Consider the following 270,163-nt stretch of genomic DNA (forward strand, 5'->3'; position numbering starts at 1 on the left):
CAAGCGGTGGTGCCTTGTCATTAGTTTAGCCGAAGTATTTCTCAGACGCCAATTCGCCGCTCTTTCGTACCGCGGCTGGTTTTTGACACGGCGCGGCCACTATCTCCTCGTTACGTGGTGCCTGCCCTCCCGCCAGGACGCAGCCGCTCAGCCCCCGCGGCGCCACGCCCGCCTGCCCCCGGACTGGGGCTCCGCCGGGACCCGACCCGACCCGCCGCCGGAGGAGGACCTGCCCCACGGCCTGTAACACCGTGGGGCGGGGGGTGGCGGCAGCGGGGCGGGGACGCTGCGGCGCCTCCCGCCTTCCCTCCCAGCGGAGGGTGAGGAGAGGAAGGGCGGTGCGGCCTCGCCTTCCTCCTCCTCCTCCTCCGGCGGGGAGCGAGGGACGGGGGAGGGGAAGTTTCTGGCACCTTCTGGCTCGGTCGCCGGCGGGCGGAAGCGGCTGGGCTGCCGGCGGAGCCGGGCGCTGCGGCGGGGCCGGGCCGGAGGCAGCGCCATGGCCAAGTGGGGAGAGGGGGACCCGCGCTGGATCGTGGAGGAGCGCGCGGACGCCACCAACGTCAACAACTGGCACTGGTGAGGGGCGGCGCGGCCGTTGGCGCGGCGGGAAGCCCTGAGGGGGCGGCGGGAGGAGAAGCGGCGGGCCGGGGTGCGCCGTGTCGGCTGGCGCTTAACGGGCCCGCTTCCCGGCGCAGGACGGAACGGGACGCGACCAGCTGGTCGAAAAGCAAGCTGAAGGAGGTGCTGGTGGGGCTGGTGGTGGAGGGCGAGGCCGGGCGCTGCGAGATTAGCGACCTGAAGCAGGTGGAAGGCGAAGCGTCCTGTAACAGCCGGAAAGGGAAACTCATCTTCTTCTACGAGTGGAACCTGCGCCTCAGCTGGAAAGGTGCGGGGCTGGAGGTGGGGGGGTGTGTGTGTGCGTGTGGAACCGGCTGCGGGGGCCCCCAGTCGGTGAGGCGGTGCTGGCCCGCGCCCGTGGGAGCCGTTTGTCACCGGCCAGCGGCGATTCCTCCGGCTCAGGCCACCGCTGGCAGCGAGCGGCCGCCCAGCCCGCGGTAGGAGAGACCCCCCGGGCGTGATTAGCCTTTGCCGGGTGGAAGCAGCGCAGGGACTGGGGGCCCGGCGTGTTTCCACCCGCGGCCCCAGTTTTCGTGGGAAGATGGGTGTTGCCTTCGAGTTCGTCGTGGTCTTTGCAAAGCTACCTCTGATGGTTCGCTCTGCAGGATCAGGGGTGATCACTTTGGGAAGTAAACAGTCTCCTTTGGGTTGGAAAAACAGGAATATTTTAGTGAGCTGCAGTGAATCAAAATCGTAGGGAGACTGTAGAAGACACGTGGGCCTGAACTGTAACAAATGCTTATTTTTAAATAATCTCAAAACCTTAGCTTGTCTTTCTTCCCACTTCACCCAGTTTTTCTGTACCAAACACGTTCTTTAGCATTGTTTTAACAGCATATCAGCACAGTATTACTTGCTTTGCTTTGCAAGAAATAAATACTTCGGTTGTGGTGAGATTTGTGTTGCTTACAGCAGTGTGCTTGTATTGCTTTGGTTTCCCAGTGTGTGAAGATTACAGCTGTGTGCTTCGTGTGTGTTGGTCGGAGGAAACAGGAGAACCTAAGGAACGTAAAAGGGTAGATGCTTCAAAAAAATTAAGTGTAGTTTACACTGGCGATAATGAATTACATGAGGAAAAGTCTGTTTAGTGGAAATAAGGAAACTAGAAATAATTCCTGATTATTTGGAATAACAGGGGCTGTGCCCATGTGTTTTTGTTGTGCTGCATCCACTTGCGACCCCATCTCTTGGAGGTTTGTCCCCTGCTGTGCTTGTCCCATGACAAGTTCTTTATTTGCAGATCGACCTGGTAGCTTATCTTTTGGTAGCATCAAAGAATTCTTTCCATTTATTGGCTTTTACTTCCATTTATTTAGGTTGCCCAGAGAGGTTGTGGCTGCTCCTTCCCTGGCAGTGTTCAAGGCCAGGCTGGATGGGGCTTGGAGCAACCTGGTCTAGTGGAAGGTGTCCCTGCCCATGGCAGGGGGGCTGGAACTAGGTGATCTTTGAGAACCCTTCCAACCCAAACCATTCTACGACTCTAAGATTAGATGCCTAAAATTTGATGGCAAGTTGTGGACCATCTCCTGGATTGGATTAAGAAGCAGGAAGAGCTGATAAAAAGCACCTGCGCAGGAAATTGTACCTGGATATTGCAATGGCGGCTGACAGGCTGCTCTCCCCAAAGTACTGTACTTGTCAGGCCTTAGGTTGTTCCTGTAGGAAGTGGGAATAGCAAGGGCAACACTTAACTTTCCCCTCTGAATTCTTGTGCCCCAAAGCAGGACTGTAGTCTCTGGGTCAGTGTTTCAGGCACCGCTGCTGCAGCAGGCTGTCTGCGGTGTGCCCTGCTCCTTTCCCTGGTGCCCTTTCCAGCGCAGTTCTTCATGGCTGTGTTTTTTCTGGTTGGCTGGCTGGAACTTCTAACGGCTGTGTCGATGCTGAGCAGTGCTCCGATTTGAACAGATTGGGGACCGAGGTCTGCTCCCACAGTAACAGGGGACTTCAAGAAGCACTGTTGTTTATTTATTTTTGTTCGTGTTGATAGTTCACTGTGTTTTAGATGTTCCAAGTGTGTAGTAAACTATGAACGTGCTTACAATTGCAATCTGAATGTTAACAGAGAGGAAGGCAAACATTATGCTCTGTCTGTGCAGTTTATATCAGTGCGGTTTAAATAATTGTAATCAGCTTTTTGGTGTTTTTGGTTTTTGTTGTGGTTTTTTAAGATAAAAAAAGTTTTAAACAGTGGTTAATTTGGTTTTGTGGGGTTTTTTTTGTTTATTTCAGTGCATAAAGCTTAGAAGTAGGCAGACACAGTATTTTGTTTGTATTTCTATACAAATTCTTTCTAAATTATTTTTCCTCTGGTAGGTCTCCATGTTTTTCAGTGTTTAACTATAGATAACCCTGATGTTGCATTAGCTGCATTGCTCAGTTCAGTGTTGCAGTGCGTGGGTAGTGTCTTTCAGAGCTTTGTTTTGAAGGAGTTTGCTAGTACACAGTGAAATTCTAAAAGAGCAGGGGCTGATGATTTTTTTTTTTTTTCTTAATTTGATAGCCATCGGGTCGTGTGTTTTCTGAGAGCTCTGAATTAGAAATGAGAGTTCAGACTGAATTGCCGAAAGCACTAATTGCTGTAATTAGTTCCTTCTACAAGTCTTCTAGGATAACTAGGAGCTCAAGCTATGATTAAAATGTGGGTACGTAAGGACAAGATGATACACATCCTGAAATTTGCAGCCGATTTGGAAAGTCCAATGTTGGGAAAACGTTGCCCTTAGCAATTTAGATTACAGAGTGACAAGAAAGTGAGGAACTAAGGGTGCTTAATGGCACTAAAATTGAGTGAAATGCCTGTTCTATAATTTGTTTGAAATTGTAGTGAGGATTTTAATGGATTATTCTACATTATGAAGGAAGCTTTATGAGAACGTGTATGTCCCTTTAAAACTTGGGTATTTCAAGAGTGGGTTTGTAGGTAGGTCTTTCTGAGACATGTGCTTTCACTGTTAATTTCCTAAAATACTGAATTGGCAGGAAACAAAAAAATACTTTCTTCTTAGGTCTGTTTCTGGAGTCCCATGGGATTCAAACAAATAATTTGATTGTTTGATAAAAAGACAGTAGCTTTGCTTACATTACAGCGGTACTAAAAACACAAGAGTTGTACCAACGTTCTGCCTATGTGGTGCTGAACACCCGGTGCTCTTTGTTAACTGGTTGGACTTTGCTGTCCAGCGCAGGTAGTATCTGCATTCACCCCTTAGACAAGCAGTATTTTGAAAGGGGGGTCGGGAAATCTATTTACTGTTTTTATGGATTTATCTTTGTGGTCTGGCCTTTGTTATTTGGAAGTCTTTATTCTAAGAGTTGTGAAAATTGTTAATAAAATTAGCTGAGTGGCTAGAAGTCAGCTTTGTGTTTTGCCCCTAAAAACCTCTTCCTGCATGCTTGCGCTTCTGTTTTGAGGAGAGTAGCTGAAAATAAGATTTGCTTTTACTGACTGCAAAGGGGATGTTGTGTGGTTTTGCCTGTACTGATCCTGGAGCTGGAAGAAAGCAGTAAAGAGCAAGTTGAGATGGCTGCGTGTGATTTGTTGTGGGCCCGGAAGTGTTTTAATGGTGTCGTTAGCTAGTGTAGTGCACGTGGCTGTGTCCTTGAGCTAACAGGTCCTCTTGGGAGACTGCAAGAAGCCTAAGAGAGGTCTTGTGGTTCAGCCGAATATTCCCTGCGTGGACGGGGTTGTCTGCTTCTGGATTAACAGACTTTGCATGCTGCACTTTGCTTCATTGACCTAGGTCCTGGCTAGGAGGGCGTCTTTGCACCGGCCTTGGGGTGCTGACCGGCAGAAATGTCTGAGTGCTTGTTGATGCGCTTTACTGTGGTCTGGGTGGGCAGCACGTTTGGTTATATCTGTGCATAGTGCCCCCCTACAGCGTGGTGGTCGTTTCAGAGTCGTAACTAGAAATAATGAAGGAGAGCAATGTTAAGCAGTAGCTGGATCTAGCTGGCTCTTTGAAGGTGAGAGAATCCAGAGAAATATTACATCTGCCTTCATGATAATTCCCCTTTTGCAGTTGTGCTTAACATGGGGTTGTTTGCATCATAGCGTTTTGCTGATAGAAGGCTAAAGCTTGTTGCGTTTTGCATGTTTTGATGACTAAGCTGATAAAACGGTATGAGGGTAACTGAATTTGGTGTAGAAATGCATGTTTCTGCTATTGCTTTCTAAAGAGATTTTAACATGATCTAAATAGTGAATTAATTTAAATAATTAAATGCTTTTGTAAGGCAGGGGGGAAGTGTCTTCGGTGTAATGAAAAAAAAAAGTGTCAGACCTTAGTCAGCCTTTTCGCTGTGACGTCTGAGGCACAGCAGTACCTGCGTACAGGGTACATGTCCAGAACGTTCACAGGGCTGGGTGGGTCAGTGCTGGTGGGCCTTTGCCCAGAAGGACGCAGAAGCGGAGTGTAAGTTCTGTTCATGCAAAGTCTGATGTGTGCAGGGATTGGTGGCAGTTCGCAGTAAAGCTGTTAAGATTGAGTGTTCTAAAAAATTTGCATGTGAAGTTTCCTGTTTTTAACAGATGTCAGTGGTAGCTATGTTTTATGGCACACCTGTATGTTGGGAGCTTTTCAGATGCTCAAGAAGGAATAGCTAGCATTCTAGGGAGCTCCTTAATACAAGGACAGACAGGTTTAGGGAAAGAGGAGCTTATTTTTCCCCTTCCTCCTTTTAGGTTCACACTGTGAATGTGTTGGCAGATGCGAGTTATAAGTAGAGAGCGTTAGAACAGCTGATAGCAGAAGGTGAGGGCAGCGGCAGAACGGGGGTGCAACCTGTGCCAAGTTAGCAGATGTACCTGCGTGCACGTGCGTAGCTTAATGCAGCTACACGGGAAAATGCGGTTCTGAGAACTGGCTGTGAGAGTGCTGTGACACCTTTGAGACTTTGGGTAGCTGTTTAGTTCCTTTAAATTAGATTATAGGCAACTTGCTTCAAGTAACGCTTTTGTACAACTCATTTCCAAGCATAAAACTCTTGCTATGGGGGAAATAGTTTTCAATAATGCATTTAAGAATTCGTTATGTTAATACAGGTACAGTGAAAGAGTCTGGTGAGAAACATAAGGGATCTGTTGAAATTCCTAACCTGTCAGAAGAAAATGAGGTAGATGATACAGAGGTAGGTGTGAAATACTGATATGGCTATATAGGTTCAGAATTCTTAAATAAAGCATTAATCAAAGTATAGGCATCGTATTTTGATTTATCCTGTGATTAAGTGTGAGAATTACACTTGGATAGTTTATTTATGTTTTTGGTTTTTTTACTTGGAATAATGACTTACTGCTGTTCTCAAATTTACCTACTGGGAATGTGCACAATTTTCTTCGCTAATTATTGTTCGTGACAATGTCTTAACTACAAATTTGAGAAGAGCTCTGCTTGTTGTTGTCTTAAAAGAAAAACCAACAAACCACTCCCCAACCCTAAGAACTTAAGGGATCTCCTTGTTGGTTGTGCCGCAGTTGATACTGTGACTTCCACAGCTTCCTCAGCTTCTGCTGTGTAGTAGGCAACTCTGTGCTTGATGAACTTAAGCTACTGTGGAGATGAGATACTACATTTAATTAAGCCAAAACCCAAGAGGACTTATTTTTAGCAAAGGTAGGATAAACCAAAAGAGGGTAATGAAATTGCAGCTGTCCTCTGAACGTAGTAAACAAAGCCAGAATACTTTCCTTTGTTGCCAGAACCCAAAAGGCTGATGTTTAGATGCCTCTTAGGTTGTGTAATTTTTCTGTTTCTAGATAAATGTTAGCAAAAAGAAGGGGGAAGGCGATGTTTTGAAGGACCTTATGAGAACTGAAGGAACCACAAAAGTCAGAGAGGCCCTGAGAGATTACCTGAAAGCACTTAAAACAGGTAAACTAAACCAGTACATTAGGCATGTTTTTATGCAGCTTTGAATAGTTTGGTAATACATTGACAAGCCCTTGGGTTCGTGTGGATTTCATTTTTAGCTGTCACAGCTGAGATGAAGTTAGTTAGTCCTACGGGCCAGTCTTTATTGCTATCCAACATGGCAGCGTCCAGGCGGTTCTGCCGCGAGCCAGGCTGCACGGTTATGTGCGCTGATGGCAGAGATCCCTGTAAGGCCTGCAGGCTGACTGGATGGGCAGCAAAGCAGTGCCCAGCCCTCAGCTTGTCGTTCCTCTGCTGTGCTGCTTAGCGGTTGGTGGAGGTGGTGCATTCCACGTTACTAATTTTGGGTCTGGTAACTTTGAAAAGTTACCTGTGTTTTTAAGGGAAATGGCTGTGGGGCTCTGTCACCAGTAAAAACGTATGGGTAAGGTGGGGAAACTGGACTGGAGTTGTATGTCCTATTCTGTGCTCCCATTCTCCACAGATGTGGCCAGCAATCCTCATTACATACCTAACTGTCAGGGTGGTTGTACAGCTGAACTTCATCCTGACACCTGCTTTTGTTTATTGCAGAGTTTACCTTGGGAATGATTCTGCCCACAAGAGCTGCTGTTGGTCAGGAGCTGGCTGCTGAGCGAAAACTAACAGGGAACACCATGCAAGTATGCTGGCTTGAAGTGTTTGGGTTTTTTAACGCCATAGTTGTCATCCCTACAGATTTCACTTTGGTAACAATTGCATAGTCCTGTCATGACCTGCAAAAGTGAAAAGGCCTTTGGGGTGGAACTGCCTCACTGCTGTGACCAGGGCCTGCAATACTGAAATGACCCGCCACAGACCCTGGGCATGGGGCTGCCAGGCACGGAAGGAGGAGAGACGCATTTATCTCCCCTCGATGTTTTGGTCTGCAACGGCTGTAGCTTCAGCTGGGTGAAGCTGGAATTCTCCTGTGCGGATCATATTCCCCATCTAAAGTTATCTTCAGGTGTCTTTGGAGAAAATTGGGGTTTTTTCACCGAATTTAGTGAATCCTGATTAAGAATAGCGTTAAATACATAGGGAAGTACATTGTATAATTAATGTATAGTCACAACACAGCATGTTTACGAATGGACAGGTAACAACAACCCTGCTGTTCTAGACCTTTCAACTGTTTTCTCTTGCACTCACTCACATGCCTATTGTTTGCTTTGCAGGATTCTATTTCACCACAGTCTTTGGACATAGTTGGTGTAAAAATTCCAACAGTGAAGATACTTATGAGAGAAGTCTTCAACTCTCCAGCAGATGAACTTTATAGCGTCTTCACAACTAAGGAAGTAAGTGACACTTTCTGTAGGCAATATAACTGATGAGTGCGGATGCTGTTATATCTGAGCAGTTGGGTAATAAATGTGTCACATTCCTAGGGTCAAGTACAGGTAATAATACTCCTTTAAGTACAGTAAACGGAGAGATATGACTGTCCCAAACCTGAAAGCTTTGTGAGCTACCCTTTTCTTCTAACCTCACTAAGTATTTGTAATTGTGTTTGGCAGCATGTGCTCAAGTTTTGCTGAGTAGCTTCACCTTTTAAGTTACTGAGGAATTTCAGTGGTGAAAATGCAAAAGGAGCTGACAGTTGCTGACACAGCACGTCAGTTTGGTCTCCTACCAGGGCACAAAGGCTGGTAGGTGACCTCGTTGACAAGTTGTCATGTTCTTGTGACAGCAATAGGAGGCAGCAGTAGGATCAGCCCACTGTTAGCGTTTTAATGAGGGCTTACCAGGGTAGCTTAGGCTTTTTATTTATTTATTTATTTATTTGCTACTTGTTACTTTAATAGGAAGAAAAGCCAAGTAAACAAAGTGAAGTTGCACCTTTGTGTAGTTTTTCTGCAGCTCAATCGCGCTTTCCTTTGCTGGTTAGAAAAAACATAGGTTTTTTTCTGTAGGTACTTGTCATTCAGGAGCCTGAAGTGCTCAGTAATGGCACTGGTGTTACCCACTGCTAACAGGCTGATAGCTTAACTGTTGGCGGGGATAATGCTGTTGCTTACAGGGTACGAAATGCAGCGTTACTGATTCTGGATTTGTATCCTTCACAAATCAGAGAGCTTTAAATCACAGCGCCAGCGCTACCACTGGGAATCGCTAATGGCTCTCAGCAGTGCTTTTGCACCCTCCTAGAGCTGCTGCTCTACCCCCCACCCTCAGTTCCAAATTCAGCACAGCTAGTAGTGCCTGTGTGTGTGCTCTGTCCTTTGCTGGTGTTTGTATTTGCCACCCCACGTTTCTACCACAGCTCTCAGGGAGTGCTATATGACATCAAAAGCCTGATCAGTGCTTAAAGACTTGTTACGTGTATTACAGATATAGTTGTAGTTAACTTCTGGTGGTTTGTTTTTTTTTTTTTTTTGCTAGTTGGTACAGAAGTTTTCTAAATGTCCTGCTGTGATTGAAGCTGAGAAGGGAGGCAGACTTCAGATGTTTGATGGCTGTGTCAGTGGTGAATATGCAGAATTGGTAAAAAGCTCCTACTTTGAATTTTAAAAATGGGGGTGTGGGTGTTAGCTTCTTCTCTGAGCTAAAAAGTAACATAAGTAAGTGTCTGGCATTTCAGCTTCTCTGATACATATTTAGCTCCTCTGTTTCAAAGCTAAAAAACCTGCTATTCAGTTTTGTGAATTTTTTTTTTTCTTCCCCATCAAAAGAGGGGGTGCTGACTGCACCTAATGACCTGCGCTGGGGGAGAAAGCTCTCAGCACCATCCTATTTTACTAGGAGTGAGAAGGCAGGTTTAAGGCATATCTCCCAAATCAGTATCAGTTATTCTTATAACAGGAGAAATTATCTCTGTTCTTTCAGGGAAAATGCTACACTCTCCCTGCCCAAATGCTTTTGAAAATAGAAGGGAACAATTGGTAATTAGAGCGCAGCTCCATTTTTGAAACCTTTGAAAAACCACTTTCGCAGTTGCTGAGCTTAGACTTGGTATCTTAAGTCCATCCAGATGACAGGCAGTAAGTATCGCTGACAATGAGGCAGTTTTTATAAAGCAAAGCCTTGGAAAAGGGGAATCTGTTCAACATAATAAAATTTGTTGTTGACTCAGAAAGGGCTCAGTCTGGAAATGTAAACACTGCAGAACTGTTACACCTGAGGCTGGCGTCACTGGTAACGCCTCATTAGGGAAGTTGAGGGAAGTCAGTTACATTCATCAGCCTTTGCAATGAGATAAGGAGCTGTTTAGATGAAACAGAATATAAACTTAGTGGAAACAATGAACCCGATTCAGCCCAAACCTCAGCAGACTTGATGCATGTGCTTCTGCTGAAGCGGTACCTGGTGGCAGGCTGTAAATGGTTTTTATGCAAGACTGCCTAACTTGTGCGTTCAAGCAGGCTGGACTGCTTCACCAAAAATCAGGGGTGTCATGCTTAGAAATTTCAGCAGTGAAAACATGACACCCACTGGTGCCCATGTCGAAGTCTGCAAGAAAACCAACGTTTTATGTTCAGTAACTAATCAGCCTGACCTTTTCCCATAGAGAAAACAAACCAATGGAATGTGGCAAGCCGAGTGCTTGACAAAACCAGTTTATTTAAAAAACACCCCACACTCTCTGTATTGTTAACATGCATGTGTCTGCTAGTACAGAAGATAATGCTTGTGTCCGTATTTTTCAGGGGAGAATTAGCACTGAGTAGTGACAATGTGAATTATCTCAAATGCTAATGAGAACCCCCTTCTCTTCGGACAGGTGCCAAGCCAAAGAATTGTCCTGAAGTGGAGGTGTAGAAGCTGGCCTGATGGTGAGTCTCTTTGAGGACCTCTGGTAAAAGCCACGCTTGGTAGGGAGAAGGGACAGGCACACCAGGTGACAGCCTCGCTAACTGGGAGCTCTCTTGGTCTGCGTTCTTTGGGGAACAGCTCCATGTCTGTGGCGGGTGTCATCTGTGAAAAGAGGCTTTGCACAGACACAGGCAAAAGCAGACAGAAATGAGCAACAACAACAACTGTGATCCTTTAAAAAACACTCTATTGAAATGTCCTGTTTTCCTCCTTCAGAACATTACGCAACGGTTACCTTGAACTTCAAGGGTATGGCTGCTCAGACGGAACTGCAGTTAGAGTGCAGAGGGGTTCCTGTCGCTAATGAAGACAGCACAAGACAATGTTGGAAGAAACAGTATTTTGAAGGAATACGTGCTTTATTGCAGCAATCCAAAGACAACACGGAATGATAACAGCACTCTCCTTTTGTTAGGGCATTACTTTTTATACTTTGTTAACGTTTGGGGTTTTTTTTAAAAGTAATTTATTTGTGGGAAGAATAAAGACCCACTTCTATCATACTGTATATAATTTAAGCATTATTTACAGATTTTTAGTGAATGAGGTGGCGAGTAAGTCAGACTATGTATATAAACAGCTTTACTTGGGACTTGATCTCTGTTCTGCTTGCCTGCAACTTAACTTCAGAGAGCAAAGATGATTCAGCTGCAGCGAGGTACTGCCATCACGGGCAGGTAAGCTGCATGAATCTGTGGGAAGCATTTGCTGTTCTGTGACTCTTCAGTGTTACTGAGTGGCAAAATTAAATCCCTCTAGATGGGGTTCCCATCAGAGGTGAAGTGAAAGGGACTCTAAAACTGCTGATGCCATAGATCTTTCAGGAAGTGGGGGGATATAGTTTACAGCCTCTTTAAATACTTCTCAAGATTGCTTTAACTGCAGACTGCATGTGTTTCTAACGCTGTAGACAGTTTTAGGGAAAGATAATTAACAATGTCATGTAATTCTGGTTGGTGGGACAGTTCCCACTATGAAGTCTGCATGCACTGTACTCCTTTACTTGACCTCAGTGTGAAATTTATTTTGGAAGAAACAAACAGTAATAGGGCTTTTGTTTCGCAATTGTGTAAACCTTCCACTTCCATGACTCATGGCCCTCTGCAATCCTGTATCTCAAATGAAAGTGAGCAACTGTTAGAGAAATTTGACAGGAGTGTAGCTGGGATATTGAAAGTAAAGATTTGTTTCTCTTAAGTAAAGCACGTTGAGGTTAGCAAGGATAACTTATTTCTCAGATGCTTTATAAAACGTGTATGAATTAATTAAGTATGCAATTTGAAACAAATTGACCAAAAAAGGGCAAGCTGCCTTTGGAGAACATGGTTGGCTCAATAAAATGTAAGTTTACATGCAGTTTATTTTCTCTATGAACTGATACTGCCAAACTAAGTGAGTCTGTACGGAAATCCTACGTATTTTATTTTTACAGGATGCCAGCCTTACCACACACAAACTGACATCATCCAGAAGGTAACGATGCGCTGCTCTTTTCTGCAGGCGAGGCTTTCCCTGCGAAGTCTGCAGTCAGTTATCCCCTTTGAACTTAGGTGAGGTTTGTTGTCACCAGACCAGGCACCTCATGGTGACAGCGCAGAGGCACAGACTGGTTACCGAGTGTGGCATGGCTTTGTTTGAGATGTCCAGAGAGAGGGAGGAGAACAGCTGCTTGAGAATGTCACGTTTCAGCATCTTTCTTCTTGTGAAGGCTCAAAATTTAGTTACCTTTTTTGATAATATGCAAGGACAAAGAGACTAACATTTTGAATCAATCATTTTTGTAGAGTATTGGTTGACGAAGGGACCACCTTGAAATAAAAATAGAAAATCTAGGTTTAAGGCAGAGATCAGGCTAAGCAGGTTTGTGTGTAGACGAGCTAAGAGATTTTGTGACAACGTAGGACCTGAGAGTAGGCTGTTGCACATGGTGACAAGTTTCTTCAGTGTACCCTACTGCTCTGGGATACAGTTCCCCCCGCCCCGACTAAGAGACCCCTTCCACCTTAGGGTCACAAGTGCCCACGACTCGTATGTTTTGCTAGTCTGCATCTTCTTGTCCCCTTCCACTGGCAGGAGTAATCAACTAGACCAGTTGCCAATCATCAGTGTTAACAAAGGTGTGACTTACTTGTGTTTCCAGTGTCGTGCCACTCGCTTCCAGCAGTGGGGCTGCCAAAGCCCCCAGAAAACTCGGCAGCTGCTGCTGGGAGGCCCAAGACTGTGCGAGGAGCAGCCACCCCAGCCAGACCCTTGTTTCCTCTCAAAGGAAAGGGTAGAGAATGGAAGGTGACATGTTGTCTTTAGCGGTGGTCTTGTTCCCTCGTGCCTGCACAGCGTAAGTTTGAGAAGATGTAGGAACTTTCTGAAGTTAAAAACGTGAGGCACCTACCTTTTCATCCTGCTTGAGGCCAGCCTAGCCCAAGAAGATTTTTAGGTTGATAGGTGTCTTCCTAAAGACATCCTAACCCTAAGAAGAACTGATAGATGAATTCTGATCTTCATTACGTAGAAGTTTTCACTAGAAGCCCTTGATGATTTCTCTGAAGTTACAATCTATGGAGAAAGGTGATCAGAAAGGGTAATAAAAATTATTCCTAAAGACAGTGAAAATGTAATTACTTCATGTCTGAATGAGACCAACATAAGCACTCACCAGCATCAATATAGTGTCTGTAACTGCAGGAGTAAAAGTGCTAATAAAGGGGAATATAAAGTGTAAACCTTAAAGGCAGAAATTATTAATTAATTTTAAAAGGGTAAAAAAAGAGAGTACATTCCAAGAGAGTAAGAGGAGTCGGAAAAGCACCACATCGTAGAACTGTGGAGAAGCAAATGATGCCAAAATACACCAAATGGTAGACAGAATGAAGGAATTTGGAATAAAAAGGGCCAAGATATAGATGTGTTATGGAGACAACGGAAAAACAAATGAGCTAAGCAACTGGAAAATGAAGCTGAAAATGGAGTTTAATCAGATATTAAAACCAGTATCATTGACAGTCTGAAAGATCACATAGGAAATGGATATCGCTCAGAAATGTGACAGGAAAGGTGACTAAGTCATTCCAGCATTGCAGGGGGTGCAGAAGTTCTCAAAGCGAGGGAGCACAGCCAGGTGGAGTGGGCCCCACAGGCAGCCCGGGTAGAGGGGAGAAAGGAAGTCAGTCTGCAATTGGTGCAGGATTAAAATACGACTATCACAGGTTAAAACCGGGGAGGTGAAAGGTTCCACCAGCTTATGACACCGCTTCAGGTACTAACATAGTGGGGAACAAAGGAAACGACCACCAATCCCTCTCAACTGTGTGACTGAACATTCGTGCAAAGTAAACCAGCAAAGGACCGAGATTTACATCAATTACGTACATGTCATCATCATGTCTCTCTGCAGCCGTTTCATTTTTGAAGTTGTCTTTGATGAGAAATCCAAAGACTGAAGCAACATATTATAAACAAATGAAAAGTCATCACAATCAGTTTAATGAAGTGCACAGAATAGCAATTGATCATGTCAATAAAAATAAAACAATTAATTTTACATCAAGTGTGCTTTATTTCCTCCACAGGTATTCTGTTAAATAAAGCACCATATATATACTGCCAGGCCACAGCTAAAGAGGATTCTTTACAGAATCAAATTTCTTGTGGTTGTTTAGTATACAAGTAAACTTAATTTTGATAATAAGAACCACAGCGATCTGAGGCAATCTGCCTCTATTATAAGGTACAAAACTGGCACAGAGGACACCATATTATACACAGTAAAAATGTCATAAGTTTAAATTACATCATACAGGGCAAGGCAGCCCTGTTCTCCCAGACAGCCATATTAAATGAAAGCCACTACAGTGAACTCTTTAATTACATAAAACATACCCATTATCTGATTGCCCTTTAAGAAAGTGTACGGTAGATGCAAAGAAAGAAAAGAAAAGAAAATCTGGAGTTCTGCCTGACCAAGAATGAAGCATATAAATCTATCTTGCCATTCAAGCAGAGAGCACTGGACAAACTGAAGCACAAAACAGAAATAAGCAAAACTTATACAAACAGCATTTTGGGGGAAGAAAAAAAAAAAGAAAGACTTAAAAGCAGACATGCTCCATTTAATGTCAAGAAGCAGCTTGGCTTCCTTTTCCAGATATCCTTGTGACCACATGAATCGTTGACTCAATGGTCCTACACAGGATGTCTAAAATGTCATGCTGCTGCATGTGACTAAAAAGTCCTCTGGAATGGCCACAACTGATTGATAAACTAGTTTCAGGGTCCTGGGATGGTAAGGCTTGACCATCACAGCTTCTTAAATCTGCGAGGTCAGATAAAACGGCTGAAATCGATGTGGAAGGGAACTCCGAGTCCTCCTCGGCTCCAATGGAATCCTTGGAAGTCTGCAGGTCTTTAAATTCTTTGCATTCTTCAAATTTACCATTTCCTGACTGCTCTTCCGTGTGCTGTGACCGCGTCGCTAACATTATGTCTTCTGAAAATGAAGATGGAACTTCCATTCTGTACTCCTTGACAGAACTATTCTCGGGGGAAGGAGGATCTTGCTCAGTGCCTGGATCAATGATCGAAGAGTCCCGTGTCTCATTATCTGAAGTGCTCGTTGGGGTCAGTGCCTCCCGGGGTTCAGTTTTTATATCACTGATACAGCTGTCTACAGTGTGCTCCTCATCGCTGCTGACACGTCTTCTCTTTACAGGAGTGGCTCCTTCATCATCTGCAAGAAAAAGGAAAACTCGCTTAAGGAAAACGGGCCTTTCACATTTTTACTCTTTTCCCTGTTGAACACAGGACTTCAATGAATACTTATTGCCTTAGAGGAAATTCATGTAATTGCCTAGAATTTTAGCTCCGTAATAAAATAACATTTCTTGTGTAGTGTTGGGGATTGGAGTGAAGAAATGTCCCCCCTGCAGCGCTAAGAAAACAGCATGTTGTTAATTTTGTCAAAGTTCGTAAAACCTCAGTTAGAGTGACACCATTACAGAAGGCAAACCTTTAGTTTTTCTTTCTTTGGCTTCTTGCTCTTGTAATGAGTTCCTCTGTTGTTGACAAGCTCTACATTTGTTTAAAAGCTCTTGTAAAGTTGGAATCAGGGCTGAGTTGAGCTGTTTGGGAGTGTGCACTGAAAGCAGCAAGGCAAGTGCTCGGAGGTCCTAAAATACAGAAGTAAACAAACTTAACCAGCCTTATTTCAAACTGCTGTTCAATTAATCCCACACAGAGCGAGATCTGGGCAATAAGCAGAGGCTTCAACATGTTCTGAACATCCAAAAGATCAAATTCTCAATATGCTTCCACTACTGAAATTTCCCACTCACTACTACTTTGCTGGCTGTAACGTAGATCCGTGCTAAGCAGCTCACAGTACTGTGCTGCTCTCTGCGAGATAAAATCTTTTGCTGGGCTGGAACGTTTCTCCAGTCACTCTGCTGCACTTTGCATTACTTGTTTCCCACGATCAGCTGCCTGCTCCCAGTCTTAGGGTCCCCACCGTCACCTTGGGAGACCCAAGTGGCCATGCTGTGCACGCCAAGGCGGAATGGAGGATTCTGGAGAGCTCAGGTGCTGCTCTGTACATTTGTGGCTGTCTTGTTGGTAGGGGTTAACATTTCCAGCCAGCCAGTTAAAAGCACCCTCCCACGCACTCACCAGGAGTCCAGCTCAGGAATCAAGTAGAGCTAACAGTGCCGCCTCTTTAATTAGAGCCTGGCACTGAAGAGTTTACACAGAAAATAAGCTGCCTCCTAAATGATGCCAGTATTTGAATGGCTTAGAAAAGACTCACCCCATTTAAAGTAGAGCTTGCTTTGGAAATTTCAACTCTCTGGTTGCTGAAGTCAGATTCTAGGCTCTGATACTGGTTTATTAGATTTGTAATGAGAGTGTTGATCAAGTTGGCACAGTTTGCTTCAGAAAACACCTGCCCTTGCACCTGTGAAAAGACCGTATTTTTTTTAAACCACAAAAAGATGGAACTGTGAAAACAGTATCCCAAACTGAAACAGCACACACGACTGCATTTCTTGAAGTAGAAATTACTGCTGAAAGACCACCTACCTTTAGAAGAAAATGGGTCAGAAAGGTGTATACAATGTTGTTGTTAAGAAAGGTCCTTTCATCCATCAGAATACATTTTATATATTCTGCAAAAACCGGATCTTCGCAGAGGAGCTTTACACAGTTCTTTGACATTGCGGACTGGGGAAGAGAGAGAAGACTGCAAAGACCACTGGAAGCATGGCACTGCGGCAGCGCTGTCTGTAACGGCTGTCTCGGCTGGAGACACCTAGCCAGGCCCGCTGATGTGCCTAACTCATACCGGGCCATTCTTACCGATACAAATATTTCAGGTCTATGAGGTATCAGTACATTGTACAAATCCATTATTATCAATTATTATTTCATGTTTTCCTTTTATGAGGTTTATTCCGTAGGAATGCCAGTTCACCACCATCAGTACGGATGCAAAGGGCCGGTGCCTCCTAACCTGTGAGCTGACTACAGGGTCCTCTGGCCAAGGTGCAGAGGCCCCTTCTTACAGTGCGCACACAGCAATACCCAGACTTAGAGATCGCCCAGTTTTTATTTCACCATACCAACATGCACGCTGCCTAAAGAGCTGGGAATTCACAGGGGCAGGACGCAGTAGTTTCTGTACACACCCAGGCTACCATCCCGCCACCATTACGTATTGCGTGGAGTTGCTGCCCAAGTTTTTGCAGGACCTGGGGCGTACAGGGAGCAAAGACAATCTGCTGGATTTTTATACTTGATTTAATCAGGTTTTATCAGATGACAGGCAACATAAGCAGAGTTATTTTCTATTCAAAGTACTAGAATTTTGAATGATTAAACAACAGTTTAATTTATGGGTTACTAGTTACAATTTACGAGTTAATCTCTGTTTCACATTCCTTGTATTTCCATTCCATTAGTTCTCAAACTCACTGACTCTTACCTGAGTCTGACAAAGCTCGGTCCAAAGTTTGGGAAATAGCGCGAGGTGAAGTGGCAAACCTTCATATGCAACTAGGACACCTGAAATTTTATGAGGAAATAAGTTACTGTGTGAGAATTCTGTTGAAGATAACTCACTTCCTGATAAAAGTGGTACCAAGGTGCCATATTGTTTTATAAGACGACATTTGAAGCATTTTTTTATACTCGGAAAGACTTATCGTCTGTGAATTTCTTCCAGTATGTTTAATAAATACATGTATCCCTTCAGTATTTCTGTGAAATGTAAAAAAACCTAAAGAGCTAGCTTTAGTTCTGGGTTTGTAATCAGGTTATTTTATTACTGTCAAATTTTCAACTGGTCAGCAGCAGCACTTGCAGGTTTTAAATACCTTCTTTTAAAACCAGCAGGTAACTTTTAAAGGGTGATCTTCACTATTAACCTAAGCCCCACTGTCACCTAGACCACGAAGGAGCTAAGGGAAACCCTGAACAACAGCAGATTCAGCCTTTGGACGTCACAGGGCAATTCAAGGCAGGAAGCTCTCCTGCAGAGACCCAGCTGCATGGCTGGAGCAGTCGGGCAGATAAAGCCACAAACACCTTGTTCACACACCCAAAAACCCAGGTTTACATTGTGGCAGGAAGAAACCCAAATGCTGGTGGTATCTACTGGCAGAGCTGAAACAAGTATCAGGTACAAACTACACGACTGAAGGTTATAAATTTAATTATAATCTTAATTAAACATTGTGATGATTCCCAAAACTATGCAGTGAAATAAACCCAGGCTGGTAACGCCAACCAGTGCCACCTGTGGCTGTCTAGATGGTCAGGTATGCTCCTGGGCAGAGTGCCAGGCAATGCCATCAGCAGAGATGCTGAGGATGCAGGATCTGATCCAAAGCCATTTAAACTGCCAAACCAAAACCCAAACAGCTTCAGTGAGTCCTGTATCAACCTCTAGTAATGTCTGCAAGGAGACTGAACCCCACTGATTGTCTCAGCTCCTTTCTGGACAGGCCTAAAGCATGACAGCCACGTAGGTGAGACTGTACTACATTATACACGTCGTACAGCTTTGTGGATAAAAATAATGTCCAGAACAATTAATGCAGCAAGTTTCACAAGCTCTGCTTTTCCTTAAAAACCTGAATATAAAACTTAGTGGAGAGAAGCGCTCACAGTTATCACAGAAAAAAAAAAATCCTTAGGCTGTTTAACCTTCATACTTACTCATTTTAACTAAAGTTTCAGTAAACTTTTCACAGTTGATTGCAACTCGACATAGTAGATGGATGAACTGATGATAAGAAAAGAAGTAGTCTAGCAGCATACGATCGTAAACATCATCTTTGCCCTGAAGATTTAAGAGAGCTTCATTTAAACTACATAAGCAACTGGACAGCAACCAGATTTCCTAAGCATCTAGCTTAATGTTGCTGCACTTCCTGCCCCAGAATGTTTAATCAAATACTAGGGGAAAACACGACAGGAATGTCCAGGTCTAACCCAGGCCAGCTGCATCTCCTCACCGAGCCCTTGGCAAGCACAACAGTGAGATCGGAGGAGGGACGGCAAATGCAATTCCCCCGCTGGTAAAAACTTCTATTGTAGGATTCTGAACCAACAGACTGAGAAGATGTAAAGCTGTGCGAGTACCACATCTTGACAATGACAAGAAAAGAACAATCTGATTTTACATCATATACAGATACCTAAATATATATATATATACACACTACTGCTTTTTACATCATCGTTTGTCAGTTACGATCTGTAGAAGTCACAGTTTTCTCAAGACCCAGCTTCACAAGCTGTCAAAGCAGTACTTGCAGGAATGCCTCAAACCAATTGATAAATATATGCCAAGGGTTTTGTGTGCCGATATTTCAATATATTTTGGATGTATGCACTTAAGATGGCATCAGCTTCCATAGAGCAGATAGCCAAAAAGAAATCTCGAATACTCAAGCAAACAAATGCAACCTTATACAAAACAAATGAAAACAAGCATGCAAAACCACAGGGGAACGTAATTGTGGATGTGGTTTTAAAGGCTTGAAAAATCTTCTGGTTCCTAATGTATATGAATTCATTATAAAGTTTAAAATATTGTGTCATACAGTATGATGACTTTTTAAGTTCAAACTTTTACATTATTTAGTGCCACATCCATTACCTCTGGATACACAATGGAAAAAACTACTACAGATCATTTCTGGCTCTATACCTTTTTAAAAAAACTTTGGTTACACAGTAAATTTGATGGTGCACAGATATACACAGCATCATTCTGAAAGCTTTAAAAAAGAAGGGTTACTTACCCTACAGTAACCGTGCTTCTTCGAAATGTGTTGCCCACACAGATTCCCATCTACGTGCACATAGGCCCCATGTGCAGGAGATTGGATTCTTTCTGAATAGCAGTGTCCACTGGGGCTGTGCCTGCACCCAGTGTGTCCTTGCGACCACTGTACCTGAGGGCATAAGGGGTATGGCGGCTTCAACCACCACTCAATTCCTTCACCGATAAGAATCCCCTATGACAGGACTCGGAGTTAGCACAGGAGGAGGACCACAGAATCTGTGTGGACAAAGCATCTTGAAGAACCACAGTTACTGTACAGCAAGTAACCAGTTTTCCTTCTTCAAATGATTGTCCATACATATTCCTTTCAGGGTGGGATTCACCTTACCTGACTTTAGCTATCTAAAGTCTAGTCAGTTCAGTATTCCCTGCAGTCAATGGAGAGAGAGGCAGACTTCTCCAGAGAAGAGTCACCTCATCCGGACTCAGGTGTCTAGGACAGGAAGGAGGGTCACTATTTATCTCCTTCCGAGGCTAACTATCGCCATTAACCACAGAACACTGTGGACCGGACACTGACCTTTTAGATAGGCAAAGTTATGTGAGCTGAATCCCACCGTTGCTGCAACTGTAATAATGGGATGTGGCAAGTGACTACAAAGTAGCCCCACCGAAGCTGGCATCCCATCAGGAAGCCCACAGAAGGGAAAATGGAAAGTGAAAGACTTAAAGCCTTATACGATATTTCAGGTACTGCTATTTCACCCAAATACTTAGCAGATTATGCCTCAGTCCCGGTGGAATGGACTCTAATGAAACCTGGAGGATCTACTTAGCTGCCTGGTATTAAACCTTACCATACTTTGAAACCCATCTGGACAACCCCTGGGCAGTCCCTGAATTTTCTTTATAAATGCCACAGACAGACTGGATGATTAGCAAAATCTGTGTTTTGTTTTTTTTCTGAATACAAGGCTCAAACCCTTATCACGTCTGCAATATGAAGCTGTGTATCACCAAGGGCAGGGAAATGGTGCTTCTGGAGTGCACATCTAGAATGGAGTATATGAGGACAACACATCTTGAAGAAGAATTATGCTTGGTTTACAAAGAAAACTTAGAGGCATTGTGCCACTAGATTCTTACAATCTTTTTGTACAAAGGGAAGACAACAGAGAAATGACTATTTGTAAGACCGTGCATTTACATACCTTGCTGGCTTCCACCATTGTAGGCAAGAGGCACATGTTAAGTTCAGGACGTGGAGGACGAATATTGCTTTTTCCCCCTATTAATTTCAAATTTTCACGACATGGAAAATAAGGTCCAAGAGACACTGTAGTATAAGTTAGGATAGAATAGGGATATATTAAAAAGGTCAATATTTGACATCAGCAAGGAACATGATAATAGAGTAAGAGAACTTCAAAATACAATCACTGAAATACCTACTTGGGATATTACTGTGGTGGTATGTACAATGATTGTGCTGTAGAAATGGAACCAGAGTATGTAGGAAATCATGAGGACTTAAAAGTACAAGCTCCTTGAGGACATCTACAAACAAAAAGTTGTTTTTGCTATTACACATTGTTATTTCTTAACAGCAAACAGTTTAACTTAAGGCTCATGCATTTGCAAACCCTTTTTCATGTCCCTTTTGCTGCACTCGCGTGCACTGTGCAGGCAGGCTCTACTGTGAACAGCACCTAAAGTGAACACCCCTGAATCTGTCAAGATTCCCTTCACCTCTGCCGTGGGCAGAAACCCACTCAGTGGTAGATCAACCACCAGTGAGAGTGGTGCCAGCTTGTGGAAAGTAGAAGCTCAATAAAATTACCCTCTTTCTGCCTTCTTAAACATAGCAGGTTTGATGCCTGGAAAATGCCACCCAGCAGCAGTCAGGAGGACAAAGAAAGGCACTCAAAGGAAGGGGAAAATGCACACAAATCACACAAAAAAAGGTAATTTGGACACAGTTTTAGGCCTTCATTAGCATGCATAAAAATGCAGATTATATCCATTAAATAATATTTAAAAAGCCTAAGCTAGAAAAAACCTAGACCTTTTTGAAATAGGTCTTCTAATGCAAAAGAGACACTTATATATAATGTCTACGTCTACAATTTAAAAAAGCAAATCCATTCCATTCTACAAGCTATTTAAGCTTCACTTTCATTATTGTACCTTCTGCTACAATGGATAACAAAAACAAACACTCAGAGTTGTTATTCAGACTAACTTGGTGACCATGCACCATTCTGAGTGGAGCATCAGTTAATATTCGAATTTCAATGTAAGACTTGGGATTTGATTCTAAACTCACTGACACCTGAATTCAGGAGTTACGCCTTAATTGTGCCCCTTATTGGTAGCAAACCGGTCTCTCGAAACGAAGGCTGACTTTCTGCGCACCCAGTCTGCGTGCCTGGGGAAGCAGGAATATCAATTCTAACCTGACAAAGGCAGAATTATTTAGAATAGGAACAACGGCAATATTGATCTATTGACAGTAGTAATTAAACAATCCAAATCTACAGAGTATCTAGGGAGCCTCTGCACCTGCAAACATGGAATTCAAATTCCACAGCAGGTAACTGCGTAGAACAGGTCTTTCCAGACTGCAGTCACGCTACTACAACTTACCAATACAAGCGTTCCTAAGTTCTGGAGGACTATAGGAATTCAGCAGAGTTAAGAGCTTATGAGCAAATTCAATTCGCTCCTGCCACTGAATGAGAGCTTGCTTCACATCTGCAAATGTAAAACCATTGAAATCTCTTTAGTTAATTTCTCAAAAAGCTCATGAAATAAAGCACAGAATTCTACTGCTGAAGAATCTCTTCTTCCTCTAGCATGATTTTAATCAACCTAGAAATCTGTTAAATCTCACTGGTCTACTGCTATTAAATTCACTTAATCTAGTTTCATACTGTGTCAATAAATAATTCAATAAGTAACAATTTAATAATCTTATCTCCTACTGTATGGGAAATTTTTAAACACAGATAATAAGCAAGATTAAATATTAAGTTTTGGGTCATGAAAATTAATTAACAGACAACAGGCATTGTCCTTTGAAGAGTTACAGTCAAACCTTTTCTTTGAAGATACGGACGTGTTGACTTTAGAACCGAAAGGAAGATAGACAGAAGTTCTACTAGGTCTCCAGTCACATGGCAAGCTGTGGCCTCGTGGTACATCATGTGCAAAGTGTTAAAGGACTATAAGGAAAAAAAATGCCAAAACTTTATGTCGCCAAATTAACATACTTGTTATCATTTCTACGTCTACCCTAGAGATACCGCTTTTACATTTATTTTATGCTGAAACAAGATGTAACAAAATATACGATGCTAGATGTAATCACAAAATTACTCAAAGATAACAATGTTTGAAAGAGAATAAATGTATACAAAATTAGTATATTTACTAAAAGATTCTTGGAAAAAAAAAGAAAACAAAGGGGCAGGGGCGGCAAAGGGACAGGAGGAGGGAAGGAGAGAGAACAAATGAGCAACCAGGTATCTTCTATAGCAACGAAACTGACTTGGCGTTGGTAACACTGAACAACAGGGAGCATTGTGCATGGGGTTAAACTGAAACTTGCCTTTGGCCAAAAGGCTGGTTTTTGTTCTTCTCACCTAACCCAAATACTAGACTCATATTAGACCGTTATCAGGTGCATGCCAGCGGGAAACTGAATTTGTAAAATTTATTATAACGTTATCCCCTCTCCAAGTAGCTCCCACCCATCTCAACTCAAGAAATGTGCATTTTTGTGAGCACATCCAATACAGCTTGTAGAGAGAGACATTTAAAACCAGCCCTTATTTGTTTTCAAGGTAAAAGCTTTATATTAGTGGCTCAAAGTAATTACAAAGTTTTCACACAGTTATGTAAAACCCAATAAGCAAAGCATAATCTGAGACATAGTATTCTTATATACCTCTAATCCTAGTCTTTCCATGCGAACATACGAAGTGATATTACAGATGCATAAAGACAGACATGGGCATGTGAATTTGGGGAAAAAACATAAGATTAATACAGATGCTAGTCATTTTTCACACTGCTGCTTAAGGACACATGCTGTATGATTGTACATCAGAAGAATTACTTCTCCTTTTGTAACTAGAATACCTCCTCAGCATCTATGATTTATAGAAACATTGGGAAGGAAAAGCAACTCATTTCTGAACTGAAAAAATTCTAGCACAAGATGTAAGAAAAGATATTTAATCTGCTGAGATATTTTAAAGATAAAGAAACAGTAACCTCATTCCCTATAATGCAAAATCTTGAGATGCCATTTTTATATTACAGTGGAGATAAAAGATACATGGCCAACCCTGCAGAGTGGAAAGCTTTTCTGGATGTGACAACTCCTCAATGCAGTATTTTTCACCACGCAAAACACTTCCAGTGAACGAGTGAAAATATAAGGCCTGGTAAGTTCAAGCTCTAAAGCAACACTGGCTTTATCTAATTTCTAGCAATGCTTTACACAGGATAAACTGCGTCTTTTATTACACTTCTTTATAAACTTAATTATCCATTGTTAGTATGGATCAGGGTTAACCAAGCTGTTAAACAAGTTCTTTTTATCTATCTATCCATCTATCTATCTCTTAGTCTCCTTACAAGTTTCACATATGAATAAAGTTATAGCTCAGTTCCCACCTTTTTAGCCCAAGTTTACTGAACGTCAGCATTTTCAAGACAAAGAGGAACAGATATTCTGGAGTAACTGACTGCAGTTAATCAATCACTAGGCCTACATTTATAACAAGATCCTGAAAACTCAATGCTCTAACAGCACTGCAGTGTCTTCATTTTACTTTCTCTAACCGATTTTGTAATTCCAGCTTTTTCTATCACACTTTTTCCCAGAAAATACAACCTAGTGACATAAAAAGGTAAGATTTTTTTTTTATTATTAAACCACTTAAAAATGGGATTGGAATCAAATCAACCTCAAAGCATCACCCAGTCCATCCACATGCTTTGAAGCAGACTGAATATCTATATCTATATCCTTGGCAGATGTTTGCTCAAAGTCCTCCTGACAACTCCCAGTCATGCTGGCTGGCACCTTCTGAAGCAATGGATTCCAGCATCCCATTTACTGTACAGCTACAGCTACCTCCTTCCCGCTCCTCTTGCACCATGGATTTTTACCAGTTTATTATTGTCTCTCCCTGCATACACCACTCTACACACACCAAGAATGAACCGCATCTTATTTTCATACTTTCTCCTACACATCCAGACAATCTTGACTTTTATTCTTGCTCTCAAAAGGATCTAGAATCCTTCCCCATTCTGCAGTGCCAGTATATTTAATAAACAAACGTTCTCATCCATCAACTCAATAATGGAAGCGCTGACTAGAATCCATGATCTTACACCCATCTTAAGAAGAACAACAATAAAAAAAAAAAAAGATAAACACTGTACGTGCCTTTTTTCAGTCTTCTGGAATCTCACTCAAAAAAGTAGCCACTAACACTTCAGAGCTTTTTCAGCAATGTCTTTTAGACTTCTCCTACATTGCTGCAGGACATTGTTTTGTACAGTGAAGCGTTGGTGGGCAGGGGCTTCACATCCAAACTGTATCCATTTCAGGGCTGGGTTATTTATTCTTTTTTTCCTCTCTATTTTGAACTAACTCTGGTCTGGTCTCACAGACTAAATATCCGTTTACAACTGGAATACACTGTATGTGCTCCAGAAATGCATTTTAGGTTTAGTTTCATTGGAAAGAAATCTAGTTTGTGTGTTTATAGGCCACTCCTTCTTGCAAACAAAAGCACAACAGGTAGGAAAGGCAGGGAGAATGACCTCAGAAATGCCTCAAGGAAGTGTTCGGAAATGCTAATCACAATCTCATCCAAGTGTGCTTTAAGTGATTTCTGTATTTTAACCTGTTGCCTTAACACTTCTCAACTTAATTGTGTGACTGTGTTCAGCCATTCAAGTGCAGCTGATCTGTAATAGAGTGTAATTGGTTTGCGTGGCCGGGTTTTGGTAGCAGGGAGGGAAGGTTACACGGGTGGCTTCTGTGAGAGCTGCTAGAAGTTTCGCCTATGTCCGATACAGCCAATGCCAGCTGAATCCAAGATGGACCTGCCGCTGGCCAAGGCCAAGCTCATCAGTGACGGTTGTAGCGCCCCTGTGATAATGTGTTTAACAAAGGGAAAAGTTATTGCGCAGCAGTAATCGCAGCGAGTGAGAGGAGTGAGAATACGTGAGAGAAACATTTCTGCAGACACCAAGGTCAGTGAAGAGGGGGAGGAGGTGCTCCAGGCACCAGAGCGGCAATTCCCCTGCAGCATGTGAAGAAGGACCATAGTGAGGCAGGCTGTCCCCCTGCAGCCCATGGGCAGTGGAGCAGATGACTGCCTACACCCTGTGGAGGACCCTACGCTGCAGTAGGTGGATGCCTGAAGGAAGCTGTGACCCCGTGGGAAGCCTGCACCGGAGCAGGCTCCTGGCAGGACCTGTGGCCCATGGAGAGAGAGAAGCCCACGCTGGAGCAGGTTTGCTGCTAGTGACCCCATGGGGGGGCCCACACTGGAGCAGTCGGTTCCTGAAGGACTGCACACCATGAAGGAGGCCCATGCTGGAGCGGTTCGTGCAGAACTGTAGCCCATGGGAGGACTCACACTGGAGAAGTCATGGAGGACTGTGTCCCGTGAGAGGGACCCCACACTGGAGCAGGGGAAGTGTGTGAGGAGTCCTGCCCCTGAGGAGGAAGGAGCGGCAGGAACAACGTGCGATGAACTGACCCCAACCCCCATTCCCTGTCCCCCTGCGCTACTTGGGGGGAGGAGGGAGAGAAATCGGGATCAAAGTTAAGCCTGGGAAAGAAGGGAGGGGTGGGGGGTAAGGTGTTTTAAGATTTGGTTTTGTTTCTCATTACGCCTTTCTGAGTTGATTGGTAATAAATTACATTTGTTCCCAAGTCGAGTCTGTTTTGCCCATGATGGTAGATGCCGAGTGATCTCCCTGTCCTTATCTCAACCCACAAGCCTGCTCTCCCCTGTCCAGCTGAGGAGGCGGAGTGACAGAGTGGCTTTCTTTGGTGGGCACCTGGCATGTAGCCAGGGTCAAACCACCACATAGAGAGAATGACAGCAAAAAAGCATAAACTCACTCCTCTCAACATAATCTGTTGGCAGCTTTCCCTCTGTCTGGAGAAGCAGGCAAACATCTTCCTGATCTTTTTACTACTAAAGAAATTTTATTAAAGAGACAGGGGAAGTACCTATTTGAAGAAAGCCACGACTGATTTCTTACTACTCGTGACATCTCTCACTAGTTGCAACTTTTTCAGTAGACCTAATTTACTCTCCATTATGAACCTCAGAGAAATTGTTCAATCCTCAATATATGAGATTATACATCATCCTTTTACTACTTGGTCATCTTTCCTATTTAAGCTGCATCTGTTATAGTTACCCTACCAAATCATTGTTATGAACTAACTTGTTCTCTTTATCCTGAATTAAGATTTGTATAGCCTCAAATTTACTCCCTTAACCTCCTACATTAGCATTTAGACATACAAAAATGTCTGGTAAATCTTTTTTTGTCTTTCCTAAGAACCTTAAGATTTTAAGGTTTTACACATATGCCAGTACTTAATCAACATATTTCAGATGATACCATATAAAAACAATTTCAAGCAAACACATTGTCAGGAAGGAAGGGATGACTCAATGAGGAAGTGAGATGTTTACTACAATTAAATAACAAAGTGTTTACCTCAGTCATCAGAATCAATCCTCTGTTAAACACAACAAGAAGTCTGTCTTCATCAGATTCTAATAGTATTCTGAAGGCACTAGGAAAAAAATCCAAACATTGAGAACACTGAAAATTACATATAATCTTTTCGTAATTCAAACAAATGCTTAAAATGGTTATGCTTATGTTATATTTTGGAAAATAATAACAGAAGAAGAAACAAACCTCAAAAGAACATAATTTTTGTGTTTCTCCCTGTCCTTTTTCTTCTAAAAATGCCTCTCGTGTCAACTTCCTTTACATCAACTTTATGTTATTGAAAGTAATTTATAAACAACCTTTACAGAAATATTTCCCAAATAATGTCTGCAAAAAACGCTAAAACCCGAGGAAAATACTGTGCTTCAAAAGACAGAAGTTTATGCTTGTCAAATGACACATTTAAATAGGTTCAGTTAAGCACGTTTGGACTTTTAAATGTATAAAAACATTTCTATCAGAATATTTTACCCTTACAGCAGAACAGAAAAGAAAGGATTATGCTAATGAATGGTTCCTCTCAACGTAACAATTCTACCAGTGTGTTTGGGGCAATCTGGTTGTGCTCTCTGACAGATGACTGTACCTAATCCATTCATCTAACACACAGACCTTTTTTCCTTGTCACAAGAGTGTTCCAATGCATGAACAGTTGCACTGAAAACCCCAACACCTGACCTACACACCCAGGTAACTTGCAGTTACACTGAAAATACCCAAGCAACAGTTCGGATGTACTACTAAGACTACAGATTAAAAACTATCTGAAGATACGATACAATAAAACTCTGTACCACAGGCTCAAGTTCTAAAAAAACATTTCTGCCCCAAAACAACAAATGTCAACAACAGCAGCTGAAATTACTGCTTTGCTCATCTAGACTGATCACGGTAGGCTGGGAACGGAATTTCAGCTTAAATGCTGAATTAGAACATCGACTGATTTGTTTTTAGGTTTTTTCCAAGGGCTCTACTGATGCAATTTTGTCAGTGTTTCTTTTTGAACCTGAACAACATACATCTTTGTTTACACCTGTTTATTGCAGAATATTCGCTTACTTATTTTCAAGGATGAAACACTCTAAAATAAATTATATTTATAAACAATGAATTTTGGAAAAAAAAAGTTATAATTGTAACTTTCTGTTTCCTTACTTCTGAGTAGACGTATCCCCAAAACTTTTTCAAAAAGACTATCAAAATAACAACACTAATTGTTACTGTACTGCACATTTGGTAAAATACAGTTCATAGTCAAACAGGATTAGATTATTACACTACAGCTTCACTACTAATGTACCTTATTAAAGTAGTCCAACAAGACCGTCCATCCAAGCAGCGCAGGTAACAGCTTATGGTTGTTTTCTTAAACTGCTTTATGTCTTCTATCTCTTCCTCTCTCATGTCTGGTCTCTGAGCTACAAACAGCTGCATGAGGTTAAACAGCTCTTCTACTGCCTGAAACACACAAACATATTAGGTTAATCACTCGCAGTATGTTATCGTTTATATCTTACTTGTATTACTTATTGTCTATTATTTATACTAAGTAACACATAGAACAAACATACGTAAGCAAATTCGGATGGGAATACATTTTTAAGCCTTACAACAAAGTTATAAAATCAGTAGACAACATTTTAACCTTAAATAATTAAAACTAAACGGTCCTTAAACCCCAAAATTCTGGCATGGAAATTGTGGATATTTCTTATCTGTCTTGAATGCAGTTTGCTTTCAGCCTTTACTATTTACTGTGTGGAGTAGGACACATATTTGAGATAACCCTTCTGAACCTGAAATGGATGTTTTGATGCTTCCTAACAGCACAGCTCATTGCCACATATATAGACACATATATAGATACACACACACACACATATATATAAGAAGAATCTGAAATCCCTGATCCATGTGACCAAACTTCCCAGCTTTCCTTAAGGAACATAGCGGGCCACCTACACGGTGCAGCGGTATGTGCACTCTCTGATGATAACATTAGATTCTAACAGAATTCAGAGAGCTGCTTATGCTGGAACTCGCTGAAGTCCTGTATGCATGGGAAACCCTAAACACAGTGGAGTCATTAAAGTCCCTCACACGACAAACAGCAACTTCCGAGGGGAGATGCCAGCAACGAAAGCAGCAGAACCACTCCCAGGACTGTCAGAGCGCACATTTACTCTGGGAGCTGAACTAGAGAGAGGTTCAACACAGAAGGTTCCATGCATCCTCCTCCTCTACATTGTGAAGGAAATCTTTGTATTCTTTCTGTCCTTGTACACCTATAAAGGACTCCAAAGCAATATTCACTGAGTAATCATACAAAACCACGTACTTTGTCAGCCGTTTTTTTCACCATTACCCATGGGCTCTTTAACTAGTATCTACTCTCTACTGCAAGTGTCATGGTGTTGCAGGGACAGTGCAACCCCCAGCATACGGATGTTTTGCAAAAGATACACCAGCGTTCCCACGGTGAGCACCAGGCCATCCTCTGTTTGAATAAAATGGGCTAAATCTTGGCCCTATTCCAGAAACGGAAAGCAAAGAAGAAACTCCCTGGGAAGTCCTCTGACTCCCTATGTTAGGATGTAACACGCTTTCTTGAGACCACTATCAAAGGCTATCCCTTATTTCTTATGACTAGGCTGGCACACAGAATATTGAAGAACAGTGGAAACACCAGTTTCTGCTTCCAGAAAAAAACATCTGCTCTCCAATTGCTACACAGCAAAGAAGAAAATCCAAAACAATCCCCCCACAAAGCACAGTAATCTGATTCAAATGCATTATTAATTACTTTTATCAGGAAATCAAATTGACCACTGGGTACATTAAATAAGTCTTTCCATCTCTTTCACTAAAAGAGCCATTCAGTAAGAGGGGAAATACAAACAACGAAATTATTTTTTTGGTATCAATCTACTTACGCCTGGGTACTGACTGGCATGTGGCGTGAGATTCTTAAAGGCCCACTGGATATTCTGGTGAGACGCCAACTGCCTCGTGAATGCAGGGGACTGCTCACAGCAGAGGCGCAGGATGCCGTAGTAGGCAGGCAGCATCCCACGGTTAAAGAGCACCACATCCTGATCGTCGTGGTCTGCGAGGATGTAATTGAAGGCAATGTTCTTCGTCACCACAGGATTCTGTACAATAAGGCGTACGTTCTCTGGACAGTCCACACACACATTGTACCAAAAAGACAGCAAAGCCTGTTTGTTGTGGTTGGTGGCTATAGCCGGCTCAGAAAGTTTAGGCTGGAAAAGGTTCCATAAGTCCATGAAGTAAGTAGAAAACATGAGTTTCTCAGTTTTTGAGATCAAACAGTATGTCATGAAACTGAAGTAGGGCACAAGTTTTGTAGTGCCATGAACAGCAGCATCAACATATAGCTTAGCTCTTGAAAGAAGGCCAAGAAGCACATTGTAGACTTGATGAAGAACTACGGTAGTATCTGGACTGAGAGGCAGGTCGCGTGTAGGGATGTGCAAAGAGCGAGTCGATCGGAACATCTGACGGAAGGAATTGCTTGGAATAAGCGACACCAAGAGATAGGCTGCAGCTTCAAATGAAAACAAATTTGTTACACCTTTGAAAATGACATATACGCTTAACAGCCATTTAAACAGAACTTAAATGACATGGTATGTTCCATTTATGGATTTCAAAGCATTTTACAGAATCTGGTATTACTATATTCACACTAGAGATGAAAAAAAATAAATCAGAGCGGGTAAGACTAGCACAAAGCATGTTAAAAGTGGCATTAAGATTTGCTTTCAAGTCTCTTCACCCTATATTCCTGCACCAAAGCTGTACCTCCAGTTTCCACATCTCCCTTGGCCACAGAAAATGTACTAAAGTTCAGTGTGGCCTGTTACTGTAGAATCTCCTGTATAAAAAATTTAGACACAGAAAGGCTGAAAACATGATCTGACAATCTGATAGTGTGATTCCTGGCACAACAAACTAGAGAGCCAGGACACCCTGGAGTTGTGGAGAAGCACAGGTTTCTTCTCCTTGACCCACAAGTTCAAAGGACTCAACTGATGATTACTCTGTGAGGAGTGAAAGAGCAGCAGGTACTACTCTCACCTACAGTACAACTGTGTGGTGGACACTTTGGAGAACCTCTCAGGCCACCTCGTTTACTTCTTTGGGTTTTCCTCAATCTTGTAGATTAACCACGTAAGAAAAGAACCTACTAATGTATCATTCAAGTTATGAAATCAAAACACAGTTTTCAACAAAACCAGGTAGCATGTCTTGATGAGGCACACAGTTGTATTAACATTTTAAAATACAGCAATTCTAAAGCAATTGAAAAAGGAAGGAAAGACAAGTACAAGAGCATGTATTTCAGTTGTGACTTGCTACTACAGAAGAACAATTTTCTTCAATTTAAACTTACAAGTTCTCACTCTAGGATAGTTGTGTGCCAGAAGAAAACGTTCAACCCAGTTTTCCATATTTTGCAGCACCCAGCTGTGAGCTAATTTATTTCGAGGTGTTTGCACAGCCAGCCAATCCAGGCACTGGGATGGGTTGTATTCAATGACCTGAGAGAAGAGTTGAAAAATTAATTAATGAACACATTAACCTTGATACGACGTACTGATTGTATTAAAAACTCCTAAAAATAACTAAGACTTTCAAAATATTTTTTTAAAATCACTTAGGACTGTCAAAGTACCCACAAGACAGGTGGTCTGGCAGACAAGGAAACCCCTTATTGAATTTCACTGGTTTGTGCTTCTGAATCTTGTTCAGAGCTTTTGAAAGGTCAATCTAAGTCCAGGAAGTTACTCTACATATCCTTTCTGCAAATTTTGAGGTATTTAAGAGTTGAAATGTTAAGCACGTAGAAAACTGAACAATCTTGTCTTTATAAACGAATAAACCTTTTTTTTAAATCACTAACACAAAACCTTAACAACAAATCAGAATTTCACACAAGTTGTATCAAAAGAGCATAAATGGTATGCAAATATATTCTATATAGCTTCATGCTGAGGGTAACCATTATGGTTTTTATGAAAATGCAATTTCAAGGAATAAATTCATCCAGTGCTTTTCCAAGGTAATGAAAAGCCTGTGGAGTGCTGTTGTACAGTTATCAAAGCCTTACAAATAATAAGGAGAAAAAGTAGCTTCCTATGCCTTTCTGGTTCTGTGTAGTTGAAAATTTGTTAACATATTATTAGGCCAACAAAAGTAGTTAGTTCATTTGCTAGTTTTTAAAAACTGTTTTCTTTTTACCTTGTGGCCCAGGTGCCCAGATAAGGAAAAAGGAACTCTGTCTATCTAAGAAACCACAGGCAGCAACTGGATTCCTGAAGCTGTTCCCAACTACTCTAATCCACTTGAAGAATATGAGCAGCTGAAATAACCAAAACTCTGCTTATAAAAATTTAATCTCAACTTAAAAATAAACACATTAAGAACAATCTCCTCCCTTTTTTTAGAAATGACAAATTGATCTGTCAAGTTTCCTTTGTAATAGCTGGAGGGTATCTTCGAGAAAGAGACTATCACTGTTCACTGTCCTCATAGCTCAGTCACTTTTTAATGACTTCTAGAAACTGAAGTGGCTGCAAAAGCAGGTTCTACTGTCTATCTGCCTCTGCGTTAACTGCCAGGCCACTCATCCCTGCCTACACAATTTCTATCTCTAGACCTGCGTCAACAGGGCGAGGATAATAATGCTGGCAACACCAGAGACTGAACTGATGACTTCTACTGCTAAAACCTTGGCTTTCCAGCAGAAACCTGTCACCAACTTGCTTCCTCTGTAGGTTCAGTTTGTGTAGTAAGAATGAGGGAAATAAAGAGGCTTGATTAACAAATTACATACCTAATCTTTGTGGCTGACTGAAGCATGAAACGCAGGTACGTACCTCATGCCACAACTTGCGTATTGTCATAGTAAGTTTAATTACAAAAACTCTCCTGGAAAGGTTTCCTTATTGCTGAGAGAAATTCACAACCTGCCACTTCCCCGCATACAGCAAGCAGCGAGATGTAACTCTTGACCTTGAGATCTGCTGTTTGATCTCTCTCTACCTGAGTTACAGCAGTACAACTAATTCACGTTCAGATCAGACATCTAGCAACCACTTGGTATACGCTTTCCCAGATTACCTACTGGTTCCTATCCTGTACCTGCTCCTAACCAGGAGTAAAATACTTTTCAATAGTGATCCATACTCTATCCCACAGTGCTTGGGCAAGACAGGTTTGTCTTTTACCAGAGGTCTCAACTCCGCACAGTAATGATCTTTTACAAACCACAGCCCCACTTTTTAAAGAGTATTAAAAGGAAAGAATGTTCAACAGCTTGTCCTCAGCAGTCTTCAGGCTGGACACGCTGTTCTTTGACAGCAATGAAGACAGTAAATTGTATGCAGAACTCAAAGAGCAGTTACTTGAAGCGAAAGCTTTAATTCCTAATCTATTGTCCTGATCAAGGAATTTATCCCTGTGCTGACTTGGTTAAACAGTCTCTTTCTCACTTTAAAAATGCAAGCAAGAATGGTCCTGCACCACAGCAATTACCTACTAGAATCAATTTAGCACTACTTTATGGGTGAAAACTGTTAATGAGTATTTTACAGAGAACAAAAAAATGTCAAATGAATATTCAAAGAACCAGTACATAACGGACAAAACAATCCTAACAAATGACGGGCCTTGAAACATTTTACAGTCCTTGCAGAAAAACAAGTGGAATTTGCCCAGTAGAAGCATTCTAGACCCTTATTAGGAGTCAATTAATTTCTCATTAAACTAAAATTTAAAGTTAAACTGAAATACCATTTAACCACAATGCTGTTAAAACAACATTAAAAGTTAGAGCGGAACTTCTAAATGTCTCTTGGCTGTTGTTGTATTTGGAAGAGAAATGGTCACAAAAAACCCCACGAATTGATGCAGCAAAGACGACAGTTAAATGTTAAACTCTTTCATGGACATAAAAGAATGAACAAAAGAAAGACAATTTAGCTTCTGTTTTCTTTTACATGTTGTACCTCCCATATCCTCTGCAGAATGTAAGAAGCAAAGGGTGGCATTCCTGGAGGTCCACCAGCAAATTCCATTAGCATGGTCAGCAATTTGAAAAAAGGATTGGCTGCCTGTAATGCATAAAAATATCCATTTTGATCTACTTAATTTCATCCACTAATTTTTTTTGAGAGACTTAAAAAAAAAAACCCAACCCAAACATTTGCATGTATTTCTATGAACTTCTGACATGAACTTTTATATTACTTTTAATTCCTTATTATTTAATCTGTAAATAATCCACACATAGATCTATCTTAAGTCTACTGTATCCACATACGGATGCAGTAGAATTAAGTCACTTTTTAGAGCTAGTGCGAGGCAACATCACCATACTAGATAGGATCAGTCTAGTAGAAATACATAGTTACCAGGAAATAACAGTACACATGGTCTGACAGTCAGACACTATTCTGAACAAAGGGGGGAGAAAAATCAAGCTGTACAGTCTTGAAGAATTCACCAATTTATCCTGTTTTACATATAGAGACAACTTCACTATCTCAGAGAAACTGTTATTTTTATGTATTTGCATAACATGTAACATGGATCCTGAAAAGTTTATCCAAAAGCATTACATTTTGAGGGTTTACAAGGATCATACATACTGTTCTCCTCTGAAACCACCAACATCTCTACTCTAACATTTTGGATCTAATATGGATTTTTATTTTTAAGTTTGCTAAGACTCACTCAGCTTTTAACAGTGCTTCAATAAAGTGGTTACTACTATTTTTATATATTTTGCACCTCACCAAAAATGTCTCTGGTGCATGTGTATATGTGAAAAGCAAAAAAAGCATAAAAATGCAGCAAATGTTAGCATGACAGGAGGGAAGTAGACTGTCATCTGATAGTGCCCATTCTATCACACAAAGCAAAGCTGTCATGAGAATGATTTAGTATGTGTTTCTTTTCCAACCATGACCATGCCTCCTCTGCTAGACATGCCCTCAATTTTTCCTGATTGTTTTTTTCTTTTCTGACAGCACTCTACAAGAATGTCCTTGTGTGAGCATACACGTCTCCATTCTGTATATATTTTTCATGTGAAATCCATTTGGAACTCTCAGTATTTTTGTTATTACCAGGGCAGGAATTTATTCTGACTGAGAAAGTGTTTGCATGCACAGAACTGCAAAACAGTGCCCCAAAACTTGAACTACCAGATGATAATTATGTATCTCCACTTATTCTAGCACACACAATTTTTTTTTTAATTCATATACGTGGAGAATCTATAAATATGTTATTTGGCTTTGAATAAAACTCTCATCTTAAACTGCATACACCAGATTTCCACTTTAGAAAACTTAATATACAGTGCAGTTAGACTTCATTTAATGTCACAAAAACTTCCATGGATCATCCTCCATGCAAGATTTTTGATTAGCAAAGGATTATTTAAGTAATTTAAAACAGAAAAATATTAATACAAATTACTTAATATACAGGTAGTATGTTTACATACCTCAGGAGTCAACTTTGCTATAGATGTGAAAAGCATGGACACAATCTTAAAAACAAAACAAACAAAACTCACTTAGACTTGTGCTTATTCAGTTAAAATAATAAAAATCACCCCCTTACACTTACAAGATTTTAAACAAATAGCTGTAGTTTCTGATACTTACATGTTCTGCAAGTCGATTATTGTAGCGACACAAGCTGAAAATGAGATTGCAAGTTTGCCTGATGTTGATACCATCACGAATATGTTGAAACAAAAAAGGAAAACCCTGCAACAAACAATAAGATATTAGCACACTGTCTACAATTACATATATACCCATACATATATGTGCATTTTTTTTGGAGCCGTACACAGTCATATTTAAATTAATTACCTTTCCTCCTGTTAATGCTGCCATGTCGTTTTGTGACAAAGTCAAATGTCTGAAATACAAAAAAGCCTTTATCATTTTACTTCAGAGATTCAGGTTAAGGAGAAATACAGGACTGAGTGTTAGTTTATATTCTTCAGTATCACGATATGCAAGAGAAAATAATGGTATTGAGATAAAACTGAACAAAAATCATAAATATTTTGTACTTAGACCAAATAAAAAAAGAAATCCAAATGTGGGCAACTGAACATGTTCCAAGGATTTAGCCTGAGTCCTTTATTTGGTCAACAATGACAAAACATTTATCTTTTAAATGATTAAAAATATAACGGGCCCATATACAAGCTCATTTATGCTGTTAAAAAAAGCCCGCAAACACCCCCCTCCCCCCCATAAAATCTTTAATTCCTTTCTGAACTAGCTTAGATTAGAATTTACTTAGGTTTTTCAGAAGCTCTTGCCTTTCTGAGCGAGACTGTTCAACCAGAAGAGCAATCAAGGCAATCATCTTTTCAAGTGCAGCAGGCCTGTATTTTTCTTCTGCTAAAGAAAGTATATCTTCCTCTTCCTCCTCTTCTTCCCCTTCTTCCTCAGAAAGTACTTCAACCTGTGGCTGAAGAAAAAAGGTAACTTCAATGCAGACATTTTGAGCCTTAATTTCAAAGAGCCTGTACACGGTTTTCCATATATTCTGTCCTCTCTTTTATTCAAAACAACTTAATATTAAGTTCCATGAATCAAACCAGGTAAATATCTAATCACTTGATTTTCATGGTGAAGCATTCATTTTGCGTAAGCTAAATAAAAGCTAGGTTGGATGAAGTCACTACATAGCCCAAGGTGGAAGTCTATTTAATAAAAATAACAACTAAATGTAAAAGCTTACATTGTGCAATAGGAGCAAGCAATCAATTGCTACCATTAATAGCATGATGAGGGCAATGTCAATTGCTTCCACTTAGTATTTATTTCTATACTAAATAGAAAACTCTAGTTTATAGCATGGCCAATTCAGCATCTTTTTAAGATATTATATTCACTTAAACATTGAAAAAAAAAATTGTATGAGTGAAGCAATTTTAATTTAAGACCTGAAAGATGGTTCAAGGGACACAGTACTAATGATCATATCTGTAAAATATGAAAGACTAGCTCTCATTATACAAGATACTCAAACTTACATTTTCAGGTCCTTTAGTTCCCATGTAGAAATGGACCATTGTAGATATGGCTTGCAGTGAAAGCAAGAACTGGCTCTGAAATACGTAGATATTGAATTACTTGAAAATACATGGATGCATATACATACCTAATTGTCAAAACTACAAGGCTACACTTACTTCCTCTTCTCCCATTTTGGCAAATTCGTAAAGGAAGGCAAAGTATTCTGTGAGATGTTTACTGTGAGGCTTAACACCATGCTCCATAATGGACAAGAGTGTCTTCACAAAGCGTGTTACACAAGAGCGACTGCCAATGTCTTCCACAGGACCATCCATGTCATCCGAACTGAAAACAGATTCCAATTTAGATATTTCACACAGTACATAAAACATAAAATCATCTTGAACCAGTCACCAAAAAAAATTCAGAACAACGTACAGTTTTCTACTCTGTCCTACTATCATACTCAGATCTCTGACACTTTCTCTTACGCCAAGTCTAGCCTCGATAACAGTGTGGCTTAAACTAAGGTAGCATCCATCACTCAAAATGTTGAAAGGTTAATAAGATTAGCATTCTGAATCAAGATTCTACTCAGGAAAAGGATTCTTAAAAAAACAGCATTAGGGGATAGCTACTTAAAATCATCTGTATTTGGCTTGTCAAATCTCCTGACTTTCAAGAAAGAATGCTGTTGTAGCTAATTTTTCTGTGGAACTAAGGAAAGGCAGTTTCCTAAACAAATACACAGGATCCTGACAAGGCAGAAAACATGCACTTTCAACCTCATTCATCTACTGAAAGTCAGATCTTATCACTGAATAAAATACGTGACAGTCTTAAATAAGGCTTCCAGAGAAAACTAAATTCTACATTTTGCCATGAAAACTGCATCTTCATGCCCCGAATTTTGTTCTGGTAGCGTAGTTATTACAAACTCTGCCATTTTAGCTCTGGGAAAAAGTTATTATCAGGATCACAAGCTTAACTCAAGACATGAAAGAAAAATCATTGTCATCTTCTTATTATTACTTGTCAAAAAGAATAAATATTTCATAATTGGAGACAAAGTGACAGTTTTCTTGGTAACTAGCACAACAAAACAGAATCCACTAGATTTTTTTCTACTTTGTGACAAAACCTGCGATTTAGGTATACGACACAGTACTAGACTCTTGTCTCCAACCTCTTTTACTGGATGTACAAATAAAAATTTACACCTACGTGCCTCTGGATCCAATTTAATACTGGATTCACAAGTACTGAGATTTACACTTGCAGTATATTACTGGCAGTGAAAAGAAAGACTATGCTGAAAATCTAGTCTAAGGGAAAAAAGTTTCAAACAATGTCTCTTTAGACACTGGCTTTTCCAACCACAATAATATTTTTAAATAAATGAGAGCATTTTGGGTAGAATAATAAAGAACAATTAAATCAGTACTATTTTAGGTTTACAAGACCATTTTGAGTAATTCATTAAACAAAAGCAGTTGCTGTAATGCACGTTATAAATAGAAGTTTTCAGGTGGTATTATTTTACCAGTCTTCCATTCCTGGCTGGAGATAAAGATGTGCATGCACTGGCCTCAGTCTCTGTATCACATGAATACACAAACGCTGGAACATCTGCAAATGCATAAGCAAATGAACTCCACATGTTCATTCTTTTACATATATGTCAATACATATTTTCTAAGCAAAGAATATTCTATCTCCAAGTACTACTTCCAGCTCTACGTGATTCATCCTTAAAGCTGAGATGGAGATGCCCACATTCCATTTCTTAGTGTAGTGACACATTGTATTTTAACAGAATAGTCAAACCTGGTTTTATAAACAGATCTGATAGAGGAACCCTAAAACCAGTTTTTACTATTGGTGTACTGAAACATGACTTAAGACTGCTGCTCATAAACATTATTTTTTCTTCAGTCTCTATTTTCTGAAATGTTTAGATATTTTTGGCAAGATCTTTTTTATTTTGCCTCTGGTTGTAAGAATTTACGTGAAAATTTTAAGGAAATTCCTTCCAGTAATTTTTAATTTATAAAACATTCAGCAAGGATTAGAGCTTTGCCTAAGGTCTTGCATAGAGTTCTCCCATGAAATATATTCCTTTAATGTGCTGCATACAGAAACTATGAATGATTCTATATGGAAATATTAATTTAATCATCAGAAAGTTAAAAAACCAACTGAAGGATTCGGGGGAGATAAAGTAATTGCTCAAGTTTTTAGCTAAACGACTTGCAAAGAAAGCATACTTATAAGTGAAACTATTAATAGTATGAATATCCAAATGCTACTAAAGTAGGGCTTTTTCAATTTTAAGCATTTCCAGAAAATTGTATTAACAAAACTTTGTGGCATAAGGTTATAAAATTAAATCTATCTACAAAACCCAAAGGCAGAAGTTTAGAAATGAAGCTTTCCGTTAGAAGTACTGAATGTACATAACTTATTAATTTTTATTTTCTGAATGTGTGTCTTAACACATTATTTTTGAACCAATTAAGAAGAAAAATATTTTTAATGTGAAGTGTTCAAATTTGTCAAGATCATGTGGGAGTTGTAGAAACCTGAACTAAAATCTATTGCAACATTTTGTGATCCTGACAATACAACTACGGCACTATAGGAATATTGATTTTGTTTCAAACAACAATAATGCTCCAATGGCCAAATATTTTCTCTAAATCATACCCAAGAATAGAAAAGAATAAGATAATTACAGGTATTAATAAAAGCTTTTAGAATCACTGTAACGTGTCATAATAATTGTCCATTCCTGTTCATGGGTCAAGTAGTCACTTGACTTAAAAAGGAACGTTTTTTTCTTACCTGTCTCACAATCTGATTGGGACACTTTATTAGAATCTGCATTGGCCACCAATCATCATCAGCCATACGATCCAAAAACCACTGCAGAAGATACATACTTTGTTAGTTTTGTTCCAAACTTGTTCTAGTCCAATCTTCTTTTTGCATGATATTAAAGTCTGAAGAGAAACTGATGTTACTATTATTAAGGAATAAGCAAGTATTAATCCAAGGGAAATATAAATGTCTTCCGTGCATGACAAGAAAAGAATAAAAATAAATAGCAGTAAACATCAACATAAATTTATATCCAGTATCTTCTTATCCCTGGGTTCTGCATGCCATTATTCAATTGTCTGGAAGGACATGCTTATCCTGAAAAGTCATGTCAATAGAATACAAAATGATGCTTACAATGAAGCATAACCTGAAGAATCTTGTACAATAGGGATATGCTTAAACAAGAATGTAGTTCCTGAATTAGAGTTCCTTCTGCATTTTAAAATGTGGAAAAGCCTTACTGCCTCCAGAGACAGAAAATGTACAAATATAACAGAAAATTATTCAAAGTTAGACTCAGCAAATAATATAGCTGAGTATTCTGATTCCATGGATTTTGTTTTATTCACAAGGACAGACAATTTAAATTAAAGAATCCAAGTTGTCATTCCTTCTATTTCAATTGTACCTGAGTATTTCTTACGATATTAAACGTCTTCACTCACTTTAAACATCTTAGGACTACACCACACTAACGGAACTCTATCACCAAAATACTGAATGTTACGTAACAATTTAACAAGCTAAAAATCGATTTATAAAAGAACAATGAATTTAATTAATTTGTATTGAATAAGGTCTAATGCAGGATACAGTATGTATTGATGTCTTTGTACGTTCAAACTATCACAGAAAGTCTACCACAAACTTTCCTTCAGTATCTCAGAATTGTTTTCACCACCACCACAGTGAATTCTTTATCTACGGTTTCTCAGTCCCTCTCCTCTTTGTCCCAGACTCCCTCCAGGCAGTGTCCTGAAAAATTTTATATAAAAACCCCCTTTCCTCCATTTCTTTTTTCTTCTTCTTCTTCTAGGAGTTTTCAGTCTTTCTACATATTGGGTATAAGATCCTCAGCTTCACAAGCAAGGGACTATATATAATATACATACGTTTGTTTTCAGCTAAGTCTAACGTTAGGTGTTCTTACTCCCCTTCTAAGCGTCTTCATTGCACTGCAGCCTTTTTTATCTGACTGTCCTCTTCCCTTGGATTCAACTCCAGTCCCTGCCATTCTAGTCCTTTAAACATTAGTCTGTCTTTCCACTTCTCCTGTGTGATTTCATTTAAACATCTCTTAATCACAGAAATCTGTATGTAATAACCAAATACAGAGGCTGTGACACTGTGGTCTCACCACTGGCTTCTGAAAATAAAAGTCAAGTCATTCCCCAGAATCTGCAGTATTCAGAGAGGACGAATTTCATCTCAGTGCACAAGTATACCAAATACAGTAGTTCATAGTCCAAAATATTCCAGGGATACGAACCTCCAGGAAAGTTAAACAACATACAGAAAGTTGGTTTGTACTTTGCTGAGTTCCTAAGTCACTTACTTCACAAGCTGCCTGACTGTTATTAAACTGTTTTGTTAACAGTTCAATCCACTGAAGCATTGTAGGCTGTAAAAAGAAATACAGAAAAAACTATAACTTAAAATAATAAACTGCAACTTAATCTTTAAACGTTTCTAAATGGTCAGTTAGAACACTGAATCTTAAGAATATAGTTACAAACACTAAATGCTTTATAAACTAGTAATATGTTGCACCTACACAAAGTAACAGTACACACACTGAAACCAATGCAAGTAGTACCTACTCTTTTGGACTAATTGTTCAATTACACATGATTACATATTACACTAAGCCACCATAGATGAGAAAGAAGTAAAACCTGACTGAGAATAAAGGTGTTTCAGGCAGAACAGAACTTTCTTCTTGTTCAACTTAAACACTGATGAGCACAAGTCATGCTCAGTGGTAAACACGCCCCTCTACATCAACTGTAACTGCCTGTTAAGATCTGAAGCATCTGGGAATTTTCAAATGAAAAGAACACAAGATCTGTTGCTCCTGATGCATTGCTGAGGCAAAGTAGGCTAAAACCAGAACCTGCATTTTTTTCCATTGTGCAGCATTTACTATAAATGTGTTAAATCACACTCTTTAAACATTAACTTTGTATGCTCTACGGTACTCAATACACCTCTAAATCACGCTTTTAAAATTAAAAAGTACACACACACACACTTGTCACTATATTCATGCAGTTACTTAATGAGAATTTACAAGTAAATAGAATACCTTTTCCTTTGAATGAATAAATGTCTCTAGTACAAAGGAAGTGCTTAACTGGAAAAAAAAAATATTGCACCATTAATTATAGAATGCCTGAATTAAAATGTAAACAAGGTAAAATTTAAAATAGGCATGATATACTTTTGAAGTATTTACCTTTGCTGTCATCAGGGAAACCGCTTTTGGATCTGGTAGTGTGCTTGGGATGCTACTACACAACTGCCACATAAACCTAGAGTCAGTAATTTTATTTGTTAATTAAAATAAATAATGAAAATCTGCAAGAAGAAAAGAAGCATTAATATTACATTTTTTTAAGAAAAACTTACCCAAAATACGTATGTTCAAAAATGTTCTTGTCTTGAAGAAACTGCATGTTATCATGCCATATCCACTGAAGAAAAAACGCTAACATCAGATACAAGAAAGCAGTTTATTTCACTACATAAGCATGATTTTAAGAATATTTAAATGCTTGCCATGCCTAAGAAAACAAAATTTTTGCTTACGAAAAATTGTTTCTGGAAACATTTTCTTTATTTTAAAGGATTGACTCAATTTTTTTTTTTTTATTCATACCATAGCAAATATTAGTTTTGCCTGCCGTATGACCGTAGAGCAGAGCTCAGAACCTTCTCTTTCTGTGATCTCATTTTTACAACTTAATTACTTGTCTTTTTAGACTGCAATTTTGAGAACTGGTCCAACACATTAAAAAAGAACCACAGTGAAAGACCGTATTTTCATGTCTGCAACAGTGTAAAAACTAAAAAACCCAAAAAACTCTCTGAACAGATAGTTTCACTAATTGAAATCAATTAGACTTTCCAGCAGCCTAGCTAGGTATGTCTAAAAGTTGAAATTCTGACCCAAAGCCTGACAAGCAATGTGAACTTTTGATAAAGAGTAAAATTTGAGTATCCTGTCATTAACCAGAAAAGGATTTCATGCCAACTCCCCCTGTTCCTCTTTCCAAAATGATGTTTTTGACCAAATCGGTTCGTAGTATTTTTTCACATAAAAATAGTTTAAATGTTTAACTCTGATAAAAACTATTACTATTTTTAAGACTGAGAAGGATACAGAGCACAGTCTGATTTGCTGGCCAGGGATGAAAACACTTTTTAAGTTAAGAACCTAACATGTGACAGATGATAAAGCAGTACTTCTGGCCAGAGGCAGCAGGGAAACAGGCTTTTCAGGTGATAAAAAGGAGAAGAATGTCTTACAAATACGGTATTGGGGATATATCTAGCACACTGCTCCTGTGCACTACCTTTTCCAGTTCCTCAGACCATACATGGCTTGAATATATCTTTACATAAATAGCCACGTATCCTAACAGCAGCCCTCATCATTGAGGGGAACAGGGAAATGTAGCTGTTACTGGGTTTTGTTTCCCCTACTCCTTTTACTAACACCTACTCTGTGACTGTGGGGAGGCAGGGATCCTTTTCTGACTAGTGCTCCCCATCGTAAGCACAAATAGCCACAATCTTACACTGCTTTCCCTTAGAACGTCACAACCTTCTAACAAAAGTGCAAACAAACAGCTGGAACTATTGTCTTATTCTGTCCCTCCTCAAAGCACTATGTTCCTGAGAAACTGAAGGATGAAAAGGATGGCAGTTATTGAAAGTACTTCCTGTCGTACTGCAACTGCTCAGAAAATGTTGATAAGCACTCACAAAACCCAAACAAACACTGCTCTACCATTTTTTACAAATATGAAGCAGAATGATTCAGGTATCTGAATTAAAAAAATATATGACAGAATGAGAGAATGTCCAAAATTTACATACAGTGGAATTCTTAATCTACTTATTATCATGTAAGATTCTCCTCAGGATGACAGATAAATGAAAGGACTGTCATCTTATGGATTTGAAGTATATTTGCTTTCCTATGTTAATCAGATTCCTTATTTGTTTAGGATTTCCTATAGCATTTTAAAATTGGTGCTAAAACAAATCAACTTGTACCTCCAGCAATTCTGATGAAACATCAAATTTGTAGTCTTTGCCATTTTCCTCCTCTGGTTCCATCCGTTTATAAAACAGCATGTAAGCACTGTGCGTCTAAGAAAAAAACATCTGTATAATTTTTGCTTTGAGAGAAAAATCATGAAAGTAGAAATATAATCACATAACAAGTGTTTGGATGAGAAATACCTTTTCAAAGGAGAAGTCCATAAATTTATCAGTAACAGAATCATAAGTTTTTGTCTGTCAAGAGAAAGCAAAACCATTAATTACAAGCTTTTTTAATGGCCTGGTTATTGACAGTTTGAGATAAATGTGCAAGCAAACTATTTCAGGACATTTACAGAGAGGCTGCTGACAATTTGTTTGTTGCTCAAAGCAGTCGTTTTTCTTTTTTTATTCTACAGTGGCCTGTTCTGATTTTTCAGAGTTGCTGTGCAACACTGTGACCTATATCTCATGCAATTTCCTGTCCCATCCATCTCATTGACACCTCTTCTTTTTAAGCACATAAAGGTATTTTATCCATTTGCCAAACAAAGTATTTTTTTGTTTTATGTCCGCGTATTCTCTTTATCAGACGAGAATTTTTCTAATTCACAGGACTGTTTTAATAAGACACTGCATTATTAAGAATGTGTTTTATATAATGATATATAATTATAAAAATTATTTTAAATTATCAATTCAAGCATAACCTGAGAGCTGCTGTGAAAAATTAACATCTATGTGAAGGGGCAGTGGGCTGATCCAAAAGACAAAGCTGACACTGTATTAAAAAACCCTCCACTACTGAAAGCAAACAAACATCAACTTAAAAAATGTTATCTTCTTACAATAAAAGGAACAATCAAAGCTATTTAAACCTGTAGATCCATGAGCTTGAAAATCCCTTACTAATATCAGAGCTCAAACTTTCCTGCTGAAGAACAGCATAGCTGTACACAGATCTGACAGGTTTTTAGTTCAGCCATGTCACCAGTGAAAAAGGATCTGACCGTAAGAGGTTCACAGACCAGAATCTGGAAATTACTGACACAAGGCATAGACAAAGATCAAAAAGTCCTATTTTTCCAAAACAGACAATAGCTTGAAGTATTCCATCTGTCAACAGTCAACAAAGCAGCCATCCAAGCACGGGATTCCTAAAGTAGTTGTATACTCACTTTTTAATAAGTGAATAAATAATATGATGATTAAAAAAACAGATGTAGTGAATAAATACCTCTTCTTTGGAGAGAGACTCCACTAATTCATTTTGATTCATTAGTAATACCTACGCTATACTTCCGACACCTGTCTTCTAAAACCACATAAAAATACTTGGATTCACATTCACAAACTAAATGATAGTTGGTACAGGAGAAATTAACTCTTCTCCTTTACTGTCTTAACTTCTATTCTACAGAAAGTGTAGAACAACTAGAAAGCTTGCATCACCGGTTTGCAACCAGTCTCATTATGCCAAGTCTTTCATCCCCCAAAGGAGGGAGGGAACCTTTGAGGAGACTGGTGGTGGAAGAACAGCTATCTACATGACAGTAAGATAAAGTATCACCTGCACAACAAAGATGTCAAAAGTTTAATAAAACCCAGCTAACACTTCTGTTTCATATACATTCACAACAGATGGCAGACCAAAGGTGAACACTATGGAATCCTTCACAAAAGTCTTCAGAACAGATATTGTGATGGTTGAACACACAAAAAATAAAAGTCATAACTTACAGTCATTTCTCCACCAAAACATTCTGAAGCAAGCTGGGCAGAATCAAACGGTTTAACTTCAGCATCATTGAAAAGATACCTGTAAAATAGTAAGCTTTTGAAACAACTGATGTTTCTCTCTAAGGGCAAATAAAGCAAAACAAGCACTTAAAAAGATTCTTCAGATTTAAGTATTCCTATTAATTTCTAATGTCTTGTTTGAAGCACAGCAAACTGAAAACAGATCCCAAAAGTGACTTCAATGAAATTGGGAAGCCAGCATTTCGACAGTTCCTGGTTTTTCTTTTTATCAAGAGACACATTATTTTCCTCATTTTTCCAGACCAACTCTGGTACAGATAGGGTTTTAATGCAGCCAAGAAGATTTGCCTTTTCCTTTTCAATCTGAGTGAAACGGAAATCAAAATTAAAAAGAGGAGAATCATCCCGTATAACATTAGAACTCAAACTAGGAGGAGGCAGAGAAGATGGTACACTTCTATGGATTCCCTTCAGAGGAGGGATAGGGGTAAGAGTTCGAACTATTTTAAAAATGCTCCAGCCAGCTATTCTAGAGAACATGAATAGAGGAAATCTTGTCTCCTATTCCAGGGCCTCAGCTGAGAATCTGAGGTAAGACATCCAGAAACGACAGGCAGAGAGTGTTCCCTGCTTTCTTCTATCACCTAACAAGACCCTCCTCCTTTCCATGCCCATGTCTCACCCCTTTCCCAGGCTACTTCTCCCAACTTTTTTCTTCCTCTTCACAACCATGATATGCCCTATGTATGCAGAAATTTCTAAATTAGAAGTGGGATGTCATAGTTAAAAAAAAAACCCAAACTGTTTAAAAAAAAAATAGTGCATAGCATTTGTTTATCTATCTATGTATCACTTATGTGGATGTAAGAAGATCCTGTCTCTTTAAAATCTTTGAAAGGAAGGGATAGAAAAACAAATGCTGTCAAATATTCCAGTCACTCTAAATTGCATCTAGGAGGAGCTGCCCAACAGGAAAAGATTACCAGCTAGATAAACTTCAACATCAAATGTGAAAACAATTCCACATATAAAAAGCACAGTAAGAACAGATTTAGATAACTTAGGTATTGTAACATCATTTCTGCCACAGAGGATGCAACAAGTTCAAAGTGAAGAAAGAGTCAAATTGTTGTTTCAAATGGACAAAATTAAAAGGACCAAATTCCACAATCATCACCGCAGCTGTATGCTTGCCAAAGGTGACAACCAGATTTTACGGAGGACGATCTATTAAATCTTACTGTTCGTTTGTACTGAAATAGGTTAAAATATAGTCATTGATAGTCCTGTCAATGAATGAGCACTAGCTGTAACATGAGGCTAGCGTGGCATCCTCCTGCTACCCCTGTGTCCAAGGCACTCCACACCTATTACAGCTACAGCATACAAATTTGTATGCTAATAAATTAATATACTTAGAACTATCAAATTCCAATATCTTGTGCTTTTGAGAGGAACCTACAGCATGTATGTCCTATACGACTGCATCCAACAAAGTCAACGAGTATTTCAAAATTAGAAATTATAAAATAGTTTTGCATAACTCACCATTTGTTGTTTTTGTAAGCATGGGGATTGACTATATCTCTGATAAAACTGTAGTAATGCCCACCATCTGCTGTTCCTGTATGTACTGTTACGCCTATCAAATCATATTCGTAACTTTCAGTTTCTTTCAAATATTCACCATCTTCCTTAAAACCTGAAATAATTTAATACAATCACTTATTTCCTAAACACCTGAACTTCAACATTAGTGTGTCATAACATACACGTTTCCTGCAGTTGCACTTAGGTTTTTTTTCTTTTCAGCACTGCACAACGATAACAGCAAGAAATTCCATACTCAGAACAAGCAGCAAAGAACACAACTCTTGTGAACAGTTGTAGTAGTTTTGCAAAACTTGTTCCAAGTTAGCACATCTTATTTATGATGGCAGTTAGTCAGCCATTTGCTGAAGTTCAAGTATTACTCTGCAAATCAAAATAGGCCAGCACCAAACTGTATGTAACCATTTCAAATTTCTCTCATATTTTGAAAACAAATATAAGAATTCAATTTGAACAGTATATGAAAACAAAAATAATTGGATGGTTTTCTCATATTAAATAGAATATGTGACTTTAGGACTATAGGTTGATTAAAACTATGTTTGATTTTATTTGCTAAAAAAGAAAATCACTAATTCTTTGCATATGTTACAGCAAGTGGTACACACATGAAAGAGACAAAGCTTGTTAAACTCATTTTATGAGGCATACCTTCTTTTCTGTCATTTTTTCCCATGAGGAAATCTTCAGTGTAAGGTGTCATATCCAAACGTAAAGGGAATGAAAAATGTGTATTGACTTTCTCCTTCATCATGGTTACCATATTAAATGTATATCTCATGGTGTTGAAGCTTAGGATACGAGGTAGTTTCTTAAAACATGCCCTGAAGGATTGAAAATAACCACAATTTACAAAAGTTTAGTAGGTTGAATTGTATTTTTGCAAAGATTTTTAAACACATTTATTTCAAATATAGAATTGGAAATTTGTTGCTAAGTCACATAAATATAAAATTCAGCTACTGTCACGCCCTAGAGCAGGGTGGCCTAACTGGCAGCAGGAAGGGCAAATTCAGAACAATTCTATTCAGCCTATCATGGTGCCTTGGTCAAATTTACTCACATAGCATGAACGACAGTTTTCTAAAATAGTATCGTAAAATGAGTCATGAATGAATCCAGCAGTGCAAATCCCCTCATGAGACAGAGTTACTATCTTCTAACTGACAAGTTTCAGTGCAGAATCTCGGATTAAACCTCATAAACTTCACAATAATGATTTTAAAGTAGGTTACTCTTTCACCCATGTCATTGTAACAGCTACAAAAACAACTATGAGGTTTTTCATCTCTAAAAAAGAAGTTTGTTAGTTGCAATATAAAGACAATATAAAATTTTTATTTAGCTTTCTCTTTATTAGCAGACTTTTTAAATATGTAAACATTTTTAAACATACCAATTTCAATTAAGAAATTTGGAGTTATGTATGAAACCTAAGCAATTATCCTGCATAATTAATAATACAAGTACTGAACAACCTCTGAAAGAATCTGATCTTTTAAAAATGAGAGAAGCAATGGATTTCAAAAGGTACGTTAAAAAAGGTCACAAACATTTTACTGTCTAGGTGATCTTTTGACAAGATACCTTATTTCTTCATTTTGGAAATTTGATTTCTTAGCTATGTGCTTATTTGCACAGGGACCACATCCTCATAGGCATACACAGTAGCAAACTGAACGAAACCACAGTCCTGTTTCATCTGAAGGATTACTCTTATTCTAATAGTGACTTCAGTAATTCACTAAAAAGAAATGTTAGGAATGTTTATTTCTTAATCATACCTTTTTTCAGCCCGCACTTTCTTCCCACAATGAGAACATGTATACATGTTGTCACCTTCCAATGTATCTTTAATAGTTACTTCATCAAGAGATTCCTACATAAAATAACAAAAAAAAAAAAGGAACTTATGTTTTTATGTTTACCATGGATATTTGCATTTCGTGCTTGTATAGCCTGCTTTACAAACCCTCTCTTTCAGTCCTACAGTAAGTTTAACTGACGTTTCCATAAGTTATGAAAGTAAAGGTCGTCAAAGGCACCAAAAGGTTTGCAAGAAGAGCATGGACCTGAACTAAGGGAAGAGTTTGACAGGAAAACCAGTTCCTAACCCAAACACAAAATTAAGGAACCAATTCAGAAAAATGTTACTCAATATTCCAAGCTGTCCCAAAGAATTCAAGTACTTTAAATTCAAATTCCAAGTAGGGGGATTAATAGTTGGTTAAAAAACTTGAAAACCTAAAATTATGCTGGTGTAAGTTTTAAATTAACTTAATAAGCAATATTATGTGTCTGTGTAAGATCTTTTGACATTTCCATTCTCTCATGCAAAAAATGGCCATAGCATTTTTAAAACACAGGAGTATGTAGTGATTACTGACTGTAACACAATCTTTAGTCAATTCCAAATAGCACCAGTTGATCGCATGTTGCATTGAAAAGATGAAACAATTCAACCAAATTACCCAGTAATATCAACCTAGAAATACACCAAAACTAGCATACAGATGTAGAAAGCATCAACATATTCAACAGCATATAGTATAGTCTTTTATACTTGACTGCACCCATTTATAACTGTGATCTATGCTACACATCTCAGCCTGGCATTACTCACATAAATATTCTTCATATCTGCCACCTGGCATCTTACTGTATAGAACTCTTCCGCAGTCTGACTTACATGTTCACAGTCCTAAATCACAGCAACGAAAAATAAAAGCAATGAAATAACGCTTTTCAGAAGTGGTTTGTTTTTTTTTTTTAAATCTTTAAAGGATAAGGATAGGGAAAGAATACTTACCAAAGAAACAACATTGTTTGTGATAACACCTCCAAATAAACTTTTCACTGTATTTTTCTGCGAATGAATTAATAAATTCTGTCAAGGAAATTTGAGCAAATCCATAAGTTTTCAAGCTCCCTTTTGTTCCCTCTTAATAACTCACCAGCTCTGGAGACATTTCTTCTATTTTTGTTATTAGGTCAGTGAAGAATTCAGTCATATCTTTCTGCTCTCCGGTGTTCAGTGGCTGCTTATCCATGGTATAGGTTTTACAGAAAGGCCTTGGATTGTATGCCTTACATTCACTTTCCTTTAGGTAAAAAATATCAAGCAAAACAAATCAACACAAATCCTTACATTTTGAACATACATATACCAATGTCTATTTAAAAAAGGACATACTTTTACATACAATAGCTCCATATGCCTATTAGGCAACAAATGGTTTTACATTTATGACGAAATGTAAAGCAGTTTTTAACTACCTGATTCTCACTATTACGTTATTCATTATTAAAATAGAATTTGTAAAATATTATGAAATAATACTTAATAAATACTTAATGAAATGAATCCTTAAAACAAAAGAACTCAGCTGAAGATGTGACACATCCAGTTTCAACATATCTGTTCAGATGGAAAAATATAGTATGAGGAACATCAGCCTGTATTTCTGGACACTACTGACTTAAATCTTGACAAGTACTTCATTCTCAGACTTCTCTATGGTATAAAACTACATCATCTACTTCTCAACTGTGTGTGTTCAGTCAGTGTAAAGAACTTGCAACATAAAGCAATTTTTAAAACACATCCCCCATTCCACTACCCTGCATACTGGGAATGCAGAACAGCAGAAGGAACTTTGTTCTCCTAAGCAATGATATACACACTGTTTTCTTTTAAGGATGTGTGGCAAGACAGTGCTTCCTATAAATACTACCTTTTTTTGGAATAAAGGCTTTTCTTCAAGGTTTTAGTAACTGTAAATCTTCATATGATTTTATGTTTCTCTATTATTTTATGATTATGTAAATACTTCGATTTATTTTTTTCCTGTGATGCATGGCAGGCACTATATGCCTAAATTCCTTTCCTCTATCTGTCTTCAAAGTGGTTATGCATTTCTTTCACAAAAGGCAGTGCCAAGAACAAAACCACTCAGCTCTCCTCAGTTTTCTTTTTTCATTATTTCACTATTTCAGAAGTGCTTCACTAACAACAGTGAACACCTGGGAACTGCCTCAATTTTGTTACTCAGGCTTTGGAATTTCAAAATTTTCAGTTGCTTCTCAATGCTTTCTTTCAACAGATTAACCTTTGAAACACTGGAGCAAGCAAAATGCAATAAACAAAAATAATATATTTCATTTTATCACCAGAAAAACTGGAAAATTGTCCTATGATGAAATGAAGAACCAAGCTCAGAACCCTTTACCTCAAGGTCCATGTGAAACAAGATGAAAGACAATGGTGCTAGACAGACACTCACGGCAGAGTGTTTATTAAAAAGGAAAAATAATTTATTGGCATCTTGGCACGGTCCTCACATACGGAATCAAAACATCCTAAAGGGACAGTCTGTCAGTGTTTGGTGGTGATGGGAGTCTGTTGCTAGGGTCCTTGCAGTGGTTATCTTCAGTTAGATCTGGAGAGACTCCTCAGATCACCATTCTGCTGAATTCTTATAATCCTGCTGGTAAGAGTTCTATGAGACCTCCCCAGCACCTGTGTAATTCATTACTATCAATTCACCTTAACTATGTACAAAGCATCTCTCAAATATCTTAAACCCATAGAAAAGACTGTCCTATGTGGTCATTTCTGAAAGAACAGTTTTTATCTGTCATTTACAAAAGTCGATTTGGAAACTGGACTAGACACAGCAGAGGCAATAGTAGAACTGTCCCAGATTCCTACCTGGAGGGCTCCTGTAACAATCAGTTAAATACTTCACTGGGAAGGTACAGTGAGTTACCCAGTTTCAAATTGGTCCGTTGCCTCAAGCCACTCCATTACTGCATCCAAGGAGATGCCTGGCCAGGGAGCTCCTGGACCACTCAGAGATTTAGCAATGTAAGTGTACAGGGTGTCCATACAGGGCACAGCCCTGACACCCAGCTACACCATGACTCTAACTAAAAAGCAGACTTGAGTTTTGTAACTGAAGTCCCGTAGCTATGGTAAACATCCTGTGCTCACCTGAGCATTAATGTGCTGGGGGTAAAAGGTTTAAATAAACGAAGGATGCTCAGACTGTGGTACCTGAGCCTGACGTTCCCACACACTCACTTCAGAAACGTTTTTTTTTAAGAACAGACAATCACTAATGTTTGAGAACTGGTGCTTGCTCATCATAGTTGGTGCCTAATATTAAAACCTATCTTAGATTAGGATTTACACTGCCTCTTCATGAAAACTATTATGCTACTGTTTGCTTAACTGATTTGCTGAGTAACAGCTTTAAAGTGGGTAAAAATTATTTTAGTTAAGAACCTCATTTACAAAACTTCAGACACAATGGACTTAAGTTGCCAAGAATTTACATATAGAAGGTAACTAAATTTTTCTTGCCCCTTTTTTTTTTTTTAAGAAAATAGAATACTTCATAAAGCATTCTCTTTTGCACCTACCATTAAGTATGTAAACATTTTCTGGAGTTCCAGTAGAGTGGTCTTGTGTTTCATGTCTTCTGAATACTAAAAGAAATTCATAAAAGATGACTTTATCTTTTTGCTTATAACTTTCCAAAAACAGCCCTTAAAAAGATGAAACAACCATTTTTATTATGGACAATTAAGAAACACAATTGTGTACAAGAACAAACAGTACACTATTTTACACTTACATATAAAGCACTACCTACTAATTTTTTGGCATGTCAACACTAAACCTAAGCAAAAAAAACCCCACTATTTTCTAAAAACTTACTGCAGCTAGAAGGTTTCGGGAAGGTGTTACAAAAGACTGTAGTAATTTTGGAATAATTTTTTTCAGTTCATACATGTCATGGGAGTTCTGATCAATCCCCTATATAATGCATTTCACACACAGACCAGCAGCTTCCCTCTTTTATTTTTATTTATAAATGGCTAATTCTAGACGAAGTTAAGTAACAACTACCAATAACTTGATGGTAACAAAAAATGATGAGGTCACCACCAGTTATGGTGTTTCACACATTATATATGCCTCATTGACGTCAGGGACCAAAATAAAGCTTTTCCTTTTACAATAAATAGCTAGAAGTAATAACATAGTATTATATTATATCTGGAAGTTAACCAATATAGAGCAATTTACTGGACTTGCTGAACTTCTGGTAGCATGAGATACATGCCCTGGGACTTCATAAACATTCAAGAAGAATGACATTTATTCTAACAAAATGACAAATTGGGAGTTAAGAAACAAGAGTCAATTCACATAAAACCAAACTTGAATAAATCCAGTTGTCAGCAACAGAAATACGAGCTTGAGAAGGTTTTATTACAACACCACCTTAAGAATCTACTGCATTACAAGTATATTTAAAAAAAAAATCTCTTCACTTTAGACATGAGCAAAATAATCCAACTGAACAAAAAGCAAACTAAATCCTGAAGAAATATTCTTTAACAAGAAGTAAGTCTTAAAAGTAAGTCTATACTTTATCAGCATTTGCACTGATTCTAAATTTAAGCTTCTATCAAAATCCACATCAGGAACATAAGACCCCCAAGAATACCTTTGCAGTAAAGATTGCCTGTCTGGCCTCTGGTATCATGTACAGTTGCTGAATAGTGGATGCCAAGTAACATGTTGCTCCAAGATTAGTTAGACCCACAAATCTACATTCAGCACGAACATCATCATGTGGCCAATAATCCCACTTATAAGGTGCATGGGAAGCTGTAAAAAATATGAATCACACATGCAGAAAAAAATCAATTCAAAGTACAATTTACAGAAACAAAAATACAACTAAAAGCTTTCTCTTTACATTAATAAAATACATCCTGTTTATGCAATCTACATTTACACACATGAGCCAGACTATACCTGCTCTTTAAGAAAATGCACTATAGGTACATCAGGAAAATCACTTGATACAGCAGTAAGCCTTTCTAGACACCACACTGCTTTGGGCTGCAAGTGATTTGCTGTGCTCTCCAAAGCATTACTCACGGCAAGGATCATCTCTTACACTTGTTCTAATGGTAGTATTACACATAGTAATCACCTTCCAGTCTCTACCTTTAAACCAAAGTTTGATAAAACCACATCTTTTCATCACCAAGAGCACCCATAAATTCTAAACATTGGCTGCTATGCATTTTTTATAAATAAAGTTTTTTTACAACACAAGCCAACCATAGTGCTCTCAACATACAACACTTACAGGCTCCCAAACATACACCAGCCATTCCCCCAGCACAAAAATTACTCACAATTTCTACTACCCATCCCCATGCATCCCTATGTCACACTGAATGAAAGCAGAGTCTCTGCACCCAGAGCCTCAAGTTAGGGAGCCTTCCCTTCACAAAACAAAACACAGATTTGGTATCAGATAATCACACATGAAGCAAGACCTTTCTTTTCAGAAGAGGAGCTGGTTTCAGAATGACATCTATTATGAAGGATGCCAGGCTAGCAAAAGATCTTTTTGACCAGTACAAAAGATGGATAGATGCTTATCAGAGATAAGGCACAACAGTGCGGTGAAATAAAGTGGTTGGCTATACACAACTTTGAATAAACTTGGGAACAGTTTTTACAGGAAGAGAAAGAAAGTTTTTTACTGCACTTCAAAGCCACATATACACCAAAGAAACCTGCAATCTATATGAAAAATAGGGGTGAGAAAAATGACTCATCTACAGAATCAGATCAAAAAGATGTTTTCTTTTCCTCTAAGTCTTATGTTGCTTGAAATTTCATACCACATGTAGCAATCTATTTCTTACACGGCATGGCACTAGACAAGTTAGGCAAGCCTGACAGACTCTTCTTAATAAGCCTTGTTCTGATACGGCTGCCAAGAAATCAGAAGAATGGGAAAGTTCTCCTCAAGTGCCAGTCAAGAACATGGTAACCAGACTAGACGAACCATTTGTAAGTGATTAGTACTGCTTCTAGACACTCACAGGCTTCTCCTTCCAGCATCCCAGGCAGGAGAACGGAATGGAGAATTAATCATTTGAGCTGCAGAGGCAACTAAATGACAAAAGCATTAAATTACAGAAGAACTAATCCAGTGTCCAAAGAAATTCACTGCAGCCTATCTTCCTTGGTATGCAAGAAGCCTGACACAAAAACTTGTAATGCATCTAGCTTTGCTATTCATCCCCAAGGATATCATCCTCCAAAAAGGCAGAGTGTTCTACAAACAATTCAGCACCTCTATTGAAGTATACGTTCAGATACATAGAAAAAAAGCAAAAAAGTAGTCTGGATTTTTTTTTTTTTCCCAATCCACAAAAGCTACATGGGTTCAAGATACAAATTTTAAATCCTTAATTATTTTGTCAAAGATTAAAGGCTCATTAAAGATTCTTCTCAATTCATACTACCAGCTAAAATTCAGGAAACTATTTGGCATCCTCTGAACAGATCCTCACATCTTCAGAGACCAGGCGCACAAGACGTTCTGTTGCACAACAAATGAACGTTGCAATCTTCATTCTGGCACTGGCACCAAAACTAAAAGCCCCACAGCTTAAAGTAGGGAAGGAAAGAGTTTTAATTCTCCTGTTTCAACAAATCTCAGTAATGTGACCTCATATTACCTGGTTACATTGCGCTGATCACTCAGTTGAAACAAAGCTCTCCTCCACTTCAACCTCCTAAAGAAAGTAATTAGCATGGCAGAACAACACAAAATTCCCTCCCCCTTAACTGAAATCCTTAAATTGCAACATCTTAAATCACCCTTTCTGATGCAAGGACTCAGCATCTATCACTCTGCTTATAGCTCATCAAGTTGTAATTACAAAGGTATCAGATGACTTCTTTATACTTCATGAGAACAGTTGGGAGTATCTTCCTCCTACTTCAATCTGACAAAGGGCTTTCAGAAATTTGACAAGGACTTTCTCAGGAAGATCCTGTTTTCTCCACCCTGGGATTTTTAAGCAACTGTCTTCATTTTTATAATAAAAGCTTTCCTTCTTCCATATTGATCTTAACTAGAAAGGCAAATTTGAGCCTCATTTATGTCTATCTTCTTTATTCCTCACTGTTGTTATAGACATCAGCCTTTTATCTGGAAGAGACAGGGAAACTTGTGACCAAACCTGCAATATTCACATTCTATTTTAAGCAAAATAAACCTGAATTTCTTCCTCTCCAAATGACCATACATTCCTCTGTATCCTTCCACCTTCTGATCATGTTTCTGCTCCAAACATAACATCAGACACTCTCTTAAACCTCCCAGAAAGCAAAGCAACTGGTCTGGTTTCCCTCCTTTGAACTGAATCTTTTTATTCATCTTGGTCTTAAAGCAAAAATCCAAAACATTGCAAGAAATTTTATGAACAACAGAGGCTAAACCCCCTCTTCAGAAAGATCAGACTCTGCATTAATTGTTAGCCCTCCCTCCTGCGAAAAGCTAGGAAAAACATCAGCTGACATCAGGTACTTAACAGTTAATTTCCTACAGCATCACTTGCTGAAAATGCATGAAGGCACCCCCATGTTTTCAGTTAAAAACACCTTAAGTGTGAAGTAGAAAAAAAGCATTCTAGTAATTCTCCTCTTCCATCCATCAATAAAGGCAGCTACATTAGTGGAAACTTTAAAGAAAAATGCTGTTGCTGTTAAAACCTTACTATAACTACTTTACATTATTTATACTAGTGTAAGTCTGAAGAACAGTGTACAGTTGTACATTTTAATATGACTGCCAGAACAGAGTCTTAGTAACATCATTTTCAATCAGAACACTAATTTTTTTTTTTTCCCCAAGGAAAATGTACTAGGTACCCTTTAATATGATGTTTTCTTTTTGAAAATTTTACTTTCTTTTGCTGCATTAAATGAAAGCCATCACTTAAGGGCATCCTGGTTTCAATTAGTTATAAGTGTGAGAAAAAATGGTACGATAGCAGAGACAGTAATTGGTGAAACTACAGGACAACAACTGTACAAGCAGCAGGACTGAAAATTTCTCCAATGAACCACAAAACTAAAACATTAAAGCCAAAGATGGAAATTCATAATATTTTCCTTAACGTTTCTCCTAAGAAGAACGGAGAGACAGGCCTAAGCCTAGTGTAGCGAGGGGATGAGGGGTAACAGTTTCAAACTGGAAGCGGGTAGATTTAGGTTAGATATTAGGAAGAAATTCTTTACTGCGAGGGTGGTGAGACACTGGAAGATGTCGCCCAGAGAAGCTGTGGCTGCCCCCTTCCTGGAAGAGTTCAAGGCCAGGTTGGATGGGGCTTTGAGCAACCCTGTCTAGTGGAAGGTGTCCCTGCCCATGGTGGGAATTTAGACTACATGATCTTTAAGGTCCCTTCCAACCCAAATCATTCTGTGATTCTAAGATTTTTAAAGACTAATTAGATAGGAAATAATAAGAGATAGGAAAAGTGGAAAAATCCAGTTTTAAGAATCTTTCGATGACAGTAATGGAATAACAAGACTTTAAACAAATGAGGTATCAGAAGTCCTGTGTCAGTTGCCCATGAGAAAGAGACAATGGCACTCTGCCAGTTGTAACAAAATTTACTTTCATGAAACTGAGGATATCCTGAATACAGAGCAGAGGCACAGACCAGATGGCTCTGGAGAACTCAGGAAGGAACAAACAATCTAGAGAAGAGTATTTGGAAGAAAGTAACAACTGTGGTAAATGTTACGCAAAACTTCACCTAGGAATTAGTGAGATTTGGAGTGAGAAAAATACTAACTGTAAAAAATGAATGATTGCACCTGGAGAGATACAGACAACCTCAGCAGCAGCAGATGTACTCACAGCAAACAGAAATAGCCATTATTGTCGTAAAATATATTCTTCATAATATTTTCCCTGAACCCAGGAGACTTCGGAGGCTTTTTAGAAGGCCCCAGGTATATGATTACAGAACACAAAACATTATTACTATCTGATTTCTCTTTTGCTTCCTGAATTGTAAGGCACTAAATCAATTCCACAGATTATAATAAAATACAGATCCTCAAATTACAGGAATTTAAACTGGGCATGTGAAAGGAAACATACCAAGCTAAAAACACATAATGACAATTTGCAAATCAAAGATTAAAATATTAACTAACTTCAAATTTTGGTAATTTACATATTATACATAGGAATTGTGTTTCCAAAACAGGAAGCTTGAAAGCCAAGAGGCGTAACAAAATTGTATTAGCACTGTATGTAGGCATCTAGGTACAGACTGAAGTCAACGACAAAGCTATCAGAGACTGCGCTGTGAATAGCCAATACATCTACAGTACCTTGGTGTGGTTTATATACTTTCGTTTATGTATAAACAGACCATGTTTCTTCATGTTAGAAAGGGAAAACAGAAATTAAAATACAGCACAAGCCACTGAAACACGTAAAATCTACTCTAACAACGTTGTCTACGTTTCAGTGTCATTTAACAGGACCACATATTTTAAATAACTCACATTTAAGAACACATGATCTGAAAATTATACATGGGATTACATCAATTTATTTGCTAGGTGAGCAAAAGATGCCTACATCCACGCTGTGATACTACCGTAAGTGATGGTGTATAAGTATTAGAGCTACAAAGAGGAATTTTAGGAGCAGTGTTAGTGGCAACAATGTCTTACTTCACTACCATTTTTGGAAAGTGGGACTATCTAGTTTAAGTCTAAAAATACTCTGTCACCTTTGTATTTCCCTGTTTCTACTGATGCATTCTTAACAGATCATTATTTTTAGAAAGTCATTAAGTGCAGACACTTCTGATGTATTTCAGGAGGAAATGGAAACTCCATGGTTGCAGTACTGTTCACAAGGGTGGTTAGCCACCCCCAGCATCAACATGCAGTCCTCAGAAAGGGAGTCCGTATTACAAGGACACTCTTATTTTCTTTACTGAACTTCGTAAATCTGAAAATTCAAAACAAACCCAAAACGAACAGAAAATGCAAGTGGACTAGTTTTCCACAAAATACTCAAAAGCTATATATGGATAAAGGTCCTTACACTGCATATGTTGTGCCATAACCCAGTTGTGGAGCAGCCTGTAGTTTTCCACAGACCCCTTTACCATTTCTACCAACAAGTCATAAGCAGCAGCCCTTGAAGAATGTGACTTGCATTTTGGCTGTTGTCTATCTTTCAAACTTGGCAGCAAGAACAGAAGATTGAAGATGTCTCTCAGAAACTCCTGTAAAACAGTTCAATTAGCACATTAACAGTTTGAAGACTTTCTTAAAATACAAGTCATGTATTAACAATCTTCTAGAAACCTTTATAGACTTACTAGACCTCCATCGCTTAGAGAACATTCTGACTTGTATACAAGTTCTGAATTACGAATCTCTACAACTTACTTTATACTACAAAAAGTGCACTGTAACCATATTACAGCCTAAAGAGAAACATGTCTGCTGAAAAAAAATGACAAATTATGCTTGATTCATGATTGGTAATCTAATTTGACAAATCGCACATATGTATTTTTAGTAACTTTAAGGCTAGTTTCTTCTAGTGAAAGACAATACATAACCTGAATCACTCTACTCATTTGAGTTATATGAATCACTAATTAATATTAAAACACGCACTAAATTACATGTGTACTGTAAGTGTATTTTTGTATTGTTTCATATTTGGAATATTAACTGAACTATAGAAGGCACAAGCACAGCTGTACCAAGTCAGGTTGTCTTTGGGCGATAAATTCATATTACCCACTGTTATTTACCTTTAGTGTCCCAAATTAATACACTAAAAAAAAAAAAAAGAAAAAAAAAAGAAAAAAAGTAAGATAGATCTGTCCAAACTTCAGTACCTTCTTTCTATGCAGCCAATTTAATTCACTAAAGTTAAACCAAAACAAAAATATTAAAAGGATAACAAAAACATCCAAAACAAAACAAACAAAACCCCAAAAAACACAAAAAGGAGATGATCTGTATAGGTCGTACTCTTCCACAACTACAGCACCTTCAAAGAAGTGCAAAATGGTGAAAAGACTTTCCTCCACCTTTCAGCTACAAAGTGCACATCACTAGTCATTTAAGCCATATAATGAGAGACCATGAAAGAAGAAATTCAGCAGAATTTATAAAGCAGTATTTCATTAAATTTCCTTAAACAACCAGCAAGTCACATGCATACTTTATCTCTAGGCCTGATGACACGACCCAGAACCTACACTTTGCTACTTCTGAAAAGTGTCTGCAATCTTAAACTGTATTTAATCATCAAATTGTATTAGCAGTGTATCATTTTAGTTGCCTGCATAATCAGACAATAAATTCTCTACCTCTGCAGAACTGTGATGGCTTTTTTCCCCTCAAAGATATCTTCTTGAATTTTTTTTTTTGGGGGTCAGAATTCTTCCCCCATTTGTACAGCACAGGCTACCAATCCAGCTATTATACTACAATTTCTATAATTAGAAAAAAACGTTCTTCCTGAATTTCCCCATTCAGGTATATTCAGTTAAGAAGCCTTTTAATATTAAAAGGCAGGCTATGTTGTAAAATCTAACAAAATTCTAAGTATTTCCAAAAAATGGCCTTTAGCAGAGTACACAGCAAAATCACCACAAAAAGCCTTGTTCCAGTGTGCAGGGAAATTCCTGTAGTCTTAATATAAAATCTTATAACCAGGTTCTTATGTTGTCTTTTTCTTTTTTTTTTTTTTTAATTGTACATAGAAATAAAACAAAAATAATACTAGCTCATGACTGAGTCTCAGAAAATGTACTAAGTCCCTGTCTCTCAGTACAGCCAAACTGGTTTTGAGAAATTCACTGAGATTTTGAGAAATTGTGCATACTGCCCTGTTGACATTCATCCACTGTTCAAATCAAATTTCTGGCCTCCCTGTGATATGCTACATACATGCAACATACTTTAGGATTCTGTATAGATCACTCCTCTATACTTAAGCTTCCCTTTTATTTACTTCTTGTACACTTTTCATATACCCAAGCTACATAAATCTGGTCTTTGCATAGCTCTTCTATTTTATTTTCTACATCATCCTCCACACTGTGCTCTGTGAATCGAATCCTTGGTCTAATTTCATCTGCAAGCTCTCCATGCTTAAAATACACTTATTCCATGAGAATTACACAGTATTAGTCTTTTTAAATGCTGTCAGCAATGTAACTTTATGTTAGGTAGTGCACAATGTGGACTACTAAAACTTTTGGACAGTAAAATTACCTTCAGGGCCATTTTATGATAAAAGACAGAGTAAACAGACAGGATATAGATAACGTAATTGGATACAGGGAACTATTTTCCTGGTGAAACCTCACTAAGGGTGCAATCATAAGCCTAGGACAGTTAATAGAAAAAAACCATCACTTTAAATCAGCTTTTACAACAGGTGAAAACATCAGTTTGAGTCAGCTTTTATACCACGAATTTGGTTTTTTGGTTTTGTTTTGGTTTTGTTTAGACAATGTGGCCCTGAAGCACAAAGTAGAAATTTTTTAGCAACCTCCCCTGCTTAGCCACTCTCCCATCTTACAAGCACAGGTGGAATGTAATATTCTTGTAACAGGTGTCTGCCATTGTGTAGATGCAGAGCTTAAAAACTACTTTTAGATCACAACTGTCCCAGGATATGGTCAAAAAGCAGCTGTGGTTAATGACTTAAACCAGTCAATGCCTATCAATACTAAAAACATTTAAAGACAATAAACGAAAATAAATAACATTTCTAGCATCTAAGAACTCTATCCTGAAATTAAATAGTTAGAAAGGGAAGGCACTATATGTGCTACTTTCTAATAAAGGAATGATATGTGGGTTTTTATCCATCATACTCAGGTTAAAAATATGATAATACTCTCACACATTGGCCCTGCAATCAAAATGGTGGAAAAAAGGTGAAAGGAACAAAGTATAGTAACAAGAGACGACACTATTTTGATCTCTTCTTTCAGTGTTCTCTTCTTACCTGGCCTTCGCGAGAAAATTTAAAGGGTGGTTTGTGCTTAATAACACTTGTTGCAAGACGAAGTAGTCCTGTAAGTCCATCATCTTCTATATTGCCATCTTGATGGTCAAGGATTTCTCTGCTATATATACACATACATGCAAAAGAAATGTTAAAACTCTGTCCCACTAATAAATACAATGCCACTGACAAGTGAAATTACTGTTAACAAACCTTACCTCCGAATGCAGTCAGCAAGATGTCTTGCTAGTGCATCTAAATCAAGCAGTGTCGTCTGATTAAAAAAACAAATAAAATGGAATATAATTGAACATAATTACGTACTTCATGAATTTCAATTTATAAGCCTAGTCTGAAACTATGGTTATGCTTTTGGATGAAATTTTGGTATTGCACACAGAAAAACAGGGACAATTAAAACTCACCTTTCAAATACGCTTGCAACAATATTTTAATACATTTTTATAAATGTGATTAAACTGTTTTTTAAAGTAAATGCCATACAGTTCAAATGAAGTAACATTTAGTCTTCCAATTCCAGATCCCGCAATTATACTATCTCTACCACAGTGAAAAAAATGGAATAGTACTATCTTAAAGAGAGGTGTTCAATTGTTATTTCTCGCAAGAACACACACTTTGTCCTCAGAAGGCTGAAAAGTCCCACTACCATTTCTTGCTTGAGCAAACATGCAGAAGACGTAGGCAGAATTGTAGCCTAGCTAAGATATTCAATCAATAAAACAGAAATATGAAGGAAACTGAGCAGAGGTATGGGGGAGCAAAAGTTTTTCCCTCTGCTGGGAACATCCAGAATCAGGAGACGACAAGACTTCTCCATTCTGAAGAAACTAGGATTAAGGCTTTATCTTCCTTCTCTTCCCACACTCCTGCCACAACACTGAGAATGAAGTAGAGAGATTTATGTAGGACCACCAGACAGCACAAGCAGTTGCACAGTTTGTCCAAAATGTAACTTGAACCCTTTAGAGATGTTTCAAAATTGTTAAGTTTTCTAACCTGTGCTAAGTGGCTGTTAACTGAAATTTTGTTGTCTTTCAGCTTTAGTCAAATACTTGATTACCTGCTACTTAGACTGCATTGAAACTATCAACAGTGAATCTCACAGATAATTACCGTATTACAGTATTCCCAATGTCTTGTTACCTTCACCTAAGTTCACCCTCTCTGTGTATTATACCCATTCCTGCTTCTTGACTCTACAGGTTCCGTATCTGAAGCTTCCTTTGGCCAAGAGCTACTAAATATACAACAGAGAGTAGGGAAAGCTGGGATATAGGAAAGACCCAGGAGCTGTTCACAGCAGTTCACCGTATCTTAAGTAAAAATGTCTCATACTGAAGTACAAGTGGTCTGAATACCCAAATTTTTACAAAAGCAAATATTCATATGAATGCAAGCAAAACCTACCTGACTGGCATCTTTGACATGAATGTTATCAATCAGTTTGCATAGCAGCCAAAAATATTCCTTACAACCTGGTCGCAGCACTGTTTCTTCTTCATAATCCTCTATCTGTGAAAAGAAACTGCTTTCGTTCTGAAGTACATCAGACAAAATAACCATGTATTAAAAAAACGTAGTAGACACAGTAACTGTAACAAGAACATTACTTTCCTCAAGCCTGTATTTAAGATAAGCCAAGTACAATGACAACGTATTTTATAATGGTAACGTGTGTGTGCTGTTTTTCTTCTGGAATATCTGGCAGACCCTTAAAAATGTAGAATAGTATTGGCTCCATCCTATCCACTGTAAATTGCAAAATTGTTCAGTATTACACTAGACAAAACATAAAACCTTTGGCTGAATTTAACATTAGTTAGTACAACTCTAATTTTAAACTCTTCTGAAAATGAGTCAAATAATTCAAAATCTTCTGTAGATTGTTTTAATTTAACTTTTCTAAAAAAAAAAAAAAATCAACAGAGTTTAAAATGATAGCAGACTTAAACTGAACAAACCACTCTCACCTGAAATTAAATGCCACACAGGGTCACAAGAATAACTGTAACTGCCTGACAGACCCAAAATCCACGTTCATACTTCAGAGCCATACAAGTCCACACAAGTGCTCTCCTTCAGATCTAGCTACACCAGCTGAAGACTGCACAGCCTCCCCTGATATGCACTGCTGGATTACAGGTCTATAATCCGTAATTGACTTTAGGCAAAATCATCCAGGTTAGTTCAAACCATCTGTTATTAATCTGCATATTTGAACAGTGAGAACTCCTCCTGAAGTAGCTTTGACAGCATCCACAGATTCTTTCCTACATAGTAGAGCCGTAAGGACAATAATTATCCAACAGAAAAATAGTGGCATTTGACTGGGGGAACAGTAACATTCAGCCACAACAACACAGGGTACCCATGTACATGTAAAACAATGTACTCATTTATTTCTGGACTCACCTACATTTCAAAGGGAAATTAAGACATATATGGAATTCTCTAATGGTGTGTTATGTGGACAGTAAAATTCCAGAACAAGAGCACTTCCCAAATGTTACTCTGCATTTCTCCAAGCACAGGCAAGCTCTAAATTACTGGAGTGTCACAGTTTTAACTACTTTTGTGAAGTTTCTGGAAGCATCTAAACCAAAAGTCTTAATACCTCAGTGTATCAGAAACAGTATGTCAGACATAATGAGAATGTGCTATCATTTTTTCTTTTTATATTAACAAAAGTAAGTTTAAATAGACCTTTGATAAAATCTTGTAATTTCTTAAATTCTTACCCGGATCGGTTTCAGAGCTTGAGCATCAGGGAGAAATTTTAATAACGTTGACGCAGCCAGTAGCAGAAAGGATCGATTAATTGAGTCTCCCCCATCCAGACCAGAGAGAGATAACTTGTACAAACCATTGCAAGACTCATGGCGAACAGCAGTCTTTATGAAAAATAAAAGAACTAAATGATTACATGCATTATTTAGCAGATTTTCTTCTTTTTTTAACTTTTCTTTCATATGTACATAGTAAGTTACTCTCATAATACCTATCAGGTTATCAAGGTAGAATATGTCTCTCTAAAACCACATATTACAAATAACATGTCTTTAAATTACAGAAAAATGCAAAAGACACCATTCTAATAAAAGAGCTGATTTGCCTGTGCCCCTTGTTTCTTGAGTTACGTATTTTTTACAGTAAAGATTATAACAGTTACTAAAACAGAAAATATCACATCTACCTAAATTAAGGAAATCTATGTGATGCTGGAACTGACACTCCCAACTATATGGTTAATTTGTTTAATTTCACTAGAAGAACTATTTTCTTAAGAAAAATATCCACAGACTATTTCTAATCCAGTTTTGGATGTTTACACACTTTCTTTTCCAGGGTTTTTAAATGGAGTCCGAATGTAAGCTTTTTCTAGGCTTGAGTAATAAAGCAACAGATGATAATGATCACATCATGTCCATATCGAACCTTTAAGCAATAACTAGTAAATACAAAAATTTTCTACTACGCACATCTACACGCAATTTTCAAGTTTTTCTTACATCAGAAAAAAATTACTTAAAGCTAGGCGAAGATTCGGTAATGACAAACATTTTTATATCAATCTCATTCACCTCATCTTGTGACAGAAAGTATATCTGAAAAAAAACCCCAAAACCTAATGGGGGAAGCATAGACTAATCCACGTTAGAAGGCATCACCCAGAAATTTCAACAAATTACAATGAAAAAATTACCTTCAAGATGAGTTTGTAAACTGGTTCTCAATCAACCACAAACATGCTGTCTTACACAGTATTTTAACTACAGCTGATTACTTCTTAAACAGGATTGCAAGTAACTGAGTCAGATCCTGCCTACTTTTAGCAGGAAACAACATGTTTTGAATCTAATGTTAGCTTGAAACCAAAGTTAATCTTGCTCCATATTATGCACTAATTAGTAAGGCAATAACCTCTCCTTTAACATACCTCTGGAATAAGAAGGGTAAGTTTCTTTAGCCAGTCTTGCAAATGATCACTGTCCGCCAGACTGGATTTCACCAAGGAACAGCAGTGAGCCCAACTCACCAAGAGCCACATTGAATAATGAGTGACTGAAAGAAAATGAGTAAATCATGCCGTAACTAACAGAATAGGCTTTTTAGGTTGAAGCACACATGACACTTATTTCAGTCATACTAACATACAACACTAAATCCTTACTGGCACTTAAGATACGATCTGAACTCAGAATTTTACCAATATGCTTACTAAATACTGACCATTGTACTAGTGATGGCAATTAAATTAGATTCCTCTAAGTATTGACAATCTGGGGCACAATCCTTTCCTGCACTCCTACTTCTTTCTTAAGCAGTGAGCTGGTACTTTGCTAATGGGTTGCATCATGTCGTAATACAAACATTTTCCTGGACTAACTAGTGTATCTGTTCCTTTCTTCCTAACAGCTAAAAGTAAGATTTTAGTAGGTGATACATAGCATTTACTGAGCATTTGAGTTCATAGACATTAACATCTACAGGGGAGAACAAAGTGGAAAAACTGAAGGCAACATATAAGCCTAGGAGGACATACCTATGTTTATGCATGCCTGTGCTGTACTTCTGACAATTACTTTGATACAGACTTAATCTGACACAGGTCACTTAGACCTTTACCAGAAGGATAGATGTGGGAGCTCCAAGGAATTCTGGGCCCAGAATGATTACCGTAAACCAGAATAAAGGTGACTATTGGTGTTTCTATTGTGGCACTATATATGCAGTTCTTTGGAAGAGAAGAATACAGCTGGTTTTCCTACCAAAACCAGCTCTTCTGGAAATGAAGGCGTAGCTACAATACAAAATTTCTATTCATATAAAACAATTTCCAGAGAAGGAAAGCCAGGCAAGTCTTCTGGGACCTCTCTGTGTATTCCCACCTATATTATAACAGCCCTCACACTATCAAGTAACACAATTTTATAGCATTCTAATGGCGGAATAAAACAAACATGTAAATTATCATCAGTGTTTTCACTACTATTAGTTCATAACATATAGCTTTTGCAGCACCAACCTTCATGTCTTGATCTGTGATCAGACTGAGCTTTCAACACCCTGAACAGAAAGAAGATAAAGCAATTGAACTTTATCACAGAACGTAACAGATTATCACTTAGAAATACAAGTGCACAAAAGTAACAACAGTTACTCTTAAGTACCCACTAAGGAAACTAAAATTTCAATCATAAAAATTAATTTTTTGCAGTATTCAAAATTAGCAACAATAATAAAACTAGGAAAATTTTCAAGTAACCCCCTTAAAGCTTTACCGACTACAAGATAAAAAGTAAAGAAAAAAATACCCGCAACCCCTTTATTTTATCCAAAAAAAAGATGATGTGAAACAGAACTAAGAACTGATCCATACAGAAGAAAGCTAGTATTCTTCATAAAGACTTGCACTTTGAACACACACTTGCAAACTTTAGACAAGTCTTAAATGTTTGTATTTATTTATTTACATTTTTATAAATTGCAATAAAAGATTATGAAACCAAAAACATACTCTCTATATTAAAAGGGAACTGCAACTCATCTAGAGGTTAAAGCTAGGCACACTTGTGGACTTGAGTGGAAATACTCTGAATGTCCTTAACAAACTTCTAAAAATATGGTAAAACACACTACCCGTTACTTGGAATCAAGTAATTCTACCACACCAAAGCTGGCAAAAAACCTGACCTCCCCACCATCAGCCTGACTGTCACAATGCAGTCTTACACAGAATTGCTTTTCTCAGGGCAAACAGTAAAACGGACAAAAATCTCTAATAGCTTGTTTCTGAAGATAAAATTTTGCCTTCAGTACATGCACACTCACTAAAACAAGAAAGGTAATTTCAGCAGTAATAAGCTAATGTTATTAGGATGGGAAAAATAAGTCAAAACTGGCAGACAACTAAGCAACTTAAAAGTCAATTTACTTTAATTTCTCCTTCACATTGCCATGAAATTGAGAATGCTAATTGCTACAGAGAGAACAAAGAAACAGTTTTGGCATGAGAATTTTTGAGAGCATACCATACATCATTTGTTGCTCCCTGACCACTGAGAGTTCTCATCGCTCTCCTCTCTCTCACCTCTCCTGGAAGGGCAGGATAACTACCAGAAGAGGTGACTAAGAAAAGCAAGTCTAATGCCTATAGACTTAAACTTTTGATATGGGTGTTAATGGGGACTACAACTGAAAGAGCTATGTACTTTATTTAAAACAATGATGAAAATGTGCACACTTGATTAGCTTTATTACAAAGATATAAAGATATTGTACCTAGGTGCCAAGTTGTCATATGTATAAGCAACTGACATAAGTCGCTGAATCAAACTGGTTCCCTGGACAAGTACAAGAAACACCTTTAAAAATTGAAGTCAAAAGAAAAAAAAAAAAACACAGTTAATATAACAACAAGCTTTTTCATCTGTTTTTAAATTATACACACTGTGTGACTAAAACAAACCCACCTGTGTAGAGGGAGGAAGAGCAAAAGACAAATCATAGCGTCGCCATAGTTAAAACTTACATCACTTTTTATTAAAGCGGATTTAAAAACCTGTGTTTTATTGACTCAGTCTAGGTGCTAAAATTTCATTCTATTTCTTCGAGAAAGACAATTTAACTGAATAGAAAAATCAACCATTTATTCAATCCTTTCAAGTAAAAACAGTATTTTTTTAAAAAAGCATAGACTATTCCTTCCTTTTAAAAACCTTAGGCTTGAGGAATCAGGATTGAGGATGAGGTTGGATATGTAAATTTCACCTGTCTCCGTGATCAACACATTCTATTGACTATACGTTCACTTAAATTATTCACATTTAGAGAACCTGACAGGCTACACAGAATTTTCAAATCAAGGTCTGAAGACAGTAATTTAAAATATTTAGACAGTAAATCCATGCAGTCAAAAATATTATTCAATTGACACTTAAAAATTTAAAACCAGTTATAGAAACTGGTAGCAGCATTTACACACAGTCAATGTTAAAAAATTTAATATATTCGATAATTTCCCTGTATCATAGCAGCTTTGGCAATTTAGGGATCTGTTTTGTCAAAAATACCTAACACTTATATAGTAGTTAAGGTGTTTCCATGTATAACAATGACAAATGGGAAGTCTGGCTCCAGCTCACAGTTCAGATGTACACTTTCTGGCAATCGCAGCTTATCCTGTGCCCAAGAGCAACTGATTTACAGTGAATGTATCTCCGATGTCAAAATGCTCCATTTGCTTGGCCTACATTAGGAAATTAGCATGCAGGCATCTGGTAGGAAGGTTTACAGGTTTAGGTAATTTTACCATACACTCACTCAGATATCCTTAGTACAGTAAGTTATTTTAGTGTTTACCGAAGGAATCTAAAGTGGATTTAGTGAGGATGTGGACAGCCCATATAACAGGTTACCACAAAGCAAAGGAGTAACTGATTTGAAAAACGCAGTCTAAGAAATACGAATAACTCCTTGGAATTCTAAATTCCCAATTCATGTTCTCACCAACAACCAAAAAACCTTTTGGTTCCAGCTTTTAAAACTGCCCAGTTTAAAGCAATGAAAATATTTTTGAGAGGAGAATAACATGTAGGATATAGATTAATATTAGTAACTTTGCCACTACATTAATTTATCACCAAAATAAAGGCTTCACACAACAAAGGAGTCATTATTCTGAAGTTCACAAAATGAAAGCACTGTTTATCTCTTACCTCTGTTAAACGAGGTATATGAAGGCCCTTCGCATGGTCACTTGCAGTCTTCCTTGATTTGCCTGGCCATGTTCTTTTTCTGTGACTCTCCGCTACACCAGACCAGGCAAAGACATCATGGTAAGCTAAGTCCAGATCTGAAGGATCAACTGCAAACTGGCATATCAGCTTCAGCAAGCAAGCAAGACAGTCTAGCTGCCACTGTGAATAAGAAGAAAAAGAAATTTCATTTTTTCAGGGATTTATTTCACAAATAATTCTTGAAATTAAATGTTTCAGTAAGGCATAAAAGAGAAACAGCTAGGACTAACTGGTGAAACCTCACCAGAATAGATACTAAAGAGGAAGGGTATTAAAAAAAGCTTACTACTTACAATAAAAACATTTGCATGACTTAGTCCTATTAACAAATGCATTCAAGACATTCTATTACTCAGTGCATGAAATAACCCAGAGGAAATAGTACAGGACTTAAGCTCCACAGTTAAGAGCCTTTCCTGCAGTTGTAGTCAACTAGAACAGAGGGTATAAAGTATGGTATACAGAAGGGCTGTCAAGTTGAGTATATTTAACGACGCAGAGACAATACATAGGAGTTTAAAAATGCTGTTTTGTATTGTAATATCTCACTAGATGAAAACCACTGTTTCATTTAGTAACTCTGGAGATCAATTTTCATGGCCCTCAGCTGCGTGGCTATGACCAAACATAGCACCTGCCCAGCTCCACCAGCACAAGGTGCATTATGAGAGTAAAATTAACAAAAATAGAGCACCATGTCACAGCAACACCTGAAACAGGTCAGCTATCTAGCACCTACACATGCTTAAGTCAGGACTCTGTACTAAGGCACTAAGTTACCGAATCTGTTACTATTTTCACAGTGTTGTGCACACTTTCTGGGCAGACCAACAAAAGCAATCACACAAACTTTATATACTGAACAGAGAGAACGACAATTTGTTTCTAATATCGAAATAATTCTAGAACGAATACATCCAAACCAGTTAAAAACTACCAAATTTTTAATAAAAAGTATATACCTACCTTCTTTTTAGCATTTCAGTAACTATCATCAGTTTTTTACATACATGTGTGTGACTGTTTATTTACATCTTTCTATGTACATATGACTCAGAGCTTGAGATATTTCAGTATTTTTCACTCAAATGCCACAGAAATAAAATCAAGAAAAAAATCAACTCTAATAAAACCAGTTTTCATTAGGATATGAATTTAGCTCAAACTAATAACAGAATAATGATTCAAAAGACACTATGTAAGAATGACTAATAATAAAGTTCATTAATGAAAAGTATCTTTATTACCGCCATAGTCACAATGCTACCACTTTTGTCTCAATGCCAACCAGGGGAAATGGTATTTCTTGGCCTCTTTAGAGGAAGAGACAATTGACAGATTACTGCTTTTAAAGCAGACTATAATAAAAGTTTCCAAATACCAACCTTCCCTAAAACAAGCAGAAAAAAGGCAAAAATAAAGTACCTCCTTCTTGTCTGGCAAATTTTGACTTTTTTGAAGAAATGTGAAACACCACACTATTATCAATGCATTTGCAATCATTGCTGAAGATGGAGACCAGGACTTTTTCTCCAAGATGTTCCCATGTTCTACAATTTTACATTCTAAAAACTAAGATTTTTTTAAAGACTGGACAAAAATTAGACCAAAAATATACAGAAAATTACAAAATATTTAATTAAAATATAAAAAAGCAGAAGTATGAAGATGTTTTTTAAAGAAAATAAATTCATCCAGGAATATAAAATATTCAAGAACAAGATGCTATTGCATAGACTCTGGTGGTTTCAACTATAGAATTAATTTATTTCACTTACTACAGAAAAGTAACTAGAACAAAAGCTGAAAGTTATGCAAGTCTTCACAAATAAGAGCTATGTTAATCTGAGAAAAAAGGGTGAGTAAACACCTACCACAGTCCATGATTCCTGTTCTTTAGGCTCTAAGATTCCAGAATTGAAAATTTCTAGTAACTGTTGGAGCCCTCCAGCAGCAACAAACTGTAAGTATATTATGGATCCAACATGAGTAAAAGCAAATACAGAAATACCACTACGTTCAGTTAGATACCAATCTAAGCTTTACAGATAAATAAATATATATATGACAAAACTATTCAGCTGCCTATTTTACCGAAAACAAAATAAATAGTTGTACACAAATATGACAAATTTACAGGTCTGAAAACACAGAAAAACTTTAAAATGTTATACCTAAATTTGAGATCAAAAACTCTAAGACAGACAATGTTTTAAATAGGTTTTCATTTTATATGTTGTTTGAAAAACTGTATTAGGTATCACAGAAAACTGTAGGAAAATCAAACCTTGCAGCTCCATGTGTTTTTACTGTTTTCTATTTGATCTTCACTCGAATCATCTGAGTCTGGGTAAAGATCGCTATAACTTCCCTAAAGATAAACAAGAAAAGTTTATTGTAAAAACAGATAAAGAATTAAAATACTATAAAAAACCTCATCAATATATACTTTGGCTCAGAGAAAAACATATATTCCATGCAAGAAACTCTATATTACCGTAGATTCACGTCTTATTCTCCTGTTGGGCTTTCCCAAAGCTTCAATAATTTCCAGGGCATACAAAAGTTTATGGGCACTTTTTATTCGCAGAAGATCCTTCCAGCTAAAGCCATCACTACCCTTAAAAGATAAAAGAGGCAGAAAACAATTAACACAATTATATGCGACTGATCTATCTAAAAAACACAAGGAGGGGATTTTTGAAGTGACACGGACAAATTATTTAGTTTTTAATTTCATCTGTTATTTGAAATTAAACAATTTCAATCATATTTCTATAGATGATTAACAATTTAATAGCATGCATTCAGCAACAAAATTTGAGTAAACCTCCAATGTTATTATAAGGTACAGTAGACATGATTTTAAAGTAGAGAGGTCAAATGTTATACTCTAAATTATAACTTCCACCAAAATTTTGATGCATGGGTCCATAAAGAACCATAATATCTAAAAGCTGTTAATATGTAACTACAACAACTTTAAAAGAGGCAAAATCTTCATCTACAGGGCAAGAAAACACTCTGTAAGCACCCATGTTTTAAATTTATAGAAGAGAGTACAAAAGGATTACTGTCACAACAGTCATAATGTTAAAGCAAGGCTGCAGATGAAGCAACTGTTGTTTCAATTCAAGCCAAAAAACTGTGACAATTAGTATTGACTATTCATTTATTAACTGATTTTTATAAAGTAATCATAAAAACAAACTTTGGGAACTAAGCTGACATCTCTGTTTAATTTAATAAAAATTACGAGGTTTGTTTATTAGGTTTACTCATGTCTCAGAACAATTAACATACTTACTATTTAACACTCCTATTTGTGGAAAACTCAACTAAAACACTAGACACTAAAACATCCATGTTTAATAAACACGGTAAAACAAGCACCCTTTGTTTACCTGCTCATCTGAAATATTCTGGAATGCCTGCAACATATTAGGGCACGTTGGCAGAAGCATTAACAGTTCCCAGACACGTCTGGATAAGTTTTCTGCGTGGAGATGGAGTTCTTCACACCTTGCACTCTGACAAACCATAAAACAACCATTCTTATTGTGAACTTCATTGTAAAAATTAGATTTCAAAGTCAAAAAATGTATTTATTCTTAATTAAGCTGTTTCCTATCTAACATAAATCCATGAACAGAACGTAATAGTTGAAGTCTCACTGAGCTTGCAAGAAACTGAGTTACATTACCTTTTTACAGCATATCACATATTTTGAAACATTTGAGTGTTAATAAAACTTGAAAATAAACTACTGGTTCAAATATACTAGTGGTTATTTAATTTTCCACAACCTAAAGACAGCATCTAAGACATAAAGCTTGAGTTTTTGCAATAAAACCTTTACAAACCTTTCTTCAACCCAATTCCCATTGTTAGTCACCACACTTATTTAAATAATCAGTATTATTTCCTAAGAATTACTTCTTTATAGCTTCTACAATATTTAGAAGATTTAAAATACCAGAACAATGTTGTTAAGAAAATCAGAAAAATCATTATCATTATTATACCATACATGAAATGTGAATATACAGACAATAAATATACCTAGCAATTGGACAGAGTACACAAGAAGTTGTCTAGATAGGAAAAATAGATCTTAACTTAGATTTAAGTGTAATTATTCTAATAAAAGTACTCTAAATTACCTCACTATCTTCCATAGCCACTTCTCCAGAAGGAGGCTTAAAAGAGGCAAGCATCTCTAACAAATCAAAAAGGGTGGTGAGATGAGGTTCTTGCAGGAGTAAAAGCATTGGAATGTTGTCCTTTTGCGGAGGAGGTAGGCAGGATGCTGGAAGTTGAACACCTTCACCTTTACGTTCTCTCCTTGGTGCGCCCAGGGATACAAACACCATCTAGAAACAGAGAGAAACAACAAGGAGGAGAGAGACAATTTTAAAAATGCATATGATAAATCATGGAATGTTTTCAACAGGATCGTAACTAAGAACTTAAAGATACATCGATATCTTTGCTGTCAAATCTAAGCAGCACTTCAAGCCACCACCATAATTAAAGTTTGGTTTTGCTTTCACTTAAGGCATTCATGGTGTAGTTGCATACACCCTTGGCCGCTGATACAGTAGGCGGTCCCATTTCATCCTCCCTCATCCCTTATTTTGCCATTCAGGCTGGGAAGACTAGTAACGGTCTGACTTTGAAGTACTTTAATGAAACGGCACAAAAACTAATCCAGAGGAAAAACGAGATAAATTGGCTCAAAGGACCAGAAGAATGCTAGCGAGGGCATAGCAACAGAAATAGCAGCATGGTTGGAGGAGCAGACATTTGTTACAATGACATAACCACATTGTGGAAAGCCATTCTCAGATGAACTGTTCCTGCTGACTAGTTATCACACTCAGCACTTCCAACAGAACGCTACTGCTCCTCCAAGTTCTGCAAATGTAAGAATTCATCCAATTGCACCATTAGTTCAATTCTGTAAAATTATCTGTGTTAATAAGAAAAAATCATTTTAAAAACTGGGTTTGCTTTGTAATTAAGCCAATTCATCTAGCAAAAAGAACTAATGAACAATCAAAGATGTAGTCCAACAGATCATCCAATTTGGAACTGCAAGAGTCAAGACAGACTAACTGCTGCAACTGCTAACAGCCAGCAATGGGCACATGTAAGCATAGCAGCCAGCAATAACCTTTCTAAAAGGATGTCAGCAGATCCTTGAAGGTGTACAGTATGAGTTTAGTTTTCCTTTAGACAGAAAGAACGTATGTGATGATCTGCTGATAAGTTTTGTTACAGTTCCACCTCCCTAAAACAGTCACGATGTCATTCACACTTATAAAATCAAATCAGGCTTTTCCATACTGTTGACTTCAGCAAACTTATGAGTAGATCACTCTAACAGGAACTGTGAATTGAGATAAAAAATTACAGATGAGCATTAAAAATCTGTGAAAGGAGAGAGCTAGTCAGTGCTACTATGGAATCAGTATGTGTTCAACCATTCAGACATAATGGGGATATGTGATTCCGTTTTCACTGGTCCTTTTTTTTCCTTGATGAATGAAAAACCCTGGAATTTTTGTTTTATTCCTTGAGTTTTCACATCTGCTAACGTGACTAGAATTAGGCTTTTAAAATTATTATTTTGAAGACTGACAGCAGAAAGGACCAACAGCATTAGTCTGAGCTTACAGGAGGCACGTACTGAATAGCATGAAACTAGTTTCAGAAAACTATAATATGCTCCCAAAGAAAAGTATGCCTTCCACCACCACTACATACATCAGCTGCACAAGACAAAAGCAACAGATCAGTCATTTTCAGTGACTGCTATCTATATGCTGGTAATACCTGCATATCCTTAAAACCCAATTCATGAAGCGTTTTTTCATCATAATCAGTTGTCAGTTCATGCCCAGATGAAATCATTCTCACAGGTCCCATGAGGCCACCTAGGATAAAACATATTTCAGTATATTTCTGGAATCATAACTTCAATTTTTAATAAAAGTGCTAAGACTTATTTTTAATAGTACACACCTCAGTAGCAAATTAAAATGAGGCAAACACTTGACAATTTCCTTAAGAAACCCGGTTATTACATTAAACTAATTTTACTCGCAAGTATTCGGAAAAAACTCTCTCAATAACAGTTCATCCAGTCTTGTAGTGAAAAGTGTTGACAATGCAGATTAAAACATGCCTTCCATATTTTGTAGTAAATTATGCTATGCCAGAGAAGGATAATGGAAAATAATTGTGATCATCAACAAAATCCCTTTGTATCACACACCTGTGATAAAGTCAGCAAAGGCAAAGAAGCCATGATTAATCTTACTTACATTTAAGTCAGAACTGAAGATATATACTTCAGAAAGGAAAAACTGAGAAGACCCTTCAAAGAATTCTCAACACTGAACAAGAAATCTGAATCTGAACAATTAAAAGACTAAGAATTTAATTTTATTCGGTATGGGTATCAGCACAGGCATTCTACAAAACAAAAGGCACTGTACATATGTAACACGACTGAACAGCAGCTGCTGTAGGACTGCAATTCTGATTTTTCTGAATCATGTCTTTCTAAAATCCCAGCTAAAACAAAAATAAAAATTTCTGCTATGTGGCTACATTTGGTGGAAAACAAGATAGTGTCTTTACTGAAACAGGTTCTGACAAGTGGCTGGAAAAGGACTTCACGAAGAAGGTGATTAAGATGTCTAAAACTAGTTTGGTTTACTGACAGTGTGTCTCATTAAAACACTTTTTAAAAAAGTTGTTAAACTATGAAAAGAAAGTCAGATTCATGTTTACACACTAATGTCAGCAGTGTTGGAAAAAGATGTTCACGGACAGAATTTGTTCAAAGAACAAACATTACATGCTAACTCTTGCTCACAATGAGAAAACAAGCAAACAAAACACTGAGGAGAAGATAATTCAAAAAACAGTAACATTTTGAACAGCAGTAACTGATAAGAATGCTATAATACATAGCATCAGTACGATTTAGAAAATGTCCTCCTCCTAAAGGATAAAGTAGAAATTTTTATTCACTCAAAAACACATAAAGGACGGGAACAACAAAAGAATGCCTATTCACCACACTACAAGCAAGCAATGACCATCTCAGGAACAAGGTGACATTCCAAATTAAGAGCATCAAAATAGGATGAATGATCATTTTTGCTACAGGATTATAATAAATTTGGAGCTTAGCTAGATCTAAGGACCTCTGGCAGATCTACATTTTCTTTCCTATTTCAAATAAATGGTAGTGCTTGAGAAACAATGTTATTAAAAGTAAGGGTGATGATAACTATAACTGGAAGAAAATAAACCCTAATGCTTGCTTATTTAGGATATCTGGGGAAGAAAATAACCATAATCTTCTAAGCTCCAAATGGATGAACCTTCATGAGGGTGAAAAATACAGTTATGAGTACTACAGCTTACCAGGGAAATCCCCTTTGCGGCTGCTTTGGCCAAACTCCTGAAGCTGTGCTTGCTGATTTATCTGCTCCTTCTGCAAATTTTCGTACCAATGGGTGACTTCTGCCCGTAGATCAGCCACCTGATCACTAGGATACATTTCTATAGTCATCTGAAATAAAACATGTGTTTTATTTTTCAAAGCACACAGTGGACTCACTGCGATTTAACAATGTAGGTGGTACTTTTACAAGGGCTTTTAACTTACCTTGTCAGGAAGTCCAGCTGGCTGACATACAATTCTTAGTGGTAGTGACTGTTTGTCACTCAGGGCTTTCAAGTGACTGCTGATACCAGTGCCTTCAATCTGCCACTGTCTCAGATGATACGCAAACCTGAAGGAGGAGGTAAAAAAATTGAAAAAAGTATTTTTGTCAAAACCTATTTAACACAACTGTTCAACGAACAATGACAGCAAAGACAAAACTTACACCTTTACTCACTGTTTTTTCAAAATAAGAGGAAGTTATTGATATTCTCATTATTTTTCAAACAAAACTAAAGTAATGGAAAAAATTTTTTTGGTGAGGGATGGGGAAACATGAACCACATCCATATGTCTCTATACAGGGACGAGAGCCAAGCTATATATTACCTTTCAAACTTATCCACTACTGTCCTTGCTTTACACAAAGAAAACCAAGAAACTATTACTTAATAATAATTCATAACTCATTTATCATTATGATAAGAGGAATGGAAACAAATTCTGTACCCAAATATATCAATGGAGCTATTTACCTTCTCCTAAAAGCCTCCAGGTGTGTTTTCAGCATTAAGAGTCCTCTTTCAATAATGGTCAGACTTGAATGAGAGTCTTGCTCAAGGTTACTAGAAGCTATCATCAGACTCTCCATACACTTGCTAATAAATTCCTGTTCTTTTTCAAGACCAGTTTTACCTGTAACATCAGTTAGAGTAAATCATATAAGCACAACTTTGAGACTATGCATTTTAATAGTAAGAATAAAAAGAGGGCAATACTAGATATTCTTTACAACATTTTAAACAAAAAACAAAAAATGAAAATTCATACCATTGATATAATAAGAGTTGATATACTGGATGGCTGCTCGACTGACATCACCAGACTGTGCTCTTAAAGCAATACCCCAGAACTGGTCCATGCCACACAACTGTTTTGACAAAAGGAAAACAAAATACAGAAACAAAACATTGCCTCGTTATTTTACTAGGAGTGACGCTTTTCTGACCCGAGACATTTTACTTCCCTCTTGACACAATTACTAAAAGTATCTCCATTTTTCCCCTGCTCAGGCTCCCACCACTGCACAAATCAATTACTATAAAATTCTAACTTTCAAATAAATATTTTCATACTTTGAAGCATGAGGAGAACTGGTTAAAATTCAGAAGAGTGAATTTTAATTTCTCACAAACAGGAATACTTTCAAATGAAGCCTTAAAACCACAACTACTATCGGTATTCTTGCAAGAATAGAAATTGTAATAAAAAACTGCCTCAAATCAATTCACAGAAAAATATCCTATATATAATTTTATTTCTAAGAGCTTCTCTGTATTAAAAAGTACAGAAGATAAACTTCTAAAGCACATCATAAGTCAACCGAGACATTTTATAACAGATTTCTAGTCAGAATTAAATATGCCTAACAGAACGTCACCTGAATCTTCTGATTTATAAAAGTAAACGTTACCAACCCATTCTTACAATACAATAGTGAATACAGTTCAGTTATGCTAACAATATGACAAACTGCACAAAGCTATGCAGGCAACAGGTATTGTTTTCTTTGTGATTTCCTATCTCTACCTCTAGAGACAAAAGCCACACGTGCTCAAAGTCATGAGGGTAGGTCAGGATCGTCGCCCTCTTATTTTCACTTCACTCTCCCACTTTTGGAACTTTTGACTCCTGAGCTCCCAGGGCTCTCCTCAAGGCAGAAATCTGTACAGATCCCACCAGTACGGGCTGTGGCATTACTATCTCAAAGCAGTAAACAATATTCAACTAAATTCCCAAGAGATATGCTGTTGCAGATAATTTAACTTTCCCCTTCCCTCAGAAAGAAGAAAAATGTGAGCACACACTCTAGGCTTACCTCTGAGTTTGAGCCACCATCATATGCACTAGTAGCCAATCGAGCCAAATTACACAAATGCTGGAAGAGGTTTAGGCCAGTCATACTAATAGTTTCAGGTTTTAATTGTGGCATCTAAATAAAATGAACACACTTTAGTATGGAAAAAAAAATTCAGTGATGGAACAGATAGCAATTTACAGGGTATTTCATTAGCACAGAAAAATGTCATTGTTACTAGCAATCATATTTGAACACAGTAGATCAATTAAAATTTATTCTTGCAAAAGATCACACTCTCTGAATTTTATAACTATAATTGGCTTAAACAAAGCTCTTTTCTCTACCACTGATTTGGATTGTAACAATGCAGAGGGAACAAAAATTATTCCTGTAATATTAGCTGCTTAACTTAACAGCAGGGCAAAAAGCATACATGATGTGTCCGATCAAAAAACTCATATGCTTACAACACCAGACAAAAAACTGTGCAACCTTGAAAAAGAATTAGACTACATTAAGTACTGCACAATCTATCAGTTCTGTAATGTCATCTGCTGAAATGGATGGGACCTCTTGCAAAAAACTCTACTGCTGCACGTTTGTATTTTTAGTGGATGTATTGCTGAGATTGATACACTCCTCCCAAAAAGAAGTAGTCATTTTTCTAGTCAGGTAAGCTATATACATCAAGGAAAGTACAGTTTTGGGTGGATTTTTTTTTCAAACTGAAATGAAGCGATACATATTTCAGATACACCACACAGGCTATTTACAAAAAAACAAGTGAATACCAGCGTGAAAAGGATTTACGCCAATCCGTTCCCCTTCTCCCCCCAAGCAAAGAAAAATCATTGCATGATAAGTGGGGCCTTCCCAGATTACTGCAGACAAATTTTTCATAGAAGCAGTTTAAAATATGTTAAATAGTGCTGATACGTAAAAACTCACTTTTATTCAAATTAATAAGGTTGCAATTAATTCTCTACATACCTTTTCCAAAAAAAGATGCTTGTAAGTCTCCATACCCATAGCATGCTGATCTTTACTTCGTACTTGATTTAAAAACCAGTGTAGTGCATCATCATAACATTCAGAATCTTCTACTAAGCAGTGCCACAGTATATCCACTTGTTCTAAACTCAACCCTAAAATTAGGGAAGTATTTTTAACTACTCCTTTATAACATCAAATATATAGCGATATTCTACAAAACCTGAGAATACATGTAGAAAAATCAGAGTAGTTTTTGTCAAGACAAGTTGATTTTGGAAAGAACAAAAGAAAAACGTACCACCTATCAATAAGGAATCATACACTTTTCCCCTTTTAGAGCTGGCAACCAGCTATAGATCTTGGTCATTACTGGTGTCAGTGGTTACTAAACCCATGAGTAGCGTGGGCTGATCCGAGATCTCGTACCAAACAGCAGGGTGTTTCTCACTTTATAAGTAATTATTAGGCACAATCTAGAGTCTAGCTTTGAGCTGGGTATTGAGACTGTGTCTGAAAATAGTATCTCTAACTATTTCATTGTTACTACTTTCAAGGAAACTGTAGATTTATTTTCTCAGTTGGCATATAAACATTCATGATCCCAACAAACTTCTTTAAAGAAGAATTGTGGCTATCCTACCCACAATAGTAAATACAGTGTTACAAGGTTATTTTTTCTCTCGGCTACAGATATTCTCATTTCTTCCTGTATTCTACTCTAATCGCAGAATCACAGAATGTTAGGGGTTAGAAAGGACCTCGAAAGATCATCTAGTCCAACCCCCCTGCCAGAGCAGGACAAGCTCTGCACTGAATGCCAACTTTGCCTACCTATGAGACTACCCAAATGAATCCTCCCTTCAGTCATTTTAATAAGTTACCTCAATACAATCAACTGGAAGCCTGTACAGACCTGATGCTGAAACAACACTGAAGGCTACTGGTTTACAAGGGCTTAAGAATAGAGCGACCAAACCAATTAATGGAAGGGAAAGCCACTGAGGGTTACTAAAAACACAGAAAATTTTGTTCAACTTTGAATTCCATCAGCCAACAGATTTCTATTTTTAACCTTTTAGAGTGAAACAATTTCAGCATCTGCACAGATCAACTATTGTACAGAGTTCCACTTTCGCAAAAGACCCTACAGTGAGTGTAAACCAATTTCTGACAGTATTAAAATATAAAGAATTATTCCTTTAGATACCGCAACTTACAGTGCACTCCAATAAAAGACCTCTGGGAACATTATGGATGTGAACCAAAACCAACACATACAGAATATATTATCTTCCTTTTAGTAATTACTATCCTAATATTTAGAAAAACTGAAGCAGAGAGAACATAAAACCTTGTTCTCACAGAACTGCAATACAATCTAAACTCCAATGCTGGTTCTGTGCTTTCATCAAAAACTTTTCCTTCTTTTGAAACAGTAGCAGAGATTTTTTAAAACTGTATCTGTTTAAAATATCATATTTATTTAAACTATCATTGATTATTGAGAACTATGTGAGCCCTATGAGGTGCTTCTTTCATAAGGTACCCCAAATACTTACTGAAATGATCTGGTGATCCTAGAGTTGAAAACACACAGGTCAGGAATTGAAGACGAACCTGAACTTCTGCACTGTGGCTGTATCTAAAATTTAAATTTGTATAAAAATGGAAGCTTATTTAATTGTTCTTGTCATAACTTTTTTGCCACTCATACATGTGCCTCTTAGAAGCATACATAATTTCTTCTTCTAAGTTTCTTTCTGAATTTCTAGTTCAGTATATAGTCTATAGTCCAGCTGTACACATTACAGAACTGCACCAAACAAGTGGAATGACACACCAGTTGTTACTAGATAAGGTACTTTCTTTTGTTGGTTTTTTTGGGGGGGGGTGGGGGGAGGGTTTTTTTTGGCATACAGTTCAATTCAAGTGCATCATTTTGTCATTAGCACCTTGCAGGATCTGACCTTAATTTTTTTCCCTAACTTGCAAAATGCTGATATTTCTACCCTGAATTTCCAAGCCCAGCTGACACATACTCTTTATAAAAATATTTTATAACATACACAAATATTAACTTTTTTTCTATTTATGTGGTAGAAGCTTCATGGTCAAAGAAGCAGAACAATGTATTGTTTTGCCTGAATTTAAAGCAATTCATCCCACTTTCAAACAGCTTTTGAAGTAATTTCCCACTAGAGCAATGTCCAATACAAAGGTGTATGATGAAGTAAAAATCTGACCCATAAACAGCAACATTTTTCAATTGTGGATGCCTGTATTTACGTACTGAGTTTGACATCTGTCAAAATATGAACAGTCTATTCCTCCGGGATTGAGAAGCTAGAAATGGTATCACTTGGGTATATACACCTGCTTTTAATCATACAGACTGGATAGTGCGGATGAATGTGTTAAACAGAAAACAACCTACTGCAAAGGTTCATGGCAACAGATTTTAAAACTGAAAAATTTTAATAGTTTTATGATATGAAATCACTTTAAATTCATTTGAATACATAAAATCTTCATGTTTTACTTGTAAAACAAATACTCAACGTAATGCCTAAAAAAAATGGCACTGAGAGTTGTGTGATTTTTTTTAAGGAAGCTATGTAAAATGTTATTGCTTTTACAGACCTTTGTCTCCCTAAGCATGTAATGTCTCTATAGAAAGTATTTACTTATAAGAACACATCAGAAGCACCAGAAGCAGAAAAGAAACATTTAAAAATATAAAATATCGAACACTCAAAGTCAGTTGTGTACTCACAATGCATGTTTATGTCGTCCTTCCCTGACTGCCTGAATGTAGTGTACCAAATTATCAAAGAAAAGTTTCATCATATTAAGCTCCTTTTCTGCCCACCTGTGTCAATTTAAAGGACAAAAAGTATGGTTTGCTTAAAAAGATCAGAAGAGCTACAGAAATTAGAAAGCTATTACAGAAAAATTGCATATACATAAAACCAAAGTAAACATTCCATTTTCCATCTACCATGAATTCAGCAGTATTTTTCAGTACAGTACTCTCTTCTTCCTTTTCATCACTGTTATTTTCAGGCATAGGACTGGCAGAGAATACTCCCTTTCAAAACCATGAAAATTGTTCCTAAAGGCCCTAATTCAGAAAAAGTCTAAGCCAAAACTCAGAACTGGGCATATGTTTAAATGTCATGTCAAAAAGGCCAAGAAAAATTGATGATAATCACTGTAATCTTTCCCAGAAGTTTCACTAGTCCATTCTCTATAGTTAGACTAGCTAGTTATATAATTTGTTCTAGTAAGGAATGCTGTATGACATATCTTCACATTTCAAAGGTTTTCTTAAAAATGATTTTTTTTTTTTTTTACTGAGAAGCACTTCATACACAATTAGAACAGAATGACATAACATCAAATTATTACAACCTTTTACAACATACTATTACTTGATGTCTAGTACTGTCTGCAAATCCTTTGGTATTTAAAGGGGGGTGTGGTGGATTAAAAAAATACATATTAGTCTTCATCTCAGTTACAACAGTAGTGTGTATTATGAAGAAATCTAGGCCTGAGTGATTAGGCAAGCTCATACATGTAGGCCAGATAGCAGAGAGATAACCTCAGGTCATTAATTCGGACCACACTAAAGGAGCAAGCATTGCAGCAGTCCCCTAAATGTCAGCACTTCTTTTGGTTTATTCTGTTGGGGACAGGGGGCTACTTACATTGTTATCCAATGAGTATCGTAACTGCTCCCAAACTGTTGAAACGTACCAAACAGCTTTGGAAGAAGACGAAGTGAAACTACTACAGATCTAAAGGAGAAAGAGAGAAATGACGACAACACATGATGGTTACAAAATTAAAACAGTCAATTTTAAAATCACTTTGAGAAGCTCAGGTTCAGTCAGCAAATATGCTAACTGAAAGCACTGGAATTATCTGTGTGACGTTTACCACCATGTCAGCCAGTCAGTTTTCTGAATCTGAACTACACATACTTCAGATTTTTTATATGTAATACCTTAGACACACAACTCTTGGACAACAGTACACATTTTGTTTATTCAAAATTATTTAAATTTCAAAAGATAAATTCTTATTTTTGAGTTTCTTAATTATCTTTTGAAATATCAGCAAAACAAGTATGTTCTTTCAACAAACAGATGACATGGCAGAAATAAATCTGCTTCAAGCTCATTACAGGCACACGTAGATGTGTATTGTGAGACAACTACCTAGGAAAACTCAAGTAGTGCAAAAACTGCACGTAACTGAACATTTCTATCTCACAAATGCAGTTCTTAGCAAAAAGATAACAACATAACACTGCAGGTGATGTCCAGCAGCTGATTGGTTCTATCAACAGAGTAAACTCCACTTTTGCTAGTCTTCAAGTTGCACAATCTCACAGCTTTGGCTGGTATTAAAACAAGTTATCTGAGGTCAAGGTATTACTTCTACCTCCAGCTGTTTCTTCACAGAAATTACACCCCACAACAGATTTGGCGGAAAAGAACTTCTCTGTTCCTCAGCCACTTGCATGCAAATCTAAATATTCAATTCAGAATGCTTATGCTAAGGCACCTGACCTTGCACTCAACTGGCTAAGATGTGGACCAGATTCTACCAAATGGTATAAAGGCAGTAACCCCTGGCAGAAGGGAGAATAGACAAATGCAAGAAGACGAGAAATTCAGGACACTGATAGAAAAGAAAAATGGAACATCAGATACATCCGTAACACCTTGAAAAATATAAAATATTTTTATACTTTCGCTTTTGTCTGGTTTAACTTGTCTTCCTGTAAAATTAAGTAACTGTTACAGTCAACTCGAATTTCCTATATATTGCAAAAATAGATAGATGTAAAAACAGATAATTTAAGTTACCTGTTGTTTGCTAAATTTTCTAAGCAGCCTTCAATAAATCTCATTCGAATCTGTCTGTCAGTGAACCAGCACACTAAAGAACAGAGCAGCTTCTCTGCTTCATTTATTAACCCTTCAGAGAGATGAATCTACAGCAAGTAGAAAGAAAGGTCACTGAATAGTATATATTTATTTTCTTTTAAAAAAATGTTATTTTCTGGTATTCAACTTACTGCATCTTCATCCTGGACCAGATCCCACAAAAGGGTATTTCCTTTCTTACAAACATTATCCAAATTAATGTCCGTCACCGCATTGCTATTGTACTGATGTTTATGAACTGCTGGTCCTGAACAAAATACAAAGACCGTTATTGAATAAATAGAAGGAACTATCTAATCTGAACATTACTCCCTAAGTGCATGAACAACAACATGCTTTATTTGTAGACTTGGCTATTTTAAAGTGCATACAACAACATTGTAATTGCACCCCTTTTCCACATATGGGTTCTTAAAAGAAGACAAAACATTATGACCATACAAGTCAATAGGACAGTTAAGCTAGTGTTTACACTGGTTTTGCCGAATGGCACGGTGCAATAAAAACAGTACTTAGGAACTGCAGATACAGGTGCAGTTGCTTTTTTATTTAATTAGATTGAATTCATAGTGTAATTAAAATATTTCTTAAGTCTTTCTGTAGTGCTATGGTCTGAAGGGAAGTATCTTTAGAACTACCATGGTTGGAAAGCAAGAAGCACATTTTAATAAGTTCCCCTCATGCTGCATGATCTCCTATATCTAACTAAAACACAGGAAAAACAAACACCATTTTTTATATATATGACAAAGTACCAAAGTGCATGATTTTAGAAACTCATCATGTTTTCATAAACATTTATAGACATTTTCCTTCTTCTATGTGGCCACAGCTGGCATCATTCATTTATCTACTATTTGATACTATTTTCATTTAACAGCAAAGTCAAGTAGAAAATTTAGATTGCATGCAGAACACTGTAATTACTTGCACGTGCAAAACTAGAGGTGTCAAAAATAATCTGCACTGAAGGCCTCATGCTCAAACAATAATTTGGATCTTCAGTAAGATGTCTAATATCTATGGAAAATATTGAAAAAATATGCTGATTTACAGTATGGTTTAACTACGAAGTTTTAGTAGTTTATTCAACTCTGTAGTGCAGAAAAAAAATCCTTCCAAATTTTCAATGTCAGTCTCACATGATAATTCAGTTTCACATAACAAATGTTAAGCCTAAAGAAAAAAGAGAATTCTTACTCAACTGTGTTTCAGGAAAAGATATAAACAGTACCAGTTTTACTGTTTGCTGGAAGATAGCAAACTTGGTTCTGCCAGACCAGCAAAGAAAAATGTCAAACCTTCACTAATCATACCCTCCATTATATTTAATGGAGGATAAAACAGAAAATAAAGCTGCCACAACAGCATATGGAAAGATGATATAATTCTTGAGAAGTGTTTTAGTAGCATCTTAAATTGCACCCTGAAGTAAACTAGAGAATTTGGCAGTGTAACATGAAACAGCATAAAACGCCCTTTAAGGCAAGCTCCCTAAGATATCAAGTCATATTTTAACTCATTTTTCCAAAATTATCGTCTGTACAGCCCATTATGGTTAATTCGTTTAAGATGACAAATGTACGGAATCACAATAAGATCCACCCACCAGAAGGAAAATCGCATAATGTTTCAGAGAGGAAAAAAAAAAAAATCTCACATTTCAGTACTGTCTTTGTTCTTACATTAATAACCGATTAGAAAAAACATTTGCTAGGCTCTTCAGTATTTTAATTTTTTTAACTTGCATTAAAATCTCCAGTAGAAATGGGTGGGCGGGGGGGGAAGTTTAAAAAGGTAAACACAGCTACATCTAATGTGATACAAAAATGAATCTCTTGGAGAAACAGTAAAATCTCAGTAGTCGCCATGGTTTCCTTGGGCAAATACACATGCATGGTTAAAATAACCTGATTATTTTAATTATTGGAGACTAATTTAAAATTACATAAATCAGAGTTAGAAATACAAAGTTTTTATATTTTCTTTTTCATCACTCTTACCTTGACTAAGATGCTCATGATAGATAGAGGCAAGGTTAGGAAGGTGCTGCTGAAGATGAGATGTTAGCTCAGCATGTGAATTAATCTGTACAAGCTCTTCTTCACAGCCAGACTCTTCCCCATCAAAATCAGCCATATTTTTCTCTGATTTTGCACTGACTTGGGAACTACTGCAACTGACATCATCTGCACTTAGCATATCATCAACCATATGCCTGTAAAAGAATATTATAATGGACAATATCAAAGAGAAAGTTGTTTATACCAGACTACGAGTCAGTACACACCTCCCTAAAGTTAAAGGATGAATCATCTGTCTGAAGAGCAGACCTTCCTAAGAATTCAAAAAACTATTACAGATAAATTGAAGGTCTCACTATCATGATGATTGTGTTGACTTCTTTAATGTTAACTAAATAAAGCATTGTCCAAAACAATTTTAACATTTTCTTAAATGTTGTCTTATTTATTCAATACAAAAACTACAAAACACTTTAATCAGATGGTAACAAAACAGATTACTGTGTAACTATCTGCAATAACTATCATCTCTGTTAGACAAAACTATCCCGAACTATAGCAAAACAACCATACAAATTTCTGCCCAAACGGAACATTTTGCTACTGCTTTTATTTCTGTCATGGAGGGAATCAGAAGAAATGTCAAGCTACCTACCCATCATGGTGATGGTGGTGGTGGTGGTGGTGGTGATGCTGTGGCCCAATGAACTGTCGACAGTTAAATAATTCATTTCCAATAGTTTCCCCAAGGAAGTCCCCTGTGTGAGTTATACAAGAATCTTGAGACCCTTGTGAAATGTGAGCAGTGCTCATTTCTCCTGTTATATCATTCTCTGCATCGTCAGCATGAGAACAAGCATCTAGCATTCTAATTCGATTATCCACCGGCGTCACAGAGTCAGTGTTAAAAACATGGTCTTTTCCTGCCCCGTTATTTGCACCACTCCTCTCCGATGCCCCCTGTGAATCTCCCAGACAAATGCCTGTTTGTGATTCCAGTTTCCTGCTTCGCAGATCTGTGCCCCTACTGCTTTTCTGGGGATTATGGCTCCTATCTTCTTCCTCTTCATCCTCCTCCTCTTTGAGAGCTTCAATATCCGCAATGTCTTCAGACTGCACCTCGCTGCCAGGGCTTCCAGCAGACTGGCTTGCATGACTGGAGTTGGCCTCATTACTGGATCCATCACTGTGGCCACTGCTACTACCAGGACCACTACTGCCATCCTCACCACTGTTGGCTGTCTCATCAGAGCTTCCTTGCATGGATTCCTGAAATTATTTGGGGTTTTTAAGATTTGTGGAAAAATAAAACATCACTGAAAATACATATTCAACATCATCATCATTCAAACACCGTTCCTCATTTATGAAGAGACGTGTCAAATCAACAAATTTTCATTCACTTTCTCAATTGGTTACCAATGACAAAATGCTCTGAGATCCAGATTTAATAATTTAATTTTTGCATTACCTCATTCCTAACAGGCTTTGCACATACACAGTCACAGTGCAACACAACCAATATGTCACGCAATCCCTTACTAAGGGTTTAATCTAACAAATAAAATTTAAATGCAGGAATCTGAGGTGTTTTTTTGTAGTACACTTGTTCACAGGCAAGATACAATATATTCTATGTAAGCTGCACAGAACATAAGTGAAGGTTCTAGCTATCCACTATCCTGCTGCAGGTAAGCATACATGCTATGTACCCGTTGAGGTTTTGAAACAATTACAGAAAAAAATAAGTTTACACTCTTACCTCTGTATCCGAAAGTCGCTGCTGTACATGTTTTGTTCTGTTAATAAGCTGTTCCTCCATTTCAATATCACTGCCTCCACTCTGATGGGTGTCACTGTTGTCACTACTTTGAGGGCTTGCTGCTGGTGACCCTAGTTCAAAACCACATTTCCCAGTTACTTTGTGATATGTAATAATTGGAATGTAACAACATTACATAAATCTGCCTCAAATGTTGAATTCAACAGTATTCTTCCTGCAAACAGTTGAACAAGGAACGTAACTCAAACAATCCATGTACATAAACACTAAAAATTCTTTTTATAACACTGAGCATTTTACTACAAAATTTGTATTCTGATGTCTCTTGCCAGTATATAACACAGCTGTATGAATTTGCTAGATTCTACCCAAAATAAAATTTTCACTTGACTTGTCATAAAAACATAACTTCAAACTTTTATTAGTTCTTCTTCTATTCAAATTCGATAGCTGTAGGAAAACACTGTAGTATCAAATTTATCAGACGAGGTGTACTTCTAAAACTATACTTACAAGGTGAAGGGGCTGCTCTTCTGAGCTCCTCTTCTTCTGAAGGAAAAAAGCAGGATGGAAAAATAAGTGACTAAAAATCTTTTTGTCAGCATATAGTTGTCCATGATTCGTAAAAATCAGCAGGAGGAAAAGAAAGGGAAACTAGAGTAAAATGGCTTGGCAGCACCTTTAGTAACGACTGTGGGGAAATACACAGTCAAGTCAAAAAAACCCACCAAAAACCAGAAATAGCATGTAGTATCAAAAACTAGGTAAAAATTAGATAAGCTTTTGTAAGATTTTATGCAGCTATGTAAGTCATAGATGTTCAGCAGAATAAGAATAGTTAACTGATGAGTTATGGAACATCCTCTGAATTAAAAAAAAAAAAAAACATACTACTTTAGATACACAAACAGAATTGATCTGAAATAGAAAGCTTTCCAAATGCGCTCACGAAGTTTTAATGCTTTCATCTTTATCCTTAACTTCTGCTTGAAAAATATGCCAGCATGACACTTTTAAAAAATACTTCAAGTAAAAAGTTCTATACAACCTTTTTGTCCAAAGTCAACAAGGAGACTATGAAAATTAAAAATTTAACTACCAGATCTATTGGAAAACCACATACCTTTTTTGTTTCCCATGGGTAGATTGGTACTCAGTAAAGATGCAAAAGAGCTTTGTTTTGACAGCTGAGCCTTAGCTGCTAGTGCATTATTCCACAGTGCTTTTATAAGCATTGATGCCAAATACAAGGTCTATAAATAAACCAGATAACAGTTCCATTTAGAAGCAGTAGGTTTTGCACGCAAAGATCTACTGTTAATCTTTCTATATGCCAATGCTATAGTTCACCAAAATAAACTCATCAAATTAAACAAATGCACAAAAGAAAGTTGTGTGAAACAACTTCTAGCTTCAGACATGAAATTAAAATCTTCCAACAGTGGTTATGCAGTCTCCAAAAATCTCTGAAAAAGATTATAATCCAAAGGCCAGAAAAGGCCTAGTTGAAGACACATGACAACTTTACTCATAGAGTTTCCTCTCTTTTGCATTAGTGAATATTACTTTGACACGCATTTCTTTAGAGAGACAAAGACCAATCCATAATGCTTGTTTAATACACTAATGTAATTTCTTTTCTCGTTAACAGTGATTCTGTTCGCCTTGTCTTTACCTGTTCAGTGTGAGCACTTGGATGAAGAGTCGAGACTAGGTTAAGAAGATGTCTAAGTGGGACAGGGTCCAAGTTTTTGATCAAAGAAGGAAACAAGTCATGTATGTAACGACTGCAATGCTTTAGCTACAAAGCACAAACAAACAGAGAAGATGACAGGAACAGCAAAATAAACTTTAAAAAAATTTCAAGGACTGATAAAATTGCAGCAATTAAACATCACCTTTGCACAAATTCTCAGGAAGTATCTGACTAATAATTGTAGTAAAAACTACATCGGACTGTAAAAGTTAGGTTTAGTCAAAATTGCAATTGTAAAGCACATAAAGGTTAGCAAAATCAAATCTAACAGAACTGGAACTAAAGAAGATACTAAGAGATTTGGTGAAAAGAAGAAATGGAAGTTTATTTTGTATTTTAATTTAAGTATAACTTCTGAAATATTAGTGTATACGCTTAATCCCACGGGAAATAATATTTGCAATGACCACCTTATCAGCAGTGATAAATACAAATAAAGACATTACAGGCTAATATGAGACTGAGGGAACACACTGTGTGAACTGTGTGAGAATTATTTATAATTCTTTTGTCTTTCCAGTAATGGATGTCAAAAAATATGACAATGTGTTTAGCTAACTACCCTATTTACACATTGAAGTGACAGTGCTCCTGGATGTTTCCTCTTAGGTCAAATGCCGCTTTTCATAGTCACCCAAAGGGTTTCATTATGTTTGTAAGGATGTTAATATTCAAAATACAAAATAATGGTTACAGGAAGCTTCTAGAAAAAACATTCTTAATGTTGGTTAGCATATATGCACCTCAAAAAGGTTTTTTTATTCTTTCTTTCTTTTATTTTGTCTTCCTGTCATATTAAATATCTGTGTCAGTAGCTTATGGAGTACAGGCCATCTTTCACAGGATTCAAACTGGAATAAAATTATGTGGGTTCTATACAAGGATGCATTTAAACATCTTGAGATACCTGCTTCTACTCAGAGAAGATAAATTTTTGTCAAAAAGTTAGTTTAAAAAGTGGAAAATACATCCTCTAAGGCCTTCCATTCTTTTAGTCTAAAGGTGTCAGCCTTTTAAACATTAGAGATTTAAACCTTTTACAGGAAGTAATCACGACATACTTAATTCTGACAGCTAACATACATATTTTGAAAATATCAGTATGTCAAAATGAAGATCTGAACTGTAAAAGAATTACCGCATTTGGGTAATTCTATTAAGCTCTTAAAATAGCATAAAATAAAGAAAAATTCAGAGGTCTACCACTAGTATGAGCTACTGTATTTGTGAAAACATCAAGGAAGGTAAAATAACGCTTTAAAAATTTAAGTGAAAAAAGTAATTATTAATTACTCTGATACAGAAAATTGTTGGAGCCTATTAGAGTGGACGCTGTTATAATAAGCATTTATTAACATACCAGCTTCATGTTATAATGACAATGTGCTATACAGTAGTATTTGACTGAAATAAATTACAGAGAAATATTGAACACATAACCCCTTCAAATTCTAACTTGTATAGAAGCTGACTGTTCACTATACTGTTCACTATACCTGTTCAAAAAGATCAACTTTATTTCTCTGACCTTCATTTTGAATGTATTTTTCAGAAAAATTAACACTGAAACCTTGAGAGTTTCTCTGGGTTTTTGGCTGGTTGGTTGTTGTTGGGGTTTTTTTAATAATAAAGGCAGAATGAAACCATGGAAAAATAGTTTCCACAACAGGAAATCAAAATGTCTACTGTATTCAAATCCCCTAAATAAAAAAACTTCACAACCTAAAATAAAAAGCTCAGCAATCCATTAAAAGTAGCAAACAAGAGTTATCTTTCTGAAGGAAAAAAAGCCTATCAGAATTTCCAGGTTCACCAAGGAAAAAATAAACCCTTAGTGCCTCTATATTAACACCAGCACTCTAGCACAGCTGTAAACTTCACTGCCAGAATCTTTGCCTGACTGTTCCCACCAGGAGTAATAGAAACTACAATAGATAGGAGCAAGGCCATTTAGCACAATAGTGAAAATATTACATCTGCCCTACAATCTTCATCCCCATTCTTAGTGAAAAGACTATGTCTTTGCTATACAACCTCTTTTTTTTTTTTTTTTCTTGTATTAAAGTAGCCTCGGTGAATTGTTGCATCTAATGAAAAAACTAGTAATTGTGGCAGTTACCTAACTTAAAATCTTGGTCAGCAAAACACTCGGACACAGACAAGAAAAAGAAAGAAATTCAGCTTTAAGAATATAAAACAAAATCAACTTGCCATTTTCTGGTTTTTATCACTCCAGCAATTATAAAAAATTTATATATACCTGTGCTGCAGCCCAAATACAGTCTATATGTTGAGTACTAAGTCTCCCTTCAGCTGCAAGAAAATTTAGAATCACTTGGCACTGTTTGATGATCTGCAAAGTGAGAACATATTGTGGAAAAATTTAGTAGAACAAGTTACTCATTCATAGTGTTCATAGTAAAAATAATAATAATTTTATACAAACCTCAATATGTAAATTTGGTCCAAAAATGTGCTCAACTACATTGTTGCTGATAAGCCAGTCTGCAAGCTCTTTTGCAATTGACCTAGAGATGAAAAAAGAGTAGAAACATATGTAAAACTGTCTGCCTACAATACATACAGTGTTCTTCCCTAGCACAACATGCCTTTCAAATTAATGTCTGTAACTGTAGTAAGCATATGAAAACTTTGTTGAACACAAAGCATAGTCAACATTCATTCATTCAGGTAGGAAGCAAACGATTTCCATATTTTTCTCTTTAGCTGGAAAACTAATGTCAAATATCAACATTTCCCACTCACCCCTCTGGATCATTAGCAAACATGTAACCAACAACTCTACCAATTTTATTTGTTAATAGAGCTCAACAGACCACCTGCAGACCACTTTCAAAGACCTCAAAGGTAAGATTTTGATAAACACTGCTATTTAACCCAAGTTTATCATGAAATTCCAGAACTACTGGGTTCACAAAATGTAGCTAAAGGTGGGAGTGACAGAAATTATTTTTTAAAGAAAACCACTTAAATATTTTTAGATTATCTGGCATAAATAGTAATGCATATAGCTTTAAAAATCCATGTTTTCAGTTGTCATACTTACACACAGGTAGCATACAGATACTTCAAATTTTTCATTTTGTTTCATCCGTACAATAGGGAGCTTTACCCACTGCCAATCCATAAGCAAACATTCAAACAGAAGGAGGAAACTGACTTTTCCAAAACAAAAGTTGAACTTCCAGAAAGGACTGTCCTGTCTGGAAACTAGTGCATAACCTCCTCTCTATTCCTTCCTTTCAAGCAAACGTTTGTTTACCCAGATTTTGGCACCAGAAGCAACTAGAGGGCATCACAGTATTTAAAGCACAGCCTGTAGTTTAAATGGCCCTGGAATAAAAGCACTCTGTTTCACAAGGAGGAGAGGATGGTAGGGAGGAGGACTACAGGAAGAATTATTTTTACCAGTGCTATTTGTGTCACGTTTGTGGTCACTATTAAAATTCCAGGACTGCTAATCTTTATCATCCGCAGTAAGAAAACAAGATTCTTTAGGTAAAAAGAGATTGCCTTTGGAGGTTTTCCAAACAGGATTCACTTTTCTGGGGCTTGTTGTCAGTTCTTCAATTGTTTCAAATTTCCTGATCCCTATGGATAAGCTCAGCATAGTTCTTATTACTCAACACACACCACTCCTATACTGTTCTCTTCTAATTCAAAGACATGGGGAATCAAATATTCTTATATTGTTCAAAAAAAAGATAATGTCCCCTAACATTTAAGTAATAACTGACTTGCAAGGTACAACAATTTACCAACAGTATCATTGATAGCTTATCAATAAACTAGTTCTCATACTAAAGTATGTAAAGACATGTAAAGTCAGTTTGATAGGGTATCTGCTTAAAGAGGGATAAAAAAGATAAGCCAGGTCTGTTCCATGAAATCCAGATCTACTTAACTTCCTAGAACCTCATTTCAAAACACAACCCAAAGCCCAACCGCCCCAACATGCCTACCTCAAACCAAACTTTGAAGCAAGCACATTACACCCTCATCTAGGGCTTGGATTTCTATCTAACAAAATCCGAAGTAAGATCTTTTCACATGTGAGCTGGGATTCTGCAGATTTTACAGCTAAAGGAACTTATTATTCATTTGAATATATATGCTACCAGTCTCCTTTAGCAACAAACACGGCTTGCAAAAATGCTCTTATCCACCTGCCTCCATGCTGACGAGACACAAGTGATCATAGTGGGATTGCCCATACAGCTCAAGAGACCAGAGGTCTGTTACTTTTCATTTTGTCAGACAGCTGGTAGACTTCATATTAGAGATTCATCTTAAACCACAAGTACCTGACCCACACTCTCAGAAAACTGAACGCAGCCTGCAAAAAAGTTCCTTGAACTTATGGCCTGTTCACCCCCAGCTCCTTCTTATGGCTTTACACTGCTTCCCCTTGCTGTAGACAGAAGTGCTCCTGCTACACATCCAAAACATAAGCAGAAAGCCTCATAGTTTGCATTTTGAACATACAAAAGGTAGACAAATCTGGCCACATGAGTGAATATATACCCACTAGATGGAGAAGACCTGAATGGATGCACTTCTGGTTATGAAATACAAAACAAATCATTGCATATGGTCCTCCATAAGAAGCAAAAGCCTTAACACCTGAGTCATAAGTCAATGGAGGTAATTTTGTTCCAGGACCACTTAATTTCTTCTTGGATCTGAATTGTTAAACCTGCAGCTTCCATAACGAATCCCTGATAAGCACTGTTAAGATTCACTAGCCATTGCTAATATGAAAGGACATACTGCTCAGTGTCTCTTTAAACCAAATACTTGTGCTAGTGGCACAATGCCCATTAGACACTGTATCCATAGTTGTATGTTGTATTTTAGCTACTCCAACAGAAAGAACAAAAACTCTGTTACAGAGTGAGTTCCCACATTTTATTAAATGAGTATGGCAGTTCCCTATCTCTAGTCTGCAACATTTTTTCTTCTGAGAAATATTGGATTATTCTTTGAAGGAATGCCTTTTTTTAATAGCTGTATTCTCAGAGGTAAAAAACTCTTTATCCTACTGGTGAGCTCAACTGTGATAAAATGACATCTCAGATTTCTGAAGGTAAACATTCATTTGATATGGATTTGTTGAGGATGACTAAACAAGAGGATCCTTGTGAAAAGCAGAATGCAGCCTTTGTGTTCCCCAGAGAGAATTGTTCCTCCCAGAAAGTTTTGCTGAGGGCACACCAACCACTACATATTTTGCTTTTTGAAGTGATGAAGTTATTACCAGCACTAAGTATTTTGTTCTCTGATATACTGAGAAATGTATTTATGATAGCTGATTCAAGGACTCACTAAAGAAAGCTAATTTCAGTGTAAATGAAGGCTGACATACTTCCTGAACACTTCCATTTCAGGAAAGGTTTTTTTCATCCAGAGCTTTTCCAGCTCCTTGGGAAGTTTCCTCACTTTCAATCAGAGTGAATATCTTAACTTACAAGCAGTTCCAGATCTTCAGATAAATAAACTGCCAGCCTATAGATAAATTAACCTATGATTTAAGTTTGTATATTGTCACTCACTCCGTTTTTACTTTAACAATTATCATAAGTCCTACAGTCTTGAGAAATTTCAGACGCACTCAAGTTCATAAAAATTCACTGAGTTCTGAGTTGCCCCAAATAAGCAGAACAACCCACAATAACTTTTTATTAAAAGATTTAAAGTGTAATTTTCAATATTTTTCAATGTGGTTTCATTTCAGTTCCTAGCTATGTTAAAATTTATTTCTTATATCTGTATTTTTCATAATTCAAAAGTATTTTTTCATAGAGCAATTTGCAAATTATTGTATCATTACTGTACAATATCACTAAAATTGAGGCAACTTAGCAAGAACTCAATTTTCAGTAAAAATATGCTTAGATTTTCTTTTAAAGTAAGTTCTCCAAAAGTTATAGAAAAATTTTCCTCCTTTATACTAAAGGAAACAGTGAGAGTGAAAAACATGCATTATGATCAAAGTATAGACATCCTTTTCCCTCTAACATGAAAGTAACAATACAAAGAATGGTTTTACAAATTAGACATTTATGTCATACAGACCTTAGTAGTAAGACCATTCACTTTGGTCATAACATGTATTAGCTATTTCTCATGGATTTAGTAATTGGGATAGCAAGAGGAGAAGTCATGTGAAGAACCTGACACTATCTACAAGTCTGTGCTGCGGGTGAGGGAGGAGGAGAAGAGAATAAGAAAGTAAAGGCAACAGCTACTCTAGTTTAATTGGCTCTAAATGTTTCTCACACTGGAAATCTACACAATATATTGGGCTATGTTATCTCTAGACTTAATCAGTTTCCCCTTAGACTTTTAATTTAAATTCACTGACAATCCATGCCTGTCAAAAATAACACTTTTACTTCCAAGAAATGAAATTCAAGCACTTTTGACGTTAGTTTCCCCAGGCACTCCATGAGACTGCGGGAAAGAGTGGAAGCTATACAGTTTCTGATATAACCTGATGTTTGTGAACTGTACTTACAAAATGCGAGTACTAGAGCTTAAATTTTGTTCATTATTGCAAATAAAACTACCCAGAAGGAAACCAGTTTATGCATTTTCCTGGTAGGTCAAAGAACGCCTCTCTATAAAAGGACTGCATTAAAGTCCTAGAAACATTTTAATCTAAGGCTGTGGGGCAATACTTGGTAGCCACATGATGACCCAGATCCAGGAACAAATCCCACAGCAAAACAACCCCCCAAAGAAAACCTTATTTATTCAACCAGTCAATTCCCAACATAATTCACCACGCAGCTATAAAAACACACCAGCTCAGTACTGGATGAAATACAACAGCAAGTCAGCAACATCACTGAAAAATACTACATAAAGCTTTAAAAGAAAAAATGCAGAAATATAACAAGCAGCTTGCAAAGGATGAAGACTAACATTTCTTAACAAAACTGAAATAGCATCTACAACAAAACAACGGATGGGAAACACTGATCTCAAATATTTAGGATCAGAAATGCAAAAAGGATACAGCAGGTACCTTTCCAACACACATTCAAGCACACGTTTTTGTTTATGAGCACACATTTTCTTATCTGACACTCCAAAACCACCACTCTGACATAATCTTGAATATTTATTAAACTACTATGTATGCCACTAGAAAGAAACATGAGTGAGCCTAATGGGTTTGCATGATGAGGGCTCCATCTCAGACAGACCCACTACTGTGAGCAGAGTGAAAAATTTTACTACTATTTTTTCACAGAGAAAATCTAAAAAGATCCCTGGAATGTGGAATAGAGAGAAGGGAAGAGGCATTTAAATGATGCTGCCATAAATTCAGCTGGTGAGCTTTGACAACAATTGAGAAAGCGAGAGTTAACATAAGCTAGGAGAACAGTGGTGAAGGGAAAAAATCAATACAAAACTTGCAGTTTAATGTCTCAAGAAATAAGGAAAGAGAGGGAAAAGAAAGGAGAAGTAGTCCACATCTTTCTGTTCACAGGTAAAGAAAATTTTGGACACCTGAAATAACTCTGTAGGAAACTTTTTAAGTAAGGGTAATCAAGTTTTCAAACAAGGCAGGAGGTCATCTCAGCATCAACCTGAATTCTGAAATTCAAATCGTTGGCTGCCTGCCAAGAGAACAGGAAAACAAAATATCTCTTTATACATGTTATTTCCACAAGCTGACAGTGTCCTCATTAAGCAAAAAAGTAGCACTTTTTCCTCTTGTGGTCCAAAGAGCACAAAAAAAATCTTTTCCTCCCTGAAAGGCATGATCATTTTTCACTAACCAACACCACCAAAACAGTTTTAGGAATCAGTTGAAGACTCTTCTGTTCAGTCTCGTTATTTTTAGCTTCAATGGATTTCATACTCTTCAGTACCTTAGATCACAAAGAATTTGACTCCATCTTAAGAGCCAGGAATAGCTAAATTAAAAGTATCTCTCTGAGGGATATTATGAAGTTGAGTCAGAGACATCGCACATATCCAGACAATATGAATACAGTCACCACAAAACCTCAACCCTAGAGAAGACATTCAAGTAAACTAAATCTAAAAAGACACATAAATACCTACAGCTAGAACACAGATTCCTCTCTTTCAGCTTTCTGCTGCTTTCAAGTGTAAATTGTGAAATCAAATGTTCTCCTAGTCAGAAGATGCTTTAGCTTGTCCTACCATGACCACCATGCAGATACAGGTGGGAAGCTACTGTTGCAAAATATTTGCTAAAAAATCCTGATGATACTGCCAAACAAAAGAGAAGAACTAGGGCTAACTGATAGCTTTTTTTTTTTTTAAAAAAGGTACCTCCCGCAAACCCACCTTATCAAGATATAGAAGGAGAAATCCCAAAGGTTGACAGTTCCAAACGCATCTGGAAAAGTCAAAACACAAAATGGGGATGGATGACCAGACATAACACAAAACATCTTCCTTTGATAAATCTGCAGAGGCTACAAAGGTACAAAATAAATCTTAGACTTCCTTTCTCCACTGCAGAAAGAAAATAGGAATGAAAAGCTTTCCTTTTGCTGCTCATTCAATCACTGCCAACTCCATAAGTGCCTTCTCATCCAAAAATTTCTCATGAACAGTCTTCAATAAGAGGGAAGATTTGTACTGAAGAAACTGTGGAAGTGAGATATTTTCCCCCATCCTTCTGTACCAGCCTTTCGTCATTATTTGGCTGTAAGAAATCAGTGATTTCAAAAGATACCTGAAGATGAGCAGCAATACTTGATACTGATTTGTACCCAACTTCCCAGGTAAAATACCAGAATAGCTGGAATTCAGATTAAAAGAAATCACATACTACAAAAGTGGAAAAGAAGGTCTTCTGTTCATGCTGCACTCCTTTCAAATGACAGGCTGTTCACAGATGCCCTTGCCAAGGAAGTAATATCCCAAATGAGAATTTAACCATTTCCTTCAGCTTTAAAATAACTGTGATGTTCTCGAATAGTACATCTGCTCTTCTGTAGGGAAATTTAAGCACCCTTCTCTTTTTCCCCTCTCAATAACTTTCCTCTTTTACATTTGACACACAAAAAACCATCAGCTTTTTATTGGGTTTAACTGACAGAATCTTGTTAATGTACCTTAATTACTTACTACTAGTTAAGAACTATGTCATTCACCATGGGTTTCAGGAGATAAACTAACAAAGAAACACCTCAGTTTCAGATTTTCAACATGAAGGAAGGAGAAGAAGAAATAGATAAAATTGAGGTTTGGCAGTCTCAGTGTAATAATACACCACGAACTGGCAGTACCATATTGAAAATACCCCAGACAACCAAGCCACCTCACAAACTCAATATGTTTGTTATGCTCCTGTAGTATTTACTTCTACTGCTACAGAACTAGAGGCTTTGGAAAAAATCCAACGCCTCTCCCTGGGCACAAAATATATAAATAATGATTATATATAGATGTATATATTATATTGGTATTCTGTTGTATTAAAATAATAAAAACATGATTACATTTATTACAATAACGCAAAATTTTTGAAATGTACATGAGCTTAATGACATGTACATTCAGGTTTCATCAGATCATAGTAAGGTATTTGTGTCATACTTGACAAGAATTCATTTTTTCTGACACTATCAAAATTTACTTTGAAATAAATAGATAGCATGGATTCATGTTCACTTACTGATTTAGTGACAAAGGACAAGAAAAAGTTGATCACAAGTGGTGATTTGTTTTGTATTCTCGAAGTATTTTTACATCTTTATGGAAGCAAAACTGCCCTAGATTCTGATTCTTTATTTTTAAAATATCAACCTATTACCATAAATACCATTTCAAATATTCAACTTCTTATTTACATGAAATCTACAGCACTGTGGTCTTGACCACTGCCAGATTTCACTAAGCAGGTGTTAAAATAAAACCATCTATAATAAAACTACCCAGACAAAAAGCAAGCCAACTGCTGCTCTAACAGACTTCTCATTAATGAGCAAAACACAGTGGAGAGTGTGTGTCTGTAGCGAGACAGATAGGCACATGGATACAACCCCCAAGATAAAATTGCATATCACACCCCAAAATAAACGTGAAGAATATATCACAACCCAAAATGAACATTAAGAGTGTATCACAAGAAAAATCCCAGATTTCACATACTTTGCCTATTATTTCAAAAGAACAGCTATTTCAGCTACTTAAAGACATACTTTTGGCTAAAATCTACACAGTTCTAACATTAAGTTTAGAGTTACTACAAAAATCAACACATTTCCTCCCTGGAATACAATCCCACATGTGAATCGTCAAGATTCATAAGAGTCCCCTTTACACTTGTTAAACACACCCAAATTACACAAATAAGGACTTTGAAAAAAACCAATAAATAGCATAGCCTCACAGACTCAACGGAAAACAAGGCTGGGAACCAGTGATGGCCAGACAAGTCTTAGTTAACTAAATAATCAGCAGAAATGAGAAGACAGCAAAAATACTACTTGGATATGAGTTAGCTGGTTCCTGTTTTTGCATCACAATGGAGATAATGGCCTGTTATAGGTATTCATTATTTCAGTATATACATTTTTCTAAAGGTTGCCTAGTCCCTATCTTTTAAGACAGTAACAAAACCCAGAAACATTTCAAAGTATTTTTAAAGTTACCATTTAAAACCATTTATTAAACTCCTGATGAGAATATTTCTAATAAATGCCTCGGATTATCCCTACTCCCCACTGTGTACAATCCATAACAACAATACAGAAGAACTGCAACCATATAGCAAACAAAGTATTCATAATAATGTTCCTACTTACGTTTCTGTGTCTGAAACTAATGACTCATTATTACACACATCATTGAAGGTATGAAGTTGGTTCTACAGTTAGAAAAAGGAAGAAAAAAATTAAAATTTTATCTAAACATTTTGTGAGGCAGTTTTCTTCTATTTAAGAACAGTATTAGTGACAGTAAACAAATTTTTCTAGTACTTTCAATGTTTTTAAACAAATCGCTTTGAGAAAAAAATTGAACAGACATTCCAGTAGGCAAGAGGGATCAATTTTCTTTTTCAATCAGTCTTCACCAAAGCAATTAAATGATGTTACAAAACTCCACTCACTCCAGAAATCAAAACAAGGTGTGTAGCAGTCACTTAGCACATAGATTTTCATGAGAAATGAAGCACATACTCTGGAAACTGATGTTTTAGAATGAGTCTCCCCATTATTGCAACCCTTACTGCAACAGTAAAGATTTCTTTTCTCACATTATCTGTGTTGAAAGTCAAGAAAACTGGAGAGTGAAAATTTTGTATTTTTATATGAAATGAAGCTTTCAAAGGTATCTGAACTGATAAATTCAAGACATCCCAGGGGAAAAAAAAAAAGCTTGTTAAAGGTTTACATCTCTTTTCCACCCTTTACCTCAGCATCAGCTTCCCAGATACAGAGATGGCTCTATATCCAATTCTTTACAAATCCATAGTGTTTCAAATATTTACCATTATGTACTAAAACTTGTCAACTTGTTTTCAAAAAAATTAAAGACACAATAACATGAATTTTTGAAATTCAAATTAAACTTGTTGCGTTACTTTGTCAAAATATTTACTCCTTCCTTTCTTGAAACAAGTCTGGTACATGCACTCGGTAATTTGGGTGACAACTAATCTACAGTCTTTACACTAAGATTTATTTGTCCCTAATCTCCACAATTTTCATGGGAAAAATGTTTCTGAAGAAACAAAACTGAAAATATGAATTAAAATTAGTAAGACATGAAAGACTGATTATACAATTATTAATAGATAAGTTATTAATAGATACTTTCAAATGAAACATATCTAGGAGTGGAAAAACAAGTGAACTTCATGAAGAAATTTTTATGACCAAATAGAATTGGGCCAAATAAAGAAGTGAAAATTCACTGGCTTTTCTGAAGACTCGTGCCCCAACCGAAAATGTTTTGAAAGGGATCAAACAGTGAAAGAGTATCCAACTGTTACTATCATAAATTTTATATCCATGGTCACATGTTGATCCAAACTTCCCATAAAAAAATCCTTATCCAAAGGAATTCTGACAAAAGTTCTTCTTTTTCATGTTGGAATTTTCAAGCAATTTTTACAATAATTTTAATTAAAGTCTTAGAATTCTGACACAACAGCACAAAACAGAGACCATATGGGATGCTGTTGCACCACCTTATTCTCACTCACCTCCTAACATTTTTTTCACTTCATGTTTCATTACCATGAAATGCCAGAGGGAAGAAAATACTTTTACAATTTTTTACCATAGATGAACCATTGTATGAAAATAAAGAGGCCTGTGCCCAGACACTCAATTAACGTAACACAAATGTGTTAGTTATAAAGTACAACAAAGGTATAGTCTTCAGCAAAGAAAGCAAAGAACAAAAAGCATCTCCCTAGCTAGCAGTGCTGTCTCAAGACCCAGGCATGAAAAGTAACTAAACCTTCTACACAGGAAACCAATGCAAGAAGAATAAATATGCACTGTTCAAGTTTTTAATCTAATTTGTTCAGGAAAAAACTAACAACATTGCATTTGAATTTTCACTAATGCACAGAACCAAACAAAAAGAGGTTGAAAAACTGAGAAAGGAAGGAGGTCAGATCAGTTATGAGTATTCATTTTCACACACTGAAGTTCACCTGTAACTAGAAGGACAGGAAAACAGAGAGTCCTATTCGTGAGGAAATAGTAGAGAGAGAAGAGGGTATATTTTGGAGCTGAACCACCTCAACAGATGACTGGGAGATGAAATAAAGCTTCAGGTAAGATCTTGGTTTGTATTTTGCTGTTCTTTTCTGTAGCTATTTCCAACCTCATATTCAACCACTCAAGCCTCCACTTCGCTAAAATTAACTTTCATGTGTCTGTCTTCAACCTTGTTTTGTAAATAAGAACTTTACTCAGATGATATGACACATTATGTATACGCTACTCTTCAAGGGAAGCAGGTCTATATTTGGTGGCAAGCAAATATAATCCCTGTATGCCACACAGCATGTATTCGGTGAGTCTCAAGAGTTCCACGAAACCGAAAGGTTTAATTTTAGGACTGGTCACGTTAGCTGTCAGACAGGAAAAAAAAACCCTCTTGGCAGACACAAATCAACACCTCCATGTTAGAAGACATGCATCTGTTTAGATTCATTGGTATTTTTGGTCAAAGATTTCTGTCTCCACGATTAGAGCAAAAGGAACAATCTAGCGAGCCACAGCAATTATTTGACCAAATCTATTTTAGTCTTGATCCTGTAAGTTGAAATTAGAATCTGCATCTGAGTCACCTTTCCATATGAATTTTCAAAGAAATTTTTCTTTGAAATAAAGTACATACTGAAAAGTTCATACTTTAAAATATATTGCACATAATTTTCCTAAAAGTTTTCTTTGAATCTTCACGTCCTTTTGCAAAATTAAATGAAGAATTGCTTCAAGACTAAATGCTCAACTTTTGGCAAATGGAAGTCCAGGAAAGAAAAACAATTTGCAGTCGCAGGTATCGTAGTTCTAAAGTCTTGAATACAAAAAAAGGAAGCTGAAATTGTGTTGGTTGGGAAGAATAGTCCAATGAAATGTCTTTTGACAAAATCTAGCCATCAAAGAGACGAACAGAAAAAAGAAGCTCCAAAAAAAATAGTCACGAAGGTACATCTGTATTACAGAAGGTTGCGTGAAAATACTAACAAAGCTGAACTACGTTACATCTTTGTAAACAAACCTCTGTTTGCAAAGAGGACAGTAAAATTCAGTAAAGAGGCATTAAAAATTTCTGTAAATTTTGGTTCAGATTCCACACTCAAAAGTTGCACAGACCTGGCAATTAAAATTGTTGCAGGCAAAGCATACAAAACTGAATGAAACAAAATGCTTCTCAAACTCAAAGGTCAAACAAGAAAAATCAGAAGATGCTTCTTCCAAAGATATCTCCGTAAGAACTTTAAAAAGCGAACCAAAGATAAAATTTCCTATGATTTGAATAAGAAAGAAGAATAAATTGTCTCAGTGTTCCAGAGTGGTTTTAGAGACTATTCATATAAAAAGAGACTCAATTAACTTATTAACAACACCAAAAAACCCCTCAAAAATGATTTTTTTTTTTACAAGCTGAAACTGATTTGCTTTAGTCTAAAAATATTGTAAAGTTTTGCTTCTGTTAATACATGTCTGATATTAAAAGTCTCACTTTCACAGTCATATTTATCAATCATAACAGGTCAAAACATAATTAAAATCACATATTTTCACACTCCCTTAAATGTATTACATGCCTAAAAAATAAACAAACTGATGCATTCTTTTTTCAGACTTCCTGTTGGTAAGGATATACAAAAAGACATACATTGGTAGTTGAACAAGGACAACTGAACAAAACCAAAGGAAAGTACTTACAGGAATAAAAATCTAATGTAATTGGAACTATGCAAACACTGGAAATTTACTTTAAAATCAATGATACCAAAACCGACATTTCCCAAAACTGTTCAGAATAAAAAAAGTTACTTTTATGCCCAGTTAATAGCCATATTTTAAAATGTATCTGCTAAATATTATATCTGTAACTGTATAAATAATAAAGCACATGGCAATGAAAAATCAAATCAAAAATACGTTATCTTCTACGTAAGACTTCATCAACTCTCTGAAGTTTTCTTATTACACAAAAAGAACCCTGAACACTTTACACTAATTATGAAAGAAGATTAGAATTCAGGCACCGAGTATATTATTTGTAGCATTCATATACATGTAACGTCATATGAATTACTCATGTGTTTACGTTATATTTACAGTAATGTCACTATTTCTTCCAAAAACGAACTTTACCTTGCTTTAGCATCTCTACTAGATGAACTGTATTGTGTTTTCATTTATATAAATGAAAAACTTGAATGCATTCTAGTCCAAAAAAATGCAGTTACCCTTAGAAGAGCATTTGATTAATATTGAGTGGATGTAGTTCACAGACTTTTTTTAAAAAAAAACAAACAAACAAAAAACAAAACACAACTTAGTAGGTCACATACCTATGTAAATTAAAGATTTACTTTCGTCAAAAAACACCTATAATCTGACTGGAAATACTTACAGGTTACTTTAAATTGCCATTTTTTAAAACAATTGTAAGTACTTGTATATATAAATACAGTGAGAAGCAAAATGAAATTCAAGTAAAGTTGTATTTACTTGACAGTCAGTGAAGAGAGTCACTGAGCGATACCATGTAATTAGTTCGAACAGAGAACGCCAAATGTGTTCATAAAACACTACAAAACTTAGGGAGAACATGTTTGTTCATTCTAGTATAGTTTGTTCCTATTCATCATTTTGTGCATTAAGACAAACATGACAATATGAGCTATAAATCTTAAATACAGGAATGTCAGAAGAAACACAAAATTGAAAAGGCTCGGATGAATAAAAAACTTCACTTCTGACCTTCTGTACAACTGTCTCTCTAAGGCTGTAATACACATGTAGGAAACAATGACAGGCAAAAGGTGCACAACGTATCTTGACTAGTGCAACATGGAGTATTTCCATGGGAAAGAGAAGGGTGGGGGATTTTTTTGCTTTTAATTTATTTCTATTTGATGCTATACATATTCACCTCTTCAGTCTTCTGCTAATTAATGCTCTCTCTTGAGAAACAGACTACACTAAACAAACAGGAAAAAGAGGTATGTACAATACTAAGAAGCAGCTAATTACAGTAGAGTCAAGACACTGTAAAGGTAAAAATCAAAACAAATTGAAAGCCTTTGTAAACAACAAATACAGCCACATCAAGAGACTTAATTTCAACATAGCTGTCACAAATTTCAACAAAACATGAGTTTTGTTTAGCATGGTAAATGGTTCAGGAAATGTGTTACAATTCCATAAGCTGCAGAACATAGCTATCACTTGGACTTATCTCTCAGTGAACACTATATTCACAAGCATGACTATAATTTCCTAAGACTGCATAAGAGAGTTTCTTTCTGCTGTTTTCACACATTAAAAAAGCCCCCAAACCAAATCTGTAACTCATAAAACACAAAAAGAAACATTTTTCTAAATATTATTTATATTTTTTAAAAAGTTCTTACTGTTATTTGACTCAGCCCAGCCAATCTCATTGTTAGAGTTGGAGACATAAAGTATTTAAACGCAAGATCAAGACTTTCTTTGTCAAAACACAAGGCTGTATCCAGTGGTTCTTTAACTGTGCTCCACATTAAATCTGCCATGTTCCGGGCTGCACTCTGTCGCAACTCCTGGTCTGACAGTTTACATAAATACCTAGAATAAATTACAAAAGGAAGAAAAAAAAAAAAGGGGGTATGATTCAATGATTCAAACTAGAACATTCCTGGAACACCATCTTGACTATAGCAAATATATATTTCCAATAGCTGTAAGAGTACTAAGCCTTGAAATACCACTATTAAAAGCTGGCAACAATAAAAAAACCACTGAAGAAAACCAGAATTATGCAGAATATTTTAAAAGTAAATAAATTTATTATTTTAAACCTCTTAGACTTCTTTCATTCCACAAAATGACAGGAAACCCATAGAGTTCTTCAGAAATGTAAGCTGGAAGCCTAAACCTCCTATCTGTTTCATAGGAAGCCCTCTCCAAATAGCTGCATCATGTTTATTTACTTCATTTAAAATTGAAGTGTCGTGATCCACTTAACATATTAATATACTTTAAAACTGAACTTCTGAAAACAGTGTCAGTGGACCACAAACAGCATGCTCTGAGAGTGAGAATACTCTGAAGATCCATATAACCCTGTTTGTGGCCTCAGTCACAGAACAGAAAAAAATATAATTGTGCAATCACGCTCTGATACAAGTAAGAGTAAATGCGGTACATGCACATTTTTTCTGCCATAACCATATGCCACCTGTGCTTGTACGTCAGTATTCCCTGTGCCACAGGACTACTTTCACAACAGGTTAGTACAGGAACACATGCCCAAGTTGTTTCTTCTAGTGACAGTAATTATGATCTTTAAGGATGCATGAGAAGCATCACTAGGCATCCTAGGAATCTTACACAGAAACCAAAAATGGTGAAGAATTTTAAACAGCTAAGTTCTTCCTACTGCAGACATCTTAGATAAGGGGTCATCAAATCGTGCACTATGAGTCACAATACAGATATTCTCTGCAAGTGGGAGGCAGAAGTAGTAATAATTTTTAAAAACTAACTTACAGAAGGTAGCGCAACCTTAATCTTACCTAAGCATCTACAACAGCGAAACAAACGAAGAAAATCTATACTGAAATGCTTGCATTTTGAAGTTTCAACTACATTGAAAACAGATTTAACCACACAGAAATGCATTAAAAATCCATTTGTTTGACAGCCTATGCCTGGATCTGTCCTTGGAGACTGGCCAAACAGATGCATGACTCTTTTAGAAAACACAAGAGATAGTAAACTACACTTAAGTAGATTTATGCACCACTCCCTTGCATTTACATCATATAAACATCAGTAAATTTTTTAAAAAGCAAAAATACAGGCCCTGATTCTTATTTAGATAGAGGCCCTTTTTCACAGCTCTTGTGTAGAAGTCTTAAAATAAACACACTTAAATGACACTTAACATTGTCAAACATAGAAAAGAGACTTCAGTGCAAATAATCACAGAGGCTGTAGATCTGTGATAGAAATCACAGATAAGTAACAGTAGGACCATTCAGGGCCAAGGCAACCAGATACTTCACTGTTATTAATGGTGAAATTTGTCTTCTCATGTGGAACACTGGAAATCAGATCATGGCAAGAAAGTAATGCTATGATTTCTAAACAAAAGAAAAGTAGCAACAAAAAGGGAATACTCATTTTAAAAAGTTCAGCAGCAAACCAGACCCAGTGACCTACCTAACCTACAGAGAGGTGATAGGAGTCATACTCTGATTAAAAAAAATGCATTCTTGTGAAGCAACTATACTAATCTAGTTTACATAACAAAATTATTTTTATTTTAATGCAACAGTATCAATCTAAACCTACTTTTACTCATAAAATTCACACTGCAACATTTCTAAGCTTCTTTCAGCACATTTACTGTATTCAGTCCAAGCCTGAATCAGACTTGTGTCACGTTTTCTGTACTACATATCATTAAGGGACAGCGTTTTAAGAAAAGTGCCACTTTATAATAACTGAAACTACCGTGCAGGTGCATTTTCACACTACAGAAGTACTTCAGTAGTATCACCTGTTTTGCCAAGGCCCTAAAGAAAGCTACAGAAAAAAGAGCACTTTCTACTTGTAAACCTGCATCCTAGGGTTTTTTTTAACCCAACAGGGTTATTCTAACCAAGCACAGTATAAATGTGGAAGCATACTTGGCTTTACAAGTATAACTGCATCTACAGAAGAAAAATTTTTGGTACTGCTACACTGGTCATAAATCAAATATGACCATATCTTTACTACCAGGATTAAAATCACAGAAACCCGTAGAGAAAGCCAAGTCTCACTTTTATTGTGGAAAGATACAGTGGCCTAAACCCATCTGTATCAGTAAACAGGGTCCATTTTATGCTTTTACCAGTAGAACGTTATTATTAACACAAAAGAAATCTTTAGCTAGCACTGGCAACTAACACACATCTTTTGCTACACTGACTAACTGTAAATTTGCTGCATTGCCTTACATAAGAACAGTGACACTGGAGCAAGGCAAAAGGTCTATTTAGCCCAAAATAGCCACTCTAAGAGCATATGAAAGGTTTATCCCATATATAAAAAAAACAGATCAACCTATCTACTACTGTGAATTCATTTATCTCTTTCTATTTATACTTTTGGCTTTCTCATTAACTATGCCAGTTTGTTTTTCACACGAACGTAATTGTGAAACTATCTTCCTTCATTTCTCTTAAGTCTGCAACCTGACAGTTGCATTACATGGTCTCCATTTCTTGTTTTTCAAAAACTGTGAACTATCATTCCCTATTTGTCTTGATATCACTCATATAAGAGCCATCTCCCTGTCAAAAAAAGTCCTAGACTATGTCTCTCCTCCTATCAACGTAATCTTTTATCTCCTACCTTCTTTGACACCCTTCCTACCACCTAGGTAGTCCTGTTACTATCACTGTGAGATGGAAGGATCAGAACCGTACATAGTATATAAATGAATATGTGACTGATTCATATAGTGGCTTAATAACAGCTTCCATTCTGTCCTTTGTTATTTTTTTAATTCCTAAATTTTTACATTTTTTTATTCTGATGAACATTAAGTCTTAAAGGAATATATGAATGACACTTCAGGATCTGTGTAATTGGACATTTTTGACTAAATGAGACTTTTGGAAAGAAACATACCTCTTTTTATAGATACACATAAAGGATAGTCTATATATGTATAGGACCTGTCCTGCCAGTCTGGCATACTTAAAATAATGAGTGAATATATATTATCTACATTTAAGCAACACATATACATATACATTAATTTTTAAAAAAATCAGTTTCAGTCTACTGAAGCTATTTAAATTTGCCATATTTGGGGAATAGAGAGAGTTCAGTTTTAAACGTGCAGTTCCATGTTAATGTAACGCTTACAATCACATCTTATGCTTCGCGACTTCAGCTACTCAGCTGTGAAACAATCTTTTTTCCCTTAATACGACTCCTTTGGACCACAGCTGCAAAAGGGATATCCAGGAGAATGAGTCAGCGCTCCTCAGCGATACAAAGAATTTACTTAAATGCCTGGCTATTGTCTCCTGACTTGTCTGTTCTTTATACCTACAGCATAAATTTTCAGATTTTCAGAGGAGTTAAATATTTTTTTGCAACTGAAAACTTCAAGGCGTATTACCGAGTAGCAAGGTCTTGGGCACTCCCATAAAACCCAGATTCTTACGAAAAACATTTTGAAGCAGAAGAGTACTTTGAGTTCTTTCAACTGCATTCTCTCTCACTGTATTCCACAGGAAGGAACAATTCTGTTCGGAGCGTCTACTTCCTCTGCATATACCAGCACCATGCTTGTGCCCTGTGACAAGACTACACAACTAACACAGGAGCAACTGCCACTTGCAATTTCCTCTTAATGTGCTTGAGCACAGAATGTTCTGTCTCTCCCTAACTGGGGCAGACACACAAATCCTTTGTAAAACATCTCTCAAGATGTGTCTTAAAGAGGGAGAAAGGAAAAAGAGAAGGGAGGAGAAAAGGTTAGAGCTAAATATGATATTGGTCAGTGCTAATGCTACACCTTGCTCTCAGGAATGTTAAACAGGTGATACCAACTCTGATGTCAAAGAAGGAAGAATTTTAGATCTTTTCCTTCATACTATCCAACACTTTCTCGTGGTTTATAGAGGCACTTACAATATCAGACATACAACTTTATCTCTTCTCATAAAACCGGACTTCATTGCTAGTCTTCTTCCTTCTAAAGGACAGAACCATCCATGACGCTTCCAATGAACAATCCTGCCCCTAAAAAAACATTGTCTGTTTATAGCTACTGCTCTCGAGGCATTCAATATCTGGAAAAATGTAGAGCATCTTTCATCTCTGATCTTGAGGTAGAAGTCAGATGGAACCAATGTCTTTTATAAAGACAACTTGCCCTCATTTATAATTGCAATAACTTATATTCTTGAGTCACTTTGTCAAAAAGTCTCTTTTTTTCATGAGAATTTTGCAATTTGAATCGCAGAAAGCTTCCTTCTGAGGAGGTGAAAACCACTTTGCTTCCTTATTGAAAGGTGTAAATTTTAATTCATGTCCTTTATTTCCTAAACTGCTTAAAAACATGTGCCCTTCAGAGGCAACATATGAATCCTAGTGCTCCATTCCCCAGGCAGAAAATAACACTTATTAGTCTTTTTTTTAGGAGTACTAATAATGACAGGACTGTGTCCATGATCTTTGCAAATTCCAGCAGCGGTCTCCTCTACACAAATACTCACTTTGCTTCATCCATCCCTAGTAGAAATAACCACAGAACAGGTACATAAAGGTTAACTTCATCTGATAAAAGATGCTGCTAAGATGCCAGTCAGGTGATCTCTCTTTCTGCTTATGCTGATCAGCACTCCAAAATGCAGTTCTTGCAAGGAATCTACATGAGCAGCAATTTGGACTAACAATCAGTTAGAGCTCCAACAGCTCATTCTAGACTAAAACCCTCTCCAAGTCCTCTTTCCTAGTTTGCATAGCAGCAGAAGCTGTTGCAGGATTTGTTTCAAAGGTGCTATGCTGCTGTGCCCAGAATTGTGTTTGCTTTTTTTTTTTACTAAAGTGAAAAGCAGATGGAGACCTAGAGACCCAAGCTGCTAAGACAAGATCTGTAAGCTTGACAACCACATGGGGTGAGCCGCATACATCAAGAAAGTAATCTTTTATTGAAGGCATCTGCGTTAGCTTCTGTCCCATATAAAGGTATAGCACTAGAGATTATTTTTGTTATATGGCCTCCAAGCTTCATGTTCCACTCCATAAATGCATCTTCACATAAAAAGCTTTGTATTTCACATAAAAAGCTTCAGATTTCATAAAGCTGAGAAATCCCAGACCTCAAATCAGGATTCAGTTATAAAAAATGGAAACTGGGAGAACATCCCCTTCCTTCTCTAAACTGCTAGTGTTTTCCATAGATGTATCTTGTATTGATATTAACATTCTGATTGACATGAATGTATTGTAAATGCTAAGAAAAGACATCAAGGGCATTATTTACAGCAAGAAACTGCTGACAAATCACATTTTAAATCAGATGCAAATATTTTATGGGTAAAGAGGAAGAGAAGCGGAGAACACAGGAAAAAATCTTCTATTCATTCCAGTGACCCTAATTATACCTACAGTTACAAAACATAAAATGCTTTAAGAATTATAGGATGACAAGCAAGTGAGGATTTAACAGCAAAGACTGGAGGCTGTGTTATTCTGTCTCACTCAAGTTTCTTATGAGCCTCTCTAACTGTCAATCCTTCGATATTCTTTGTGATTTCCATACGTTGCAAGACGACAGATAAGGCTTATGAACCAAATTCCCAGGTACACAAACAACCATTAAGGGAATATGTAGAGAGACAAGAACTTGAAGATCCTCCACCTGTCTTTCCTAGATTGCTGCATGATTAATAATTACCTTTGTAATATTTCAAAGATAACGCATCAGCATTAACACAATGCACACGGCAGACTATAACTCAAGAGTGATATGTTTTATTAAAGGATCAGATATTCTTCTCTCTGCTGATACCATTGTGATAGAGACCATGTTACAGCAAGATAGATCGATAGCCAAGCCAGTGCTTAAATTTCTACTGTCAAAATTCATTACAATTAAAACCAGAACACTTTTAAATACTAAACATAGTTCTGAGCCTCATTGTTCTGTGCACTTTCTTGTGGTCAATGCAATTATTTTTGTTAAGAGTGTGATTTTATACTGGTATAGTTAAGACAATATAATCTGCAAAGGCGTATTTACTGCTATCAGGGAAGCAAGTTATGACTAGTGTATAAGCACTTTTCTAATATTACAGTTATAGGAAATCCAGAGCCTTGGAGGAACTGTGGGCTCATGCAACAGCAGTGGCCTGTTAGGTTGTCTGCACCAGAAAAGTTTAATGTTGGGACACGGGAAGGAGAATTAGCTGTGACCACACCCCTCCACCTCCAGGCAGATACACATACACAAGATAATTTCAGCAGTAGCATACTGGATGTTTTTTCCATTGTCTTGAAAAACCAAATAAAAATAAATTGCTTGTATAATTAAGTATCTTTATTTTAATTTTAAAGTGTTTTTTCATGGTAGGCAGCTTGATATCAAGAAAATCTTTGGGACTGGATATATTTAGATACATAAAAGTGCGAGTAGACTTTTGATCACACTTCAGTTCCTGCCAGCTGGAAATACAGAACATCAAAATGGGAAGCAGTGTTAAAACTCAGCAAAACTCAGTATATGAAATCTCGGTGACTATATATTGCCCTTCAACTTATATCGTCTCATTGCAAATTTTATGTAGTTTTATGAAGATACTGCTGTAAGTGGTACTGTATTACAATCGAACCTGACACAACATGTCAGAATAGGGCTGGATGTCACACTAAAAATGCTATTAATGAGATTGATCTGATTGGTACAGAAATCAGATTGATGTAAGGAGCTGCCCAAACTAACTCTACACATTACCTTCACTCTCCTTGTTGAAATGATACAGTCAGAGCAACAACTTAAACAATTAAAAGTGTATCAGCTGAAATTATAAATAGGTGCTGTCAAAAAGTCCCACAAGAAAAACTCTTAAATTAAAAATTTACCTGATAACATAAGTCCTAAAGGGTATAATGTGCTGCATGACAGCAGGGATGTGTAGCCATATTCTGATCTATAATGCAAAAACATAAATAGATAAAAATTTCATTAATGACATTTAATGAGAATGATAAAAAATGAAATACTGCTGGTACATTTGCACGTGCAACCCCACTTTAAAAAAAAGGCTTTGTTGTTTTTCATTCAACTTCAATTCTTTCAACTTCTTAATTTTCTAATTTTCAAAACTGTTCTCTAGAGGGATGCTTCTGCAACTTACAAACAGGAGTTGCATCTTCCAGTCACTGGAAAATATAAACTTTGTATAAATAGTATCATACTGCCCAAATGTCTCATGTTTGTATTTCCTGTAGTCTCTTCAGTAGGAGAAACAACTCCTCAGCCTTGTGGGTTTCTTTTTCCTTTTTCTTTTAAAAACTACAAGAAAGTTATTCCATTCTTTTTGTTCCTTGCAAATCTCTCCTAAATCAAGTAAAATTATTTGACTTGTTGATGTTTTGCTTCTTAGGGCTTATATATCCTATAAAATAAAATTATGTTTTATAACCAGTGATTAAGCACAGATTTTTTTACTACCATATTTGTATTCCCATATTTACCATTCTGCCTTTACCACCTTTGCAAAACTGTATGCAGGAAGAAAACATATGCAGAGAAAAAAAACCTGAAACAGCTATTTAGCACCGCTGCAAGGAAAAGAGGACCAACCAAACTACTTACACAGGCAAAGTCAGAAGTTGCATCTGCATTTCAAAAAGGAATGCTGAGCCTGTCAGACCTGTTACAGAAAGACAACTAGGTGCCAGGTAAGGGATCTAGCATAGATGAAACACTAGCAGCTGTTACTACTACCCACATAATTTTAATCATGTGCGCACACAAATCTTGTGAACAGCTAACGCCATCAGACACTCAAAGCTATCATGTCAATTTACATCTCCATGTTTATTCTTAAAAGAATACTTAAAAAACTTTAATCTTTGCAACTGATGCAATAAATTCTGGCTAAGGACTAAGTTCTCACCAGGAATTTGGAAAATTCTGTATGCAGAAAATCTACTCTCCTTCTTGCCAGGAGAGAAAAATATTAGGCTGTAGTAAAACCATATCACCAGCATTTATTTTAAACATTTCCGGAACTAGCCAAATAACTTTTTGAGTCAGTTCTGAAAAAAAAATATTTTCAAACTTACTTTTTACAAGGCAACTAACACTACACAGTAACAATACTAACCTACTTTGCCAGACAAACCAGCCAAATCTTCGCAATGCAAAAAAGATCATATTTGGAATAAGCCTCTCATCCAACTGGCAGCCTCAAGAAGAAAAAAATGCTAACATCCCAAAGACAGAAAGTATAACTAGAAGATGTCTGTTCTAGAAACAGGAATTAAGTAACATTTTGACAAGGAATTGCAAGGATGACAAATACACTATTGTATTTACACAATTTGATTTTTAACACAATGTGTTCTTTTCCGTATTCAGTATGAAACGCAAAAGTAAATGTGTTTCTCTGAAATAAAAGTAGAAAATGTTTTTATCATTTTGTTTTCATAGCTTTCATTGTTCATAGTAATTTTCACTCTGCATTAATTCAAACTTCTAAAGCCATTGCATTCATCTGTATACTTGCATTCCATGCAAACTTCATCCTCAGAATTGAACGGATAATTTCACATTATAAATGAAAATGTGATTTTCATCATGAACTCAAATATAAATATACTAAATTATTCAATAAAATTATAAAAAGTAACATCTATAAAATTATATAAAAATAACACATACAAAATTACACTAAAAACCACAACTTTCATTATTTTTTTTTTGCTTCCATCTGCTTTTAAGACAAAGTATTTACTGCATCTGTTCTGTTCTCAAGCTTCAGAGGTTTCCGGTTTTATTATTATTTGCTCTTTATCATAGGTAATTCATTTCTAAAAGGCAGTGTGTCTTGCAACAGTTTTTACTTCTGCCTTAAGTTTTGAAGTTTCATACAGTAAGATTAAACCAATTTTGGAAACCATCAGCACTATTTCCATTAATTCATCTCCAGTGAGAGGGCAGTTATTCCTCCACAACATCCACAAAACTGAAATGGTACAGAATGAAGTAATGAGAGACTCTTTCAGTGAGGTTTCAAGTCTACAGAACAAGCTGTAGATCACTGATTTCTCTGCATCTGCTAGTTTTTTAAGGAGACCAACACAACATTCGGTAGTTAGACAGCAAATACCATGGAATATGAAATGTGGAAAGAAAGTAGGAACCAAGTATCTAAGAAAGACAGCAAAGAAATATCCTAAGGAGGAACAGTCAGTCCTACCACAATATAGGTTGCTAAGAAAGCATCTCGAAGAGCCATGAGCTGGAGAAAAAACAAGAGTGCCAACCAGCCAACTCCTTGTGTGAAGTAAATTGCATTATATCTCATTTGCTGTCTTCATTATTACAAACCTAAGCTTGTCTGACAAAGACATTTACTCAAACAAGATTGGCTGGATAAAAAAATTCAAGGAAACATCTTTTCAATAATTTTAATGTCCTCTACATAAAGGAGACACCAGTAATCACAAACAAGTTGCTCGGTTCCCCACAGACTTCACTGATTTGTGGTAATGGTCTTCCCTTACATGCACCTGTAGAGTGCACTTAATGAGATATTCACCTTCCTTCGTGGAAGAAATGGCAAATGCTTTCCACACCACTATGCAGCCTGGTCTACTAAAAGCTGAATGTTACTGGTTGTTAGCGAACGATTTCTTTGACTGCAATTTACTACACCCAACTTCACCTACTCCCTGGAGCTTACTACTAAGCTTGACTTTGTAATGAGAAATTGATTGGTTCATCCACACTACAATTTTTCTGAAAATATTTTTCAAACATTTAAGGTAGTAGCTCAACAACTCGCTCATCTGACAGACTTTAAAATAAATTTAAAATGGATATTTCTAGAAGTCTTTACAATAACGGCTGCATAACTGCCATTCTCAAGGGTTAGTATGACTGTGAAAACATATCTAAGAGTTACTATACACTATGGCTCTGGCTTTACATGTCAAACCAGTTAACAGTTGACATTGCAGAGCTGTTCACTGAGCTATTATTAACAGGGTCATTCATAAATCTCACACTATCTATAAATCCCATAAACTCAAATGCTTTGGAATAAAACCAAGACAGATTAGCAGAGTTGTTATTAAGATCACCAATATTTTGTTCACAAAAAATACAGTTTTGTGAACATTTTTTGTTTTGTTGGAGTTTGGTATATCATTTCACAGACAATCAGAAACTTTTATTAAATTATTTATATTTACCTAAGATATATGAATTATATACTGAGATGATATAAGAAGAAACAGTGAAAGAGAAACATTACATCAAAATTATAAGCTGATGCATCATTATAGAGGTACAGAAATTTTATTTTTTTTTAATATCAGCATGGTAAAATGTATTTTGTCAAAAAAATTAGCTGCCTCATTCAGAACTAATAAACATACTGCATTTGAAAGTCAGAAGCACTGCTGACAAGTACACTGAGTGACACCAAAATGCAGGAAGTGGATGAATACAGCACATTATGAATACATTTTCTTATACTTTCTGTAGTGAACCGACAGATAAAATTTAAGGACAAAAATTTTCTTTAAAACAGTTTTCCTCTAACTCACACAGATTTTCCAGCAAAGCCAAACAGTTCAAAAGAAAGATTCTAGCTGAATGGTAAAAGATACAATGCTGGAAGAGGTTCAAGAGACAGTACTTCTACCGGTTATGGTTTGGGTTGAATTTCATGTTATCTGGCATGTTTAATCATAGCATTCATCTAAAATAGCTGAAAGAGACAGTTAAATGTATTACCTATTAGAACAAAAGATAAATACAAAGTTACTAAGTAATTACTTGAAAGGAGAAACTTTGCTGAGAAGTATTTTGGGTTAGGGCACATCATGAAGAACAAAGAAAATAAACATTTTACGTGGAGAAAAATAAAGACTTCATAAAAGGTCAAAGAAGGAAGGCAGATGCAGTTTATACACATGCACTGGTATGGGATATCTAGGAAATGGGATTTGAAATCAGAATGCTTACTGAAAAAAAATGCTGAAGTGATAAGGAGCTGCCACTCATTGTTCAGAACAGTTTTGACCATTCTCTCAAAAAAAATAAAACAAAAATCAGACATGCAAAAATGTTCAGAAGTAAATTTTAGTCCATGGAACCAAACCAGAATAACCTACAAGACCATAGATTTTGAGCACATGGTTTGATGAAGATTGCAGGCTGCACTGACAACAGCTAGAGATTAAGCACTCATCAGATTACCACCTGGAAGCTCACCAGATCATACAGAAAGAGCCAAAAGGTAACATATCGCCACAATTTAACATACAGAGGTCCTGCAACAGTCCTCCTGTGCAAGCTTACAAGAACAGAGCATATCATGGCCTTATTCATTTGTTCTCTGACCTGTAAGTTAAGAACTATTATGCTAAAAGGATCAGGAGTGAGTGATACAGATCACCAACACAAGCTTTATTTCAGTCACTAGCTCCCTCTATGCAAACATATTCCAACACTTTAAAGCATCATCCTGACCGGGCAGTAACAGCAACAAGGAAGAAGGGAAGATGTGTGGAAGGAAAGATCTGATTTAAATATTTAAAATTGCAATCAATGTCAAAATTATGTTAAACTCCTTTCATACAAGGCACAACAAACTATTATTTTCCTTTTTGTCCATATGAAACATCCACAAGACAAGTCGCGACTTCTCACATTATACAAATCTTGAAGGCGTCTTCCAACTGAAATGGTTCTATGATTCTACATGTCCTTCATCAGAGACTGGGTTTTATTTCCATCACCAATCTCCTTCAAATCCCCACTAAAATCAATTCATAATTCTGCCAGTGAAAAATCACTATTATTTCAAAATGGAGAAATTATGAAGGATATGCATTCTAAAACTAAGTGAAAATAAAAGATAGTTACCTCTATGCTACAAATGTGTATAACAATATAAAAATCACAGGAAACAGAGAAGAAATCCACAGGCTTTTCTTTTATGCCTCACAGGAAATAGGTAAAAAGTTAATATAGCCTAAAGACGCTTAAAACATTTCCATGACACAATTTCAGAGACAGAAATTACCTCTGACAACATTTTCATAAGTATTTTCTGGGGTTGTCACTATTTTCGTGTCGAAGCACAAATTTGCAAAACTACTTGGGTGCTTACAGAAGAGTTTGGATGATGAAGTGCTCAGTGGACCAGCAAACCTTACATTCCTAACAAGGCAAATATTTCAGTGCTTTTCTCCCTCCCTGGTCCTACAGAATTCTTCCAGACTTCGTTCCTTTTACTTTTTCTGTTTAAAAATAAAACAATTTAAAGACGATACTTACATTAGATACCACCGTGATAAATGCATGTGCTATAAGAAATGGCAGTGTCTCAGGGGTTCCGTATTCAAAACAATCCTTCATGAGGGAAAGGCCATTTTTTCCACAAAACAGACAAACATAACGAAGCAAGTGCAATGGTACTTCTACATCCTAGAAATATTTAAAATTAAAAAAAAAGAATTTGAACAATCAATACGCGATCCATTCAGCCATACAGGAAATTCAAGATACATTAGCATAACACAAATCTAGAGAGGAGTGAACATGGCTATTTTAGGTTTTGAAGAACTGCACACCTACTTAAAAATGGACAACTTACATTCATATCACAGAACGCCCCTAATATATTGCTTTCTTGAGCAGAAATATCCTGTTTAAAAAGAAAAAAAAAACAAAATTAACTGAAACAATAAAACCACATTTATAGAACAAAATACAACTGTCCATTAACAGATTATTATAGTCAACCAACAGAAAAAAAAGCCCCAAACCTTAATTTAGAGGAAGACAGAAACTCAAACTTTGCTCCACTTCTACATTGCAAATACTTTCCCAGTTCACCATTTTACCTTTGTTAAGATGTATTTATAAGTACAGAAATATACAGCAGTGGCTGTCAATAGCTGGATTAACATATCTCACCCTACTTCAGATCACCATTTTTTTCAACAGAGACACCGCAAAGGGTATAGTCTGGCACACTGGCTGCACACCAGCCTGAGAATTACAGAACAGAACCAATCTAGGTACTTTCAAATGCAATTTTTGCATAAAGATGAGACATATAAACAAACATCTGAATTTAGATGAAATGTAGGATGTTCTACAATCCTACATTTAATGACTTAAGGGGCTAAACTGTTCAATTATTCATTTCCATCAGAATATTAAAATTCTTTAACTTCAACTACAGTATTCTTTTATATATATATAACAAAACGCATCATATAAAATAAATGTCTAATACTCTTTACAGGATTAAGTTAACTAAAGAGGAAGGAGGAATTGTATCACCCGATCAATCTGTTAGCTATCTGCTGCAAGAAGAAATGTATTTTCTAGAAGTACTAAAAAAGGGTTTGGAAAAATAGCTTTTCTTTTTAATGTTCACATCCACTTGTTGGGCAGTATAAATCAGGAATTTTCCTTATCAGGGTTGTAACACATATTGTGTGTATCTTGCATATGGCTGGGGGCAAAAGGGCACTGAAGACACCATAAAATGTAACTGTAAGACCACAACATTGCCACGGATACTTGCAGGTAATTACAGCACACATTCTTCTCCTTCCCATCCCTCCATACCAACCCCCCCCATTCTCATATTCACAAATCAAATGTAAGTTTAACATAAAGTTAAGTTTTTAAATGAAGTTTCCTGAATCTATTTCAAATAGCTGTGTAGGAGTAAGCTTCTTAAAACTGTACCAGAGGATGCTGGAGGCAAGCAATTTTGGATGGATTAAGTGTGATACAAACATTTTGAATTATTCAATATGCTCATATTATAACTAAGCGTTTATTTTCTTTTTTCTTCTGCTGAACTCTAAGTCATGCCTGAACTCGTGATACTCTAACAGTTATTTTTAAAACAGCTTTGAAGCCAGTAGGTGGTAAGTTTTCAAGTAGCAAGAAAAGGTGTTCAGAGCTCTGCTCATGAAAAGTGCAGAAATAGCGTGAGAAATTTCATTAGTTTTCTTTAATAAAATAGAGACTTGTTGTCTGGTGAACTACAGTTCTTAGAATACAGAAATCAAAAACTCATGGAGGCCTGTGCACGGGGCCTACAAAGCTTACTAAAAGTGTTGCAGTTGAGAGACTTGCGTCTGGAAATGTGACTTCTGTTCTTACAGACACAAAACCAGAGACTGAGAAGGCCTTAAGATCAAGTTTATAAGAAAATAAGAGAACTCCTCATGGGAATCTAGTATGGCATTAAAAAACATCATCACTTCAGCTAAAATGTACTAGCTGAGGTCTGACATGGACACAATCTTGGTGGAGAGCACTTAACTAGAAGATATCTTCCCAAAATATTTACTTGAAAATGAGAAGCAGAGATAGCAAGATTCCACATCTTGAGACAGTGCAAAGTTCAGGAGTGCACTTTACATCGTTGCTTCTTTCTCTACAAGATTTTAAGTTTCCATTTTCTAGATTATTTTTTTTCCCCCTCTAGGTGTCCATTCTAAGTGTGACACTTGCTGCACAGAGTAAGTATGAAAAGAAGAACAGGGCATATAGTCTTAAACTTACCCCGTATGCAAGATCTCTTAAAAGATAATCCATACATTAAAAAAAAAAAAAACCCTCATTACAAAGTATGAACATTTCTCAAAAAAACCAACCAACCATATTTATAAATACATTTTGAGTTAATTTTGTTTAGCATGAAAAAAAAGACACAAAAGCCTCTCTCTGGGCACCAAAAATACTGTCAGATTTCAACAGAAGCAAATGGTGTGTTTCCAGATGTTATCTTTACAATTTTTTTCAGTATTTATGTCCTGAAGTGGGTTGACCTCTAACAGACTGTAACTAATTCTGCTGTTTTAGAAATCCAAACTTAGCAGAAGGACATTTTCCATTAGGCTTCTCATCAGTTTAAAAAAGGTTGAGACAAACACTCTGTCTATACAGACTCGTATTTATTCTACGCAGGTCAAGACTGTATACTTGTCAATATGCTTGATTTAATTCCACATGATGTAGCTTTGCTGTCCTCATATACAGCAGATTTCTGTAACATTCCTGCCCTCTGCATGGCCACTTGTTCAAGCTACCTTCTGCTGTCAAGAGTACAGTCCTTCTGGCTACCAATCAAGCTTCCATGGTCTTCACTCTCTCACTTTAGAAATGTTGCAAGGAACAAAAATAATTCCTAGCCCATATCATTTAAGAAGAGAATCTATAAGATCATACAGAGGCAGACACTCTTTTGATTACCAGCAAAGGATGCTTTGCTGTTCATTTTCACTCAACTTCATGAACTCCTAAACTAGGGAAAACCTCCTACTTTCACATGAATGTTATTCTTCTCCACTAGACAATCAAGTGCAAAACGGCTTTGGCAAGCACCTAAGAGGATTAGACTTCAAGACTCGTCTGCTATCATTAAGAAAAAGATCTTGGAGGTGTATACAGAGCAAAGGCTAACAGTAGTATTAACTGCTAATTGTTACCAGAAGGTAACAACACCATGTGAAAGCCTTACATTACAAATTTTTAAGTGACAGCATAATTGGTCATTTCCAGGCAAAGTTGAAACCTTACTGGACATGGTAACTCAATGAAATTGTGTAAATTCATCTCAAGAATCTGGAATAAGGAATTTCTGAAGTCAGTGAGAGTGGAGATTGGAGTCTTGTTTTGCATCAGAAAATTACCCTTTTTCCAGGGCAAAAGAAATGCTTAGAGGGAAAGGACGAGCTACGGCAGCTTCTCCCAAGAAATTCTTGGCAGATGTGATCTGTTCAGAAATCTGTTCAGCTTACAAGTATAGATGATACACTTAAAACAGGGATTTTTATTTTATGATCCTTGAGAACTGAGTCCAAGCCTGATTTAAGACAAAAAGTGCTCCCATTACTGGGACTTATTAATAACTTGTCTCATTTCAACTAAGATGTGCTCTAGACTGAAATCCAAAATTAAATTCTAAACATCAGAGAGTTACTCATGGCAGCAGAAAGTCTTGACATTAAAACAGCTAACATTACTACTTTAGAATAACAGAACCCTACTGCTTCCCAAATATAGAAAATCTCAGTTTGTGAGAAAAATGACTGATGCTGGACTTTTTAAATGTAAAAATAAAAATCTCCCCCCAAAAAAGGAAAAAAGTACACAACAAATATGGCAGGCTAGCATACCTCCATAATCCATACCTGGAAACAAAAGTCATCTAGCAGAAAAGTGAAATACTTTTCCCTCACTTGTCTGTACCTCAGAAAAGTGTTTCTCCTTCTCAGCTTCCCTAGCTTCCCTTTAAGCTATGTTTTCAGGATAGCTAATGAATATATTCAACAGTTCAAATGATATATACTAGTATGAAAGAGAGAGAGAGAGAGAGAGAGGAGAGATATACGAGCATGTCCAGAGTGACAGCCAGTCACAGTACAGCAATCTACAGCATATCTGTGTCCAGATCACTTTATGGCTGCACAGCAAGTGAAAAAGAAATCCCACCAGGCACTTTGAGATTTTCTTTCTATCACTTGGAAGTGAAACAGAAAGAAAAGAAAAAAATAAATGAAATGTCGTTTCAAAGAAGCAAGTGTGCTTATACATAGAAAAAGCTGTTCCAGAATTGTTCATTGCATATTCCTATGAAGCTAGTTTCAGTAGGTGTCCCGCAGGAGCACAAAAGATAAATCACTTTAGTCATTTATTTATTTATTTTTTAACTGACAAGATAGATCTGCCCTCTACAGTTCCTACTTGCAGAGGCTGAACTAAGATTTATTTACGTAAGGTGAAAGTTTAAAAGGCAGGCCAAAATGAATGATTGGAAACCTGAAATCCACAAATACTAACTATGCCTCATTTTTCTATACGCATACATTTGTGAAACAACCTCTGTTAACTTATGCCCTTATGTCACAAGACAAGAAACCAAAATGCAGCTCACCCAAAAAACCTACTCTGTTCTGAGTTTTAACTAGATTTATTGTCAGATATGGCAGGATTCATTCAAAAATAACTAATTATACCTTGTGATGACCCTAGCATACATAACCAAAAATTATATATGACTTAGTATCTTCTCATTTTGAACTTAGGTTTAAAAAGGAAACTTAACTGCTCAGAACTCCCAAAACTCGCTAAATCAAAAAATAAAAAACCACTAGGTTAACTGTAGTTTAATTCTCCACTCTGACTTTCTCAAAAGTTTGTTGGATAGAAGTTTTTTTTATACAGCTAAATATATATCTTCCTTGCATACAAATACTGTAAAAGAACTGTTTATTTGTTATTAGACTATCATAATTTGGATATCCAACCTTGCCGAAGACTATATTAAATGCTAACACCATTGTATTTATTTCAGAAACTGTGAATTAAACATTGCATGGTTTTTGAAAATTTTTTTGTTTGCTTTTTTTCAGAAGAAAATACAGAAAATGTGAATGGTAGCCATAACATGTATCACAGAGAAAAGTCAGCACCAAAGAACAAAGCTACTCATGTAGAGCTCAGTTACTGCAGTCAAACAGCCGTTCTAACAAGTCTGGTCTTGCACAAAGTTTACTTTATGAAGCTTTGCTTCTAGAACCATAGATTGTAATGAAAAGAAGTTAGTAAACTATTAATCAGTTACCTTCTGGGAGAAAGGCTTCGCTATAGTCCCCTTTTTGCCTTCCTGTTATTTAAACAGTACAATAATTCAGTGTACAGTTCCATCCAACACTTATCAATATATTACCTATAACAATTAAGCATATTTTAAAGAAAGTGTAAGAGTATGTGTCATTTAAAAAGCTTCTCTGAAAAGTTCTACTGAAGTCAACAGGAGAGCTAAATTTGCCCATCCTGTGTGAAAGCAACTATCACCAAACAGGTACAGTCTATCATTAACGAGAACAAATAACCTTTCACAAAACAACTAAATGTACAAATAAAGATAAGATATACCTCTATTGTGGGATGAGTATTATGCTTATAAGCAGTGTACAGAGGAAACTGAATCTGAAAGATTTTTGCCACACACAGCAACAACTTTTCCTTCTCATCAGTGCTCCATAAGCTAAAAGCATCAGTGTTCTTTGCAGACTCCTCCTCTGTCAGGATACAAGTTCTTGCAGAATCTAGTTTTTTCTCTATAGATTTTTGCCGGTCTCCATTCTCCTCTTCATGAGACTCTCTTTCTACATTCAGGGGCTCATCAGCATGATTACTCTGATCTTGCCACGTTGAATCTATATTAATAGTGCAATGTTTACAGAGCTGGTCCCGCAGAGCTTGAACTTGGGCAATCACTAAGTTAATAAGCGCACATACTACTTGGTTGAAGATCTCCAAATGTTTATACTCCTTGAAACAGCACAGACATTGTCTGTAAGAAAACAGAAGAAAATAAAAATAAAAAATCCTGAAGTAGCTAAAATCAGAACAGGTAACTGACCAAAAGAACTCTTTACATCAAAACATTTTAACCAACAAAATATGACAGATCCATAAAAGGAAGGAAATTCAAACAAAACAGACTCATCCTACCAGCAAGTGGGAATCACACAGCCTTCCTTAAACCCTGTGAACATCCCACTACTTCCAAATGCTTACCAAAACTATGAAGTCCCTGTTACTGTTTAGCAGCTGCCACTGTGAGTAAAATATACAAGAGAAACCTTAGGGGCAAGGCCACCATATCACTAAAGAAGCAATGTTCTTCAGTATGTTCCTGAATCTGTTTCCTCATCTGGTTTTCTCTATTGATATTTGCTGCAATACACCACCGGACATGCTTGTCAGCTGTCTTAAGAACTAATTATTGTTATTTTTAAATCAACAGGGCTGCAAAATAATTTCATTTTTAATTGAGTATTTGAGCTCACTTCCCTTATCTGCATTTGGATAGAAACCCCATGCACATTGGTAGCCTTTACCCATATGGAAAAAAGCAGCATCAAGTATCTTCATTAGTTTCTTCACTTTGTAGGCTCAGAGATGATTTCTCGGAATATCTACTGACACACTGTAAACTAAAAAGAACAAGGGGGAAAACTATACATCATCCCTTCATCGATACAGTAACAAAAATCAATCGAGTTCGAAAACTCTGTAATACAGCTCTAGCGGGCAAGGATAACTATATATGTCAAAGAGATTCTGGGTGTATAAACCCCCCCCCCCCCCCTCAAGGTAGATATCCTAGAGCCTATTGTCTGGGAACATTTGCTTCTTCCACACAAGCAAGCAACCTCCTCATTCTGAACAAAAGGTGGAAGATATTCCCCTAAAAGGATCTAAATCCCAGAGAACATAGAGAAGAAAGCAATCAGGAAGCAAGGGCACTTCATTGAAGACTAAAATTAAAGGCTACAGGCTTGTAACAGAATCTTTGAGACAGACTCAGCTCTCTCTCACTCAAACTCTATTAAACAATGTAACCACTATATAAACTGGTAGCTGTCTTGCAGTAGAGACCTTTCTCCTGTTACATGGGGAACAATGGACTCCAGTCCACAACTAGAGTTCTCGGATACTAAAATATAAAGATTACACATACAGTTTCTGAAAGAAGTTAACAGGCAAAAGATAGGGCAAGAATTCAACACTAAAAAGTGATTGAAAAATTCTTCTGCAAAGTATAGCATATAATCTAGAAAATGGGCTTAATAAATTATAGTTTATATGAAAAGAAAGAGAACTCAGAACTATGACTGGTAAAGGGTGCTGCCTCTCTGGATTGAATACAAACTTGCCCTTGAGCTACAGCTATTGAAACATATATATTCTGAATATAGATATCTTTTTTCAGTGGGTTAGACCAAAAGATAGCATTCAGTATTCCCTAATTACAGCAGAGATACAGTGATGGAAGCATCTAAAACCTTTTGTTCCATCTATGCAGTAAGAAAAATCCTTTTAATATTGTCTAAGTAGAGTGTGCCTTTACCCATTTGAAAAATAGATTCTCGTGATTTACTTGTATATTTTCATATTAACAAATGACAACAACGAATTGCAGGCAAAAGCAAGTGTATCCTTGAGCATTTATCCTTGGGGAAAACTATGTACAATACGTCCATCACTTACGCCTACAAATTACCACCCCACTTGGCTGTAACAAATTATGCCCTATAATAATGAAAACAGTCTGGTGAATACTTCTCACATATCCGTATTTGAACGCCAACTGATATTGGAAAATTCTCTATCGGGAAAAGGCACTTTTTTTTTTTCCAAGACAGAGGTATGCGCAAAACCTCTAAGTCTTCATGTATCTGAGTGTGTTCATAGGAAGAAGAGCTCTCTGAAAAAATTAGTATGCTACAAATATGACTTCTTTGAACATAACAATTACCAGAAAACTGAAACAGAAACACTACATGCAGACGGAAGAAAAACGTATTCTTCAGGCTGACTTGCCAACTGGACTTCTGAACAAAGACAGAGTTTTAAACTACAGGTAACAAAATAAAAAGTAGTTCTTAAGGTGGCCTCAAGCTCAAAACAACAAGCAGAACTCTCAAAAGCCATTTGGCAGAGTAGAAACAATACAAAAAATTAAAATGTAAAGTAAAACTCCTTCCTGGGGCCTCTTTGCTCAACACTGCTTTGAACAGGTTAAGGACTGTTTTCCATACCCTTTTATAGCATGAAACCTTACATACGGAAGGTAAAAAGAAACCAGAAGCAAATAAAGTTAAATGTTATCTAGTCTTAATTTTTTCTTCAGGTTGGATTTGTGGTGCTATAGCTGTTGAACAGAACAAAACTCTAAACAGAAGATGACCTGGAAAACAACTAGGTTGCAATTGTTCTCAGACAAACTTCGGATGTAGGACCTGTCAAGAAATGACAGGATTCTGATTTCTATTGCTGCTGTTTATTTTGATTTAAAATTCCTTCTCTGTGTCTAATAGCATATTGCAAAAGATAACAAATTTGATTTGAGTGCCTTCTTTGGGCAGGATGAGGTACAAGAGTATTCCGCTTTTGCAGGTATCCAAAATGTGACATTCCTTTTTTCCTTTTGGAGTCTTCGAAATACGAGAATTCTGGATTCCTCTATGCTTTTCCCAATATTTCTTATGATTCAGTTTGGTCTTGTGACCACTGCTGAAAACTGAATTCCAACCGTCCTTACTGTAGGCCCTCTCTAAAAACTAATATCCATTCAATTGCTTGTGCTGGAAAAAAACAAGTAGCTGTGAGGTAAGCAGAATAAGTGATGTAATTATAAAATAAAAACACATCAACAACAGTAATTTAAATAACAGATTAAAAGGAATAATGTAGTTGATTTAAGACAACGATGTGCAAATGATTTCATTATCAGTTTAGTATCTATAGGCTGCAATTGTTCTCACCTTGACTCAGAGTATTAGGACACTGAGAAAAATTTAATATAATGGTCCCATTCAGAGTGATCTTTTCTTGAAATCTTCTTACCTTACCCTGCCTCCACAGAAGAATGTCAGAAAATTTCATGTTAAAGCAGTAACATAAATTATTTGTCATTGCAATATAGCTATTCATTCCTACACAATTATTACAGTATCCAGAATGCCAATCAGATTAAAAATAAGCTTTTCCCAAAATGGACAGGTAACATTTATTTTTATTTTATAAGAAGTAAAATGTTCTTTACTCTCCAAGTACCATTAACAACCTGCCCATTCTAACTTGCTCCACTGTGTTTTTTAAGAAGTGAAACCTACTGCTGAGATTCAGTACTATCAACACTCACTCAATCCAAAATTACCTTTGCGTCCAGGAATTGATGTAAGCAAATATCTTGAGGGCATGTTCCTTTCTGAGCTGCAACCCATCAGCACCTTCAACGTCTGATACTAAAGAAAACAAAACCGAACATATTAGTAGCAAAAAAACCCAGTGCAATTGCTCTATTTTTATTAGAAATTATCTTTGATAGCATGAAAAAAAAAAAGTAAATATATTTTCATGTTGGAAACTGAACTCCTCAATCAAATCTACATATTTTTTGCTTAGTAAACAGAGGTAAGGTTTAGATGCAACTAACTTAAAAAGGGAAACTGCACAGTATTCTTGAATACTGCTGTGAAAATCAGTGATTGAGAACACCCCCCTCTTCTAATCCTTTTATGAAATAGTCTTCATAAACTTCAGTGGCAACTACTCATTAATGTGTACTTTCAAATACGAACCTTCTTCAACAATTTTAATCATTAACCAGGCACTTTTTTTTGCCCCCAAATTTCAGAAGTCTGCATTTTGAGATGACCACGAGACCCTAACTTCCTTTTCCTGATCAGATAAAGATGGGGGAAAAAAAAAAACAAAACAAAACAAAACCCAAACCCATCAACACAACAAAACTATCAAGATAAGAACAATGCACAGTGTATGCATAAAGCTATTTATAGACTAGCTAAGTTGAGGATTATTACTTTTAAACATAAACATGTCTATATTGATATTTAACCATAATGAATCACTAATAGGCAAAAAGATAAACGCTTACCACATTTATTACAGCCGGAAACCAGAACAGTTATGTACTGAATTCAAAACCCAAATATTTCAATGAGGTATCATCAGATGCCACACTTCCATCTAAAAAAATACTTATGCAATCTAAACCAAACATCAGTAGCAATTCACATCTCCACTTGCACATCAACTGATTATATATTAGCACACTGGATTCTGTCTACTGGCCACACTCCTTTCCCCAACTATCAATGCACACAACTCATTTCCTCCTTGTGCTAAACCTCCATACACATCTACAATTACCCAATTGCTACACAAATTGAGAACGTCAGTGTTCAAGCTGATCATTTTACTTAAAACAAAAATTATTCATTTGCACATTTCACATGAAATTTCAAGTATTACACGCCCATAAACCTACTTCACAAGCCAGCTTTGTGGGAAAGGCTCTCTAACAGAAACAAGCTCTTCAGAATGCCTACCTCAACCTCTTTTCCAGACTCAATCTTGCCAGATCCTACGTGATGTATCAATACAAGTTTCCAAAAACTAAAGCTAAAGAAAGTCTGCTGGCACAGATCATAAAGTAAAGTTCAGAAGAATAACAGAGAATAGTTGCACAAAACAAATACTTACGATTTCTTTGAAATAAGGACATTACATATGCACATATATACATATTTTCATATATATATATACACACACAAATAGAAAAATACACAAAAAGCAGTCTCCCAGTAGAATACTATTAAACTTTAAAAATCACTTTTCTGTCTCACTCCTAGAAGGCTTTAAAGATCCCTACATAACACTGGACAAAGTACAAAACTGACAAGCAGACTAAAAGACAGGTATTACTTGATTATACTTTTTATTTTAAACACCATAAATTACCATGACACATGACCCTCTTAAGGCCAAAGCACAGCGCTGAAGAAAACAACTCCGCCAAACAATTCAGGTCAAGCTTACCACAAAAGACAGATCCTTAACTATAGATAGTATCTAAAAAAAAGACTCGCCCAGCACAAAAGGCTCATAAAACCTTAGTTTTACAAATTTTGTGAGCATTGTTTCATTAAGATGAATTCCTTAAAAGTTGACAGTAATTTAGTAGCAACAAACCTAATTCTAACTTGTAGGATCTTACATACACATTTATACATTCATAAAACTTCCTTCATACCCACATCACCCTACTCAAACACACACTCTTAACAAGTAGGACAGTAACTCCTAACTTCCAGGGCAGCCTTTTCACTGCAATAGTTTGAAACGCTTCCAAATTTCCCTCTATGAGATTAAGAAAAACTCAAGAACTGAAAGTAAACTGGTCCCTAAAAAACTACAATTGCCACGTAAACAGTACAGAATGTAGAAGTTATGGAAATACTGAAGCTTATGCTCCAGGTCAAAAAAATTGGAAGGTATATGCACTAGTTGGAGAAACCTGTTATTTTGCTGTTTATGCATTCGACATCTCACAAGCAGACCAACTTCAACTGCTCTTTTTTACTAATCATTGCTAATTAATACAGTGGCTACATACATTATTTTCCTTTTGTTTTCTGTACCTAGAAAGAATACTGTTCTTGTTGTTGAAAATATTTAGGAAGCTCAAAACAGGAGCAACCACACTGAGGCTGCAGTTTTCCACTGAGTTGGTCTAAGTCTGTGCCACTACCAAAAGGGGTACTACACACGTGACAGGGCTTCTCCTACTGGACCTTAGTTGAAGCTCTCTCTTTTGCTCCTTAGCAGAAATGGTATTTTTCAGCTCAGACAATTTATGTCCTCATAACCAAAACTTAAATCTTAGGCTTTCAGGTTCCTGCTTTATTCTGGATATCAACTTTGTGGATGCTCTTGATTTACAGCACCTCTCTTTAGGGATACACGCAGCTTGAAGTACAGCAACAATTGGTTATGGAGCCTTTCTAGCATTTTTTGAACTGAAAAAAGCACAGACAGTAAAGCGATAGAAAGAACCACACTCATTATCACTCCTGTGCATTTGTTGATTTCAGGCAGTTCTGTAAGGATTCCCTTGCTGCACTTGATTTCACTTCTAACTGATGATGTGTCTGTCTCTCTCCTTTCAAACACATTTTCTTCTATCCTGAACAGCCCGTAGTTAAAACAGACTCATTCACTTGTAAATAAAGCACGTCCTTTTATTCTCTCCCATATTCAAGCATCCTTCATGCCTTATATCCTCCTTAATCTGCTGTCTCCGCAGTCTCCCACACCTCCAGTGTTTCAAACCCAGCAGTAACAATCATGTCAAACTTTTTCAAAAACTTTTCCTGTAACAAGCCCCCTTCTTGCAAATTGGTTTGGTGGGCAAGACTTTCCCCTAGTTTCACACCTAAGGCACTGACTCCCACAGGATGCTCAAAGGCACACTTGTGTGCTCTGGGAGCATCTGAATCACGCCAAAGCGGCAGCTTGTGTGCTCTCATCAGTAAGAACTGATAATACGTGCTCCAGAGCTTTACAGCCAGCTGCTCCATGATCTATTAGTATCTCTCTCAGCAGTGGCACTCCAATCCTAGGCTCAGCTCCTTCGCCCCATCTCCAGCAGCTGCTTTCTCCAGACACTCACAAACTGGCAATGCGTAGAGATAGATGCCTTCCCTAATTTACTCCTGAGCTCTCTGGGCTCAACTCTTCTCCTTCCTTAAGTTTGCTCCAGTAAATTTTTCTTCTCAGTTAAAGCCCCTTAGAACTTCTCAACCTCTAGTCCTTCCTTTTCCCTCTTACTTTCTATGCACACAAACACCTTCGCCCTGCACTAGATCCAATTTCAAAATCAACATAACCCAGTTCGAGTCCACACTATTAACAGCATCTGTAGCCATGCATTTCCACAACCATTAGCACTCCTGCAGGAACCCAGAGAGCCAGACGGTAACTGAGCAAATCCAACTTACCAATCTGAAAACTATCTACCTTTTTGTTGGCTTTGGAAGTCACTGAGTACTCAGGGTGGCAGCTATGTAAGCAGGGAGAGCTGGGAAGGAAAGTGTGAGGAGCATGAGGCTGAGAAAAACAAACACCTTTGTAGTGACTGCAGACATAAACTTGCCCCACCCCATCTAGCGTAACTTCACCCTAATACTGCTCATTTATAGGCAAAGAAATTGAACATGCGGTTACTATTAAAGTATGGCAAAAACAGAACGCTGAAGGCTTTAACCAGACCCATCCAAGACAGACTAGTATGCAGATAAATTCCAGATAAACATATTCTACAAATACGGTGTAGGAAATGGGTTCTTTTTGCACACTTGCAACGTCTCATTCTACTGAGTTTTTACAACAAGATGGTTTAGAGATCTTTTTGTCACAGTAACACCATACAAGAAAGAGCTGAGCTGCTTAACTGACCTAAAGTAATAATAATTAATTGCTTGACTTCAACATCTTCTAGTGTATAAGTTTTCAGATGTTCTTTTTAAAAAAAAACCCAGACATACTTAAAATATAATTGTTTATTCAAGTAGCTGATGAGAAGCCAAAACAAATGATGGTCAGAGTAAAAATTTAAAACATTTCAGAAAAAAAGAAAACTTCCTTGCTATTTTCCCAGTCTCCCATCTTACTTGGCTAGCTTTAAATGAAAACTTGGGTGATCCACCTAATCTTCCAGAAGAGGGTGATTTGCCAGAAGTGTATTATAGTACTAGAAACAACACTATCTCCCAAGCTGAGAAAACAAATACTACAGTAAAGCTACTAAACCAAGAAAATTACAGAATATGAGAAAAATATAAATCAAGTACAAAGAAGGAGGCAATATCATTTCAGCTGTGAAGAAATGAAGCCCAGATCATAAGTGCATTTTTAGTAAGAACTTCAGAGCTAGAGGAACAGACTGTAATTAGACCTCAAGGACAACTATCATTCTAGACTTGTGAGGAATATCTTATATCCAAAGGTCACTTATCACACTAAGTACAAAATCAAATGGCAAGTAAAAACAATAATTTTTAAAAGTATACTTTCTCTACTTTCAGAAACCTAACATAATAGAAGTAAACAATAGAAAACTTCTATATATATAACAATGATTTCTACATATTCAAAACTGTAAGGAGGTACAGTTGCAGACAGATTCTGCTCCCTCCTCCTCCTCCCTCAAACCTCATCTGATATCAGCTTCTCATGGGAAAGATCACTTTCAAAATGGACATTAATCTCAGAAATTGTTCCTCGATACAGACTAAATAGAGGAAACAAGACCCATGCACTAAACAAAACAGTATTGGGGACAATAATACCAACCCTGAAAGAAATATATACATAATCATCCGTATAAGTACCATTGTTCACACAGAGAACAAGCACATTAATTTTTTTATGCATTGAGATGTTTTCTGTTATTTGTAGTGGGGTTCTTTTTACGACCAATAGGAAGTAAGATGATAGCCAGAGTTTAATGTCTCCCATTCCCTTTCTACTTTCATCTATTAGAATTACTCCTTTTTTATTATAAAGAATTCATGATTGCCTTAGATGCATTCACCAGCGTTCTTCCAGACCTTTACAAAGCCATCTTATACAAGTACCTAAAATGACAGTGTCAACTTGAAAGTTCAATGGCAAACTGTCCAAGCTTCCCTACAACTCTTCAGCGAGGAAAAAAAGTCTGCCTTCCACTCCTCAGTCTCGATAAAACAAAAGCACCCCAGAATGCTGATTAGATACACATAACCAGAGTGTGCTGAAACATAATTGTAGAACGTACTATCAAATAAAAAAAGGCAAGTTAATCCTTCAATATTAGAAACATTGTTCAAATGCCACGTTAACGTAGAAAAAAAATCAGATCTGTAACCCAAAATACTGTAGTAATAAAATTCTGTAACTGTACAGTTAAGGTGCTTCTGAGTACCTTTATGCCATCTTCACGACACTGAGCTGTCAACATCCACCCCCTTCATACCACTACAGCACAGCATTACGGATAACGATACCCACTTCCATCCCACAATACACCTGAATTCATTTCAAGTCTAAACCAAACTCTAAATTTCTTATATTTATAAATATTCCAACTTGGTAAATTTACTGCTTTCCTGCAAGCTTCTGATTACAAACAAAGTATATAGAGATTACAAAGCAAATATTACAGAGACAACATAATAGCTTAAAGACAGGAATTAGCAACCCTTTTAAAGTCTCATTGCCTTAGAAAAACAAACTGTGATCACATTACTGGCCTCTGCAGACATTTAAACTTTTGAACATAAATGCAATTTCAAGAAATCTGACAAAGGTTTACAAGCCTAAACACTACCGTGTTCTTATGAACGGAAATACAGAAGCTACTCAAAAGAGCAAGGAAAAAGCAGTTACAACTGGTCCCCCAAATATCCCCAAATCAGTCATCTGCTGGTTATTCAGCACCTGCATAATTCCTCATAGCCACCACGAGATCACAAGTGCCTGAAGAATTTTATTTTAATTCAGTACTCCCATCTGTAGTATAGGTACACCAGAATAGCACAAGCCATGGTATATTCATCAGACAGACCGAACTTGTAAGATACAACTTCACCAGAACAAGGCAAATCAGCTGATCTTAGGTACTTGCTATCTTTATACATCCCCCTGTTTCTCTGCAAACACCAAGCTCTCCCTTCAAATCTCCTGCTCTTCACTTAATACACACTTAACTGCAATACGCTAAGGCAGTCTGGAGCAAAACAGCAGCAGCTGACAGTGAAAAGCTGTATGAAAGTTAAGAATTGTCATTTTTCAAAAGTGATGCCATCATGAAGTTTTCAGTGTGCTAGGTCATAATTGCTCTGGGTTAAAATGCCCCCTTTAGAATGGCCATAGACATCTACCTAAGCCAAAAACCATCTTTGTTAAGAGATCCTAGGACTTTCACCTTCCTGAAGAGAACATGTCACAGCAACTGCTTCCAAGGAGAACAGTTCCACATGAAATTATTTTAAATGCAGTCAAATCTCAATTATCAGCTGCTAATTTACCCAGAACACTGGAGTAAGTCACAACTACCCAGATGAATTATAATCTAAATAAACTCTTAGATATACCATCTCAAACACAAAACATAACTGTGCTGCTTCATCAACCAGTTCAGGTCCAGAAGCAGCACTGCGACTTTCAGACAAAGCAAAGCCTAAGTCATTGTGCCACGTCAATTAGCCACACAACTAGCCACAGTTCAAAATTCACAAATACTCAATCCATGCAGCACTATCTAGCCATAGAAATTGGATCTGGACTAGAAGGGAATATGAAATACACAAATCGGGCTGGGTTATGCCAATGGTGGGAGAACAAGCAGTATCGTACCCAGCAAGGAGAGGCATTGATACAGAGAAGTATAAGACTACCATCACTTGAGACACAGAATGAGCTTGCATCAGTTAAATACTGCATAACGCAGACAGGGCTTTTTCAATCAAACACCTGTAGGAAATGGTGCAAGATCAGCTTGTGGATTATCTGGCTGTAAAGGGAATACAATGGGCCAAACTGCATGTTGCTCCAGCTTTGCTGGCCCAAGATGACCACCAGGAGTCTCAGTATGGTCCTTTTCAACTCCCCAGCTTCTGAAAGGGCTTACTGGCCCCAGCACTGCACAGCAGGAATATACAAAGCCTGCACAAGACCAGTGTGATGTCCAGGCTGTTGCATTTCCATGGAAGCCTGAGTGAGGGAAGAGGCAGCCTGGCAGTACAGCACGGATGAGCCTGGGCCCAGCAGGGTTTATCAGCTCTTGTTCAACGTTAGTCCTGTCAGACAGAAGGTGTCTATGAAAAGATCTATGGTATCTTTGCACTGTATCTCCTAATGCTTGTGTTATCTTGGGATTTTCAGCAGGAAAGATACTGCAGCCATCCTCTGGCCCAGGGAAAGGCAAGTTACATATTACGAAGGAAAAAACCCTTAAAGCAATTTCAAAGCATTTGTGCCACTCACTAGAGTTTCTTAAAAAAAAAAAATAAAAGCAGTAGTCTTACTTCAGAGTCCCATTATAACTCAATATTGTAAATTGTCTTGGACTCCAAGACAAAATATCACAATTCTGAGAAGATTGTTTTCATCTCTATATTACAGTTGTTATAGTTCTTTTAATAATAATAAAAGAATAATCAGCTCAATTTAAGTAGTATTTCCATACAGTCAAGCCTGTTTGACATCACCAAAATGTATACTAGATGCAGAGAGTCAGGCTGCCCATCATAACATTTTGACAACAGCCCCTACAAGTTTCTTATGGAAACAGTTCAGGATTGGACAAGCACTGCATAAAACCAGAATTTCCTAGCGTATTAGGAATTTCCTAACTAATTAGCCCAAGATAAATTTCAAAGCTAGGGCTGACACTGTCAATGCTGAAACTACTGCTCTGATAAAGGACTGATTACCTTCAGTTTAAAATAGAGTACTTGCATTCTTTCATTTTAACAACATATTAGCTTTGAAAATAATGTATCGCTACTTGACTGGCTCTGGTTTTGAATGATTTTTCTTACTCCAGCTCTGAGCTTTTTAAAAATACTACTTTAAGGTGAAACCATAGAACTCAAAGTTTATCAAACTAGTTTATAAGTAGAACAAAGATTTAATTGCATGAACAAGGTTCCAAAAGCTAAAGAGGTTTTCCATTAGTCTTAATTAAAAGTAGCACAGAATGCAAAAATTAAAATACGTACTCCAGGAAGCATTTTATTTTCAAGAGAGAATCTTGCAAATTAGTTCAGCTGTACTACTTGGCACACTGTGAATCAGTTACAGAAAACAACAGCTTTTCCCCCACAACCAGAAAGAAAAGGCCCACGACTGAGCCACCACAGCCAGTAAGAAGCAACAAATTACCAGTAGATGTATAACGAAAGCACCTAATGACTGTGCTCCAGGTTTTAGGGACAAAATCTGTGAGAGGCAAATATGATTAATTTATTTCTTACAAAGTATATTTGTAACTGCCTGAACAAGGAGATAACATAGACAAACGAGCAGTGGGCCCTTATTCTAAATGGTGCTTCAGATAGTTCGTTGAAAGCCCAAGAAGAGCTTGCTGAGCATTTCAACTCCAAGGCATTATTTGTTTTCATCAACACAGACACAAGCAATCTTCATTCAAAAAGGAGATTCTGAGACTATTGAGAAAGGATAGGCAATCAGCTAAGTTGCAGTCTCTCTCAACTTTCAAATATATGCTCAAATTTTGCACTCACTTCTGCTAGATACCCTGTATTTAATAATTCACTGAAACACATGGTGTATTCTGCAATTTATGGGCTAAAGCATAATTATATAATTTTTTTTCTGAAGGCTAGTAGACTGAAAGAAATAAGAGATGGCTGAAGGCAATCTCTATGGTCTATACAAGTATCTCCAAGACTGCAGTTAAGTTTCATGACAAGCACCCCCCCAATCAGAAAACATATTTACAGATGTCATTTTGATATAATCAACATTTTGCAAGGCACGTATTAGCAAGTGCACGTGGGTCAATATCCGTAACTATGGCTAAACAGAATGTACGAAGCCAACTCACTTTGGAAAGATTCAAATTGGCACTGTTGTTCAGACTTAGTGAATTTCCAAGATAGTGATGAAAATTGATCTCAAATCTGACCAAGTTGATCAGATTTATCTACTCTAAATATTACATCAACAGATAAAGCAGACACTTATGAATTCAAATATTTCATGGTAAAAGTTTAACTCCAAAGATTAAGAAAAAAAGTAGCTCAGAAAAAAACACAAAAGCAATAAACTCTAGTTCAACCATAAGTAAACTAGCAATAGTGTATTCTTAACTGTGAAAGAAGTCAGAAACTGGCCACATGCAGCAGAGAATTCACTGCATTGACCATCCTTAAACGAATCAAAAGCATTTACTTTTACCAGCCTTTTGAGCTCACACTCCCCATGCTATCCTATACTAGTTCCAAGAAGGAAAAATAAAGTTATTCAGACTCTTGCATCAACTGACGACTGCTAGCCTAGAACGTAATTCAACCATACACCCCGTCCAAAACACCAGGTGACTGAAAGGGGTGGCATAAGCTGTACTATGTAAGCTTACAGGCAGACCATTTCCCGAAGTCCCCAGTAGATTTTGATATTCTGGCCCTTCTACAGTTGCCCTCCCTTGCAAATACACCATTGTCTATTCCCAGCACTGTTCAAGCTTCTACAAGCAGAAAGAATGTAGAAGAGAAAGGACCATCAGTTTTGTTCACGCCCAGAATGAAAACTGATCACTAGATATGCAAAATGCATAGACTACCGGCAGAAGTCAACTCTGAAAAATACTCATTTTTCGGTTCCCCCCACCCCCCTCATACACTTAAAAAAATAATTTCACCATTGGTGAAAACAATTTGGTTTGTATTGTAACAAATTATGAAGAATTTAATAGTTACATGTCACACTAATAAACATGCAACTGACCACTTCCTGAAAATGAAATTAAGCTCTCACACTAATACCATGTAATTTGCACACTTCTTGTACCCATGATTTCTTACAGAGGAACATGTAAGAGGCTAACAGACTATGTTCTCAAGAAAAATCCACTTGCAGCTTAAAAAGTGGGACTTCTAGTCTTGTAAGTGGAGAGAAATATTTCACATTTTGAAGGCACTGTTTACACAAAATAAGAAATTAAAATTGATGCACTTCTATAGCTGGAAGAAGGAAAAAAATAATCCAATTTTTTCAAGGCTTGCAGAAAGCTTGCAGAAAGTAATTCTTCATGAACCTACCAAAAAGCAACTAGAAGAAAGCTCAGCTATTAAGGAATCTATACAGTACTTAAGAGCAGCATATATAGTAAGCCTTCTGGCTAACATATTTAAAGAGTACAGAGCTCTGCTTTGCTTTAGTTTTCATCCTGAACTTTTCCCTCTTTCTGTATACAATTACATAGATTAAAAACTGTCAAGTGGAAATCAATTGATAAAATGGTCCAATGAATTAGAGGCTTCTTCCATTCTGTGTGAAAAGAGGCAAAAAAAGCTTTGCCACTCACTTTCTAGATGGGAACTGATGATCTGCATGGATGCAGATCTAGAAATCATGCCTCAATTGTCATGTGGTTTTGAAGTCTTATTTACAGATCTTCTACAAATCAGCTACATAAAGGTCAACACCCAAAGATGCTTTTTCCACAAGGACTTTTTCTGACAAGCTTCAACATCTTCAACCAGTTGTTCCAGCACTAAATCTCCCAGAGGAGTTCTACAGATATGCCTATAGCTATAATGCATCTGCACCAGATTTTCTCAAGTTCACCTTTTACCATACATGCCAGATCTGGAAAATTCCAAAAGTAAACCACTGTAAAACTACAAATAAGCTGGGTATTTTTATCAAGTGTTAAGACCATCACAGAGATCCTCACACTTCTATGTCCATGTTTAGCATTCAGATTACAAATCAAGGAAAGGAAGAAAGTGAAAAGAATGGCTTCTCACCTCTTCACAGATTAGATTCTAGAAACTGACAATTTGCTACACAAAATGAAAAAAGAAATTATCCCAACATATGCTTAAACAACAGAAATTAAATGGCCACAACTACGTTTAATTGCAGCATGCTATTAGTACAAGCAGCATTGAGTAATCATCACAACCACCTGCTCCTGAAGATGGTGAGATTATTTTTCACATTGTCCCAGCATCCTGACAACTACATATACATAGCTTAGTCTGCAAAACCCATTACTTATTGGCTACCTGAGCTAGTGAAACTAACAAATGAGCTACATTAAAAAAAGAATTAAAAAACCCACCAATATAAAAGCCATTCTATACAGAGAATCTTTCTCTCCCTCACTAAGAAACTCTCTTCTGTGCAGTGGGAGACTTAACAGGACTTGTTAGACGCACCAAGACACCAATGTAGCACTGCCATCATCCAAAGGCAACTCCTGACTCTGATATTTCTCATTGTTTCTGAATCAGACCTGAACAGTCATCAAGAGAATATTGGGAGGGTGAGGGGTGGGAGATCTATTATGGAAGCCTGTTAAAGGAAACCCTAATATGAAGGCCCAGAACTGTACATTCAGCAACACTGATGAATTAAACAGGGTGGAGGATAGAGGGAAGAGCAGAAAGAGAATATGGCAAGCAACACAAACTGAAAAATGGAAAAACTCATGAGCACAGAAAAATAACAACTTTGAAAGCTAACAACAGAGTTTCAAGAAAGATGAGACACAGGATAGAGTATGAATATTATCAAGTATTTAGATGAAGCTAAATGCTCAAAGAAGAAAATTCAATAAATAAAAGGAACCAAGAAGTAAACATTGTTTTCCCCTTTCAACCTCTAAAATGCCAAATCTCAGGCTGCTCATCACTTGTCCACAGAACATGATTCCAGGAAGCCAGATCTGCTTTTCTGACTCAATGTTACTTGAACACAGGAAGACAGAAGCAAACTGCAGTGACACAGAGAAATCAAAGTAACAAGGAATTAAAAGCCACAAAGTGAAGTCAGTATTAAAGAAGAAATATTAACATGGAAGAAAAACAAGCAAAAAGGAATTCTACAAAGTAAAAAAAAGGGCGAGTCCCATAGTCCCCTGAAGCCATGCAAGTCTCTCCGTGGAAGACAAAACCATTGGTACTCCAAAAGCCAAGGCATCACCCCCGAGGCAGGCAGAGGGAAATAGGGCCAGTGTCTGCTCTCCAAGGTACTGCCCCTCCAACCAGAGCTCGACTTTTCCAGCCCAAGCATCCATCCTCTTACCAACAACGCCCCATTACGCTCCCCATCATGCCCCAGATCACCCGAGCATCTAAGGACAATTAAAACAGCTAGTCTCTCCCAAGGCTTGACACTGACAACATCCAGGCTAACCTAAAACACATCATCCTGGACATGTCTCAGGAATTGCTTGGGATTTCCATAGCCTGAAAACTAGCCTTAAAGAGGAAAAGCCATACAGCACCAAAAGGTAAGAAAAAAAAGGTCTAACGGGAACTTTTCCTACACAAAAAAAGAGATGACTTCAAGTTCTACACTAGTCAAACATCTTTCAAAAAAAAAAAAAAATCAAATAAAGAAAGGGATCTTTTTCTTTCTTTCTTTCTTGACAGTCCTTGAAGTTACTCACATAACTAAGCAGGAATATAACTGCAGAGTTAGAGTCTGTGCAGGCCCCTTACTAGGAAGGCTGAGAACATCTGCAGCATAAAATTTGAGAATCTCTACTACAAGTAAAGGAATTAATTTCCTTAATATTACATGTGGTAAGAAATGTAAGGATGTTTGCTCCCATGGCTTTCTTAAGCTTTAAGGATAATGTAACAAGTATTTATCCAACAGAAGATTTCCCTATATACAAAGAGAAAGATCTCAGTAAATACACATCAATGGTCCATAACTCACAACAAAACTTAGCAGAATAGGATTTACGTAACTAATCTTCAGCATCAGTGACCAAGCAGCTTGAGCAATGAGAAAGAACCACTCTTCAGGAGCCTGAATAGAAAAAGTTTCAGGACAAAATCTTTTTTGATCACATCAAATACCATGAACCAAAATCATGGTACAGAACAAAAGCTGAAATATCTTTCTAAAAATAAAAGCTTTTTAGCTATTGAAGTCATAGAGTTTTTCCTTCAACTGCTTTACAATTACAAACAAGTTAAAACAACTTTATCTTACTGTTACCTTCCCTTTTCCTTTTGAAAGTTCACAAATAGAAAGGATACAAGTCCCTCCAATTTTTTTTTTTTCTTCTGGTTACTCCAATTCATTTGGAGTAGCACTTCACCACTGTCCATGATAATCACAATTTGGCAATACTGCTATAAACGAAAAGTTATTTTCATTTTCCTTTAAGTCTGGCTGCTCATCCCCTTAAAAAGGGTCAAAGGCAAAAGTAAACATGAAACAATTACTGAATTTAAGTATAAACAATTGAGCTTCTTCAACAGGAGACAGTAAAGATTTAGGTTAGTGCAATAAAGCTGGACAGTTATCCCAATAACTCCTCCATAGAGTCTCCAAAGAGGTTCGGAACATGGAAATATCACGTAAGTGGAAAGAAAACATGAATCTTTAAAAAAAGCACCATACAACAGAAGCAACCGTTCCACAGTTTTGCACAAGAGGAATCGTCAAACAGTCAAAAGAAACACTAGATCTGCACAAAACACTAGCGGAAGACCACTGAGCAAGTTAGTGACAAGCAGGTCTTGTAGACCAAGTGATGTTAATTATGCAATATTTGTAATAATCTTATCATAATAGATACTCAATATCTACAATAATTCATGAATATTCACAGCATAAAATATTCATCCTCTCCAGATCCCAAAGAGCCAACTGACTGCTGCAATGTTTTAGAATACTTCAATTTCTCACCTACCTCAAGGTAAACATAGCCTCACTCAACCTCCAAGTCTACTCTTTGTAGATCCTAAATGCCAGAATTACGTGACAAGAAATCAAGTTAAGCATCTTCAGCATCCAAACTCAGGGCTATCCTGAAGCTATTCAAACAGTAAAAATACTCCAGCATCTTAAGTGTTTTACGGACCTGATCACACTGGGAGGAGTTCTGCAGGCCAGCTGACAGTGATAACGGACAGAAAATGACAATACCAGTCTATATCCATCTCCTGTGCTTGAGTAAACCGTGTGGGCTTCGCTTTGTTTTGAGTTTTTAAGTTTTACTAAAGGTCTAAAAGAAAACAACAAGAAAAACAGCCTGCGAGGCTGTGCCATAGAATAATACCTAGAAGCCTCTATCCATCAATGTGAACTGATTCCATAAAGTTTCAGAGCTGCTAGGGGAAAAGAAACGGACTAAAGGGGCAACCACTGAAGAAAGTGAAGCAGAACACTGGGAAGAAAAACTTAGTTCCCAGAAAGCAAGAACAGGGAATAACCTAGGCCTAAGAAAGTTACCTAAAACCGCAACTACCACTGTATAATAAAACCTATTTTTCCATGTTGTAATTTTTTTCCTTACTTTTATAAAAACCAAACCAAACAACAAGAACAAAACAAATCTAAACCAAAATCACCTACAGAGTTTTAAGTCAACATACATCAACACCAGTTCCACTCCCAAAGAGAAGCCTCTCAGGCAACCAAGCCCAGTCAGGCTCTCTGGGACATGCCACAGCCAGGACTACAATCACAGATTACTCAGGATCAGTCTGAGAACCAGACTTCCACTTTAAGCTAAGAGGCACTCCCAGGCACACATCGACAATCTTACGCTCAACAAACACTTATCATGGAAAATCACGTACTCCATACTTTCAAGGGAAGCCTGTGCAAGTGTCCAGTGATAGCATGGTTCTATCATATTCAAAGTAGCTCAAAGTATTGCCATGGCTTCAGGTGTGACAGAGCGACCCGCAAAACTGTGGTATAAAAGACACGAGACAGAAAAATTAATGTTTAATGTTCTATTTCTGTGTTCTTCCAGCTTGCTTCAGGGTTGAGACTATCTGGATACCTGCACAGTGCCTAGAAAACAGAACTATCCTGATCAGGGCCTTGGACAGCACAGTAATGTAAATATTACTACAGAAAAATGAAACTCAATATAACCTCTCCTTGACTGACAAGAACTGGCATCCAAAGAAACCAAGGAATGTACAGCGTGTCAATATCAGGGTTCACTCTGGGATACAGAATGCTGTAAATTAATTAACATAAAAGCATATAATGTCCTCTATGCATTTTTCCTGTCAAAAGCATGTACACTTAAATGAGCCCCCCATAACTGATGCCATGAGAATCTGTTTGTAAATAAGTGCCCCTATTTTAAAAAGTAAACAATTGTGTCTTCCTTTTTTTTTTTCCCTTCTATTTAAGGCTACTAAAAATTTTTATGATGTGGAAGATTAATTCAGAAATCAGACTGACTTTTTATAGATTTTACTCCTATTAAACTCCTGCCTGGGAAAACCTTAGTGATGCTAACATACCTAGAGCACTCAATGTGAAATTAAGATTGTTTACTCTGAAACACAGATTGTCTTGCAACACAAAAAGTGCTTTAAAGTCTGAACATTTCATAGAAGAATTTGTGTTTTACCGAGTTCCTGGGTCAAATCATAACTTGAAACTACTACTACTTCTCAGGAAATAACTTTAAGACCAGGGATACTGGGCTTCATACTTAGACCAAATGCTGAGGATAAGGATGCTGCAAGATGGGAAAGAAAAAACCAAAACAAAACTCTAAAACAAACAACATTGCTGCTTCTGTCCACAAAACATTGCCCGCTTCTCATGCTTAACCACCGCAATGAAGCTTTGTGTTAAATGCATATAATGCATACATAGGGACCTTCAGCCAAAAAAAGTTTTTCAAACTGCAGGTTTCCAGTTCCACAAGATCTCAGTCGGCCCTTACAAGTGCCGCAAACGCAGGCCCATCGACTACCTGCTACAAAATCAAGCCCAAGGACCTGGAGTCTTGTAATAAGCTCTAGCAAGACATAACCCTGGACCTACACAAAGGTCACTGCTAGACAAAAGCTCCAGCTCTGTACATTGTTGTGGCATGTGGATTAATATTGTAGCAGTTTACAGTGGGACTATTATGCTTATAATAAAAATATCCCTGGCTGTTTGCAAATTGTTAAATTCCATCCTTCTGTCATCTGTAAGTTGGTAAATTCTTCTGAAGAAAACCAAAGCTTCCCACGTGTTCTTTTCAAAACAAAACATTAAGAGTTGTTAAGTCAATTCACTTTCTAAGTGACCTGCTGTACAATTGATACCAAATAATTATTTTGTAAACATTAGCGTAAATGAAGACAAAGGGCAGTATGTGTTCCATGTAAAAATGTTTAGTTTAGCAAGAAATTTCTAAAACAAACTAGATTATGTTTCCTGGACCTCTTTCAAAACACAGTTTCAGTAGTTTCAGTGAAGAGGCGATCCCAAATGCTCAGCGGGCAGAAAAGGAAACTGCTGGCAGTCTCTGGCTCACACATTTTGGGCATGACCTCATTCTTTACTATCACTTTTCATTTTTGCTGCTGTGTTTTAAAAACCAAGGCTTGACATTATTTTTGTACATTACCTTTCATTATTACTTAAAAATGCAAAGAACACAACTTGAAGTTGCAAAAGCATAACTGCCTTACAACTCATTTTCAAACAGTGAGAAGGTAGGTGGCACACACAATGCACCATCATATATATGCCTTCATATCCAAACATACACACAGAATAGTCATGTTTCTTTAAAGTGCGCTTCTTTCTCTGAGCAGAAGGTCAAACCTAACATTATCTGACCAGCATTTTTAGAAGTTAACTATATAGCAATAGTAGTGCAGAATCTCCCTAATAAATTTTACTCAAAAAGTCACGTTTGCTTTTCATAAACAGCAGGTTTATATGTTAAATTATACAGAACCATTAAGTTATCCATACCCTAATTACATATTTAAAAAAAAAAAATCAAACTGTTAAAGTGATTTAAGATACTGCTTCATCTATAAGGGAATATCTAGCTGCTTAAGTCCCAATTACCTTAAAATGGTCCTCAGAATAAATTCATACTGGAATTTCAGAGACTTCTTGAAATAACAAATTTAATGTTACAACTTTTTTCTATTTGATCAAACCAATCTTGATCAAGATTAAAAAATGATTATTTGTCAATCCATCAAAACCAAGCGAAGTTACCTCTTCCAACAAACATTGTCATCAGTACACCATTGATAGTTTAGTCTTATTTTGAACCTACTGTTTAAATATACATACAGTCTATAATACCAACACATTCCCCACCTCTCCAGGTGAGAAACATAAGATAGGCATGCTAAATTAAGTAAACATCACAACACTTATTCAAAACAAGATATTAGAATTACAAGCTTAGCCAAACTTGGCAACAATTTTAACAACCCAACAGTTTTCCAATGTTAACCTTTTAATCTGATTTATTCCAGCCTCTGGGCTCTACTGAAAGTCAGTTTTACACATACATTTCACTTTTCCAAATAAAACACTGGCCATCACTGAATACGATATTTCCCCAGCAAGAAAGAGGCCAACATTCAACTACCACAGTATCTACTCATATCTCTCAGGGAAGAGCAAACAGTATATGCAATTTGGCCTCACAAGAGTTAAGAAAACTACCCAAATCCTGTGCTAGGAAGCATTCTGTGCTTCACTTTATTGGAACACTGTTTGCCTCTAAGCAAACCGCAGTGTGCGGCCAGGAAAATGTTCAAGATTTGAGATAGCTGAACTTCCCACTAATCACAAACTTCAGCTGCTAAGTTCGTTAAATTCCTCAGCATCTTTACAAATCATGTTTTTTAGTCTTTGTTCATGAAGCAATGCAAGGGACAAGCCTCTGAAAAGCTGGGAAGGTAGCTTGCCTGCCACGGAGAACTGAGAGCAGGTTCCAAGGGATACACGAGGCCTACTGCATAGGAGTAAAGGGGATTTCGTGCCCAAAATGAAGACCGATTTCAGCGGTACCGGGGGCGGGGGGAATACCTGCTGTATTAACCCTCTGACCCTCCCGGCTGTTTAGGTAACACCTGTAAAGAGGAAACTTCGGAAGGAAACAAGAGACCACCCCTGAATCGAAACACCCGGCAGCTCCTTCCCCCCCACACGCCAGCCCGGCCCTCGCAAAGCTGAGACAGGCTCCTCTAGGCGCCGATTCCCTCCCAGCCGAGCGGTCGCTTCGGAAAAATAGGTACCCGAAAACCACCTCCACAGCGTCCCTTCCCCCCCACCTCCACAGCACCCCGCGGACAGGCAAGGGGGAGGGGGGGAGGCAGGATCACTCAGAGCCGCCTTGTCTGCTGCTTAAAAGGGACCCAGCCCAGGCCCGGCCTCCAGCTGCTCAGCAGCCACCGGAGCAGCTCCCAGGCACCTCCTCAGCCGAGCGAGGAGCCAGCTAGGCCCCGCTGCGGCTTCCCCGGGATGCAGGGCGAAGAGCGGGCTCCTCACGCCAACGGCAGGGTCGCGTCCCCGCCCGGCCCCACACGCAGACACCCGGGGGGCAGGCGGGAAAGGGGAAAAGCGGGGGGGGGGGGGGGGGGGGCTCTACGAAAGGCCCGGCGGGGACGGCCCCTCGGCGCACCCTCCCCAGGCCTCAAGTCGCCCGGCCCCGCTACGGAGAGGAGGAAAGGGGGAAGGAAGCCGCAGAGCAGGGCAGGCTCTCCCTCTATGGCCACCCCGCAGAGAGAGAGGTAACCCCGCGCCGAGGAGGCCCGACCCAGGCGGCAAGCAAGGAAAGGCAAGGGGTGGAGGGGGGGTAAGGAAGGAGATGAAGCAGGGTTATAACCCAGCCCGTGTAGAGGAGGGTACGTGGGGTCCCGGCCCGGGGCGAGGAGTGTTGGGGGGAGGGTAGCGGGGGAGGGCGGCCGCACTTACTCTCATTTAACACCTCCAGCAGCTCGGCGCAGCTCTCACACATTGTTCATTAACAGCAGCAGCCGCCGCCGCCGCCTCCTCCCGACCATTGATTGATCCACTCGGTGCTGCTGATTGATGATTGATGGGGGCCGGGGCGGGGGTCAGTCGGGGGGGTGGGGGGGGAGGGGAAGGAGGGGGCGGGAAGGAATAGGAAGAGAAGGGGGGGGGAAGAGGCAGGGGCCGGTCTGGGATCCGGGGGAGGGGGGGATGGGGCGGCTGATCAATGCAAATGAGCCTGTGGCGGCGGCGGTAGCAGCGGCGACGGGGAGGAGAAGCCGAGTCACTCACTGGCTCCTAGTGACTCCACGCGCCGCCATTTTGCTGAGGGGGAAGGAGGAGGAGGGGACGGGAGCGAGGGGGGACAGGGCGCTCGGGCTCAGCTCGGCTGTTTCCGACCAGGCAGGAGGCGAAGGCGGCCGAGTCCCTCCTCCCTTTCCTTTCGCCCCGCCTTCCCACTCCGGGCCGAGCGGCGGGCTGGCGAGCGGGGAGGAGGAGGAAGGGGGCGGGCCGGCAGCAGGGGCCAGGAGGGTAAAATGGCGGCTGCGGTGATTGCGGCTCCGCGCGCGCCCGGGGTAGGGCGGGAAGCGCCTTTCCCTGCCCTCTTCCCGCCTCCCGCGAGGGGGAATCTCCTCCAATAACGCGCACACGCTGCTGTGACAGGGGCAGAGGAGCGGCCTCTCCTGCTTAAAGCGAGCGGCGGAGGACTGCCTCTGCCCGGTGCCCTGGAGCCCAGCTGCCGCCGTGCCTCGTTCGGCTCTTCCCGGGCTGCCGGAGGATGACTCCCACTGAGCAGGCCGCAGGTTTTGAGCGCTGCCCGGTTACTCCGTCCTCTTGCTACAATACACGTTGGCAGCGCTGGAGCTGAGCAGGGTGGTCTGGCCCTTTGGGACCTCCAGCCTGAAGGGAGCGCTTCGCACACGGCGCCGAGCTCCAGCCGGCGCCTTACGGGCACGCCGCCTAGTGAGGAAGCTGCCCGGTTCTAAGCGGGTTTTCAGGTCTGTCGGTGGCTACTGCCGTGTTCCGCTGGCGGGCTGCGCGACGGAAGAGTCGTCGGCCATGTCCTTCCCGCCCAGCGCCGGCTGAGGAGAGCCGGAGCCGGGCCGGGCACGTCTGGGCAGTTCCTGCCCCAGCCTCCAAAAACAAACGCTTGAAGTACTACAGTAGCGTTTTACGCAAATAATTACATGTTTTTTACCTCGTAGAGTTTTCGACCCTGTTTTTCTTGTGGGTTTTGTTTTTTTTTTTTTACCCCTTATACCGTGATTTATTCCGCATAAAAAGGACTAGTGGCAAGTACAGCTGGAAATACCGCATTTTCATGAAAAGACACAGTCTACTACTTAAAAAATAAACGAAGGAACTTCATGTGAAGTTACGTGATTTATGCTGATTACAACTACCACTCGAGTGAAATCTGCCTCAGGCAGGTTTTGAACAATATTTCAGACCCCTAAAAGACAAGTTTTCCATACAAGAACTCCCCTTTTTTTTGCCATCCATTAATCTCGCACACTCACATGCTCCCTTGCCCAGGCACATGTAATTGGAATATAGATCACATGATAGATCTTTGCTGCTTTTCCTTCCCAAAGCAGGAACTTCTCTAGTATCGTGTAGTGTTTTTTATTTCTGTAGTAAGTTAGTGTATTATCCTGGATGCTTCCAGTTTACTTATATGTAGGATTAAGGAAACAAATCTATTAATAGCCGCAATGCAGATGCAATATAGTTTAGTAGAAAGTAAAATAAATAAAAATTACCAAATTAGGGGGGAAAAAAATGGAGATATGTTTAGATTTCCTCAGTGGCTAACTTAAATGGAAGACACATAAAATAGAAGGCTGATGGTATTGTGAAAATGCAGATCTGTTTTTTTAATTCTATGTGCATATTTATACAGGCTGAGAACACCACTGGTGGTTGTATATATAACCTACCACTCAATCACAGAGAATGCTCTCCTGCTAACACTCCTCAAGGCATCAGTCTGTTAAGCTAACACAAAGAACTCTCCACAGCTCTTTAAAAATAAGAGACAAGTTACTGTAAACAACCGACCTAGCCTCAGCTTAACTACTACTGTGGAAGTCAGGAATAGACTAGAATGAGCTTTCACCCGGACTTCTTGTCATTGGTTTTGAAATACCAACTTGAAAACCAAATTAGGGTTTATCAACAAGAATAGCTATTCTTGAATATTCCCTGCTGAAATTTCCATTTACTGAGTTAAACTACTACAGAAAAACTTCTTGAGAGTCTACATGAGAGACAGATTCCTTGTTGTCTGTCACTTTAATTCATATATGTTAATGCAAGTATCTGTCAAACAGGATTTCCAAGAATAACCAAGGATACCAATACAAGAGACAGGACTTTGAGTAGATAAACCAAAAACTTCCTTGAAACTTTTTACTGACCTTGTTATATGTAACTTAAAGATGTTATAATTCCTGACAGTCATAGTCTTTTCTAAACAACATATGTTCTATGGATAGAAATCTAATCACCACTAACTAGTTATTAAACTAACTAGTTTTAATAACTAAACCACCACACCAGTGTGGTGGTTTAGTTATTAAAATGACTCAGATGTACTGGAGCCTGCAAGGCCTTTTTTGGTTGTGTGATCTCTTCCAGATAGCCTGAAAACTTGTATATTGGAAGAATAAAACAGCAGTCCAGAATATTACAACTGTCATATTCTGCTCATACCTGAATTAAGGTACCAACCACCTTTCTGTTCTACAGCACGGCTTTCAAAGCTTGAGATCCATCAAAAGTACATCAGAGGCTTTTATGTTGCGTATATACATAATGTTATATTTCACTTGATGTTGTGCTGTCTTACCTTCTGTGTCTTGAGATTATTTCAGTTGTCTCTTTTGTATGTCACTTTTGTCATGGCTTTCATGACTTGTCTTTACAATATGCCACATGCTGTTTTCCGAATCATACCAGTCTTCATTTGCTAGAATACCCTTTACTTATTATTAGAAGTTACAAGCCAAAGGTGTACAAAGAGAAGCTTAGAAAGCATCTTAACTTTGCAATACCAAAGTAATATAAACCCTGTATCTCCAAGAAGTCATGCTTATTCGCTGCTTTAACTTTTAGTATCCTATTGCACAGGTATTCCTGCTAACATAGAACGAGTCAGTGGCTATACAACTGAGTTGTCTGCATCTGGAAAAAAAAAACCCACATTTTTTGATAGAAAGCAGATTATGCAGATTGTAGAACCATGATGTAATTTGTACTCCCCCCCCCCTTCCTTATAGACCTTGCAGTAACAACAGAACCAAAAATTAACTTCCAAAACATTTTAAGACTTTTTTTGACAAATCAGCTCTTGATCTGATTGCAGCACCACATAAACACCAGAGTCAGCACGAGGAAGGGGCCTTTTGAAGCGTGATATCACATGCCAAGTTCAATGAATACAACAGAAGAGTAAGGGTGACCTTGAGTCACTCCTGCTTTTGTGCAGCCTGGAATACTGCCAGACAAAGTCTTTTTTTACTGTACACAGGACTTTATTTAAGAGAGATGAAATTGCATTTTTTTTTTTTTAAATTAAATGTTAGCTTCCAAGCAGAGGACAACAAGAGCTATAACTGGCCTGGTTACACTGATCATCAGCCTCCTGCTCTTCTATGCATCGCTTTTTTTCTCTCTTGACCTTTATTCTCTCCTCATGTGCCATCCTTGCAAGGTTGTTTGATCCCCAGGAGGCCCTCTTTCCTTCCCTTGCCTGCAACGCTCCTGATCTGGAAATACTTGTTCTGGTGAACTGCCAGCACAGTTCTTCTAGAGTAACTTCGATAAATGCAAGACCTGAGCAAAACTAAAATTCTAAATTTGAATTTAGGAGTGGATTAAGAGTTAGAGAACGTATGTACTTTCCAAAATTAGTGTCTCGCTGTGTCCCAACACTGAACTAACACTGTAGTCCTGTTAAAGTAAAGATAGTGCTAACCATTCACCAAAAGAAAACACAGAACAAACACAAACTCAACCACCCTGTAGTGGACTAGAGGTTGAGGTAGCAAGACTGGTCACTGCCCCTGTTCCTTCTTTGGGACAGTTCAGCCTCTCCTAGCCTGCCTCATACTTTCTATTTTTAAGACTTCATTTTCTATATGAACATGTATAGTGGACCATTTGACCTCAGAATAGCAATTGTGGCATGTGAAAGACTTGACTTTTTTTTTTTACGTTAGTCACGTCAACTATTTTAACCAGAGCTTTGCCTGATGTGAGATGAGTGAACTATCTTCTGTTTGAACTTTGTTGCTCTGCTGTAGGTTCCCATTCCTGTAGCTACAAGAGCTAAATGGATTGCATATTTACTCCTCTGCTGCCATGATGTACAATGAAAGGTAAACTACCAGTGATTTCAGCAGATGCCAAGAGGAGATGGGAGCTGTGACAACTGGAAAGCAAGTGATTTCTGCTACACACAGCAATGCTGTCAAAAACGTGGATTCCAGTTCAGTCCCGTTATATCTGTGACCCCTGGTCTGGAATGATGCTGGAAATGGTTGGAATCCATTGCTTAAAAAAATCCTAAGTCTCTGCCTGTAAAATGTACACTTACCCATGAAACTTGGCTGAAGTGCAACAGCACTAGTTTGAATTTACACACTTCTAAGTTTCAGCACTTCACTTTCATTGCTGTATTTGCATTTTGAACTTAACAAGGTTTATGTCTAACTAGGCTTGATATCACAGCACTCTGTGGAGACAAATTCAATTAGTCTATTAGGCCAAAAACGCATCATGTAAGATAGATAATGCTCACTACACCACCAAGCTACATTAAACAGTCTGCTCCAAAATCAGCTAACTGGCTGCTGAGCATTTTAGTAGGAAAATAGTCTACATTCTGATAAACATTATCATCAGCTATTGGGTGTGGCAAGAATCACACTGTACAGCCAGGTCAACAGGGCAAGCTCCACTTTAGAGTGGTTTCAGACTGTTTCTTCAGTTGTAATCTTGGTTAGTAATTCAGTTGAAGTTATTTTGCTTGAGTACTTCTGTAGCCATCAAGGTCTAGTGGAGATTTGTCTGTACTAGTCTTGAGAGTCAGCGCTACTAGTCTAACCACTGCTTTTTCCAAATGAGATGGCCTGAGGATTATGCTCACATTTGCAACCTCATTTTGGGATAATATCCCTCACAGTGTGTTTCAATCTTCATTTTGATTATTTCAGTCTATGAAGTAGTTGTCAGATGACTGGTCATCTCATCCCTTTGATTTGAAAGCAAGGTGACAGCTACATTTCTGAGCATGAAGCATGAGCAACAGTGCCACCAGCAACTGAACCGGTTAAAGACAGTGCAGAGAGCGCTTTTTTTGTACATTTGGACCTCTTTTGGACTTTTTACTGGTAAAACACATGTTGACAGTGTTCCTTTGGAACTTTTATGATTACATAATTGCAAGTTTCAAGTTAACCCTGAAAGCAAACTGCTCACCAGGTAAAGATCTGGGGAGAGAGTTCACAAACTAAATCGCAAATATTTGAGTTAATAAAACCAGTTACAAAAGTTGATGCAAAAATGCTCAAGCCAGATCTAGTGCTAAAGAGATGCCACAAGAGAAAACTGGTCATTACTGCCTGGTTATCAACACACATGTTAAAATAACCAGCAGTGGTAATGTGGGCTGTAGTCAGCTCTTTGCTTGTTACATAGTCACACAAGAGAAAAAGATTTTAATTCCTCCCACTATCCTCTAACCTAAATTGGCCAATTCTTCCCAGTAAGTCTTTGCTGAAATGACAGAATCCATGAAAGAAGACAGAATTCTCAAGACTCAGAAAAAACTGAGACAATATTTTAAAAGACTTAAGATTTAAAAGGTGTTCACAATAAAAATACAGGCCGCTTGACATATTTTGACTTGGAAGAGACTACCCACGTGATGCTTACCAAAAAAGTGCCGTTTGACTTACAAGGGGTAAATAAGAGTGAAAATGTGTTGTTTTTATCTTTGACTTCTGTCATTCTCATCCATACTCTTAACTTCCAAAACATTCCTCCCTCAACCCCATCTTTTCGTAGAGCTCTATTTCCTTGTACCCACTTACAGCACAAGCTGGCACTCACAGGTAGTGAGAAACAGATGTACAAAGACAAACAGCAGCTCACAGGGCAGGTATGTATGAAACTGGTGATTTCATAGGCTTTAAGTAATTACGGTGCATTGTACGTGAAGTCTTACCTGAAAAATGAATCCCTCAACTGGAATGGCTAAGCCTTTTCCCCAAGGGAACACTGCTGGCCATAATCAGCCTTGGACAATGAAGCAAGGATCTCCTAAATCTGAAAGTCTAAAAATACATTCATTCTCAAGAAATAAAGTGCAGAGGTACATTCATGAAGGGCAGGTGAAGGGAGAGGTATGTTCTTTTACTCATTTTTGGCACCAAAATGGTTTAAAAGAGCCATGGCAAACATTTCAATTTTGCTCCATAACATTTGGAGACAAATATATTAAGTGGGGAGAAAGCAAGAAAGTCTTAGACATATCTTCCAGCAAATACAAACAGCACCCCAGAAGTCTTGGATCAGTAATTATCATCTATCCAATGATAAACTGACTACGGGACAGACTGGCCCCTCGTCACAGTACAGCACTAATGCAAGTTCCTCACTTTAGTCAATCTCTCTCCATTTTAATGCATTATTTTCAGCATCTTTTCCTAATCTTTTTTCCCATTATGAAACCCACAGCTGAAGTCTTATTGCCTTTCCAGTGCTAAAAACTATTAGAAGTAACTCTTAAAACTTCCTTGAGAGATGACCATTTCTAAAGCTTTTTTGCATAAATATTAGCTTTATTGGAAAATAGTTCACTTAACCAATCAGATTAACACACACCAAATGATTCTAGTTAAAAAAAGAACAAACCAAAACAAACAAACTAACCTAAAATGCTTTGGAAAATAATCTGCTTCAGTTACAGTAGCAAACACATCATGGCAGCCTGAAACAAGTACCTGGGGGTGTCTTCATCAGCTAACAGGCAATCAATTCATGTAAACACAGAAAACACCCTGTAATAGTTGTATTTATGAATGTACCTGGAGTACATAGAATTGGTTTTTTTAAAAAAAAAATGGTATAGAAATATGCACAAAACATTGGTTTACATATAGTTACAAGTTATGTAGATGTTTATATGATGATTCATGCTTTTTGTCCATATATTTTCATTTACAGAGTGTGCATTAGAACTAGAACTGTTAGATGTACACATTGTAATTATTTTTTCCACATTCAGGATAACTGCACTAGAAATATGCACACACACAAGTCAAATCTTTAATGGTATCCAGAACTCTGCATAAGCTGCATTTTTATAGCATCTGCAGAGATCAGTGAAAAGGCACCAATGCTCAAGATAACAAGTCAAGACCACAGTTAAGTTTTTAGATCTAAAACGGAAGCAAAAACTAAGATTAAAAATTTCTTACTAGATAATCCAAAAGGTATCAAAATAATGAAACAACTCTTCTCTGAATCAACTTTAAAAATACATTTCAGATTTGTTGTTTGAGAGTTTAGGTGAGATTTAATTCTTCAGTAAACAACCAGATCACGAGTCTCAGACTAACCTGAATCTTAAATACAGAAAGTAGTAACATGCATACAAATACACGTGCATTTTTTGTTCAAAACTATTTTCAATGCACTGTTAATGCCACTGCATGTCAGAACCAGTTCAGTATTTAGTTCTGTGACTCATGGGATATGATCATTCTGACATCATGCTATCGGTGGTATTTATTTCCATTTTAGTAAGATTTTCTTACTTCTCTGCACAGCTTTTGATAATCTGGAGCTCTATAATGCTGCAACTCAGCCTGGTCACAAGCCATTTAATGTCCTTTCCGGATGTGTCCTTCAACAGTACTTTAAATATTTTACTTTAAACTGCCTATTGAAGATGATACCACCTTCAAAGAGCAGAACAGAGCGCTACACATCAACAGGACAGGAAGACATGAACAAGCTTAAACCATGAGCTTTAAGGAGAGAAAGAAATGAGTTTGTAACTGTCAAAATATTTAACAGTTTTGGTAGGCTGTATTCTAAGTCCTAGCCATAAAGGGTCTGAGGAACCTTCTCTCCAAAGATCAGCAACTGCCAGCTCACAAATTTTCTACTGCCAAATGATCTTCACGCAGGAGCAGCTATGCTTTCTTAGGGCCAGCTAAGTAAAACAAATGGAGATACGTTCACCAACAAGAAGGGGCCGATACTTGAGACTGGAAACATTCTGGTCACAGCTAAATCCTACATGAACACTGTCAACTCATGCACTTCTACTTCAAAAGGAATACACAGCACAAAGTTAACTACAGTATCCAAACTTACATAAAACACCTCCACAACTGTCTAACCTTGTTTTGCAGCTCTGCATGAATGGCTATAGTTTGCATCATAGTAACAATCTTAAGATTTGAGACCAAAGAAATGGAAAAACTTTGGGAGAGCTTAACATCAACTGCTAGAAAACAGAGACAAGACATTACAAAAAAATGGGGAAGCCAAGACTGTACACAGTCTTAGTGTTCATACTGCTTTTTGTATCCATACTTCATAAATCTGTGAAAATCATTTAACTACAAAACTTCAGGTAGAAAAATAACTGTAGATCTTGTCTATGTGTGTTATTAACATGTACCAGTATCAATTGTTTGTCAAGATACAGTGCAATACCTCTTTGAAATAAATTGCAAAGAGTCCAGAGAAAGACAGCAAGAGTACCTCATTCCTGGCATTTTACAGTAATGTAGTACGGAGTATTTGTCCATGGAGGCAAGTCAGAACAGCTACTGTACTTCCAAATGGAAACCAACTTATTTCATGTTAACTTGAAGCACAGCCAAAGTCCTTGAGGTGAGACAAGCCAGAAGCAACAGTTATCTAGACCTCAAGGAATTTTTCCTATGCCTTCAGGATACAAATCTTAAATATGATGACAGCATTTTCATCCAATGAAAGAATAAGCCAAAGAAAGAAAAATAAATGTAAACCAAGTTTATTTTGCTTTTAAGTAGTGTTCTTTAAGCACTACAGCATGGTAAACAATGTAAATTAGTATAAGTCATCTCAAAAGCCAGAGTTTTTTTTTTTTATTTTATGAGTTGTTAAAAAGATGCAGCCTATTCTAACAGGATAAATATTTTAACCATTTCACTTCGAGTTAATGAAGGCTCACAAATGAGCAACACTCCTCATTGAGGAAAACAAAAAGCTGTTGTCGACAAAGCGACAGCACACACACAAAAACAAAAGAACTGTGTAAAAATAACTAACTGTACTGTGTTCCCATACTCTTTAGAAGTTGCTTTACAATGGGATGATATGCACATGATCTTGCTGCAAACTTGCCATACAACTTGCAAATACATGTAGCCTAGCCTTACCACTCAGTCCAAAAAGCTGCTAACTGATCAAAACAAATGCAGCACTATAATCCTTTGCTTAACAATTAATTCAATCTGTTTTACTCATTACCTTTTCTCCTAGACTGCAGGACAGACTAGAAAGAAAATGATCCCGAATTAAAAAAATCGATACTCTTACAGGAAATTGTATTATTTTGCAATATAGTCTTTTACAAGTTATGTTTTGCCTATTTTCCCCTTAGCCACAAAATGGGCATGAAGTAATTACTTTGAAAATGCCTTAATTTTCAACTTCATGCAAACCTAAATAAAGATGACCAAACAAAAGCTTAAACAATGGAAGGATATTTCACAGAAAATTTCTTATACAAAAAACACATAAGAAAAAGGGCCACTAGGTGACATTTTAATTTACAAATTGGCATCATTTTGGTCAACAAATATCCAAGTGCTGTTTTCTTCTATCACAACAAAGTAGCTGTACAGAAAGAAAACTGCAAAACTTGTTTTATTTTTTTTAGTCACACATGTCCTCAGGAATTTCATGTGGATTAAGGATGCCAGGTACAGACATCTGCAATTTATGTTTCTCCTCTTGAGCCTGCCGAAGGGCTGTTTCTCTTTCCTCCAAGAATAAGTCTGATGTGTCTTCACCTGCAAATTCCTGTAAAATTCACACAAAATGATTAGTTTGTTGTCAAATGCTTTAGGCAGAGTAATAAGCTTCTAAAATCCAGAATGATACAGAAAACATTTTCCCTTCACATTCCCTGCCAGACTATTTCTTTGTTTTGCTTTCTGTTCTTAAGGGCAAAATTAATATAGAGGAATGCAAAATATTTTAAGGTTTTCACTGTGTATTACAGAACAATGCTACAGTAACCCAGCGTCTGGAGCATTATCACCATTAAAGCAGTATTGTTACAATTTTGAAATACCTGATGATTGTGGCTTCAAAACTAACAAACTTTTTCCTACAGTCTTCCTGAATTCTAGCCTCTTTAGAAAAATAAAAGCATGGCATTACTCTCTCAAGTTTCAAAACATGTCCCAATCCCAAGCAGAATTGAAACAAAATCTGGTTCAAAATCAACCTGCTTTAGTTCCTGTTAGAGTAAGCAGCCATCTGAGAGACATGAATTGTATGCACAGCGCAAAGTACGAGTGATGACACTTCAGCCTGATTTCTAAAATTAAATCACACTGAAATAGATTATATAATACATCAGTCATGCAAGCCATTTGACAGAGTTCTCACTACATTTGAAACAGCTGCAAAATAACTTGTACCTCCTAAACAAACACTGAGTGAACACTCTCTGAGTACTTCCCAATAACAGCATCTTGCTGAATAATCATTTTTAATTTCTTGAAAAAGCACGCCAAACATACCTTGATTTGGACCAGGAAATCCCTTAGGTGTTCCTTGAAGGCAGGAATATCCTGGTTTAAACTGAAGAGTCCTGTTACAAACAGCTTAACCTGGGCACTAACAGTAAACACATCAGTTAGTATTTCAGAATATAAGAACTCACTTAAAAGTATTAAAGAATCACGGCACACGTACTCTTGCAGGTGAGGAAACGCAGATTTGAGAAGATTAGCAACATACTCCTGAATAAACATCTGGTTGTTCACTGGATTTCCAGGGTTTAATGGAGTACTTATTTTTCCCTCTTCTACTAAGTTGAACATGTATGCAAGGATTGATGCATGCATTGTCAAACCTGAACAGATTGAAGTTAAACAGATGTGGTTATTATTGAGAACAGGATGCGTAACAGTATTTTCATGTTCAAAAGGATTGTTTTTATCAACCAGCTCACATATATGCGTTCTTACCAGCGGTGTGCGAGGTGTCTGTTACAACTGAGAAAATGTGCTGAAGGATATCACAGAAATATGTCTGATAGAAACTCTGGGCAGCAGTCTCTTCTTGTGCAACATTCTGTAGTAGAGTATAAAGTATCTGAAGTCCTGGAAAATAGGCATTAAAAAACTAAGTCGCCAACAGAACAATATTAAAGCCTCTGTGCATTTTTTTGCCTTTTCCAATATGATACTAATATCCCAAGGAATGATAGCCACCGAAAAGACAAGCATTACATGTGCAATGGTCTTCTCAGGCATTTCCTCACGTAGCCACTAGAGGGCTATAGCCACATTTACATGGCATGCCCATTGTATTTGCATTATTAGATGACAGAAGCATAAAGAACCAATCACATCAACTAGCGAAAGTGAGAGAAACACTCTACCAAAAGAAGTGTTGGCTAATTTAAGGAGGGAAAATGTTTCCATTTTTAGAATTACATGAAAACAATTACCTTACTAGGTGAAATGCAACTGAAAGGTATCTTACATCCCCATTCCCTCTGAACACTGATACAAGACAACTGGCTAAAAACTAAGTGGCTTCACAACAATCTTTTTATCCAGTAGTTGAGATAGTACACAAAGCCAAAGATATTAAGAAAAATGGGTTTGGAATAAGACTTTCATAAAATACACTCTCCTTGTATCCTTGATAACCCTCATTCTGGAGGACTTTTCAATTACTCAGGTTTGTTAAATGAGGTGACACACTCATTGCAGCTGCTTAACAAAATGTCATCCTAAATTTAAACAGCTTGCTTCTTAACAATCTAAGATGTTTCCTTTTCGTTATATCATGGGCTCGCCCCCAGACCTTGAGGAGTTCATCCCCAAATTATTTACTTTTCTACTGAACTTTTCAGCAGTTACTGAGCAACTGTCTTACTGAGGTGCTAAGTCAAACACTACAGGCAGCACCACAGGAGAGCTGTAACACCAGTTTTAGCAGGAGTGAGCTGTTGCATCAGTTCAACCATTTCAGAAAACTGCCAACCCTCACATCAAAAAGAAAGCAAGCAGAAACTGATAACTGTGCTCTCTAACAGCTGTGGGAGTGAAACATCATCCAAGTGTTTCAGCCCATGAATGTATGTATACCTGGCTGACAACCTGAAACAGACAGAACAGTATTATTCTTGTGCAAAAACAGCACAGAATCGTGTTACTTAAATATTAAATTTGAATAAAGAAAGAGGTACAAGAAAACAACCTACCAAAAAATATCTGATACTGCAAACTAAGTCTGCATGTTAAATGCTTTCATTACCTGTATCAGCAACATTTCTCATTGTATGTTTGAAAGCCCAAATAATAGAATCCAGAACAAGTTTGAACTGTGCAGGTGGAATGGCCAGGAAGGCTGGGAAGCAATGAGAATTTACAGCCTGGAGTAGCAAGAAGAAGTTTGTTCTATGTTCAGGATATTCTTCAAAGTCCTAGAAGGAGAGAAAGAGAGGGAAACCTTAAGTTTCCTAAAGACCCATCATAAGATGTTCTGTTAAGTAGAGTGGGTTGATAGCTGACATGGATCATTTAGCCCTCAAGTTTAAAATAAACTTAAATGCAAAGCAAAGGTTACATTTCTCAGTGAACTTTTCCCCCCAGTTTTCCACACCAAAACTTGATAAGACCATCTTCTAGAATTACACAACATTGACAGGCTGAGCCACATTATGTCAGTACGCAACCTTAATCACTACTCAGTCCACAGATAAGACAGACGGTCTCAACACTGGTTAAGCACCTATGTTGCTATGGGGCACAATTTCCAGTTGTACTCTATTGCAAAGTAGCATTAATTCAACTGGTAGTGCTCAAGTATTATGCAAATACTTGCACACTTTCGCATAACAACTGCATTGGTGAGGAAATACTCAAAATGACTGATCAGTACTTATGTTCATAAATTCTAAATATTTATGGGTTTTAGCAGTTAGTCCTACACTGATATTTGACTGAAGTGCACTTATGCTTCCAGATGCACAACATTCCAAGTCCCTAGAATAGGAAAAATTACTAATGACTTAAATCAAAAGCTAAACAGAAACTTAAAGGCAATAAGATTAAGATATCCAACTAGACAGCCAGACTTCAGAACAAGTACATTTGTTTGAGCAGAAAGTGCCGCAAATGCACCTTGTGATTGCAAAAAACAGGGAGACGATCCACAAGACACCACATATGGAAATGATATTCACAGAAAAAAGACATGAACTCCCGCTTAATTTCCCCAAGATGAAAGCTGTGTAGCAACTCTACATTCGCTACTCCCTTCTTTGCAAGAAAAGGATCTCTTGCATTTAGAGATGTACTAACAGCCAAGGCTAGTAGTCCTATAAAACTCCATTTTCTTTTGTCTTCAGTCACTAGGGAGATGTCTTATCCAAAGTTTAAATATAAATAAATACCTTGTTGATCATATTTAATGTGCACTCAAAAACAGCATCAAATATCTGAGGTATTTCAGCAGTAATGTGTCCACCCAGCTTGTTTACAATGATAGCCATGGTACTAAGTACTTCGGGTTCTCTAGCAGCTGGAACATTTCTCTGGTAGTCAATGAGAACTGCATCCAACAAGGGAGGAACAAAGTTTTCAGCTACCTAATTGGAAGAGTAAGCCACAGTTATAACAATGCAGTTATTGAACAAAGTCTCTAGCATACAGTTTATAGTGAAGTTCACTGTCTAGTTACAGGAGGTACTTTTCGTAAGGAAGCTGAAGTACATTACACTTCCATAACCCCACCACCACCCTCTGGATCCATCCATCAGGGCTGCCATTAGGGTTCTCTGAACCCTCCATGATTCACTTTTAAGATTACTCTCAGCCAAAATGAACTGAGTATCTATCTCAAAGGTAGCTCCAGTTTACCTCTGTATGATCGTATTTTCTCCTTTATATTTTATAGGCCTCCTGAAGCAAGTTCTTCTGAACAACTGAACAAAAGAGAGTTCTTCCTAATTTTTTTGTATAAAATGAATCTACTCACCATCTGAGGATCACTGGACCTGCTAACCCAGCCAGAAATTAGTTTTAAAGTTTCCCTTTTTACAGTCCTCATACTTCTAATCAAGGGCTGCTTTGTTACCATTTCACCTGAAAAGTTTTAAAGCTTCAGTTAATCAGGTAAGGTGTAACAAAAAGACTGATATTACAACACAGACAACGCTTGATTTTTAAATACTACTTTGTGCATATTGTGCAAATACAAAAACCTACCTCCCCATTCTTAGCTCCATAGGCCCAAGTTGCCATTTAGCATTACAAAACTACTACTGACAGTACCCTACTTAGAGTGCAAAAACAAAGCTGCAGCTTACTTTTCAAGGGAAATCATGTATTTACTTAATTACATGGACTGAACTTACATCTGGTTCTCATTAAGTGACAGGGGGGAGAACAAGAAAGTGTCTGATTTCAAATTAAGAGAAATAATCCTTCCACTTGTCTTTGCACACAAAGTCCACACTTATTCTTAAGAAGTCTTATCCTTAGTTCAGTTTCTTACCCCTAAATGAATGAATCTCATCAGTGAAACCTGATCTAATTAACCGCGCAGCCATACAACCATTACAGTACACACATGGGAAAACCTGAAGAGTGCAGCCAGAAAGAGAGAAGTAGGATTGCTCATGCTGGCATCAGAGCCACCTCTGGCAAGACAGAGCCAGTTGTAAAAACATACTCCAAGGCAACTGTAGTCACAGTAGTTGCTGATGAAGTGGCATGTCAGGACTACAGTCCTAGCAAGTGCTTCTGAAATGTCACTGTCTCTGACACAGGCAAATTCTGGCCATTAGAGCTGCAGAATTAAGAGGTATTGATTTCTTGGCCAGTTTCGCACTGAATTCTGAGAAGCTACTTCAAGTTAAACCTGCTGCTTAGTTACCAAGTTGTATTTAACATTCACATTTCCAAGCATCATTGTCTGCACCAGCAAGAAAACTGGTCATAACACAGAATTCCATAACTGACTCACTTAATCTTGTAATGAACTACTACAGAAGCACATTATACCAAGATAGATATCCATAGGCCCTAGTTTTTCTAGTAAAAATAGGTTGGGTAATTGGTAATTCCTTCTCAATTATTGCAAGCCTGGTTTATCACGACTTTCAGGTATCTTCATTACAGTTACATTTCTGTAATAAAGCTATACAGCAGTCACAGTATCATACCAAAACCCTGCCAACATCTTTTGAAAAAGTGAATGAGATTCTGTTTAAAGGTAGTCTTTTAATATTCAAAATTAAAGTAAGCTAAAAGAGCAACTACTACAACTTTATCTCAGCAAGATGACTACTAGAAGCACCCTTCCTAAACTTTCTCATCTATAGGTGTTTTTTTCCTCCCTCTAAAAACAGGAATTCTTTATTTCAATAAAACCTTGTTAACAAAAAAAAAATCTAAGCAAGCACTTTCAGTCATTCTCCACTTTGCCAAACAGTGAAATTAACCCAGTAAAATTAGCCTAATAGAAATGTATGATGACATACATTGCTAACCCCCATTTTTCAGGAAGAAAATGGAATTGCTTACCATTAGCCTGAATGGCTGCAGAAATATTTTCACTTAGGCACTTGTACACATTCAGCATATCTAAATAAATTCTTCCAAGCTGAATCACAAAGGGGTGGCCAACTGCTTTACATGCTCTGACATTGGTTTTCAGAATACTACCAAGCTGCTTAACTGTTTCAGGATCCTTTAGAATATCAACATTCTGTTAAAAAAAAAATTAAGAGTCCACTTTGTTTAGTGAATAACACTGCCCTTTAGCTTTCAATATAAAAGTGTAGGTTTAAATAATTTATATTACACACTGCATTAAAGAACATATCACTGAAATATACAGGCTTTATATATATTGCTGTTTGCTTCACAGCCACTACCTCAAAACAGAGATTTAGGATAAAACTTAAGATTGATTTAATTCTGCTCTTCTGCCGAAGTATTTTTGCTGCAGTGGTACACAAGCATCACTCTAGTTGAAGAAAGAAAAAAACAAAAACAAAACAAAACACAAAAAGGAGAGAATAAGAAGGTGAAACCAGACAGAAGTGGTCCAATGAAAAGGCAGTATGTTCTTGTTTTAAGAAGGAAGCCAGCACAAGAAATGTAACTCAAGCTTCCTTAAGTGTCAGGATCTTAGATTAACTCAAAATGGATCAATCTCTTGGGCAGTGCAAGACTGTTGTTCTTTAATGTGTGGAGATAAAGTATTTTGGAGAGACTGAAAGAAATGAAGGATAAAAGTAGGAAATAAAGATGTGTTTTAAGAGCATGATAGAATAGGAAGAAGGAAGAGTGAACAGTATTTTTAGCATTTTAATTTTTCTGTTATTCAGAAAAAACCCCACTCCTAAGCCAGGTGAAAGGAAGCCTTGGAAAAAACTATTGAAGCATATTCTATACAGTAACAGAAAATTGTCCTTTAAATCAGATGAAAACCAGTACTTATTTTATCACTTAAGTCTCCTATCCCAAAGCAACACTTTTACTGTCATGTCAATCACTGCTTTAGCCATCATTTAATAATGTCGACCACAGCTATGTACACTTAACGTCATGTCATGTGAAAAATAAGCCCAGGGTAAAAGGAACATTTAGCAGGTTTTCTTTACCTGAACATAGAATACACTTAAAATTCATGAGCTTACTTTTGTTGCCTGTTGAATTATGCTGTCCCATACTTGATTAGGTAGCAACATGTATTTTTCTATCAGATGCTCCTGCACAGTCTGGTCTGTCTGTGCCCCAATCATGTATCCTACTGCTTCATAGAATGTATGCACCTGATTGGAATTAACACAACAAGTCAAACAGGAAGGTTAAAAAATTAGAGTACAGAAAATCTTACACTGTTCTGAACTAACATATAGTGAAAGCTGAAAATGGGTTTCACTGTCTAAATACCTTTCCCCCTTGACTTTACAAGATACTTCTTTCATCATGTATAAAACAAACCTCCATCCCCTTCCCTTCAAATGCCACTATATACATCCCAAAGTCTTCATTTTGCCATCATATCCTGAGGTGTGGAAACTCAGATACGCCACTTAACTCTTAACTAAATATTACCAGACACATTTAAACTGTGGACTGGATTACATCACTCCTTTAAGCACCTTTTTCCAGATGTCAGATCCACTCTGCCCAAAGTTTCCATATATTATTGCAAAATCTCAGTGTGTTGCATGTGTGCACTGCACTCTCACTTCATGAGCTGTGCACTTCCTAGACAAATGCGCTTTTGGATTGTCCTTCGCTTCCCCTTCATCAATACAAGAGCTATAGGTATACTATTATACTAGAATATTACTCTTTCCTGAATTAGAACCAGAAAATTAGGTTCGGTATCTTCTTTACTTGTTGAAATTTTGATTTCGGGAATGTTTTAACTAAATGCATTTTAGTTCTGCTTCCAAGCATTCTGACTGAGATCCCAATAATGCCACCTGATCATATACTATTGATGCCATAACACTGTCACAACACTGTCACTAACAAGAAACTAAGGAATGTAATTTGAGCCTTGAAAACCACCGCTACATTTCAATATGAAACAACTTTTAGTTAGTCTTTAAGAATTATCCACAACCCTGAATTAAACATACCTGTTGAGGCTGAAGGTCACAGATGATTGTATTAATATTGTTCAAGATTTCATCAATAAATGGCATGACCTCTCCCACTTGAACCTGAACAAAATGTCGGCGGCATTTTTGTGCTATTTTTATGAAGGTATCACAAGCCATATCCTGGACGCCATCATGGGTTTCTAAATTAAATCAAGTCAGTTAGCATTGTATTTTCCACACCCATGTACATGTATGGCCATTTTTTTTTTTAATATTTAATTAAAACAGCAAGTAAAAACCAGATAATTACCATGCATAAATTCAAACAGCTTGTTGACTACAGTCTTCAAAAATTTCCAGTGAGCTCTCAGAAACCGTGGGTATTGACCTACTATATACATTATATTTGATGCAATAATGGCTTTATTGTCTTTTCCTCGCTTTTGTTCACAGAGTCCCAGGAGATCCTACAACATAACATATTTTTAGTTTCCTCTCCAAGTCTGTCCAGCTCAATTAAAAGTACTACAAGAAAGTATACAATCCTACAAGGACCTATATTAAAGGAAAGTGGTTGCCCCAGTCAATTTCAAAGTCCAAAGGAAAAAAAAAACCACACAAGAAAACAAACAAAAAACCACTAAGTGGATTAAGATTGCATAATATTTAAATTTAAATTTCAACCAAACCAGGAACACTGTATTTTCAACTATGGAATCTCCATTTGAAATGCATCTAAAGATTTCTGCAGGGGGGACTTCTAAAAGCCTCACAGCATTTAATACTGACCAAGTAGTTGATATCAATATAGATTCCACATCAAATAAGGGAAATTAAACTAAATCTTCTATATGATTTTATGGAACTTGTTAAAGTAAGGTCCATTACTCTTGTAAAAACTGTTCTGTTCCCGCACTCTTTCCATGCATGTATTTACCAAAACTTCACTCCGATTAATGAATATTTGGAAAATGGCAAAATAACAGGGTTTTAGCTAGTTAACAAAGTGGGTTATTTTGGCACTCTCCTTGATTTCATCAGCAATTCCTTTCCATCTCTTCTGCATCCCCAGAGAAAAACACTTCAGCATAAACTAAATTTTTATCCCTGAAATTTTCACAGCAAAAAGGCTATTTGGGATTAATGCATGATTCATGGCTAAAGAATTTATCAGCCTTAAATTCAGGATATAAGATTTCCTATTAATCAACTTAATCTTATCAATGTGCTGCTTGCTTACTAAGCTTACTAAGAACATACAGCAGTATTTTTGCTGTAGCTTACTAAGAACATAGAGCAGTATTTTCGTAAACTTAAGTTTCTTGAGCATAAACTATGAAGTGTGACAAAACTGTCAGTTTTGCACCATGATACCTTAATTACTGTAACAAGAAATCTTTTTTCATCTTCTTCATGCATTGCACCACTGATTGATCCTATAGCCCAACATAGAGTATTCAAATTTTTCCACGACCATTCTGTTCCATTCACTTGATTGTGAAGTTTTTCAGTCATAATTCGTTCTGTGTCTGCATAATCCAGATGCGTAAGATAAACTGAAAGACATCAACATTGAACAGGCACATTTTAAAGCAACAACCTGGATCACAACTCCATAGGCAAAGTTAAATTTGTTTTAAGAAAAAGACAACCAAATTGTTAGGCAAGTACAACACTTCTTTCCTGAACTCATGACAGAATGAGTTAAAAATTTAACACACAAATTTGTTAAAGCTGTATTTTAAAGATAGACAATAAACTTTATTGAGAACCTATGTTTTTTCTAAGGAACTTCAGCAAATACACGACATGCAACTGATGTGAAAAGTCTAAATCAATGATGTCTCACATACCAGTCAAATCAGTAAAGTTGTTAAGTTAAATTATTAACAAAAGGCATACATGCTGACAGTCTATAGGGAATACAGGATTGTCTACTTATGGGGGACATCCCGTTTTCTTCTGTTCATTATTTCAGTTTCATTAAGTCTGCTGGTTGCAATAACCCACCAATAAAGTGGAGATGGTGCTCCTAACCGTGTCTAGTTGGGAAGATTCAAGTATCACAACTCAAGACACTCCCATCAACACCTAACAAGATTAGGGTCTCTAATACAAAATTCTAAATCCCAGCAAGTCAAAAGCAATTTAAGGCCAGATTCAGAAACAGACTTTTCCTGTGCCACAGAATACAGCTTCCACCACATTCTCGTTTTTGAAGTGAATCTTAAAGAGAATATGCTATAAGCAATAGTTAGCACCAGAAATCTGACACTAACTAAATCTGCATTTCCACACAAATAAATCCTGTACCTGGAAGTATAACTGAGGCTCGGGACATACAGTAATAATATACTAAATGAAACATTTAAAACAATAAATCAAAATAATTCTTTTAATGTTCCATATGAAAATATATTAGAACAGTTAATCTAACACTGGCTGTGCCTACATCACAAGTACAAAGGTGAGAAGAAAAAATGAAAATCCACACTTTGCATCACAGGTTTTTTTCCCCTCTGCTCCTAGTCCATAAACCTGCTATTGAACACTCAGTGTTTTCTTAAGGCATTTGATTGAAAAATACTTGGCATTGAAGGTTTGATGTCCTAAACACATCACAAGTCTAATCACCCCCCCACCCCCTCAAGTTACAGTTAGGACTCTGAAATTTTTTCCTTAAGAATACTCAAGTTATAATTACAATACATAGGGGCTATCAATTTACTGATAAAATGGTCACAGTTGAACAGTTGAACAGACTTCTAAAGGTAATAGTATAATATTATACACACACTAAAAATAAAATACACTTGCTACATTAAATGCTATAGAAGCACTGACTCTGGTGTTCTTCAGTGTATTCACAGCTTTCAACTATTTTTATTTTTCCTACACGACATGTAATTAACTGCAGCTTTTGTACTTTCAAGCAAGGTCATGACAAGAGCTCAGCACTAACTTTGGAAAACATTTTTGAAGCTTAAGTTCAGGCTGGAATTTCGCATTTTGTTTAAGAATACTACAAATAAATTTGAAAGTATTTAGAAGACCTATCGAAAGAAGAAATCGTTTTTGCTGAGGAGTGCTTGGTTTACACAAGACTACAACTACAAGTGAATTAATAACCAGCAAGTCCACTTCAGAAAAATCCTTCCAATTTAACAGCTTTCTGACAAAACTAAGGATTCACTGGATCCAAAACATTTTGGTAAAGGACTATCAAAAGGTATTGTTCAATGGGAAAAGGCAAGGAAAAAAATTAAGCAGCGTATTACTACTTAACCAAGCTATACAACACTACATGCTTAAAACGGAAACCTTCAGACCAACATTGCCTCCTGCCTTTCAAGTTTGTGTACTACTCCTCACTGAACCATTTTACCCACACATAATTCAGTTAAGCTAACATTCTGTAATGTATGTGCTGCTGATGCAGCTGCACAGACCTACAACACAAAAATACCAGCTATTACACTCACCCAGTGTTTCTCTCATATTTTTATACAAGTTTATGGAATCTGTATCCTTCATGAATTCTCGTACTACTTCCCCTTGGTCATTTTCCACAACTAAGACTTCTTCAGGTTTAGCCATACGGCTAACCATTAGCAACCGAACCTGTGCATTGCAAAGGAAAGTTAAAATTGAATCAAACTGTAACATGACAATACACACATAGCTCCACAGGTGTTTCCAGAGCACTCTGGTCAGTCTGACCCATATAAATGAAGGGCAGATCCAGCACTTCATGAGGCTAGTTCACATTAAGATTCTACAGACTTGTTAACCAAAAAGCCATTAAGAACAAAGCCTGCTGATTTCTCTCTCTACATGAACAATCTGAGTAGTCAAAAAAAAAAATTAAACACCCAACCTCCTATCAAGTATACTTTCTAGAGCCTCAAAATGCATATGTAATATTAAGGGTCTTTTAAAGACCACTTTTTCCATACACACACATTTTTTCCTCCAACTGTAACACTCCAGCCTTTATCTGTTTAAAGAAACAGCTTCATACAGATTGTTTTTTAGGTTGTCTTACATTTGCAATTAAGTACCTTAAAAAACCTGAAACACTGTATTAATACTCCTGTCATACACTAGTGTCATTTTAAAGTATTTTTGCAATTGCAACCCATTAAATCAATTACCAACTACTCAAAGCAAGAAAAGTTTTTTTACGTCACTCCTTACATCAAGCAGAATCTCTAATCCAGGAATAGTACCTAAATCTTTACAGTACCTTTACTTAAGCATGGATTACCTTGGACAATACAGGCAAATAAAGCTGTCTCCTTGGAGGTACATCAAAGTGTTGACTTGCCGAAAGCAACGGAGAAGCAGATGTTGAAAACGGGCTTTCCCTGTAGAGCTCAGCAGCTAGATGATTCCAATATTCAAGACAAATCTTGAAAATTTCAGTTTCTTCAACTTCTGATACCAACAACATATAATGAAGAGCCTGTAAAAGTGTGGTTTAAACATCTGATTACTAATTAATTTAGCAGATAAAAACATTGCTTCAAGTTCAGTTATCCCAATACTGATAAAATGCCAAATTCACATAAAAGTTAGGACAAAGAGGCATTAACATTGCAATGACATCACTTACAAGTCAAATTCTAACCAGTGGAGCAACTCAGGGGAAAAAAAAAGCACTCTGTCAGTTACTGTTATTTTCAAAGTATGTATCAACTCTTAAACCTAAAGCAGCCTAAAGACACCTTAAAAAACACCACAGCCAAATAAGCGTGTTTGTAAGTTATCAAACTCACAGCCTGTGGAGCTTCTGCATGATACTTTATTTTAGAGCCTCAAAAACCCCTCAACAGCTCATTTCAATGACTGCTATTCTCAAGACTATTACTCCTACTTTGTTCTGGATCCTTACACACTGAAGAACTGTAGGCAACCATCAAAGCCATACTGCTTGCTTGCGTTCCACAGAAGTCATCTATCAGAAGCCATTTTCCATTTCTTTACTAATAGATCAGCCACAGCAGTCTGATAAGGGAAGGCCACTGATGCAATTCTGACATTCACATACCAACCATAGAAATTAGAACTCCATAGCCCAGTATTTTTGCATAGCCTCTTTTTCAGTCTCCTGGTAAAAGACACCAAAGCAATAACCCACCAGCAAAAACAGAACAAAACAATGAGATCTGAAGACATTTTCACAGCCTAAATACTACAGGAACTCAAAGCATTTTAGATGGTAAAGACCTGATTCAGCATCTATATCTACAATGTCAAAAGAGGAATTCAAAAAAGAACCATTCATTAGTCTTACACAATTTTTCTTAGTAATTTTACTTGCAATAACTGATGTAGCTCCTTTGCTAGTCTACACAGGTCCAACAAATCCACTGAACAATTTCAGAATATCTGACACATCCAAAGTGCAGGAATAAACAGGTTAGAATGACACAGAACTCTTCAAGTAACTGTCTAACTACATTCTATTACACTGCAATTATGAAAGCCTAATCTGCAGCCATTTTAGGCCAGCCTAAGTACTTCATGGAACATTTCAACATACTGTACAACAAGTCATTCAGAATTGAGTTTTGTAGATGTCAGTGTTAAAGAAGAATTTAACAGTTATACTGGACAAGAGAGGAGGCCGATACCTAAAAACTGCACTCTAACTTACACACAACTGCACAGGACACACAACAGTCAGCTGCTTACAAAGGTCTTCCTAACAAAGCCTCACCATTGGTAGAAACTTGAGCTGTACTGCCCCAATTCGGTTATTTTGAAAGCTTATAACTTGCAAGTTCAGGAATTTCGGAACTGCTGATAGTTGCTCTTTTTGAAATAAAAAAAAAGATGGACTAAGAGGAGTGTCACTAAGTGAACTACAATTTGGTATCTGTAACCAACTTATAAATGCACTTTTTTTGTAGAGGGCTACCTCCTGAAAAAATGTATTGAGAATTCTAGCTGCAAAATGGACTAGAATTCAGACGGACACATTAGATTATGGCTAATCCACCTGCAAGACATACTTCCCCCTCCCAATGGAATCTGGTCTCTGGGTTTAAACTGTGGTATCGTTTCTCTACCTCTGTCTCAGGGCAGTTCCTCACCCTGTTGCCTCCGTACCTGCACAGGGCTTGGTTCTGGGCACAGCAAGTGGTGCTTCAAGGGGCTACGGAGCCAGTTTCATCCCCTTGGAGCTCACCAGTGGGAGGCAGCTAGCAAAAAATGTCACCACACAACAGCTCACCCTCAGTAAAATTTTTATTCACAATTAGAACACACACAACTGAAAAACCCTGATTTTATGATCTAGCCCTGCTACAGTATGAGGCAGTACCGTGAGTGTTTAGTAGTCACCTAGAATTTAAGCCTTTCTAACCCTTCATTCTTAGCTGAATTTCCAATAATCTCAACAGATCCCAGTGGTTTTGACAGTGAAGTTGCACTTTACTATCAAAATTGAAAAGAATGCAGCAGCCTCCAAGAAAAGAAGGGAACATGCAGAGAGGAAGGACAACTGTAAATCTTATTCTCAGCAACCACTATAAGATAGCTGATAAGGCTCATAGGTCTTCCTCCAAGATCAGTTAACACCACAATAAAGCATGCAGAGCCATTTGATAGAGTTCTGCCATTAATGGTTCCTGGCATACATAGTCTTTATTACATAGAAACAGAGTACCAACCTTGAGCATTATATTTAAAGCCTTTCAGTTAAAACTCTGGGAAACAGCAACTTCGGCAAGAAGCTACACCAGGATGGAAGCACTGCACTACAGTATGTGCTGTACCCTAGAAACCAGCTTTGGATGCTGAATAAAACCATAACTTAGCTGCTTCACACAGACCGATGAAAGTCATAGCAAAACCTCTATATGAGAGTTAAACGGAGAACACAATATGTAAAGACCCATGGAAATAGAATACATGAATTTATTTTAAAGTGGTATTTAACACTTTCAAGAAGGCACAAGAAGAGGGACAGACAGAGATCTATGGCCTTCAAACCTTGTATTAGTACAGGATCACTAAAAATAGAGTGCTACTGAGGCACACTGGCAAAAAAATTTTGAAAGGTTTTTTGTATTCATGTGATTTACAAATTATGACAAGGAGATATGAATATTTCTTCCTCTTCCCCAACTTTAAGTACAATCTTAAGAGACTATAATAGTATCACATCCTTTGGGAACACACTTGCTATATTTTTAAAACAGATAAACTGAGCAACTTACCTCCATTAAGGTTTCCCTCAGATTTAATCTTTTTTCTATAAGCTGACCATGTTCCTTGAGGAACGTGCAGAGAAACAAACTGAGATTCTGAATGAAGTTCTGTTCATCATCTTTTCCATTTGAGTATGCAAGTCGGATATTGGTATTTAAAGGAAGCATCTAATAAAAAGAGTACAGACATGATCAAGAATTTCCCTTTTTATACAGAACTACTGTATATTAACAAATACTTTACTCTTTTGGCAAAAAAGCCCCCTGCTTTTCATGGCATCCCCTCTTTACAGAGCTTTCTTACAAGAACAGCCTTATAGCTCCTTCATTTCATGCTTGATCCCAAGATGGACAGTAAGGTGAAAAAGCAAACAGATAAAGTTCTGATGAGCTAAACCTTTTTCCACCTCTTGGACCAGCAGCTGTAAACAAGGAAATTGTTTAGTCTATCATAGATATTTCCAGTTGATGTTGGGCAAAAATGATCCAAAAATGTGTTTGTTACCTGTCCCTACTAACATTACATCATCAGAATGTTATAACAACAGGAGATACCTCCTCCATAATATTTAGAAATTAGCAAGGAAGACTCTGAAGGATACCAGAAAACATTTTTTGGTAATCTTGTAGCAATCTCTGGAACCTCTTAAGAGGTGTGTTGGCTTTTAAAGTCTATCATTATACAAATAAAACATTTTTAAGATTGTCATCAGGTAGCAAACTACGTTCTTCAGTGTCAACACTATTAAGCTACAGAACAGGGAGAACAAAGTTTAACATTTTTGCTGCTGCCAGCTTTTGTGTGGTTTTCATTGTTCTCCAACTTCATTTTACAAAGCTAAGAGTGTCCAATATTTGCAATAAATGCAGTGGTTTGCATCAGTTTCACATGCAACAGTCACGCTAAAAACCTGCAGGTTGCAAACCATACCAAATGCCCAATTTGACATTCAACTGATATTTTGAGAAAACACTTAGGTCAGATGTGTTGGCATTTAGTAAAAACCGAGTAAGTAACCTTCAGCTACACAAAATAACTCTGGTGTGTGCAAAAATCTGCCTTTAAGTTGACCTAAATAAAAATCCTATAGCTCCACTTGAAGCTGGGGGGGAGAGGGAGATAGTAAAAGAAGCTTGCCTGTTCTAAAGAACCTTCAAGGAAGACCAACATTGTAAACAGGAAAAAGCTGTCAAAAAACCCCTTCAACTGTCCATTTGAGATGCAAATACAACGAGGAAAGCTACTCATGTACTGGAATCTGAACTGCTCAGAGGGGAATCATTGAGTTATATAAATTTAAAGCATGGCTTTACATGACAAGTATTTCTATTAGTTTTAAAAACTAAATAGCAACTTGCAGAAGTTTGGTCAGTTTAGGTCTTACAAGTCATACAGTACATATTTTGTTGCATCTCACTCAACTTTACCCCTCAGACAGCCAGAGCACTCAGAACACTTCTTAAATCACAACAAATCAATGCAGAACTACAGCTGTGATCTAGAGACAGGAAAATACACTTAGCATCTCCTGATTAAGCCATAAACACCACTGAAGAACAGTATTTGTCCTATCAAGAGCTCTATAATGAAGATAAACTTGTAAACTGAACTAGGTTCTACAGAAATGGATTTTGCAAAATGAATCGTTCAAAAGAGACAGATTTGTAACAAGTATTACCTGTTTTAACTGCATCATGGTCAGTGTAAAAAGTGTTACAAACTGTTCTTCATACTGGCTTACACTGACACCTGCAATCTCTGTGAGGCACTTCAAAGAGACGTTCCGAAACATGGGAACATTTAAGAACTATTGAGAGAAGAAAAAAATAAACAGTATTGCAAGCATCGCACACTAAGCTTTTTGCAACTTATATTTAAATTTAAGAGCCTCAATTTTTACATGAGTACCTTGTATATTAGCGTGCTGATTAACTTGGTCTCAAATATATATCCCAGAGGAATCCAGTTCAGAAATCGTAGCAAAGTTTCCAAAGTGGCATGAACTAAGGGAGCATTTTGGGAGTTTTCCTGTAAACAACCATTAGTGTTTATGACATTGTTAGGCATGATAGGGAGAATTTTTAAAGACAGCATTAAAGAAATAAGACTTACCATCACGAACTGACACAGTTGAAATATCTGAGAGAATTCATTGCACATGCTATAAAAAAATAAATTAAAAATTGAGAATTTCCACATTCCATAAACAATCCTATCTACCTCAACCACATCTACACTCACAGAACAGGTCCTGAAGACCTATGTCCACGGAGACATTCACAAGCCACCTGGCTTTTGTGAATTTTCATGGTAATAATGCATATTTTGAAGTAGTTTGAAGCCTGGGCCTGCAATTTCTGTCTTGGAAATACAAGCAATGCTGAATGCTCTCTTGAAAGGGTAGGAACCATCAGTCAATAGATGCTATGTGCAATAAGGTAGAAATACCTGTGCATACAAAGCAACTTTGGTATCACCCAACAGTACTGCTTTGAAGAAAAATCAGTAACCCGCTCTGTCTCAAAAATCAAGTTAAGATAGCTGTAGGTGTTCTCTCAAAATCTCAAATGAGAGCAACTGTTTAGCAGCAAGCACAAAGTTTGCCCTATTTATTAAGATGCAAATATATATACTTGCCTGTCTTTTAAATGCTTCGCTTTTACTTGAGTAATCTGGCCACTGGAAAAATCAAACACTTCTTCACTCAATAGCTTAAGGATCACCATATTGTTCTGACAAAGGCTTTCACTAGTCCTGCTTGCTCCCACAATATCGCTTATAAAAGTTGGCCAGTGCTTTGGCCATTCCTGTTTCAGTATCTGAAGAGTGAAGCATCCATATGTTAGATACATATGCAAAGCCAAAGACTTCACAACAGGATTTAAAACTTTATAAACTGTAGCTTACCTGAACAAGAATCATATTCAGTTTCCCAATATACACTTTCTCTTTCTGGAGAAGAGAAAAAGGCAAGTCAGATTATGTGTAATATCCCCCTCCCTCTTCCTCCCCTGGAAAGAATTCACTTACTTCTACACATGTTGGATCAGATGAGGTCTTGATAATTAGGCCAACAACGTATTTTTTAATACCTGCAGAAGAGTTAGGAATTTATATTCAACTATGCCAGGTACCACAAATATAGTAATTTATATTATTTATATTTTCAAATTCAGATTCTTTGCATTTTTAAGAAGAAACACCTCTAAGGAACATATATGCATGTGGCAGTAAGCATCCTTCTTGACTTGAGTGCAACATGGAAAAAAATCCACTTTTGTATCAATTCTGCAAGAGGGTATTTCAGATGTACAAGATGGCTTTACACATAAGCTATTTCAATAAAACAAAAAGGAAAACAGCCTAAGGATTAGCGCATACTTGTAGTAATTTGCACCAGATCAATCCATCAGCTTCCTGAAGGCTGCAAGCCAATTTTGAGAAACACTGCACTAGTAGCACTGTGCAGCACTGTATTAGGCTGAAGATGGAAAGATGGAACCCAGCACTGTCCAGATCCTGACATATATTGCAACAGGTACTTACAAATGCTGCTGTAGAGCTCCCTCAGTGAAATGTATTTCTACTCATTATAGGTCTTCAGATCATACCTAACAACTCCAAAGTTGGCAGCTATATTCTTACTGTCTCAGCCAAATGCTTACAATGGCAAGACAAAATACAAACAAGAGAATCCATCATCTTTGACTAATGCTTTATTAATAAAAAGTGAACTCCAAGAATAAATAGAGCTTTCTAAACATGACTCCAGTTTTAATGCCAAGTTAGCTAAAATTGCACGGAAAGCTTTGATACATCACCTTCACAGTATGTAAAGTTCAGAGATGCTTCAGTTTACTTAGGTGATCCACTTTAAACACAGGAATTCCCATGCATGGCATTTAGAAGTGCCAGAACTTAATAAAGTTTTCTCTGCCCAATCTTACAAGAACAAAACTTAAAACTTTATTCACCAATATAGTACCATGGCACTTAGATTTGGACTACTGTGCTTTTATGGCACACATGGGTTCTATGGATTACAAAACTCTCAAATTCTAGTTTACTGCTTTTGCTTTTTTTGCTTAAATTAACAATTTGCCAACTAAGTCACAGACTATTTAAATCACTCGTTTTGTTGTGTTTCTTCTACAAATGTGTCTAAGTGACTTTAGTTTTCATCACCACAAAAAAATCCCTACAACACTAGCAAGTTATACCACCTAAAGTTTCATTTTGCCACCTAAACCTCAGCTCCCTCCTCACCATTAACCTATAAATTACTGAAGACATGGAAATAATGGCTTTCCAAGTGACTTTTCATCACAATATACTTATATTAAACCATTTCGTACAAAAACACCTGACTCCAAGAAAAGGCATGCACAGAGATCTTAAGTCATGAACTAGATTAACATTACTAATAGTTCTATTTCAATATAGCTTTGACATGATGATCAATTTGAGCACATCAGGTATTAAACACTTCAAATCAGGCAAGCATTTTCTTGTCATAGGGAAGGTTTAGAATAGGTGTATGTTTTGCTATTCAAATTCACTAACCCAAAACCTTGTTTCAATCATTTTTTCAACAAGACAGTCAACTGACTCATGTAGACAAAGCGCATACATTGAAGATTTTAGAAAAGGTTTCACTTTACTGAGAAGAATGCCTTATGTTGACGAGATTTCCTTTCCCCCTAGCCACTATTCTAAATTTTCAAACATTTCTAAGACTTTGAAAGAATTAGTCATGTTTTTGCATATCAGCCCTGAGCAATAGGATTAAAAAACTGTTTGGTGATTGCATTCTCATGAAACCTGTAAAAACTAGGTCCAGCATTTGAGCCATTAGATTCATACTAGACAGGACCTGTTCTACAAGTAGTTCCAATTACAAATGAAACTATTCATCATTATCAACTAGGACCAATGCACACTATTCCAGAAGAATGGTCATTAACAAAATAAGTATCACTGTCAGTCACTGGATAAGAGCTATTACCAAGCACTAGCATTAGTCTGACATCACAGGCTTGTCCTACTACTTTAAAGCTAAAAAACACACACTTTACTGAAGCATTACAGTAATTCATAAATGACATATGAAAGCCCCAAAATAGTAAGGAAATAGGTTTTCAGTGCCAGAAACTAAACTATTCTAACTGTCTGCCAAACCACAAAGGGAAGCCTACTGTTGCAACTCTTTGCATTTCAAAAAGGAATTAGAAAGTGAGTGTTGTTCTTAGACTTCCAACTCCAAAGCTACATATTTTCCATCTTGCTGCATCAATAGTATTATGCTGTTCAGTCACAACTTGAATGCTATGCTACCATCGATCTGGCCTTCACATCAGCAGATGAAAACAGTTGCTCTGCTCCAAAGCTTCTCCACTGAGGGAAAAAAAAAAGTGATCACAGCTCAAAAGACAACTTAAAACGTTTGCTAATTTTCACATGTCATGCTGGAGGCTTCTAAGGTCTTCCATCCAGTCAACAAAGTCATATTCTTAATCCTTTAAAAGCAACAGCTATCCAATTCTCTAATGCCTCTCTTTTTTTGACTTAAATGTCTTTTTCTGCCTTTTTTTTTTTTAATTGAAGTATCATCATTTCTGCTCTGTATTTAATAGCTCATTTCTTTATCATTCCATAGGAAAGATAATTCTCAGTATAACGAAGATATTTGAACTTCATACTCCAAGAAAAATCAACACATAGGTTAGTTATTTTTCAGCAGAACATGTCCAAGAAACTGTTCAAGGGTAGCAGTCCATTGGATTTGACAAAATCAGTGTGTTTTGAGAACTTAAAGGAAAGAGTTTTTTTAAGGAGGCAGGCAGGAGACATGCACAAGCCACACAACCACTGCCCAGAGTCTCCCTCAATTACAGAAGCAGCTGAACAAGTCTTGAAGACGGGAACAAAACAACCGCCAAGTTCAGACTCTGCACTGGGTCCACCAGGAAGACACAGACATTCCTGGAAAATAGATCTTCCAATAAATCAAAAGAAAAACAAACAAACAAAAAAACCCCACCACAACACCCAGGACACACATAACGTTCTCCAAGGACCATCCAACATTACAACTACACTGACGTCATAACCTGTGACCAAAGGGAGCAGGTCTAGCTTCCTGCTCCAGACCTTTCACTGAGACAGCACTGACAGTCCTAGCACCTGCCCAAGAACTTACTCAGAGGCTGAACTAATAGAAGAACAGATATCAAAAAAGTACAGTTTTCAAACTGTTTTGAAACTATGTCTTGCCAGCTTAGCACCCTGAACCACCTCACTAAAGGGCCAGAGAAGCACCAGGATTGGCTCGAAGACATCAAGTAGTGCACAGGTGAAGCACACCTTTATCCACAGCAGCTCAGCAGTATATCAGCCTAGGCACAACATCAAAATACTATCCAACTATCAGAAAGGCTGAACATCATTGTCAGAAGGCCTGGACTGGTGCCACTGTTTGCACTTTCTGGTAAGCAAAGTACAAGAAGTACTTTTGTACGAAAGTACGAGGATAGAGCAAGGACACTAATTCAAGGTCTTTCAGAAAGTTTCTGGATGAACATTAAATATCATAGTCCTTATGTGAAAGTTCCTCCTATACAGAGAGGCGAACATACAGTAAAATTGAAACACTTCCTGGAGTAAAAGTATTTTCACAAGTGACAAGCTATGCAATGGTTGGAGCTGGACTGGGACAGTGAGGAACATCACATTCAACATTAGTAAATTCTGCAGTCTAAACCTGAGAAGTGTGAAACATCCTACAGCTTAATCTTTGGATATGCTTTTAGAAGCAATTACATCTCACCTAGGCTGTGTAACCTGAGCTCAGAGGAGTTCCTATCATGACCAAACATAGCATGTTGCCATGAACATGAACAGTCAGCAAGCACACACCTGTAGACGAAACTTCTTGTACTTAAGACATACAAGCACATCCTTTTATACGGTTACAGTGAACAAACAACAAGTTTTGAAAATTATTCTACCTGGTGCTGCAGATGCGAGTTTACACTAGTTTACTAGAATAAATTTTCTGCTTATATTAAAGAACAAGAGGCATAAACGAAGCAGGTGGACAATGTAACTCAGCAAATGAACATTATTTTGCAACCAAAATTAGAATTTCAAATGCTAAAGCTGAGTTGTCCCCTCTAGGGATCTTTGTATGCACACATATAATAATAAAATGTTTAAGTAGTCCCAAAATGCGGTCAAAATACCATCCCATGTTTAATCTTAAGAAACAACACTTTCCCACATCATCCCACAAGTCATCTTTCCCAATTAGTGGTGAATCCAATCTATCCATTATCTATTTGCCTATCTATCCATTATCTATTTGCCTTTCAACAGAAAGAAAAAAATCATGAAAATTCTTAAAAAGAGCATAGAGCTTGCCTCTCTCCCCCACCGTCCCCCCCAAAAAAGCTGCTCATTCCCCCTTCACTACCCAGAGAATCAAAAAACACCTCTTCATGAAGCAGACCAGAAATTTCCATTAAAATATCTCATCACTCCACAGAAAAATCTCTTCTACAGCAGCTTCCACTACATCAAAAGCTTTATACTTAACTCCAGGACCTTCCTCTGAGCCACGAAACTGCAACCCTCTCTGAACACTTCCCTACTTTTTTTCCCATTTCAAAATGAGAAAAGTTGTACAAGCAATTCAGGTTACACAATGAAGAAGTGCTTATCCATTCCAACTCAAAACACTCCAGACAAGCTCACTCTGTTCATGGGAACAGAAATTCATTTTACATTACAGGATTAACGAAACTTATCACTGAATTGGAAGACGAAGAAGCCTTTATTTCTAGGCAGGTTTTAGCAGTGTAAGAGAAAATCCTATGGAGACCATAGCACTTTAATCAAATTACTTCCTTTATAGGTATTACTAAACAACCAACTCCACAGAAAATCAGAGTTTAAAGCAATTAAGTATCATCTCAAACTGAGAACTTGTATTTGAGAATGGTAGTACAATACTCTGGAAATAAGCCAAATTCACCACTCTATCAGATGTTCTAGAATATGCCACCCACTTGTCACTAAAGCGGTCTCAGAAAGGTTTGAATGAAAACCACATTACATCATTTGTGTATGTGCAAGAGCAATCCAAAGCATTCTCCTACGGACTAAAGACATTATAAAGAGCAAGTCTAACCCATTGCTATTGTCTGTGACCAAACATGTCTCCAGGCTGAACATGTGGGTCAGGCATCCAATTTAACTGAATTTTACCAGTTCTGTGCCCCATAAATTCCACCTTTGTTTAGATAACCAATGGGTTCAAACTGCTAACTTCAAAAGCAAGCAAGAAAAAAATTCCAAGAACAAGAAAAAGCAGAGTAATCACAGAAGCATTTTAGAAATGTAAATTGACTGCTTTGCCCAATGGTTTTGGTTTAGAATTTGTCCTGGTTTAGAATTATAAGATACTAACAAACTCTCCGAAAGTGCTTACAACCCTCAACCTTCAGAATCAATGACACCTGAGGAACAGAAGAACTTTTTACAAGTTAAAAGGTACCAGGGCCAGAAAAGCTCAAGTCTAAAAGATATTTTAAAATAAAAGCTAATTTAAGAATGGAGTTTCAAGTCCAAAGAACACATCTGAAGGAAACATATTTTCCTACTTGCATTTGGAATTCCAGTCTGGAAGCTAAAACTCCCAGTATTCAGACAGAAGTGAAAACAAAACCCTGGCTAACCTCAAGGCGAAGCAAGTCATTCTGATGTACAACTTGAGGTACAGCTAGGAAAAAAAAAAATCTTAAAAAAAGGTTACAGCTCAAGCTCTGTAATTACTGGTACCAGTTTACTTCTCCAAGAATTTTCTGAGAGGTGGGTTCAAAAACTTTTTCATTCACTGACAGCTCAATTCAGGTTTGCTCTTAACTTCAGCTCTTAAGCACTGCTATTGCTACACAGGGAAAATAGTATTTTCTCATAAATGGATTTAGTTTCCTCTTAAGGAAAAGTAAGATTTAGCAGCTGTATTTACTACACAAATCAAATTAGACATGTTAAGTTTTATAAAGTACAATATATAAGGTAACATTAACTGATCCATAACCTCCATGCATTGCTTTGTTATATTGAGTTCCAGTTTCCTGCACCCACATTTTACAATTCAAACAGGAAAACCCTGTCAACTAAAAGAATGACTGGAGTCAGAACCAAGCAAACCTCAATTTAACCAGTCTTACTGTCTCCCAGGTAATCAAACCACCTGAATGAGCTCTGGAGCAGTTCTTTTGTACTAGCCAGTATCATCAGTCAAAAAAAAAATAAAAAGCCAACCACCAACCAGATGAAACTGGGTTAGAGATGAAACATTGATTCTTCCTCCTCCACCACTGAGGCCAAGATAGATCAAATGCCCCTGTACACGAAATATATTGGGTTCCTCTTCTACTGGTGTACAGGAGAAATCAAGTAAAAGCCAACCAACTCAATTCCCCTACAACATGAGGATACAAGTCAGTTTCACAATTTTAGTTTGGCTCTAGGAAAGGGAAAATATTTTAAAAGGTTGAACTAAAGACACACATTTGTCAGGACAAAGGATTTTCTTTCCTCTGGAATCTTCAGAAGTATAAAAGTCAGGAAAAATATGAATAGAATACTTAAAGTTGATTGCACAACTCCAGACAGTAACTTTATTTTGCATTGTAATGTATTGAGCTATAGTCACTGCATCTTCTCAGATGACAGGAGCCAATCAAACAGTACCACCACGCCTGCAAACCGTGAAGCAACAAAAATCTAAACCACTAACCCAAATATATCAGTTCCACAATTCATCCTACCACCACAATTTCTCTCACCTTAAGAGTGCATCTTTTTAAGACTTCTAATTACTGAATTACATTCTGTATTTGGCACTTGCTCAATTCTAAACTATCAAGTAAATCTACCTCTGTGACAGCTCCTATTCTACTACATCTTCCTTCACTAGTGGGCAGTACTAAGTTGAATAACTGCTTCGAACTACTGACTCCTTACTTTCTTCCTGCCCTGCTCCCACAGCCAAGAACTTTAGGAGAACAACTTCCAAATGCTGAAACTAAGCACTCATAGTCAGGAATGTAACAAGATATGAGTAAGCTGAGATGCTCTAATTATTAAAAGCATGCAGAACACTTAACTTCAGGGTGCTCCCTTAACTTCTCAAAAGGCCATAGCTGTGCCTGAGCCTTAAAGTTGTTCCCTAGAAACCTACAAGTTTGTTTCCAATAGAATGAATGTGAAACCTCACTTCCACTTTCAAAAGAAGCTACACTTTATCTGTCAACCTATAGTTAGAAGGGATGAGGGGAAAGGAGAGAATCACAAAAATGAGGAAGCGTCCCTCTACACATTTGTTTTCATCAACATTTACAATTATGTTTTAATCAATATAGTTTCAGAACCAATGCACTGGCAGTAAAAATTTAAAGTACATCTTAGCATTGTTCATAAAAGCTCACAGCAGAACACAGGAATTTGGAATGACTTTAGTTAAGTTCCAAAACCAATCTTTAGTAAAAAGCCAAGTATTGAATGGTGACAACATGCAGTACCAAGAATTCAAAGTAGCTGCACTTAATATTTTGAAGTCCAAGTTACCACAACTTGACAGAAAGCTACATGAATAAGCACTAATCCTGTATCACAGAGGTACCTCCACTTACTATAGCTAACATCTAAAATTCAACACACATTGCAAGCTATAAGGGAGAGAGGGAGGAAAAAAACCCAGAAAATACAGCATTTATTTTAAGACTTTCAGATTCCTTGCAACGACAGAAGATGAGGGGTTGCCCTATACTGCACTTCCAATTACAGCAATCTAGTTGCACGTACACTTAGGCTTTACAGTATCTCACTGCCTAAGAGAATGAATGATCATTAATAGGTAAGATTATGCATTTAATTAGTGTTTCTATTTAAAAAAAATATGACTGCTTACAGTTTCAAAAAGTTACATAAATCTACATATACTACCAGATGGATCACTGTCTACCAGAAAAACGACAGCATACTGGTGGGACTGCATACACAGCCTGGAGAAGCTGAAGGGAACCTCCTGTGCCAAGCACAGAAAATGGAAACCTCTACCTCAAAGCCAGGAGTTAACCTCCAAAGCTGCCTAGTGTTAGACCTCTTCAGGTAAGTTTGGCCTGTAAGTCAGTACAACACTTAAGTGATGATGTTTCAAAACTACCAGTCACACCTTTTACCTTCCCACGACACTTACAGAATTTCAGGTGCTCACCATCCCACTAAGACCATCATTACAAAGTGGGAAGACATGGTTTCATCATCCAGAAAAGCAGATGGTCTGACTACATGATGAAAACAATGTATTTGAAGCTGAAAATACTTACATGGGGACTGACAGTCTAAATCTCAGTTAACACACAAAGTTAAGAGGAAGAGACAAAAATCTCTCCCTACCTTCACACTGGTTCCTTGGAAGAATCTTCCATCTTGTTTTTATCACATTTTCCAAGATTTGTAGTCCATAGTACTGAAATTGGAGAATAACTCAATGTGAGTACATTACTGTAAGACTAATTAACTTTCAGGACTCTCATTCAATCAGACATTCACACTTAACATCTAAGACTTAAAGATTATTAAACTAACAATTTTATTCAATATATGTCTATTCACCCATTTACTGAGGTTTCATGCATTTTTTTTTCTTGTTTTATTCTTTGCTATACTAAGTCCTGCTGTTTGATCATGCTCACACCAGGAGGAGGGGCAGGGCAGGGGGGCAATAATGAAAAGCCCTCTGGCAGACAATTTGAGCTAACTGGAGAAGAGAAAGTAGCAGCCAGATATGAATTTGCAACATAAATGACTGCTTAAACGTTCAAGTATTAACACAACCAGGCTCCTAAAATATTTAGCAGCTTGGATTGTTTCAAGCTTCCTATAGTTCCACTAAGAGCTGAAAAAAAAAAATCTTGTCTTAGCATCACATGTCCCGACACTGGCACTTTCTAAAGAAAGTATTTCCCAAACTTCACTGGTGTTACTTTAGGAACAGCAAGACAACCCACAGGTTTATTTAATTTCAACACCCACCCCAATATGGCCGCTATTTCTACTATTTAAAGATGAACTTTTGTGCTCAGCCAAAGAACAACAGAACTCGGAAATCCTTTTACCTTTCAGGAATTCCTTCCTATGTTCTTACCCAAAACCATCACGTTTGCAAAGTAATCAGTAAGGCCAGTCCCTCTGCCCATTTGCCCCTGCTGCCAACTCACAGTAACAGGGAAAGAAGTTTGTGATCTGATCAGAGAACTTTAATATGTAAAACCCCATTAGCATGAATAGACAGGAGAGAAAAGGGGACAGGAGTTTTGTATTTACTTTATCTGCAGTGGATTAGGGGAAAAAAAAAAAAATCACATCAATGCCTGAAAGGTAAACTCAAGTTTTCACAGTTAAAAGTTTGGCTGAGAATAAGAGTTCCTCTTTAAAATGGTTAGTTGTTATACAAAGTAGGATCATTAGCATTTCAACCAAAGGGATCATATAAACTTCAGTTTAATTAAAAAAACCACAATGTAGACTGTCCCAAACTACATTGTATTATAATACCATTTTTGCTGTTCTCATCTTAACATAACCTACACCTTCCTTTGCTTCTCTATCTGACCCGAGTTCCCACGAGCTTCCTGTGTACATCCTCCATCTGCAAAAAATTCTATCACCTTCCAAAAATCTTGGGTACCAAGAAAAATTACGCATTAACAGAAAGTTGGCAGGATATTCTTCTTCCTCATGGTCAGCAGCAAAAGTTTATCAATTAGATTTTAATCTGTAAATTTATGTAATTACTTATCATAAAAGCTAAATGAAATCAAGGGAATGTTCATACAGGAAAGTGTATGAAAACTTTCCTAAGCAAAATGCTTCAACTCCACAGGAAGTGATTTCAGCCTATATATGCTATAGATTTATAGACATCATCTGCAACTGATCCAGGCTCACAATATAAAACATAGTTACAGAAGCTTCTAACAATGTTGAAAGCATGAACATTGATATCAGACACTGCTAACTTTCCTGAGGCAGATATAAACGCTAGTTAAATTTCTAGATTCTACAGGCACATGTATTAATAGCCCTTTCAGGTAACAGCTAACCAAAAATATTAGTTTTGCTTCCAAACTTTTTTCCACAAGTCAACTTATTTATTTTTTAAGACCAGAATGGTAAGTCTAGTTTCATTTTACAAAAGCACTAGATGACAAAAAAACTTGTAAGAAAATTCTGACACAAACTTAAGGACAGACTTCATCTTTACAGTCTTTTTTCCCCCCACTTAGGATTTCCTCAAGTCAAGAAAAGGACAGACTTCGAGCAATCTGCCACACCTATCCCTCATTATCTGCCCAAATATCTCAGATTCACACAATTCAAACTGTAAAGAGGTTCATGCTGTCTAAGTTTCTACTCATTCTTTCGTACATATGTGACTTCAGTTCTGCCCTCCGCTAGTATCTTGATCATCTCTTCCTCAATACTAGTAATACATTAATTTTTACTAAAACTCACACATGAAATTAAATGGCAGCAGTAATCAAGTCACTGTATACAATCTTCACCTACATATCATTCTTCCCATACCATGTTTGAAGGCATTATCAGCCTGCCTGAACGCTCTGCAAGGGGCTTTTATTTTTGTTTTAAGCTTCATTTGATTTCATGGGTTTAATTTTTGGTATTTCCCTGATAACAAGATACACCAAGCCCAAAAAAAGTCACTGACACCAATTACAAGTTTTGCCATTTGACCTATTAGAAGTGTACTTTTTAATCAACTGTTACAACAGTACATGCAAACACATTTAAGCTGCGCATAAAATAGAAGTCTTTCAAAATTCATTTGCTCTTGGTTTGCTTAATTGTCTAACAGCAATTCACTGCCCAGTTGTGAAGATGAGGGACAGGTAACAGCAAAGACTGAAAAAAGTATGAAATGATCCCTATGGCAGAAATTTCAATGGTACCCTTATTATTACTTATTCTATGCACCGAATCCCTTTCCCTCCCACCTCCCAAGAAACAAAAACAATTGATGAACAGAATTCAGTTAAAGGGAATCAAAAGGGTAGACCTTGTGGAGGCCTGCCGTCAAAGCCTAGCTGTGTCAGTTGCACAGGAAGACACCCCTTTTCTTCCTATTACAAGCAATCAACATAATGGAACATTATGATTAATATCAGGTAGTGTTAACAGCTTTAATTAAAGAAAAAATATGATTGCATAAAAGCCAAATGTCATAGTGCATAAATTTAGCACCAAATCATTTGCAATTTATGTAAATTGAAGAATTCTTTACCTGTTGCTTTCTTTCTGTTCCTCTAATCATCTCATTTTTCACAAGACAAATTTGAGTTTTTAAAAATACTGTTGATAAATCAACTTAAACATTAGTAACGTCTGTCAGTATAAAAAGCAAAGTTTACCAGGCAAGCAAACAGGCAAACACTGTTACTTAAAGGTTAGCACTTTGAGGAAGTTCTTTAAACTCTTTTCCCCTAAACTTCATAGAGCATTGAAAAAAAATGGAACTGTTTCATGAATACTGCCTGATTTCAGAAACCATCCAAACACGATTATTTTCTGTTCGAACACAGTGTGTATCAAGCAGAAAAACATGCATGTCAGTTATTTGAGATACTAATCACCAAACTTAAAGACAGTGAAAACACATTTCAATCAACTTCTCAGTTCAAACTTCAGAAGTCTTAGGTAAAGCATTTAAAATTGTAGAAAAAAAAGGGAATGCTGCCTCTTTTAGTCTCTACCATGATGGATGGATTTAGAACAGCAGTACAAAGCAAATGTGTTCTGCATAGTAGTAAAGACTAATCTCGTACTACAAAGTTTGGGGTGCTTTCCCCAAGCTCCCATGGATTGCTCAAAATCTTGGCCTAATAAGGTTTCCATTTTGTCTCTAATACACCTAGGGACAAATTCTCTCCTCAGTTACGTGCCCATGGCTCTCATTATGATCAAAAACTGCCAAGCACTTACCCAAGGAAAAAATGTGTCTCTAGGAGACTTTCCATTATGGAGATTTATACAGACACATGCCAATCTTTGGAACTGGCATGTAAGTGCCTTGAAAAAAACCCCTGTATTTCCAATTTAGTTCTTCCTTTCTTTTTTTTTTAAAAAAAAAGGAAAAAATCTTGTCAATGTAAAATGAGGTTTAAATATTTTGTTCACTCACAGTTCTTGTTTAAATCCAACTTTGGGAACAAGACAATAAAAAAATAATGTTGTTTGAATCAAGAAAGTCTATGGCTAAAAATGAGATACCTTCCTCAAAGTTTATGAATGGAAGAAAGAGGAAAACCAAATAAATAAAAGTTGATTTGCTTACTTTGGTATTCATGTTCTGAGAGAACTCCAAAATAGTATCAACTCTTGTCCACGCATCAGGATGTTCTTTTAAGTGAGTCAAGACCTCTTGTGCCATTCTTTGCTAAAAGCAAGTTTGATAAAAAAAGTATTAGTATTAGATTATTTAATTATATACTGTCAGTGAAGACATTAATATATAATGTCTTTAAATGACTTATCCAAGAGTTAAGCAGAACTCACTCAGAAGCAACAAGTCCCTTAAGCCTCCTTCTGTGTGACAGTTACAGTGTATTAACAACCAAATTCCAAAAACACATTGATGTAAGACAGTCATTTACTTCCACTCTTCCACACTGAATGATTCACTTAGACCAGCAGCAAACATGTGAGAATGGCACATATTATAGGGAAAATGTACTAAGGAATTAAGTTTTCTCCCCTTCAAGAAAGTCATCTAGATATCATTTCATTCAAGGGCACTCAAACTTTCTAGTTCTACTGGAAGTATTAATATAAAATGTCAGCTTTAAGGAGTACTGTATCATGCTGCAAAGTTACTGATGTAGGAACTATTGACTTCATTTTGAAGAACCACAGAGCAGAGCATTAGAGGCCTCCAACCCCTACTTACGAGGAATCCCTTGATGTATCTAACAGCTTACAAAACAATAATAAAAACTGATTGGGGGGAGGAAGGGAGTTGGTCATGCTAATGGTTTGTTTTTCCTTGGGACTGACACTACCAATTACTGTACTAGGTATTATGGTTTCAGTAACTTGCAAAACCTCATCTGAAGCAATTACACACTGAAATAGCTGAATTCATTTTAGCTATCCTTTTCAAAAGCCTAGATGTCCGTAAGCATTTTTTTTAGGGAGCCAAATGATGTTAGCTATTATTTCCAAAAATGTAGTGCACTGACGAACCTTGCTGCAAACTATATCACCTACAAGCACCAGACACTCTCTTATCAAGAAGATGAACATTTCACATCACAATTAACAGAGAACTTAATTTATTCTTTCAACTGCACTGTAGAGCCAATTCAATGGAATTACAAAGCAGTTGAAGCTTTACTTTAGGATTAACTTCAACGGTTAGAACTTACTACAGCTATGCACGTTTCTAGTCTGGTACAAGACTGTACTTATCAACCACTATAAGAAAACATGTATTTTCAGTAAGACAGAAACCCCATCAAGACCCAAAATGTACATAAGTGTAATGGGAGAAACAGACAAATTGGGTATGGGATTTACCAAAGCAAAATTGAAAACTTCAACAGTAAAAAGCAAGGATGTCTAAAATACCTGTACAATACTCAGCATCCCTACTTAATAGAGCATAATGGAGTAATTCCCACTCTGATACTGACTCTGACTAGCCAGTAAGTCCCTGTAGCTTTGATATGGAGAAGTAGCACACAAAGATTCCTTTTAAGTCCAAAAGCAGTACAACCATATTCTCCCAATATGGCATCAGAGCTTCAAACAAACAAACAAACAGCACTTTTGATGCAGTTTAGTGTAAGAGGGAAAGAACAGCTGTATGACTTCCAGGTTCAACCTGGGTGTGTTTTTATACTGGCCTCCTTAGTGCTTCTAATACTGGTGACATACTACAGTATCAAATTTCAACATCAACAAAATACAGATGGCTCAATATACTTTCCCAAGCACTGAAGATTTGCTCTCATACCCACTTTTTCTGGACATAATTCCTGTAGTTTCATAAAAACAGTATAAATTTAGCAGTAATGCTTAATCAGGAGTGAAGCCTCACTGTGTTGCTGCTACCAAAAATAAAATCAGTTCACAAACAATCCTTCTGGACATGTGAAGTCCTAATGGACCAATGGAATTAGAGTCTGGGATGAGTCCAGGTAAACACCTATGAGTTGTCTGAAGTCTCCTGAGTCATGTGTTGCATTGAGGTGAAGTGGATGATATGCTTTCTTTTCAAAGAATATCAGAAAAAGCTAAGAACAGGTTAAAAATTTAGAAGTCCAGAACAGAAAAGAGTTTTTTTTTCTTGCCTAATATAGATCAGCAGATAAGAATTTTGCAAGCAGAGATAAGAATTAAGCAGGAGGAGAAGACAGGTGAATCTAAACGCAAGTTCAGCATGGGCCATCCAAGCTGCACTGTAAGGCTTTTTTACCCTAACATTACCCTAATTATTCCAGATAAACCATTGTTAATCTCTCAGTTCTAATATTTAGTTTCCTCATCTTCTATTATTCATGCCACCCTTTAAGACATTGATTTGAGCTGTCAGGCTCCACAGAGAAACATTTTTTCCTGCAGGAACTTCTGAACTCCTTGGAAGAGGTAAGAGCTCAGACTCACTGAAATATGTCTCCATCTTTGGAAAAAGTACTAAAATAGCAAACCAAATTTTCACTAAAAGTCATACATACTAATCCATGTATTTAAAATAAGTTTATATCATAATTCCCTTTTGCCAGTTAAGCACCACCTCGAGTTTTTGCTTCTCATTGCACTAATTTTCTAAACACCAGAATCTATGCCCAGCTTTTCGAAGTGAAGGAACTTCTCACCATACCAGAGCAATAGCAATTTGACCATTGTATTTATTGTTAATCCTCTATTCTCCTTATAAACCTTCCCAACTCCACTCAAACCAAGCAATACTATAAGCACCACCTATTTTGTAAGACAGTACAGTAAAACTATCACTTACAAAACAAGGCTTTGGAAGTCCATACTTTTAAGACAAAAGCTTCAAGCAGTTTTTCAACATATGATCATTTAAAAAACTACAGTTAGTAACTACTTGAATTTAGGAAACTCGAAATGCAAGTATTTCAAAAAAACAGGAAGGTATTTCAGAACCTGTGGGAATTCACATTAGCAAGCCTACAAAAGCTTTTTGTTAAATAAAAAGCGCTACACAAAACAAGTATAAGGAAGTATATTATTGTTTATTCTAACAGCTGGAAGGAATAGAAAAGCATCAGCTACTTTGTCTCACTTTAATTCACTTATTGTTGTGCAAGAATATCTTAGTAAGAGATGCCCGACACTGAAACTCCCAATTTGTTAAGCATGAACAATTAAAATTTGCCAGAAGAGGAACTATGCCAACACCCTTGTAGCAATATTCACTTTCAACATTTAACTCTTATTTCCAAAGTAGTTCAAGAAATAGATAAAAGCAATACAAGACTCACTTTCAAGTCAATATATGCAAACACACAAATGCACACATTCCCCCAATTTAAACTCAGACTTCACAATCTGCACTAAGTCCAAAAAAAAGGTGCAAGAACCTGTGCAGATGAACAGTAGTGGGAAAAAAAAAAGCTATACACAAGAAAGAGCAAACTCTTCTCTTAAAGATGCTTCTTTGTAAGTACAAATATAGTAATAGCTTCATTTTTTATTTTAAATACAACATTAAATTTATGGCTTCACAATCCTGTCCACAACAATAACAGGTAACTCAAGATCTTCCTGAAGAACTAAGTCAAAGAAGGCAAGCTGCAAGCAGAAGTCCCTTACCAAATTGTACCTACTACTACCTTTCAACAGCAGAAGACGTGCTCAGAATGAACACACACTAACATTTTTCTAAGGGACATTTCAATGTTCATTACACGAGGCCTGCCTTTAAAAACCAGGATGTGTGAATTACCAGCGATCTTCTAGTCATGAGCAGAGTAAATTCACTACTATTACTGATTTTTATTGAAGTGAATTAATTTTGCTCAACTGATTTGTTACAAAGTTAAACATGGTCAATTCAATAAATGTTAAGTTCTAAGTTCACATTACCTGCGCGCCTTCTCCATGGTACAAGCAGTTCACCACATTGTCCAAGAGGTTGATATCCAGTTTCTGATTAAAATCCAGCAGCTGACGAGCTGCATGGTCTGCTAACATTGTCATAATTGCTGGCATAGATTACTGCAAAATAAATTTAAAAAGTGTTGATCAACTAAGAAGAAATTATTATTAGATATAGATGTGAAATCAAGTGTTTCAACTTAAGCATCTCATTTGATTGAGACAAGTTATGTTAGCAGTACTAGAGGACATTGAATACAACATTCCTTCAATTGTTGAGCAAGCAGGAGGACAAACGTTCTGAAAAATTCACATAGCACTACCCCAACTAAATTCCCAAGGTTTTTGGTAGGTTTAACACACAGTAACAGTCTGACTAGTCAAAGCTAAAATTTATTTCAAAGCAGGTATCAACCCCTACCGGTCCCTAAACAGATGTAAGCCAGTAAGTTTGCTGGTAGAAACACCTAGTGTCATTAAAAACAAAACCCATACTAGCAGTCGCAGTCAAATTTGTTGTTTCCAAGGCCAAGGTGTATATTCAGAAGATCACTTCTAAAAGCTTTTAACAATTGGTTATGGAAGTGAAATGTGACCTAAATACACTGTGAGAAATTAGCCAGAGGGCATTTTTCAAATACCTGGGGAAAAATACTTACAAGTTAACTACATACACATAAAAAGTTAACATTGAAACTAAGAAAGTTGACTAAAGGCACTTTGAGAGTATGAAGTAAGGGGACTGTTAAGTCAGCAGGTTACTCTGTGTACCACATTAGATCATTTCAAACTGAAATGGAATTCTACTGGAGGTTTCAGGTCCCATAAAACCACTGATACATGCATTAACTCTTTGTCCTAGATATAGCAGCCTCGATATTATGCAAAGGAAGCCACGGGGGGGGGGGGGGGGGGGCGGGGGTGATTGTGGGTGTGCACATAAGATGCTTACCAGAAGAAACTGGTACAAGATAAAGGCAATCACCAAAAACAAGAAAATAAGCCAGGAACGACAGAATTGTGGACGTTAAACTATACTCAAACCTTTTCACACCAACCCCCACTTGGGAAGCACCTGATGAAATTCATTGCCCTCTACTCACTGTCACTGGCAACTGTAACATATTCTTCCCCTCTCCTCTACAGCAGCTCTCCTGCCATTCACTCTCCTTTTCACAATCTCCTGTAAAGCTACAAATTCTATCTAAAACTGCTCACTTGAGAAATAGCCAGAAGCCTGGACAACTGCAAGACCACTCAAAAAGTTACGCTAGAGCCATCTGCATACTCAGAAAGATACAGTCTGAAACTCTTCCAGAAACACCCCCATATGCCCAGCCAACCCATTCTTTAGAGTAAGCCAGATCTGCTCTAAGTAACTTCATGTGCAAATAATAGTTTATTTTATGCCTTACACATTTAAGTCATGCTTAAAAGTGAAGAGCAAGACAAACCTGTGCCTCAACCCAAGTAATTACTAAGTGAAAGTCCTACAGTAGCATACACACAAGGAAAATCTTTTGTTTAGAAATGCGTGTTTGCAAGTAGTGTCAAGTAATTTTGTTTACTTAACACAGAAAGAGACTAACTTCAAAAAATGAACATTTTAATTGTATTTTGAAGCAAAAACAACTCAGTATTGCCATACAAAAACAATTCAGTATTGCTACAGTAACAATTATTTTGAGGGCTCCATCTCAACATCCAGCCAGCCTTTTTACAACATCTACCTGGAGAAACAGAAGGAAATAAACATCAAGTAAAAACCAAAATAAATTAAAACTAACACTTCACATCTGTCCTTCCCCCCCCCCCCCCCGAACTCCTTAAGTTTTCGAAACTGCAATGTTAAGTATGGAAGCAAGCAACAAAACAGCAGGGAAGGCTGACTGCATTCTTTTAATGCGGACACTTGAAAATTTCATCTCACAGAGGGTCAAGTAAGCAGCATTACTAGAAGGACACTCCACTCTTCAGCTCAGAGCAGTCAATACTCCCACCAGACACACGTGCTTTCAGGCACACCCCTTTTTGTTCACATCTGGCCTCCATGACTGAACCGTGAGCCGGAAAACGGTTTTCAAACTACAGTGTCATAAATCAGTTGTTTCTCAGGTAGGGCCATTCATTTCAGATTTAAGCCTCTTTCGGTGATTTTTACGCAGCCTCAAGAGCACAAACCAGGAGCCACGTGACCAAGAGAAGTTATTAACCACATGGAAGCAGAAAGGAAATGTTTTGAATAGGGCCCTTTGCCACTCCCAGCATTATCTTCAAAATGACCTACCTACTCACAAACCGAAACACAGAAATGGCGGCTTTGTGGTCAATACCAACTGCAGTCAACTCAGTTTCCCACTCCTAACAGTGTACTCACATGAAGCTTATAATCTTTGATTTACTACTATACTTCCCCCCCCCCATCACGCCTGAACTCCAAACAGGTTTAAACCTCAGCTGTAAGAACCACCACTAATCAATTCTTCAATACTGCCAAAAAATGTGGAAACAAACAAAAGACGATAAAAAGTTTAAAAAAAAAATCTGAACACAGCAAGAATCTGACATCTACCGAAGGTCAAAAGAACTGCATTTACAGCACTGTTTACATAGTTATCCCAACTCTCAATGACCCTGGATCTAAGTTTAACACAACGGTTAGCTTATGATATACTCGATTCATTTAAGCATGTAGTGCACAGGATAAAACACATACGTTTTAGTAATAACAAATGTTGAATATTCACAATGAACCCCAGAGCACCTTCAACGCAGCAACATAAAGCTCATTGGGGACAGAAATAAAACACACACACCCCACCCTAGAGGGGTGACTCTGCCCCCTTCCTAAGCGTACAATTCCACTACTGAACGCAAGTGAATTACCGCCCCACTACCCTCTTCCAACAAATTAGTTTCGCTACTTGTAAATTCCTCCAGCCGCATGATACGAAACGGAGCACATCACAAATGCATTCGCATTACACTTGACACACGTGTGCCCGCGTACGAGATCAGTAACACCGCTTCACAAACACCTCGCCCGACATCTCGGAGCATTCGTTTTCGGCACGGCCGCGCCCGACACGGAGCGTCCCCGAAATAACTCCCACCCACCCAGCGCGGAGGCCTTCCCCTGCTCCCGCCGCAGAGCCACGGCCGCGCTGCTCCCCAACAGCCAGCGCCCCGGCTCACGGCCGGGGAGCGGAGGGGAGGCCGAGAGCCGCTCTGGGGGAGGCCGGCGCGGCGGCGCTCCGGGCGGGCGGCGGGCGGGCGGGCCGGGGCCCTGCGGAGCGCGGCGGGCCCGCGGCGGCGCAGCCCCTCCCTCCGCTCCCTCCCTCGGCTCGAGCCCTGCGCTCTATACAGGGCCCCCACGTGATGCAGGCGGACGTTTCAATACTGCTGCACAGACACACAAAAATATTTCTGGAAACTTCCACTCCTAATAATTTACAGATTATGTCCCTAGTTTTGCCCGTACCCGATCCCAACGCCCCTAGCCCGCTCGGCCCCCTCATCACGAGGGGCAAGGACCCCACCGTGCGCCACACCGGCGGCTCCCCGGCCCCCCTGCCCGCTTCCCCGCAGCCCCTGTACCCGCGGTAGGCTCTGCGCTCGGGTCAGCCGCTCGGCCAGGCCTAAGATACCCAAACCCCATTTCAAACACACCCCCGCCCCTCAAGGTTTCTCCTCGGCGTCCATTCCGCCTCTCCTTCCACAGCGAAGACTTTGCGCCCTCCGCACAAGCACACGCACGGCCGTACCCCTCCCAGTCCCCCGCCTCCGCGGCCCCCCACCTTTCTTCTCCCCAGCATGCCCCCTTTGCCCCCCACCGCGTTCACCCATCGCAGCAACCCCCCCACGCCCCGCTCCCCGCAGCCTCAGCACTTACTTACCTAGGTGTTTCTTACAGCCTCTTCCTTCAAAAAGTAGGGGTGGGTAAGCGAAGTTTCTAACCACACGCCGAAAAAAAAATGAAAATAAACACCACCAAAAATAACCCTCCCCCCCAAAAAAAAGGAAGAAAAAAAAAAAAAAAAGAGAGGGGGAAAGACTAGCGCACCCTCCTCCCTGTCGGGTACGTATTAGCGCCACTCCTCTCCTCCCCGCACTATCCACTAGCAAGCGTGCCCTGGCCTGACTACACTCAGCGCCCAGCAGAAGCCTGCGGCCCCCGGGCGGGCTCTCCTCTCCTCTCCGCGCCTTGCCCTCAGCCCAAGAGCAAGGCCGCCCGCCGCCAGGCGCGCAGGAGACGGGGCGCGTTTCCCTCCTCTCGCTGGTGACGGCGGGGCAAGGGGGGTGGGCGCGGGGCTCCGGCCTCGCAAGGCCCCTAGTAGAGGAAGGGAGGGGGGGACGGGACACTTCTACCTTCCTCGGGGCACTGGCTGCCCCAGCTGCGACTCGGCGGGGCCCTGGCTCCCTCTCCCACGTCGCTGGCTGCCCAGGCCCGGGCCCGTGCGGCTGAGTCTCTCGCTACTCCTGTTGCTGCCGCCCTCCCCTAGGCCTGGCCGGCACTTAGTTCTCCCCCATTCCCACCCCCCCCCGGGCTTAGCGCTAAACTTTGCCCCCTCAGCTTGCGCCGGCAGTTCCCCCTGCGGACTCCCCTACAAGCAGGTCACACGCACGGCGGCGGAGGCAGCGGTGGTAGCAGGGACTGAGCGCGGCGCGTCTCCCCCTCCTAATGCCACAGACTCGGAACCGGCTCAAACCGGTTCAGACTGGGAGATTCCATCTCGGTTTAGTTTTCAGCCCATGGCGCCGCGGAGCGTTTGGAAACCTCAGGCCTCCGCCCAGCCGCCGCTCCCATTGGTCCCGAGCGAAGCCGCCGCGCAAACGGCCTCCATGCTTATTGGGTGGAGCGCTTGTCGATCCGTTGCGTGCCTCGGAGGGGCGGAGGAAGAGAGCGTCCGCGGAGGGGGGGATAAGATAGAGGGGATCCGCCCCCTCTCCAGCAGCGTTTTGCGCGCAGAGGAGGGGGACGGGAGGCGGGCCGCTGCTGGCTGACAGGCTGAGCCGAGCTGTCACTCAAAGGCAGAGCCGCCTTCAGTTCGCAAACCGCGGGCGCAGGTGCTGCCGCATTCTGGTTGGTCGGCAGCTCGGCGTGACGCGTGTGTCTGAGCGCGGTTTTTAGGGCCGCTGAGGGGGAAGACAGCGCGGGCGGGGGAGGGGCGGCGGCAGCCGCTCTCAGGCAGGCGGCGACCGTTGGGAGCTCTGGCTGGTGCCTGAGGGGGAATGGGGCGGGGGGCCTGTCCTTGAGGAGCGGGGGCCGAGGCGCCCTTCGGGCGGCGTCCCTTCACCGCCGAGGTGCCATCCCCGTGGGACCGCAGCGATTTGACTGGGGGGGGAGTCGCCTGGCGGGTGGGGCCCTGTTTGAGGGGGTGGGGTGGGGCTGTGTGGTGATGGTGGGCCTTAGTTCACCGGTCTCTGGAGGGAAGGCGGTCAGGGAGGTGGGTGGTAAGCTCAGAGATGGAGCTCCTCGGTCTCCTGAGGCCGAGGGGTGGTTAAATGCTCAGCTGTAAAGAGCGGGCTGTGAGGCCAGGAGGGGTAAGAGTAAGAGGTGGGTGCTGTCTTACCCCTTACCCAGGCGGTCCTATGCCCTGCCCCGAGGCCTATGCAGGCTGGAAGGGTGGTGCGTGTGTTCATGGAGTATACAGCTTGCTGCAGCAGCTGTGTTCCTCAGTCTCCCACCGCTGCTTTCCAAGGTGTGGTTCAGGCAAGGTTGGTTTGCCTACAGATAAGAGAGATCTTGAACCCTGTGAGGAATGCTCGTCCACCTGATGTGAACAGGGGTGATCTCGGGGCAGAGACTGGCTTTTCAGTGGTGGTGCAAACCCAACAGGCTATGGTTGCATGTCTCATTGCTACCTGGAGGAGCAGAAGAATGTGCTTACCAACTTTCATATGGAAAAACTCTTATGAAGTACACAGTACCAGTATATTTCTTCAAAACCTTATCTCGTTGTTTGAAAAAAAAAATAGCTATAGGAAACTTAGAAAAAGTATTGATTTCTATGAGGAATATAATATTATGAAGTGCTTGAATGTCCTTCTAGGAACAGGCTTTGCAGTTTTCGTCACCTAGCCTGAAGCAAAACATTCCCTTTGATTATGGTTTTGGGACAGAAATACACTGTCAGTGAAACATATTATAGAACTGATACTTTTGACTTGTTGAATGCCATGTCCCCTTGGTGGTATCCAAAGGAAACATTCCATAGCACTGTGAGGTGGTGTTCACCTGTGCTGTAGCCAGGTGTGTGGGAGGGAAGCTTATGCTTAAGCCTTTTTGCACAGTTTAAAGAAAAAAATAAAAGTGCTTTCTTGTGTATGTTCAGCTTGAGACTTCACAAAGAAGTCTGTCCTTTCAGAAATGCTGGTTTGCTCACAAAGCCAGTCTTTTTATGTTGTCCTAATCTCTTTTCTGAACTAAAAAAAAATCCTAGGCATGCGGTTGTCTTTGAGAAACTGGGCAAAACTTCTGATTTTGCTCTGGTGGATTTTTTGGGGGTGGGTTGTTTGGGGGTTTTTTTGTTTTCAAAATGGAAGCACGGCAAAGTTCTGGAAGTACTAATGGCCTTCTGGAAAAGTTTTAAATTGTCCTTAGCAGTCCTGTAGACTATTCCAGAGTATTCAGTGGGATATGTAGAGGTTAATTTTTGGTATTGCTATTGTTTGCCAGACTACTTTCTTACACTGTAAACTATAGCAACCTGTAAAATAAAATGGCACTCAGAAATTAATAGACTAGCTTAACAAAAACAAGACCTTTGATTCCTGATTGTTGAGTTTAAAATAGAAGTTACAAAGATGCGTTGGAAAATTGAGAGAGAAAGTAAGATCTGTGCTTCTACATCAACATGTACAATTTCTTTATCATTTGTGGTTTTAAGTAGTCTGCCCTGGTAAGTGTCCGAGCTCCTGGCATGTGAAATATAAGCCTCTCAACTACCATTTGTTTTTCATCTAAAGGCTCTAAGAAGCTTTTGGTTGAACCTGCCTAGTATAAGTTCTCCATGGCTTTGTTAAAAATCTGTAGCAGAACTGAATAGAGTGAGTATAGAAGGAAATACTCTGCCATAGTGTGCTTGGGATAAGAAGGGACAGGGTGAGACACTTGTGAGACACCGTTTTGGAGGGAGAAAAAAATAATCTGGAAAAGGGCTTTGAGATCTTTCTATAAGCTATGAGTGACAACATAAGTTACTTAATAACATTAGAGTAATTCGTTGTTCAAGCTGCCTGAATTTTCCTTATTTTCTTTTTCAGTTTTTTTATTATCCTTTAAGGCGGTGGGTTTTTTGTTGGCAAAAGCATTTCAGTATTTGTTTTCTTAAGTTGTGGAGTAATTGCAGCACCATCTTAATAAAGCTTTTTCTTGATTTTTTCTACATGAATGTTGAAGTTTGTTATGTTACTGGAACAATTTATTTTCTACAACTTATGTAATTTTTGTTGTGTCATAGATAATAGCTATGCATATAATATTTTGAGTTCTTGCTGGCATTATCTTAAAACTTACCTTTAAATAAAACTTCATGTTTCTTTAAAAATCAATTAGATTCTACAAAAGAGTTTAAAGTGTTGATAGGTTTACCTGGGAGCTAAGACATTCAACCAAGATCCATCAGCAGGTTTGTATATGTTAATGCTGGGAGCTTGCTCCATTATGTTAAATGAGCTAAACTACTAGCTCCACAGTACTGTGTGGGATTACGACATTGCGAAGTATATGCAGTAGTTCAGAACTGAACTGAAGAATGATACCCTCTCAGAAGGTTATTTTTCCCCAGTGCATTTGTTTCTTTAGCTAAGGCTGCTGTTGAGATCATAGTCTCAACATGGATCATTTTACATAATTAATACTAGATATTGAGTAGTGATGTGATGTGTTTCCTGTTTGAACAGTCACTTCGTCACTGGTAGAGAATCACCAAGGAGAAAGTCTGTCAAAATTAAATCAATAAATTAAAGTTTAGCCTAGAAACACCAGGCTCCTTTTATGTAGGAAAATTAGCCTCAGTGTAGTTGCCTTCCCTAATACTGATACTGCAGGACATGGGGCACGATCATACAAAAATCTCAGCTGATAAAGACCACTGCTAAATTGCTGTTGGTGTGAAGTTTGTATCCTAGCAGAAAGGAACTCGACAGTCAAGGACTGTGCTGTTGCTGCTAGGGTATGAAAAGGAAACTTATATATCATTGAAGTCTTTCTGTTAGCTTTCCACCTTCATGAATAGTGTGTGTTGGGCTGTGAAACTACTGTATTGTGCTCAAAAACTGTAATTTTTCCCTCTGATGTTTTTAACCCATTTCTTCGTGAAATGGAACACTTTAAGGTTAACCTTCTGTACTAATCACCAAAAGATTTCTAGTAGTCTATAAGTCATAACATGCTTCAATAAATAAACTATAATTACACATGCTTACCCTGTTCTCACAACTAAGGTTCTCGACTGCCTTACAAGTTCTGAAAGTGCTGTGGGGATTCCAATTCCTCAGTCTTCGTTTTGTGAGGTTGTGTTATATATATATACACATATATAAGAACATATAATTTTGGGATGTCTAGGGAAAGAATGCTTGGATCCACATACACGCTTCTGTTTCAGGCAGAAACTGAGGAGATGGAAGACCATGTGATACCAAATTAAGTCCTGTGTGATGCATTGTGGAGAAATGGCCATGCCACCAGGATAGTCACAGGTCAGCTGGAGAGATGAGGGACAGGAAGAGGTGTGATTGAAAGCTGTATATCATCTGAGCTTGCCTTTGTTCAAGAAGGTGTTTGTAGAAGCTCAGTGACCCACATCTATATGATGTCTCTGTAGTTTGTAAGTTCACAAACTGTGAATTACTCTGATCTTTATAAAGGTAAACTGTAACTTTGAGACTTTTTTTCTTGCAAGTAACAGTTGTCTTAAAGCAGTCACAGTAGAGGGCTGCTTGTTTGTTGGGGTTTTTTTTATGTACTTAATTCATAAGTCAAATCTGGGAAAATTTTTGCAGCATTTAAGGATTTGAAGAGCTGGAATGTGAACACTTTTTTTATCATGTGTAAGAGTAATTGCATCCTGTAACATCTGTCACAATGGTAACAAAGCGCTTTGTTTAACTCGCCTTGTTTATCTTGCTCTGGTGTGGGTTGGGCTGTGTAAGAATCAACAAATCTGTAGTTTTTGCAGTGTGATTTATAATTGAAGATAGCATTGCAGCTGATGGGATTGAATTTGAAAGTGATTCACACAGAACAGATAGACATAGCAAGCTGTTGACGGGTTAAAACCAGGGCTGTAACTCTAGCACTTAGAATAAACAGTGTCTCTATGTGTGTTTTGATGTTCTAGCTAGCCCTGGTGTTCAAAACAAACAGATGTAAGAGACCAAAAAGTCAGATTATTTAACTCCTTCAGCTTGTGCTGAAGGTTCACTTCTGTTTATTTTCTTATTTTGGGTTTTTGTGTGTGTGTGTGTGTGCTGGAAAAAAGAGTTCAGATCCTTTAAATTGGTTTATTAAACTGAATGTTAACTATTTCTGTTTAAGACAGAACAGTAGATGCAGATTTTCATGTTTTCATCAGGTGTCAGTAATGCCCTGGAATGAAATGTGTGTTTAATAAATTGCAATAGTAACAAACGCAACAGGACTTAGTTTTACAAGTTTGTTAGCTAAATCCCATGCTTGAGCAGGGGGATAGTTCCTAGCTCTTCAGTAGTATGAAGCAGTATCACTGGCTCTGCTTATTTCAAATAACATACTTTAGTCTTTTTTAGAAATGGCCCTCCTGTCTTTATGCAAGCTGTGGCTGAACATGCTTTAGTATGAGAAAATAGAATGCTTGTCTCATCTCTTTTCCATGAGGAGCTAGGTAAAGGCTGGTTCAGAAACTGAGGGCAGTTATGTAAAAAGCAGCTATTTTAACAGTATAAGTATATCTGGATCTCAACTTTTCAGACACACATACTATCAGCAGTTGTTGTAAGCTTATGCTTGCTGTTTTGCTACCACTGTTGCCTGTCTGTTGGCTCCTTTATTAGATGTTCAGTCTGGTATTTAGGCCTTGCTGAAATCAATAGGAAAATTTGCTTGGGTTTCAGGTCAGCAGTGTGCTCTAGTAGTGATAAAAGCTAACTGCATACTAGGCTGTTATCAACAGGAGCATATCCAGTAGATCAAGTGAAGTGATTATTCCTCTCTATTTGGCACTTGTTAGCAGCATCTGGAACACTATGCCTGGTTTTTGGTCCATCAGTACAAGAAAGATGCTGAAAACTATGTGAGTCAAGCAGAGGCCAGCTACTGAGATGGAGGACAGACTGAGGGAGCTGGGCTTCTTCAGCATGGAAAAAGAGGTCAATGAGGGGAAACCTACTAGCAGGCCCCAGTACCTAAGTTGAGCTTAAAAGAAAGAGTGAGTATTGTTGAGAGCATGGTAGGACAAGAGACAACAGGCATAAATTGAAGTACTCTCTCCAACTGGAGATGAGGAGGCTGTTTTTCACTGTGAAGATAATTAAGCACAACAGTCATGAGCATCTTGGTCTGAATTTGGTGTTGATCCTACCTTGAGTAGGAGGTTGGATGTCCTAAGGTCCCTTCCAACCTAAGTGGTTTGAAAAAACTTGGAAGTTATGTATTAGTGTATATAGTTCTTCACTAGTATTTTTGTATGTGAAAATATTGCTTGCTTCTGGTCTCTTTGAACACAGTTTAGTTCCTGATGTGGTCCAATTATTTTCTTTGTTTGACATGCGTCACTAGTTTTTATTTTAATAAATTAAGTCAGGAATGTTTTGTGGCTTATGAAATACATGCTGAAATGATTAGTTGTCTTGTACCCTATTACTACATATTATAGCATGGAGCCGTATTGGGGAAGTGTTTACAGATCTAATATACTGATCTTTCACATTATTCAAACCTTTGTTACTTTACTGTGTCTGAAATTTGGGCACTCTGAGATGATTTTTTTTTTCAAGTGTGCATGAACATATGCCAGTGTTGCTGATACTACTCGCTAGGCAGAGGAAGAAATACGTAATGTAGAATGAAGTTGGAAATTAGTAAGAATATTTAGCTTTAGTTTTCCTTTGTAAGGAAAACTGAAGTGTGTGGAAATAATCCCGTGTAATATCATACAGCCACCCCTTTAGAGACTTCAAGGAGCTATTTTCTACCTTTTTCTGAGGAAACCGTAGCTTTCTGTGAAAACCACAAAGAACCCAAGGGGGGAGTGGAAAGTGTATGGGGAGAATTAAGTAAATAAGCTTTTGTAGTCTGTTCTTCACGAGGGCCCTACAATTTGTGGTAGTTAATGTATTTTGAATGCTTGTCCAATCCCTGCACATACTGTCCATGAGTGATGGGATGGGCCACTGTAGTCTGAGATTTTGACAACATAAAGATTATGTGGATGGGCAAGTAGTGCTTCCTAGCTTTCACCCTGAAGCTAGAAAGCTATGCAGCACTCTTCCTTCGTTTTATCTTTTATGCAAATATCTTTTTTACTATTGAAACCTTTTTAGCGTTTTGAACACCCTTCCTGTAAATTTTCTTTAGCAGTTTAGCAGAAGATCATCTTTAGCTATGGTAAATTTGGTCTTCTGAGGCTTTTCAGAAGCAGGACTATTTTCTTGGGTGGTGTGCACCTAGGAAAGCTGATGTTCTGAAAGCAGGAGGAGTCATACAAATAAGAGGAAAACACCAAATTAGTGTCGTAATTTCTTTACTGGGTGAAATAGAATTAGTAAACAGAAAGTCCAGGGAAGGGAGAAAAATATAGTTAAGGCAAAGGAAAAGAGAAGGCAGGTGCAGGTGTTGAGTGAGGCTGAAGTGAAAGGAATGAGGCATTCAGAGGAAATTGCCAGCTGTGAATTTCCAAGGATGATCTAGATGTTAATGTCATGAGTGTCATGGTAAACAGCTTCAGCCTCTACTTCATTCTTCAGTAAAGATCCTTCCCCCAAACGATTTGTTTGGTGGGGGTGTGTTATGACTGAAGAGTTGTTACTTTGCCATGCAGTGTCCATTGCAAAAGCTTTCTCCTGAAAGCAGGGAAAGATGCCTTGTAGTTCCCACTTTCTTATGCGGCTGTCCAACTTCGTTCTAGGATTACTGACATGATAGCACCAGGAAATATGTTTGGCTAATGAAAGGAATGCAGAGAACTTGTTCTGTCCTTATGCTCTTACTTCATGTCGTTCTAGAAATGGCAGAACTAATCCTGCCTAAGCATCCCTCTTCTCGTTGAGCATCTGCTGTTGGTTTTAGTTGTTCAATATTTTTCTTTTGGGAGAGCTTCTAACGTGTGTATTTCATTCTTCAATGACTTTTGTTTGACTCTGCTTTTACTGTCTAAGTTTGGCCAAACTAATTTTGCGTTTAGTTTATTCTTGTATGTAGGAAAGTAACTCGTCTGTTTTGATGAATGTCCCAGATCAATGATTTCAGAAAGGCTGTAATAAGAATATTAATGGCATTTGCAAGCGATCTTACGTTAGATGTTACAACACAGAGTAGTTAGAAATAATACAACGTAATCTAAAAATCTTGGAAACAGGAAATTGAATGTAACTGAGTGGAGAGGGGAAAATGTAAACTGACGTGTCCCTGGAAAAAATGACAAGTTTGGTACAAGGGAAAACTTGAACAATAGTAATAGCTGAGGGAGAAAGTGGAGAGCAAATTAGATGCCTTTGCTCAGAGACAGGGCAAAGGAAAGGACAATATAATTAGGGAGTATCTGTGGGCATTGTTTTGAATAGCAGCAGGGTAGTGGCTGCCTTAAAGTAATTTTCAGACTACTCGTATAATATTGTAGCTAAGGTATATCATTATCAGTATGTTGTAAACAGATGGGCATGATTTTGGAGGTAATCAGTAATTAACACTTAGGAAGAGAGTAAAGGTATGAAACATGTAAAAAATGGCTGAGGAAAAACCAGGTGGGGACATATTCATCAATAAACTTCCTAAAGCTATGAACTGTAAAAACTACCAATGAAAATTTTAAGATAATTAAAATAACTGTAAATAAGGATTAGTCATAAAACTTTAAAATGTAAAGTAACTTTTCACAGTATGTACAAATCCATAAGAAATCAATTCTAAGAAGGAACCAAACAAAACACTGGGAAAACCCACTATATGTTACAAGGGAGAAATTCTCTATCTACAGTCTCTTTAAGACATGCTCTTTGGGCTGTTTCGCTGATAATGGAATTCTTTTCCTAGCCAAATCTTGCTTGCCATATTCATGTGAATAGTGCTGATGCCCAAATGTGGTCAGAAGGCAAAGGGAGAGATAAGAAACTTTTCCGCTTCCCCCAGTCAAGTCCCTCAAGTAAATGAGTTTACAAAAATTACCTTTAAATCAGAACTCAGTATGTAAATACGTAAGTGAACACAGTGAGAGAGATATATAATGCAAAATGAATATTTATATATAGTAATACTAACTTAGGAGAAATAAATCTTTATCTGCATTGTCTAAGTTCTTCAAGAACTACTAAACTGTAATAAACCTTACCCAGATTTTAACAGATTAAGCTCTATGAATGATTCTTGTATCTGTAGATGTGAACCATGTTAGAAAACTGGTGTTAGGTCTGAGGTGTGTGTCGCAGAACAGAGTTGTTCTGCTAACACAGTGACTAGTGTAAAGCCATGTTAATAAAATCTTGCAAGAAGTTGAACCCAAAGTTGTCACCCTTCTGTTAAACCAGATCTGGTAAGCTTTGAAGTTCTAAAATTGGGAGTTTTTTAGTTTCTCTGCTTTTGGTACAATTTCTTAGCCTTGTTTTTTGGTCTAGTCTATTGCAAGTTTTAAAGCACCTTAAGGATTACAAAAAGGTAGTTAGTAAAGTTTGTGTTCTAAAATACGAATCAAACTGTAAAGGCGGTTTGGGAATCTGAGTTAAAATAGTCCATAGCATTGAGTGCTCTAAATATCATTGGCATAGACTATTGATTCTAGCCAATAAACTTTTCACGGTATTAAATCTAACAATTGCCTCTGGGCAATCCTTCTGTAACTGGGATTGTGGATCACGAATGTGAATGCAAGGATATTAATGTGGCTGTGGCAGTTGTCACTGTCATGATAATAGATTTTGTGGCTGCCAAATTCATAAACATATCAGCATCAGGATAAAATACAGGTTACACCTCAAAGTGAGACTGCTGTGTAACTTCGATTTATCTCAGTCTGGTCGTAACATTATAACTGAGCCTAAATTCTAAACCTCCACTGGGCAGTTCCACATGTTTTTAATGAGTTGTCTTTACCTTCCATACTGTCATACGTACAGCTTTTCTATCCTTATGTCAGGATGCTTTTCCAGTTCTGTACTGAATAGTTTGTGAAATTAAAATGTTTTCCCCAAGTGAAGACCACAGGACTATAATTCCAAAACAAGTTTCTTTAGCTTGCTCATTTTGGAAATCAGTAAACTTATTTTTTTACGTTGGAAGAAGAAAGGGATAGAAAGAGGAAAGGAGTAGACACTGAATCACTATTTAGGCTTTTCTTGGAGGGGTGATATTAAGAAAATAAATTGTAGGAAACTGCAGCTTTCAGTTTTAGGCAAATAACACTCTATGCTGAAGTAAAAGCTCTGAAGTTCTTCCGAAGTTTTTTGAAGATGAGCTTGTAGCTGCCTGAGTATATCTGCTGTAAATGATTAATGTGTAAGCGATCTTGGTCCAATTCATTAAGGCTCTTGATTTATTTTTTTTTTAGGTTTTCACAGTGAACGTCTTGATTTAGAGATAGTTTTTCTGTTGTAAGCTTTACTGTCTTTTCACTCGCCTGTCTTTTTCAGTCCACCATTAATTAATCTTCAGCCTTTGGCAAGCTATATTTTTTAAATGCTGTTTTTTTCTGTCATACCTGTGACTAAACTTAGTCTTTGATCATGCTCCTTTGTGTCTGGCCTTTTCCACTGTGAAAGGAAAATCAGGAATAAAAAAAAAAAAAGAGTATTTCTGTCCTTAGAATCCTTTTTCCCTTCTGAGAATCCTCTGGACAGCTTTAGTTTAAGGGAGCATCCCTGCCAGCTCTGTTTCTCTGTGTCAAGGTACCAATAAGCAATTTATTTTGCAGGCAGGATAGAATGAGGAACTTGTCATCCCAGTCTAAAAAGGACTGAAAGCAAAATCATCCTACCCCAAAGAAAATGGAAGTATTTTGGGTCTGAAACGATTGGAAATTTCCTGTTCTAGATGAATAGTAGGTTAGTGGGCATCAGTGCCCCAGTCACTGCACAATTATGTGGTGGACTAGACTCTTCCATTATCTGTGTTGATGTCTAATGACTCAGTACATCTCTACAAGAAGGAAAAGTTACAAACTTTCAAAAACTTTGGAAAGCAAAAGCTTGCCATTGGTTTAGGGTGATCTGTGGGGAAGGAGAGTTTGAGTCCTTCAAAGAATGAATTAAAGAGGAGACACTGTGTGAACTTTGTGCCATGTGTGGTTAACAGTACTGTAACAGAAGCTGCCACACATTCCTTTTGTGACAGAGGTCACCACACTTCCAGGGGGGATGTCAATGACAACTTCGATGTCAAAAGTTAACTTTGCTTCTCTTCTCCCTGTAAGAAAGCATTGTGTCAAAACAACTGCAGTTACTTCCCAAAATGTGAAACATGCAAAGAGGGTGCTAACGCGACCATGGTGATGGACAGGCCTTTTATAATTGCATCTTTCCTTATAGGACTGCAGGAAAGATGGCTGGATGTGTTCTCTTACTGGGAATTAGATTTCAATAATTTGGGAAATGCAGGTCTTAAGAGCTGCCCGCACAGAGAAAATTGGTAATTAGAAGCGTGTGTTCTCCTGTAAGTGTTCCAGTGAACTGTCTGGATCAGAATGAAGGCTTAGGTTAACACAGTGTGACAGTGTTGTACAGATGCAACCCTGGTGTGCTTTTAACCATTTTTATCTCATGACACACTTAGTTGAAAAATTTGTCTATTCATAGCGTCTCTAGTTTAATTCTGTTTCCCCCTAGCAAGATTTTATATGAAGATTACTTTTTCTGACCAACATGTTTCACAAGTTATTTCTGAGAAGTGACTTTTTATAAAGTAAAAGTAAAATACTAGCATTAATGACTCCAGCTATAGGAAAGAAATATGGTATGATTTAGCTGAGTGTCACCTAACAGCAATTAGCCTTAAACCCAAATCTATCTAATACATCCTAGATTATAGATGGAAAAGGACTTTGTGTTCTGAATCTTAGTTTTAGTCCCATGTCAGCCATAGGACCTGCAAAACTGAAAAAAAAAAAAAATCTAGGACAATGTACGTGAAATAAAATAATTTTCTACCTTCCTGCAACCTTAAAAGTAGGAATCTTAAAGCAAAAGACTTGCCAGATTAAAAGTATGATTTTATGTGAAGTGTTTCAGCCAAACAAGCTTGTGGTTATGGCAGAATAATGAAGAACTTTAATACCGATTTTTTTGGTAAAGGTGTTTGATGAGTTTGATAAAATACTCCGTATAATCTATGGTTAAAAAATAAAGATGCCACCTCCTCTTACAGCAGAGATGTACATCCCAGGTTGATACTTCCCCTCATGAAAATAATTAGCATGTAATATTAATATTTAATATATTAGAGTCTTAAACCTAGAGGAGAGAAGAGCATTCTGCATGTGATACTCAATGGATTGCTCAAGGATGATCAATAATCCATTAACAGGAATCTCTGTTCCATTTAACACCACTTAAAAAGTGCCCTTTTTTTTTATCCTTTACAACTGTAAAACAGTACAGAGAAGTAGTCCAGAAGGTTGAATTGTGGAGGAGGTCAAAATAGCACCAAAAATAGTTTCATATAAAGGTACTTAGCAGAAACCACATTAAAGCAACCTTATTTTTAATACAAAAATGTAGCGTGTCATGTAAGCCTGCCTGTCTCTCCTGTCCAGTTGAGAGGCACAGTGAGGAATATTTCTTCTGTAAATAGTGTAGTATCGTGGCCATGAATACAACAAAATTTCTTTACAAATATTTATTACACCTAATTCCTTGGAGCAGTATGAAATGTATCCTGCCTGTAGGAGTACATAATGAGAAAGAATGAAAAAAGTACTTCAGAATTTTTAACTGTGAGTGACTAGCAGAAAATACCGCTTTGATGTGGCTCTCTTTAATCAGATATCTTGGTGAATCAGTGACAAATTTTATTTAGTGTTGGTTTGGGATGATCACTTTACTATCATGTGGAATAGTGATTTAAGGCCAAATTTTTACTTAACATGAGGAGTTCCAGTACTTCGTTAGGCACAGGAGGAACATAGGAAAAGGAAATCTTCATATAGATGTTGCTGTGTTTGGCACAATCTGAAATACATTTAATGGCTTTAGCTTTTCTAGACTGAGAAATCAACTTTGAAAGCAAACCAACAATAGAGGAATTCATGATATTTTTTTTAAAAAGCCACACATTGTCCTATCTTATTCAGACCAGAATTTTGCTAACAACCAAATTCTATGAGAGTCTGTTTTTCAAAGTTATGTAATAAAAATAATTGTCAAATCTATTATGATAGTCTAGACTACACACAAAAGGGGAACTCAAGGGAAATCACGGAGATTTTCTCATGGAGATAGATAATGGGAAGACTAAAATGTTTCATCTTTTTTTAAATAAGCATTATAATCTATAACCTTTCAGAATAGTTAAGTTGCTTGCTTGGAAAAAAAATACAGTAAATTGTTCTAGAAGAAAATGTGCTATTGTTAGCTCCACTCTGCTGGGTTAGTGATAAAAGCTTGTAAAAGCTCTGTGTTATTTCTTAAGTAGTCCAGAAGCAAAGCTTTTCTTCTCTTCAATATGTATGCTTGTCATATATAAGATACATTAATAGTTTGTCACATAAACACAAACCAAGCTATCTAGTTTAGCTGGAATAAAATTATTGTATTTTCTGAAGTCCTGAATGGAACAGATCTTCAAAGTGGGAAACAGAGACATCTCCTAGGCTGATGCTGTGTTGCCTGTAGTGAGGATCAGCTGTACAGGAGGGGCCTGGAGGAAGGATTTGTTTACGTCTTCCTCTGCCTTCTGACACCAGGTGGAATAAGGTGCAGGTAAGGCAAAGTCTGTAGAATCAGGTGAAAAATTTCTATTAAGAACTTTTCACTATGCAGTATGGCAGTAATTTATGAGCCAGAGACCATTGCAGATACAAACTAGGTCTCAAGGGCAACAGGAATTTGTTCATATATGCTAGTATTTGGGTCACAGGCTTGATGGAAGAGGAGAGCACAACCCATAAAGTTTGGGAATGAAAGCTTTGAAATGTTACAGTAGCAGGGTCATCCCTTGTGACTTCTGGTAATTAGATAAAATTTGCTGATTAATGAGGCCATAGTTTCACATATGCTTTAAGCCAGCACTGAAATCTAACCTGACAAAAGTGGTTAGTTTTAACCTGGATATGGATCACTGGGGCTGTAGTAATAATTTTTTTTCTAGTAGGGGTGGGAATGTAGCTAGGATTAAGTGGGAAGGGGGTGGTGGTGACAGAATTCATCTTTCAGGAGCAGTACAGGTTTATAATGACTTTAACTGCATATGAAATCATAACTTGGAATACAAAAAATTTAAGGTGGAAATAAACCAATGAAATACATCCTCTTGGTTTTGAAGCTTTTTATCTTACTCAAACTCTTTCTTTAACCAGACTGTTACTCAGATCTTCTGCTGTACCTGCCTGTTTAGGTTAGATGAGGACATTCTCAGGTCAACAGCCATCTGATCAGGTAGTGATGTTTGCCCTCCCTCCTTCATACTGAGCTAATTGTCTAATTGTATGTCCTCAAAACTGTACAACTGAAAAGCCAAGTTAGATACAAATGAAGAAATTTCAGATGCATAGGAAAGTTTTCAATTAAAAAACCCCTAAAATTCAGAAGTCAAAATCCTTTGACTGCAAGGGAGGTAATTTTTTTTTTTCTACAATGCATTGTCCGATATGTTCTACTTTGGGCAAAACTATTATTTAAAAATTCATTGGTAAATGAAAATGATCAGCAGCCTGGATTGATGGCGTAAAGATTAAACTTTATCGGTAAGTATTGCTCGTCTATGTGATAGTTATATAATTGATACAAATAGGATGCATGTCTATTTTTTTGCGTAGCCCACAAGAGGTTACTAGAATTGCGATAGCACTGAGAAAGCCAATAGGAAATAGTTCTTGTGTATGGAATGTAAAATATATCCCAAGAGATGTGAGGGGAAATTTCGTTACTTGAAAACATAAATCTTAATACAGAACAAACTGTAAAGGGAACAATTCTGTACAGGATTTAGTAATTTTCCCCTATTTTTATCTTTAGTGAAATTGATCTTTTTTTTGTCAGTTCCACCAATCTTGTAGGCAAACTGTAAGTTGACATTTGGAATATTTATTATTTTAATAGGAGGAAGGAATGGCAAGAACAATGGAAAAGATCTTAATTGTTGCACTACTGCCTAAGGTAAGCTTTGCAGAAAATTAGTTTTCCAGTAGCTGGATGAGGTTGGTGACACTAACAGATTCTGGGTGCAGCCCAGTGATCATCAGAAATGTGATGACTCTGTCAGAAATGACACAAACGTGTGGTGATAGGGCAGGCTGGAGGTCAGGAATCCAGGAAGTCCACTGAAGTTGGGCACAGCAGGGGACAGGTCTGAGCACAGACCTACCTACACAGCTCAGAAAAGGACTGGGGGCTTCAGCCTGAGCTTAAATGGATCAGTGGATAGAGTGTGTGGATGGGGGTCTCAGATGAGGCTGTTGAGGGCAGTTAAGGCCTATTGATGCACTCAGGGTCTAAATAGACTCTTAGCTTTTCTAGGTAGCTTTTATTAGAAAAACTGCTTTTTGTATAGGGGAAAAACAAAAAACCTACTTTTCTTTTGGATTAAGTTTAGGCACTTTTAATTTTCACCTCAGCAGAGTTCCCTGTTACAGACAGATTAAACAGTGCCAAGTGCTGCTCTCGTTAAGAGCACCTGAACAGCATATTCTTTGTATAAAGTTTACCCTTCCTATTAATTGAGGTTAATTGTAGCTTTGCAATAGCTACCCACAAGAGGGAAAAAAAAAAAGTGTTTCTACCTTTGAGCTATAATTTTTATTTATAATTTTTTACTATGACTGAAGGTACCACCGGTTTTAGGACCTGGTAGTTCAAGGCACAGTGCACCCACACACAGCCAAAGACAGATGCTATTCCACCTAAAACTTACCAAGTCAGAAAATAATGTAGGAAAGAAGTCTCACAACATTCACACAAAGTGAAAGTTGAGAATTCTATAGACTTTGACTTGCCCATATTTGCAGAGGAAATATTTTTGACCTGAAACCATGAAGTCAGACATGTTCACTAAAAGACCACTGACACAACAGGTGAGATGACCTGGAAGGCATTCAAAATTAGCATGTTTCAGAGAAGCTGACAAGGCTCCACAGGAGCAAATTTTATTCTGGGTTTTGTGTTTGTTGTGTTTTGTTTTTTTTCCTCTGGAGATTGTAGCCAGCATTTATCGAGTTACTTAATTTTGTATTTATGTTCATTGTCCTGAGACAATAAAGTGTCTCTGTGGCAAGAGTTGCTAAAATACTGAAGTATGGCATTTTTTCCCCTTCCTTAACTAGGGAAAAACCCTCTAGCTTGTAATCACTCTCTGCATAGTGGTCCCTGACCCAGGGAAGCTCATTTCAGTAACAATAAATGCTCTGTGTTTTGTCCCTTTAGAAAATAAAATTGAGGACCTTGGAAAGTTCTTGGAACTTGCTGCTGACCAATCTGCAAACTCAATATGCCTCCTATTTCTGTCAGTGTTGGGCGAAGGAACCTCTAAGGTCTTCTCGGAGTCCCGTACCTATGTAGTTACCTAGAATTGCCTTTTTTTTTTTTTTACTAACTTACCTTTTTAATGCATTTCCTATTTCCTTTTTAATATTAGAGATTTTTACTGAAGTTTTGGGAGGATAGTAGTTATGTTATTTGTACTGGAAGAAAACTTTCCACCAAATGTTAATGTATAGCATTTCTGTAGCCTGGATGGGGCTGTTCAGCCAAGTTTATAAGGAATAGGCAATAACAAGGGTATTTTACTGTTCAGCTGGGATAAATCAGTCTAGTCCATCATCTTGTATCTAAAACACATGTGACTAATCATCGTTATTCTTTTTGTCAGCCAGTACTTTGTGCTTTCCATCTCAGCAATACTCATTGTCAAAGAGCAATTTCACTTGTTGATCCTCCTCCTGTCTCCTGCTGAGGTAGTGTTTTTGGCCTGTTTCTGATCCAGCACTTTCCTTCTCTAGAGACCATGGGACTTGAACTTAGAACAAATCTTTTCCCATTTGCCTCGAGTGGTTAAAAAAAACTGAAAAATTTCTGGCTTATGGAGATTCACTGACTACTAGTCTACCCTTGGATTACTACTGATCCAAAATTGCAAATTGCTCTTTGAAGTACAAGTTCAGCGTTCGTACACTGATGTGTTCAGTACTCTGTCAACAGTGTTAGGGTCCTGTCCCATGAAATTCCAAGCCCATCCTGTAAATTTGGGCTTATAATCACAGTGTAGGCTTGGAAAAGGCATTACAGAATCACAGAATGGTGGGCGTTGGAAGGGACCTCTGGAGATCATCTAGTCCAACCCCCCTGCTAAAAGCATGTTCACCTAGAGCAGGTTACACAGGACTGCATCCAGGCGGGTTTTGAATATCTCCAAGGAAGGAGACCCACAACCTCCCTGGGCAGTCTGTTCCAGTGCTCTGTCACCCTTAAAAGAAGATTTTCCTCATGTTGAGGTGGAACTTCCTGTGCTCCAGTTTGTGCCCATTGCCCCTTTCTATATCTTAAGTGTTTAACTTAAGGAAAACTCCACTGAATCTTCTTGTCCCAGAAGTTGGAGGGAGATCAGATTATCTGGGAAGCAATCTGGTCCTAATAGAATGAGATCTACTGTCACACCTTAACTGACATTGATACTAGCAGAGCTGAAAGACTGTTTCCACCAGCTGCTTTTGGGCCAGGATTTCTCTCAGTAGCTGTGACAAGATTATCCATGCTTCAATCCATTTCTATGGACATCATTTACGAGATACAAAATATTCTCTTGGTGCAGTCATCAGAAATGTCCAATGCTACCACTTCTCTTTTACTTGACTCCTAAAGATACCTAGTTTGCCTTTTTTTGTGCTCTGCTTTTTGTCAACATCAGGAAATCACCACTGACAGGATGCCTTGTTAGAAGCAAAATGTCAACACTGGGTAACTCTTCTGCTTTTTTAGAATGGAACACTGACAATTTACTCACTCTGGAAACAAATTTCTCTTGTCTTGAGCACAAGGACAGTGACTATTGTCTGTTTCCACCATGAAGGACTATCAGTACCGTTACATACCAGTTAAAGATGTTACTAATCCCTGTTACTACTTTTTCAGAACTCCCAACTAAGCTTTTCTAATGATAATTTTCTAATCCATTTAAATAAAAATTAGGTGGGTTACTACAAATAACCCTAGCAGCAGGTATATACCAGTGCAGCTCATTTTAGCAGAAATGTGTTACAGAGAAATTGTGTGACTTAAGTGGAGAGACAGCATAGCCTCTTTAGCTGGAACAGCTGCAGTCAGGAGCGAGTTCACATGTCCTGGAGATGGACAGACATTTGCCTCAGCTTCCTGTTAACTTTCTGGTATCTCTGATTCCTTTCTCAGCCCTTTGTGGGATGATCAAAGTTATGAAGGCTGCCTTCACTGCCTCCCTCAGCAAACCAGCTCTTCAGAGGAGGAGCAGTTATATTTCAATGAGTCTGTGCCTCCTCTGGTTTGAGCTTTAAGATGTCGTGCAGTGAGAAGGTGACAAGGAGGTAAAAAGCTTTGCGGCCACCACCACAGATTCTCTAGGCTTTGACAGCAGCAAGGCACCAAGCTCCACTTCCAGAGGGATGCAGAAGATAAAAGGAAGACATAGTGTATTTTCAGAAATTAGCTGAGCAAGAGCAAGGGTAGCAGGCACTCAAAAGCTATACAAATAGGTAAACCAAATCCTCTGGAATATCTTCACTGAGGACCATTACTTGACATGAGATATTATGATCGGTCAGTTTGAAGGTGTATGACTTTGGAAAGGCACTGCTGAGCAACATGTGCTTGCCTGCAGCCTGCTTTGAGAGGGGGATTTGAATGAACCATGGCTTCACAGGACAATAAATCTGTCTTTAGTGCACCTAGGACTGAGTCAAAACAGAGCAGTCTCATGATGCTAAGCAGTGCTTTATTCAAGTTCACTCTGCCAGATCAAATGTATTATTAAAATGTTGCTATGCTGAACCAGGCATAGCATGTCTTCCTGCAGTAGGCATAAACACCACATCACGTGTTCAGGCGAACACAACAGTAGTATTCACACTCATGAGGGTCGAATATGTACTGCCAGGTAAGCTAAGATCAGAGAATTTAGAACCTTGGCCTGATAGTCGGGAGTGACAAGTGGGAAAATGTCTCTTGTTTTTGTTGGTCAGGTTACTGCTCTCCACTTCAACCTGGAAGTGCTTTGTGGATGTCTGAGCTGTTCAGGAATTGCAGCTGTTCATTGCTGCAATAAAACTAGGGTATTTCCCCTGCAAAATGGTGTTGTCATAATATTGCTTTGGAAACATGGCACTAAATTTTATTAGAGTAATTTAGTTATGCTAATAAGGTTTCTTTGCAGCAGTGAGCAAATGTCTGTTGTTTCTCATTTTAGCTGTAGAATTGTAAATGTTTCCATCAAGATATTCTCTTGTCAAATGTCCTGGACTACATTGTCCCAATTTTTAATCAGAGTCATTAGTTGGGCTTTACACCTAATCTGGTATAACTAGGGTTTGGTGTGGAAAAGTACTTCTTCCACTGGTGGCTGCACATTCCTTATTGTCCCCTTGCACTGGATCAAGCAAGCATGCCGCACAAAGTGGATTGGTTGAGCAGAACACAAGTCTGTCAAAAACAAAGTTTTCCTTTCAGATCAGCCTGTTGATCACTAGATCTAATGAGAGGTTGGAGGGACAAGCACTACCTGGGGCTTTGTCTGCCTGCAGCTGTACTGGATTAGAGGAACAATCAAGATGCTCTTACTACTAACATTTTAGCTCAGGAGTTCTTGGCTCAGTGCAGAAAAACATTCTTGCTTGTATATTCCAGCCCAATAGACCTGGTTGCTGCTTTCTTTTTCATAATTATTTGATAAATTACTTGCTATTAAAATAATTAAACTATGAATCTTCACATTATTTACATTTTTCTCATGTTATTAGGCTGTAATTTGACCAACAGATACGAGTGTAATGTACCCTACGCTTGCATAGCTTTTAATATGTGCTTCTGCAGTGAATAACAACTATAAAGCTAAGTGGTTTGCCCTGTAAAGTGACGTGATATCCTAGTATTTCCTTGAAAATATAAAACTAAGTATCATTAAATTCTATAATTATGTAGCTGTAGATTATCTTTGCAACTTAGAAAATGGAGTCAGGTAGCCTGATTCTTCTTTCTGTAGTATTTCAAGAATTCTGTCAAAATTCTACAAGACCAAGCATCGTGCTTTACAGAACATGAGATACACTTCCCCAGCCCTGTATTTCTGTGTGATTCACTTCCTTTGTTCTCTTTTCTTTCCAAGAACTAAAGTTTTCCAGCATGTTTTTAATAGCAAAGCAAACAACTGATATGTTTGAGTGTGTATTCTTTTTGAAATAATGAAAACAATCTATCTGTGTTTTACTGTCTATTTTTCTTCTTGTTTAGAAATATCCTCTGTAGAACCTGATCACCCATGACTGTCTCTTCATGAATGATTTATACAGAAGTATGCTCAAAAGTGTGCCTGTAGATGAACTGATTCGGTTGCAAATATTTAGGCATTTTTGGCACTTAAAACCTACTGATTCTCTTGTACACTGGATAAGTCCATCTGACTTGGCACTGAAATGATGTGGATTTCATAGATACTGTTGTATGATTGGTTATAAGCTATTTGATTTTTTTTTATTTATTTATTTTTGCTATAAGCAAATATTTAGAGCTCTTGATCTTTTTCCTTGTCAGATTTTCCTAAGAGGTTTGATTATTTGCTGTTTCTTTTAAATCTTTACCTAGTTCTAAAATAAGTGGTTACTTTTTCCCTTGTTGTGAGTTTAACCTGATTTGTATAACTTCTACACTTCTAAATTTTTTTTTTTTTTATTCTCTAAGGCACAAGCTATTTTAGCAACTGCCATAATTGTTTCTTGGCATTTGTCATTGTCATCTGTAGTTGCTTTTTCACTATAGATTTACCTGGTGAAGTTAAAAGTTTCACTAGCGTACTTAGCTCTTGCACACTTGTCACTGTAGGGCCTTTTCACGTTTCATGATTTATTTTTACAGTGTTGAACAAGTTCGTTCTTGGTATTTGAGATTATTACCAATTGTTACAAATATGCAACAAGCTTAAAATGTAGAACGTATTTGCTTACTAACTTCATTGCAGGATTATTTGCTCTTGACATGTATGTAATAGAATTTTTGTTTAGTGCTGTATGTATTCAGTGTTTTTAGAAAAGCTATTAATTCATTTAAAGATTATAATGTCTTAGAGTTGACTGCTCTTATGTTAGAGGGATGTATAATAATGCTGTTTTGAAGATAATAGGTGATTCTCTAGTTCTGTGACATTACAATAAATATTATGATGAATATAGTTAATAAATGGTTTGTGCCATCTACTGGTCTGGATAGGATCTGCATTTCGGTTCAGAGGCTGAATTGTAATTTTAACTGAAGTGTACAGTGTGGTGAAAGAAGGAAACTCACCATAAATAACTAGCACATTTTTCACTGTTATGTCTTCTAAGTGCTAACTAATGTTTAACATGTGCTAATTGAAAGTGTAAACTAGTACATTAACCCTTTTCCCACCCCTGCCTTCCCAACCATGCCCTTGCAATTTCTTTATCCTAATATTGATAGAGCCTGGAAATGTTTCTTACAGGTAGATCAATCATGTTTTAGCAGTCAAAGTTGATGGTGTAGACTGTGCTATGGATGTGAACACAGTTCATCTAGACATGTTAGAGGGAGTCATACTTTTCTATAATAAATCATGATTACAATATATTCCATTGTCACTTTTACTTATAAAAGAGTATAACCCCCCCCCCCCCAGTCTGCCTTATGGATTTTCTTTGATGTCTATTTCAGTGTTAAGCCTGGAGTAATAAAGCTGCTCATACGGGGGGAACTTCAGTATAGCACAGTGCAGTATTACATAAGGCCTTTTAGTTGAAATGTCTTTGTATCCTACAGCCTAATAATAGGCTATTGTATTTTCTGTGGTTTTTATAAAGCTCAGATGTCACATTCAATTCTTAGTTGTTTCAATATCATCAGTGTTATCTCTTGTGTGTTTTTCATACCTTTTGTGTACATGCTGATTATAAATATTATTCTGCAATGAGCTTTGTTTCTTTCATTGTTGCTTTTTACTTATTTATCTCTCAAGGGCATAAACACTGGATCCACAAATGCTCCAATGTCCCTCTAGTTATGGTTGTTCTATACAAAGGGAGTAAATCCAAGAAAGAGGTAATGGAAGAAAAAACTTTACACATTAGAAGAAGAGTGTCTGCTTCAGTGTCACATTCAGGGGTCTAGACACTTGCTTACATAATCAAGGACTCGTTTTCAGATGAAGTGTAGCCTACAGGACAGACACCTTGCCTAGAAATGTGGAGGCTCTGGATCTGCTTCTAACAAAATACTTCCCTTCATGTTGCTTCAATTTACGCTGTCCATAAGATAGGTATTTACCTCATTTGCAAAGGGCTTTTAGATTTGTTGATTAAAAATAGTGTATAAACAGCTAACAATATATTTTTGAGCTGGTTTTGATACCTACTATAGTTGGTGAACTAGTTATATATAATTTGAAAAGTTGGAGGGGCAGAATATTAAAATCCTTTAAACTGTAGTCAATTTGGAATTATCTAAATGCATATGTATGTATTAATATATATACATATGTTATCTGCTAAAAACACAGGTACAAAAATCAATACAGTAAATTAGTTGATGTTAGATCGCACCTTAAAATGTAAATATCAATAGTATTGATTTCAGAAGGGCAGGATTTTATCTAGGTATGAAAGGGTGGATTAAATGCACTGATATAGAAAGGTATTCAAATATTCAGCTTTTCAAATTTTTTTTTGCAGGTAGATGCCCAAAACTGTCATCTTTGCTTCTTTGTGACTTGATTGTTATGCCTGGGAAAATGAACTGCATGCAGTAAGTGCACAGTTAACACGAATTTTTATGGGGCACAACAGGAATAGTTAATTATTGCAACATTATAGCTACTATGGTCAGAGCAATGACTCATACAAGTGAAGTATACGATTGTCCATGTAACTTGTTTGAAGTCAATCAGGTTCCAACATTCCTGTTCCTGTGTATAACACTTCCTAATTTTTCTTTGTACATTTTCCCTTCAAAGTCTGCTGGAATTTGCTAGGAGGTTTTTTGATAATATTGTTAGAGGAAAAATATTAAGTTGTATCTGATGGCCTGAGAGAGGCAAGACTGCTACAGCTCCATGTCCCCAGCTCCAACCAGTAGCAAAGCTGAAAATGTATTCCCAGTAGGACTCTGGCACATCTCACTTTCATAGTCTAAAAGAGAAGAAGCTCCTAACTCCTACCTTCCTTCTTATCCCCTCTTTAATGACTTTTCTTAATACTCTTTTGCTTTTTCTAATATGTAAAAAGCTATGAATTTGGGTTAGATTCACTACAGTGGGGAAGTATTATAGACAGCTGTTTTGTGCAGGAATCTAAACCTAAACTACTTTGTATAGCTGGAAGAAAAGAGCAACTCTGGGCAAGTTGGAAGGAAGCTTCTTAGTTTTTTACCTTCTTTGATATACTAAACGTGCTTTGTCTGCAACCTCCTGAAAATTGGGAGAAAACAGCTATAGATGATCCAAAACTTGCAGGTTTATACAAACATTTTCTTGTAGATACTACTGCATCACAATTATTGAAATTAGTGGTTTTTAATAAATTTACACAAGTGTGTTGCTGGCTTGAGTTCCTAAGGGTTTGCAACTCAATCTAATTCTCTGGATTTACAAATACTTGTAAGTGCACTTGCACCTATTCATTGAAAGAAAATACCCTTAATTTAATAGGAACCCTTATTTACCAACTGCTAACTTCTTTGGAGGAGTGCCTGGGGTCCTTCCAGTCCGGGGGCACTACTAAGTTGCACGGTCTGAACTCTAAAGAAGTACATAGATAGTATGTTTCTAGCAAGTCCATCCATTTCAAGACAATGTGGTAGTAAATAGATTTCTTTTGTATTATGTTCACATTTAACCGTACCCCTCAGGTCCTTGTTTTCTGATGATATCTTTTATTTTGTTGTTTCAGTGAGGGGCCTTCGTCTTTTAGCGAAAGGATATAAAAGTGGTACCTGTCTTTAAACAGGCTGCCTTTGTGACAGGAACTGCCAGGTTCTCTTTAATTCCGACAGCAGGGTCCCAAGGTCCGCTGCTGCTGCAAAAACACCTGCAGAAGGATTCATGGTGCATAGCAGGCTTTCTTCTTGCTGAAACAAGAAAAGACGCAACAACAACAACAACCAATTCCTGACCTAGGTTTGTGGGCACACAGTTTGTTTTGTATTGGGGGGCATCTTGAAGGAGACTAGCATGATGAAGACCAGCTAAGATACTACAGAAGGCTATGCAGGGCCAATTGCAATGAATCTTAATACCTTCTATCATCTAGTCACGAGGTTAAAAGACAAATTAAATGCCCTTGGGATAAGAGATGATGGGATAATACTGGTATCAGAATTAATCATAGAAATTACTGTCAGTGGAAAAAATATGCCCTCAGAACAGAATCAACTGTGAGTGCTAGACCTCCTGAGACTATAGAGCCTCAGAGGATCAGTAAAACAAAGAAAAAGGAGCTATGACCTATGCTCCAAATTCAGATGGTGATGCAGTACTGGACCTGTTTTCAGAAAGGCGATCAAACAGATGGAGATACTCATGTTTTGCATTGGTGAGAGCAATCAAAGGCAGTGAGTAGTTCTGGGCTTTATGGGAATAATTTATTTTGGGAAAAAGAGTCCATTAATTATTGTGAATCACTAATAAGTAGGAAAGTTGTTCTGTCTACGGTGGTTCCACCGTGGGCATAACTCTGGGCTTTGGCAGGCATTGTTCATCCTAAGGGAACTCTGTTGACTGGAGAAAGGATGTCGGAGCCTTGGACTGCAAGAAGTCTCATGCTATTCCCCATGAGTAAAATATTCACTGCTGTAACTAAAATCAAATTGAGTTAATCTCTTGGGATTATGTTTTGTATCTGAAAACACAGTGGAGGCAGAACACTGGACATGGTAAGGCCATAAAGTATAACGCCTTATATTTCTATTGTCATTAAAATTAAACTTTGCAGAGGGCCTAAGAAGCTTGGGACAGGCTCTCCAAATCTTGCATCAAACCCTCCTTTCTGTCTTGATGTCTACCCTGATATTGTGTGCATTAGGCAGCAAACTTCCCTGTCCCACCAAAGTGAAACTTTCATTTTGTATTTTCTGCCACCTTCTGTACTGACTGTACAGCTCTGCTTTTAGCATCAGTCCAAAAAAAGTGATCCCAAGCTCCTCCTTTGACCTCATATGGCTTCTGTTACTGCTTATACAGCCAGGTCTTTCACATGCCTGATATGGCACCACCACTCCTTTCCATGTTCTAGGACAACAGGGAGCAGACAGCTGGCTTCTAAAGCCCAGTAAGTCTCTGAGTCAGGCTTCTTTCTGCTCCTACAATTTATAACCTGGGAGCTAAAAGCACAGGGTCCAGCCCTTTGAGAAAGGCTTATTGTGTTAGAAAGTAAGAGAAGGAAAGGTGAAGGATGACAAAGGACTGCATATTTGTTCAAAGCAGACATCTGATTCTCTTGACCTGGACTCAAGAGCAAAACACTCTGCATGGTACAAACTGTGTGCAGCCCTGCTATCCCCATGGCTCTGCCCCTCTTCTGGCTCCCCTCTGTTTATGGTGGGGCTAGTAGCACAGTTGGGCAGAACTAGCTGCTGTCTCTGGGGGTCTAACAGGATAGGGAGTAGGAGCTGGATTTTCCTACGTATCAAAAGGGAAGGTTTGGTGTAGGAAGGACAGGGAAGGGAGAAGTATCTGTATCCTTCCTTCTAAAGCTGTCTTTAAAAAAAAAAAAAAAATCAGTGCATGGGGTCTTATTGAAAAAAAAAAAAAAAAAAAAGCTGCGTGGACTTAAGACTCCCCTCAGCAGAGGGCTCTGTATTTAGGGCCCTAATTTGCAAAATCAGTTACAGGTCCGCATGTGCCAGTTAGGTAAGAGATTTGACTAAAAAGATGCATGTTCTCAGTGTGTGCTGCGATCATGACAAAATAACTGGCTAAGAGGCTGGTTCTCCTTGCTTTATAGTAACTGCAACACAAACTTCACTGGAAACTGGATCAGTGTCTCATTTGCAGCAGGAACTGTGTAGCAAATCGCCTCACTTCCGGTTTTCATCTCCTGTTTAAATTCTTTCACTTGCTTTCTGTTTCATCAGCTTTCCCCCTCCTTACTCCCCCGGTTTTAACCTTGTGCAGGGAGCGCGGAGGGCTGCTGGAATGCACATAAACAGGGGCTGCGGTGCTGAAAGGTCAGGCCGGCCTGGCGGCACACAATGAGCAGCAGGCTGGGCAGTGGAAATTTACAGCCCTTAGCTGGGCTGCAGATCGCTTCTCTTGCAAGAACTGCCCCACTCCTTCGGAAATGTAATACCTGCTGAAGAGATTCAGTGTAGAAAAGAGGGAGTGCTCTTGAAAGTGTTGTTGAAAAGGACCGTTTTCATTTGAGGAGAGGGAGGAGAGTTTGGGTTTATCACATGCTTTTAATAAAGGAAATTTGCTTTAGTCACCCTAATCTAAATCTGCTTTTTATAGTGTCAGATTCTCAAACGTTTGTGTTTTACCAGTATTTGTTCACTGAAAACTATTATGATCGCAAGTGTGATAATTCTGCAGAAAAATGATAGCAAGCGTGACTGTGAGAAAAGTGATCTACACAAATAAGAATAGGCTTCATTAAGAATTGACTTCAGAGTCTTTAGTCCTTTGTTGTGTATTGTATTGGAGCATACATATGCAGTTATGCAGTAATATTTGTAGCTATTTGTGTTTCGTAGGGATATGGAGTGTAATCAGTGGTAAATGCTAGTGTAAAGTTGTTATTCATCTGCAAGAAAGAGCTGTTTGTCAAAGAACTTCATTTACTAGACATAATACAGAATTTATCTTTCTGCTTACACTAACTACTTTTAGTAGGAATTAATTCAATACTGTTTAATTTATTTTTACATGACATTCTAGTAACCACTGTCAAAAGATCTGGGTGAAGGGTCATGACAACAGTCCAGCTATTTAGCACAGTTTTTCTGTAAACAAATCAGTGAATTGTTTGACCAGCATGAAGTAATAATTCCCCAACGCATCCTGAATGAATGTGCCACAGATACAAAGAAATATTATTAACTAGTGTGAACCTCCAAAATGAAAAGGAAGTAAAGAAAGAAAACCTTGTGAAGTGCATGTTACAACTGTAGTTGGGAGCTGTGTGTCATGCAGCATGTTTTGGGTTTGGCTGTTTGGAAAGGATGAGTTTATTCTGACTGTTGTTACTTGTATTTCAATAGTGCTTAAGTCTGAACTTTCATTCTGACAGGTGTTGCCCTGTGACAGATGTATGATGACATTATTTTTCTTGCCACAAAAAGTGTGTAGTTTAATGAAGTACAGCGTCCTTATTCCCATTTTGAGGAGATGAGGCACTAAGGGTCAGACATACCAAGTGACTTTTAATCAGCATCATGAAGGAGTCTGGTAGAAGCAAGCTCTGGGCTTTGTTCTGGTTCCTCAGCTGCAAAACCCTCTACTTTCCTGCCTGTCTTCCTTTAGTTGAAAATAGTCACCCACAGCCATGTCACATAGTTTAGAGGTGTAACTGCTGTATGGGGTGCACAGACCTCAGACATCTCCCACTACATCTATACCTGACTCACCTTTAGTTGAAGTCCTGCAGAAAATTAACCGGAAAGGTAATTTCCAGTGGAGAAAGACCTGATAGTATAGGCTGAGTATTGACTTTTTATTTAGATGACTTGGTAGTAAAGAAGGGTTACATTTATCGATCCTTATTCTGTCATTTGGCTTCTTCAGAAATGCTTTCAAACTTTACACGAAATGCAGGCTTTACCACAGTCAATATCAAAGACCTTTCTGCAAAATATGTTAAATTAATTCTTGATAAATATGGCTTTTCCTCTTTGCACACCTTGTAATGATCCATACAGTTCTTTAGCAAATACTCAAGCTTAACCCACCCACCCTCAATCTGTTCTCCCAGCCATGAATCTCTGGCAATTTACAAAGGCAGTGATAAGACAGGAAAGTGATCATGAACTTACTGATCTTGGGAATCCTGTGAGACTTAAACCAGCAGTAATCTAGTCTATCATGAAGCTGAAAGTGCTTTGGCTGTTCTGCTTAGATACACCCGATAATGTAGACATATTTTACCGTGGTTTTGAATACCTGCATCTTTGTAGAAACTCTCTTATCAGAGAAGATAAGAGTTGGAGCAATTCAAAGTTTGAATCAGACAAGGCACATTGTCACTTCAGGGTGATTTTAAAATATAGGGCAACCAGTATGGTTGTAAGTATGTGGAAAGTGCATCACTAACTGGTGACTAAACTCTGATACTCTGATGCAACAGAGACAATTCAAAATACCAGCTATAGATTATCACTATAGATGTGATTTACAGTACTGGTCAGAACAAGCTGATAGCAGAGGTTAAAATTAAACCCTATAAGCAAGCTTTGGGAACATACTTCACAAATGTCTTGCAAACTACTGAAAAGTAGTATTTATCGCTTGCTACTATTTTGCGCACCAGGTCTTTGTGAGAGGCAGCATGTTAACACTGAGTCTAGGAAAGAATTGCTTGACTCATTAATGACAGCCTTATGCAATAACTGCAGCGTTTCAAACATTACTTCAGTGCTTTTATACAATGATTCTAATCTGCTGTTTACACAGAAAGACAACTTTAGGCAGGCTAATTTAAATGACTACCCAGCTTCTTGGTAAAGGGAGCAAGAGAACTTCTAGACACCAATCGAGCTCCAAACCTCTTTATTATTCATGATCTCCACTGCCAATGAGATTCTTAGCCTTAGGCCTTCCTCATGAACGACTCTGTAAAATACCGTAGTGGTAGGTCCATGGGTGACCACTAGGTGACCAAATGGAAAAAGGACTGAGACCTACTTTCTAGTCTTGTTTCTGACCATTTGAATGGACACTGACTGCCTTTCATGAGCTCTATTCCCATTTATTCATTTCAGGTGAAATGAATAAAAATAACATTCTGAAGTGAATCTCTGTCCCCATTTACTTAGGTAAACATCTAATTATACTCCTTTCCATGAAGACTAAAGTAAAGATGGCATTTGACACTTCATTATGAAGTCTCAGTACATGCAGGGAGGTGTGCTTTCTGAGAAACCCACAGGGCAAAAAAAAATTCCAGGCATAAATGGTGCCATTTAACCCCTCAAGAGGCTTCCTTGCTGTGTGGGGAATCCCATTTCTAACAGACCAGCCATTTACATCTTGTGGAGAGATAACTTCTGTCCAGCAACCAGGTGGCTAAACTGCAAAGCGAAGAATCCCTTTCTTCTCTATCCTTCTCTTTTGTGGGCCTTAGATACAAATTATTGTTCATTTTGAAAACCTAGTATCTAGTTCTCAGTTCTGGCTGCCCTTGGTAACATCACCACGAATTTACTGTAGTGTCAACTGGCTATAGAAAGGTATGTCAGACTTGCAGCATAGAACTGAGAGGTGGTATTGAAACATGATGCTTAGCTGAATATGTAGCTCCATTAAGAAAGGTAAACAGGAGGATGATCTTTTGTTGCTTTTTAGAATACCTTGGGCAAGCTCTGAGAATGTTTGGAGGCAAAGTCTGTTTCTTAAAGCTTAAACAGTGCTAGATACCTTCAAGACAAAGCAAGAAATAAGCAGCATGAGAATAAGTGTTACTCTTACAGTTCTGAACAGATTGTCTGCGTGCTGCCAGAGATGATTTGTAACCTCTATCATGACGGTTTCAATGGGGCTTCAGTTGCCAATATTAGCACAGGCTGCTCAGAGTAATGTGGATACTGTCCGTGTACATGAGGCTGTTTAGTGTGAGTCTGGCAGAGTGATAATGACTTGCAGGGGTTTGTTTGTTTGTTTAGCTTTCCTTGAGATGGCAGAAGGTTATCTCTAGCAGTAACAGGTTATTGCAGTTCACTTCACAACACTGTTTTGGCTATGGATTTTGCTTAAAATCCATTCCTGGCCAACAAGTGGCCACAGATTAATAGAATAACATGCTGGTACTGATTAGGAGTGCTCTATGACCTACTTGGGAGAGGTAAAAGGGATCTACCATCAGTCTCAGCTGGAAACTGTAAAAACTGTTTTGATTTATCACCGTAGTCAGCCAGTGGTCCGATAAGAAATCTTGCTTAGGGTGACAGATTGTCTCAAAGTAAAAAAAACAAACAAAAAAACCCCACAAAAAAAACCCAAAAAAACCAAACAAACCTATAAGCATTTGGATGGAAGACTTCCAGTCTTTGAAACTGGTCCCCCACCCCAAGAAAACCCTTTAAACTGGACCTCCCTCCACCCCAAGAAAAACTTTTCTATTTTCTTACAATTTGCTGTATCAGGAGCTGATAACTTTGTGATTTCATTTGAGTCCAAAATGAGTATCTTAACTCCAGTTGTTTTTAAACAGTTAGTACATGTGTACTGTGAGCCAGGAAGCTTGTAGACCAATGCAGATGACTTCTGTGTGTTCACATTTCAGGTTTATCTTCTTCCCTACCTATACCTCCTTAGTTCTTTAGGGATTTTGTCACAGTGATGTGAAAGACCCTGAAATTCAAAGTTGATTCATAATGTTTTTGCTTCCTGTATAAATACAAAATATTAGTGCACAGTACTTCTAGCATACTGGTGTATTATTGTATTGTAGTATGATATACTGTCCCCTGGGCCTATTGTGGCACAGTGTCTTCTGTGGTGTTCTACATGCCTTCAAACTTAGCACTGTGGTGACTCTAGGGCAGTGAAGGAAAAAGAGCAAGATCAGATATGTTCTGCATTGATAAACCCAACAGGAAGCCTATATGGAAGAGATAGTATCTAAAAGTATCTTAGTTAACTCTACATGGCACTATGCTATGTCTGTAAAGTAGCAAAGCCTGGATTTCCTTTAGGTTTCTGTGTCCTTTTTAACTGTAAATGGCAACTGAAGCTTTTCTGTTAATTGTAGTATTTGATACCCACACTTCTATGGAGTTTGATGTTTAACTGTATTGTATGCCACCTTTTAGCAAACTCTAAAATGGCTGAATCAAAATACAGTCACACAGGACTAATGTGACATTTTGGGGGTTTGGTTTGGTTTGATTTTGTGTTGTTAAAGGACACCATAAAATGTTGTTCTTCAAATTCTGAAGAAATCCAAAGAGCTACCTGTGAGGCTTCACTACCCATCTCTTTTCAACACAGGCCTGGCATTCTGCAGCTCTCAAGCTTTTCAAGCATTGAGTAACGTGACATCACCTGAGAAAATGCTTTGGTCCCTGTGTTTTTGAGAGCTGCCTGACCCACCCACATAATTTTCTGTTCAAATTACTCATGCTTCTGGCAGAGCTAGCCTGCCTTTCTTGTAAGCTGGCCATAATACAGGTGCAAATTAACACTGTAAAGTACTAACTTCAGCTCATTTTGTGGGTGAAAAGCCTTAATCTGAGTTCACATATGTGTGCTTGCCTGATATATTTTTGAGTCTGAGACTAGTGATGTGTACCTTTAGAAAGCAGTGGATTAAAGGCACAAATTATGAAATACAGCATTTTTATGCCCTTATTGAAAATGTATCCCATGAATTTCAAGAGAAAACAGCGCTCCCACTGAGGAATGCAACTGTAGAAGATGCATTCATGTGTAGTCAGATCCAAGTAAAATTAAATCCAAAGTGGCAATAGCCCAGGATGAAACTTGATGCTAATTGTATATAAATAGCAGAGGGACTGTCATATGACAGGCTATAATCAATAAAACATGCCTGTTGTGACTAATCTGCATGTCAGGTGTCCTTACTGGGACAGAGTGTTGGCGCTGTTGTATACCTTGGTGTCTCCTGGCTCTGCTGGCGATTTGTGTTGTTACAGATTTAGTCCTCACATATAGAATAATTTCTAGTTCTTTCCACCAAAACAAAGAACTAGACTGAGTATGACTCTGTTATGCAGATGCTACATGCTGTATCTGAAGTTTTGGTAAAATAATTTATGTGCAGAAATGCATTCTTTGAACAAAATTGTCTCTTTTCCCCTATAAGAAATTTAGGATCTCTTGTTTCACCCAATTAGGTGGTCATTAGGACACTTTGAAAAACTGAGGCCAGCCTTGGTAGATACTATTCATGCTTTTTTCCTTTGCACAATGTTATGTGTCTGGAATTGTTCCAAGGGACAAATGTGTTTAGTAAGTAAGTTGGGTTTTTTTCCAACAAGGAACAAATTGGTACTTTTTGTGATCGCATCACAAACATTACTTTAAGAATTTATTTGCTGATTTTTGTATATTCCGATTTCTAATTGTTTGTAGCTATAATTGCTTGTAGCTCTAATACTATAATTGTTTCTGGAACTTAACATGTAGAGGTTTGGGTTTTTTTCAATTAAAAAAATATGTAAAGCTATATTAAGACTAGTATGGGGAAAATGAAGTATTTGTGTGGGCTCCAAAGGATACAGTAGAACAAGGGTTAAAAGGAAAAGTATGGTAATGGTTAAAGAATGCCAGCTGTGTGATTTCATTCAAATGAAGAGGAGCAACTAACCTAAAGATAAGGTGCCAAGAAGATGGGGAACTGAATTGGAGCTGTAAAATACTCTGATAAAGAAAACTTGGTGCTTGTGGGTATATAAGTGTGAGAGTATGAGTGGGTAAAGTCAGTGTAGTCAGAGATTTTTAAAAATAAATACCATCTTCCCTTTCATAAGATTCCATACAGATTTTTGTTACACAATTTTCCTACAACCAAGTTAAAATCTTAATGTACAAATGCTTGGAGGGCCACAGAATTGACTGAAAAATTGGTACATTATGGAAGGGGATGCAGGAATTTTCCTCTAACTTAATAATTCCTTATGGCAAGTTTAAAACTTAATTTTAGTTCACTACAACTTTTTCTAACATTCCTAGCATGGAAGAGGTGTTTTCAGTTTTCTATTGCTGTATATTCGCCACATGAGTACATAACGTGTTTTTGTAGCTCGCAGGTAGTCAGAGATGCACTTTCTAGAAGTCTGTACAAAATCAGCTAGTCACCTTGCTTTGGCTTCCTCTAGCATGTTAAATAAAGGTGCTTGACTACCTCACATGGCTTTTCCCCTGGAGCAACCAGGGATGTTGTCACAGGAGTACTGTGGGATCATAAATGCCTACACGCAGCTTTAGAAGTGGCTCCTGAGGTGAGCTCTGTTAAGAGGTGCCCCTCCATATGACAGTCTTGATAACACTGCTCTACCTTGACTTTGGAGGATGTTTTTTGCATAGTCTGGTTTTGGGGATTGCTGTACACGTCCAGTTCTCAGCTGACATCTAGGCTTGCATCCACTTTTGGAAGTGAGCAGAAGTCTTTGGTAATTAGGACAGTAAGTCTCAAGGTAGTGTATGAGCTAATGCAGTGTGTTCTCAGAATATCCTATATTTTTTCCCCTTTTCCCTGTTCTTGTTTTCCCCCTATTTCATGAGTGCCAGGTGAGGTTCATTTGAAACAGCACTGATGGAGGTCCCTGAAACCTCTGTCAGTTGCAATGGCCCTTTAGCACTTCTCGGAACGGTACAAATAAGGCTTGAAGGGTACTCTGATTTGGGCCAGGCAAGAATTTATCTGGGATTCAAGGAATCCTCAGGGATTATCCAGGTAAATGTCTAGTTATTGAAGAAAAGCTTTTGTTCTCATTTATACCACAATTTATAGTCTTCCCTGAGTCCCTTTTTTTAGGATTATATTTACTATACCTTCCATTAGGTCCAGTTTCCAGTTGAAATCATGAAGAGCCAAAAGCAAGAAAATCTCTTTTTGGTTTCGTGCAATGTTGCAGTCTCTTCCCTGGCCCTCTGAGGAACATCTCAAAACACAGTGCCCCACATCAGGCTTCACTCATTACTACTTCTTCTTCTAACTAAAGAGTCCCTGAGCTGTATTTCCTCATTTCCCTTCTCTTAATAGTCCATTTTCCTTTCTCATCTTCTCACTTTACTGTCCTGGCATTCTCTTGCTTGTGATATTTATATAGTTCTTAGCTGGAAATGGATTTCTTCTGCACCTTGAATAGTCTGGGAATTGCATTACACTTCAAGGTGACTTTCCCTCTAGTTACAGCTGTGATCTGTCTGCTAGCAGGCAGTGAAGTCCTAGCTCTACCATGCTCTTGTCATTTGATGCATTTTTCCTCTTAAATAAGGAAAAGAATTTCCTTGAAACAAATTGTTATTCTTGGCCTAAAATCGCCTGACAGTTTCTGGTGGGGTCACATTGTGATCCACCTCTTTCATCCAAATGGATGAAGAAACCATCAACATTTTGCCATGAAACTGTTGGTGCGCAGCTTTGAGAAAACTTGAGCTTCTGGGATTGTCATGGATCTCACTGTTGCTCCTGGAATCAGATCTTAATATAATTCTCAAAGGGGAATACAGATTAAATTAAACAGTGTAATTTGCCTTTAAAACTTTCGCTTTTCATATGACAATCTGATTAGAACTGAGGCATTGTTTTATATTACCTGTATAGGAGAGATTTTTGATAGGTTCTTGCCTCATGGTGTTTCAGATTTTTGTCCAGCGTTGGTAAATGTGAATGCATCGTGATACAGTTATTTAGACAGCTATTTGATCATCTATTTCAGCATTACTATTACTTCACTAGCAAGAAACCTCTTTCTAAAGGCTCAGAGGTTCTATTTCATTTGGATAAACATACAACATTTCACATCATCTCCAGAAATGTTTTTCTTGGGAAATTTCTTCTTTATGAACTGTTATGAATGGTGAAGGAATCACGACAAGACTCTGCAGATCAGTCTCAACTTGCTGCATAACTTACTTGTGCTGTTGGAGAGGAAGGGTTGCTGCCTGAATTATGATGCTTATTTTTTCTAGGAAATATTGGTTTATTTTAAAAATTTCAAGTAATATATTTAAGCTGGTTTAAAGAAAGGATTTGGTTTTGTACCTTACATAAGCAACTGACATTTTAATTTAGGTCCCTCTGCAACACAAACATAGATAATATCTGGAGTAGGGGAGGGATCTAAACTACATTAACTTCATCTTGAAAAGATGAAGTGGAAGGTAGCACAATTTCTGGTTGATGACTTGTGTTAGTACTCACTCCTTCACATTGTTACATTGTTTGATTAACCTATTTTGTATCTTTTAATTTCTTTGTCTGGATAATGGACCAGAATGAAGAATATTTTAGTGGAGTTGTGGAAGGTGGGGGACCTCACTCATGATGACTGGAACTTGTGAATAATTATCACCTTTGTGAAAGCTACAACAGGATTGTCCCATCTTATTTTGACATCTACAAGAAACGGGAATCCCTCTGCTCAGGGCAGTGGGGTATGATAGTGATACCACTCCATGCAGCAGAAGAGAATTCCAGAAGATCCAGACAAACTTTTTGTGTATGTGTTTATTGTCTAGGCCAGTGGTATGGGTGTGCCTATCCCATGTCCTTTTATTGTGTGCATGACCTTTTCAAGGCAAGAACAGGATGTTTGGAAACTGCCTGGCATGTTGTGGGTATTACTGGGAAGAACAGAAAAAGAGGCTATCTTGGTTTTTAGCATGAGGCAAACTTCTGTCAAATTTACTGTGGAAATATGCTTATATCCAGCCTAGGATCTGAAAGCCATCATTTGCGTTAAACCTTAACAAATGTGATTACGTGCTGCTGAATTCACCCTTCAGAGAAAATGACTGGGAGGATGGAGCCTGTTGTTTAATGCAGAAAAAAACAGAGCACAATAGAATTTTCAGCATCTTCCTGTTAGGCCTCAGAGCTCCAAGTCCTGTGAGAAGGTTCGTTTTTGCGGAGTGATGGGTTTGATGATGTTGCATTCACTGCTTAGAAGGGAGCTGTTAGTGCTAGCACTGGGATAGGCCTGAGAAGTGGAGGGGAATTCGCAGTCCTAAGGATCTCTTGGCTCTTCCAATGGGTTCAAAAAATATTTAGAGAAGCACCTGTTCTGCAGCAGTAGGGAAGGTGAGTAGCATTATGCTGCTTGGTATGAGCTGCAGGTGTACCTGTGGCTGGAGCTGTGGTGACATGAATGCTCTTGGGGCACACAAGGTATGTGGCCTTACATTTATCTCTTGACACATGCTGCCTTTGACCACATCCATTTTCTTGGGTAAAGCAGACCATTGATTTCCTTTCTTTTCTATTCTCTGTAGAACTGGAACACATGCTCCACTAGGTACTTTCAAGTAGGTTAGGGGGTTGTCTGGTACTTAAACATCGAAGTAATGTTGTCACCTAGTAGGTAAAGAAGTGGGTTTTGAGGCAATTGTGTGATTCCATGTATTTCTTGTAGAATAGAAGTACTTCATATGATCATCCGATTGGCTCTTCCTGCTTTGGTGTTTATTATATGTTTGATAAAATTATATGTTACAAGGTTGGGGCCTTGCAGAGCATTGAGAATACAGATGAGTAATAATTATTGTGATCTGTGATAGTGCTATAGTGCTTATGCCACCCAGCTTTAAATGTTGCTGCTTGTTCATATTATCCTGCATTGATTTATTTTACTCTTGCTTGACTCAGACTGCAGCATAGTTCTGACACAATTGGTTGCATCTCAGCCAGGATAAGAAAAAAAGTATTTTCAGATGTCACCAACTAAGGCATTAGTTCATACAAATCTTAACTTGGTCCTCTCACAGATCCCTCTGCTGGTAATAGAGCAATTCTGCTAGCTGTTACCCTATCATCTGTTTTGCATGCCATGAGGGGGACATGTATAGACTTTTCTGAACTTGAAAATGGGGTGTTGTGATGAAGATTAGCAATACCCACAGGAGTGGTGATAGCACAAGGAAAGAAGTGCATTCATGCTAAGGACATAATTGTAGAATTTCTACCTACGATAGAGGCCTCATTGAAAATATCTGATTTTCGTAGGTTTGAGTTACTGGTTTTGAGCCTTCTCTTGCAATTGTATTATTATAAACATAATAATACGTGCCACTATTTTTGTCAAAATAGATGCGGTCTGGTGCTAGCTCTTTATTTATACACAACTCTACGGTGAAAGAACAAGTGAATTTGTGTACGTGTCAGCTCTAAATCCTGGTTTAGTTCTTTTCAAACAGCAGGAGAAAGGATACAGGAGAATAAAGCTCAATGGAGGGAAAAAATACTGATGGCATGGGGTGTCCATTATACATATGTATGACTGTTAACTGCTTAATGGTTTACCTTTTCTGTGATTTTTGAAAGTTGGCCTGCAAACCTAATGAGAAATTGACTTTCACATTGAGAACTGGAGCACATGTAGTTTATAAACATATTTCATAATGTGAACTGTAGGTTCACTCCAGGTCTTTTTACTAGTAGTTGTTTTTGTATGGCTTGAGTTTTCTTGTGGTAATAGATATGTCACTTCTCTGATGACTAATGGCACAGAATATTGGAGTGTGTTTTCCCCAGAAGTCAAGGACAAATCAAAACAAAAGTATTAGCAGTCACACCCGGTGTTGCATATTTGTGATCATTATATACAGGTCATTGCTTTTGAGAATATACTCAGAGACAGCGTATTGTTTCCAACATCAGTGCTTTTTACTGTGACCAGAACTGGATTTATATTTTTAATATTTTTTCATTCCTGCTATCTCTTAATTAATTAGAGGAACATATTCACACAAGAAGTTCCACTGGTGTTGTAGGGACTGCACGTGTAAGTAAGGATATTTGTTTGAATGATCACTTGGAGGTTGGGGCCTTAGTTATAAGGTACCGAGTTCCTCGTTTAGGTACTGAGCATCTTTGTTTCTCTACGAAGCCAGTGGCCTTGCAAGAAGGCTCCTTCACTTGCCCTTCTTTCTGGCTGACATTTGCAGGAAAACAATTATTTTTAACTTTTTCAAAAAATGCCAACCAGAGATTTTTATGTAGTGTTTGCAAAAAAGTGTATTACTTAATATACAACAAAGTGTATTAAAATGTAATGCTGAAACTTAGAATTGGGGAACTATTTTAAAGTTGTACGTGATCACTGTGGGATCTTACAATGGCTCCTCCAGGGCAAAGAAGGATAGGCCTGTGGCCTTTTTCTTTGCTTAAATCTTTAAATACCTATTATGTGTAACTGTGGATTCCATATAACGTTTTAAAGAAGTCTTTTTTTTCTCCTGTTTTGTTTTGTCAAAGACCTGATTAAAAGTGGCATTGAGTGGTCACATTTTGAGATGTATTAGAGCACAGAAAGACACCTCAGACAGTTTTCAGAAGCACTTAATATTTAGAATACGATGTCTTCCCACATCCAAGCCTCTTCTCTGTGCCACATAAAACAACCCCTGCTGAGAGAAAAGAGCAGATGGATTCAAGCGCTTTATACCAGTGACTTTCTTGCTCTTTAGCAGACGTTTAGCTGAAGCATGCGAGGCTGTTAGAACTTGTTGGCAACCTCAACTCAGTAATTCATTGTTTTCTTCCCGTGGTCTCTAGGATCATGAGGAGTAAGCACGTAATACATTTGTAATTTGAGTACCACTCTTTAGTCCTACTCTTTTTAGCAAGACTGACAAGAGAACTGCTATTTAGATCATGGAGGAGCTCTCAAATTCATTTAAGCTGCCATGCAGGGATAATCCCTGCATTTATTTAGTAGCACTTTGAGTTTCTGAACACCAAAATAAATTATTTGCAGAAAAAATTAAATTTGTCTGTGATAGATGTGAACCTGAGGTCTTCCACTGTGTTATGTTTAGAATTGATAACTCTATTCACTGTACAGGTCATGTTTAGTTATTTTAAATATTTGATAGATCTTTTAGGGCATGACATTTTACATTTCCCGTTACATAAGCAATAGAGATTATTGATGATAAGAAAAAGTGAAGGCTCTGATTTACAGTATAAATTTGCTTGCTGCTACATTACTACAGTATCTTACATTTATAAGCCAAAGAATTAAACACTTTAAATGAAAGCTTGTTTATAGAAGAAGATACTAGCAGAAAGTTAAAGAAAATACTAGCAGAAGTTTCCTTTCACTGTGTACATGGGTGTGTCTGACAGTATGCGCATTTGCCATATTCATATCCATATCTATCAAGATTATTAGAGTTTTGATGAATTCTAGCATGACCAGAGACGGTAAGTCTTGGTAAATATTATTGAGTTTTGTGAGGGTTTTTATTATTATTAGGATAACAATATTAAGAGTTTGTATTAAAGCTGCAGTTCTTGAAATGTAGTGATTTAGGGTTTTTTTCAAATCATGTATCTGGCTTTTGTTGTACAGAAAACTGTAGAAATGGGAGTGAGAAGGATGGGGAATATCTGAGAATGAGACACTAATGTGAATGTGAGCTGTTGGGAAGGAAATCATGTAATGAGGGGGAACTTTGGAGGAATGATTGAAAATTGATTAATTGGTAGATGATGAACAAATTGATAGATTTGTTAAATTTTGGAGGAAGCTAAAGAGAAGCTTGAATTGATGCATTCAAGGTATCTGACCAAATACTTAATTGTTAGTCTGCTGTCATAGAATCTCCAGTTTTCTAGGCCTGTAACTATAGTAACACAAGTGAACAAAAAATAAATGTAGGTATATTCAAATTTTTAAAAATTATTTCATCTTGTAAAACCACAGTAGATTAAATGGGTTATTCTATAAGTGTTCTGTTTCATAAAACATCCTGAGTTATGTGTTAATTGAATCTATTTTTTCCTTTCATGTGGCCTGTTGACTGACTAGGAGATAGACTGGTGCATTAAGAAATACATCTTGTCCTTTTATATTGACAGTATTTGTAAACAATAATGCATCTGTACAAAAATGTGCACTATCAATAATTCATGAAGCATTTTCAGCCTTCCAACTATTTTCAAAGTCAATGCTAGAATAAGTTTGGCAGTAGATCACAGAATCTCCTTGGGAAGATGAGGCCTTACACGGGCTGAGAACTACCTACAAGACGGCCCATTTAGCAGTGTTGTTAATTTGAGGGTGTGATTTTTATGGTCAACTGACATGGATCTCATTGATTCTTTTTCTTCTCTGATTATGTGTTCTCTTTCCTTCACTTGTAGTGGTATTGATTCATGTGCAGCTGTGCAGTAACTTGGACCACCCCTTGGACTGAGTCCCCTGGAAAGTACTTTTCTGAAGGAGGGCTTATTTTTCAGCCAAATCAATATGCCAGTCTGTCTAATAGGCACACAACTGCGTAAGTCAACAGCAAGGTGCGAGCAGGAATGGTTGATTAAAGGTAACAAAGACTTCATGGTATTTTGTTGAGGTGGGCTTTTGGACAGCTGCTCTTTCTCCCATACTAACAACAGGAAAAACATCAGCAGACAGGAATTTTGAGAAACTCCAAGATTCAAGTTTGGATAAATAATTGCTCAGTAATTAGCCCACTAATGTTTTGTTACATGTAAAACGTCGTAAGTATCTATTTGCTATAATACAAAGGTAGGCTCCAGTCCTGTAAGCTGTTTCTTGTCAATAAGCCCTTGCAGTGTTGGAGGCCCCTTGTGACAGATGTTTGTACAGACTGACAGCCTGTCCATCTGAAATAATTTGAAGGATCTGGGCTTTAAGGCCTAATTGTATTAGTAGGGTATAGTAAAGCCTTTGTGCAGAGCTGTCACCTTCAGCGGACTGTAGGAGTTCAAACAGATTTGAATGACTACAAAGGTTTAAGGTTGTAACAGCTGCTGTAAAGTTGGGTGATGTCACACTAAGTAATGTTTTGAATCTGTAAACCTTGTTTATAATTAGAACAGTTTTCCTACTAAAAATCACACTGAGCCAGTAAGATAGCAAAAAAAATTCCCCTGTAGTTCTGAGGAGGTTACTCAAGATCCCTTGCTGATTCAGAAGTACAAATTCCACTGAAAGCCACCTCTGAGCCTTCAGAAATCTTCTCTTAAATGTTTGTACTATTTAAGCCTTTCAGAAAAGCTACGAGAGCCTCACTAAAGAACTGCTGATCTCTATTACAGAGAAAGTATTTTATTGAGAGTCAAGACTGGGACAAACAAGCAGCAGCTCTGAGGTACCTGTGCAGAGTCCCTTTTCACCTCATTGCAGTGCAACTTACTATATTGGCATTAATAAAGTTAAACTTTGACAATTATTCTGCTGATGTCTGTTTCAGCTGAAACAGCAGTTGTTTCTAAAACTGAAGAACTAAATAATCTTATCCTAATCTGATCCTGCTGGCTTTTTTTATATCACACTACCCTCTGGTCATTGCTGGAGAATAGTTCTTCTAGTAGAGAGAGGCATCTATGTAAGTTACAGAATTTTTATATAGGAAGGAAATATCTCAAATATTCTGCTTTGTATTTTAATCTTTTAAAAGAGTAATCTACTAGTAGTAATTTTAGTTGGTCAGCAAAACCTAAACAAGTTACCTTGCTGTTGACTGAAGATCTGTGCCTTTGCAAAAAGGCAGTTGTGTTAATGGCTTAGCATATCCTACAAAATAACACTTAACTTTCACCTTCTTTGCTTGCAGCAGCAATGTCAGTAATTGCAGTCTGTTAAAACTGCATGGAAAATTATATTCAGTGCAGCCATTCGGAAAATATCTGCTTCCCCTGCACAACAGATCATGTAGCTGTACATATCCCAGAAGAAAGTACTGCTCTAGAACAATCTGTTTCAGCTCCAAGGAAAGGTTTCAGTTCAGTCATAGACTTGTACAGATTAAATTATTTTCTAACATTTCATGTTAACAATGGTGATTTTCAATGATAGCACTGGTTGGTTGGCTTGGGGGTTTTTTGAGTTCTTTGGGGAGCTTTGTTGGTGATGTACAAACCCATCAACTTCAGTTTTGCTGTGGCATTGCTTACATCTACAACCATGCTGAATCTTTGTTTGCAGGAATTGGTGCAGACTACTGACATGTGAACTTGTGGGCTTGGATTCGGAGAGCTTTTTTTTCAGTCTTGGATTTGAAAGAATCATTGCCACCTCACCTTTGAAATAATTCTGTGGTTCCCAGCTTCCTCAGAAGCCAAGGATATCTAGAAGCATTTGGATAAGAAGTATAAAAATCACAAATCCATCAGAAACAGAAAGTGGCACCCAGTAGTCATTAAAAATGGTTCTTGAATATTTACTTTGTTTTAGTGGGCTCTGAATTGTCTCAGTAAAATATTTTTCCTTTTATGCTAATTTACGCAGTTTTAAAATAGTAAGAATCTAAAACCCTGAGAAGTTGCTAACAACACAATAAATACAATTACATCTTGTGAAATGAATAGTTTGAGCCAGTGGTGGACACAAATAGGGACTTCATATTTTATAGGAAGAATATTTTTGCAAAGAATCCTGCATTGTTTGGAGTGTTAACTCTGTTACATTGTACCTGATGTTCATGGGTTATAAAGTGGAAGAAAGATACAAACAAAAACTGTAACTAACTATTTTGTGTTGATGTCATGAAGGTGTGTGCTGGAGTTCACTACAGATGTGATCATATTGTTTAGGAAATCAAGGGAGCAGAAATAAATGGGTCAATTTATCCATTGTAGAAAAAAATCCCAGATGTATAAGCATTCTGTCCAAGTGAGGAACTGAGGATTAAACCTCAGGAGTGGCAAATGCTTTAGTTAAGTGAAAAGGTCATATCGAAGTGGCTTGTAGCCAATATTAGTTATCCTGGCTTTTATATTCACTGTCAGTCACAAAGACGGAACACACACATGCTGGAAGAAGGTAACTGTTGCAGATTAAAGCCCCATGTGAAATGAAGAGCCATCAAATTCTTTATAGTTGCTTGGCGTGAGTTCTGATAATAAAAAGTTCTTTTATTATTATTATTTTAAAATGCAGCCATCTACCACAGACTAAACAAAAATCCACCAAGACAATGGCGCCAGCCTGTCAGTAGAGGATGTTTAATTGCTGTGCACAGCTGGAGCTGGCAGGTGAAAAGCAGAGACATGATTGCTTGTTCAAATGGGAAGATTTAGATTTCTTCTACTGTTTTCCTGTTTAACTTCATCTCCTATTTTAGATGCAGATAGGATTTTGTTGTATTCCCATATTTTAGATCTATCTACCTGTTCTTACTTTATGTACAGAGAAACATTTTTTTAGTTCTCTTGCATATCTCGTTGGCAAGAATAAAAAAAGGCACAATTCCCTGGGTCACAGTGTGCGAGACTCATCATTGTGCAAGCATAAAAAATAATACTTATGAAACGTGTCTCTTGTGAAACTCACACATAACAACATTTTTTTACTTATTATATGTGAAGCCAACCCTATGATGACAGTTGAGAGATGTATGCACTTGAGCAGAGATCCATAGCTCATAATTTTCTTCAGGGCTGTGCTTAAAGTACTGAAGAGTTTATACACCAAGGAGGACTACAGGACACTTTCTTACAGTCATGTTTTCTCTCTTGCCAGTCATCAAGTATTATGCAGTAATATTGCTTGTTGCATTTAAATCAGTCCACACTGTTTTCCACAGGTATTGATTCCTCTGTGCTCTCCATGGTTTGTGTTCTGGTTTAGGTCTTGTTGTTCCTGATGGAAGTCAATAGGTGTTCTTGGTGCACAAAAAATGCAGCCTCGAATGTTATGCAACCAAATTAAGCTTCCACCTGCCCAATCCTCAAGGAAACATCAACAGTTGATGGGAAGAGGCCTCATTATTAAAAGGTAATTAGTTTTATTTTGATGCTTTTCAGTGCATTTGCTAGCATATGATGATCAGCATGATCAAACAATTAAATTGCTAAATTAGTTGCATATATAAAAAATGATGCGAGCAGTAGTGAGAGGTAACATTGTAGTTCAGATTTTATAAAACACTAAAAAAAAATGTTTGTTATTTATGAAGGTGCCGTTTCCTTCTTTGAATAGTTTAGGACTAGGTGTTATATGCATAGAAAAGGTCTACATACATGCATAGATACACACATATAAAATGTTACTTTCTATATCTGTATATTAAAGACAAATTATGATTATTGATGTTGAGAAACTCAGGATGTTTACTTTCTCGGGTATTGTGTTTGCAAAACCTCAGGTGCACAATATTGTTGACTTTTGTCTTTGATTCAGATTAAGGGAAAAAAAAAATTGTATTGTTATTGGTGGTTTATATGCTTGTATAGTCCATTATATTTGAAAGCATGCTCCATGCTGTTTGCCAGTGTGTACCATGCCCTGTGCATAAACTTCTAGTGTTGCCTGGTTCTAAATTAATTCGGGTTGACAGCTGCTGTCATGCATCCAGATGCATGTAGTTCACTGAGATTTTGACATTTGAAGTTAACAAATACTGAAACACAACTACTATTACAGTATTAACTTTTTTAAGTGATAAAAAGCCCTAGTGTTACGATGAAGTATGTAAATTTTCTCCCAATAAACAATTGAAATAAAGTACTGTTGTGGTTTAACCCCAGCTGGCAACCAAGCCCCACCCAGCTGCTTGCTCACTCCTCCCCCTGCCCCTGGTAGGATGGGGAGGAGAGTTGGGAAAAAAAATTAAACTCACGAGTTGAGATAAGAAAAGTTTAATAGCTGAAATAAAATATAATAATTATAATAGTAATGAAAAGGAAGACAAAACAAAAGAGAAAGAAATAAAACCCAAGAAAAGACAAGTGATGCATAATGCAGTTGCTCACTGCCTGCTGATTGATGCCCAGCCGGTCCCTGAGCAGCGATTGGCACCCCCCCAAGGGCCAATTGCCCCCAGTTGAGCATGACATCCTATGGTATGGAATATTCCTTTGGCTAGTTTGGGCCAGCCATCCTGGCTATGCTCTCTCCCAGCTTCTTGTACACCCCCTCACTGGCAGAGCATGGGAAACTGAAAAATCCTTGGCTTAGGATAAGCACTACTTAGCAACAAGTAAAACATCAGCGTGTTATCAGCATTATTCTCATACTAAATCCAAAACACAGCACTGTACCAGCTACTAGGAAGAAAATTAACTCTATTCCAGCTGAAACCAGGACAAATACCAATAAGAAGAATGTCTCAAAGAGAATTTTAAAAGAAAATCATTGTTCCTAAAAGTGAAAAGATCAACTGGACTCAATTCTTCCATTTGAATTTCTGCCAAAATCATTAAAATTTTTGTTATTTCCCTTTTCTTCTGTACATTTTTTAATTCAGACAGCTGTGGAATTTCCTGTTTTGTTTTTGTTTTGCTAGTGCAACTAAACCAACCAAGAGTCAAGGTCACTGTAGAAAACCAAACTTTCAGTAAAATTTGAACAAAAACATGGCCTCTCCCCACGTCTGCTCTTTTTCCTCTATTCTCTGAGCTACTATTTCCTTCTGTGGTGCTCTAATCTTTTCCAGAGTCTGCAGTTTCACTCATCCTCAAGTTTCTTCCCCTCTTCCCTCAGTTCCTTGTTTGCTTTATTGTGGGCGCTCTTTTGATTTTGTTCTTTCATCTGTTTTTCTCTTCAACTTTTTCCCTCCTTTTCTTTTTTTGAGTCAATCTTTCCTAGTTCTGTCTCATTCTATCTCTATCCTCTTTTGCCTTCTCTGCCCCCACAGCCCCTTTGACCACAGACATTAATGCAGGATGGTCTGGTTCCCAATTACCAGTAGCTCGCCATGCCTGAGCAGGGCTTTGTCAATGGGTCTGACACTGGCCCTATGCTTTTCCCTATCACTGCGTATGGTGGGTACAAGGAGGAGCTGTAAGTTGTCCCACTGTCCCAGGGACATCCCTGGCCTGCTGAGGCAGGGGACCATCTGTGGGAAATGAGGGGGTGATAACTGGAGAGGGAGGCTTGTGTGTTACTCAGTGAATTCCCCCTTATCTTCATAGAAGGCCAGCAGCCCCAGGTCTTTGCCTTTTCTTGGGGGCTGCAGAGTATCCCAGCCCTTTTTCCTGCTTGCAAAGGAGCCATCCTTGCCCTGCCAGTAGCTGCAAAACCCTGCAGCTGGCAGCAATTTGGTCTTGTTGTCCACAGTGAGCCCTGTTTCTGTTTGCAGGGAGCAATGCCTATTCCAGCAAGGGATGTATGTGGATTTTTTTTTTTTTTAATTAACTGCTGTCCTTATTTGAAGAGATCTGCCAAAGACAGACCCTGTACTTTCAACATACTTCTGACTGTGCCTTGGTGAGTACCCATGCGTAGAAATTTCATTACAGTTGTGTGACTTTCATTCTCCAAATACTTGCAGCTATCATTGATACAACTGTAACAGAAGTTGCTAGGTGAGAAAACTTGAAAGCTGGGTGAGAAAACTCAAAATGAGTTCAGACTTGCTTTAATTTTTGAGTTGTGCATGTTCACAGATCAATTTCATATTGAAAAAACAAAACAAAACTAAACAAAACCTTTTTCTGTAGCTATTGAGATTGTGTGTTTGGTTTTTTCCCCCCCTGGCATTTTTTCTGTAACTACTTTTGTTGCTGTCTACCATTCTACCAATCTATAATTTACCAAGCCTGTTATGAGACATTTGTGTTTATTGTAGGAGTTCACACAGATCTTTTCTACCTTCAGACTGCTCCAGAGGAGGGACAGGACAATCAGCATGTTGCACGGTTCAGAGGTAAGTGGAGAGACCCCTGGATGTGAGGATGCTGTGAGTTCAGACTCTAGCTGTGCTACACAATTAATCTTTGTGAAGGTAACAAACTTGTGATTGCATTTGGTAGGAAGAGCTGCAGTGGGGGTGAGGTACGGTTTTTTGTTGTGTGATAGAATGCTTGAAAAGTAAGAACATGTCTACATGTCTTTATTTCCTTGGCATCTTTTTCTCTGCTGTTTTCTTCCTCGTTCCACAGGACCTTCCATGAAAGGTTCAATCACGGGAGGAATGGGTGGGTTAGAACTAGTTTTAGTTGCACCTGGCCTCCAGCTCTTCCTGCAGATACACTACTCCTGTTTTTATTGCTCAGCTTCATAGCATGTGAACAGCAGAGTGATAGCCAGTCCATTTTCTTCCTCAGTGGCAGCAGGGCTAGTCTCTGTAAATTCCCTTTGCTCCAGTTAGATCCCTGGTTAAATCTGAAAGCAAAGGGAAATATCCCTTTCATGTGGTTTCACAAAGAGATGATTCCAAAAATCCTTACTTGAATTTAATTGTGACAGATAAGGCAAATGTCTTTAACTTGCAAGTCTACACCCAGTAGAAAGGTTACTGGTCTTGATGAGCAAGTATGCGAAAGTACAGTGCAGACAAACTAGGGAAGTGGATCAGCTTTTTTGAGTGACCTGATGTGAGTGTGGAGAGGCTTGCAAATACAAGTGTATATCACCCCTTTCTAAAACAGATTTTAAAATTGCCTTCAATTATGTACTCTGAAATCTGCTGCTTTTCTCTGTTGCTACAATAAAAATTATTTTTATGGTAAGTGCTGAAAAGTGTATTATTAGTTCTGTTCCTCCTCCATGGAAATTTGGCTTTTACCCTCATCAGTGGGATAGAAGAACACCATGTGATAATAATAATGGCTTATTTATTCATCCTTAAAATATAGTCCTTTCTGTTTGTTTTTAAGGTGTTATTTGGAAAATAAGCAGAGCATCTGGAGAAAATATATTTGCTAACAATATAGCTGAAATGGATGTTTGTCTACCACTGTTAAAGCAACAGTTGGGAGGAGGAGGCCTTAATGTTTTTGATTGCTAACTTAAGCAGACTTTACTTGGATGAAGAAAGATCTAAAATTGGAGATTCACACCAATTGGTAGACTGTCCATTTTTTCATATACTTGCAGTACTTATGTATCATCTGGTTTAGTTGTTCATAACATTCTCAAGTCTTTTAGCATTAAAACTGCTGACAAGCATATGTATTAGTTGCTTTCTTTGTTGCACTGTCTTCTGCTTGCTGTACCTCCCCTTTCTCTGAACTGGTGGTTCACATACGAGACATCCTGGTGACTGCTGGTACAGTGTCTCAAGGAAATGCTGCTTTGATACACCATGACATTTATTCCAGAAACCTGGGTGGTGATGGGACAATGCATGCCTTGAAATGTCCATCTTTGAGAGATTTATTTTTCTTCTCAGGGACAACTCGCTTTGCTCTCTGTTGTCTTTTTTTTTTTTTAATTTGGCAAGCATAATGCAAACATTGCTCATCATAGCTTGCAATATATGTCTTCTTGTCACAAGCAGATGTTGCAGCAGAATAGGGTAATGGGTATGATGTTGGTCTGGCTGCTCTACTGACCTGTCAAGTTACAATTTATTTAATCTCTCTGCTTTTGAGTTACCCCTTCACTCCCCTGGATCACCCTGGAAAGGAAAATTATGCCCTCTTCCTTGCAGCAACTCTGGCACAGAGGGATGGGCTGCCCTGCATAGATTTCTTCCCCCCATGGTGCTGCACTCTGCAGTGACAGAGATGCCTGGCTCCTGCTCCCTGCTACATAGCTCAGTGCCTTTGAATCTGGTAATAAGTCCATTGTTTTGAAATGCCACAAATTACAGATGTTGCTCTGGTTCAGGGTGCATGAATGTCATTTCTAAATAGCGTAGTAAGGTGGGTTTGCAGTTTCATTGAGCGCTAGGATGGGCTGTGGGGATGTCTTTGCAGGCACAGGGATTCCCCCTCTAACATCACATGGCTCTGGAAGCGTATCAGTCCTCTCTTTACTGTCTCTGGCAGAGCTTGCTGCACCCGTGCAGCCTGAATTTACCTGGCACTGGTGATTCACTGAAGCCCGTGGTCCAACAACTCCACCATAATTCAGAGTCTCATAGGGTTAATCTCAAGCCCCCGAAGCCTCAGGATCCTTTCTCATGGCCTCGATATGTTTTGTACTGGGCCTCTGCTGAGAGTGAGTTTGGGGTGACTGCCATCCACACTGCTCTCCCTTCCTGAACAAGGGCAGCAATTTGACAGCACACCCTTTTGGTTTTGTTTGGTGATATCCATTGCGCAAACTTCCTTTGTCTGTGGCTGCTTGGCAGGCAGTATAATTTATCCTAGTTTAATGTGAGGTATTAAGCCTTTTGTGCAAATCTGACTGTTCTCCTTTAAATAGGACCAATGTTTTGTAAGAAGAAAGGCAACAAAGTAAAGATCATTACATGTGTTGTCCTTCCTGCTGTGTTTTAACTAAACACCATCTGTTGAAAGGCTGAATCCCCTTTGGAGGGAGGTCATTCTCCTGTTGTCAACTGAAGCACTTCTGAAAAACATTTTTTGTTTTAATGGGAAGAGTTGCATTTGAACAGTCTTTAAAGGAATTTTGAATAGTTGAAATAGCACCTGTTTGGGAAATACTTTATACTGACAGTTGTTATTTTGAATGTTTATGGTGTAGTAGGCACTACAGAATAAAGGAGCAGAAGAAGAGTATTTTGAAAATCCAGCAGTAAAGATAGTAAATAGCTCTGTGAGCATGTGCTGGTCTTTTACATCTGAAATTTCAGAGGGATCACCTCACCTTGAGTGCCTAAATTTACATGGCTGATCTTTTTGCGTATGTGTCACTTCCATTTGTGTCTAGAACAAGAAAAGACAATGGATTGTAAAAGCTGGATGAAAAAGTGCATCAAAAAAAAGCTGCTTCTGAAAGTGTTGGTGTTAACTGCTTGGAAGTAATAGAAAGGTAATGTGCTGGGTTTTTAGGCTTTGTCAATTATTTGTAAACAACCTTGGTGCTGAGGAATTATTTTCCTTTTACTGGTATTTTTAAACACAAAAGAGACCTCTCTGTCTAGCTAGCAAAATAACTTCAGACTCCCACTAGATGTGTCAGAAGGAGAAAATATCACTTAAGCAGTGATTGGATTACTGCCTGTATACCAATGCTTAACAGGTTATTTCCATAACACACACATTAAATTCGTATTCTGAATTTGTTGTGGATGGACTAGCAGTAACAATTGTGAGTTCTCTTGAAACTGGACTCTGATAGGTTCTTGGGGTCAGTTCTGTCCATTGGCTGTCCTAATAGCTGAGTAGAACTGCTAATTGTACAAACTTTTCAGGTTGCCAACAAAATGGTCAATCAAATTCGCAGCACAAGTAGTCTGCAAAGTGGGCCAGGAACTTTGGAATTGTCTTACTGATCAGAGGTTACCCACAGGTTACAGCGAATCTGTAGAAAGGTGCGAAACCTCTTTGAACTCTGTGCCTCTAAATAAATCCCCCAGCCTCAATGGGAATCTCTGTGAGAGTAAGGACTGGGTAGAACTGGAGTGCCTGTGGACAAGATGTGATTCACCATATCACAATTGGGGTCAGCAAAGTCAAATAAGGAAATGAGAGTGAGTGAGAAATGTCTGATACTCCAGGCATGCTGGCTGCCAACATTAAGCAGAGCAGTCCTGCAAAAGTATTTAGTAATTTGCTTTGCTGGATTTGAGATCCAGTATTTTGCAGCACTGGAAATTTGAGTGTTTAGTGCCTGAAGCAAGATGCTTTTGGAGGAAAGATAAGCCCCCTGTACCCGTTGAAGATGTTCAATGAGAGTTTTGTTATAATGACTATAATGAGGCTAAGATTTCCTTGCACGTCTTCTAGTTCCAAATTTCCTGGGCAAATTCTTGGCTGCATTTATTCTTGTTTGACCTTTGGAAGTCTAGAGGAAGCAGCTTTGGCTTTTTGCCTTTGTGTCAGCATTAGTAAATACGGCATCTCTGAAACTTCTTGAATTCTGGATAGTTCAACAGAGTATTTTAAGCACAAGGAATTAGAAAATCGCTGATGTGCCTAAATCATTCTGTCATTAAAAAAAAAAAAAAAAAAAATCTGTAGTTTGAGATCATTTTGGTGCATTTTGTTTAGCTTGGAAGATGACAAGTCTCAAGATGAACTTGAGACAATCGGGGGAGGGTGTGAAAAAGTCTAGGAAGACAGACTGCATTCCAGAGCTGTGGAAGCAATTGCATTATTAGGTTGTATTTAATAATTGTTTACAAATAGGCATTGTCTTAGTTCCAAAGCTTGCTTCTAAATTGTTAGCTTGCAGCATTGTCATACCTGATAGTAAAATAAATGAAGCTGTGCTTGACTTAGATTTGGTGTTTTGTTGTGCTATAATAGATGAGATGCCTGTTCCTAAAATGTTGAAGCAAGAAGGTTTTTGAGGTCTTCAAAAATAAAACTGTAAGGGAGAGGTTAGAAGGAAAAGCTGTATGAATGACTTGTATTCGCTGTTGGCACTTGGGAAAACTTCTATTTTATTTTATTTCTAGTAGTCTTTTATAGTATTTATACTGTATTCTGAAGCACTGTTCTCTTATTTGAAAATGACACCTTTATTTTATGCTAAAAATCTTTCACAGTTCTGTAGACAATTATTTTCCATTTTTTAGGTTTCTTTTTTCATCAGGAGCCTTTTGTTGCTTATTGCTATCTGTGAGCCTTTCAAACAGCGTAACAAATTCAATAGCACCTATGAAGCATGCTCAAATATTTTCGATGCTAGTGTTCTCTGTAGTGCAAACCAAGACAGGATGAAAGTTAGATGCACAGGAGAGAATGCATAAAGTGACTATATCTGGTATACTGCCTTTTGAAGGTGGTAGATGACCCTCTGAAGGATGGTCTGAGGTATGAATGCTTCCACGTTATGAGATTAAATTTTGCATTGTAGCTATATATGGATGGCTAACTACCCCTGAGAGGGCTCATCCGCTGCCTTGTGCTAGCTCTGGAAGAAAAGCGGGACAGTTTAGTGAGCTAACTGGCAGAAGAGTTCTTGTGGGACTTGTTTCTGACCATTTTGTTTCGTGAACTAGCTTCCTGGAGGGATATCAGGTGAGTAGTACAGCCAGCATAAAGGCTTGCCTAAAAGGCCTGGATTACATCTTGCTGTAGCAAAGACAGAGTGCTTCCTGTCTGAGAAAGATGAATGGCATGGAGGGTTACCAGTGAAGACAGCACCAGCTGGAAGTGGAGAGGTTTAAGCATGGCTTGCTGAGCTACAGCTTTGTAGCACTGGAAATAATGACTTGCAGGGGTATCTGATCAAAGATAGTGGATATGCCAGATATCCTGCCAGGATTGAAAGGCAGGGTTCCCAGTTTGTACACCTGCTACTGATGGAACTTACATACCCATCAAATGGACAGCACTTAAGTATAAAATTGGATCCTGTCTTTTCATTAAAAGAGGAGGTTGCATCTGTATCTTATACCAAAAGCTTGTGTCTGCTTCTGCACAGAAGAAACATGTTCCCCGATGCTGCTGCTGTTGAACAGAAAAATCCAATGGATGTGTAAAACAAACTGTAAAGTAGATAAATCCTTAGACTGACTTGGTTGGATTTGAAATAGGTTCAACAGGATCAACCAACTGCCACATTAGCGTGTTGAATTCAATAATATGGAAAAATTCTTGTGCTGGAAAATTAAAAGTTGATCTCCAAATGATTCATCTGTATTTAGCATCAGGCAAGAGGTGTGTGGGGGAATCCAAATTAAACAGTAACCTATTTCTCACCCAGAAAAGTTGTTCTATGGTATTATAGAGTATAAACAACCTGAGATGATTTTTGGAATCATCACACAATCAAAATAGAGGGCTATGTATGTATGTAAGGCTATGTGTTTGGTCCCAACTACAAATTTCAGTAAATTGCAGATCAAATTGAGGTGTATTTTCTCTGAACTTATTTCCTCTTACTGAAATTCTGCTGTCTTTAAATTCACAGTCTTCAACTGGGAATTCTGTGACAGAGAAAAATGAATGAAAGTGGGAAGTCTGGGGACAACAAGCGACTAAGAAGGCATGGACACCTTCCTGGCCCTCTTCAGAAAGCTCAGTCTTGTCTGATATATTTTGGTTTCTTGAAACTGAATCAAAAACACTTTCTAGTACTCACAGAGTAAAAGGGATTTTGGTTGCCATACCCAGAAAACACTGGGGTGAATTTGCAGACTTCAGCTGCCAGTGCAAAATAGAGTTTCCCTTTGAATGGTAGATCCATCATGGGAACTCTTAGTCCCTCCTATGCTACGTGATACCAAAAAAGCTTATGGTATGCTGTCTCACTTCAGAGAGTGATTAAAACAGTAGCTTTTGAAGATCTTGTAGCAAAGGTCTAGCACTTGCCTCAGCAAATGCATTAAGGTCCTGACTCCTAGACCTGGGAGAAATTAGGAGCCTAAATGCTCTTAGTCTGGGCCAAGTGCTCTGTGATGCAAATCTAGGTTGTTCATCTGACAGGAGCAGAGTGGATTTTGGAGTGAAAAATACTGGCTGGCTTATCAAGCAGGCTGAATGTCACTCAGAAACTACACTTCTACTTACTAGCTTTGACAAACTTCTTTACAGGAGGATGTTCACTATAGTTCTCAACAGCTGTACAACAGAAGTACTCTGAAAAGTCCCTCTAAGCCTGTTGCAAATAAAGTTTTTCTTCGTCATAATCATCAGAAAATGCTGTGTAAGAGAATACTTGCACCTGCTGTATCTCCCATAATTATCCTGAACTCAGCACTGGATTTTGTGTTCCTATTTTTAAAAGCCATCTTACTAAATAGATGTAGAGAATGTTCCCTTTGGAAGAGTAAGGGAACAGCAGTGCAGCATTAAGGAAGCACCATGAACTTGGCATGCCTTGTATGAGCTGAGAGAGTGAAAGGAGGAAGATAAGAGAACTGAATAAATTAGCATGTTTTTTGTGTGCAGAATACTGACTTGCAAATCTGGCAATAACAGAGAGAAAAACTCTTCTTGAGTCTCTTTCATGTACTACAAATCACCTGAGGAATAGCTGGAATCTTTTCTGAAGGAATTTATCTTAACTATTCCATCTTAAACCATATATAACTAAAGGAAAATACCCTTGGCTTGCAAGCATTTGAAAATAGACAGCAAAGCAGGGAAATTGCAACCAGAATTCTGTATGCTGATTGCCAGGTTTTGAGTCAGTTTATAGAAGCTGGCAGCCTTGCATGTAAAAAGAGCCAAGTAGTTGGTTATAGCTTTCCAGAAAGCAGAGAAAACAAAGAGAAGAAAAAGACATACAGAGCTCCTGTTTGGGTATATTATGTATGATTAGACTGAGGTTTACAAACCTTCAGGCCACATTCTACATTTTGCAAGGCTTATGCTCAGCAGAATTACACTCAGAACATAAGGGGAGGGCCGTGAAAAGCTGGCTGTCAGTTGTTTGCCTGCTGTATCGGTTCTGGAGCCAGCTAGGGGCTGCTTGGGTCTACCGTTCAATTTACTACAGGCTTAGCCCAGCCAGTAGTTAAAGCACCTGATGGCTGTCAAAGCATGAAGGCCATGAGTAGTAGTGAAGGCTGTGCTGGCTACATGTAGGAAGATACTATATCTGGTATGAAAATGCCTACAGCAAACCCATCCAACAGCTACTTTGTAATATCTGAATGGCTCGGTGCAAAACGTGCACACCATCTGAGCAGCAGGATGAGTGTTTAGTCAATGAAGGGGGGCAGGGGGAAGAGTTTTTTCCCCCACAGTCTTTTTTTAATATGTGTTCAGAAGAAATACACTGCAGGGCTTCTCTGTGTTTAAACTTGCCTGGTTTAATTAAACTGATCATTTAAATCTGTGTTAATACTGAGTGTGTGCATGTATCATTTTGTGCTGCTTTGTATGAGTTTTGTGTGCCCCTGTGAACTACAGAGCCGATTTAGCTGGATTGATGAGTATTTCCAAATGTATTTGGAGAATCCAAATTACAATGGCCAGCAACAAGTCTTTCACATTAGTTTACTTAGGATGTGTGTTAAGTGTTCTGTTTTGGGAAGACCTATTGTGTTGACAGTTCATTTGAGTTTACTCATGACTGTTGAGGTTCTGTTTGAAACTGTGTAAGTAGTAGGAAGGCTTATTCTGTCTTGGTCTTTGAGTCTTTTCTTGATTTATCTTTGGCTTTTGGGAGCCAGGCAAAGATACTAGGCTGGAATTCCTGGGAGAGGGAACTGCTTGCTTATGTTTATTCTACTTTTTCTAGTCTGCATGCATATAAAGCAAAGCAATCTAGAATATGTCACTGATTTCTCCTCCAGCATGAGGCTGATGGCAACATTGCAGATATTGGCTGCTGCTTGGCAAAATGTTGATAATGATGTCAGAACAGGACACACACTCCCATTTATATATATAAAAAAAATTAAGAAAGGGATAGCTATGTTAAATGAAGTGTCTTTCAAGAGAGAAAAGCAATAATGAGTCTAAATAGATGATGCAAAACTCCTCTGAAGGGTATTAACTTAAAAACATAAGACAGCAGAAGTGTAGACTATTTCAATGCCATGATTTAAGAGAGTGAATCCATATAAGAATAAGTGTTTAGTCAGAGCTGGAGACTTCTAGTTGCAATGAATATTAGCGCTTGAGAACAAATATAGATAACATGGGAAAAGTACTCGTCGCTTGTGGATCTTTACAATGGAGGGACTTGTATATGCAACAATATGGGGGGGGTTGCATGTTTGTACTAATACACATTCATGTACTAAATGTTAACTAACAAAAGTACATAATACCTTATACTTCAGTTACAAAGTGGCAGATGCATAGCAGGATGTGTTGCACCTAACAATATAGTAGGATAGATGAAAGTGAGCAGTAATAGAAAAGTACTGTATCTGGGTACATGGGTGGTATGAGCAGAAACATTTCAGTGTGTAGCTGAGGAACATATCTTCGTCTTATCTAGATGAATGGGCTAATATGACTGGAGGCTGTTATTTGGTTTTGCTTGTTAGACATTTAATGAGCATTTCAGGAGGGAAACTGAGAGGAAAGCAGCTGTGAAAGGTCTCTCTTTACTTTGTTTTCTAAGATGAACTAACCCAAGTTCCAAACCTGGGTTAGTCTGACACCACCATCAAAAATTAACACTTTTTTTGTGATTAATGAAATTCACCAGTATAGCTGTGTTCCACAGGAGGCATCAGCGTACAGTGAAAAAGGCACTTTTCACTGCTTTGGAAAGGAGCTCCACATTTTGATTCCACACAAGATAACTCTGTACCCAGGCTGTCTTGGTATACATGCAGGACTTGGAGCAGACCTCAGCCTAGGTCATGGAATGCAGAAAACAGCTGTTTTGCCTATAAATAAACCAAGACCCTCTTTCTCACATGAGATGTCTTTTAACAGATATGCTATAGAAATGAATTGTCACTTTAACTATTGGTGTTTAAAGTCAGAGTATGTGGTAGTAACAGGATTCACATTCTGATGTATGAAAGTCACGCTGTGATCAGGTTTCAGTCTTATCGTCTTGGTATCATGTTATAGTGAAACCACTTGTGCTTCAAGAGTTAAATCTGTCAGCCTTTCTGTTTCTAATCCCCAGAGTGCCAGAGGTTTGTGTCTTGGGTAGAAAACAAAACTCTACTGGATTTAGTCAAAAACATTTCCATGCTCCAGTGATTATTTTGTTGTTTCAGTCTCTTGTCAAATGCTTATTTTTTTTTCAATAGTTTAACAAAGACTTTTACTGTGGGGGGGAAAATACCTATTTGATCTCCTGAACTGTTTGGATTTCTTTTTTTGACTTTGGGTTGGGTTGGAGTGTTTTGTTTGGGTGGGTTGTTTTTTTTTTTTTTTCCCTTTTTCATGTGAATCCACAGAGAAGCAGCAGTAGGAATTCCACTGATCTTGTCATCTGGCTCAGTTCCTGGCAACAGCTTCTCAGTGACCAGCTAGTTTGGGTGGTTCTGCTCAGCCCTTGGCCACTTGCACATACTATTACCAGGTAACTACGTGCAGTTGTAGCAATTAAGTGAATATTTGCCATACAGTGGTCTACTGTGGCAGTAAAGGGGCAAATACATGTTGGGCATGTGACTAGCACCCAGAAGTTCTAGCACCTATTTAATGGACATAAATCAATCATTTAATTAGCCCCAAAACAAAAGGCTTCCGTTTCCCATTACACTCAACTCTAGTCACTCATTATCAGACAGATAGCAGCTGACACTTGGCTGTACTCATGCTAGTGGAAAGCTAGCAGTTTTCCTCACCTCAGAACAAAAGCAGGAGCTCTGAATTGCAAGGGCATTTGCTCAACTCCAATCCAGCTCTGTACCAGCCTTGCTGAACCTAAGCAAGCTGGGACAAGAACAGAGCCAACAAAACTACTGATAGAGAGTGTTAGATCCGCCCAAAATGAGAGCAGCCCGACACTCCCTTTTCCCTGCAGTGCAGAGCAGTTTCTACAGCCCTGGGATTGCAGCGACTGCTGTCGGAGAAAGATGGGCAGCAGCCAGCTCCTAGCACCAGCGATCTTCCTTAAACACTTCTGGCTTCCTTTTAAGGGGCTGGCTCGGAGCCCTAGTTTGAGTTTGTCATCTCATCGCTTCGGTAGGAGGGAGGGAGAAGCTTTTAACCCTGAGCATTTCTGTCCCTTTTCCTGAGTGGCAGCTGAAGCAATTGGAGACTAAGGAGAGCACAGCTCCTTTTAAAGGAGACTGTTACCCAGTTTTGGAGATAAGACACAACTCCTTTCTTCAAAGGAGTTCCGTTCAGTCTTTCTCTCCCTGTCTTCACTCTGAAGGCCCCATCTTCTGAATAGGACACCCAATCCCAAAAATAAAAGGAAAAATATTTGAATTGTGTTTAATAGGCCTTGGCAGCCTTGTATTTGCTTTGTGGTTTCAGAGATTTGGCATTCCCTTGGAAGAAAATTTGGGGACTATAATCCAATTCTTCTTTCTCTGTCTTAATAAAAAAAAAAAAATCCACAGTTGATGTTTTTCTCAATTAAAAAAACCAACCAAACAAAACAAAAGACCCCACCAAACACCAAAATAGGTAATTTAACCATAGTGGCTGTTCACCTAACAAAGTTGGCAGTGATGGTCATGTAGCAACCCCTGTAGTAAGTAGCCCCTCTGGTCACCCCCGTTGCTGGAGCAGTAGGCAAGGCCCATACAACACAGGCAGCCCTAGCCAGGTATTAGTTCTGAATTTTACGCTAATAGCTCAAAAAAGTTTTATTCTCAGTTTAGCCAGTCAATTAGCTCTCAGAAAGCAGCTTACAAGCCCTGTCTTCAGGGGTGTGATTTCTATTTGTTAACAGAATATTTAGTCTGATGTTTCTTTGACAAAAGAACCCCCCCTCCTTCTCTGATATGACCTCGCTGTGTCAGAGATGTTAATGAAGGTACTTTTCTGATTACAGTTCTTCTGCATTGGTTAAAAGAGTTTTTCAAATGGTATAATCTTCCAACCAGGAGAGGACAAAATGGGCCAAATTTCTCATAGCACGTTTTGCCATGGGAAGGGAGAATTGCTTAGTTCTTTGCAGCTGGGTCCAAACAGACTTCTCTCTGGGACAGGTTCCCTGAGCAGACCCTCTGCTGAGGCCAGCAGCTGTTGCCTTTCTTGTTTGTTAGTGAGAGGATATTAAATGTTCTCCCTGCTGGTCTCTGAACAGAATATATGCATAGTCAAACAGTTAGTAACTGAGGATGGTAGCTAAGGGGATGAAAGGATGCTCTATTGATAAGGGTAATAAGCATCTGCAGGCCTCTAGGGAAACTTGCCAAAACCTTTTTCTAGTAACTGCAGGGATTATCTAAAAATCAATAATAAAGGTGGTAACTAGGGGAAGGAAAAATATGTCTTCAAGGGAAGCCAAATTCTGTAAGTGCTCTATGAGAGCAATCATGGCAGGATTTAGTGTAATTGTAAAGCAAATCAGATTGAAGAAAATTGTTTTAAAAGGAACCCTTAGCTGGCAATAAGGACCATTTGTTCTTTCTTATCTCTGCAGAAATATCCTACTTTTTTAGTGTATTAACTTACGTGAGTAGCTGTCACAATCTTGATTTTTAGCATTGACGTGCGGAAAAGACTTTACACCCGAAAGGTTATAAAGTAGGTATGTTTATTGCGCGCAGATGCACGGGGGCTCGCTCCACCACAAACGTGCATACCCACCGTGGCCGCTTGTCCAGTATTTATACAAGCTAAAGCATCACCTATTTCGAAACGCCTATGCATATTCATGACCTATCCCCGAAAAGGCAGTTCCTTCCGGTCACTTCATTTCCATAATCTCTGCCTCGGGCTCCTCCTCGGTGCGCTTGCGCAGTTCCTCCTGGTGGTAGTGGGCAGGGGTCTTCGGGGATGAAGGCCGTAGGTCTTCCTCACTGTGTACTTCTCACCTCTCCCCTGGAATCTCTAATTTGGCTGAGCTTGCAGTACTGGTTTCAGCCTGGTCTGTCCTTGTGTGCACATCTGGCTATCTCCCTTTTGTTCTTGTTTAGAGATGGATGTTAGCTAGCCCTCCTTAGCCCTTATCTCCTCCTGCCTTTGACGCCTTTGAGCCATGAATTATGTCCTTGTTTCTGTCTTTTCTGTTTCCCTTATCAGCTTCTTTCTCAAGCAATTTGCAGGGGTTAGTGACTAATTGCTTACTTGCATGCATGTTAGTTCTGGGAAGCAAGTTTTAATAGTTTTAGCTTTTTCTATGTAGCTCCCTATTAATATTTTCAATATATTCAGTTATAAAATATATTTTCTATATGTCCCCCTATCAGCATCTACAAATATATTTTTAGTGAAAAGAATAAATTGCTGTAAATGAGTACACTACATCAATCTTTGTGGTTTTAACGTTGTTTCACCTCTACTAGTCTGTAATGTGTGTCATTTTATTAATCTGTAACATACAGGAACATTGGGATAGATTTCATGAAGTCAGTGGAACTCTATCCTTTTATGCCAGAAGTGATTCTGGCTCATCATCTGTTGCTCCATGCTCTTCCTAGCAGATGGTCTGTAGTAGTGATGTACTCTCTTCTCATGGCACTTCAAAGTGCTAGTTTGGTTTGCTGTGTGCGTTTTAACGCTTTATCATTCCAGAAAAGCAGTAATTGCTGTTAATACTGGAATCTTGTTTTGTCTGCAGAGCTGTTTAAATCAGGAATATCAGCTGTTGAACAGAACTCTTTAATTATGTAATTTAACACTGTCTATAAAATTGAATCTGTGTAGGACTTCAGAAACACTGTTTTCTATTTAATTTCTAGGGGCAGGATTTTTACTGAACTTGTTTCATTGTAGTGTCTAGAATCACTGGCCTTCAGACTCCCATGTATTTAGATTCAATACATGCAAAATATAAGAAGTACTTCTACCTCCTCACAACAAGTGACCTGAAAGGCATATTTGTAGCTTTTTAAATGTCTACTGACATAGAATAAATGGGTGTGGTGGCCCCATAGCTGCTTTGTAAAAGGTTAGAAGTTAGGTGTCTACATACTGTTAAAAATCTGTCAATCTCACTTAGAAGGGACAGGGAGTTGTGTTAAGTTTTTTCTTTTGTTTTATTCCTGACTTTGTTCTGAAATGGTTGTGTGGTATTGAGCAACTCTGTATCAAATCTAAAAAAAACCATAGCAAGTAGAAGTTTGAAGACAAGCTGATACCTTCTAGCTCTGGAGTCTTCCCAGACCGGTGCCATTAGCACTCTCTTTTTCTCTTCTCCCTCTCTCCACTATTTATTGGAAAGGTCATTAAATGAAATGAGTTTCAACTTTCCCTTAGCCTAATGCTTTCTATTTTATCTCTTTCCTGTCTTGTTTTGTCCCATCCTACAATTCATTCCCATCCATTCTTATCTCCATTTTAACTAACTCCTCATATGAAGTGCTTTTCTGAAGTCTAGACTTGGTAAGAAAAGTGATTCTTCTAAATGTAGGTAATAAAGTAGATCTAATCTAAGACAAATGTCTGGTTAGTGGAGAACCGGTCTTTTACAAATCTGTGTGGCATTATATCTCATTTTTGACACTATGTATCTTTGTCTTTACAAAAGTATGTATCTTTAAACTTTTCATGTCATCAAGGCTATGTTAACAGATCCACAGTTGACCATGTCATGTTTTCCTTCACTTCTTAAATATAGATGCAATATTTGCAGCTCTCATCATGTGATCCTACCCCCAAATTGTTTTCACTGTTTACTCCCGGATCTGTAACTCCATATGGCAGTTCTAGAAATCTGGGGTGGAGATTGCCTAGCACTTCCTTTTAAAAGCATTAAGATCTTTAGGTTTTGCATCTAGCTGGGAAGTGGTAATCTCTGGGTATGTTCCCACTCTGCCCTTTGTCCTGCTTACTGCCATTATCAATATAGATGGTCTTGTGGGATTTGAAGATTTTATATTAATTTTGAAACCTGTTTATCTTTATTTTCATTTTTTTATCTTTGATCTCTACCTAGCTTTATTCCCCTCCACTCCAGTTTCAATTCTACTTTACTTGAGTTGGTCTGTTAAAAGTGCAAAGAACTTATTTGTTGTCTTTTTAGTGCACTTTGCAAGATCTAATCCATTGTTACTACCAGAAAGGCTGTTATTATCACACTTCCTTATCACTTTAAAAAGTAACCTAAACCGATCACTTTATAGTCAGTATGTCTTTGTGCCTTCTGAACATCTAATATTTATTATTTTCAGCATGGTTATTTCATTTGGTTTGGAGGCTTTCCTAAATTTTTATTCCCTTCTTGTTGAGGATACAAGCTTGAGAGAGTTAGAAATTTTTATTCAAGGAAATTCCAAGCTTTCCACTTCCGACTGCAGAAATTACCTCATATTATAAACATTAGGTGCATTGATTTCCTCCTTGATTGCAGGACTACATAACATATCCTTCATTTTATCTATTCAGATTCCTTAATTTCACATTTAAGGCGTAAATTGCACATAGGTCTTTGAAGCCAGACAGCTGGACAGAAAATTACTAATGCCGTTGTACAAACGTAGAAGTGTACTGCTCAGTGTTTGGTATAGGGTACTGCTGGCCTAAAGGATGTATTTTTTAAAATATATTAAAAGAAGCCTTAAAAATGCATATTTGTTTATGCAAATAAGGAGACCTGCAGGTATGTTTTGAATCTGGACTTTGGCATTTCCCTAATAGCAGGAGTTGTAATCACACACTAAAGCACTGATGAAGAGGTCCTGTTCCTATTAAAAAGTACTGTTCTTCATTCCTATTCTTTTTCCCTGGGAGGAATTAGTCACACTGTAGTATTTTTCTGAATTAGAAGGTAAAAACACTGATAAAAATCAGTTTGGAATCATAAATAAGTCCTTATTAAAATATAATATATTGTGCCTATAAGGCTTATTTGTAATAAGAAAGTTTTTCCTGCCCTAATTGTTTGGATTATAAACTCTTGGGAACTATTTTCACACTGTGTAGTTCCTAGCACAGCTTCAGGCTCAGTGGTCATGAGGTACCTCTGCTATGTAGATGCAATTAATTATGATAATTTTGTAATATGAAAACCTTTCCCATACAGCAGTGATAATTTGGATTAAGACTCCAGAAACATAATTTCATTTGTCATCTTTTCTGCACAGAAGTGAACAGGAGCCCAAGGCCTGCTCAGGGTACTGTTAGGGGCAGTCCTACAGAAATACAAGACCTTTTGGGCTATCTCAGTTAAGGAGGCAGAACTTGGTTCTTGGATGATGAGCCACTGAAGATCATGGCAAAACACTCGTTTTCTTCTCTGCAGAAGTGCTCCTTGCCTTATGCTAGCTAATACTTTTCTAGTAAGTACTAGAAAATTTATAATTATAATTTATACTTCTCCACTTTAGCATTCTCAACTCCAAAATGGTTTCCCTAGAGTGCTAATCCTAACATTTCTGTGGTGAGCATTACTGCCGCCATTGCTTTTTTTTAATGTAGGTGAGCCTGTAAGACAAACCCTTGGAAGGGATGTGAAAAGAGTGCAAATGTCTTGCTCTACGTTCCCTGAAATAATGTTGAACAGTCTTTGTCAGAATCAAAACTTGGACACATCTTACATTTTTTTCAGCTCCGCTGGAAACTTTTTATCACTTCTTTTGAGTATGAAGCTATATCTGTAAAGGGAGATAGATTAAAACTCAAACTATGAAGACCTCCCTAATTCAAGGCAGTGCTTGTCAGATATAATGCAGATATTTTCTTCCCTTTCCTGGCTTTTTTTTTTTTTTTGCAGCAGATTGTGAAAACTCATATGTTTGTGGTAGATAGGTGGCTTTTCCAGGTGAGTTCAGCCAGTTTCTATGGAATCTAAAATATTTGATTTTCTGATGAGTAGATCTAAATGAATAGGTTTAAATGAATACTCCTCCCAACTTTCTCTAACCCCTACTGGGTTTATTTCTAATTGTAAAATATCACAAATGAAAAGTGAGTTAGGTGTCCATTTCTCATGTGTATAAATGTAGGCAGTATGCAAGCATATGATGTAGTTTCTTCCCGAGTCTGCAAAAGGGAGCCTTAGAGCCTCTGCTGTTGATTAGAGCTTTCACATGATGCCACACCATTAAAACTACTATTTTTTTCCTTGTATTAAGCATAGGCAGCTCCAACAGTGGCAAAAATCAGAGCCTTCTTACCTTGCTCCATGGGAAGTTACCTGTTCTAGAGGAGTCTGATGTTTATGACACAGCTGCTATCTCACTGTTGGTTTACAAAATGGGTAGATCCACCAGGGACCCAAAAAATGGTGTGCCAGGAGGATTCCTAGCATCCTTCCTTTTCTCTATAGCTGTGTGGAGTTTGGTTGCTCACCTAAGTGCTATTTTAAGATAATCTCATCTCTTAATTGGCCCATAGCTAGTAAGTACTAGTTTGCATTTTAAGGGTTTGGAGGTGCGAGAAAGGTTATTGTAATTGCATAATATTGAATTAGGTATAACATGCTGTCCTTCCCCTGTATGTTGCAAGAAGTATGACTAGATTGAAGGCAGAAACTGGAAGTAATGTTGGGTATTTCTCACCGTGGGTTGGAGGCTGAATGTTAAATATGAGTTAAAGCCCTTAAATGGTGATTTATAGTGTTGCAAAACGCTGATGCAATGCTGTGGTATTACTCTAGTGAGACTTTGCTCATCCTATGACAGCATGTATGGAAATAATAGTAGGCTGCTTTTTATTTAGGTTAAATTCATTGTGGTTCTGTAGCAGATGTGAAGCTTTCTTAAAAAGACTTGCTGTCTAATGAGTAATACTTTTGTGGTGTCACTCAATCTGTATAATGTGGCCAGTTCTAGAGACAGATGCTTTCATGAGGCTGTATTTTAATTTGTAACTGAAAGTTATTTATGAAGAAAGTCTTTTACTCACTCAACCAGTAGCAAATCACCTCTGTGGAAAGTATAAATTATGGTTCCATGAGACATATTGGATTTTATTATTATTATTCTGATGAAAATCTTTATTGATCTTCTGCTATTTCTGTTTTAATCGAAGACAAACTGCACTTTTTGCTTGGAAGAATCAAAGGAAAACAAAGAGGTTACTTCAAAATCCAAATGCCAGAAAAGTAAAGCCAATGTTTTTGCCATTAGACTAATTGTAATCGAATTGTGGTTGGTAAATATGCTTTGTGTTCTTCCAAGAAACAACAAGCAGGGACATGCACTGACATGCTGCTTGTGTTACATCTAAAGAGTATAATTATGTTCATTTCAAACTGCTATTTCTGACTTACAGGGTACAAACTGAAATTTACAAATGCTCCATGAGACCAAGGTAAATTTGAGGCTGTTTGTAAGTCATGAGGAACAAGTCTGTATAAAAAAAAATTCAACTTAATTCTGTTGGTGCTTCTTAATTTGATTTTGTTTTGCTTCTACAGGCCGTCTTCATCTGTTGCAAAAATCCTAGTGTTTCCCTGATCTTCTTTTAAAAAATAAGTTACTTTTCATTTTTTGCTTTTATACGTGTCATCTGTTGATGTGGAAGATGCTGATTTTTCTGGAAATGAGAACAGTTGATAGAGGGACTAGCGGGCAGAGAAGGTAAGTGGGAGGCCTGTAGTTTGAGCTATTTTCTGCATGGACTAGTTTCAGGAGACCTTTGGCCATGTTCTCTGATGCTTTTTGTGATATATAGGCATTTGCACTTACGTGGCTGTAAGTAATGTCCAGTTGTAAGGGAGGCATTTTGAATATTTGAGTTGCCTAGAGGGTGGAATTCATTCCTTGCCTTGTGAACTTTTTTCCCCTGTTAGACTGTAGCATTTTTTTCAAGAATTCAGAAGGGATACTCATAGTGCAATGGTGCAGGGATCATGTCGAGGGCATGCTGAAATGAGTACAGTTGCACACACACAGACTTCTTGGTGAGCAGATGTCAGTGGAAGGTTAGGAAGGCTGGAGAGGTGTTTTCAAAAGCATATAGGTGGTTGCAGACTACAAGCTTTCTAAATGCTTTGAAAACTCTACCCTTGACTTTTCTTCCCAATTAAGCTATGGATTTGGTGTGTAGATTGTGAATCTATATGCCACAGAAGCCATGTGGCTTCCAAGTCTGTTTCCCTATATATCAAAAGGAAAAAAGATTGTTTTTTCTCTCATGCTGTGAATGCTTCTTAGAGAAACAGGTTAACTACCTAGGTGAATATCTGTAAAATTCGGTGGTTAGAAGTTTTACTTTTGATAGTACTAGAGGGAGTAAACTGGAAAACAAATCCAAGTTAGTTTCTCACTTCAAAGATCCACCCAGAAAGACCCACAGCTCAAGCACTTCAAGGTTCAGATTGTCTGAACTGCAAAGAGGATAGAAGGATCCAGAATAAGTATGAGAAATTTGTTTTGCAGTCCAAAAGAGACAGAGGCCTTTCAGAAAAGGATCATAGAACTGAAAGCTAAACTGAAAAGATGCAAACATGAGAAACCTCCAGACCAAGAGAATGAAGGGGTCTGCTTTCTTAAGGTAAGTCTTCTGCCTTTCAGCTGTAGAGGATTGTGCCTTTTCTGTTTAATTTCCTGTGCTTGTTGTCAGTGTACATTAGAGTGTGTTTCATGACAGAGGAAATTTTACACAGAAATGGCTATATTCAGTTCTATACAGAGTGATTCATCCCTTGTATATGGACTCACGTCTAGCTCCTGTCTATGACAATCACATCTTTTCTGATTATTTTTGAGACAAGGTGAAGGGATAAGAACCTATAGTACTGATAGTATGGATTGTGTCTGCTGAGTATTTTGGTTTGCTTTTTAATGGATACTCTCAAAGAATTTGACACAGCTGTTTGTCAGCTTTTTCACTTCTCAATGACATTAGTGGTAACAAAAGGCTCATAGTTCATTATTTGTTTTGTCTGCTGACAAAACTGATTACTTGGAATTATACCACCAAGTTTGTCTCATGCTGTAAATGCCATCTTAATAAAACATTTTTCAAGGAATAGGTGAAGTGAAAGTTAGATGTTCCTTCGTGGAATGATTGTGTGCTTTTGCACTCTTAAGAAAATATTTTATCCATAATACCAAGTAAGTCTTTCTGCAGAGTTGCTGCCTGCTTTGTTTGAACTTCTCAAAAAGAGAAAAATAAGTAGATAATGTGTTTAGGTTTGGGTCCGTGTCTGTCCCCCCCTCCCCCGCACTGTCTTCCTCTTTCCACATTCCTGTTCTTGAGCTCTCTGCTGTCACTGCTATCAGCAGATTGCCACCTGCTGGATGCCCTCCCAGTGTCCTTGGTCTGTACTTGGCGACTTTACCTGCATCTCCATTAGCAGGTGTGGCAATCTGGGAGGGGAACTCCCAGTGCAACAGGCTGATGTTTGATCTGCCTGTGATTCAGGGGGTTTAATTTTGACTAACTCTTTAGTCCTTGGGACCAGCTGCCCAGTGGTGGCTGGGATGCATCTTTTAGTTGATTTGATTGAAAGGAGTCCAATTTGCATTTTTCCAAGACTACTTAGTGATAACCACAGTGCAAAGATGCACGGACTATTGGAAGACTTGCATCAAGTGTATTCTGCCTCCAAACTGAGATGATGATGTAGAAGTTCCCTTTGATTTGTTTCACCTCTTTTACATGCTTCAAAAACTCGAAGGTCAGTTTTGTTCCTCTGAAGCGTACCTGCCAACCATTGGTTAGTGGATGACCTGCATGTATGGAACAGCCTCTGGCAGGAGAGCCTGTGCTGCCACCGTGTTCCTGGCCTGTCTTGTGAAGACTGCTCCAAGCTCTGAAGGCAGCCAGTCTTCCAGCCCCGTGAGACTGCTGACACTGCCAGGGAGGTCTGATGCAGACAATCCTGCCTGTGAATATGTGCATTCTTGCCTCACTGCCTGTCCTGGGCAAAAGCTAGATTTCTGGGAGACAATTAAAATCTTCCTGTCTCTCCCCTAGAGTGTCCTAGCTAGTACTTCTGCATGCGGGAGGCCTTTCTGTCCAGTAATCTCTTTGAGTATTGGGAATGTGGATTAATATTATTTGCACTTTATGGATGGAGAAGCCAGAAAGTCACTGTCCTGTCACCCACCAGTGGTTCAGAAAGAGAAGACTGCATCCTGTTTTCCTGCTCAACAGATTCTGAGAGTGAGTAGTCTCTGTATTCACTATTATAAGCTTTGTATACCAGCCTCATGTTCATTTTACAGGGAATTAATAACTCTTTTACATGTCTATTCTTTTCCCTATAGCTGTTAGACACACTCTTGAGAAGGAAGGAACAAAAGAAAAGAACATTTAAAATCCTAAAGCGCTCTTAATGTCTGGCAGTTAGACAATATTAATTATACATGCATCTGTGTATTTAGAAACTCAATAAAACTCCTTTATTTCTCAATGATTCAGAACAGCTTGTTCCATAAAAGGCATTTTCTAACTATAGACAGGTATCAATTCCTTTATTGACTGAATTGATTCCTTCCTCTGCTAATGCATCTAATATCCTGCACCTCTGATAAGGTGACTCTGACATGTAACTTTACATCTTTGATAGAGCGAATGAAGAAAACTGTTTTGTTCACAACACTGTCAATGTACAGCCACTGCACATTGGTACTTTGAAACAACCAGTTGTTTTCATCATCCTAAGAGTTCCCTTATATCTGTTCACTTAAATGGCACACCAGTCCATATTCTATTTTTTCCATGGGCCAAATATATTATGAAAATGAAGGCTGTCACCCTTGGATATTCACTAATGTCATTTTTGTCTCTGACCACAAATTTAATTTGTTCAAAAGCTGCTGATCTTTGTCTTTGTGGTGACCCACACTAGAATGAACTCCAGGCTGTCCTTGTCTAGGAAGCATTTGCCAGAACTGATAATGCCATTAAACAGCTGGGAGGAATTCAAGTGCAGGTGAACTCAGTCTTTACATTGCTGTTGCCTATTAAGGGAGTGGTTTGAGTGAGTGTGAAGTTAGTCTTGGATTTTTAAATATAGGCTTACAACTTCTTATTTTAGAGGAATTCAGAGATTTGAAGATACTTTTAAATCGTCAGAGTAGGAAGATCCAGCATCGTAGTCTTAAGATGATATAGGAAATACCTCTTGGCCAGAGTATTCCCCTACAGTGCTGAGGATCAGGGAAGTTTGGAAGGAATCCTCATGGAGAGACAACAAGAGAGCTAGTGAAGAGCTGCAGTTTCCAGTGGCCTGCAGTTGAGATGTAGAGTACCCTGGGCATGAAACTTTCCTGCATATCTGAAGAAAGGTCTGTCTTGTATTCTGCACAGCTGGAGAAGAGGGGAAGCACTCAGCCTTATGGCATGATGCACGCTGTGTCTGCCAACAGCTTCCTTCTTCAGAGTGTAATTAGCATTGAACTTGGATAGATCCAGTAATGGGGAAACATATACATGATTTCATTAATATTAATGGCCCTGATAAGGAAGAGTTCTACATGTTGACAAGATAATGCAGAGCTTTAATATAGCAAATTTCTAGAGCTGCTGGAGATTCTGGTGACTTCCTTGTGGAAAATGACCAGCTATAACTTTTTTTTTCAGTGTTTAAAATGACTCCTGAGGGATGTGTGGGTGAAATCCTGGCCCATGTTTCAGTCAAAGCACCCACTTCTTTTACTATGACCTGGCATTCCATCTCACTTTTTCAAATAAGTGCTCAGACTCTTCAGGCTGAGCAGAGAACATTTAAGCTGTTGTTCAAAATGAACATGGAGCATGTGGTGTCTTTTCCCCCTACCCAGGGCAGCTTGTTAATTAAAATGGAGGACTTGAGCCTATGTGGAAGGAACTGAGGATGGAGAGGAGGTGCAAATCCAGAGGACCAACACAAAGCACAGCAAGCTGCCTTTTGAAATGGAAGAGTTAAAATCCAAGCTTAAAAGGACAAAGAAAGGGAAAAATGAAAAATCTTGATTCTGAAAAATGAGAAGGTGCTTATCAGAGGAAATGTGAATGTGTTGATGTATGTATGCCAGTGTACAGCGGTTTTCTTTCCAGTTTCTATGGTTGCTCTGAAGTGTTTTGACTGTTGAAATACATAAAAGAGAGGTGGCTTGTTGCTTGTTTCCAGTATTGGGAGAGATGAAAAAAGAAGAGGGGGCAGGTTTTGCACCATTGAAGTTGCAGGGGGTAGAGGGTTTCCCTTAATGTGCATTGGTATTGAATAGAGAGAGAAACAGCTTTTTAGCTTTGTACAGTAAAAAATAACCAAGGTGATATTTTGGTGTTCCTGTTAGGAAAGAAGCATGCAGCCTTGATGTGAACTTTGTGTTTGTTGCACTGTCAAGAGAAACTCTATGATGTTGTTGGTAGTGAAGATATATTCTTCCTGGCAAAACGCTGCAGGAAGCGGTTAAGACATCCTGACACTTCCACGTTCTCCAAGGCTGTGAGTTTGCAGGTCCCGACACTGCTATGTGACTACGGAGAGTGGAATAATTTTTTTTTTCTTTAGCAAGTCAAATCCTGAGAACTGAAATCTTGCACTTCGTATCAAGTGAAAGGTAGGGGTCTTGCTGGGAATAAGAGTGCTTAGAAATGTGCTGCTGAGCGCTTTTCTGCCACGTATCCCTCTTATCAAGCTGGGATCTGGGCCTGATCAGCAGTTGGCCACTGAACCTGCCCCACTGCAAAATGGACTACTTTATCTACATGAACTGAGATGTTCCAACAACTCACCTTCGCTTTCCTAACCTGCAGAGCTCTCCAGTGCTGCAGGTATTGTCAGAGTTGTGCTTTAGGAAAACATAACCCTGAAACAGCTATGTTAACCTCTAGGGAGTCCCTTGAAGTCTGCAGTGCTGCCCCAGACATACAGTGCAAACAAAGCACAAGTTGCTGTAGTACATCTGTACCAGAGTTTCCTGATCCTAAGTGCAGTGAGATATGGCCTAAAATGAACCTTTGTTACAACAATGACAAAAGACACTGGAGGTAAAATCATGTAATTTCCTTTGGAAAGAAAGAGTGCTATTTTTAATTATTTTTTCCTTAATCTTTCTATTTCATTCTACCAGTGTTTACAGTACAGAGTACAATACTTCTTGTTATGATTATTCTTTGTGTGACTGGGATATAAGTAGACATTCTGCAGCAAAGTATCTTGGATAGAGTCCAAAGAGCTTATGCAGCAGGAAATTCTAAAAAAAATCCCACCCAGTCCCCTCCCACCCCCAAAAAAATCCCAAACAAAACGAACAAAAACTCTAAAAGACTGTCATAGTTCCCATGTGGAAAATTATTATAACCTTTGAAATGTAGCTTTCATGTCTATTCTGTAAGGATTCTTTTTTTTAAAAGGGATACTTTCTTTTTGGAAAATCAGAATTGCTCCAGAATTGAGGGTAATGATTTGGATTGCTAAAAGAAAGTCTGCCATTGGCAACGTTTTTGCTTTTTTTGGTGTTGAATGGTTGTCGGGGTTTCTGTTTCAGTCAGTTCTACTCTCCTGTACAGCCAGCGGACCCAAATGGACCATTGTGACTGCAGAGCATCCGAGTCCTCAGGAAGGCTTTCACACACGTTAGGCCAGTATTACTGTGAAAAACAGTAGGTTTTTTTCCTCTTTGCCATTATTCTCGTTTCTCCCTTGTGATGGTACCAGCATCATGGCTGGCAATGGAACAGATTAGGAAACTAAACTGAGTGAAAATTTGTAGAAATGTGGAAGAATTAAACTGAATTGAGGAGTGGGGGAAAATAGAAAATGTCTCATTCTCTGTCCACCTCCTCTCCCCCACCTTTCTAGGGACCAAGTGTGTGTTTTGGGGGAGTGGTTGTTGTCTACTTCTCTAAATTTCAAAGGATTTTAAATAGTGCTAGAGGGGAGGCTGGACTGCTTTCTTGCACCTCAGAAATAACTTCATCCAAGGCTTTGTGGTAGGACAATGTGAAGGTCTTGCTGCAGATGACATCACGTACTGTAGATTTGCAGAAACACAAATATTGTCTATTCAGCCTCTTTTGTGGGTACTAAGGCTGTATCCAGATGAGGAATTCCAGGGACACACTGGTATAGCACAGTGTACTACCGGTGGCTACTGGCAAACTTGCATTTCATGCTAATCTAGTAAAAAAAACCAAACACACCCCCCCCCCCAAAACCCCAAAAAAACCCCAAAAAACCCAAAAAACAAACCAACTAAAAAGTTAAAACCAAGTATGTCTTCCAGCAACAAAGTGTTGCTGGTGAAAAAGTTTCCGCGTGCAGTTATGTGAGCAACAGATCCTATTTTGGCCCATGCTTCCCAGCTCAGCTATGTATAAGGGAGAAGTCTGTAATGAATATCAAAGGTGGGATTTTCAAATGACTGTAAAAAATACCTGTGCTAGGCTTATATCAGAAGCGTAGAAAAAACAACAGTCAGATCCCTCTGTATATTTGAGAAGTAATTTTTGTACAGTAAACAAAAAATAAGAAACACACATTTAGGATGTGCTTGTGTATTATGGCTGAGACAAATTAACAGCTTGTCTTTTTGTTTACTTCTCCCGCCTTTACTAACAGTCATCTGATCTTCCCTCCCCTTGTGCTTGCACTGATGCTCACCAAAATGGCTGGAAAGGGCTTTTGTTGTGGCATGGAGTGTTTTTCTGAGATTATTTCTACTTTAGCAAGTTGAATAGGCTTACTGGGTGTTCAGAAGGACTTTTTGATCTGGACTTCACAAGCCTTGGACCGTGTTCAATAGTAAGTGGCCAGGAGAGAGCAAAAGGACTGCTCCTTTTTACCTGAAGCAAACTTCTAATTAATTTCAAATTGTTCTGTAAAACCATAGGTTGGTTAAGAAAAAAAATTTCACAAGTACTTTATCAAGTATGTCATGATGCCTTAGCCCTTTGTTCTTATTTATGGCAAGTGAATGGTATCAACACACATGTATGCACAAATAACAAATAATTTATTAAGTTATGATCACTTCCATTATTTTACAGGATACCTGCTTGAAGGAAATAGAGCTGAAGGCCTGTGTTGAATGGGTAACGTATGAAAGGGATGCTCGTGGTTGTGAGTTAGGTTGGAATGCAACTCAGGGTGGAAAAGGAAAGTGTATTTTCAGCATCTCTGTGAGATAATGTGTTTTACTAAAGTTCCG

The 270,163-nt window shown here is 38.0% G+C and overlaps 3 protein-coding genes across 6 annotated transcripts; 1 reads left to right on the forward strand and 2 right to left on the reverse strand.

Moving 5' to 3' along the window:
* The first annotated feature begins 496 nt into the window (after positions 1-496).
* On the forward strand, positions 497-10,729 carry LOC104343077 (activator of 90 kDa heat shock protein ATPase homolog 2). Its single transcript, XM_086482279.1, has 9 exons — positions 497-576; positions 696-886; positions 5,660-5,745; positions 6,374-6,488; positions 7,062-7,150; positions 7,685-7,807; positions 8,892-8,993; positions 10,231-10,282; positions 10,539-10,729. The coding sequence occupies exons 1-9, from the start codon at positions 497-499 to the stop codon at positions 10,712-10,714; spliced, it is 1,014 nt and encodes a 337-aa protein (XP_086338405.1). The 3' UTR covers positions 10,715-10,729.
* A 3,050-nt stretch (positions 10,730-13,779) lies between these two features.
* Positions 13,780-149,133, reverse strand: USP34 (ubiquitin specific peptidase 34). Its single transcript, XM_086460384.1, has 81 exons — positions 149,091-149,133; positions 129,994-130,081; positions 126,198-126,618; positions 120,883-120,933; positions 120,564-120,713; positions 115,127-115,194; positions 107,908-108,100; positions 102,599-102,660; positions 94,225-94,306; positions 94,039-94,131; positions 91,698-91,823; positions 91,146-91,275; positions 90,536-90,571; positions 90,002-90,132; positions 88,895-89,508; positions 88,219-88,433; positions 86,347-86,462; positions 86,135-86,262; positions 84,968-85,057; positions 84,031-84,126; positions 82,817-82,899; positions 81,255-81,409; positions 80,283-80,396; positions 79,235-79,334; positions 78,940-79,099; positions 78,407-78,533; positions 78,163-78,310; positions 76,558-76,658; positions 74,883-75,092; positions 74,124-74,249; positions 73,217-73,339; positions 73,007-73,090; positions 72,594-72,680; positions 70,639-70,839; positions 69,203-69,285; positions 67,947-67,987; positions 66,858-66,982; positions 65,659-65,811; positions 64,328-64,432; positions 63,115-63,170; positions 62,897-63,017; positions 59,957-60,140; positions 54,512-54,675; positions 53,418-53,483; positions 50,948-51,094; positions 50,803-50,859; positions 50,617-50,694; positions 49,778-49,872; positions 48,645-48,817; positions 47,931-48,084; positions 46,362-46,440; positions 44,823-44,876; positions 44,634-44,729; positions 42,981-43,045; positions 42,808-42,883; positions 42,658-42,705; positions 41,908-41,973; positions 40,314-40,394; positions 39,013-39,098; positions 37,646-37,814; positions 37,487-37,561; positions 36,767-36,918; positions 36,306-36,354; positions 36,093-36,197; positions 35,930-35,974; positions 34,425-34,529; positions 31,808-31,955; positions 30,324-30,958; positions 28,691-28,848; positions 27,370-27,448; positions 22,697-22,823; positions 22,246-22,353; positions 21,052-21,156; positions 20,811-20,935; positions 19,616-19,768; positions 18,525-18,648; positions 17,290-17,369; positions 16,389-16,529; positions 16,117-16,263; positions 15,325-15,484; positions 13,780-15,045 (listed from the first exon to the last, which is right to left on the reverse strand). The coding sequence occupies exons 1-81, from the start codon at positions 149,131-149,133 to the stop codon at positions 14,435-14,437; spliced, it is 10,806 nt and encodes a 3,601-aa protein (XP_086316510.1). The 3' UTR covers positions 13,780-14,434.
* Positions 149,134-158,258: 9,125 nt separating this feature from the next.
* Positions 158,259-198,098, reverse strand: XPO1 (exportin 1). Of its 4 annotated transcripts, XM_086482282.1 has the most exons (26): positions 198,075-198,098; positions 197,346-197,369; positions 193,438-193,569; positions 189,659-189,760; positions 185,701-185,773; positions 177,265-177,326; positions 177,142-177,186; positions 176,872-177,053; positions 176,347-176,395; positions 176,143-176,262; positions 175,913-176,041; positions 174,243-174,401; positions 171,284-171,481; positions 170,499-170,637; positions 168,391-168,572; positions 167,327-167,483; positions 167,053-167,216; positions 166,096-166,230; positions 164,975-165,158; positions 163,425-163,531; positions 162,841-163,035; positions 161,700-161,868; positions 160,400-160,534; positions 160,125-160,284; positions 159,950-160,046; positions 158,259-159,221 (listed from the first exon to the last, which is right to left on the reverse strand). In XM_086482282.1, exons 3-26 carry the CDS (start codon positions 193,561-193,563, stop codon positions 159,075-159,077), a joined length of 3,216 nt encoding a protein of 1,071 aa, XP_086338408.1. In that variant the 5' UTR covers positions 193,564-193,569; positions 197,346-197,369; positions 198,075-198,098; the 3' UTR covers positions 158,259-159,074. The 4 variants fall into 4 exon arrangements, with proteins under 4 accessions (XP_086338408.1, XP_086338407.1, XP_086338409.1 ...); XM_086482281.1 differs by lacking the exon at positions 198,075-198,098 and having other exon boundaries at positions 197,346-197,429; XM_086482283.1 differs by lacking the exons at positions 197,346-197,369; positions 198,075-198,098 and adding an exon at positions 194,402-194,430.
* Between the last annotated feature and the right edge of the window lie 72,065 nt (positions 198,099-270,163).

The sequence above is a fragment of the Leptosomus discolor genome, chromosome 2 (genome assembly GCF_034619465.1).
Source record: "Leptosomus discolor isolate bLepDis1 chromosome 2, bLepDis1.hap2, whole genome shotgun sequence".
Lineage (NCBI taxonomy): Eukaryota > Metazoa > Chordata > Aves > Leptosomiformes > Leptosomidae > Leptosomus > Leptosomus discolor.

Bases quoted from the DNA above. Each gene is read 5' to 3' on its own strand.
- LOC104343077 (XM_086482279.1), top strand. From the start codon at position 497: ATGGCCAAGTGGGGAGAGGGGGACCCGCGCTGGATCGTGGAGGAGCGC. The intron at 7,151-7,684 runs GTATGCTGGCTT...TTTGCTTTGCAG, and splicing joins TAACAGGGAACACCATGCAA to GATTCTATTTCACCACAGTC. The intron at 10,283-10,538 runs GTGAGTCTCTTT...TTCCTCCTTCAG, and splicing joins GTGTAGAAGCTGGCCTGATG to AACATTACGCAACGGTTACC.
- USP34 (XM_086460384.1), bottom strand. From the start codon at position 149,133: ATGTGTGAGAGCTGCGCCGAGCTGCTGGAGGTGTTAAATGAGA. The intron at 40,395-41,907 runs GTAAGTGACTTA...TATCTTCTGCAG, and splicing joins ACAGTCAGGCAGCTTGTGAA to TGGTTTTTGGATCGTATGGC. The intron at 28,849-30,323 runs GTAAGTAGATTG...TGTGTGTTTCAG, and splicing joins ATGCCAGTCAGTACCCAGGC to GCAGTAGAAGAGCTGTTTAA.
- XPO1 (XM_086482282.1), bottom strand. From the start codon at position 193,563: ATGCCAGCAATTATGACAATGTTAGCAGACCATGCAGCTCGTCAGCTG. The intron at 189,761-193,437 runs GTAATGTGAACT...ACTTGCTTTTAG, and splicing joins ACCATGGAGAAGGCGCGCAG to CAAAGAATGGCACAAGAGGT. The intron at 159,222-159,949 runs GTATGTTTGGCG...TGAATTTTACAG, and splicing joins ATTTCCTGGTCCAAATCAAG to GAATTTGCAGGTGAAGACAC.